Source organism: Culex pipiens, chromosome 3 (assembly GCF_016801865.2).
Source record: "Culex pipiens pallens isolate TS chromosome 3, TS_CPP_V2, whole genome shotgun sequence".
NCBI classification, from domain to species: Eukaryota; Metazoa; Arthropoda; class Insecta; order Diptera; family Culicidae; genus Culex; species Culex pipiens.
Genome location: NC_068939.1, coordinates 54,332,072 through 54,620,429, shown reverse-complemented (window position 1 = coordinate 54,620,429; position 288,358 = coordinate 54,332,072). Strand labels below are relative to the sequence as shown.

At 38.6% G+C, this 288,358-nt stretch overlaps 10 protein-coding genes and 1 long non-coding RNA gene across 15 annotated transcripts; 7 read left to right on the top strand and 4 right to left on the bottom strand.

Moving 5' to 3' along the window:
• Positions 1-42,610: 42,610 nt before the first annotated feature.
• Positions 42,611-43,528, bottom strand: LOC120422302 (dynein light chain Tctex-type protein 2B-like). Its single transcript, XM_039585693.2, has 5 exons — positions 43,478-43,528; positions 43,347-43,421; positions 43,232-43,288; positions 43,074-43,172; positions 42,611-43,009 (listed from the first exon to the last, which is right to left on the bottom strand). The coding sequence occupies exons 1-5, from the start codon at positions 43,496-43,498 to the stop codon at positions 42,644-42,646; spliced, it is 618 nt and encodes a 205-aa protein (XP_039441627.1). The 5' UTR covers positions 43,499-43,528; the 3' UTR covers positions 42,611-42,643.
• Positions 43,529-54,567: 11,039 nt separating this feature from the next.
• Positions 54,568-63,985, top strand: LOC120422297 (uncharacterized). Its single transcript, XM_039585689.2, has 3 exons — positions 54,568-54,986; positions 55,044-55,580; positions 62,580-63,985. Exons 1-3 carry the CDS (start codon positions 54,734-54,736, stop codon positions 63,284-63,286), a joined length of 1,497 nt encoding a protein of 498 aa, XP_039441623.1. The 5' UTR covers positions 54,568-54,733; the 3' UTR covers positions 63,287-63,985.
• Positions 58,062-62,358, bottom strand: LOC120422296 (uncharacterized). The gene is given in 7 exon segments (XM_052709503.1): positions 58,062-58,615; positions 58,674-58,716; positions 58,718-58,923; positions 58,926-59,128; positions 59,221-59,755; positions 59,808-60,155; positions 62,125-62,358. Coding segments are annotated over 7 exon segments (1,539 nt in total). The 5' UTR covers positions 62,134-62,358; the 3' UTR covers positions 58,062-58,420.
• A 3,316-nt stretch (positions 63,986-67,301) lies between the features above and the next one.
• LOC120422303 (cell division control protein 6 homolog) lies at positions 67,302-68,968 on the top strand. The gene is made up of 2 exons (XM_039585695.2): positions 67,302-67,774; positions 67,833-68,968. Exons 1-2 carry the CDS (start codon positions 67,413-67,415, stop codon positions 68,902-68,904), a joined length of 1,434 nt encoding a protein of 477 aa, XP_039441629.1. The 5' UTR covers positions 67,302-67,412; the 3' UTR covers positions 68,905-68,968.
• A 10,052-nt stretch (positions 68,969-79,020) lies between these two features.
• LOC120422293 (acetyl-CoA carboxylase) lies at positions 79,021-132,091 on the bottom strand. Of its 2 annotated transcripts, XM_039585686.2 has the most exons (11): positions 131,723-132,091; positions 112,645-113,107; positions 96,233-96,350; positions 86,800-90,002; positions 86,467-86,741; positions 86,235-86,400; positions 84,048-86,167; positions 83,718-83,992; positions 83,314-83,655; positions 83,117-83,254; positions 79,021-80,318 (listed from the first exon to the last, which is right to left on the bottom strand). In XM_039585686.2, the coding sequence occupies exons 1-11, from the start codon at positions 131,730-131,732 to the stop codon at positions 80,187-80,189; spliced, it is 7,242 nt and encodes a 2,413-aa protein (XP_039441620.1). In that variant the 5' UTR covers positions 131,733-132,091; the 3' UTR covers positions 79,021-80,186. The 2 variants fall into 2 exon arrangements, with proteins under 2 accessions (XP_039441620.1, XP_052567036.1); XM_052711076.1 differs by lacking the exons at positions 112,645-113,107; positions 131,723-132,091 and adding an exon at positions 96,510-96,691.
• On the bottom strand, positions 113,312-114,536 carry LOC120422295 (uncharacterized). The gene is made up of 2 exons (XR_005606101.2): positions 113,556-114,536; positions 113,312-113,434 (listed from the first exon to the last, which is right to left on the bottom strand). It is a non-coding gene; the product is annotated as an uncharacterized LOC120422295 (long non-coding RNA).
• Positions 132,092-132,229: 138 nt separating the features above from the next.
• On the top strand, positions 132,230-134,700 carry LOC120422294 (nucleoporin seh1). The gene is made up of 4 exons (XM_039585687.2): positions 132,230-132,464; positions 133,513-134,165; positions 134,224-134,369; positions 134,436-134,700. Exons 1-4 carry the CDS (start codon positions 132,354-132,356, stop codon positions 134,606-134,608), a joined length of 1,083 nt encoding a protein of 360 aa, XP_039441621.1. The 5' UTR covers positions 132,230-132,353; the 3' UTR covers positions 134,609-134,700.
• A 13,514-nt stretch (positions 134,701-148,214) lies between these two features.
• On the top strand, positions 148,215-160,322 carry LOC120422298 (PX domain-containing protein kinase-like protein). Its single transcript, XM_039585690.2, has 6 exons — positions 148,215-149,004; positions 153,317-153,458; positions 153,522-153,665; positions 153,734-154,594; positions 154,662-154,975; positions 155,041-160,322. The coding sequence occupies exons 1-6, from the start codon at positions 148,903-148,905 to the stop codon at positions 155,530-155,532; spliced, it is 2,055 nt and encodes a 684-aa protein (XP_039441624.1). The 5' UTR covers positions 148,215-148,902; the 3' UTR covers positions 155,533-160,322.
• A 12,351-nt stretch (positions 160,323-172,673) lies between these two features.
• On the top strand, positions 172,674-179,096 carry LOC120422301 (dynein light chain Tctex-type 5-B-like). Its single transcript, XM_039585692.2, has 3 exons — positions 172,674-172,868; positions 173,016-173,533; positions 178,738-179,096. The coding sequence occupies exons 1-3, from the start codon at positions 172,863-172,865 to the stop codon at positions 178,904-178,906; spliced, it is 693 nt and encodes a 230-aa protein (XP_039441626.1). The 5' UTR covers positions 172,674-172,862; the 3' UTR covers positions 178,907-179,096.
• Positions 179,097-182,832: 3,736 nt separating this feature from the next.
• On the top strand, positions 182,833-279,598 carry LOC120422291 (putative ferric-chelate reductase 1 homolog). Of its 4 annotated transcripts, none has more exons than XM_039585684.2 (9): positions 182,833-183,112; positions 185,778-185,799; positions 274,920-275,532; positions 275,592-275,745; positions 275,807-276,112; positions 276,178-276,404; positions 276,464-276,820; positions 278,490-278,624; positions 278,692-279,598. In XM_039585684.2, the coding sequence occupies exons 3-9, from the start codon at positions 274,927-274,929 to the stop codon at positions 278,827-278,829; spliced, it is 1,923 nt and encodes a 640-aa protein (XP_039441618.1). In that variant the 5' UTR covers positions 182,833-183,112; positions 185,778-185,799; positions 274,920-274,926; the 3' UTR covers positions 278,830-279,598. The 4 variants fall into 4 exon arrangements, with proteins under 4 accessions (XP_039441618.1, XP_052567178.1, XP_039441617.1 ...); XM_039585683.2 differs by having other exon boundaries at positions 182,835-183,112; positions 185,773-185,799; XM_039585685.2 differs by having other exon boundaries at positions 182,840-183,112; positions 185,773-185,799; positions 278,508-278,624.
• On the top strand, positions 212,630-220,832 carry LOC128093647 (uncharacterized). The gene is made up of 2 exons (XM_052711217.1): positions 212,630-217,482; positions 217,536-220,832. The coding sequence occupies exon 1, from the start codon at positions 213,362-213,364 to the stop codon at positions 216,539-216,541; it is 3,180 nt and encodes a 1,059-aa protein (XP_052567177.1). The 5' UTR covers positions 212,630-213,361; the 3' UTR covers positions 216,542-217,482; positions 217,536-220,832.
• Positions 279,599-288,358: the final 8,760 nt, after the last annotated feature.

The window sequence follows — 288,358 nt, the reverse complement described above, 5'->3', positions numbered from 1 at the left end:
AGACCTATTTTCTCACTGGTGGAAAATTTACTCTTTTGTGATATCAAACAAAAAAATGGGTACAAATAAATAAAATTTAAAAAAAATCAAATGGAAGATTGTTCAAACATATATGCTCGATAAAACTGTTGAATGAATTTCCCAACCCACAATCAAACAAAATAGATTATCTCGGATTCGATTTGTAGCAAAAGCTCCCGCAACGACAGCTCGTTGATCATCAAATAAATTGAATTTCATCCAACTCGAAACGGTTTATGATAAGTTGTTGCCACCAGGAAGAGGAAAAGCCAACAACAACAAAAAAAAGTGTACACGACAAAAAACAACTTGAGAACGTCTAAATTCAGCACTAAATCACCATTTGCTGCTCCACTGGGTTAACGAGATGAGCGTGGAACGGGTGGGGAGTTGTTGCCTCCCCTCCCTCCCCTTGGATGATGTACGCATTTTCCTGGAAAAGCCTGCGGGGCAGTCGTTGTCGTTGATGCCTTTTGCTACCGCCGGGAGAGGGTAAATAAAAATCGCATCGCTGTCGGGAAACGCAAATTTATTGATGCTATAATATTCATAGACTTCGCGCCTCTCGCCCCGTATATAGATCAACATAAACATACCCCCACGGTTAGTGTGCCACCCACCCAGGAAGGGGGTGTCTGCGTAAACAAGTATGCTGCGCATAAAAGAAACATCATTAGAGACGGTGGGGTTGCTCACAGTACCACCCCCACCGGTCCAACATGTTGTTGTGGGTTCAACTGCGAGAGAGCATAAATCAAAGAGGAAAAACACAACGAATCAATCATAATAAAATGGAGCGCTCCCAGGGGAAGAGCTGCCGTAATTTCGATGACTGCAGGCCATTTCGGATGCCGCTACCTACAATACGCATGTACAAACATCCCAGCAGGATGAGCCAAGGGAAGGATCATAACCTCGGCAAGTGCAACGACGACGGCCCACTTTGGGATCGAAAAGCTGTGCAAAACCAATCCTGGAAACGACACGGATGGCGAGTCGAGCTCGTAAAATGAATGCTAGTTATTTTATGAATAACTCGCTCCAGCGTCGGAGCAATCAAAGCAAATACCATAAACAGTCAAAGTGAGTGCACTGCTCGTTTGGTTCCAATTCATCCCTCGTCACTGGACCGTTGTTAAAGGAGCATTGGAGTTCAGAATTTTTGAAAAAAAACATCCTATCTTACGAAGGTATTTTTAGATTATAAAAAAAATCCGCTTGAAAAATCAAAAGGCAATTTCTACAAACATTTAAGTACAATGTACTGAAAACAATTGTTTACACATTTTCTCCACTGATGATAATTCTGAGCAGGGTTGGGCTCGTTTGAAAAAATTCAAATATACGTCGAATTTCAAAGTACAAAACCGCAAGACGTGTTTTTTTGCATTTTAGCGGAATATAGCGGAATTAAAAGGAACAACTCGTCTCTTTGTATTCATAGTTTTTGCATTTTGTTTTATAAGTAGAGATAGTTGTTGTTTAGTAAATTTCACGATCCTTTTTATTTCAACTGTTGAAACAACTATTTTTTGTGAATTTTCACACAAAAATCTCACACTACTACTTTTGTTCTTCTTTTATTTTGTTGTCACTGTTGACGAAGAACTATTGAATATAGTAGTTTATGCAACAAGTTGCAAAAAAATAATTATTCAGAACGAGTATAGGGGAAATATACCAATTTTAAGTCTAATACGTAGTCGTGTTTGAATGATGCTGGATAATCTGAAGTGTTCCTTGATATTTTCTAAAACCCAGTACACCAACTAGTAGAGCAACTTTTTGTGAACATTTTTTTTTTTTTAATTTTTACTAAAAGTTATTCTATTCCTTTTACAAGCATTTAAAATAAATATTTCCCAAATGCATTCTAATAAGTCGAGTGCATTGGGCCACGCCCATTTTTCTATTTTCAGTTTAGTTCTTTATTCTTCTTTGGGTCTGCTTAGTGCTGCCAAAATTGATGAAATTATAAGCGAACACTCACGAAAAGTAGCATTTATAGAGAAAGTTTCCTGGCATCACTGGCTCACTCCAACAGGCGCTGCTGGTGGTGTTGGTGGCCACCCTTTGTTCTTTATTTGCCTTCGCTTCTCGCTCGGTTTTCTTCAGCCTTCGATTGGAATGGGTCGTCAAAATTCAAACGTCAAAAGACTTGGCGCGTTTGTTTTTTTTATGGCGCTTGCTAATTATTTATATGTTTCGGGATTACTTTTCAAGTGAGTGACTAACTAATGTTCAAAAGAACATGTTGCCGGTAGTTGGAAGCAATTTCATATCTTAAGCGCTTTGAAAACGATAGCGCAAGTGAAAAGAAATTGATGGAGACTTTCGTTAAGCAGCTAAGCTCTTATCTTGCGTGTAGATGTGTGTGCCAACTAAATGATGAGAAATGGTCTCGCAAAATATAAATTATGATCAAAAGTGCATTAAATTTGATCTTTTTGGCCAGTAAGTGGCATAAATTTGCGTGCTTACTCGAGGCGGTGCTGTTGCTGGTAATTTAATAACCTAAAAATTATTTTTTTTTTAAATCGAGCATCAAACTCTCCATATGACAGTTTGAATTAGATTTTTAATGAAACTTTTTATCCCCGCTTTAGTTTGACGTCCGTGTTTTTGTTCAACCCAAAAACTAAAACAGTGACGAAAAGTTTAACTTTTCGATACAAATGCTGATAAGTTAAAAAAACATAAACGTGTCATAATTTACAATTTCCTTACATTTTAATTTTGTAAAATCACTCCATTCATTTTTATACATCAATTTATTTGCAATTAGGCCGTTGCAAATATTTTTGAAGCTTAAAAATGCCGAAAAATAAGGGGGCACAAACAATTTGTTTTCAAAACAACATCAAAATTTCAATGAAAATGAACGTGCAACCAATCGAAAACAATTTAAATAGTAGTTTATGCAACAAGTTGCAAAAGAGGATTTTTTCAGCATGAGTCGTACATTAATCAAACGAGGTTCACCGAGTTACGACGGAATTGCAAAAAAACATTTTCCACCGTTCATAATCATTTTAAGCATGATTGAACCAGTAGGCCGTCCCAAAAAAATGAAAAGTTGTCAAATCTTCGGTGCTCACCCCTAGAATGATAGATTAGGATGTCAGGAACAATGTTTTCATACAACAAAAAATTCCCAGAAATGGTTTACAACTCGCGCGCGGAGCTTGAATGAAAAAAGTGCATTTTTCGAATATTTTTCAGAAATGCGAGTAACAATCATACTAAAGTCATTCAAATTTGGTCGCCTTGGGCTTCAAGTTATAGTTTAATGTCCCCTGAACAAATTCCTGTGCAGACATAGTCCATAAAAGCTTGTGTTTGGGCATGGCAGTGCGTTTTAGGGAGAAAAAAATGTATTTTTTAGCCAAAGAATTTCAAAAATCACTCCCCAAAACGAGCCAAAAAAAATCAAAAATCTCTCCCCAAAACGAGCCAAAAAATTTTGAAGCCATAACTAATGCATTCAGCTTATAGGAAATTTTACGGAGATCATTTTGCTTTTTTTAACATTCAATTTATGTCCACGCAAAGCCGAGATATTTGCATTTTAGTGAACAAAAAGTGACGAATTTTCAAAATTCTTGGTATATAAGCGTTTTTAACATAAAACATTGGTTACTATGATTACAAACGGGAAGGCACATATTTTGAATATTTTTATTTTGCTCGCTCAAAAACGATATTTTTTCATAACATTTCATGAAAAAACATGAGATTTTTTCACAATGTGACGTAAACGACCAGGCCCGTATCCAGGATTCTTCAATGGGGGGTGTTTCCCCCCCATAGGGCGTTAGGGGTGTGTGTGTGATATAAGAAGGGCGTATACAGTCAACAAATGCGTACAAAAAAAAACTTTAAATTTACTTTATATATTGTAACAATAATGCTAAAAAATTATCTAAACATCAATAAGTAAATGAAAATATTGTTATTCTTGCATATATTATTGATGTGCTATATGTGATTGAAAATATTGAAATAATGTTATTGAATCCTTAACAGTTTAGATCGTTTTTTTCAATTATTTTTTTTATCATCAGTAATTTGTTTTGCCCCCAATTTTTTCGGGAAAATTTTAAAGGAGGGCCTTTTTGTTACCTGTACACAGCTTAAACCAGATTCGTAACGAACTCGAGCATCCCAAGCCAAATCAATTTAAAATGGAAATCAACTCGTAAGATCTATGCGTTTTGGTTTTCGCCGTTTTTTTATTTGTCAAAAATATCATGAGCTTATAGCTCGTGTTTTAAGGAACAAGTTTGCCGAAGACATCAGTGAGATTTGTTTAGGCACAAACAATAATAGCTTAGTTTGATTTTAGCTGTAAAAAAAATAAGGCGATGTAGACGTATCTCTGTAATGTTTTCAGCAAAGTTGTTCTTTAAAACCCGAACTATAAGCTCATAAAGTTTTTGGAAAATCAAAACCAATAAAAGGTTTTCGAACCAAACTTACCAGATTTCTAGCTTTCTTTAAAGAACACAAACATCAAAGCTGACGGATAATATTTTTCTTGTCAAATGTAACATAACAACCAACAACTTTTTTATCAATCCTCGGTCATATCACACAATAACATTTAAAAACATTTTCGAATCAATCACATTGCAGAGAACAGTTTGTAGATCAAAAAAGATAATATCGCAAAAAAAAAACATTGATTTGTACATGTTTCCAAAGAAATTTGACAGCTGTCCACTCAATTGCTTACGAAGTGGAACACCGCTTGAAATCGTCTTTTTCTGAACATGCTTAAAATTTAGCGGAGCTGTTTATCCTATCGTAACATGCAAAAATCCCTTCTTTTTTGGTACCGCCCTAAAATTTTACGATTTTTACCTATATTTTTTAAATTTAGTTTTCAAATGGCCATATCTTGGACAAATCTTGGATACAAAAAATGATAGAGCAAAACTCGAATGCTTTTTTTTAAGAAACGCTGAGTTATATGGCGTCATAAAATTCTTGATTCGAATGAAACTTTACATGTTAGGGCAAGTTGAAATCTTTTGAGAAATTCAAATTTATAAATATAACTTTATATTTATAGTAGAATTTACCTACATCCATCCCTGCATCATTTTTCTAATTGCTCTAAATGCTGCCATGTTTGATTTTAATCAAAATGATGACGCTGAATTGAATCAGCGTCAAATTTCTTTTAAAAATAGCAGTCGAATATTGCTCTATTATTTTTTGTTTCCAAAATATTTGCCAAAGTTTTTTTTAAATTGGCGAAAATCGTAAAACTTTGGGGCAGTGCCAAAAAATAAAAGATTTTTGCATGTTTCGATATGATAAACAGTTTCGCCAAATTTCAGCAGGATCAGGAAAAGTAGATATCGAATTTGTACTTTTTTGTATCCAGTTGGGGAGAAATGATCCTATTTTTAAAAAAATCACGTTGGCGTACATAGTCAAAGTTGGATTTGGATCTGGCCGATAACGATCTAAGTATTTTACTAACAGTAAGGTTCTATCAAGTTACTCAAAGGCTTTATAATAAAAATAGCTGGCCGTTTTTAGTGAGATTCCGATTTTTCTCTGTGGGTTAGCTTTCAAAGTGTCTTTTTAATTTTTTCAAAATATTTTTCTTATGGCGTAGCTGATAAAAGTTGAATTTTTATGTTGGCGTCAACCATCAAAGTATTTTTGAAATATTTTTATGAGGGCGTATTAAGCTAAACTTTAGTTTTTTTTTCAAGGCGTCAACGATCAAAGTTTTTTTTTAATATTTTCATGGGGGAGGATTTAGTGAGCGTTGAGTTTTTCGGTGGCCATCAACGATTTTTTTTATGTTTTCATGAAGCGCATTTAGTGAGAGTAAAGTTTTTCTCTTGGTGTCAATGATCAAAGTTTTTTTTATATTCTTATAAGGGGGTATTAAGTGAATGTTAAGTTTTTCTCTTGGCGTCAACGACGAAATTTTTTATTTTTTTTATTTTATTAAGGCGTATCTAGCGGGAATGATGTTTTTCTCTGGGCGTCAACGATAAAGTTTTTGTTTTTGAGGGCGTATTTAGTGAGAGTTGAGTTTTTCTCTTGGCGTCAATGATCAATTTTTTTAAACGATTTTTATGAGAGCGTATTTAGTAAAAGTTTATTTTTTTTGCTTGGCGTCAACGATCAAAGTTTTTTTTTTAAATTATTTTTATGAAGGTGTGTTAAGTGAGAGTTTAGTTTTTTCAAAGCGACAACGATCAAAGTTTTTTTTTATATTTTCTTGAGGGCGTATTTAGTGAAAGTCGAGTTTTTTCAAGGCGTCAGCGATCAAGGTTTTTTTTTAATATTTTTTTTGAGGGTGTATTTAGCGAAAGTTTGGTTTTTTCAAGGCGTCGATGTTCAAAGTTTTTTATAAATATTTTCATGAGGGCGTATTTAGTGCAAGTTCAGTTTTTTCAAGGCGTCAATGATCAAAGATTTTTTTTATATATATTTTATTGAGGGCGTATATAGTGAACATTGAGTTTTTCAAGACGTCAGCGATCAAAGTTTTTTTTTGATTTTTTTTTATGAAGGCGTATTAAGCGAGACTTTATTTGTTTTCAAGGCGTCAACGATCAAAGTTTTTTTAAAATATTTTCTTGAGGGCGTATTTAGTGAAAGTTTGTTTTTTTCGAGGCGTCAACGATCAAAGTTATATTTAATTATTTTATGAAGGCGTATTTAGTGAGAGTACAGTTTTCTTCAAGGCGTAAACGATTAAAGTTTTTTTTTATATTTTCTTGAGGGCTTATTTAGTGCAAGTTGAGTTTTTTTTCACGGCGTCAATGATCAAAGATTTTTTAAAAATATTTTATTGAGGGCGTATATAGTGAAAGTTGAGTTTTTTCAAGGCGTCAGCTATCAAAGTTTTTTTTTAATATTTTCTTGAGGGCGATTTTAGTGAAAGTTTGGTTTTCTCAAGGCGTCAACGATCAAAGTTATTTTAAATTATTTTATGAAGGCGTATTTAGCGGGAGTATAGGTTTTTTTCAACGCGTAAACGATTAGTTTTATTGCAAACATTTTTATGAGGGCGTATTCAGTAAGAGTTTAGTTCTTCTCTATGCATCAACGATCAAAGGGGCGTTATAAAGACGTATTTAGCGAGAGTTTAGTTTTTTCTCTAGGCGTCAACGAACATAGTTATTTTTAAATATTTTTAGAAGGGCGTGTTTTGTGAAAGTGGAGTTTTTTTCTTAGCGTCAAATGTTTCTATGAGGGCGTATTTACTGAGAGTTGAGTTTTTCACTTGATGGCGTATCTAGTGAGAGTGACGTTTTTCTTTGGGTGTCTTAATTTTGATAATCATACAAAATGGCGGCCCTTCGGGCCGTGTCTTTGTTGGGGCGTTAGGGGTGTAAGCCATTTTTTTCCATGGGGGGTGTTGAACACCCATAACACCCCCTTTAGATACGGCCCTGTAAACGACATATTTATAAATACTGCTCTGTGCTCTTGTCGATATGAACAAATAAAGCTCTAACGGGGAACTTTTTTTGAAAAAAATAAGTTTTTTATAAATGAATTTGTTTCATTCGAATGTACATACATAAAAAAATCACGTTCACAGCTTGGAGATACACAGAAAAAAAATCAATTCTCGTAATCGTGAATTAAGTTCACGAATGTGAGAATCACGAAGGAATTTATTCATGAGTATGGTGCATTTGAACTATAAACGTGAATATATTCCTTCGTGGTTCTCGCATTCGTGAACTTAATTCACGATTTTAAGAATTGTTTTTTTTTTCGTGTATGAACCTTTATAAAATTAATTTTTATTTATGATTATTTGTCGTTTACGTCACATTGTGAGAAAATCTCATGTTTTTTCATGAAATGTTATTAACAAATATCGTTTTTGAGCGAGCAAAATAAAAATATCCAAAATATATGACTTCCCGTTTGTAATCATAGTAGCCAATGTTTTTTGCTAAAAACGCTTATATACGAAGAATTTTGAAAATTCGCCACTTTTTGTTCACTAAAATGCAAATATCTCGGCTTTGCGTGAACATAAATTAAATGTAAAAAAAAGCAAAATGATCTCCGTAAAATTTCCTATAAGCTGAATGCATTAGTTATGGCTTCAAAATTTTTTGGCTCGTTTTGGGGAGAGATTTTTGATTTTTTTTGGCTAAAAAATACAATTTTTTCTCCCTAAAACGCCCTGCCACTCCCAAACACAAGCTTTTATGGACTATGTCTGTACAGGAATTTGTTCAGGGGACATTAAACTATAACTTGAAGCCCAAGGCGACCAAATTTGAATGACTTTAGTATGATTGTTACTCGCATTTCTGAAAAATATTCGAAAAATGCACTTTTTTCATTCAAGCTCCGCGCGCGAGTTGTAAACCATTTCTGGGAATTTTTTGTTGTATGAAAACATTGTTCCTGACATCCTAATCTATCATTCTAGGGGTGAGCACCGAAAATTTGACAATTTTTCATTTTTTTGGGACGGCCTATTGAACCAGTTAAACATGGTTGGAACTTTTATGAAGTTAAAATGTAAAGTACCGAAAAAAATGATTCTTGTTAAAAAAAAATCTCTTTGGAACTAGGTATTTTATTTTAAACTGATGATTATTAAACAGCTATATTAATGCGTAATGCATTTTACTTCACTTTTTAATTGAAATTTAGACTTATTGGCTTGCCACCTCGTCATTGATCAGAAACGAGGAACATAAACTTATCTGCTCTGCAAAATTATAGTTCATTTTATCCAGGGCTGTGGAGTCGAGTACTTTTAAGAGGCAGTTTTTGTAGATTTTGCTCGGTTTGTTCTAGAGGGCGTATCGAGGTGCTCCGATTTGGATGAAGTTTTCAGCGTTTATTTGTCTATACATGAGATGAACTCATGCCAAATATGGGCCCTCTACGACAAAAGGAAGTGGGGTAAAACGGGCTTTGAAGTTTGAGGTCCAAAAAACATAAAAAATCTTAAAATTGCTCGCATTTTCGTACAATTTCATCAATTCCAACTCTCTTAGATGCGTTTGAAAGGTCTTTTGAAGCCCTTCAAAATGTGCTATGAACATCCAGGATTGGTTTGACTTTTTCTCATAACTTTTGCAAATTACTGCTAAAAATGGTTTTTTTAATAACCTTAATATCTTTTTGCAACAGCCTCCAACACCCATACTCCTATAGGTCAAAAGTTAGGGAATTTCATGGATTATAAGCTTATAAGGAATTAACTTTTTTGGCCAATCGCAGTTTTTCTAAAAGTTTTACGATTTTTCCATAACAAACATTTTACAACGTTAACTTTTACCCTTGCCCTTTGGAACCCTCGGGAAATTCCACGTTAGTTTTGGTGTTTGAGTTATGAATTTGATTTATAAAATAATTTAAAAAAACATTTTTGAAAAAAAATGTTAGATTTAGTTTACCCTGTGATCAATATGTCAAATGGTGTATCAAGTAGGCGAATACCTGTTTCACCCCTAATCCGACAACAATTCTAGAGTTTTTTTTTTTTTTTTTTTGAATAGGTCCTATAAACATATGAAATACAATAGCTTATAGGTCATTTTAAATAAAAAAAACTCTATTTTAATTAATTTTAAATGGATTTTTTTCAACCTGTTTCATAACTCCAACACCTTAAACCAAAAACTTTATTTTGATTCCGATGTTGCAAATTCGTGATTCGAGAATCCGAAGAGAGTTTTTTTCAAGACCTTCAGATAATCCAGCTCTGACTTAATAGATTCAGGGTCGGAATCGGTACATAAGAGGTTAGCTGGAGTCGGAGTTGTAGTCGCAGTCACTGAAAAAGCTACCCGACTTCATAGTTCTGGTTATTAATTTCTATGGCTCATAAGCTAAAAAAAATAGGATTAACAATGTTTTGTTCAGAATACTATATTTAAACAATAATAACGCCATACTTCTAGAAACTTCATCCAAAAACTCCCCTTTCTCCTCTACACCAAACATATAACCATTCGTTTCAATTATGAATGTTATTGTCATTCAAACAGGATACCTTTCCTACAAGAAAGCGAGGAAGAGGAAAAGTCTTTGCACAAAAGTAAATTGTCATCGCATCAAGTATCGCCGTTTGCGTCGTTCTTGTGTGCGTTACACACACACACACACACACAGTTGAGGCTGGTGGAACACTTACAGGAAATTGCTGGAGGGAAGTCCTATTTTCAAGAGATGATTTAAATTTTATTTTTAGTTATGAAAATTAACAAACAGAGTTTTAAAAATGTATTTTGTATCCAATTGTACTCAAAACACGGAAGCTTGATATTAAAAAATAAATATAGTCTTTGAGATACACCCTCAAACTTCACACATACAGGAAGCCACTAACTGTACCATTCATTTGTTATGATTTAGAGACAAGAAGCCAACCAAACAACCACCGAGTCCGAGCTGACACGGGGAATGGTACGCCGGGGGAGATTTTTCTAAATTGATAAGACACAATTCCGATGTTCAACAAGCGTGAGCGGGATGTGTGGGTGCAGGTTACGTAACGTACACATGGGAAATGGAATGGTCGGAGTTGTTGTATGTTTGGAAAAAAAGGAGACCAAATATAGCTCACGAGGTCAACAAAAGTGCGTAAATGGCGCACATGTGTGAAATATTGCACCACGATAAGGACTTGATGGAGCACTTTCATGTTGACAGCCAATAACGGAGCGCACGTGTTTGCTCGTTGGTACTTTTGATATTTTATTTACATACCGAAATGGGGCAAGATTTGACGATAGGATGAAATTCTGAGCATTGAAATATGAGTTATAGTTTTTTATTGAAAGGACACTTTAAATGTTGAAAACAATAGTTTTTGTAAAACTACGATTTGAAACTATTGTGAAGTTTACTGACACTAAAATTGTTTCTAAATTAATTAAGACATAATCTTGATCAATTCCAATCCGGTCAGCACGAAAATCTCGTTATTGAAATGCTCATCGAAAGTTGCTGGTCACGATACCACCATAACTATTCAAATTTCAGTTGCCACTTTTCGGCCGCGTGCCTCCGAATGCCTCGTTCTAATTAATATTTGAATTCAAATTTAATCAGTCGCACCCGATCTTCGACACAAAAGTTGAGTGTGAGCATTATCTACCGAAGCATAAACTTCAACATAATGACATTCATAGACAGAATAGGTGAGCCTCTGTCAGCGCACGCCGTGCTTTATCTTCAATGTAATCCATTCTAAAGAGGTACGGCTATGTCGCTATAGCTGTATTAGTGAGAGCACGCATAGAAAAAAAAATTGCTCAGTTTTGTTACGAAATCCAATTTTGTGCTGTATTTTCCTCCGTGCACTGGCAGAACAGAAAGACTGTGACGTCATACCGTTTGTTTTGGTTGCGAAGTGCAAGTAAATTCCGGAGATTTTTAGTTTTAAACCGATTCCAAAGATCCTGTGCGGCGTAGAACCTGCCGGAACGTTTTTCCAGTTGGATGACAAGCTCAGCAAGAAGGTAAACAAAATTTGTTGTTGATTGTAGGAAAAATCAACTAAATACATCCGATTTATTTCAGCTGCGCCAGCAAATTGGAATCCGGTCGTGTCAGCTTGGACAAAAGCGTTTCGATCCGGAAGAGCAAGAAGCTGATAAATTGATCGGCAAGGGAAGTGACCGTTCCCGTGAAGCAACCAGTTGGCAAACCTTGTGGCAGTAGTTTTTGAGCCGTTGAAGCAGCAGCAGGTTCTACTATGTAATCAGCAGTACCATCACGGCCGAGGTGCGCCCCTGCACGTGATGCACTCGGAGCAGTCGCAATACGGCGGCGTCTGGCCCTTGGAGAATATGAACGGTGACGGTGGCCAGAAAATTCTGCTGCCGCCGGAGGTGTTGTTGAGTTGTTGGTGGTGGTGGTGGACACTTCCACCTGGCAAGTGTTGGCGTCGTCTTCGTCGGCGACGGTTCTGGCACTCGGACTGTGAATGTTAATGTTAAATCGAACACCCTCGTGTTACTACTGGCACTGCTTACGAGGTGTGGACTTTTTGCATAAGGATTTGCGGCTGGACCACAACAGGGATGACTTGAAGAAGGCCGGCGAAGAGAGGCCCTTTAGTTTTTGTCGACCTGGAACCCAACGACGAGGTGGAGGAAAGCATCACGTTGCCTCCGAGGTCAAACGGGAACGAACTCGTTGTAGGGTTATCTGCAGCAGTTGATGCCCTTCTCGTTGCTTTCGAGGAATGGCCTATGGCGATGGCTTGCGCGGTTCCGAGGCAGACTCGGTTTGCGTCAACTCGGTCTTGGTCATCGCTTGCCCAGCAAGTCGTCACATCGACGTGTCACGTTGGATTGCCGCTGCGAACTACAAGTTAGCAACACAAGTTCGTTTTCCAGCGTGACCTGGACAACATGCGCAAGGATTAGACTTTAAGCACAACAGCAACAGAAACCAGATCGGTGTTTAGCAGGATCCGCATCTCCTTCAATTGTACTACCAATCTTCGGAAAACGCAAAAAGTTTTCAGACTAGCCAACATAAAATGAATCATCTTTCTTGTAATTAACAGCGTAACTAAACGTTTTACTTAAGTATCAGTTAAGATTCCCAATTCGAAAATAAATAAAATTCTCAAATCTAATCTTTTAATATTTCAAAGTATTACAGAGAACCAGAGAATAAAAAAAATCTGTATAATCTCTATTGTAGTAGATTATGTAGAAATGTTGATTTCAAATGGAAATAATGTATTTCGATACTCACATCGTTTTATAGAGGTCTTCTCTCATCAGGACCTCGTAAAATCAACCCTGAGGACCCCAGTTCATTCCAGATTATGACCACCATGAAGAAAAAAAATTCTGTGCGGTATCGATACCCATATTTCCCTGTTGGGACTTCCCTAAGGGCTTTCGGTTATTCTGGATAACGGTAATTTTCGTTAAAATTACAATTCATGGTCTGTGCTTTGTCAAATGTATTCTAAAAACGCATTAATTATAAAAAATAGCATTTTACATCAAATCCCTACATTGCCCTGTGGAAGCCAGAACGCTATGACGTCATAACTAGCGGCATCGCGAATGTTGACACTTTTTCGCTCACTAACTCAAGACCAATACGTTTTCAGCCGGACCTCTTAATATACGGACATTGCTTTATCTTAACCATAATCTGCCCTTTTCGCGCGCGCTCTTCTTCCCTTTTCCGCCCCTCTCCAGACTTCACACATTGTGTGTCCGCGGTAGTGACTGTCACCGAAAATTAATATTACTTGAAAATGCTTTTAGTCTTATTGAATGTCTTAATTAATATTCACTGCATGGAATAGATGGGCAACTGACAACGACGACCGACTCTGGCGGTGTTCGACGACGCATATAGACAAGACACGTTTCACCTTCCTCAACCCAACGGTTTTCATGACATCGAAATGTAATGCCGAAACTCCCTTCCAAAACTCTCTGCAACAGAATCAGCCAGACTTGGTGTGACATGGCAGTAAGGGGGCTGGGGTCGACCTCGATATCAACGAAATGTGACAGTCACACACCTTCACCTGCCACATCAACCACCAACGCACCTAGAGCAGTTCTCTGGAAGTTTGCAATGCGTGTATTAGAACATCTGTATCTTGAAAAAGGACTTTATGATCGAATTACAAAGGAGATCATAATGTTGATGAAAAAAAAATGTCTTTTTAGAATTGATTATTGATTATTTTTATTTGCGAAATTCCTATTTCTCAGTTGTAGTGTACAAAGAATGAATATGTTTTGAAAAAACTATGATTTTTAGATGGCTTAGGAAGAAACTAATAAAAACGATGAACATTTTCCAAAGAATTGCATACCTGGAGAGCACTAGGAAGCAAAGCATCAGAAAGTGTACGTATACGATGTACGTGTTGAAGCACCCATCCTCCTCCTCCTCTCTCCAAGGAAATCCCCACAGTGCTCATGAAGAAAATTGGGAAACTATCCAAAGCCACCATCGTGTCAAGTGTTGCCAGTCGTGACGACAACGAGGCGAGGGGTAAGCCGCTTGCGAAAGTTTTATGATCACGTGCTGATAAAATTCAAATAGCATCTGGCATAAACTACGTCGAATAGTATTTCCTAGCTCCGAACTGCCATTATCAGACACCTTTGCCCTTTCGTCCGCTTCCCCGGGCGCAATCAACGTGGCAAAGTCCCGTTCGACTTTCGTCATGCTGTCGCAAGAATCGAGTTCCATCTCCATGCAGAGGAGCGCCTGTCTGTGGGTGGGAGTGTAGGTTGTATCCTGCGACCAACAGCCAAAGACAATCCCTGTGGGTGTGCGGTTCCATTCGCAGGAGCAATGTGCCTGGCTGTGCATAAAATATTTAACGACCCCATGAAAAATGCCCGATAAGAGAACTTTGATTTTATGTCAACTCTTTCCCACAGAGTGGCAAATCCATACACACACAGACTAAATCCAATGTTTCGTGGCTTATCAGAAATCATTTAAATATCGAACCAATGGCACACTTTGAGAATGGACTTGTGATCGGATTCAGTACTTGGACTTGTCCTATTTGTAAAAGGGACGTGAAACGTTTTGTGCAATGCGAGTAACTGTGATGCTGGGTAGAGATTTTTGCACAAGTCCTACAATATAGAAATCTCGCCCTTAACAACCAGAAACTTTTGAATCTAAGACAATTTTTTATCATAATGAAGTATAGTGAGCAATTCTATACGTTTAACCGACTATTCTCTGTATTTTTTAATTTATATGAAACTTAGGTCCAAAAATGCTATGCAAATTTTCGAAAATCTGCATCTTGATAATGGATATTTAGATCGATTTGGTGTCTTCGGCAAACTTGTTAGTTATGGTTAGGAGTGCTGGGACTATGCAAAAAATAGGTACACGGAAAAAATATCAATATTTTTAATTCACTCGATTTTGACAAACTTATCCCCTCTTGATATTTTTTCATGTTTTACTGGACAAAAAGTGCCAAATTTCGAGTTAGGGTATAAAAAACGTTCCCGGAATTTCCCGAAAAAAAATATTTCCCGTTTCCCGGGAAATTTCTGAATTTCCCGGGAATTCCCGAAATTCAAGCGGAAGTATACATTTTCTTAACTCTTCGGTACATTTTTTTTAAACTCACTCAATTTTATTTCATTAAATTCAATTTACTGTTCTTATTGAACTTAACAGTTCATCTGAAAATTCCATGTCAAGATTTATTTCAGATGGTATTCATTTTTTGAAGCATACGATATTATGGAATGAAAATGAACTATTATAATTTTGGTAAGCTTTTTAAACGAAAATTGTTGTTATATTATTTGAAAATAAGGTACCTCTTCCCGCCAAGATCAAAATTGAGTTGTTTTTACGTTATGTTTACCATGACCAAATTGGAAGAAAATTGAATTGGTATCATTAAATGTTAATTTGCTTAAAAGTGTTCGAGAAATTACAGTTAAAAGTTGAAAATTTATAGAGCACTAGAGCTACCAAGGACGTAAGAGGTTTCAATATGAAACTACTAAACTAATTTTTTTTTTGCCTTTCTTACTAAAGAAAGGTATAGGTTTTACTTTAAGGCTGGACGTCATTTCCATCTTCGTAAATATGTCGATTCAGCATGAATTTTAATCGGAAAAATCGTCAAAAAATCACACTGCATCGATTTTCGACGCTCTATCGATTCACCTTGACAGAACTCGTCTATCTCACACCCTCGAATTTTGAGAAAATAAATTCCGTGGAGGTCGAGTGATGTTCGTATGTGGTAAAATTTTGCAAAATTTTGTGTCGCGCCGTTCTCAGCTCCCATATATCCGATTTCGATTCTTCTAAATGCAGATGAAAGCTAGTGTGCTGAACCTGGGCGAGTTGCCGCGCAAATTTCGAAATATCCATCTGTTTTCGGATGCGGCCAGACTTTTCAACAAAATACACAGTTTTCAAATGAAAATATGGTCAAATTTTTTTCATTTTCATGTCTTTTATTTATCTCAAAAATTGCATTTTTCGAGCCCTACAACCTCCCAAATTTTCATCCAGATTCATAATATGGTTCTGGAGTTAGAGCCGTTTGATTGACCTACCATAAGAAAAAAAAATCCCTAAAAAAGGGAAAAGCCCACCTGGTGACCTTCGCCAACATTTTTCATTTCTGATTTTATTCAAAATTTCTTGCTACATTCATAGTACAGACCATGAGTGAGCATCTGAAACAAATTCGACATCGATCGGCAATCCCGATCAATTTTTAGAACGATTTACTTTTTGCCTTTCTTACTAAAGAAAGGTATAGGTTTTACTTTAAGGCTGGACGTCATTTCCAGCTTCGTAAATATGTCGATTCAGCATGAATTTTAATCGGAAAAATCGACAAAAAATCACACTGCATCGATTTTCGACGCTAAGTCGACAAGTTGTCAAGTTGAGCTTCGAATACTGGCGCGAGAATGCTGGCGCATATATTTTGTGGCTCGACTTATACTCATTTTGTAGTAGGTTGTCTACCGATGTTTCCTTCAATATGTAAGATATCGTAGCTTTTCGGTTTCTTTTGCCCTGTCCGTTTTTGCATAACTGTCCATTGTTTATGAAAAAACCTTTGTGACATAGGACATTCATCCGGCTACAATCATTTTGTTTCCCGTGCGCTCCTAAAATCGCCTAAATGTAGACTTCATTTTTTCGTGATTTCGTAAGTTTATTTAACAGGGTTCATTGGATTCCAATAGGAGCTTTCTAAGCTTTTCATCGTTTATATCGTTTTCAAAGTGTTCAATGCTGGCGACTCCAATGGCTTTCTTCCTAAGGTTCTCGCGATTGAGTGTGTAGTGGTGCGGTTGTTAAAAATAGCTATCTCTGACTCTGTCACTTTCGTAGAAGCTGAATGGCTAGATTCCATGCACCGTGCGGCACACGCGGTTCATTTGTACCTCGGTTTTGCTTGTCTTGTTGCGCTGGTACGATGAACCAAAACACCAACACAGTCACACAAAAGGGCTCGTACCGAAACTAGAAAACCAAAACCGCGGTGTGCGTTGTTGGGAAGCTTGCTATGATCGCGTTTGTTATAAACGCTTGTTTGATTACAAACGTACAAACATATTGTTCGATTAAAAATATTCTTTTGGTGAAAATTGCGTTTTTATTTCTTTTGGAAATCATATCATTCATAATACTCATAATATCATCATAATACTTTGCTTTCATCATAAGACTTTCTTTTGTGCTGACGTTATAAATAAACAAAGTCGATGTTATTAATTGAAAGAAGTTCTACCATTTTTATATTCTTTAGTAAGAAAGGCTCTTTCTCACCCCAGGTGGGATTAAATCGGGTTTTTTTTGCTATGAAAACTCTTTTAACCGAAGTCATTTACTAGGCTGAATCAATAAAAAAAATCATTAAAAAACTACATCGTATTATATAAAAGGTGCCCATAAAATGCAAACGTATATCAAATACTCGCTCCAAACATTTGAAAACATTGAGTTTTGATTACATAAAAATGGTATTTCAAGTGAAAAGCACATTTTTAAGGTAAATTCAATGTTTATCTATTTATTTAGAACTAGCTACTTCTTATGAAACAAAATACTAATCATAATTTTTTGATATTTTGAACAAATTGAAAGACAGCTTATATATTTAGTAAATTTATACACCCAAAGTTAAAGAACGAGGGGATAGTCCTCACGAAAAGAAACGTGAGGAAAGTGCTATTTGTGAGAGAATAGTCCTCTCGCGTGTTCATTCGTTCATTGGAACAGTTCATCCTATTGAGTGGCTTATATGGACAAATGACCGCCACTTAGTCACCGAACCATGGTGGCCCAAATGGCAAAGGCACGGGTCAATATGCCGAAGGTCTTGGGTTCGAGTCTCGGTACCGGTACTTTTTTTTATAGATGAACTTTTTTTGAAGATGAACCCATGAGTAAAGTACTCTCGGTAATTTCGGGATTTATCCTCTCCGTCCGCACACAGTACCATTTTACTACCGAATCGGGCTCTTTATCCTCTCGTTTGCCGATGCCCAGTTCTGGGTGTATATTTTCTTGAAGTTATATGTTTTTTTACAAGCAGCCAAGGCATTAATTGAACCTAACACTTATGTTGACCATTATAGTTGCTATTCTAAACAATTTTGTTGCAAAATATTAATCAAAACCAGGATCAGAACAATTTTCAATAAATTTCAAATTTCCCGGGAATTCCCGGGATTTTCCGGGAAATTTATTAAAAATTTCCCGTTTCCCGGGAATTTTGTAACCCCGGAAATTGGACGCTCTAGTCGTGTCCATGCAGATGCTGTATTCATCGTTTGATTCGGTCAGGATGGTTTGCACTGCGGCATTCATCTTGTAAAATACATGTTCCTTATTATTTCAGAGAGTGTGTTTGTTTTTTAAATCGGCACTGCACATTTAAAAAACCATATTCAGTTGCTGTTTGTAGTCACAATATAATACACAATTCCAACGCAATTCTTCGTCAAGTGGAAGCCTAAACAACCCCTTTTGACACCCTAACGTTAGGTGTATGCTTAAAAAAATGAAAAATGTATAACTGCAATGTGTCCAAAATATTTTCACGCTTGAGCTTGAACTGAGCTTCATACTTTGTTTTTGTTTACAGCTGTGGAGCAGCTGCAGTAGGGGGGGGGGGGGGTAATTCGGAAATCACGTTACTCATTCTCTGTTTTCAGCACCCAGATTTTGAGAATAAAATTTTCAGAAAAATCGTTTTTTTTTATTTTTCTAGATAATGTCCTCGTCATCTCTGAAATTTTCATTTTTGGATCATATCTCGGCAACCAAAGTTCGGATCAACAACGTTGGCTTGCAAAGAATCAAAATTACGTAAAATGAGTTTAATAAAACCCTTTTGAATTTTTAGTCGTGGTTATTTTTGTACATGAAGGAAACATCCAATGTTTTTTTACAAATTTGGAAAGATCTTTGATATTCTTTTTTACTTTTTTACATAGTCATAGAAAACCCATGGCGCATTGGTTGTTTTAGAAAAGTACAATATTAAACAGTAGTGTACCTATATTTAGTACTCACATTGTACATTGAAGTGAATAAAAAGAAGTAGCCCCTGAAATAATTTTTGATGTCACTTAATCGCATGTTTTGTACCAAAATAAAATAAAAATAAATATGTCGCGTGTTTTTCAATATTAATTTGAATGTTTATGAAGAGATCGCAACAGAAACAAAGAGTAATTGCACGTGATTTTTAAATTTTCTTTTTTTTTAGATTCTGATGCGGAGCAAAAAAAGTCTACAGATAGATGGGTAATTCTCCGCCAACTCACACAGCAGTTGCCCCGACCCCTCTTCGATTTGCGTGAAACTTTGTCCTAAGGGGTAACTTTTGTCCCTGATCACGAATCCGAAGTCCGTTTTTTGAAATCTCGTTACGGAGGGGCGGTACGACCCCTTCAATTTTTTAACATGCGAAAAAAGAAGTGATTTTCATTTATTTGCAGCCTGAAACGGTGATGAGATAGAAATTTGGTGTCAAAGGGACTTTTATGTAAAATTAGACGCCCGATTTGATGGCGTACTCAGAATTTCGAAAAACCTTATTTTTCATCGAAAAAAACACTAAAAAACTTTTAAAAACTCTGCCATTTTCCGTTACTTGACTATAAAATTTTTTGGAACATGTCATATTATGGGAAATTCAATGTTCTTTTCGAATCTAAATTGAACCAGAAGAGTCATTCTTCATTTAGAACAAAAAATTTCATTTTAAAATTTCGTGTTTTTTCTAACTTTGCAGGGTTCTTTTTTAGAGTGTAACAATGTTCTACAAAGTTGTAGAGCAGACAATTACAAAAATTTTGATATACAAACAGAAGGGGTTTGCTTGTAACCATCACGAGTTATCGCGATGTTACGAAAAAAAGTTTTAAAAAAGTTGGTCATCGCAAAAAGCAACTTTTTCAAACATTTTTTTCGTAGAATCACGATAACTCGTGATGGTTACAAGCAAACCCCTTATGTTTGCATATCAAAATTTTTGTAATTGTCTGCTCTACAACTTTGGAGAACATTGTTACACTCTAAACAAGAACCCTGCAAAGTTAGAAAAAACACGAAAATTTAAAATGAAAAATTTTGTTCTAAAAATACTTTTTAAAACTTTTTTAGTGTTTTTTTTTTTTCGATGAAAAATACGTTTATTCGGAATTCTGAGTACGCCATCAAATCGGGCGTCTAATTTTACATAAAAGTCCCTTTGACACAAAATTTCTATCTCAGGCTGCAAGTCAATGAAAAACACCTCTTTTTTCGCATGTACCGCCCCTCCGTCACGAGATATCAAAAAACAGACCTCGGATTCGTGATCAGGGACAAAAGTTACGCCTTAGAATAAAGTTTCACGCAAATCGAAGAGGGGTCGGGGCAACTTTTCCCAATTTCGTGTGAGTTGGTAGAGAATTACCCAGATAATTATTCTAATTTCAAAATTTATAAATGTTTTTTATTAGAAAGGATCAGAAAATTCCGAAAAGTTTAATGTTTTGGATGATACTCAGGAAAAATCATTTTCATCGATTCGAATTCTGTGTGAAGCTGTTCTCAAAAAAAATACCCAATTTTCAATGTTCCATAAAAAAAATGTCAGAAATTCTGTCAGCTTTTCAACAAATTATTTTCAGAGTTGTTTTTTTCAAGAAGTTTTTTTTTAAATGCAAAAAAAAAAGAAATAAAAAATTGACACATAAAGGTAGCTATACTTTTAGAACGGTGCATTTTATCATAAAAAATCGCAAAGTCAAAAATCCAATTTTGCTTCCAACAATGATTTTTAAAAAATTTAATATGTTTTACAATGAAAATTCGATTTGCGAAATCGTAGTGAATCACTCAGAAGCAACATCTCTTGTGAGCACGGTATATGTTTGGAGTTGAAATGCTAAAAACAATATTTATAAGAAAAGTTAAAAAAAAATAGCGTATATGGCTGTTTTCATCAGAGGCTTCGTTCTACTGCCATTGGGGTCGCAACTAGATGTTTTGAAATCGTGTTCTTATCCAAAAAGTTGCATTTCCGAGCCCAACACATGCCCAAATTTAAATTAATATCGAATTTTTGGGCTCACAAATTAAAACTGTTTTGACAAAAGATTGTGAGGTCAAAACTTGTAATTGTAATCTTTAAATCCAAAAAGTGTAGGGGAAGTATTTTAAATTTTTAAAGGAAAATGATTTACCAAATAAATATAGATGTTAACACAAAAGAATAATTACAATGTACTCTGTGCAAAGAAACATTAAGCTTAAAATTGGGCTGTGATAGTCGGAGCAAGAGTTTTAAAGTTGGGTGATTGACATTTTAAATTATTTGCAGCACTGCGTACGGAAATAAAATTGATACTTTCAAAATTGCACCCGAGCTAGTTTACAGTTTAGAAACGCATAGTGTTAGCCATAATCCTTGACTCCAACTACAACTCTGTAAAAGGAATAAAACACCGCCCTGGAATAACATCTCCGTCGTCGTCTTCCACGTCTAACCGAGCGTGCAATATTGTGGACCAAAAGCCAAAGGACCTTCTTCCGTTTTTCACGTTTCCACCGCTTTTCGTTCGTTTACCAGACCCCGAAAATGCGAGGACAAGACACACTCCGGTGTGTCATTCGGATGGCTACAGCTCGCAGACTGTCCTCGTACAGACAGGACTAGCCAAAAAGCGTTCCAAAGGAATTTGCTTGCTGGATTTGGTTCTTGCCACCGGCTGCACTGCCGAAAGGTACTTGCGCTTTTATATCTATTTATCGCACATATAAACTCGAGTCGGACTAACTCTTTTCGCTTTTCCAAAATGATTTCCTAATGAAGCAATTTGTATTCACATAACTTTATCTTCTGATCGTAAAATAGAATAGAAATATAATGTTGCAAATACACACGTTTTTCGGGTGAGCCAACTGAACCGGGAAAACTCCGCTCTTTAGTTCTTGAGAGATTCGGGTTCCCGCGGGGAAAACTTTTGGCTACGGTGGTGCCACATTTGTGGAACACCCAACTCGTCGGACCACCTTTTACGGGAATGGGTTGGTCGGGTTTAGCAGCATAGGCGGACTTTTAATGCCGTTGGCGGTGGTTTTCCAGAAGGACTTTGTCGGTAGCGAACTAGGCAAACTGGCTGCAACTGCATCGCCATCAGACATGGTCTGCACACGCGGTACGGATATGAAGACTTCTCTGGAAGTGGAACTCGAAAAATGTAAATCCAGCATTGGATTGAACAGAAACATAGGTTTAAATTACAAAGAAATGCAAAAAAAGAATGTCGTGATGGACACGGCGGCTCCATCGTAGAGTGTCAAAGTTAATCTATCTTGGTAATGCTAATTAAAGAGGTTACCAAATGATTTTCCATATCTGCCCATCTTGTTGCTCCTCACTCGAGATCCTAAAACTCTAATCAAAGCCCAAAATCGCAATTCATACAACCAGTGAACACATTACGCCAACCTAAATTACTTGCTAAAGTTAAACCTTCCCCGCCCCTTCCCTTAACCGCGTATCGCAGTCTTTCCATCATTACCGCACGTTTTAGATAAAACACTCCTCCCCGCATATCCCGACAACGGTTCGTTTCCAATTTGCGTCGCTAATTAGATCTGTCGTCGTCGTACAACTCGCTGCTGTCGAGGACCTGCGACTGTTGCTACTCAAGACCCCTCCACTCCCCCGCCCACATCCGCTTCCTTAAGGATATCTCCGAATCCTTGATGGTCCTCCGCCATCGTGTGTCGTAAAAGGCAAAGTAAATTATAATTTTCCAACGCACTCTGTGTGGCCACGTTCTAATCGATTCCGTCGATCCGGCCACCATCACAGAACATTCCCGGGTGCGCGCTGGTAATGATAATAAAAGAAAAACAATAAAATTACGGTCACCACCCAATCGGACGAAGTTTCCTGGGCAGGATCTTGGCTAAGGACAGAAGTAATCTAGAACGAGCTCTTCATTACGGCCATCACCGCCACGCAACAAGAACTTGCTGTGAGTAGGGTGGCGCAGATAGTATTGCTGGGGTTAAAAAAAAAACAGATTAATTCAAAAATATTAGGTTTCAAGGTTTGTGACTTCACATATATATGATTTATAAATTTAACACAGAGGGTGTTGTTCTGAGTTTTCCAAAACAAAAAAGTGTCCACGTGGATTATGGATGGACCGTACGGGAACCATAGATATCACTTTTGACTTGCACACATAAACATCTTTATGAAAAACATAAGAAAAAGTCTAGATCGAATGTTCAGCAATATTTTTGGACCACCCTAATAACAAGAACAGGAATTTGCCAAACCCGATTGTTTCCGTTCCTGGCCAACGAGGCAGTTTAACTACGGTAGGCAGTTTATGGTTTTATTTTCATTGGTGTTATCAGAAAGATATCACATTGTTATTAGATAAACAATTAATGTCTCGGTCAGGCGAAGGATTTGAGCATTCATTCCGCACCCCAACTCGGCACACAACTCGACACGGCAAAAAGTGTTTGTAGAAATTAGATTGATGTTTCTTTTCGATTTCGATTTCAAGATGGTTAATCATTCCAATCGGCTTCAATTGGTGGCCTCATTGAGTAAATCAATCAAAACATTAAGACAACTTGGAATAATATTGAAGAAAAATCCTTAATATTTTTAATCGATACTGAGCAATTCTCTGATACTTCGGAAAAGGATTATTTTTGCTTTGTGTAATTATTTAACATTGTGTGTCATTATTCGTTCATTTATACAAGTCTCCATACAATTTTGGTAATCGTCTATACAAAATGATTGTCCATACTGAAACATACGAAAATCTCGAGAACGAATTTTCTTACCGATTTGGTGTCTTCAGCAAAAAAAATCGTTTTAAAACGTTTTCCCAAAACATGATCTTTTTTGGCGAATTAAAAGCCCATTTGTCGAGTCAGTCAGTCTTCGTAACAGCAGAAGCCACCTCCTCCGAGGGGGCTGGCCACCAATAATGTGGCCTGCGCTTTTAATTGTTTCTTATTTATTATTATTGCAGTTGAAATTAATTCGGGTCACCACCACGCAGTACGTCCCCTTTGCTGTCCCTGAACGGTTCCGGAATGTCTTTTATTTCTCTGGCGGGTATTATCCTGTGTTTGTTTTCGTCCTGGTTTTATTTGTCTTGCAGAAGTTCCGTCCTACTCACTGCCCTGGTTGGTTTGGGTTTTCGGGTCATTTACGTGATCTATGGCTAAGGGTAATTTATGACACGTTCGGAATGTGGATGTACAGAACTTAGCCTATTTTAAGTTCCGTTTTGGGGCGTTTCTTTGTTTTTATTTCACTCCCGTTTAGGAATAATCCATCAGGATAAAGATCTCGACCCGGGCACATACGGAACTTAACTTTTATAATTAAGGTAAATGATGGTTTCTTTAGAAGGACTTCTATCCAACCAAGGTGATATTTCTGAATACATCGTAAACCTGTCACAACTTCCCATGAAGGGTACTACAAGTGCACGGCTGAGTGAGCAAATCTTGCGAAAATTTATTCAATTTCCCTCCCAACAGCAGCAGTGTGTCCACCCAGCCGTGGCGAGCAAAATAAAGTCATTCAGCAAAATTAAATTGCAAAAACTTGCCCCCGCAAGGGTCGGTTGAAAATTATGAAAATTGGAATTCGAATCGTAAACAACTCATAATTTATGTAACACATGGCCTATTTCCAGGGTGACACACACACACCGACTGTGTTACTGTTGCTGATGCTGGGAGATTTTCCAAATAGATGCAAACACACACGCACACACAAACTGTAATCGTCCCTGGCATCGTACGCATGAGTAATTTTCCAACCCCTTTTTTCTGCGGCGACAACGACAGACACACACACTCGCCATGGCCAATCGCCATATCTCCTCTCTGGCCAACCTCTTTGCTGTAACCATCATCATCTTCTGGGGAAATATGGTCACGGAGAAATCGAAACGGTCAAACTGTTATTAATAAAAAGTATTAAATTTGAAGTGAAATAATTTAGAAAATTTCCTTTTTTATGAAGATAAACTTTCTACAACCCCAGATATTCGGTACACCCACAAATTCGGAACACTTTTGTGGTAATTTGTCAATAGGATGCAAAATGCAACTTTTCTGTCGACCCTATTATTTTGAGGACCTTTATTTGAACATTGTTTTGCTATTTCACTATTAAAAGTTGTACTTTTAAGACAAAACTGCATTTCAAGCATATTTTATCCAGAGTAGCAAAACACTGCCTCCAAATAGCCTGTTCCATAATTGTGGGATGTTATTGTGCCTCCCGCAATTGTGGAACACCTGAATTTAACTGACATTTTCACACAAAAAAAGTTACAAGACCATTCATAAAACATTACTAATCATGATCCGTAAGAAACAAGTGTTCCAAACTTGTGGATTTCAGGGATCAATGTTTTTTCTTTAATAACTTGATATTTATTAAACATGAAAAATTAAACGTCAATCGAAAGATCACAAGAAAAGCTTTTACATGAAGGTAAAAGCAAATCATTATGTTCAATTATCGATTTTATATGACTTTTGAACATTGGCCGATCTGTGAACTGTTCCGAATATGTGGGATGACTGTAATCTAATATTGAAATGACACGATAATCGATAAATGGATAATCATCGATCACCTGTCTTTTCTGAAAAAAACAATTTAAAAGCCATTCTCCAGAATTTCGCAAATCGACTGTCATTTTTTTTTTATTTGTATGAAACATTGTCCATCGATTCCTTATAAACAAATAAGCCATTTTGCATCATTAGTTTCTTCACAAATTTTGGGAGCTGTGCATAGAAAAGTGGTGGTGTCTTGAGCAAAGTTATAAGTTATGATAGAAATTATACTCTAAAAACAATGCTTTTCAGATTTTTTTTAAAGTAACAAGTCGTTCATTTTCAAAAATGGACATTATTTCAAAAAAAAAATGCCATTTGGTTGAATAATTTAACCAAAAAAAAAGCTTTGACTCGAAAATAGTGCAATTTATCGCATTTTTACAATTTTTTTTTAGATTCCGAATCATATTCTTCATCTTAAATAGTAGTTCATGCAACAAGTTTCAAAAAGAAGGTTTTCTCAGCACGAGTCGTACATTTATACAATGAGATTTATCGAGTTGGATAAATACGACGAGTATTGAACTTAAATTAAGTTTTGCAACACTTTTTGCAATTCTAAAAAAACGCGTTTTGAATGGATTGTTATGTCAAACATGTGTTGTAAATTCAACGCTCAAATAAAAAAATAATAAGAGACGTTAGTTTTCGATAACAGTGCGAAAAACTTAATTTTTCAGCATCCATTTCACTGCTGAAAAGTTGAATTTTACAATATGTAATTATGTTCACGATGGAATTGCAAAAATGTTTTTTTCTTAATTTGTATATTAGATATTATCTTTCTTTTTTCGTAAAATCGCGATAAATCGTGATGGTTACAAGCAAACCCAAGATTCTAAAAGTACATAAAGTGACAGGCCCAAAAAAATTTACAGTCGAGTATCGAAAAATGGCTGAATTTTTGAACCTATTTTTGTATTCTTTTTTGATGATTATTACTTTTTTTTCGCCATCAAATCGGGAGTCTAATTTTACATAAAAGTCTCTTTGACACCAAATTTCTATCTCATCACTGTTACAGGCTGCAAATTATTGAAAAACACGTCTTTTTTTGCATGTTCAAAAATGAAAGGGGTCGTAACCAAAAACGGACAAAAAACGGAGCTCGGATTCGTGATCAGAGACAAAAGTCACCCCTTAGGACAAAGTTTCACGCAAATCGAAGAGGGGTCGGGGCAACTTTTTCTGATTTCGTGTGAGTTGGTGGAGAATTATGCATGTGGCTTGATCGTCATATTTTTTTTAATAAAATTCATCAATATTTACAGAAATTTAAAATTCTTAACAACAAATGTACAATATTTCGATGCCTCTGTGTACGCAAACTAAAGGCTAGAACGCTGATCGGAAGGAAAGGGGTCAAGAAACAGCTTTACGAACAGCAGAACAAAGGAGAGGGAGCGATTTCTTGGGGCTTTTCTTCACCCTCTCTGCCTTGCTTTAGCTGCCACTGCTGCCCATTTGATTTTTTTCTTGACCGGTTCCTTCCGAAGTGCGTATACCGCTTAAATAGGAATCCCAGCAACCTTAGAACAAGAGAGCACAAATTCTTCTGATCAAGCTTAAATTTGGCGGGGCTCTTGATACCACCAAAACAAGCAAGAATCTCGATTTTCGTCCAAATCGGCTTTTTTGTAGGTTTACGAGGAATTGAATTTTGAATTTTTGAGTTTAATAAAAAAAATGTGTACGTAGGTTTAATGACCCATAATCATTAAATTAGTATTGCATTTCAAAAGAAATCCGAAAAAAAAACAATATTTTGCGTAATTCTTTTATCATGCCCAGCAACTTCAAGTCCTGGCGAAGCTGAGAAGCCGTTACCCAGCGGCCATCCCTGAGAAGCTTGTCCTCGATATGCGTTCGTTATACACATTCGAATCGAGGGGGGATGATCGTGTGTAGCTTGCGATATGCGTGTTGCGTACCCTTGCAGAAGCAATCGAGCAAATGATATACCCTGTTATCTTGTTGCTGCTGCTGCTGCCTGTTGTTGTTGTTGAGTATTCATTATGGAGAATCCCTTTTAGGTATTATCGTGTTTTTCTTGGCCGAGAAAAGCCGCCTCTACATATCGAAATTGAACCCACAGCCTAGGACACCGATTCGGTTGTGACTTGCCGGATTACCTGTCTCCTCCCGAAGCCACATTCTCTTAGGGGAGAAGGGTAGTTCGGAAAAATTTCAAACCGTTTTTCCGGAACACACCTCATGCGTATACCTACCTTTTGCATAAACATTGTGTCTTCTTTGCTGGCCAAAGTCAAACCCAACCCCGGAATGCGACACAATCATGCGTATATATCACGTGTATAGTGTGTAAAGATATGCGGTACGACCCTTCGTCATACAGGACTTGCTCCCTTTGTACACTCAGTTCAGCGGAAAATATTTAACGAATTCTCCAGATTTGATATAGTTGACATTTTCTTAAACAAAACTAATGTTATACACTTGAAAATTGCATGTCAAAAGCGTTGCTTTAAAAAATATTTATCTAATTTCTCTTTGAATATAAAACTCACAATGAAATTTTTTCATGTTTTGTAAATTTTTAATATAGACCAATTAAAATAAAATGACAATTCAACATCTGAACCCAACTGAGTGTCCCCCGGAAATGGTTCCGAATGCCAACTATAGAGTTAAACGCACACCGCATCGTCGCAGCATAATCAACTCTGGCAGAAACGAACAGAAATTGATTGGAACGAGGCCCACCGTCCTCGCAGTGCGAAGGAGCGTTTTTCTCACCCCCACCCTTCGCTTTCATGAGGTAATCCTCGTCCTCTCGGGGTGGTAATATTTTGTAACCACTCGAGGAAATCCCCCAGGTAGTGTTTAGCGAGCTTAAAAGGGAGAGGGGTTTAAGTGGAATGGGAGGTAAGTTCCACTTTAGTTCAACGACCCCATGCCCGGGGACAGAACATGGCGGTCGGATTTGAGCACGCATCCTTTCGTTTCTTATCAATTCTAAAAAGGCTTTTGACACGCATTCCGGGGATTTCAAGTGCGAGCAGAGTCGAATTACAGCGAGCTGGTCTGGTTACTGGAAGGTAGATCGAAAGAATATTACGTGATCTACACAGTAAAAAAATCATGCTAATATTACATCTGGGAAGGGGTACATCTTTTATGTCAGAAAATTGTGTAATTTTACCTCTGAAAATGTGTGATTTAACCACTTTTCTGGTGTAATGTCACTTTTTCAGTCTAAATTGAGCAAAAAAAAAAATACAACAATTACAATTACAAATATTCAACCTACCAAATTTTCAACATTCCAAAATTCAACTTTTTTTTGCTGTGTATACAGTATCTGGTATACCAGTAAAAAATTGTGTTTATTTGGAAAGTTTAACCTAAATTTGTACTGAAAAGTGACATTACACCAGAAAAGTGGTAAAATTACACCTTTTCAGGAGTATATATACACATTTTTTGTGTCATAAAAGATGTACCCCTTCCCAGATGTTATACAGTGGACTCTCTGGCTGTCGATCTTCTTGATATCAATATTGCTCCAGCTGTCAATAAATTTTTCAGTCCCTTCAAATAGATTGCTTTGATTTTCCGTTCTATAATTTGATAACCCCCGCTCTCGACGGTCCCTTCAATATCGACAACGAGAGAGTCCACTGTATTACCATGTTTTTTTTACTGTGCACTTTGCGGTGCTGATGCAATTTCTACCTGAATTCTACCCTTATTCAAACTATGACGCAAAAGATCAGGTTCGATTTCGAGGTTATGTTTATTCAATTTCTACTCACTGGTGAAACCTGCACCCAACGTTTCAAAAGGAACACATCATTCAGCAACGCGCACAACTCGATTCCAATACGATTACGGTGCAAAGGGTGACATTATTTGAGAAATATGAATGTGATATGTTTACATTTGTGATGGAAAATTGAAACGAATATATTACTAAACGGCTGACCCTCGGTGTCTGTGAGATAAGCTCTACCCCCTTTTCAAAGGAAAGTCCCAAACTTTGTCGCCCCTAAAATTGGAGTATGGGAAGATGTTTGAAATTTATTTATGCAGGACCACCCTGGACCAACTGGATTCAGCTGTTGGAATTAGGCTCTTAATTTGAAAAGTTTCCACCACTTTCAACCGTTATCCCAAGAGAACCCCAGCTGCTGGACCTAATTTTCAAACAAGTCTATTAACGTTGAACGCCGTTTCCAATACCCGGTCGCTGGAGTAAAAAGGGTTCCCCCGTGGTTCGGTGACCACTATCGGAGAGGGAGCAAAATTTTGCAAGCCTGGACAATTCGAAAACCATACTTTACTCGGTTTCAAATTGCTCTGTGGTGGTATTTTTTTATCAGAAGAATTAGTGCCATGCGTTGTCTCAACCCTCCGGGATTACGCCCGGACACATCTCGGATCTCAGGGGCTGTTGATCGTCGGCCAAGATGTTGTCCGGAGATAAGTTCCGAAGATTTAGCACCATGTCCTCGGGTGGCGGGTACAGGGTGGGTTACATACACGACGATGCTGTTATATTTATCTTCAACATTCATCCCCAGTTTGTTCCTCCCAACCCCGTTTTATGGCGCAACAACCGATACGGTTTCTTGTTCCTCCTACCAAGGCATGGATTAAGAGTCATCCGAAAAGGACGTTGGTCAGCAACCCTTTTTCTGCTCTAGATACTGGGATAACCACTCTGAGGGTGGGGGTGACGACGATGAACGCTCTGCCCTTTATTTGTTCTGAGAAATACGGCTTTAGAATTTGTAGATCTACCATCTATGGTTATGCTAAAAGACAGTGATGCTGAACAGATACATGAGTACATCTTAAAATAATCAATATTAATAATTTAAATAAAATGATAATTATAAAACTTGTGTTGTGGTGAAGTGTTGACTTCACCATCGTGTTCCTGAGAAAAAAAAATCGCATCCAATAGCCTTTTTTCTTTTCCAATATCTCAGAAACTAATGGTCCTATTTTCAATATTAAAAAAAAATAAACACAGACCCACATTTCTCAAAAGTCAAATATTCAATATTACGCCCTTTTGAAATGTTGCAGTTAATTCCAAAATTTGATAAACAGATCAAACACTTTCACAGATGTTTCATTTTTCTTATCAATAAAAATCTTCAAAACAATTTCTCTAGAATGTCATGGTGCCAAATATCAGATTTGCCATTTTTTATCTTAAGTTTGTTCCACGAAAATATTATAAAACGTTTGGGAGTAGTGATTGATTCCTTGTTCAAAATCAAATTATTCGCTCTACAGCATTGCCTTTGCGTTCTCGATTCCGAGATTCATACACGAAACTAGGTGTCCGAAGGCTTGATTGTTGAGGCAATTGCAAACCTCTTTTTACACCTTAGCTTCCATCCACCCCGGGATTCAAACTGACGACCTTTGGATTGATAGTCTAACTGCCTACCAGCGACTCCACCGAGACAGGGCCCAGCGAGACGACTTCTACAACCTGGACTGAGCTAATGACCTAAACTCCGGGAAATTCTTCATATAACTTGTAAACTTAATTAAATTTGTTCTTTAGACTTTTTTTTGTCAAATGTCAGGACAATTATTCTTTATCCCTTGCATTTTTTTATATTTTATCGATGCAATTAAAATTTGATTCGCTGGATCTTAAAAAAAACTCTATTATTTTCACTCAATAAATCTAATTTTTTTTTCTAAATTAAAAATTCCCTTCACTATTTCAATCTATTTGAGATTTAAGGCTTTTTAATACACAAATAATCTTAATAAATATTGGATGATTATAATGTCATGAATTTGACACAGATTTCATGATTTATTTAATTCATAAAAATAATATTTTTTCATATATTTTTAACTAAGTTTATAAGGCTGGTACAAATTTTATTTAAAGTTTTTGTCTCCCCCCCCCCCCCCCTCCTTCATCATTTTTTCAAAAAAACTTCTAAATTTTAATGGAAATTGAAGTGCAATCAGCTGAAATCAATTTAAAATGCATTCCCCTGCGTTTAGATTCATTTTTACCAAGTTTGGGTTGATTTAAAATCTACTGAATTTTTGAAAATGATCGATGTTTATTATTACATAATTTTTTTTCGCTAAAATTTTTGTATTCGTCAAATCTTACATTTTTTGAAAACTATTGATTACAAAGCAACTGAACCGGTGTAAAATTTATTTTAAAACACTTTTTCCATTCAAATGTTGAAACTAAGGCTTGTTATTTCAATATTTATATTTTTTTATTTCAAAAAACAATAAAACATTTTAATACCGTCAGTGGGGGTGACTATGGGTCAAAAAACGATACACCTCTCGTAATTTCTTAATAACAAAAACAATTTAAATAACATCGAAAATCTTTCAACGTAGATTTGTTCTTAGATAGTTTACTGACATTTTCCCAAAATATGATGAATTTTGATGAACACTACCTTGAATGCCAATAGTTTGAAAATTGACCCAATCTCACCCCTTAGAGGGGGTGACATTGGGTCGAATAAAACTAAAATGTTGCTCAAATACAATGATATGGTAAAAACAAGTCATCCAACAGTGTTTCTTGTTCGAGGGAATCGTATTGACATGCTGCAATGTTTGAAGTGAAGATTTTCAAACATTTGGGTAGTTTTCGAGCAATTCTAACAAAAATATTAGAAAAATGATTTTTTCGAGAGGTCATTTTTGGCCAAAAACGTACCTCAACTTCAGACAGCTGCCAAAATAACAGGATTTGTTCTAGGAACGAGATTTTTTCAGCGAAGTCATCTTAAGATGTCCCCTACACAACCCTTTTAACAGAATTCAGTTTCATTGAGAAGAACCTGAGAAATGGTAAAATCCGTAAAAAATCACTTTGACCCAATCTCTACCCCCAGACCTAATGTCACCCCCACTGACGGTATTGATAACTTGTTAAATCAATTGTTTAGACCGGGGCCAACATTTACTTCCCCGTCCGACGGAAGGCGTGATCAGGCCGACTGGGTGAGAGGCAACCACGCTTACCCCTACACCGCCGGTCCCGGATTCCTTGTTATGCTCCTCAAAAAAGTTAAAAGAACTGGACCATTAACTTGTGACAAGGAATGTTTTGTTTGTATCCAACCGAAGAAAATCCCTTAACTTTTGTGTTGTGTACACATCGTTATGATTCCCCAGGGGGAAAGAAGATCACCAAATTTTCCATCCATTGTTGGACGGCTTACTTTCTCAAAGAAAACTCACATTTTAGCCACAGACAAACAAACAAAAACTACAACAATATAAAAAAATTGATTCGGAGTTCACTGAGGTTAGGCTATAATCCTGCTCTAAAACTGAACTTTGTATAAAAACGTCGTAGACCCAGCTTCACGTATACATATTGACTCAGAATCGAAAACTGAACAAATGTCTGTGTGTATGTGTGTGTGTATGTGTGTGTGTATGTATGTATGTGACCAACAAACTAGCTCATGTTTCTCGGCACTGGCTGAACCGATTTGACCCGAACCTGTTGCATTCGACTTGGTTTAGGTTCCCATAGATCGAGTTTTATACAGATTGAAGTTTCGATTAGTAGTTCAAAAGTTATGTATAAAAATGTGTTTTCACATATATCCGGATCTCACTTAAATGTATGTAAACTATGTCCGGATCCACCATCCGACCCATCGTTGGTTAGGTTATCGAAAGACCTTTCCAACGAGTCCAAAACATTGAAGATCTGGCAACCCTGTCTCGTGATTTATCCACTAAGGTGATATTGATGTACTTTTTTGAAGCCTGATCTCACTTAAATGTATGCAAACTATGTCCGGATCCACCATCCGACCTATCGTTGGTTAGGTTATCAAATGATGATCTGGCAACCATGTCTCGAGATATGGACACTTAAGTGATATTTATGTACTTTTTTATTACGGATCTAAAAAATAGATGAAATTTGTGTACAGCCATTGTTGGTAATGAGTGAGGAAGGCTCCAACCACATAGGTGGATTAAGTTAGTTTTTTTTTTTTTCATTTGAGCTATCTTGGATTTTCAAATTTTAAGTCCATTTATCTGTGGCCCATCTTCACATCGGTAGAGGCCGGCGACCAAACAGGCATAAATTTTGGAATTATTGAAAGTGCCTAATTTCGACTGACCCTCTTCGCCGGCTTACGGACTCGACGGATATTCGACCTGGACGATGCTTGTGGCGACAGTTTGGGCAAGTTTCCACGCTTTTCTTCCATTCTTTTTGTTTGGTAGGAATGGAAAAGGGAAAACTTGTGAAGAAAGGACGATTTGGGGTTTAAAATATGCGCACAATTAGGCAGGTTGAAAGTGCGTAGGCTGGTCAGCAAGCGGGAAATGTTTCGACACAAAAGAGGAACCAATTTGTGAATAGGCCATAAATTGTAAACTTTGACCAGTGGAGATTGGCCCTTTGAAAGGCTATTCTCTAAGGGTAACTGAATAGACTGAATATTAACAAATAAATGTGGAAAGAAAAGTTGAAAAAATCAATAAATCTTTTAAATTTTCAGCAAAATATTTTATTTAGGTCCTTTTTCCCACAGAATCATTTAAACTTGAGGGCACTAGCCTTCAACCGTGTTAAAACCCGTGGCCATTCGAAACCTGCACAAATAGGAACACATTTTGCATCATTAGCGAAAACTAGCCCTAAATAACGGGGCCGTTCGCACTTATTAAATAAAAGCGCCTAATTGCAGTTAATTTATTCAAATTTTCATTTCAATTAGCGGCTCAGCGAGAGTCGCAGTTCGGGGAAAGATTTTTCCCAGCAAACCTGCATAAATAGTGCCCATATAGTTTAGGTGGAAAACGTAAAATAGCCACCCATGTGACATAATTTTCCGCTTTGCTAGGCACTCAATTATTTCAAATTTAAATTTAAAATTCACCCATTTGTCGTACGGAGGCGAGTGGTGTACCGCCACCATCACTTAACAAAGTTTGTGCGCACCGATGTGTACAATTGTGGCAACTGCGGAAGCGAAACCACTTTGTCGACACTAACAAGGTGGAGGAATTTGGCGAAAAGGGTCTCGCTGGGTCTTGAGAGGAACTAGTGTGTGGGAAAATGTCACAATTATTGTCATTTTGAACGTACCTTTCTTATAAACAAAATAATTTAAGTTTACAATTCTTTATCGTTGAAAATTTTTGAACATATTAAACGAATAACAATTCAATATTTACAACCACTCTCTCTCTCACACACACACACACACACAAGCACACACAGATTCACACCCACACAGTTGCCTCCGTTCCGTTGAAAACAATTAAACAAATTTACATAAAACACGCAACAGCGTTTCGGTAAATTGCATGTATTTTTGTAAAATTAGCATTCCATTATATTCGACGGAGGTAATAATAGTTAATTGACTTTTTAACTGAGATTGTGTTTGTTTTCTTTTTCCCTTTTTTCTTCCCAATTTTTCCCAACAGGTTCTGTTTGTATTTTTGGGTAATATTTTCGCTGCGGGAAAAGTTAAACTCCACAGATGGTTGAGTGGTTGATTGCTGTTCTGAAATGGTAAATTTGCGTTTCGTTATTGTTAAATAAGTTGATTTTATTTTATCATCAAGCTTAAGGAAAATAAAAAGAGTATGAAATTTAATCACTCGGGTTTTCCATCATCACATGCACAAACAATTCAAACGAATCAATCAGGCATCAATCGAGCTCAAATTATGAATACTAAGAAAAAAATCCCTCCAGCATCATTGGGAGGTATTTCCGGAGCTTCTCGGTTCCGGCTGTAACTGGGCCACGTGCGCTCACATTTTTTTGTTGCAGTAAATCGAGACTGACAGGAAATTAAATGGAATATTGCGCATCTGCTGGCTGAATTTAGCAAACCATGATTATTCTAATATTAATATTAATATTTCAACTGGCATGGACATGTGATGGTAGAGAATTGTTTTTCTTAATACCTCACAAACAAAATATTATAAACAACAGGTAGCAAATCACAAACATTCTAAAAAAGGGAAACCCTCTTCATATTTTTTTTAAAGACACAGGGATGAGATGGTCTACAATTTTAGAAGAAATAAACTTTTTTTTGCAACTTTGTTTATAAAACAAGTTGCAAAAAAAAGACTTTTTGACACGAGTCTTTATACAACGAGGTTCAAATAATTTTTTTTTGAAAAATGTTACTTTTCAATACTACCCATTTCAGTGCTGAAAGGTAGAATTTTTCAGCAATGTTAATAAATGGTATTAATTTTCCATTCTGTTATTTATGGTAGAGTAAGTATGCCGTTCCGACGTTCGAGAATGACAATAAATGCAAGTTGGTTTACGACGGAATTGCAAAAATGAAATTTATACCAAACTTAAGAAAAATAACGCGAAAATAAAAAATACTTATTTTAGAATATCGTCATCAGTGGTATTTTTTCTTCATCTTTTCTTCTTCTTCCCTCTCCCCCATGTCTTTGTGTCATGTAAATTTTGTGATTATTTTGGGAAAACATCGTAAATGTGTAGGATTTATTTATTAATTTTTTGTTATAAGAAAAATGTCAGCAGAATTCAGGCCATTGAAAATATTTCTCAAAGTTTATGGTTACCCCCTCGATGGACAAAAATTATTCAAATATCTTAAAAACAAAATAATGGAAATACAAGTCTTATCAACTGAAAACAGTTTAACATAAATTTTCCTGAGTTGATAATCATATTTCACATGTTTGGACCTGTTCAAAAATATTTTGTACTTTTGTGAAATCCCGATGTACTGTACCGCAACAAGTTGTTTTTTGCGGAAAAAATCAATATTACTTGGCTATTTCGAAATGCTACGATAGGAAAACAACGGAAATGATGTAAACTGCTTTTTAAAACAATGTTTTCATTAAAATGATGAAACAATTACCTACAAATAATATTTTGCAATTATTTAGTCATAAACTGTTTATTTTAAAAGCAGTCATTGGCCGAACCGTTCATTGTTTGAACTTCTGTCAAAATTTTCTCACCCGCGTTCAAACAGCAACTCTTTTCCGATTCTCTTTTGTGCGGATGTTCGAACACAAACCCAAGTTCACGTTGAGTTTCAAACTTTGGTGACTTTGGGTTTGAACTCTGGTGACAACAATTCTGGAGCAACATTTGAAAAGGGCGCATAAGCATTTTGACAGCCAGAACTATTTTGCAAATTCCGAGCCAACAAGTAACTATTTGGCAAAACTCGCAGTGTTAAAAGGTAGCTGAGAAGGCCAACTATTGTTTAACTTTTCGAGTTTTGTGAAAAAGTTACTTGTTGGCTCGGAATTTTCAAAATAGTTCCAGCTGTCATAATGCTTATCCGCCCTTTTCTCGTGTTGCTCCAGAATTGTTTGGTTTGCACGGTTTCCTCGGCTAAACACATTTTTGTGTTTGAAAAATGGCATGGATTTAAATAAAATAACTTGTCAAAGCTAAATCAAAGCTCGTGTATTGCTAAAACCTTTTGTTTCAGTCAAATGTTCAAACACGGGTTCAAACAATTGTTCGACAAACCCGACGGACCCTGTTTCAAACAGAACAGTGTTCAAGGTCAAACACGAATGAAGGTTCAAAAGCAAACTGAGTTTGCCAGCAAACTCGTCACCAAGGTTCGATTTCAATGACTGATTTAAAAGTGTTTATTTGCTTGAATTTATTTCTAATGTGATTCTGCTTTTGAACTGACAGTGAACTTCAACTTTTGACGTTCCGAGAAAACGCGTTTTAATGTTTGATCTTGAATAAACAAAAAAACGAGAACACGCAATGTAAACAATAACAAACACGTTTTGTTTGGCTGACCATTATGTGCATTGTCCGAAGTTTGGTTGAATTTGTTTGCTTTAGTTCCGAGTTATAATTTATTGAAAATGTTTACGGTAGTCGAGCATGTACGTGTGTCAAACGCGTTCTGACCTTAAATCCCTTTGGCCAGTTGTCGCAATTGCATCAATTTTTAGGGTGTGTCACGACAAGATTGAAACTTCTTTCGTATGAAAAGTGACAAAAAAGCACGGAGGTTTTTCGTTTTTTATTGAATATTTCAGGATTGAAATCGAATTTTAGCGATCTGTGAAGGTCAAAAGATGAGGCATTCTAAGCTGCAAAAAATGGCGTTCTGAACATAATTTGGCCCAAAATGCACGTACGACAAGTTAGCACAATGGCGACGATAGAAAGAATATATATAAAACAAGCCTTACCCGACAAACTTCGTTTTGCCATTTTTTCGTTTGTTGACGTATAGCTTGTTTGCTTATTCAGCCTCCTGTGATCAAAATTTGATTTTACGCAACTTTTCCCATACAATCTGCAGATGCTGCGGAATCGGTTCCAGAGTGGCCAAAGTGGCAATTTTTCAGCGTATAAACCTTCCTAGGGCTTATAAGAACCTAACGCAACAAAGAGCACCTCGATCCGACGCTCCGTATTGAACTGATTCGCGTTCGAACAAAACCACCGAAAGGCAACGATTGCATTATTATTACAAAATCATTATGTTCCGTTACTAAGAATAGTTCAAATTGTTACAGGAACATCAATAATTATAATTTTATTACTTTAAAGAATGTTTCTGAGCCAAAACTTGAGTGTATGCTCTGCCACGTGTTCACCGTCTGACATGGGGCGTCGTAATTTTCACCTAGCCGTCATAGCATACTAAGGACAATGCGTACTTTTGAAGGGTGAATCGTTGATTCTGGAGACACCGGACGTCGATCCAATGCGCACCTTGGGGACAGAATGGACAACCCTAATTCCTTCTGGAATTTGTTCATTGGGCCATCCCCTACAGACCTGTCTTTATTCCGAGTGAATCCATGTTGTCCCCAGACCTGTAGGAACGATTGAACGAAAAGCATAAAAATCCCATAGTATTTAATTTACATTGTAAACTTTAAACCGCTGGAGACAGGCCAATTCTCAACCAAACCAAAGTCCCTATGGGTGTCCTCTACTAGGGGAACCTCGGTTTGCCTGATTCTGAGAACTTTTTTGTTCGGTTGAAACACCCTAATATAGATAGAAGCAACCCATTTTCACGCACTTCGATTTTAACAATTACTGGTTGGTCCTAAATGCAGTCACTTATAATGAGTAGGGTGCGCTCCTGGTTGTTCCATAAATTTGATGCCCATCGTAAAATCTGAATAGCTTCGCTTGTTACACCTTTCGTCCAAGAATGAAATGTCTTTCAGAATCTTCCACTCTTTTTGGGGTGTCTTTTTGTTGCGTTTCGTGACGCAACAATAGACGATTTGTTATTAAAAATGTTTTATTACACCCGGCGCGTAAGGGTTTGGCCGCCTGTTTGCCACTGATGAGTTGTATTGCGTTTCCTGGAGGACAACAATCGTCATCAGTCAACACAATAGAAGAACGGACAACGAACATAAAATCCTGGCCCCGGAAAAACTTGACCAACTCGTTTGGGGGTGGCGGATTACCATTGTTTGAGCTCCCACGGCCACTGGATCAGCAATTCTATGGGAAATGAGCAGTTTACTTATATTCATATGAAGTTAAAAAATGTGTTGCTTCAAGGATTGGAACAGATGATAAAACACAACAAAATTTAAAAAGGTAAAAAAATGAAAAAAAAATCCAAATTTTTCAGAGAACTACTCCCAGGAAAAGCGTGGAAGCGTAATGGGTGAATGCTATCAGAATAATGAAATCATGAACGGGGCAGCCGTGGCCACTCCGGCAATCAACCCAATGAAACGCAGATGTCGGCTCGGTTCTATATATATCTGTGTGTGTGTATGTTGGTTTTGGGTGGATAGTCGAAGATGAGCCCGACTTCCGAGGCCTGATGGACGAGGACATGGCGAGCAAATGTCCACCACACCGGGGCCAGGATTTAATGCCACAACGGTCATAAAATGCCTCTTTTGTTCGGGCTGGTCTTCCGGTATGGCGAATATTATAGTCCTAGCGGTGCTGCCTGCCCCGAAAATGGTTGGGATGACCAATTTACGGGAGGGCACGTGACCTACACCTTTTTTTCCGGGAATCATGTGCAATGCGTTGTGTCACTAGGGAATAACAAGGGGTTTCCAGCATCAAGGATTACTGACCAGTCTAAATGGAATTACCAGGATTACTGGCAATATGTCATGAATTACTTTGATTTCCCAGAATTACTTGGGATTTCCAGAAACCACGCAGAATTGCTCAAATTTATAAAAATAACTTGGAATTACTGCCTAGCTTATTGAGAATTGGATCGAATGACAGCTGTCAAATGCACAAAACCACGTGCTTGGCAATAGTACGTCCATCCCGGGAATTTCCGGCACAAAATTCCCGGGATTTTTATATGTTGTACGGGGAATTTCCGAAATTAAACAAAAATCATAATTTGGCCTGGAAATTACATTAGTATTACAATTAATAAGTTTAAACTTTTCTAAAATTTTACATAAATTGGTACCATTTTATTTGTTGTCATTTTTGTTTTTAGACATCTTAAACCAATTTTCAAGCATCAAAAATAAATATTTATAAGATACTTATTTAATTTGAATTAGAAATGTGGTGCATATAAAATTCAAAGCACAACAGAGAACAGCAAAAAATTGTTTAACACTGGAACGCCCAACGCATGTCCAACTTACACAGACGCCCAAGCCTCCCAAAAAAGGAGGAACAGTAACTTCAACTCACTGGTTCTCGGGCATTACTCAACCAATCGGGACGATTCTTGTTTCCAGTGATTAAGAATGTCTAGATGATCCTAAAATTGTGCAGAACTCAATTCGATCAAATCTGTAATTTTTGCGATCAAAAACATCGATCTACCTTTTTTAAAACGACTGCCGCCGCGGAATTTTTGGCGATTTTTTTTTTACATGCGAAAAAAAAAGTTGGAACGATGTTTTTGATCGCAAAAATTACAGATTTGATCGAATTAAGTTCTGCACAATTTTAGGATCATCTAGACATTCTTACAAATCACTGAAAAGAAGAATCATCTTGATTGGTTGAGTTATGCCCGAGAACCAGCGAGTTGAAGTTACCGTTCCAACTTTTTTGGAGCCTTGGGCGTTGGAATGTTAAGCTATCTAAAAACTGCTATCCTTGTTTAGATTGATATTAATAGTAATTTAAAGCTTGAAAAACATAACAAATATAAAGAAAACATAGATTTTATTACTTTTTCAAAAACTAAAAACTTTCCGGGAATAAATAAATATTTTTCCCGTTTTCCGGGAAACTCAAAACCTGGAAAAATTAGACGTCCTGCTTGGAAATCCTCGAACAAGTGGGTAAATATCAACATCATTTTGAAAACTGATTTTGGCGTTTGATTGCATTTAAAATTCAAAGCACAACAAAGAACAAAAAAAATCTTCAAAACTATCTAAAAGTGCTATCCCTGTTTAGATTGATTTTAATAGTATTGAGCTAGTAGTTTGATTTTAAAAACATAACTAATATAAAGAAAACATAGATTTTACGACGTTTTCAAAAATTTCCCGGGATAAAAAATATATTTTTTCCGTTTTCCGGTAAACTCAAAACCCGGGAAAATTGGACGCCCTACTTGGAAATCATCGAATAATGTGGTAAACATCAACGTCAGTTTGACAACTGATTTTGACGTTTGAGTGTTTTTCATCCGAATACATTTGAATTAGAGAGCATCCAAATTGGCGGACATTTCGAATCCGCTCTGTACTTCTTACAACCATAAAAAGCATCAAGGAAAAGCAAAATGCATTCTGCCGATTTACCTTTAAAGAATTACTAGTAGTTACTTGAGTTAATGGGAAATACACGAATTACTGAGTAACTATGGAATTACTCGAATTACTACGGAATTACTAGGTAATTCCAGAATTACAGGAATTACTGCAGAATTGCGGAGTAATTCTGGAATTACTGAATTACCGCAGAATTGCGGAGTAATTCTGGAATTACTGAATTACTTACTCAAAATCCGAATGATCCCGTACTAGCTGTAACTTTGGTTTCATACATGAAAATTAATAGGCAATAAATAGAATTATAAAAGGTTTATCGAAATTATCTTTTTAACAGTTATTTTTTATTATTTTATTATTTTCTGAAGTTTGTTTTCACAAACAAGAATCATGGAATTACCAGGATTACTGGGATTATTAGGAATTACCAGGATTACTCTGGAATTACTCAGTAAATCCGGAATTACAGAATTACTTGCTCAAATTCCAAGTAATTCCGGATTAGTGACCAGTCTGACACGATGCTGGAAACCCCTTGGGGAATAACTTTTTGTGGTGCAAACGCGTTCATTTTGATTTTGGTTATTAAGATAGAAAATTTGTTAGTTTTCTGATTAAAATATTAGTTTGACTTCAACTTATTTTCTATTAATGATTCAATAAATCAAAACAAAAAACCCAAAATGATTTCTTTTCGCATTTTTTTTTAGACTTAGGTTTTTTGAAAACTAATTTAGGTTACATCCACTATAAAATCAATATTTCTTCAAATATTCTCTTAAAGTTTAATAAAATATTCACAAAAATTGTTCCAAGCTACTACACTAAAATGTAAATCCCGCTGAACATCAGACATACCAGACCGTCACTGTACCTTCCTGCGACAGGTGATGAGATTTAGGGGAATGTCCCCGCAGTGTGGCACCTCTATGACCATTAGTATGCCACACCACGCATCATTACGAATGTTTGCGGAGGGATTTGCTTGCTTTGGCGCGGATTAGGTCGTGTATTTCGGGCTTGTGGACACATCGCATATATTGTGCTTCCGGCCTGGTGCATTCCGCCAGATTAATCTCTTCGCTTAATTAAATTTTTGCATTTGCAAACACGTAATTCGACGCGGTTGCTGTTTAACATACCTGTAGGCGCAGTTTCGATACATAAAGTTGTTTTGCGCAACATTTAATCCGGCCGGTGATTGCATAATTTCAGGGGACAAAACAAGTTTTGAATAAACACGTGGTAATTTTGTATTTGGAACAAACTACTCAAAGTACACCCCAAAAACAGTGACAATGATAAAATAGGCCGGAGCTTCGTGGGCATAGTTCACGTAAGCGTCCTTCTCAGCGTCCCAGACAAAGCGCATTCCGGCGTGAAAGTCCTGCGAAGTTTTGTCCCCGATCGTGGCCAACGCGACAATCCGGTACCGCTCGTAAGCGCGCCCTTTCAGCATGTTCCGCAGCTCAACGGCCAGATTCTCGGCCATCCGTTTGGCGCGCTTCGGGTTGTGCTTGTAGCTGGACAAAAAGTACTCCATAAACCGGTTCAGCATCGTCTGGACCTCCTCTCGGCGGAAGGGGCGACTCGATTCCAGCACGAAGTTGTTTTGAAAACGGGGAACTTGATACTGTTGGTAGAAAAGTTTCTGAATACTTTAAAAAAAAGAATAGAAAATTAAACGTAGTCCTTACAATCGTACTTCGGCGGCTGGTAAACTCCCGGGATGCGATTGGATATCCGGAACTCATCAAACGGTTGAACATGTCCGACGCTGATGATTGACGGTGATACTAAAAAAAATAAAGATTGTTTTAAGGCCAGTTTCATCGTTATTAACGCCGCTACTTACATCTGCCGGACTGCCATAATCCATGCTTTGGCGGATGTTAACGAATAGTGACTTTCGCTGTAATATTTCAAACAAATTGAGCATTTTTGGAAAAATTCAACCTGCTACATCTTACGTAAACTTTTTTCTTCTTTTTATCGGAGCTGGCGGCTTCGTCGGTGGCGGGCTCTAAAATTAATACTCCTTTTTTCTGTAAAACGAGAAAATTAGAGTCTAGTTTTTAAACTAAAATTTGAGAACTCTAACCTTGGGTGTTGATTCGGCCATTTTCGAATATTTTTCTCAATAGAAAGAAATTGAAAAAGATGACTTATCAAACAAGGTCGTTGTGACACATAAGGACTCTGGGCACTATGATTGAATTTTATTTTGCACACGGCGCTCTTGGCGGAGCATCAATTTTGCAAATATTTATTTCAACATTTTGAAAAAATGATGTTGGTTTTAAAGGATTTCCGATTGTTTCAAAGACTTCTGATTTAGTTATTGCAGTAATAAATATTTAGGTTGATTACAAGTTTTCTTGTTGATGATTCTTGTTGTATTCAAGTTAATGATTTAATTCTGATATGAAATTTAAAGATACAATTTTAAAGAAATCAAACATTTCTTGACTTTTTTTTGATAAGGTCCTATAAACAAATGTAAACATTGAGTGTATCCCTTTCACACCTCATGTCAAAGTCCATCGGAGTAAGCGGGATACACTCAATGTTTACATTTGTTTATAGGACCTTATCAAAAAAAAGTCAAGATTTCAACTAAAATTGATTTTCAAATGAATTCCTAAACAGATTTGTTGAAAGCAAAATTTACTGTATATTTTGCTAGATTTGCTACAGTATCCTTCTTTCGATTTCTATTTTAAATTAAAATATCAGATTTAGGTCAGGAAATTTTCTTAAACTCTTTTGCAAAGTTGATATGTTTAGAGTCTGCAGAATTTGATCAAATCTAGCTTTTATTTCATGATTGTGGCTAAGAGCATGCCTGGTTTCGTGAATTATTCGGTTTACTGTTTTCGCGATGGATTCCATTTAGGGAAAATAAGAAAATGTCGCTAGTTCAAATTTAAAACAACAGCATCTCAAATTTATAATTGGATAAGAAATATGAAGCTAATAAATTAAAATTCATTTTCAGATATTTTACCAGATCTTTTTCAAGCAGCACTCTTAAATTGCTTTTTTTCAATTTTTTTATGTTTATACATACAGTGAAACCTCTTTTTACGCGGTGCGTTACTTTTTTCTAATTTGTCGATTTCTCTGGAACGGCGCAACATTTCCGCAATCTTTTAAAATTGTAGGTTTTGTGCAGATCTACAAAACGCATTTTGAAGGTTTTAAAAATATTGTTTGGTTTTAGAGAAATCGACGAAATAAAAAGCGTAACGCCACCGCGTAAAAATGGGTTTCTCTGTACCAATTAACTATTTGATAAAACATATATTTTTGTTTAATAATTTTAGTATTACAAAATCTCAAATTTCAGAAAAAAAATGAGAAACACTAAATTAATATATTGACAATTTTTCTATTCTGGGGGAGATTGAGATTTATCGGACAAAATAACATTAAAAAATCATATGTTGGACAATTCCTGAGTCTAAAAAACGGTTTAACTTATGGGTCATTTCGCGCCAAGTGGCACACCACTCGAAATTGGCTTTCTCTGATCAAGCTCAAATTTGGTGGAGCTATTGATACTAATAAAGCATGTAAGAATCCCGATTGCATGTAAAGTTTTCAATTGCGAATAATGCTCAAAAGTTTAATCGACGACGTTTAATTCTAATCGAAAATCTGATGACGCCATTAAATTCAGCGTCCAATTTCCTTTAAAATAGCTCTCGAGTTTTGTTCTATGATTTTCTGTTTCCAAGATATTCGCATTCGCATTCGCATTCGCATGGAGATGATGATCTTAGCGGGTTGCAGACTGGATTTCGTCATGTATGTGTGATGATTGTCCAGCCCAGGTTGCATAGAAATTGGTTAAAGGGAATTAAAACCAATTCTACCCGAACAGGACAGGCAGCACCATGAAAGCCATCCATTGCCGGCCGCTCCCATCTCCACCATTCACCGGGGCAGGAATAAGGATTAGGAGCACGGGAAGTGTTGATGCTGAACTTACTTAGAAAAAGGTAGCGAAACCGCAGGCTCTTTTTCCCAACCTTATTGTGGAACTCGATCAAACTGACCGTTTGATCAAATTTGATTGAATTTAAACAACAAAGTTGCGTAAGTGTCGCGTGGAGTTGGTAGTTGTGAAGGGTAAAGGTCTGGGATTCGCCCTAAGCTAGCGATACGACCAATGGCATAAATGATTTTGATGGATTAAATGTTAATCTCAAGGCAAGCAATCGGATGCTGCTGTTGAGAAAATACCCGTTTATTTAATTTTGAAATTTAAATTTTAAATGGATTGAAATTTTATTCTCAAGGCAAGCAATCAGATGCTGCTGTTGAGATGGTTCCCGTTTAAATTTCACTGTTAATTGGATTTTAATGAATTTTGTTCTTATTCTCAATGCAAGGCATTGGATGCTGCTGTTGAGGCAACTGTATGTTATTATTTTTTGGATTTTATTGACTTAAGGGTCCTATTTTAGACAGCCGGCTGTGGAAAAATATGACCAAACAAAAAAAAAATATGTATAAAATTATGCAATTTGATTTGCCTGTGATTTTAACCGATTTTAAAAACGTAATTTTTCTTTTACTTTTTGTATTGAAATTAAAAATATTAGCGAAGTATATCTAGTTACCGATTGGATCCCGCGCTGTGATTGATGAATATACGAAATAAACTACCGACGATCGATAAAAAAAAGTCCTCGTAAATAAAACAAACGACGTGCACGCGATACGATAACGGTACCGACGACAAAAAGCGCGACGTCCCGATCATTGAGCAAACCGGTCAAAAAATCTATTTTTCACGTTACTTAATAAAAGAACGCTCCCTACCATCCCCTTTCTTGCATCACGTCAAACAATGCCACGTCACTCATACACAAGAAGATTAAAATAGCCTAAAGAGAGTGAGAGAGAGAATAAAAAGGAAAGATCTCACCGGATTTATGTTGATCTGGATAAAAAACCATTTGCTGCCACCGCTCTAGTTTTCTTGGAGTCCCGTCTCATACACAGCTCCTCACAAGTCAACATTTTAACACCAACACGAAGAAAGCACACAACGAAAGCAACATAAATTCTCTCGCTATTTTATGCTGCACTCACACGCTGCTGGACTTTACACTCATTCTCTCGTTAGAGAGCTAAATCTTCTTCACCTTTGCCAGCACACACACTCAGTTTAATCGATTTCTCTTCGTCGCTCCCGGTGTCATCTCGCGACCAACCTCTCGCAAGCCACACGCAGCAAACACTTATACCGCTATTCTCACCCCAGCACTCTCTCACTCTAAGCCTCTCTTCGTCGATTTTCCGATCCTCTGCCTTTATAAATCAAAATGGCTGATTTTCATGCTTTTACGACACAATTTCAATGCCAAAAAAAAATGCATTCCACCACTCATCAACACTGAAACTCCACACTTCCCGCGTTACACACTTTATAGGCAAACGAATGGACATATTTTTACAGCAAAAACTCAAACTTTAACCAGAACAAAACGCGACGAAACCTGGAACACCACAAAAACGCGTCGCACACCTATCGGACTTTTTCCTGCTGTCATGATTTTCTGTTTCCAAGATATGGCCATAAAAAAACAGAGGATTTTTATAAAAAATTGTCGAAAATCGCATAACTTTGAGACGGTACAAAAAAGAAGGGATGGTTCAAAATCGAGATTCTTTCATGTTTTGATAGTATCAAAAGCTCCACCAAATTTGAGCTTGATCAGAAAAAAGTCGATTTCGAATTTGTACTTTTTTGTGTACAGTTTAGGCTGCAATCCAAATTTTATTGCTGTAGCTATTTTGAAAAGCTTTTGTACATTTTCTAAAAACAAATGCCACTTGGGCGCCCTTTTTTGACAAAAAAAAATGTAGTTAATATTAATATTCAAAAACATAAGGGTAAAATTATTCAAACAGTTGACTTTGGCGCCTCAAGTGTTTTACTTAAAATACATTTGTGATTTGCCGAACTAGGGGTAGGCGTGGCTGAATGGTTACGCTGTTCGCATTGTAAGCGGAAGGTTCTTGGTTCGATTCCCATCTGCTCCTATCGAGAAATTATGGAAAGGAGGAATTCTGAACACTTTGAATATGAACGAAAAAATCATTAGCTCGCGGCGGGGTTCGATCCCCCGTCCTTTGGGTCAGCAGACAAAAATGCTAACCTCCAGACCATCGAGGCTTAGATGACTAGAAGGATTAAGAATCAAAGAAACTTGATTGAAATCTGTTGAATGCAATGTTGAATTCAAGAACTTACTCGGTTGCATACTTGTTAGGTGAATATTGAACTTTCAACACGACCAGAATTCACCACAAAAAGCTCGGTGAACCGAATTGGAAAGCTTTCAAGATGAATCAATCTAAGAACATACGAAGAATTAAGGACTATAAATAACTTTTCCGGCCACATCACTTACAACGGTGAATCCTGGCTTCACACCCATCACACCCTCAAATCTCACGTGATACTTTGTCGAAGACGCAGCCGATTTAGCGGTCTTCATTACTCAAGTATCGGACTAAAATTCCCATCCACTTCCCCGTGTCTTGCCACTGGTCGTGGCCGGCGCTGTGATTGACTAGCACGATAGGGACGTTTGAAAGTTGCGAAGTGGTGATGATTGGTTCCTTCTCTTCATCTGTGGTCCATGGAGCAATTCTTGAAGGTCTTGGTCTGGGACGGGACGGCTGGATAGAGTCTTCTTTTTGAGTGTTTACGTTTGTATTCTTCTTCTGTTTTTTTGCAAGAAAATTCGTGTTCGAATACAAATATCAAGCAATCTGTGATTCAGATAGCTTGACAATTCAAATTTTCTTGATGATGTTTTTCAACTCAGTGCTCAAGCATGCGGATGACTTTTTCTTTGGTTGAAATGTTGTTTAGTTTTTCCTCGCAGATTTTTTTTTGAATTTGGCTGTTAAAATTTGCGGTAGGACGTGGGTGGAGAATCCTGAGTTTATGTTAAAGGCAGTAGGTCTGTATAGTTTGAGGGTTAGACAACGAATGATCAAATTTATTAGTAGCTCCTAAGTCATAGACTACTATAACTAATTATAATTCTACGGTTGCTTCTCCAACATCCCCCCTCAACCGAGAATTCCGAGAGCCTTCCGTGCTTCAAGAAATTTCGAAACAGCTACCGGCTTCGTGAACACGTCCGCCTTCTGCGCCTCCGTTGCGACGTGCTCCAGCTTGATCAGCTTCTCCTCGACATTCTCGCGCACAAAGTGGTGCCGAATATCGATGTGCTTGCTCCGGGGCGAGTAGCCGATCTCCTTCTCCGCCAGGTGCACCGCGCTCATGTTGTCACAGTGGATCGTGACCGGTTGAGCGACACCAAACAGCTCCTTCAGCAGTCCGCGCCACCACAGTGCCTCTTGAGTAGCAGCTGAGACGGCCATGTACTCCGCTTCCATCGTCGACAGCGCCACCGTGGTTTGCTTCCTGCAGCTCCATGAGATCGAACCACCAGCCTCCATGTAGACGTAGCCAGTGATCGATCGACGGGTCTCGGGATCGTTTCCCCAGTCCGCATCGCTGTATCCGACGAAGCCCTGGTCTCCGTGCTTCGAGTAGGTCAGCTTCATCGTCTTGGTCCCCTTCAGGTACCGCAGCACTCGCTTGGCCGCAATCCAGTGTGCCTTCCCTGGGTTGCTGCTGAACTGGCTGACCGCGTTCACCGCGTAGCAGATATCTGGCCGGGTTGACAGCGCCAAATACTGCAGTCCGCCTACCAGTTCACGGAATGGAACTTTCGCCATCTGCTCCCGTTCCTCGACAGTGCTCGGGCACATCTCCTTGGTCAGCTTCTGAGTCGGATCAGCAGGCGTCGAGACGGCATTACACTCGGCCACGTTGAATCGCTGCAGCAACTCGTTGATGTACTGCTCCTGGTCCAACATCACCTTGCCGTCGCCTCTGGTCACTCGCATGCCAAGAACTTTGCTCGCCATGCCCAAGTCTTTCATCCGGAATCGCGCCATCAGGTCCTTCTTCAGCTTGGTCACCCACTGCTGGTTGTTCGAGAACACCAACAAATCGTCCACGTAAACGGCAACGATAAGGACCGTGTTGCCCTCCAGCTTGAAGTAGACGCACGTGTCGTACGCCGAACGCTTCAGCCCAGTTCGCTTCAGCTCGGCATCCAGCTTCTGGTTCCATACCCGGCTGGCTTGTTTCAGACCGTACAGCGCCTTCCGCAGCTTGCAGACTTTCGTGGGGGCACCTGATTCCGTGAATCCTTCCGGCTGCTCCATGTAAATCTCCTCTTCTCCCAGGTCACCCTGCAGGAACGCCGTCACTGCATCCATCTGGTGCACCTTGAGATCCAACTTGGCAGCCAACGACATCAGGTAACGGACGGTAGCGTACCGGACTACAGGTGAAAACGTCTCACTGTAGTCGACGCCCTTGATCTGCGAATAGCCCTTGATCACCAAGCGGGCTTTGTAGCGCTCGACAGATCCATCCGAGTTCGTCTTGAGTTTGTAGACCCACTTGCAGCGTAGAGCTTTCCTCCCCTTCGGCAGATCGGTTAGTTCCCACGTCCGATTCTCCACCAGCGCTCCGAACTCCGCATCCATCGCACGTTTCCACTGGTCGCTGTCGTCTCGAGCAATCGCCTCACGGTACGTGTCAGGCTCGACCATCACCGGGGTGGAACGGTTCTGTCTGGGTTGGGAATCTTTTTCAGGTAGGGTACTGCACACATAATCTTTATACTTGCCTGGGGGCACGTGCTCCCTACCACTGCGCCTTACCAACACTTGTGGGTCCTCTGGTTGTGGAGGGAGCACCAACGGTTCTTCCTCCGCCTCAACCAGCGAATCGGCATCGCCTTCGACCGACTCGTAATCGCTGAAGTCCGACTCGTCTTCTTCGAGCTCAGCTTCCTCTTCAGCAGCTGGACCGACCTCGATCGGAATACTTGGCACGATCAGCTCCATTTCTTCATCTCCGACCGCAGGCTCCGTCAAAGCAACGTCGGTCCCGGTCGACTTCTCGTCCAGGAAGATGACGTCTCGGCTTGTCACGACGGACTTCGTCCTCTGGCTGTAGACCCTGTACGCCTTCGAGTTGTCGCTGTAGCCGACGAAAATGCAAGGTTCCGACTTCTTGTCCCACTTTCGTCGTCGCTCCTTCGGCACGTGCGCCATGCACTTGGTCCCGAACACGCGGAGATGCGACAAATCCGGTCGCTTGCCCGTGAACTTCTCCTCCGGTGTCACCGACAGTCCCTTCGCCGGTGATCGGTTGATCACGTGCGACGCAGTTGCCACTGCTTCCGCCCAAAATCTCTTGTCCAGGCCAGCGTCGAACAGCATGCTTCTCGCTCTCTCGACGTACGTACGGTTGCGTCTCTCAGCCAGACCGTTCTGTTCCGGATTGTACGGAACGGTCTTCTCGTGGTGGATACCAGACTTGCGCAGGAACTCTTCCATCTCGCGGTTCACGTACTCACGACCGTTGTCGGTACGAATCCGCTTGATCCGCTCACCTGTCTGGTTCTCCGCAAACGCTTTGAAGTTTTGAAATGCTTCCATCACATCAGTCTTCGACTTCAGAAAATACACGACGGTCTTACGGCTGGCATCGTCAATGAAGGTCAGAAAGTAGCGTCTGCCTCCGATCGACTCCGTCTCCATCGGGCCGCACAAGTCCGAGTGGACCAGTTCCAGGACTCGCTCCGCTCTCTGCCCTCTTGCGTTGAACGTTTGACGCTGGTGCTTGCCCTCGATGCACGGTACACACTGCAGTCCGTCCTTCACGTCGAACTGGGCGCCGGTCGTCATCTCTCGTAATCGCTTCATTCCGCTAGCAGAAAGATGTCCCATCCGGCGATGCCACAGCTCGAACTGGTCGTCTGCTTGCACCAGATTCGCACGAGATCGCTTGGTTTCGGTGAGCTTGTAGAGACCGTCCGTCTCTCGACCAATCGCTACCACCGTGTCACTCGCGTCCAGCACCGCACACGCGTCTTTCGTGAACTCCACACGAAAACCTTTCTTGCACACTTTACTTACAGAAAGCAGGTTGATCGCCAGGTCCGGAACGCACATCACGTCGGTCATCGTCAGGTCCCGGAATTCTCCATCACAGTCAGCTTCCAGCATGACGGAACCCTTAGCGACGACGGCGACCTCCGCGTTGTTGGCCACATTAATCTTGGCCGACACACTCGATGGGTCCTGCAGGATCGTTTCGTTCCGGCACATGTGAGTTGTCGCTCCGGAATCGATGATCCAGTCACCACCGGCTCCTGCCGGTGACTCCACCGCGTTGAACGCAGTCGCGTTCCCCTTGTGGTTGCCAGACTTCTCCTTGCTCTTCGCGCTCGTCCCGTTCGTGCACTCCGACGCGTAGTGTCCCAACTTCTTGCATCGGTAACACTTGACGTCAGACTTCTCGACGGGCTTCTTGATCTTCTGCTGCCGCTGCTTGCTGTAGAAAGCGCCCTCGCTCTCGCTCTCGCTCGATCCAGCCTCGACCTTCACCTCCTGCATGATCGTGGCCTTCACTTTCTCCGCCGTCAGCTTGACCCCGGACGACTCCAGTCCAAGAATCATCGGCGCGTACTTCTTGGGCAGGCCCTTTAGCAGCAAACTCGACACCCAATCATCGTCGACCTTGAAGCCGACTTCCGCCAGCTGGTTACAGGTCACCATTATCTCGCTGACGTACTCCTGGGTTGACTGGCAAATGATCTCTTCCACCTTCTCAGCTCCCACCAACCGAATCCCGGTCAGTTTTCTCAGGAGACCGATCCTCCGGGTGGAACCGCTGTCCTCGAACGTGTTGCGTAAGATGTCCCAAGCTTCGCGCGCTGTTTTCGCATTCTGGACCATGCCGCGCAGGCCTCGGTCCATGCTGAGGCAGATAGTCGCCAGTGCTTGCTCCGAAGTATATGCGTCCACTTCCGGTTCTCCATCTACAGGATCCCGTACGGCGCGCCAGGTCCGTTCCTTGATCAGGACCATCTTCGTGGCAAACGCCCAGGAATTGTAGTTCTCCGAACCACGCAGCACCTCCTTCACCGGCAGCGAAACGGAACTTCCGGGTAGCCTTTGACCGCCAGGTTGAGCCGCCGCCACGCCTCGTCCAGCGCCAGGAACTCGGACTTCATCTTCAGCCATCGTTTCAGGACAAACTTCTTCCAAATTCTTCAGTTAAAATCTTGAGTGAAAATTTTCTTTAAATTGTTATTTTCTCCAAACAGCCTTTGCTACGGAACTGTCTGGGCCCATAACCTAAAGGCAGTAGATACGTCTACTAGGTTCGAGGGTTAGACAACGAATGATCAAATTTATTAGTAGCTCGTAAGTCATAGACTACTATAACTAATTATAATTCTACGGTTGCTTCTCCAACATATGTTCTATCGTTTTACGGTGGATCTATTCATAAGGAGCTGCCGGATACAAATCACTATAAATTGTTGGTAAATGATACGATACGATCACGACGAGTCAAAAAATGTTCACTTTTTCAATTTTTAATGTGTTTTTTTATATTAAAGATTTTTAATTTTCATTTGGATTTGAAAAATGCAATATGATTTAAATGCGTTTTTCAATTTGTGGCAACGTGTTGAAATGAAAAAGTACGAAAAAATCAAATAGGCTAAACTGAGGCTATTATTTTGGTTTGCTTTTTAAATCCAGTTCTACGATGTTGTTTCATCACGCCACATTTTAATTTCACTGGAAGCACAGGTTTAATATTGTTCAATCTAGATGACATTTCTATGTAACGTGCAAAAAAATAACAATAGTTTTAAATGGGCAAAAGAATCTTCAGTTCATGAAATGTATTGTTTTTTTAAATGAAAATGCTGATAAGTCAACAAATAAATGCCTTTCAATTGAAAATATTTTAATCAATCTATTAATGCAATTTATAATTATTTGTGAAACTGATTTAAAATTGTTTTATTTTTTTTCAACTCAAATTACAATATCATTTTCTCCACATGAGAAAGGACTGGTTTAGGTTGACATAAGCGGCCATGTTGAAAGTGGTTTAGTTTGACAATAGGTTTTTTTCTCTTTGTTTATCCCATCCCAGGTCTTGGTCAATAACAGAGTAGCAACTACGGGTAGACACCAATGCTATGCTATGCTATTTGTGATTTGCCGAGCTACCGTGGCCGTGAGGTTACGGGTTTCGGCTTGTAAGCGGAAGGTGATGGGTTCGATTCCTGTCTGGCTCGGCAAAGTCAGATTCATACCTTAAAAGATTAATTCTATTCACTGGGAATACTGACCGGTAGGGGATGGGTTTCGACTAGCGGCGTGCTGGATTTCCAATCCAGAGGTCGTGAGTTCGATTCTTGTACCGGGATGATGAAGATATTTCAATCCAGATTATAAAGTTAATCCGTAGTCCTACTTAATTTTTTGGCGCCCTTTCTGTTCTAAATACCTAATAATGATTTTATACAAATAATTGTATACTAACCCCTAGGTACGGCGCTGGATAAGAGTTCAGCTTTTCCCGATTATGTTTTACGATACATGGTTAAAAAAAACTACAGTTTTTTTTAATAGGTCCTATAAACATATGAAAGACAATAGTTAATAGGACCTTTTCAAAAAAAAAACTCTAGATATGTTTGGAAGGTTGACTGAAAAAGCAAACTTTGAAAACTCCATGCTAATTTTAACAGAAGTTCAGCAAAAAAATATCTGAAAATTTCAGTAGTGTAGTTTTCAGTAAATACCTTTTAACCGAAAACGAACCTCAGAATACGAAACCTACGAAAACCTCTATGGAGACGCATGGTGTGCCAAAGTTTCAACCACCTTTTAAATTGCGCCATCTCCATGTCATTATTGAAAACGCCTGAATGTAGACTTCAATGATTCCAGTGGTCTGGTCCGCAAGACAACCTTCCTTCCAATGGATAAACTCCCACACCAGTGTTCTTTCCAGTACGGGACATCCGCAAATGACGCTTCCTAGAGGATTGATTCACAATTTAAAAATCAAATAAATCAAGGAAAACTTCTTTTTTTTACTATTTTTGGATTAAAAAGCATACAGTTCTTTAATAAATTACTTATGTAAGTTTGTATCGTGCTTTCATCACAAAACCAGCTCAACAAATTGTTTAAACTAGATTATATTTTATTTCGTAGTTTTTAGATTACCCCCATAACAAACCAAAGCAAACAAAGCGAAAAACGTCAAAAGCAAGCGCGAACGAAAACAAACACGCAAAAGTTTTCGCTTCTTCCGAAAGAAAATGCAAATTTTCCAAAACCAGTGCAAAAGTAGCGATTATGTGCAGTGATAATTAAATCCATATTTCGTAACGCAAGCCTACAAACCAAAGAACCTGCCAGCATGATGGACCCGTCGACCGTCGTCCCGTCGGGGGAGATGGATTTCTCCGCGTTTGTGCTGGACCTGAACCAAAGTCCCAAAATTGACTGCACTGCCGTGACGGGAACCGAGATCCACCGGTGCTGCGCCCCCGAGTCCCGGCTATCGGCCGAGTTCGAAAACAAAATGCAAAAGCTCATCACCAACTTTGACCTGGACGACGACTTGGGAATGCCGGCGATGCGCTTCAGCGATCCGGAACCGGTGCTGAACGGTAAGAGTTGCATCTCATGATTCCCTTCGATCTGTTAATGTGTTAAAATTTTCGCAGATGAACTGGACGGCACCATCCTAGCGGACCGCGACTATCCCATCGAGTCGCTGGATACGACGGTGGACAATGAGGACGACCCGCTGAACCTCACCGCGGATGATTGCGACGATAGTGGCGATGCCGGTTGTAGCTCCGATGAGCAGCAGCAAGAATCCCGCTCCCTGTCCCTGTCGTATTCCATTTCGCACGCCCAGGAAAACTTTTCCCAATACTCGCAAAGCACCGGTCTCTCGAAGCGGTACGATTCGCCGTGTTCCTACGAGGATGACCGGGAATCGGAAGGCACGAATTTTGACAAGCTGGACGATTGGTCCGACCTGATCAGTGACCTCCACAATAACAACAACAACACCAGTGTGGACGCGGCCAATCGGGAGTTTAAGGAGTACCTGGACGATTTTCTAGGCAAGGATCAGCAAAACGGTGGGTCGACGAGCGGAATCGGAACCAGTGAGGATGGAACAAGCGATACCAAAGAGCCGGAAAGTTCCTGCGAGGAAGAGCAGCAGACGGCGGCGGAGAAACGAAACAAAGGTAGTAATATTTTAGGAAAAATTATATTGGCCACCAAAATTATGTTGGGTGAAACTTGACGTCGGCCATTTAACAACTTCTATTTGACTTAAATCATGTTTTAAACTTGACAGATTGTTGTAATACGGCTTATTTACCGTCTGCCAAACAGAGAACTAACTAAGATACGGCGTTTTTCTTAAAATTGGTTTCAAAAACGCGAATCGCGGAATAACGTATTTTCGCGATTTCAAACTCCTCCAAAAATTCTTTAAAAAAAAAACCCTCAAAAATCATTTAAAAAAACCTTCAAAAAATCCCAAAAAGAAACTCAAAAAATAATGTAAAAATAATACATACCTAATACATCAAAATTACAAAATTCAAAAAAAATCTGATTTTTAAAATTTAGAGCTTTACCTAGTTTTTGATTTGCAAAGCTTTTTTCAATTTAAATTTGATTTTTTTTTAGGTAAATTAAAAAATTAAAGATCAGAAATTAGTTAAAATTAAGCTCAAATTTGGGATATTATTGTTCACCACAATAAGCTTATTTTTCTGAGTAAAATTACCCTTTGTAAAATCGCAAAGAATTTAAAATGGATTTTTAAATCAACTTTAAAAAATAAACTTCGCGACCCTTCTTGACAGAAAAGGTCCTACTTTGCCAGCTCGTTCCAAGAGAACTATCCAGGTTTTTAAGCGAAGATGGCGTTCGAATGGTGAACGCCCGAAATGTCAAAATCGCGCAGTAGCACCAACATTAGAAAAAAAATGTGGCTGTCATGCCATGGCACACTTTTTCCGTAATGTTGGTACCACTGCGTGATTTTGACATTTCGGGCGTTCACCATTCAAACGCCATCTTCGCTTAAAAACCTCGATAGCTGACCCGTCGAAAAAATATTGTTCTGTCTATTTTTTTTATTTTTTTTTTTTTGCAATCAAATGAAAATACACTCAACCCCCGATGGTTGGTCACTTTTTTCGATTGACACTTTTTTAGTTTGTACCCCGTTGGTTGGTCAAAGTCAAACTAAAAAGTGACGAACTGTCACTTTTTACACGGCGCTCACGCACACTATCAAAACAAACGTTTGGTAGTTTATGTGAACTCCGTGTAAAAGGGGTGTCAAACCAAAAAGTGACCCCGTTCGTTTGACAACAGTTGGTGTCAAACCATCGGGGTTTGAGTGTAAAAGTGATCATAAATTATTTTTCTGAGAATTACCAACTGAAAAGCTAAAACGAAAATTTCCGGGAATTCTAAAACTCTAATTTTTGAAATTCAAGATTCAAAAAGATTCTAGTTAAGAAGAATTCTTAAATTCTTCTGAAGTTACAGAAATTTTTAAATTCTTAAATTCTTAAATTCTTAAATTCTTAAATTCTTAAATTCTTAAATTCTTAAATTCTTAAATTCTTAAATTCTTAAATTCTTAAATTCTTTAATTCTTTAATTCTTAAATTCTTTAATTCTTTAATTCTTAAATTCTTAAATTCTTAAATTCTTAAATTCTTTAATTCTTTAATTCTTTAATTCTTTAATTCTTTAATTCTTTAATTCTTTAATTCTTTAATTCTTTAATTCTTTAATTCTTAAATTCCTAAAATCCTAAATTATTAAATTCTTGAATTGGGTACTAAAGCCCTATGTAAATTTTTATGTACAACGGTAAAAAAAAACGATTAAAAACCATTTCTGATCACTTTTTTCATTTTAGTGCAATTTTTTTTTTTTTGACAAGACAACATTTTTTCGGTGGATCAACTATGGTCCCCTTGGAACGAGCTGTTAAGTAGGAGCTTTTCTGTCAAGAAGGACCGCGAGGTTAATTTTTCAAAATTGATTTAAAAATCCATTTTAAACTCTTTGTGGTCGTACAAAGGGTCATTGTACTCAGAAAAATAAGCTTTATCGCTGTAAACAATAATATCAGCAATCTAAGCGCCATTTTAGGACCTAATTCTTTAATTCTTAAATTCTTGAATTCTTGAATTCTTAAATTCTTAAATTCTTAAATTCTTCAATTCTTGAATTCTTCTGTTCTTAAATTCTTAAATTTTTAAATTCTTGAATTCTTAAAATCTTAAATTCTTCTATTCCCATATTTTAATATTCATAAATTCTTTCATTCTCAAATTCTTAAATTAATAAATTGATATATTCTTAAATTTTTAATTCTTACATTCTCAAATTCTAAAATTTTCAATAACCTAAATTCATTATTTCTTATATCCTTGAATTTTCAAATTTTAAGTTCTAAAATTCTCTAAGGTCCTATAAACTATTGTCTATCATTTGTTTATAGGACCTATTAGAAAAACTCTATAATTATTCAAAAATAGTTTCTGGAAGATTAATCACTTTTGCCGCCAGTCTGCGGCTGCAGCTCATTAAGCATATTTTTGCAAACTTTTACAGACATTCTGAAACTAAATATTTAAATGGCATCCCTGCAGAACTCATCGGCTGCTTATTTTTTAGAGTGCGTTGCACGCTTACCAAATAAAACCAAAAAAATGGTAATTATCATGATTTTTCGAGTTCAACTCGGATAACACTTTTTTTGGTAAAGTGGGTCGAACTGGCAAAATCATGATTTTCATGATTTGCCGAGTTCGAGCGTGGGGAAATATTTCACTGGATCAAATCTGTTCGGATGTTGCCTATTTTCGGGCGCTTTCTGGTTTTTCTTGAGGGATTGGAATTGAAATAATTTTAATTATAAACTAAAATAAAATCACAACGGTATAATTATTTATTAATGTGTAAAATAGTACAACAATAAAAACAAAAACCTTTTTTTTTATTAAATGGTGCTTCGAGAAAATTTAGGTCGCTTCAAATGTCCCCGGCATTAGATCGCGCAGTCAAGCCGAGAAGTCTCCCAGCAATCCTTCAAGTTCCTTCTCACGCAGGCGTCGGAGCGAGTGCCCTCGGCCAGCACTTGCTCGAGACGGTTCGAGCGTTCGATCCGCTCGCAATCCGTTACGACCTGGTTCACGATGACGGTGCGGCTCGTTCCGTTGAACATGTCCAGCTTGCCGCCGAGCTGTGAGGGGTTGAAAATTTTAGGTTTTGTTTTGTGAATGTTTATGTTTATGACTCACCCCAAAGCACGCTCCCGGCGGTCGCTTCAGATCTTCAGATGGGCTGCGGCTGTCCTGCGAACGGGTGAACCGGCTCGTGCTCGATGCTGTCCACTCCGGGGAACGAATCGGCTATTTTGTTCACCGTCTGCACCTGGGCGTGCGCTCCGCCATTGATCAAATAAACGGTTACGTTGCCGTCAAAGCTGGAACCGGCGATGAGCGCCGGGTTGCGCGGACACCAGGCCACGTCAAAGTTCCACTGGTTTTGATGGTCGCGAGCTCGGAGAGGATTTCCCCGTTTTGCTCTTCGGAGTTTTGGTTCCAGCAGTGGATTTTGTTGTCTTTGCCGCAGGAAGCGACCAGGGCGAAATCCTTCGGGCACCAGGTCAGACCGAGGACACCCCGCTGGTGGATGTGGAAGGTTTTGGTGGGGGCAGTCGCGTAGCGGAGATCCCACAGTTGAACGGAGGGGGCTACTCACAACTGGGTGCCACTGGACGGCGCGCGCCAACGGATCCGCGATTGGGTATCGGTCAGTTTGATGATGGGTTTTCCCAGATGACACAACACGAGCTGGAGACGGAGGCCAGGATATGCTGGACCCGTCGGTTCCACGTGAGATCCTGAACATCCTCAAACGGTTGCGCCTTCGTTCCTGAGCTCATCGGCGCCGCCGTGATGTTCAGATCCCAGATGAAGATTTCCGACTCCGACGCTCCCGAGCCATCAGCGCGTTCTCCCCGGCCAACAGCTTCAAAGCGCTGTAAACCTGGATGATGCCAGCTTCGCAACCACCGACGATGACCCCGTTCGGGTTCGTGGCCGTACCAAAATCCAGCGGACTCCACACGACCTTGTGGAACCGGTGCGCACTCGTCTGACTTCCCACCAGCTTCAGATCTGACCTCACCCTGGATGATCTTCGAGTTGAACTTGTTGCACGCGACGTTCTCCTCTGGCCACAGCGCTCCACGGTAAGACAATGCGTCAAGGCCGTCTTTTCCGTGATCGCGTCTAGCAGATGATCCGGATCGAGGATTCCCGTCAGTCGATAGCGTCCAGATGTTTTTTTCCGGGATTCCGGGAATGTCCGAGTTGGCCTAAAAAAACGAAAATTAATTACAGATAAGCTTAATCAAGAATAAGTTTTACCAGTTTGAGGGTGGTCGAGTCCAGAACGCGTACTTGGTAGGAACGAGGGATCCATCGCAAATGGTGATAAAAATAATACGAAAGGACGCCATGTCGAAGAGCTTGCGGATGTTTTCTTACGGTGTTTATTTTTGTCCTGTTTGGCGCTGAGCAGTCGTTGCCGACGAATCCCGTGCACAGCTTGTTGGCCTTGGACAGTACTTCATCGACCGGGTAAGCACATATTCCGGAAGTCCTTCTTCGCCTAGCATCTGCAGTTCCAGTATTATCAAGTTGACTTCGGTTGCAAACAGTGGATCGTCCGCCAACAGCAGCTCGTTCTTCAGTGGCAAAGGTTCCGCCGGATCTCTAGAGATGATGTAAAATAGTAGAAAGGTAATTTCAGATAGGTTTAGCGAATACTAAATTCTATCGTAACCCTTATGGTGGTCAACTCCACGTCCGAAGTGCGTACTGGACCGATCGTGATGGTGATAAATACAGTACGGAAGTATGGAATGATTCGTCCAATTTTGTCGCACACCCTGGGCGCGGAATTCCGGTTCGAGGAAGGCCAATCCGTGCCTAAAATACTTCAGTTCATTATTTTGGGTTTGGGCAATGTTTTGCGTTAGGAACCCGTACATCGGTGGACCAGTTCCTCTTGCCAACTTTGGCAGGAATTCCGTCCACCGGTGGACGGATTCCTTCTACAAACATTGCTCAGAAATCCGTCCACCGGTGGACCAGTTCCTCTTGCCAACTTTGGCCGGAATTCCGTCCACCGGTGGACGAATTTCTCCTGCAAAACATTGCCCAGAAATCCGTCCACCGGTGGACCAGTTCCTCTTGCCAACTTTGGCCGGAATTCGGTCCACCGGTGGACGGATTCCTTCTACAAACATTGCCCAGAAATCCGTCCACCGGTGGACCAATTCCTCTTGCCAACTTTGGCAGGAATTCCGTCCACCGGTGGACGAATTTCTCCTGCAAAACATTGCCCAGAAATCCGTCCACCGGTGGACCAGTTCCTCTTGCCAACTTTGGCAGGAAATCCGTCCACCGGTGGACCAGTTCCTCTTGCCAACTTTGGCCGGAATTCGGTCCACCGGTGGACGGATTCCTTCTACAAACATTGCCCAGAAATCCGTCCACCGGTGGACCAATTCCTCTTGCCAACTTTGGCAGGAATTCCGTCCACCGGTGGACCATTTCTCCTGCAAAACATTGCCCAGAAATCCGTCCACCGGTGGACCAGTTCCTCTTGCCAACTTTGGCCGGAATTCGGTCCACCGGTGGACGGATTCCTTCTACAAACATTGCCCAGAAATCCGTCCACCGGTGGACCAATTCCTCTTGCTAACTTTGGCCGGAATTCCGTCCACCGGTGGACCATTTCTCCTGCAAAACATTGCCCAGAAATCCGTCCACCGGTGGACCAGTTCCTCTTGCCAACTTTGGCCGGAATTCGGTCCACCGGTGGACGGATTCCTTCTACAAACATTGCCCAGAAATCCGTCCACCGGTGGACCAATTCCTCTTGCTAACTTTGGCCGGAATTCCGTCCACCGGTGGACCATTTCTCCTGCAAAACATTGCCCAGAAATCCGTCCACCGGTGGACCAGTTCCTCTTGCCCACTTTGGCAGGAAATCCGTCCACCGGTGGACCAGTTCCTCTTGCCAACTTTGGCCGGAATTCGGTCCACCGGTGGACGGATTCCTTCTACAAACATTGCCCAGAAATCCGTCCACCGGTGGACCAATTCCTCTTGCTAACTTTGGCCGGAATTCCGTCCACCGGTGGACGAATTTCTCCTGCAAAACATTGCCCAGAAATCCGTCCACCGGTGGACCAGTTCCTCTTGCCAACTTTGGCCGGAATTCGGTCCACCGGTGGACGGATTCCTTCTACAAACATTGCCCAGAAATCCGTCCACCGGTGGACCAATTCCTCTTGCCAACTTTGGCCGGAATTCCGTCCACCGGTGGACGGATTTCTCCTGCAAAACATTGCCCAGAAATCCGTCCACCGGTGGACCAGTTCCTCTTGCCAACTTTGGCCGGAATTCCGTCCACCGGTGGACGAATTTCTCCTGCAAAACATTGCCCAGAAATCCATCCACCGGTGGACCAGTTCCTCTTGCCAACTTTGGCAGGAATTCCGTCCACCGGTGGACGGATTTCTCTTACAAAACACTGTCAACAAATCCGTCTTCCAGGGGATGGATTCTTTGAAGGAATCTGTAATCCGGAATCTAAACCAGTCCTCCGGGGAACCGACTGCACTTGGCCACCTCTGCCGACGAAACAATCCACTTTCGAACGGAATTCACTTACCTGTTCCATTCCGCGATCTGTCTCTACCAGAAAACTTAACAGAAATGTCAAAATGAAATGATGAAAGGTTTCAAAAAGTTTGCAAAAATTTCGCTAAGTCCAAAATCGCACTTTTGGGAGTTCGCATAACTGAACTCGTTTTTTGGCGATTTTTACCATTTTTCGAGTTCGCGAAATCACACTTTTTTGAGTTCGTTTAAGCGAACTGTCAAAAGTGCGATTTCTGAACTCCCAAAAGTGCGATTTTCAGTAACCGTGTGCATAAACTTTGACATTTCCAGTATTTTCTTCCAACAAGTCTAGAAATTTTGCTTTCGAGGCAAAAAAGTAAATTTCTGTTAAATTTTACTGAATTCCTGATTTTGAAGACGTTTTCAAAAATGATGCGCTGTAAATTTATCGAAAGTTTTTTTCAATTTCCCCTATAAACTAACGTATCCATTCTCCCTTTCCAGACTCCCGCCCGGACACGCCAGCCCTGGAACGAAAGGCAAAGGGCCAGCACAACTATCTGGACTACCGTGATCCCGGGCTCGCGGACTTTGACGACGATGCCATGATGCAGGGTGCCATCGACGACAACTCGAACGTGTTGCTGATGACCACTACCACCGACGGCGTCGGAGTGTTCCGGGAGCAAGGTATCTCCGTGAAGCGCAAAATGTGCGAGGACAAAGAGGACTGCGAGCGGCGGCTGGAACTGATTGTGGAAAAGTTTCAAAAAACGGACATCGTTCCGGACCGAGGACAGCATGCTCGGCTGCTGGACGAGCAAACGTTTACCCGTTGGTGCCAGATCGACTCGACGCCGACGCCAGTTTTGACCCCCTCCTGCATGGACGCCGACGCAGAGAACCAGACCGACGACGAGAAACTGGTCATGCTGGACGGAGAGGAGGACGCGACGGACTCTCCGGTAGCCACGACTCCGACCAATCCGCGCAACATGCAGCGGCTGTTCAGGACACTGGCCAACGAGGAGGATGGCCTTGGCCAGGCGGATGAAACTCTCGAGCAGCAGCTTGCCAGCGAATCCGACAGTCAATTATTCACCAAACAGCGTTATCAGAAGAAACTGGTCGGAAAAATTGATCCGGCCCAGTCGGTAGCAGGTTCTTCCCGGAAGACGCTCAAGCTGCCCCTGATGAAGCAACAAAAGTAGATTGCTCCTGGAGGTGAAGTTTTTGTTCCTTATCAGCTCCATGTTTCTTTCTGATCTCGACTTTATTATTTTTTCATATGATTATTATTTCTTTTGACGAAGAGCAGGATTTTCGTTCGTCAGTATTTTGTTAAACCAAGTTATTTCTTTTCCTATCGTTTCGAGAGCGATTAACTGCTAGTCAGGCAGATTTTCTGAGTCTGATCAAATCAGTTCTGCCACAAGATATTATCGGGCCGGTAGAATACAACATCGTATAAGAACAAAAAAATAATACTCTACACTTAACATGCTCAAGCGAAAGGCTAGATTTTACCTAACAATAACATTTGTTAACTGAATTGGATCATTTAACCAAACAAAAAGCAAACTATTACTCATATAATACGGAATGTTATCACTAAAAAGTGGACAACTTTCAATGAGAAAAGTTGTCCCATTTGAACTTTACTAATTTGAGAGAGTGTGAGTATTTGAAAATAAAAATAGATAGCTTTACGAATCTAAGAATGAAGGAAACCTTTTACCAGTACCTATAGTTTGGCCCGAGTGGTAGGCCTCATCAGAAAACAGAACAGAATCTTTAAGCAAAGTAAAAATAAAGTACCATAACGAAGAAAAATTAAACATTATAGACTCAACCCCTGAAACAAAACCGAAGAAGACTTAGTAAAAATATACTAGATTACAGTGAAACAGTGCGTTGTTGTTGTTCTGTGTGTGATATCCGAAATCCCTAGAAAGTGTTTAGAGCAAGAAATATGTTTGAAAATCAAATAATCAAGTTTTGATTAAAGATCTCGTAATTTGGGACACCCTGCAGGTTAAAAAGAGTTCCATACAGTCCACACTTGATAATCCCTGCTTCCTAAATTATAAAAAAATATTCAATTTAAAATTATAATAATTCTGATCACTTTTTTTTTTCATTTTAATGAAAAAAATAAATTGACAAGACAACATTTTTTCTATGGATCAAGTATGGTCTCCTTGAAACGAGCTGTCAAGTAGGACCTTTTCTGTCAAGAAAGGCCACGAAGCTATTTTTTAAAACTGATTTAAAAAACAATTTAAAATCAAGGTCCAGACTACTAAACCCCCGGTGGATGGTCACTTTTTCGTTAGACACTTTTTTAGTTTGTACCCCGTTGGTTGATCAAAGTCAAATTAAAAAGTGACGAACTGTCACTTTTTACACGGCGCTCACGCACACTATCGAGAAATTAAAAGTGAGAGTGTGTGCAACATGGAATTAAACTTTCTGTGAAGTTGCTGTGAAGATTATCATAGCACTTTGAAAAGTTTAACTCCATGTTGCACGCACACACTCTCTTTTTTAATTTCTCGATCAAAACAAACGTTTGGTAGTGTGTGTGAACTCCGTGTAAACGGGGTGTCAACCTAAAAAGTGACCCCGTTCGTTTGACAACAGTTGGTGTCAAACCATCGGGGTTTGAGTGTATGCGAAAGGCACCGGAAAAATTTTAACTTAGGATAATTGAATCACGAAAAAAATGTTTTTCGTTGTCTTATTTTTGATGGTCGAGCTTAAGTTTGACACAATTTTTAAATCCAAGATGGCGGCCAAAATGGCTGTGATAACATATTTAAAAAATGCATATTTAAATTTAAAAGGCAATCAAATATTAAAACGTTATCAAAATGATGTCGCAGAACTTGAATTTTATATAAAAATTAGAAAATTATTTTTTTGTCGTGATTCGATTATCCAAAGTTCCATACAAACCTTCGGATAATCGAACTTCGGATAATCGATACTTCGGATAATCGAGGCTGCGGATAATCCTGGACCTAGGTCTGGACTGTATCCAAAATTCTAAAATTTAAAAAAATATGAAAATTATTAATTATTTTTGAAAATTAATTTTTTATTTGAAATTTAAATTAAGAAATTAAAAACGCAGAAATAAAATAAATAAATTGAAGGTTCTAAAATTTCAAAATACAGTCCAGAATTCCGATTATCCGAAGGTTTGTATGGGATTTCGATTAATCGAATCATGAACATTTTTTTCTTATTTCTAGAGAATTTTTACTCTTAACATAAAATTAGAGTTCAGCACCCCATTTTGTCAAATTTTAATACTTGATTGCTTATTAAATTTAAAAACAAATCATGTTTTCAATATTTCAGCCCCGCAATTTTTGTCACCTTCTTGGATTTAAAAAATTAAATAACTTTTGAGTATACTATTGTTTGAGGGTCAAACATGAGCACGACAATCGAAAATAAGACAACGAAAAAATATTTATTTGTGATTCGATTCTCCAAACTAAATTTTTTGGTAAGGATAATCGAGTCTAGACTGTAATAATTCAGAAATTCAAACAATATAAAATTCACCTACTTGATATATGACTCCAAAAATGTTCCAAAGTTATTTAATTTTCTATAAAAAATTTACAGCATTTTAAAATCTTTTCAAATAATTGGGTTCTAAAATCAAGCTTAAATTTGTGATATTATTGTTATCAACGATAAAACATATTTTCTGAGTACAATGACCATTGTCTGGACTGTATTTGCCATTTTTGGACCTCACAAGTCTGCCTGAAATTTTCAGGAATTGTTTGTACATATAAAACTAGCATCTGGACATAATATGAGCACTCTAGGTCAATGGGAAGTGGGGCAAATCGGGACATAAAGTTTTATGGTTCAAAAATATTAAAAAGGCTGTAACTTGGGCAAACCTTAACTTAATTTCAAAATTCAAAACCTAAAATGCATCTGAAAGGGCTTAAAAAATCAACAAAATGAGGGGTGAAGCATCCCAATTGGTTAAATCTAAAACGAGTTATTGGCATTTTAGTGAAAAAATAGCATAATGTTCAAAATCAAATAAAAAAGTGTTCTATCCAGATATCAACTCGATTCGACCTGGAGCTTGTAGGGGACATCAAGGACTACCATTTGAGACTGATAACGCTTTGGGTAAGGGAGTTTAACACATAAAATAGACAGTTTTACTTTTAGTTAATTTTTTGGTTGTAAATTTTTGCTCGGGGGGCTCCTTAGATCCCATTTTCTAGTGATAATTTTATCATATTCGTGTTTCTGAGACAATTTCACAGTAGAAACATGCATAAAAATGTATATTTTCATCCATTTTAACCCTTTAAAAAAATTAAAGATAAAAAAATAAGAACTGCCTTTTTGCCTTCCTCACCTCACTGAGGCAAGGCTATAAAATCACTCGAAAAATGAACTTCTTAAATACACCTCCTAGATATACCTTCACGTATACCTATCGACTCAGAATCAAATTCTGAACAAATGTCTGTGGGGATGTGTGTAGACATGATTTTTTTTCCACACGATTATCTCAGAACTGGCTGAACCGATTTTGGCCGGATCCCCCTTATTCTGTTCGTTTTGGGGTCCCCTAAGACCCTATTAAATTTTATTCTGTTTAGTAAAGTATTTAAAAAGTTATGCTAAGAAAAAGATTTTTGTATCTACAAAAAAGGGTGATTTTTTGAATAACCTCAAAAAGCCGGGTCTTTTTGTTTACGTGCGAGAGTCACGCCAGATGCAAAACGCCCGGTTGCCACATTGCTTCAAATGAGAGTCTGCATGTTTTCTGGAAAAGTCTGTATCAGGTATATATTTTTTTCATAAATTTATTTTCATTATTACTTTGTAAATGTGAGGAAGGCACCACCCACCTAATGGTGGATTAAGAAACGTTTTTTTGTGTCATCTTGTATCCTTGGAAACAAACTTGATTTTCAATAAATGTGAATCGGAGAACGAGCAGGGCACACTCTTTGTTTACACTTCTGCTTTGGCCCATTTACATTGTTTTGCTTGAATGTTTATAGTACCATTTCAAAAAAAAAACTCTAGAATGTATGTATTCTTTAAATTATTTATTTGGAAATTATTTCTTGAGCACCCCTAAAACAAACCAAACGCATCACGCACACCACCTCAGACACAAATCGCGCGATAAAAACATTTCACATCAGCTGTCAAAGCAAACGCGCGCGCCGGCTGAGATCGACGTTACTTTTTGCGCCAAATCGCTACAGTATACAAGTTTTACAAGTTTTCCAAGTAAAAGTGTTCGATTTTCCCGATATTTTCCGGCGATTCAGCGAAATGTCCACCCGTCGTAGTAGCCGCGGCTCCCGGCTGAGTGAAGTGGTCCAGTTGGAGGAGCGTGAAGAGGCCAAAGAGAACACAACGCCCACAAAGCGGCGAGGTCGGCCGCGCAAAACGATCGGCGGAAGTATTCCGGAGGAGGAGGATGACCTGCAGCCGACGGATGCTTCCCCGCCGAAACGGGTTAAAGTGTCGTCCAGGAAGAAGAAGGTGGTTGAGGAGGAAGAGCAGGACAGCGCGGAACCGGTCAGTGTGACCGCGATCGGCAGTTTGCCCGAGCGGGAGCGGGAAACGGAAAATTTGGCCAAATACATCGAGGACATTCTGGCGGAGAATGGGTCGGGCAGTTTGTACATCAGGTTGGTTCAAGGTTTTTCGTTTTTAAAAGGGTAAAATTATCAAGAACTTTCTTTGTAGTGGTCCGCCTGGAACGGGAAAAACGGCAACGCTCACCAAGATCATCAGCGATCGCAAGCTAGCCACAAAGCTAAAGATGGTCTACGTAAACTGCACCTCGATGAGCAGCGCCGGAAGTATCTACAAGAAGATCTGCGAAGAGCTGTCCCTGTCGGTGGCCGGGACAAGTGAAAAGTTTTACCTTATGGCCATTGAAGAGTACCTCAAGCGGAAGCACAAGACGGTGATGCTGGTTCTGGATGAGATTGACCAGCTGGCGAGCAGCAAGCAGACCATCTTGTACAACATCTTTGAGTGGCCGGCGAAGCGAGAGTCCCGCCTCATCCTAGTCGGGATCGCTAATGCGCTGGATTTGACCGACAGACTGCTCTCTCGACTGCAGGCCAGATGCGAACTCAAGCCACACCTCATTCAGTTCCTTCCGTACACCAAACAGCAGCTGGTCGCGATCCTCAAGAACAACATGGTCCAGAACGACACCACCGAAATGTTCAACGATGCCGCCCTCCAGCTGCTCGCCGCAAAAGTGGCGTCCACTTCCGGCGATGCTCGGCGTGCCCTTTTCCTTGCTCGACGACTCGTCGAGAACGCCTCCAAAGAAGATCGCGAAACCAAAAAGGCCAACGCCAAACTACAGGACAAGCCCCTTTCCTCACCACCCAAAAAGCCCGTCCAAATCGGCCTCGTCGTCAACACCCTCAAGCAGGTCTACGGAACGACGCAAACCATGGCCGACGACGAAGCGTTCCCCCTCCAGCAAAAGCTGCTGCTCTGCTCCCTTCTTCTGGTGCTTAAAGCCGGCAAGAGCAAGGACATCACCGTTGGCCGGCTGCACCAGGTTTACCGTGCGGTCTGTGCCAAGCGAAACCTCCAGGTCGTGGACCAAACGGAGTTCCTCAACATGTGCTCGCTGGTGGAAACGCGGGGCATTTTGCGCCTCCAGGGAAAGAAGGAAGCGCGGCTAATGCGTGTGCAGTTGCAGTGGGATGAGGACGAGGTGCACAACACGCTCAACGATAAGCAGCTAATTGCGGACGTCCTGGCGGACACCTCGTGCGCGCAGGGGAAGTAAAAGGGTCGTCGAGAAGGGAGGTTGGACTGTTTTAGTTTAATTTAAGTTATTATTGACCATCACTCGAACTGTTTTTTTAATGAATGAACAAGGTTAATTTTTGAAGCAACCTAGTATTTTTTCCATCTGACATCCTTAATGTGGGACTTAGTCTTCAGCATGTTGGCAAAGAGCCACGGAGACTTATAATGCTGTTCTTCGTCAGTGTGTTTATTTCAGGGTTGGCCAACAGATCATTATTTTGATGAATTCTTTTTTGAGACATGTTTCTGGGCCCATTGAGTATACAAATCACTACAGAAGAGTGTAATTGTTTGGGTTTATGCTCAGCTGTAAGTCAATTGTATTAATTTTGGATTTTAACCGAATCTACTTATTTTTGTGGGTTTTGATTATAAACTGTACCGTTTTCATTATATTTTCACTTTTATTAAAAAACGAAGTTGACTTTATAGCTGTCGGCCCCTATTGCTAGTACCAACCACTAGTGTCTTCCTTTTTATCTACAAGGACTTCGCCGCCCTGGGGTGTTTGGGTACGGCACGGAGCGACGGCGCCGAATACCCATATTTACACAAAGAATTTTAGAGCGCCCGCCGCGGAATTCGAACCGGCGACCTCTGGATTGGAGTCCAGTGCGCGGATCGATTGATCCACACGGGCGGGACTTTTATTAGTATTATTAAAATTCACAGGAGATCTCGTACTTATTTTAAGGTCAGATAATAATATTCTAATTAAAAAGATTGATTATTTGTGATTTTGTTTAGCAAAACAATGTCTAAATATCAAAAACATTGCGGGTTTTGGGAAATAGGGTGTGCAATTTAACCAGAAAATCTCCCGAATTTCCAATTCTTTTTAACTTTTTTCACTTATTTTCAATCAATTTGCGTGCTTCAGGAAAAATGTTCCCTACATCATTTCCCATAAGAAATGATATGATCTGAACCATAAAATATGTCCTTGTGGACTTCGCAATTCGCAATTCGCAATTTTCAGTGTAAGAACGGGCCTTGACCGATCTTATGCACCAGGTTCCCGACGAACACGCACTGCCCTTACACCTACATCTCACCCTTGCTCTGAGTCAGTACGAGCAACACGCTAGAACACGCTTTGAGTGTTCGTGCCAGGCATGCACACCTTCTTTTCCGGTTACGCATTTTAACTCGGCCGGGGGTGGTACATTACGTAGGGTTGGATGTAAGTATAAGCGCCTAACCGTTTATAATGTGCCTATCAATTTTCATTAAAGCAAAAAACTGTTTAATTTTTAATTTGAATTCAAAAACTAGTTGTAATTTTACTGTGTATTGTTTTCTCCTGATTTTTTTCCTAGTGTTGAGTCGTGTTTATCTGTTGCTATTTCTTTTGTCGCGGTGTTTTGTTACAATGTTTTGGACCTAAGCATGTTATTCAAAAGTTTACCAAAAGTACAATAGTAATATTTGTGTTAATCCTGCAATCATTCTATAAATTGAGTAAGGGCTTGAACCTCACTTGTTAGAAAAAAAGGGTGAAAGTTGAAAACAATAGACAGTAAAGGAGAATATACTTTATAACGAACAATAGTAAGAGAATCATAATTGTATGTTAAAAAGTAAATAGTATAAGCTTGATGTAGCAGATCTAGAAATAGGCAATAGTTAATAAATAGAGATAACAAACAAGCTTAGATTATTGTTATGATGGGCTAGATAAAAAATTAATCAAATAAATAAATAAAGAAGTAAATCAACAAAGAATAGGCAATAGACTTCTTATTACTAGTACATTAGGGGAAGGTTTATTTGAAAGAAAACATACAGTTTGTTAAAGCAGCATTATTTGGAAAAAAAAAGAGTGCAAGCATTGAGAGATACGAGAATCAAGAGTTAATAAAATCAATACCAAAATGGTAAACAGAAGAATTAGTGAAGAAGTACGAATCAGTAGAGCAAAATAAAAACAGGAAATAGATGGTAGCTGGAAATGGAAAGGAGAGAAACCCCGTTCTGCGACGTTCAGGTACATCCACAGCAATTGACTCAACATACTGCGAATCAAAACAATACCGTCTACAATCACAAATAACTTCCCTTTCCCACATTGTCGCGCCCCTTTCTTCTAGCCGTCTCGACTCTGACCCTCGTTGGTCAAAGGTTTACGATCCGTTTCCACAGGCCACCAGCTAGGTCATCATGAAAACCAAGCCAACGTGGAGGTAAGAAAATAGGACACTTGCAAGGAACCAGAGCTATACTGTCCTGATCAAGAATGATCTAACAGGACTACGGACGTAGTCAGTGACGCTCCTTCCAGGATGTTCCTCGCCTGAGCGTCAACTGAAGAGGTATCATCAGTATCATTCACTCTTGGCCTGCATAAAATATGTCCTTGTGGACTTATAACAATAATAATATGTCCTTGTGGACTTATAACAATAATAATTTGAAATAGGCGAAATTTCGTCCCATAGTAAAATAGTTCAATAACTTCAAACGAGGATAACTTTAATTTTTCCCGACCAAAGATTTTCGTTCACCCCGCAAAAGAACGGGGATGTTCCACACTTTCATATGTATATGATAGTTTTCTTGCTATTTCTCAAAAAATACTACCCCCCTAAAAAAGACCCCGTGGCGGATGCTGTTCAGTACACTTTTGAAGAATTTTGTTGTTTCAGAAACCTTATTCTCACCATTCGATCACAAAACTTCACCAATTAACATAATGTCCGCTGAATTATTCCTCATTATTTCTAACTTAACAAAAGGTCCCATAAACATCATTCAAAACAACAATCGCGTGAAAGCGCTTTAGTGCCCTTTCAGATCTCTTCGAAATTGCATTTTAATAGAAAGGGCCCATTATGAACAACAGCTGGAATGTTAAAAGGGCCCAATAACGAGATTTTTTTAAATTATGAGTTTTATTGCGAAAATCAACATAAATTAAGAAACATTGAAGCAGAGTAGAGGATAATGATGTGTTTTATCGTATCATAAGTAAAAATACCATCAGTCATGCTTCTTTCTTAAATATGAATTGAAACAAGTTGTGCACTTTTTGCAAGCGATTGAAATGTTTGGCTCGAAATACTGACACGACGAACCCACTTCAGGGCGCGTTGCGAGGGCCATGCGTAGAGGTTCCGTTCCGAACGAGAGTGTGGAAAAATCGGACAAGTGGATATTGGATTTCTCCAAGAAGGTGTGCCCGGACTCGGTGCCAACACAACCATCATTCGACGTTGTTGATGGGAGCGATTCTAATCCCCCCTTCTCGATGGTAGAGCTCTCCATAGCACTATTGACGGGCAACAACACTGCTCCTGGTCCGGACAAGATCAAGTTCAGCTTGCTGAAGAATCTTCCGGACGTCGCCAAGCAGCGTCTGTTGAATCTGTTCAACACGTTGGTGGAGCAGAACATAATTCCACACGAATGGCGACAGGTCCGGGTGGTTGCCATTCAAAAGCCCGGTAAGCCGGCGTCCGACCACAACTCGTATCGTCCAATCAGCTTGCTGTCGTGTCTACGCAAGTTGCTGGAGAAGATGATCCTCGACCGCCTCGAACCATGGATGGAACGAGAGCACTTGCTGTCAGACACGCAGTATGGCTTCCGGAGAGGCAAGGGAACAAGCGACTGTCTAGCCTTGCTGGCCACAGGAATCGACATAGCCCGTGGTAAAAAACAGCAAATGGCTTCTGTCTTCCTAGACATCAAGGGTGCATTCGATTCAGTCTCCATCGAGTTGTTGGGAGTAAAGCTGCGGCGGAGCGGTCTCAATCCGACGATGTGCAACTTCCTCATCAACCTGTTGTCAGAAAAACACATGCACTTTGTGCAAGGTGATCTGGCAATCACCCGGATAAGTTACATGGGTTTGGCACAAGGCTCACGCCTAAGTCCATCCATGTATAACTTCTACGTCAGCGATATCGATGATTGCTTGACCGGAGACTGCTCCCTTATACAGTACGCAGATGACGCAGTGGTTTCAATCGCTGCCAAGAAGGAAGTCGATCTGCTAGAACCCTTGCAAGATACCCTGAACAACTTGGCCCATTGGGCAGTTGGAAAGGGTATTGAATTCTCTCCGGAGAAGACGGAACTGGTCGTTTTTACGGGGAAGCATGAACCGCCGCAGCTCAATCTTTCTCTTTCGGGAAAGACTATCGAGCAGTCGGACCACTTCATGTACATGGGTACCATCTGGGATGGGATAAACCTGGGATGGGATAAACAAAGAGAAAAAAACATATTGTCAAACTAAACCACTTTCAACATGGCCGCTTCTGTCAACCTAAACCAGTCCTTTCTTATGAGGAGGAAATGAGAAGTATTGTAATTTGAGTTATAAAAAAATAAAACAATTTTAATTCAATTTCACAAATAATTGTAAATTGCATTAATAGATTGATTAAAATATTTTCAATTGAAAGGAATTTATTTCTATCGTACACCGAATGTTGAACTGAGTTTTTTTTTTAATGTTTGAGACAAAATTTAAATGTGTTCAAAATTATTCGAACGGTTTGTGAATGTTTTAAAACTTGTGCACCTGGTGAAGAAGGAAACTATTTTGTCAGCGCCGGCCATCAACCAAGTGAATTACTAAATTCGCTTTACGGACAGCTTTATAGCGGACGGCGCTGGGGGGCGATTGATATCAAATTTTGGTCTGAAGAAGACTAGTGGAAGTTGGCTAATATGTACAACTAGGTGGAGCTGAGGGATTTGGATCTGTGCTTTCCGCGGCAAAGAACGGCTGTTCGAGATCGTGTTGTTCAAACCCGGTGAGGAATTTCCTTTTTGCATCCTTATTTAATTTTCAAGTGTTGCAAGAGCGGCCGTGGCTGACTGGTTACGGTGTTCGCTTTATAAGCGAATAGTTCTGGGTTCGATTCCCATCTGCTCCCAATAAGAAAGTTAAGGAAATATAAATTCTTGAAATTCCTGAACATGAACAAAAAATCAAAATTGCTCAAGGCGGGGTTCGATCCCTTGTCCAGATTCGCGGCGTATGAGCTATGACTGGAATTAGGAATACTGTTACTGCTAACAATTATATACGCGCTGGATCTTTGTCCATTTGACGAGGGTCCGGAAGTTCTGAATAACGTTTGGATCAAATTGATGCAACCGTTCTTTAGGGCGGGGCTTGTCGGTTCAGCGGAGGTACCTCGCGCTCGGCTAGCCAGCGTAGAAATGGGTCACCGAAGCTCGGCAGAGCTAACACCTTCCAAATGCCTATGCGAGTTATTTGCATGTATAGAATATAAAATCTAAAATACATGGAAACAACTCAATTTGTAAGAAGCGGCCGCGTGGTCCCGTTTGATTGGTTGCACACACACACACATCGTACACCGAATGTTGAACTATCAGCATTTTCATTTTAAAAAACAATACATTTCATAAACTGACGATTCTTTTGCCCATTTAAAACTATTGTTATTTTTTTGCGCGGTTCATAGAAATGTCATCTAGATTGAACAATATTAAACCTGTACTTCCCGTGAAATTAAAATGTGGCGTGACGGAACAACATCGTAGAACTGGATTTAAAAAGCAAACGAAAAATGGTCACAGTTTAGCCTATTTGATTTTTTCGCACATTTTCATTTCAACACGTTGCCACAAATTGAATACCAAACTTTTTACTCTTTGAAGTGAATGAATTGGTACAAATTTGAATTTTTACCAGCCATTTCTTTCGATTCTGACACTTTAGGGCGTGCGACCTATGGAATGTTAACTTTCGCACTAACAACATTAGTTGAGTAAAAATTGCCGCTGAATTCGCTTTGTAAATGCCTGCCCCGATACTCTTCAAGTGTGCTCTTTGGGGAACTGGGAAAGATTTATTTACTTTCTTTGCGCAACGGGACAACAACAGGAGTAGATCTAAGAAAAAATCTCCCCTCCCATTTAATTACTTGCAGGCTTTTTAGGATTTTTTTTTAGATTGAAGTAAGTGATCGTATCGTATCATTTACTTCGAGCGTGACCTCGAGTCATCCTTGATTTGCCAACCATTTCTAGTGATTTGTATCCGGCAGCTCCTTATGAACGGATCCACAGTAAACGAAGGAACATAAACTCAGGATTCTCCACCCACGTCCAACCGCAAATTTTAACAGCCAAATTCGAAAAAATATTCGAGGAAAAACTAAACAACATTTCAACCAAAGAAAAAGTCATCCGCATGCTTGAGCACTGAGTTGAAAAACATCATCAAGAAAATTTGAATTGTCAAGCTATCTGAATCACAGATTGCTTGAAATTTGTATTCGAACACGAATTTTCTTGCAAGAAACAGAAGAAGAATACAAACGTAAACACTCAAAAAGAAAACTCTATCCAGCCGTCCCGTCCCAGGGTACCATCTTTGATCAAAAGGGAACATGGGGGAAGCACCCCGCATAGTCACAAACCATACAGTCACCATTTGTCGAATGATTTTTCCTAAATGATCTTGATAATACACCAAATAGGGTGCAACCGTACATTTTCCATTCCCCAAAAAATCCTACAATTTATTGAATAGGTCGTTAGGTTATGTTACAATACATTTTTACAAGGGATTTTTTTCGTGGATCATAGTCGTACCCTACCCCAAACTGTTCAATTCTCATTTTATGTGAACCGTACCACAAATTAATAAAATATGATTTTAAATGGTGAACTGCTTTACCGACACTTACCGACACCATTTGAAAAGGGAGGAGCCAAAAAATAAACTTTACAAATGTTCTCGGAACTGTAGATTTAACGGGAATGGAAAGTATATGATTTTTAATGGTTAGCGTTTTTTTTTTGTAATGTCCGGGATTTGTTACCGCTTGATGATGATGTCTCCTGTTGATTCTTCCGTGGTGCTGCCGCCTTATCTAATTGAGCTATCTCAGTTACATTACGTTTGGCGGTTTAAAATGCATTTTATTATGAAATGTGGCCTCAAAATTTATCGTAAATATATCGTAACATGTATGGTAGAACCATACAAATAAATTATAGACCAATCACATGGTGAACAGTTATCGTTCTGATAATGGTCAATCATTTGTTTAAATTATTTGGACTTATAAAAATTATCACGAAAATAAATTAGCTTTACATACAAACTATATGGCAAACAGGTATATCGTTCCATGAATTGTTGAACAATGGTTTGAATTGTTGGGACTTAGGAAAATTTTCGCTGAATTCAGGTGTATCGTTCCATGAATTGTTGAATTGTTGGGACTTAGAAAAATTTTCGCTGAATTCAGGTGTATCCGTGATTTTTTCCCAATCTCTAAAGTCTCCAGATTTGAGTTTTAACTTAAAATATAACTCAACAAATTTCTATTTGAATATAATTTAAGAATAAGAATAATTTATATTTAATTTATCAAAAGAAATTGAAGGATTAAGGAATTTAAAAATATCAGAACTTCAGAATTCGAGAAATAAAAAAATTAAGAATTCAAGAATTAAGGAATTTAAAAAAATAAGAGTTTTATAATTTTAGATTTTAAGAATCTCATTGGTTAAATTTTTTATCTGAGTTTGAAAATTGTGCTATTTTTTCACTAAAATGCCAATAACTCCCTTTAGATTTAACCAATTGGGATGCTTCACCCTGCATTTTGTTGCATTTTTGAAGCCCTTTCAGATGCATTTTAAAATTTAATCAAAGTTGCCTAAGCTACAGCCCTTTTTTAAAAAAATAACGTTTTTGAACCTTCAAACTTTGTGTCCCGATTTGCCCCACTTCCCGTTGACCTAGAGTGCTCATATTTTGGCCAGATGCTAGTTTTGATATACAACCCCTGAAAATTTCAGGCAGATTGGTGAGGTCGATGCGAGATGGGTATGTTTTGTCCGTGGACTCGCTCTTAAGATTTTAAGAATTTAATAATTAAAGGACTTATGAGCAATTCTCTACGAAATCGGTCTTTTTTCTTCAATTTTAATTTTTGTATTTTTCAATCCGGCTGAAACTTTTTTGGTGCCTTCGGTATGCCCAAAGAAGCCATTTTGCATCATTAGTTTGTCCGTATAATTTTCCATACAAATTTAGCAGCTGTCCATACAAAAATGATGTATGAAAATTCAAAAATCTGTATCTTTTGAAGGAATTTTTTGATCGATTTGGTGTCTTCGGCAAAGTTGTAGGTATAAATACGGACTACACTGGAAAAAATGATACACGGTAAAAAAAATTTGGTGATTTTTTTATTTAACTTTTTATTACTAAATCTTGATTTGCAAAAAAACACTATTTTTAATTTTTTTTATTTTTTGATATGTTTTAGAGGACATAAAATGCCAACTTTTCAGAAATTTCCAGGTTGTGCAAAAAATCATTGAGCGAGTTATGAATTTTTGAATCAATACTGATTTTTTTCAAAAAATCAAAATATTGGTCGCAAAAATTTTTCAACTTCATTTTTCGATGTAAAATCAAATTTGCAATCAAAAAGTACTTCAGTGAAATTTCGATAAAGTGCACCGTTTTCATGTTAAATCCATTTTTAGATGACTTTTCTGAAAATAGTCGCAATTTTTCATTTTTTTAAATTAGTGCACATGTTTGCCCACTTTTGAAAAAAATATTTTTGAAAAGCTGAGAAAATTCTCTATATTTTGCTTCTTCAGACTTTGTTGATACGACCTTTAGTTGCTGAGATATTGCAATGCAAAGGTTTAAAAGAAGGAAAATTGATGTTTTCTAAGTCTAACCCAAACAGCCCACCATTTTTCAATGTCGATATCTCAGCAACTAATGGTTCGATTTTCAATGTTAAAATATGAAACATTTGTGAAATTTTCTGATCTTTTCGACAACAATATTTTCAAAATTTTCAAATCAAGACTAACATTTCAAAAAGGCTAAACATTCAATATTACTCCCTTTTAAAATGTTAGTCTTGATTTGAAAATTTTGAAAATATTGTTTTCGAAAAGATCGGAAAATTTTACAAATGTTTCATATATTAACATTGAAAATCGGACCATTAGTTGCTGAGATATCGACATTGAAAAATGGTGGGCTGTTTGGGTTAGACTTAGAAAACATCAATTTTCCTGTTTTAAAACCTTTGCATGGCAATATCTCAGCAACTAAAGGTCGTATCAACAAAGTCTGAAGAAGCAAAATATAGAGAATTTTCTCAGCTTTTCAAAATTTTTTTTCAATAGTGGGCAAACATGTGCACTAATTTAAAAAAATGAAAAACTGCGACTATTTTCAAAAAAGTCACCTAAAAATGGATTTAACATGAAAACGGTGCACTTTATCAAAATTTCACTGAAGTACTTTTTGATTGCAAATTTGATTTTACATCGAAAAATGAAGTTGAAAAATTTTTGCGACCAATATTTCGATTTTTTGAAAAAATCAGTATTGATTCAAAAATTCATAACTCGCTCAATGATTTTTTGCACAACCTGGAAATTTCTGAAAAGTTGGCATTTTATGTCCTCTAAAACATATCAAAAAATAAAAAAAAATAAAAATAGTGTTTTTTTGCAAATCAAGTTTTAGTGATAAAAAGTTAAATAAAAAAATCACCAAATTTTTTTTACCGTGTATCATTTTTTTCCAGTGTAGTCCGTATCCATACCTACAACTTTGCCGAAGACACCAAATCGATCAAAAAATTCCTTCAAAAGATACAGATTTTTGAATTTTCATACATCATTTTTGTATGGACAGCTGCCAAATTTGTATGGAAAATTATATGGACAAACTAATGATGCAAAATGGCTTCTTTGGGCATACCGAAGGCACCAAAAAAGTTTCAGCCGGATTAAAAAATACAAAAAAAAATCGAATGACCGAAATCCTAGAGAACTGCTCTTATATAAGTTGTAAAATTTTATTCCAGAATTTAAAATATCATTGAGTTGTAGGTTTTTTTATAATTTTAAAATTTATGTTTTTTGGATTTTTTTTCTTTTTTGCATTTTTTTTTCACCTCTAAAATTTTTGGACTCTTGAATTTTAAAATTCTGAATTTTTGAAGTTTTGCAACTCTTCTTGACCTTTCCTTTTCATCTCCGTACCGTATACTAATAGTAGCAGAGAAATTTCAATTGGATTTTCTTTCAAACAAATAAACTGACAAACAATAGGTTCACTAGATTCAGTAATTTATTTACTTATCCAAATCTCCATTGGTTTGTACAACAGTGTTTGCTGAAGATTCTGTCTGTTTGTTTGTGTGTGATGCGCTGCATTATGTCCAGCCGTTGTGTGCAAGCTTACCTAGAAGAGCTGAGCCCTTTTTATTTCTTTACTTAATTCTGCCTCTTCTCCAGGTTTCTTTTAGCTATGCTAGTTTGCTTGCGATGGAATAAAGATTTGTTTTATATTGAATGAGTGGATACTTTTTTGATTGACCGCAATTTCTTTTTTTGTTATTCCAAAGCAAAAGTATATAAATATCTACAAAATTGAAGTTCCCTTTTTAAGAGTTTTTCGTAAAGTGCGCCACACAAGTTTGTCTCCTCTACTTCTCGTCGTTCTAGTTCTATCCGCTACCCGGGTGCCCTAAAAACTAATCGTACGGTTGCAAAAAAGCACTAACGCTAACCAACCACAGAAAAAAAAGATAGAGGTTTAATTTACGTCCATGGAAAGAGTAACACTTACTAGGTAGAAGAGTAACGAAGAAGTAACTAAACAGCACAAAAAAGTGGGATTTGTTTTTGATTTGTATTTTTTGGCGAGCTGCAAACGAGGATTTAAAAGTAACTACTTTTTACAATTATCCATCTTACAGACTACCCTACGGCGAGGAAACGGGTTGATTTCCTCGATTAATTTAGTTTTGTTTTGCATGTTGATTGATGTTTCGTTTCAACAATAAATTAGTCTAACACTATGAACCGCTTTGTTTGATCAATGTTTTTAAATTGAAGCTTGCTTCTTCTTCTATTTGTGAATAGATATATTCTTACTAGCTACAACTTCTCGTTCTTTCCTTTTAGTACAGTCTAATATAATTAGAAACAGGCTTGGTTTTAATTCACTCTCGCTGGAAACGTGAACAAGGAGTTTTTTTTTTTTTGCTTGCAATTGTAACAATCGAATAAAACGGACGAAACAAAAGCATTTCTTTAATTATTTTTTTTTTTCTTGTCTTGGAACGGAAATCTTGCGCTGTTCCATTTGGCAAGCAAGTGAAACCGCGCAATAATCGACACCCAAAATGATGAAGACAGAGGTTGAGCTTGAGTCTCAACTCAACGCGGCCGCCGCCTCGACGAGCGTTACTTGTAGCAGCCCCGGCGCGACGGTCATCCCATGCTGGCGTGCTCCTTTTCGGTGAACTCCAGCTGCGAAAGGGTTTTGACGACCTCGCCACGGTGCGCCGGTGAGAGGGCCTGACAGAGGCCGATGACGGCATCCAGCGCGGCCTCCGGGCAGTCCTGGTTAATGGAGGGAGAATTTATTTAAATGTTGATTGTATCCCCAGAAAATCATTCCCCAGAATGAACCGGTCCCCAGAAATATTTGTAGTGGTGATTATCATAATTTCCAAAATAAAATTAAATAGACGTTTCTTAAATTAACAAAACTTTAAAAGATTTCAAAATTTTCAAAAATTCTAAAATTCCTAAAATTTCTTAAAATTTTAAGATTCTTCAAATTTAAAAATTTCTGAAATTTCCATTTTTTTTTCAATTCAAAAAATTTAAAAAAAATTCTAAAATTTTCAAATTTTCTTAAGTTTTGAAAATTTCAAAACATCCCAAAATTTTTAAAAAATTTATTTTTTTTTTCAAAAAAAATCAAAGCTGCCAAAATTACAAAAAAGAAATTTTGAATTAAAATTTTAAAAAATAAAAATTTGAAATTTTTCAGAAATTTTACACATTTAACAAAATTTACTAATTTAAATACTAAAAGAAATTTAATAAACTTAAGATACTTTGCAAATAAAAAAAATAGAAATTCCAAAAAAAGAAACTTAAGATTTTTTAGAATTTTAAGAAATTTTACAAATCTTAGAGATTTTAAAATTTGAGAAATTAAAAAAATATAAATTTCCGAAATTTTAAAAACTTTAGAAAGTTTAGAAATTTCAGAAATTGTAGAAATTTTAGAAATTTAGAATAGAAATTAAGAAATTTTGAAGTTTAGAAATTAAGAAATTTGCAGAATTAAAGAAATTTTAAAAAAATTATAAATTTTAAAAAAAATATAAATTTTAAAAAAATTATAAATTTTAAAAATTTTAAATAATTTAAAAATTTTAGAAAATTTTATATTTTTTTTAACTTTAGAATTTTTGGAAATTTAATAAATTTTGAAAAATTTAGAACTTTGTCGCTTTGAGCTTTGAAAATCTTAAAAAAAATCTTATTAAAAAAATTGGAAATTTCAGATTTTATTTCTTTAAGAATTTCAAAAAAATTGAAAACTCAAGAAATTTTTAAAAGTTGAATTTACAGTCGACTCTCTGGTTGTCAATATCCAAGGGACCGTCGAGGAAGAGAATCATCAGTTTACAGAACGATGCAAAATGAAGACTCGATTGAAAATATTTTTTTCTTGATACCCAGCTATGGGAGAGAATCATGGCAACGTCCATCAAACAAAAACAAACTAATGTCAAACACCCTTCAAAGCTTCGTTTCGCCAAGAAAAATGTCTATGCAAGCCATGAGAAAGTGAAATTATTGACAACCGGAAGAGGTTTTTAAAGCAAACAGAATCCAAGGGACCGTCGAGGAAGAGATCCTTTAAGCAAGGGAAAATATCGAGGAATGAAGATAATTAAAGTATGCAGATTGAAGGGACTGAAGAATTCATCGATAGATGGAGAATTATTGATATCGAGAAGATCGACAGCCAGAGAGTCGACCGTATTAGAAAATTTTGAAATTCTAAAAAAAAATTATAACTTTACACATTTTAGGAATTTTAGAAATTTAAAAAAATTGAAATGTTCGGAATTTTCGAAATTTTAGATGTTTAATAAATCTTATTTTTTTTTAATCTTTGGAAGTTTTGAAAGTTTTTAATGTTTTAGAAATGTTAGAATTTTCAGAAATTTTGGAAGTTGTAGACAATTTTGAAATTGTTAGAATTTTAGAAATTTTCAAAATTTGAAAATTTTGGAAGTTTTGATTTTTTTTGAAATTTTGGAAATTTTAGACAATTTAGAAATTGTAGAAATTTCCAAAACTTCAAAGCTCCAAAAGTTTTAAAATTCCTAATATTTTAAAATTTTTAAAATTTCTAAAATTCCTAAATTTTTTAATGTTTTAGAACTTTTAGAATTTTCAGAAATTTTGGAAGTTGTAGACAATTTTGAAATTGTTAGAATTTTAGAAATTTTCAAAATTTGAAAATTTTGGAAGTTTTGATTTTTTTTTGAAATTTTGGAAATTTTAGACAATTTAGAAATTGTAGAAATTTCCAAAACTTCAAGCTCCAAAAGTTTTAAAATTCCTAATATTTTAAAATTTTTAAAATTTCTAAAATTCCTAATTTTTTTTTTTAATTTCAGAAATTTTGGGAACAAATAGATCCCAAAATTTCTGAAATTTAAAAAAAAAATTCTAAATTTTTAATTTCAAAAGTTTCTAAAATTTCTAAATTTCAAAAATTTCAAAAGTTTCTAAATTTTTTAGAATTTTTAAGTTTTAAAAGTTTTAAAAAATAATAAAATTTCTAAATTTTAAAACTTTCAAAAGTTTCTAAAATTTCTAAAAATTTAAAATATATGAATTTTATAAATTTTCTTAAAAATTAAAAATTTCGGAAATTTCTATTTTTTATTTAAACAAAATTTAAATTCTCTAAAATTTTTACAATTCAAAAAAAAATCAAAATTTCTAAATTTCCAAATTTTAAAAATTTCAAAAGTTTCAAAAAATTATGAAATTTTTAAATTTCAAAACTTTTAAACGTTTCTAAAATTTCTAAAAATTTAAAATTTATAAATTTTTTAATTTTTTTTTAAATTTAAAAAATTCGGAAATTTTTATTTTTTTATTTTTAAAAATTTTAAATTCTCTAAAATTTCCAAAATTAAAAAAAATCAAAATTTAAAAATTTCTTACTTTTTTTAACTTTCTAAAATAATTAAATATTTTACATCTGTAAAATTTTCAAAATTTGTAAAATTTCTTAAATTTGTATTAAATTCTGAGGAATAGTTTTCTGGGGAAAATGACATAATCTAAATGTTTTTAAGCGTATTGGAGAACTGGCTTACCTCAAGTGCCTTCTGAATTTGCGACACAATCGCGTCCTTCTTCACGGCGTAAATGTTTCGACAGACGGTGGAATCGCTCTTCTTCTGGCCCTCCAGCCACTCAACCACGGGTTCGTTGTGGTTCTCCCACAGGTAGGCCTGCAATCGAAAATCACTTGAAAAACTGTTGCCATTTCAAAACAACCCAGAATCCTCACCTCGGTGGCACCCTTGTCCTCGACGAACCACCGGCGCAGCATCTCCTTAGCCTGCCCCACCGCCAGGCTGTCCTGGGCGCTCAGAATCTGCTTGATAAAGTGCTCCTCGAGCAGCATGCGCCGCAACCGCCAGTAGAAGTAGCTGCGCGAACTGCGCCACGGCACGATCTCGCTGATGCAGCCCTTCTCGAGCATCCGCTCGGGGGTGTCGTGCAGGTCGGCAAAGTGCACCGCCACGGTGTGGTACACGTGCAGCAGCGCCGTCACGCGCGTCTTCAGCTGGTTCTCCAGCTCGGTGACGGCCTCCTTGTTGGCGCCCGCGTTTGCGATCTTTTGCTTGAGCTGGAAGAATTAGTTGATTAAATTTCTGTTGCAACATCTCGAACACCTAAGAAAAAACTCACGTCCAGCACGACCGGGTCCAGCCGGTAGATGGCCTTCAGGATGTCTTTCTCCTTGAACTTGACCTCGACGATGCCCTCGGGCTCGAGCACCCCGGCGCGCGACTCCGGGTCGGCGTACGTCTCCATGAAGCGCGGGTTGATGGTCGGGTCGAGCACGGCCCACGCACCGCCGCGGAGTTCCGCGTTCGGCGGCAGGTACACCACCACGGGTTGGTTGTACTCGCGCAGGCCGTCCACGATGTACGCGCCGAACTTGACGATCTGCTCGTACATGTCTGAAAGAAAAAGGACGTCAGAAATTTCAAACTGAAAGCAAGATCTCCGGCGTACCTTTCTGTCCACCGGAGAATCCTCGCCAGTTGGCCAGGATGATCAGCGGCAGCTCTTCGCGGCCAAAGTCCTTGATGGCCTGGGCCGTCTTGTAGGACGAGTCGGGGAACCACACCTGGCCGGCCTGTTGGAATGTTTTCGCCTCGGAGTCGAGGTTTGCGGGATCGGCCGGGATGGTCAGCTCAACGGTTCGAGTTTCGACGGCGATCACGCCCACCGGGATGCCACCGAGCTTGGCGCGACCCACCACGACGGTTTGGGCCCACGGTTCCATGATTTCGGACCAGGTGCCCCGATCGAAGAAGCCCGTTTCCCACTCGGAAGGGTTCGCGGGATTAACTCGGCCAGCAAGCATCCAGCGGGGATCGTACGGCGCCTTGGTGGGCATGAAATCGATTGGCCGCTCGATCGGGTCACTGGCGGTGACGATGGGCAGCGTACCGCCGCGCACGTCCGGAATGTAAGAGAGCCAGTACAGGATCGTGTAGACACCGTCCAGGTCGAGAGCTTCGGTCTTGTGCGTGACGCCGTTGTTGTGCATGATCTGGATGCCACCGAGCTGGTTGTTCGAGGCGTACACCTTGCGGCCAAGCAGCTTGTTCAACGCGGAAAATCCGGTCAGGATGATGTGCGAGTTTTCGATCTGAATGACACGTTGGCCCAACCGGACCAGGTACGATCCGATACCGATCGTTCGGCACGTTACCATCGAAATGGTCACCACGTCTTCGTACGCCCGCGAGGTCTCTCCGGCAATCATACCGGCGTTGCGCAGATTCTCCACACCCAGCCCGTCCGTTTTGCCGATGATATCGGTAATCTTGTACCGCTGCTCGCCTTCGTCCTCGATCAGAATGGCACGCACCGAATTTGTGTTGGCAATCTTGCTGTAGTCCTCCGTCGTCAGGTAGAGATACTTGAAGCCCTTCTCCGGCTCATCCGGATCCTCCCATGCGATCTTGAACAGCGATTTCACCTCTTCGGCGAGCCCAATTCTTGCTCCACTGTTCACCGAAATGTAGATCCTCGGACATTTGCGCTGCCGCGACAACTCGGAAGCTTTGTAGAACAGCAGATCCTCCTGCGGACCGAACGAACCAATAAAGTACGTCAAGTCGTTCGCAATCACGACGATTTCACGACCCTCGGGGAACTCCGGAGTGGCCAGCACGATGCGCCACGCCACCATTCCGACGTTGTTTTCACCCGGCAATCGCTGGATTTCTTCCAGCGTGTCACCCTTGAGTACGAGCTCGTTGCAAACGAGCAGAATCTTCTCCGGAATCCGAATGTCCTCCGTAGGCCGGGCCTTGGAAAACTCCTTCCACAGCCGCTCCGTCATCTGGCGGAACATGTCCGGGATGTCGTACACGTACGTCGTTCCGTTCGACTGCGCCTGGAAGCGCTTCTGCTGCAGGTAGTCTTTGGTCATGTACGGCGACGAAATCGGCAACATGTGCAGCGGTCCCTGCCGGCTGCCGTACGCCTGGAATTTGATCACGTGCGTCTCCGGATCGGTCACTTCGGTGTACATCGCTATGTCTAAAAAGTACCCTGAGTCGTTGGCAATACAAAGGCGAACTGAGGTAGTGGGCGATTGCGTGTTCTGTCGGATGACCATCTTCAGCTCGGCCTGCAGCACACGCAGCTTCCACAGCCGGGGTCCGTACCGGAGCACCATCTTGGTGACCGATTCCTCAATCTTGGCCGGGTCCATGATGACCGTCGGGACAAAGTTCAGGAAGATGTGATTGCAGTCGGTGCGCTTGGCCTGAGGATGCGAAAAGGCCACCTCCAGCTCGTCCATCGCTTCCAGCAGCACTCGCTCGCCTTCGTTCTGCAGGTACTCGAACGACGCCTCCTTCGTGATCAGATCCGAGTGACGGATGATCGAGCGAATAAAGAACCGGAAATCGGTAACCTCCTGACCCTTGGGCACCTTAGCTCGTCCCAGATACAGGTGCATCTTCTGATTCGCCGTCGGCAACGCCTCCAAATCGTACGTACGCATGCGGTTCAACTCCAGCTGGAAGGCACACGCCGGCTCCAGATGGCGGTAGATTCGATCCTCCTCAAAGTTATCTCGCGCACGGTACGTAAAGAACTTGGGGAATTGACGCCTGCAAACACAAAAACCCAAAAATTACAAAACATCTTCCTTTTCCAACCCACCCAGCACCAACTCACTTCTTCAACGCGGCAAACGTAATGCGGCGCACCCGCCGGCTCAGCAGCTCCTCCCGGTGCTGCGCACAGAACGCCCCAAACACCGCCTCCATCTGCAGATCGTCCATGTCGCCCATGTCGCGCACGGCAATGCTCAGAATGTGGATCGCTTCCGCCGGGTGGGGTGCTGCACAACAAAACAAATCTCCGTTTTAGTTTTCCCAAAACCCTTCATCGTGTAGTTTTAACTTACCAACCGCTCCCTCGGTGCTCACGACCGACGCGCCCGACACCTGCTCCGAGATGGACACGTTGATCGAGGTGCTCATGCGCCGGTCCGAGTCGCCCGCCTCGACCGCCTCCAGCATCTTCGGGTTGACGAACGCCGTCGAGGCCATGTCCTCGAGCAGGTCGAGGATCTCGTCCGAGTACTGGGTAAAGTGCTCGTACGAGTCGAACGCCGCCATGCAGCCGGTGCGCATGAACGAGTCGGTCAGGTTGTCCGACTCGGTGCCGTCCGGGAGGAGTCTGGAAGGGGAGAAAGCGTTAGAATGAAGTCAACTCTACAAGCGGAGAAGAAACTCACTTGTAACGGTTGGGATGCGCCGTCGGCAGTAGGAACTGGAAGTGCACCAGCGGGACTTCGCCGGACAGCTCCAGATGCTGCAGGCAGGTCAGATCGTACGACGTGTACGCCCGACGGACGTAAACCTCCAGCGCGGCATTACACACTGCGCGGTTCGAGTGGTAGAAGAAGTCGTGCAGAATGTCAAAGATGGACGTCTCCGACAGGATCAACCGCTGCAGGTTCTCCGGGTGGAAGTCGTGCCCGTACATGTCAACGGCCGACAGGAAGATGGACTCCATCTGGTTGTGACGCAGCTCGTAAGCCGGCTGGTGGGCAGCGATCAGGACCTGTCGAGCGCGAAGCGCCACACGCGAGTGTTCCGCACGGTTCAGCGAGGTAAGTTCGCTCAAAGTGGCGGCCAATTCGTCCGTAAGCCCGGGTTCGTTCGCCCACAGATGATCGATGAGCAGCGTCACCAGCAGGTTCTTCTTCGCCACCTGGCTGTGGGAAAAGATCGTCCCGACGACGACGTCCATGTTGTCCTTGTGTTTGTCCCGGATGGCCGCGACGCACTTGTCGTAGTGTCCGTGCTGGAACTGAGATTCAACGGCGTAGTACTGGCGCAACAGTTCGTGCACGGCAGCCTTCATGCGGCCGCGGATTCCGTTACGGTAGCGCTGCACCAGCTGGACGATGCCCTGCGTCGTCAGGAAGAACACGTCGCGATCGGTGCGCTTCTGCAGGGTGGCCGCGTGCATGTCAATCACGGACGCAATCTGCTGCGAGGGGAACTGGGCCAGCACGCTGGTGATGTTGCGCTCGTACAGTTGCATCAGCTTGCGAATTTTCTTCTCCACCGAAAGGGGGATGCGTCCGGAAATGGAAGCGATCACTTCCTGCAGCTCGAGCAGTGGCAGCGAAGGATCGCGCAAGCTTTGCATGAACTTTTCGATGATTTCTCGGAGACGTGGTGCATTGTACGGATCTGGCAGGCAGTAACCAGCGAGTGTGTTCTCGAGGATCATCTTGTACGACGAGTGAACACGGTTGAGCTTCTCGGGCATTTGTACGGAGTCACCGGTCAGTGGCCAAGGGTTCTTGTACGGTTGTGCTTTCGTTACCAGCGAAGGATCGTCCAGTTCCAGGTGTCCGAGGAGAGAACCGGCATCCAGCACAGCTCCAGGTCGTCGTACAAACGAAATACTGCCGGTTTCACCGGCCGTCAGCGTCATGACCATCTTCATCACTTCAATCTCGGCAAACGGTTGGCCCTTGTTCACGTGGGCACCGTCTTCAATGAGCAGATTGATCAGCTTTCCAGCCGATGGCGATCGCAGCACCGAAGGATCGTTCTCTTTGTCAAAAACGCACGTCTGATTGCCAATAACGATCCGGTAGCGATCGACTTCTTCCTTCATGTACGTCGTATAGCTGGATCCATCCAGCGAAATCAGCATTCCACCGTCAGACAGTCGATGAACCTCAACTTCTTTGAACGATCCGTTCATAACCAGGAAGTACGTGTTCAGCCCACTCTTGGCCGCTTGCACCTTGTAGCGAATGCTCTCGTTGATCAACTCCACGTCAACCACGTTCGTCAGCGTATTTGCCGCCTGAATCTGTCCCTTCTCCATCGAAGTCTGGAAGCTCGTAAAAGCATCCGTAATCTTCCGATCGGCAATGTGCAACGCACCACAAATCACACCCAGAATAATGTCCGGTTTGTCCGATTGCACCCGCTCGGCGATCAACGCGTCCAGCCAAGCCGTGTCGATGGTATTCTCCAAGAAGCTGTTCGTCTCCAGCAGCGTAATCAGATATTCCACCGTCGTACGGAAGTCACCCCGAATCGAGAGTTCCTTCAGCGCAATCACCAAATTCTCACGCGCCATTTGTCGATTTTCACCCCACGAGAAGCAATGTCCAAACTGGGAATCGGCAAACTCGTGCAGTCCACCGGACGCGGCCACACTAAAGTAACCCCACACGTTCTGGCTCGATCGGAAGTTCAACTCCTGCACCGTACCCGAGCTGGGCTTGAAGCCCTCGTCCGGATTCTCCGAAGTGATACGCGCCGCAATGACGTGTCCACGTGGTCGTGGCTTGTTGTTCGGATTGTCGAAATCAATTACCGAAGATCCCCACGGATTTTCTCCGTACAGCAGCCGAATGTCCTTAATCCTATACAGCGGAATGCCCATTCCAATCTGCAGCTGACAGGCGGGCAAATTCACCTCCGCAACCATTTCCGTACACGGATGCTCCACCTGAAGACGAGGATTCAACTCCAGGAAAAAGTACCGACCCTCGGCATCGTACAGATATTCAACCGTCCCCGCACTCACATACCCCACCATCTTGGCCAACCGAACCGCTGCCTTCTCCATGTCCTCAAACACCTCCGGCTCGGCAATGATGGCCGGCGCTTCCTCAATAATCTTCTGGTGACGACGCTGAATCGAGCAATCACGCCCAAACAAACTGATCGCATTTCCGTACTGATCGGCCAACAGTTGCACCTCCAAATGTCTCGCCCCACGCGCCAACTTCATCACGAAAATCGGCGAACCAGGCACCTCGGCCTGCACCTGTCGGAACAGCGCCGGGAACTCATCCGCGCAATCAACCCGTCGAATTCCCTTGCCGCCACCACCCTCGGACGCCTTGATCATAACCGGGTAGCCAATCTTGGCCGCCGCCACCAAACCATGCTCCGACGTCGTGACGCAACCCCGCGCAAACAGGTCACTGGAAATCTTGATCTTCTTGCCACTGTACTGCGCCTTCAGCTCAGACCCCGACCACGGCAGCGTAGGAATCTCCGCCGTTTGTGCCACAATCGACGAGGCCACCTTGTCCCCAAGTGCCCACATGGCCCGCTCCGGCGGCCCCAGAAACACCAGCCCCTTCTTGTGCAGCAGCTCGGGCAGTTTCGGGTTCTCGGACGCGTGGCCCCAACCGGCCCAGACGGCCTGGACCTGCGTGCGCAGCGCAATGTCCACGATGAGCTCGACGTTGGCGTAGTTGTTGTTGTTCGATCCGCCCGGAACCGGCACGTAGTGGTCGGCCATCTTGATGTACTCGGCGTTCGCCTTGAGGTCCTCCGGCGTGACCATGACCACGAAGCGGACGGCGCGCTCGTTTTTGAACATCTCGTACGACCAGCGGCGCACCGAGCGCATACACTTGACCGCGGCGATGCCATTGTTGGCGATCAGGATCTGGAAGGGGTGTGCGGGAAGAGAAGAAGGTAGAAGAGTTGGAGATTAGTTGCATTGTCACGGGTACTTGGTGGGATGGGATGCTGTGTAGATTGGGAGTGGATTGTTTGCCAAGTCGATGCAAATAGTAGGTACGCTCAAATGATGACCTTACTGGGGATGAAAAAGTACGTCGTGGAGTGAAAAAAACTCGTAACACCAAGTTGCTTTAGTAAACTTCCAGAAGTTAAAAAATGGGGAAGTCCCAGAATGTTTACTTTAGGGTAATACTAACGTGGTAATTATTGCACTGATCAAGAAAATTTCAATATGTGTTTTAAAAAATTTAAGTATTTAAAAATTTTAAAGCTTTAAAAAATTCTAATACTTAAAAAAAATTAAAACATTCAAAAGCTTCAAAAAATTTCCAAATTTAAATTTAAAAAAATTCAAAGAAAATAAATATTTTAAGAATTTCAAAAATTAAGAATTATTAATACTTTAGGTGATATGTTGAATTTTGTCAAGTTTAAGAAATCATTGATTTAAAAAACAAAGTTTTTTTTTGTTTTTTTTTAATTATTTAATTGTTTGAAATTTTTGAACTTATTACATAGTTTAATTTTTTATTTTTTGAATTTTTTAAACTCTTTGATTTTTTTTATTTTTTTTTATTTTCGAATAAGGGGCCGTCCATAAGCCAAGTGAGGATGGGGGGGGGGGGGGGAAGTGCTAGTAAATGGCTACGCTTCTTAGGAAAAAAAAAAAATATAAGCATTATGAACCAACGTCCACGAGGGGAGAGGGAGTCGCCTAAAATTAAAAAAAAATGATTTTTTTTATTTATTTTTTAAATTATTGAATTGTTTGAAATTTTTGAACTTATAAAATTGTTAGATTTTTTTTTAATTTTTAGAACTTTTCTAAACCCTTTTAATTTTTAAAAAAATCTTTTTTTTAGTTTTTAAATTTGCGGATAAGGGGCCGTCCATAAGCCAAGTGAGGATGGGGGTGGTGCTAGGAAGGAAATGGCTACGCTTCTTAGGAAAAAAAATAATATGAGAATTATGAACAAACTTCCACGAGGGGAGAGTGAGCCGCCTAAAATTAAAAAAAAATGTATTCATGATTTCTGGATGGCCCGGGGTCCATTCATGCTAGATAACATTTATGGAGAGGAATTTCCAATGTTGCGTCTTTCAATTACGAAAATTTAAGTACCCAAACATGTATAGAACATCGCTAAAATTTTAAAGTTATCGCAGTTTTAGTGAAAAAAGTAGTTTTTTTGCCGATTTCGTCATTTTCCCGTTTTTGCGCGTGGCGCGTCGAAAAACCCGGATTTTATTTTCAAAAAATCATATCTCGGAATCCTGTTAATGAACTCCTTCCATTTTTGTTGTACGTTACGTAAAATTGTCCGAGGAATGCGATAAAAATATTTCCAGACATTTCCGGCATTTTAAAGTTTCATACGACCTTTTCATATGTTAGGCTACATTTTTTAAACTTGTGATTTCATTTGTTTGTTTTTTTTTAACTTATTTAATTTGAATCACATTAAAACACAATTGTGGTTGATTAAAATTCAACTAATTCAATGATTTCGGGCTTTAAAAATTTTATAACTGTATTGAAAAATAGTTTTTTTTTATGATTATTCCAACAATATCCCGCGATCCTGGAAATTCCAGGAATTAAAAAATATTTTTCCAATTTCCCGGGAATTTCAAAATTTATTTTAATTTTTTTTTAGGTTATGTATAAAAGGGACAAAGTCCGCAACATTTGAGCCATAGAGAAGAACGGAAAAAACTTTGCCGCCAATTATTTTTTTTTTCAAACGAGTTGTTTTTTTGAAAAAATGATAAGCTTAGTTTAATTTGTTTTAAATCAGTTTTAAATGTCCAATAAAATTAGCTTCGCTTCGCTTCGCTAGGAGACGGTGATTTTAGCGGATTGCAGACTGGATTTTCGACATGTGATGTGATGATTGTCTAAGCTCAAGTTGCCTAGGAATCGATAATTGGGAATAGAACCAATTCCACCTGAACCAGATTCTCACCACCATGGCAGCCGTCCATTGCCGGCCGCTCCCATCTCCACCGCGCACCAGGGACAAGGAAAGGGAATTGGAAGACGGGAAGTGTTGATGCTCCACTTTTTTAAGAGTATTAAGGGAAAATCTCCACGGTATCCTCAAGTAAGTTTCGCTTGGAGTTGGACGGTTTTTGGGAAGGTGAATGGTCTGAGGAGCCACCCTAGGCGAGTGGTAACGACCGTTGACATTGTTGTTCGAATTCTTCGTGTGTTCTCATTTCTAATGGGAATGCTTTCAATTCTTCTCATCTCTTATTGGATGAATTCTAGCAGTCGCCCAGGCTATTTATAGCGAGGTAATGTAGGTTCATTTCAAATGCGCCTGCATGCATGCAATGCAATGCATTCTTGTATGTTCTGATATTCAACTTGCATTCAACTTTATTCTCGTCCGTTTCTTGGATTCAACTATATCAGTCTAATTCCTATTAAAGCTACTAATGCTCCACGGTAAAGTGGAAAGCATTTTGCTTGCCAATCCTAAGGACAGGGGATCGAACCCCGCCGTGAGCTGAAGTTTTTTTCATTAATTCCAAATTCAATGAGTCCAGAACTTTCTCGTTGGGAGCAGATGGGTATCGAACCCAGAACCATTCGCTTATAAAGCGAACATCGTAACCATTCAGCCACGACCGCTCCAGTTTTAAATGTCCAATAAAATTAGCAAATGGAAAGTACATTAATTTTTTTTGATAAAGTGCGCTTTAAATTTGATTCAAAATAAAAAAATAGGGTTTTCGATTTCAAAAATTGTGTCCATTTCCGAAAATATTTGTTTAGAGAAGTATAAACTATACTTCTCTATAAACTTGTCTAAGAAACATTAAAGATTGGACCTCTGGTTTCTGAGATACAGCGGTTTAAAAAAAAAGGAAAATTGAAGCTTTCTATGTCTAAGCAACTAATGGTCCAATTTTCAGTATGTTAAAAAATAAACAATTGACGATTGTTTTTTGCAAATTTCGAAATCACGACTAACATTTAAAAGAGTTAAATATTCAATTACATGACGACTTCCTTTTTAAAATCTTGTGGACTGTTACCAAAATAGTTTGTATCGTAAATTTTGAAGTACTTATCTAAATTTTACTATTTTCATCAGGGAATTATGGGACCCCAAGATGGATTGAATGAGATTATTATGCGGGAAAAATCAGTTCAGCCAATGCCGAGATAATCGAGTGATTTTTTTTTCGATTAACATCGATTCTGAGCCGATATTTATACGTGAAGGTGAACGTCGAATAGAGGAGAAAATCGTGACGTCAGAAATGAACTCAAATCACTCAAAGTTAATTTTGTGAGTGACTTTAACATTTTGGCCTAGTTTGACAGCTACATTGTCCCCAGTTTTCTGTGGGAGAGAAAAGGAGGCGAAAACTTTATGAAAATCATACCTGGGTTATTCCATCTGAAGCGGAACAGCACTTGAAAATTACCCTCTCCGATCCTGCTCAAATTTGGCAGGGCTGTTGATACTATCAAAACATGCCACAATCCCGAATTTCGTCCAAATCGGACCACCCCCTCAATTTTGGTACCTCCCCAAAAAGTCGACATTTTGGTGATTTTTGAGCAAAACCCCTATTTTCAAACGGCGATAGCTCAGGAACCACAAATCTTAGAAGGTCGGTCTTAAGCTCAATTTTGAAGGAAATCGGACGTAGAATCCATTTCCGTGATCAACATTTCGATTAAGATGTTTTTTCTACCTGTATTGCGCAATTGAAAACTTTAAATGGCCGTATCTCAAAACAGCCCTATTTATTTTTTAAATTTGACCTCACCATCGCATTCCCCTGCCAATTTTACATAAGAATCACTTATTGACAGAAAGGAATATTTTTCTTTCCAGAGATATCGATTTTAAAGTTTTGAGTTTTTGAGATTACCTAAATCAGCTTCATTCGCCGCATCTGCTAGAAGCATACACGCGTTGATCAATAACTTCTACCTGGTTATTAATTGAAATAAGATTTCATCACAAATAATCATTATCAAATTAGGCAAAAAAATTATGTACAACACTGTTGGAAACTGGAGTATAATCGTGAATGTTTATTTGTTTAAAAAAATAAATAAAAATATTTGTACCTATACGGTGCACGGCAAAATTGAGAACACCCATGGAAGATTTATACGTAGAAAGTTGTGTTTCGAATTTATTTTCGGCAGATCTAGCAAGGAATTGTAATTGATCTTTTAACTAACACTGAACAAAAATTGTTTATAGGTTTAATTCTCGTGAAAAAACGATAAAAAGGAGTAGGAGGAGGATTTTTGGAAAGTATAAAACAGATAAATGTAAAAAATCACAAAACTTATTTACTGCGAAGCAGCTAATTCCCAAAATTTAGTTGAAATGATTTCGAACCATTTTGTTTGTTAATTTATTGTACAAGGCATGAACAAAATCATCTATTAATCAGATGGAGCTAGCTCACAGTATTAAAATCGGTTTTATATGATCAATCTTTTGAAGCATAAAGCTGGATATGGAGAATTGCTGAATGGAACTATTTCTTTACCTTCCATGGCATAGGCCCTAGTGCTGGCCTCGGGGGTACTCTGAAACGGTTAGCATACCGTGCAAATTGACAAGGAACTAGAATTCATTCTGCCATGCCAGTCAATGATAGTTCAGTGTCCATGAAAATTATTTCAACTGCTACAGCCAGCTCTAATACGGTTCTATTACAATAATATCAATTCAGGAAAAAGAGTGCATTAAAAATTAGCCAGTAAATATTCCTTGAAAAATATATAGATTGTTAAATGTATTAGTTATTTTCAAATTGTTTAAAATAATAAAATAAATAAATCATCTCCCAGAACACCAGGTAGTAAATATTTATCAGTGCGCCAGTGTGCGTCTAGCAGATGCGGCGAATGAAACTGATTTAGGTAATTTCAAAAACTCCAAACTTTAAAATTCGATATCTCTGGAACGAAACATATTCCTTTCTGTCAATAAGTGATTCTTATGTAAAATTGGCAGGGGAATGCGATGGTGAGGTACAATTTAAAAAAAGAAATAGGGCTGTTTTGAGATACGGCCATTTAAAGTTTTCAATTGCGCAATACAGGTAGAAAAAACATCTTAATCGAAATGTTGATCACGGAAATGGATTCTACGTCCGATTTCCTTCAAAGTTGAGCTTAAGATCGACCTTCTAAGATTTGTGGTTCCTGAGATATCGCCATTTGAAAATAGGGGTTTTGCTCAAAAATCGCCAAAAAGTCGACTTTTTGGGGAGGTACCAAAATTGAGGGGGTGGTCCGATTTGGACGAAATTCGGGATTCTTGCATGTTTTGATAGTATCAACAGCCCTGCCAAATTTGAGCAGGATCGGAGAGGGTAATTTTCAAATTTGTATTTTTTCTTGCACACTTCAGGTGGAATGACCCACCTGTCAAAATTCCTAGCCTCAAAATTTTGTCGCGAGTTGCTTTTCTCCTCTTATAGAGGAATGAACTTTGAGTGATTTGAGTTCATTTCTGACGTCACGATTTTCTCCTCTATTAGGAAGTTCATTTTTCGAGCGAGAAAGGCTTAAGGGGCCATGTATCTCTCAAAATAACCCGAATAAAACCAGCGTTTCAATCGAAACTTTTCGAATCATTCCACTTGCGACTTTTGTACGCGGTTAGCGCCACCAGTCAGTAGTGCATACTTCCGCTCTGGTGTGTCGACATGCAGAGTCTCCACGGCAGGTATAATAACATTGCTCATTGCGCTCAACAACAACAACAACCGCTCAAGGACACACACATGCGTGAAGATCATCCGCATGAAAGCGCAAAGACGGTGGTAGCCTTTCGCCGATCTGTTTTTTTTTGGTTTGAACCTGGTAATAACCGCAACAATAATGTGTTATTGTTCGATTTTTAGTATGGCATTTGCTAGTTTAACTTTGACGATATTTTGTGATTTTCCCTTATACGTGATGCACGATTAATTGCCTTCCATGCAGGTAAACAGTTTATGCGAGATTTAATTAGCCAAGTGTGCTAAAATGACCCTCGTCGAAACACAATTTGCGTCGCACTTCGAGACGAGCTCACGTCATGAGGCCTTTAGCTCAAACAAGTCAGTCAACAACCTAGGAATAGCTATACCGCCCGAGAACTTCCCGGCTGGAGTACTCACCTTGGTAATTGCGCGTGTTCCGTTGAACTTCTTGACAAACTCCTCCGTCGTGGACAGTACAAAGTCTCGCTCTTGGTAGCGTTCTTGGCCCAACCCAGTTCCGTGGGACATACTAGGCCTGTAAATCAAGGGAGAAGGAAACAAACGCTGCAATTAGTGCTCAATTACACGACGACTAGGACGACGACAACGATCAGTTTGCTAATAATAATTGTGCGGTAATCGGGCCTTATGTAAGCCAAAACTGATATGGACAGCTGCTGCTGCTCAACCAGACCTCGGTGAAGTTTGCGTTTCAGCAGACTCAACAGCGCTCGACGTTGACGGCGCTGCCGATCCTCCTCCACCGTCAACGAGCGGACTCTGGCGGGACCCACTGCGGCACAGAATCGCGTCCAGAACTTTGGACCCCGTCTTGCGACCTTTTTCGATTTTCTCCTTCATGATTGCTCAAACATTAAGCAACGCAACACCATGTTTTCACCACCACTCACGATCGCGCGATCCAACTGGTCCGACAGTTTTCACACCACTGACCGCCGAGACGGTGAGGCCAGCGTCGAAGGAGGACCCTCGCCGAAAAAAAAACAACCATCGTTCGGTGATTACGTCCACTCTTCGTGAACGTTTTTTTTTTCTTTCGACTATTTGTTACAATTATTATGCTTGTTGGTAAATGGATTCGTACCGACGCCGCGAGCGTCGTTTCTTTTCGGAACACGAAGCGCGAAGATTGCTGCACCTGTGCTGGTAGGTATATCTGTGGGTGGCCGTCAGAGGTCATCGCAGAGGACCCACCAGCAGAAGATGACGGAGACGGAGACTTTTCTAGTGATGCGGAACGGTTGCTGGGGCTTTACGACCCAAAACCCAAATAAACAGACGGCGATGCAATGTGTGTAATCTTACCTACTAAAACATTAAACGAACGTAACGGAGACGATTCGTAATTAATTTCCAGTGGGTGAACTTGGAATTGAAATATACTCACGTATTTATTGATAGGGTTGTGACTAGACCGCTTCATGTACTGCAGTTGTACATTAGCAATGCACTTTGGGCTTTTAATTGAATGGAGAAAATGAGTTTTTTCGTTGTGTCGTAGCGCTTACGATAGTGCAAGCGTTTGTTAATGATTTACAATTTTTTTTTTTAAGTTCAGCCTCAAATTATCCCAGTTTTGAACATTTTTTTGGTATTGTCTCTTTTTCTTAATGATATTAATTGATTTCAATTCGCCCTGTATCGCTATATTCAGTAGAATTTGTAAAGTATTACATTTTCAGAGTCTTTGATCTCAAATATGATGAATCTGAAAATGATTTATGGGTACACAGCAACCAGAGAAATTGTTGTCTTCTCAATCCAAAATTATAGAACTTACGAATTCTAATTCTGAAATCCTTCTGAAGATGGTAGCTAAAGGAAAGTGTTAAAAATTATATCGATAGTTCCTTTAGTTTCAAAGTTACCAAAAAGTGCGAAACAAATATTTGGGTGCTGCAGGCTCTGGTTGATGTGAACGTTAAATTGATCTGGGAATTTGTAGTTCAAAATGGTGGTCAATTCGCGGTTTCTTTAGACCTTTGGAGTCTTCATCCCAAATTTTAGCCAATTCAGATATCGTGAGAATCTTAAATATTGTTTTGAATATTTTTACTGATGCACTTTTACTCTACCAGAAATTTTATTGTATTTGCGCATTGGCATTTGCCTAATGGCCCTAATGCGATAAACAAAAGTCAAATATGAATTTTTGCTAACTTTTTCAAAAGGTCCTATAATAAATAGTTGGTACCACAGAAATTACCTCAATTCTGCCTAGTTTTGCCTTCCACACTTTTGTCTCAAATATCCGACCCTGAAATGGTCAACTCTAGAGTTTTTCTGAAAGGTTCTATATAAACATATGAAACACAATAGTTTATAAAGAAAAAAAAACTAACTTAATCCACTTTTGTGGTTGGTGCCTTCCTCACTCCTACCCAAAAATGTAAAACATAAAATATCTGAAAATAATATTCTCATTAATGATAAAATCTCGCTTACTTTTTCAAAAGGTACTATACTGCCCATGTTCGCATAAATGTCCCATATGCAAAAACAAGCTGAGAAAAACGCATTTGAAGTTTGTCCCATACATAAGGCTACGTACTAAGTTTTCGCGAAACTGGATTTCCTCCTGATTTCTTAGTTTTGTCCTGTAGGCCGCCATAGCGGCACTTTTTGCTCTCAATTTTGTCATTTTCGGAATCCTCGGACAATTTCACGTAAGTTAGAAGTATTGGGGTTGTAAATTTTTATTTTTTTTATGTTTTTTCGACCTCAAATTTCAAAGCCCGTTTTACCCCACTTCCCTTTGTCGTAGAGGGCTCATACTTGGCATGAGTTCATCTAATATATAGACAAACAAACGCTGAAAGTTTCATCCAAATCGGAGCACCTCGATACGACCTGTTACACATTGGTGAAAAACTCGCTCTTAAATGGTCATAACTCGAAACAGGGTTGCCAGATCTTCAAAATTTAAGACGCGTTTGAAAGGTCTTTTTTATACAGATAAGTGAGATCCGATTTCAAAAAAGTACATAAATATTACTTAAGTGGTCAAAAAAACAAACAAACTCGAGGAAAGGTTGCCAGATCTTCAAAATTTTAGACGCATTTGAAAGGTCTTTCAATTACCTATCCAGCGATGGGACGGATGTTAGATCCAGACATAGTTTTCATACAGATAAGTGAGATCCGGCCATAAAAATCCATCATCCGATTCTCAACGTTGACACCTTTCTATACATAACTTTTGAACTACTTATCGGATCTTCAAAAAATTGAATAGCGCAGTATAAGGGACCAGACTGGATCGAATGCATCCTGTTTGGCTCAATTCGGATGAGCAAGTGCCGAGAAAACTTGGCAAGAATTTTGAGCACCAAGGCGAACACACACACACACACACACACACACACACACACACACACACACACACACACACACACACAGAGAGAGAGAAATTTGTTCAGTTTCGATTCTGAGTCGATAGGCATACATGAAGGTGGGTCTACGAGCTTTCTGTGAAAAGTTCATTTTTAGAGCAGGATTATAGCCTTATCTCAGTGAGGAAAGCAAAAAATCAAGGACTATTTTCTTCATCCTTGAAATTAGAAACGTCACAAAAAGTAACATAAAAGTCATTGCTTTACGAAACCAGCCGATTTTGTCCATTTTATTTTTTTTATGTTTCTGATGTCATATATGTATATTTTTTTTATGTTTCTGATGTCATATATGTATACAACTCTCCATACAAGAATTGTTCGTAAATATTCGAAATTCTAAATCTTTTGATGGTTATTTCTGATCGATTGAGTGTCTTCAGCAAAATTGTAGGTATTAAAGAGGAATATTCTCGCATTCTTTTTCAAAATGTCCTATGTACATAGGAAACCCATGGCGCATTGATTGTTTTGAGAAAGTAATCTAGTATTCATAAAAAAAATAGATTTACGGATTTTGTTCTTGTCGATTTTAAATTGATAATTTTTTCACAAAAAAAATATTTCCGTAAGTCCGTATTTGTTTTAAATTTATGTGCTTTAGGGGAACTAATTCAACAAATACCGCAACTTTTGAGCCATAGAGAAGAACGGCCAAATTTTTTTCATTATTTTAAATCAAAAAGTTTAAAAGAGAGTTGTTTTTTAATAAAGTGCACCGTATTTGAGAAGTTTATTTTAACAAAAAAATGCAGTTATTCGTTTTTTTTATTGCTCCATGAGTGACCATTAGGGTGGCAATAAAAAAAATCGGCATCAGGGATATCCCCTGATTCGACTCCTTTTGCAAAAAGAGTAACTGTGAAAATTTTGAGCGGAATCGGTTAACGGTTAAGGGTAGTTTTTTATCGTTGAAGTTGGTGAAAAAAATCTTTTCATACAAAAACGTCTTCTTTAAATCGTTAATAACTCGGATCGTTTTGCGGTCTTCGACAAAGTTGTTTATCATACAATTTTACATTTAACATAAGGTGATTTTACACGAAAAGAATGCAAATATTTACACTTAATTTTTTCATGAAGTTTCCCTTTTTAAAATGGTAGATAAATTATTTGAAAATCAAACATAAACGCTGGAAATTGCATTTTGAAATATTAAAGCATATAGATCTAGGGTTTTTCTCAAAATTTATTTTTCTTAAAAGAGCACTCAGCTAGCAAAACCTAAACTTAGAAATATGTACCCTCCCTGCAAAGGCTTATGAATTGATCTCAGTTGATGGGTTCTCCAAATCTCTGAATTGCAAATGTAACATCCTGGAGCAGAACTGTTAAATTCTATCAAACACTAATTGAATTGAATTGAAATATTAGAACATTTTAGCTAAAGCTAAATATGCAAACTAATTTAATGGCCTAATTACCGTTCAGCAAGCAAGGACTGGTTTCTTTTTACCACAATCATGAATTATTCAAACACAACAACCCTTCACTGTTCAATACCACGTCACTTAACTATCGATTAAATACCCTCTTCCGCCTACAGTAGAACTAGAAAGCCTTACTTCAATCGTCCACTCTCGGTCAGCTTCAGGTTGTGCAGTGCCGGAACCTTCAGCTCCCCGGCACCCGTATTTCCACCGGAACTTCCGGAACCACTTGCACCGGAATCGTTTCCTGCACCACCCACCTCCGGGGGACAATCCTCACAGACGCTACTGCTGGCGCTGGTACTGCCACTCGGGACGGCCGTCTCCAGATTGATGACCGGCAGTAGCGGTGGAACCGGTGACGTCACCTTGCTTCCCCCACCCTCACCATTGTCCATCGTAATGTCCCAGCTGGGCTCTTCGCCAGTTTCCGCCAGAACAAATCGCTTGCTCGGCCGTCTCTTGAGCATGGCTCCGTTGCTGATGGCCAAAGAACCCACTTCCCAACGACGAAGATGAGTACTTGACTGATTTTATGTTTTTCCTCCTTATCTTCACTGTTTGCAGAGCACTCAAAGTTTGCCAATAGTATCTTCCATTCACAATTTGTTTTCTTTTACCATGGGTGCACTATTCTAAAATATTCGCAATTTAAAATTAAAAACAAACCACCAAGTTTACAACACACGTTCACATTACGCGGCCCCAACTAATTGGAAACACTCATTCAGCAGCGATAAAAATCCGATCAACCGCCTCGTCGGCAGTCAATTCGATAATAAACGAGCGAACCCAGCCAAGGCAGGGATATCCAGTCGGCGGTCAGCCTGAGAGAAAACCGCAACCGTCATTGAAGTCGCGAGCGAATCTGCGATGAACGCGTTCGTGTTCAAGCGAAAACGTACAGGTATCGTACGATGATGACTAGCGAGTCGAGTTGTTAGAATGATAGTAATGTTGAAGTTTTTCCCCAACTTGATGAGAGAGGTTTTTTCCCCTAACATGGAACGGAGCTGCGGGGTAGCTAATGTCTTAAAACTGATATAAGGGGTATAAACAAATAAAAGTTTAGTTTTTTTTAAATGTAAATCTTCATTCCAAAATTTTAAAAATATTTTTTTGCGAAAAAGGTCAGAAAATTTCGCAAATGTTAATTTTTTTTATGTTTAAATGTCTTTTAGGCAATTTTATTGATAATTTCTCATCTCTTCGAAAAAAATATGTTATGGAATGGACAATCATGAACACGATTTAACCCTCTAACCCCTCAAAAGTTTGAGATCGAGATTCTCGGAGATGTGACAATATTTTCCACTAAAACGTATAAACTAACTTCTGACCAAATTTCATCCACATTGATCGAGTACAAGCGTATTTGCAGACCAAAATGTAAACAAAAATCGGATATTTTTAGGAAAATAATTTAACACTATTTTCACAAGCAAGCACAACCGGCCCGAATGCATTTTAGATAAAACAAAAAATATTCAGGAATCATTTGGACCCTTCTTAAGAGCCTTGTTTGATTTATTTCACGTTTTTTTTTTTTTTCAAAATGGTGCACCATTGGGCATGAGAAGAACAAAAATTCTTAAAGGCTGATTTTCCAAAGTGCGTAAAAATCTATAGTTTTGTGACAAACAAGTTTGAAACAGTCAGAACTAATGGAAAGCGAGTTAATTGATTGTAATGCGGTCAACAAACTCGTAATAAATTTTTTTTCTATATTTTAGTTATTCTTGGACTTGTATGGGAATATCAGAGAATTATTGAAAGTAGTTAAACTAGTTTTATAAATGGTTTAACAATGAATAAATTGTAAGAAAATTATGTTGGGGATAGTGCCAATCTCCTTTATCAATTTTACATAAATATTAGCCATGAAATCTTGTTTTTGTAAAGATAGAATGTTTACCGGTATAGAAAAAGTTCCTTATCTTCCGAGGTGAGCACTGGTGCATCACGCAAATTTTAAAATTTTGCATGGATTCAATGTTTGTGGGCCAAAGTAAAGCTGAATAGAGATATTGGACCAAAATTTACCCATTTACTATTTTTAAAACAGGCGAAAAGCTCTGGGCTATAGAGGGTTAACAAAAAGTCGATAAACTGGTATTTGTCAGTTAAAATTACACTTTAAGTGACTTTACCTTGAAAACGGTGCACTTATCAAAAAGTAGTCCTAATGCAAATTAAATTTTACATTAAAAAAAAAATCGAGAAAAATTACAATTAAAAAACACATTATTTTTCACAAGGTCAAAATCAGCGGCCAAATTCGTGTCCTTTTTTCACGACAAAAAAACCGAAATTTTGCGGCATGCCATTTACAATATATTGGAATTTCACGGCACTTTAAAATCTGCCTAAAGTTAACATAGAAATGAGTTACTATAGTATAACTTGATACAGCAAACTGTCTGAAAAGTTAGCAGTAGTTTAAGATACAAAAGCCCTCTGACGCAAATTATGTAACTTTGCAGTATTTTTGACATCTATTTTTACTTTACTAGGATTTTAGAAATTTAATTTGCTAAAATATCACAGTAAAACAAAATCATGGTTAAATTACATTTAAAAAGGGGTACATCTTTTATGTCAGAAAAGCTTTAATTTTACCTCTAATAATGTGTAAATTTACATCTGGCAGACGCTAGGAAAAAATATCTGTAATCCCAAAAAAATATCAAGCCGGCGATATCTACTTTACTAACTCCGCGCCCCAACCCGCACGGCCAACTCGCCGCTGTGAAAACTGGGCGATCGAAGCCTCTATGTATTCCGTACATTGTATACTGTATTTACTGCATATACGGTACATATACGATATACGAGATACGTAGCTTTTTGAACAAAAATGTAAGGACATTTTCAGGTTATTCAACATCAATATACATTTTTTATAGTCTTCAACACAAATGCTAATAAATTGTGTTTAAATCAAAGCCCATCTGAAGTCTACTTCTACTTCAGTACAAGAATTTAAGGCTTTTGGGATAAAAAAGTGACTCAATTATCCCAAGTTCCTAAGAAACCTTCGGATAATCGAAATTTGGGATAATCGAAATATCGGATAATCGGGGTTTAAGTTCAATAATTTTGTAAAACTTTCAAGCAAAAAAGTTGTATACGTTGCTCAATTATCCGAAGTCCTAGACAAAATCTTAAAAAAAATGTTTAAGGAAAATGCCGTTCTGGTTGGCAGACGATAAATATAACAATAGCAAGAAGTTATCCAAGATGGTGCGTCCTGTTTTACCTTAAATCAACATTTCTGTGAAATTTATTCGAAAGCAAAACCTGACTCAAGTGGCCACCCTGTCCGGAGCACATGGCACCGTTCAGGGGCAAACACGCGACCAAAACGCGTGCTTTTCCGTGTTGTTGTTCCATGCGTGGCACTTGTAACGTGTATGTGTGCGCGTGTGAGAGAGAGAGAATTTCCAGCAACCACATCGTATGATCCGAAGGTCTTTTCTCTTTTGGCACACAACACAACTTATACTATTCCAATACCAGCTCAGTTCGCCGTATCGACCATCATCATCAACAACGCTGATGAGTCAGTAAAAACCACAACGAACGGGTTAACTGTGGTTAAGGGGGAGGGTGGGAGTGGTGTGAGCGGGCAGCACTGTGACGCCATTGAGCCGGCTTCTTCGGTTGAGAAAAATCGAGTTGAAAACAAACCACTTCACAGCGACGTCACTCGTTGGCACGAGAGTCTGGCGAGCCAGCTACCAGCAGCAGCCAGTGTGCAAATAGAGCAAAACTTGTTTTGGAACGGCCAAATTTCTCGTCTGCCTTTTCAATTGGATTGCATAATTCAAAGTCGAATCTTCTCGCACAGGTGGTGTTTTGATTTCGACAATATCAGTTAAAACCAACATACCAAATTCTGATTACTGAATTCTGTTCAGTTTGACATTATCTGCCTTACTGAATTTGTCAGTAAAAGTAAACTTGCTGAAACTTGAGCAAACTTTGACAGCCTTTATACATTTTAACTAAAATCAGTGAACTTACTAAAAATTTCAGTAGTGCAGTTTTTTAGCAAGCATTTACTGAAAACAAACCTTTGGATTTGGTGTTTGATTTTTTTTTCGAAAATCTTGTGATCAAAAATAGCAAAATTTTGCACTAGCAAAATTTTGCACTAGAGTGTTTCGTGCTTCGTCCTGATTTTAAGCATTTTAAATATCAGAATGAAGCGGTATACGCACTTCGGAAGGAACCGGTCAAGAAAAAAAATCAAATGGGCAGCAGCGACAGTGCAAGCAAGTCAGAGAGGGTGAAGAAAAGCCCCAAGAAACCGCTCCCTCTCCTTTGTTCTGCTGTTCGTAAAGCTGTTTCTTGACCCCTTTCTTTCCGATCTGCATACTAGCCTTGAAGTAAATCAAATTTTGTGGATATAAAAAAGTCGTATTAATCTCGAAATCCTTGCTATACCATCGCAGATCGGAAGATTAAGATATTTTTTTTTAAATCGGGATTGAATAATCTGTAAATTATCTCTCCAAGATGGCGACCAAAATGGCGATGATGAAATATGTCTTGATTTAATTCTTCGGTCTTCGGAAAAAAAAACACATAGAAATCCTTATCTTCGGATAATCGAAATATTGAAAAGTCGTTGGAATATTTTGGTTGTAGAGCTTAAAGATCCCAAAAATGATTCAAAGTGATCTGAAATATCACTTATGCTTATTTCCAGATAAAATATCAAAGCATCTTAAATTTCTACAGTTGTTCATCACGACCAGTCTCTCTACAAACTGGATTTTCAATGTCAAACGACGCCACAGGTCATTTGATTGCATCCAGTTCCAGTTACATCACCACAATCCAGCAACTTGTGTATTGCATTTCCAGCGCAAATTCCAAAACCTCAAACTGACCAAACCAGCTTGCGCTGCAGCAGAAGCAGCTGATGCAGGTTACGTCCGTTCAACCTGTTTCACCACGTAATCTTGGTTCATTCATTCCGTGGCGTCTCCGTCTAGTCTGAGCTTGCATCGTCACAACAACAACAACAACTGGCTCCCTGTAGTAGTGGACAGCCAAGAGTGAAAATTTAAAATCAACAACATCCAACTGGTTTTTCTTCAACGGGGCGGCCCACTGACACTCTGACTTGCAATGTGAAATGATCAGCACTAGGGCGTCCAATTTTCCTGGGTTTTGAAATTCCCGGGAAACGGGAAAAATATTTTTGGAATCCCGGGAATTCCCGGGATCCCGGGAATTTTTGAAGCAGTCATAGAATCTATGTTTTCATTATATTTGTTATGTTTTCAAGCCTAAAATTACAAATTAGCTCAATACTGTTAATTGGTGATAATCTACACTTCAATCTCAAGTAAAGCAGTTTTTAAGATAGCTTAAAATACATTAAAAAATCTTTCTTTGATGTGCTTTGGATCTAAAATGAACCACAATTTCTAATCCGATGTGATTCAAATTTAATAAACTTCTTATTTAGATATTTCTTTTATTTTATTTTCTATGACATGATTAAAAAACCTTAAACAATTTCTTTGAAACTGTCTAAAAAACAAGAAATCAAAACAAATAAAGTTATATCACAAAATGTTACATTTTGTATAATTCTAGAATATCTTGTATTATATTTAAAACATATTTTAAAAATTATCTTTAGGTCACTACCGACAACTGGAGATAATCGGGACTGCAGTCTGAATAGATACAGGAGATTTTACACCCAACTGGCAGTCGCATGATTGTGATGCATGGTGGCATGAAAGTATATCAGAATCTGCATGAAATCTGTCCTCATGCATTTTTTGCGATATAGGAGTATGACATTTTTGCCCGTTACCGACAATTATCGACATTACCGACGGCTTTTTGGTTGTATTTAACAAAAAAACACTAAGTAGAACGAGGATTGAACCACCAACTTCTTGGTTATTGATCCGACACGCTACCACCGCGCCATGGACGCTTGATGAAAAATGTGTGAAAGAGCACCAACATATGCTTCTCTTTGGAGTGTTGCTCGGGGACGGGCCAGCATTATATGTGTTGGTGAGAACTGCAGATCGCTGAAACTTTTACACGAGGGCAAAAATGATCTATGGGCTTGCTGCAAAAAATGTTATAAAATATGACATTTTCTGCAGCAAATCCAATATTGCAGATTTTGAGATATATTTTTCCTTTGGGTGTAGAGCAATAAATTTGGAAATCGGAGTAATAATTGTTTTGTTCTATTCGTGTTCTTACTAAAATTAATCAAAACAATCAGAACATTATGCAACAAAAATGGCTAAAACAGCTGTCTAAATACCTTACTTTTGTCCTGATTAGCTCCAGATGCCGGTTTTTGTTGAAAAATAATTGAATATGATTTTTTTTTCAAGTTTAAAGTCATGAATATACGAAAAAAATAATACCAATTCTTTTTTTAAATAAATAAAATTGAATAGAAAATATTTAAAGCGCTAGGCATTTTGCGGATCTGTAAATAAAAAATTTCAGCAATTTTCCCTAACAAGCCAAGTTAATGCTGATACATGCCGAATACAAATTTGAATGCTTTAAAATTCTTGTCGAGTACTAAGTATTCAACTATTCATCTTTTTCCACAACCAAATCTGAATTTCCATACCAAAATTTGTTTTCTTTTCAAGTTCGGGAATTCCCGGGACAAAATTTAAAAAATCCCGGGATTCGGGAATTCCCGGTTTTGGAAAAATCCCGGGATTTTTGTCCCGGGAATTCCCGGGATGGACGCACTAGCACAGTGGGTAATTTAGAGGAGAACTTGAAAATGAAGGGTTTTTTCTTCAATTTGATATGGGGAAAATATGGAAAAAGAAATGACTGATATATGATTTCAAAATCTAAAAAAAAAAAAAATCTCGAATTTTATGTTATTTTTACTAAATTTGACCCACTGTGCAGAGGGACTTTCTCCCTGTTGCTGGCGCGACGAATTAATGCACGAACAGTCAACGGGTTTGAAATTCCGTTAGCAACGAGCAATTTGGAACTATTGGTGTGCAAAATTTTGGCATTTTTTTTTTTTACTGTAAACATTTCGCGAACTTTCAATAACTTTTGCCCAACAAAATCAAGTTGATCGCTAGGCTTTCGATCTCACAATACGACGGTTGATGAGTGAACGTGAATTATATAACTTGGTGGTTTCCCTTCCTTCCGACACGGTGATCTTCACAATTACTGTACAAAAGCTCAATCCTCTGAACACTAACCGCTATGGGTTGCGCTAACTTTACATTCCACTTTATCCAATTAGGGGGCACCACCTTAAGGAATGCCAATTTTCAACTGACCAAGTCGTTCGTTTAAATCTTCTTCATTTTTTGCGTTTGAAAAAAAACCCCTAATTGAAAAATTGTCCAACAATACACAGATCAGAAGGCACGTTGTTTGCCAACTCGCGTGCAAGTCTCACAAGTTTTGTGGGGACGCAACCTTAAAGTCCCCGCGTTCCGTCGAAATCGCGCACTTCCGAAATCCGCCACGTCTCAGTCGCAACTGGTCGTCGTCGCTGGGTCGTTGGGATTCGGGCCTTAGCCCCAAAACGGAGGGGTAACAACTGGTTGGTGGTCGACGGTGGTGGTGGCCTGACCAGGCCAGCAAGGTGCCTGTTTTTTTTTCTTCGCTCAAGCATGTTTCTGTGTGCTTCTTCTCCACTCTCGGCTCTCTTTCAGCGGTTCACGGAGGTTTTGGATGTCGTCGATGGGAGAGACGAGAGCAAAAGCGGCTCTGTACTATACTACTGTTTGTCTTGGGCTGCATAAATTTAGCAGGTTGGCGAAGACATTATTATTAGTGGTAAAAGTATTTTTTTTCGCATGACCCATGAAGAGTATCGGGGCCGCATTTACAAAGCGGATTCAGTGGTAATTTATTTCTTGACATAGACTGAACAGCAACCAAAGAAGTTGTTGTCTTCTTATTCCAAAATTGGCAAACTTACGGACCCAAACCTGCAACAATCTGATTTGTAAAAGTGGTCAAACTTTGTTTGGTATAATCTTATAGACAGTGAGTTTGTCTCCAATTTGGGATAATTTCTGACAATGCACAGTGGTCCAGATCGAAAAATTAAGTGGAAAATTTATTTTCCGAAAAATAGTGAAGTTTTGGAGTTTTGGTATCATCAGAAGAGTTGTTGCAAATAGAAAAAGGCAACTTTTGGTTTGGTTCACGATTAGGGTGATAATGGAAATCTAACTTTTCAGGAATATTTTTGGGATTTTTTTCGTCTTCTAAAAAGTTGTTGGGCTAGCCAATTCAAGTAACTTGTCGAAAACACCAAAATTTTATCTCGCAATCTTCGCCTTCTACGACCAAATTTAGAGAAAGCATCTGAGCAAACCTTCAAAAAGGCGCTTTTAGAGCTCTAAATAACGAACATTTTTATTTTTGACAAGTCAATTTGGACTTAAGGGTCAAAAGTTACAGCCATTTTAAGTTTAAAAAAAAAAGATACAAATTTAAAACTCAAATATCTCGAAAAGGCGCAGTCCATTTTAAGCGCCACATTGCATTCGAAAAAGGAGATCTAGCACTATAATCGCTGAAAAAATCCCAGGAGTATTTTTTTTTTCAACTCGAGATATCTTCATTTGAAAATGAATAATTTTCAAGGGAAAAGTGTATTGGACCACCCTAACGAAATTCGAAAATTGTCCAACTATACGTTTTTCCATGTATTTTTGCCCGCTGAATTTGAATCTGCCCTCAGAATTGAGCCAAATTGTAAAAAAATCGATTTTGGTCATATTTTGGGTTTCCATGTAAAACACAAATATTACCAAAAATCGATTGTTTACACTTTGGCTCAATTCAGATTAAGCGTGCAATATTACATGGAAAAACATATAGTTGGACAATTTCCGAATTTCGTTAGGGTGGTCCCATACACTCGAGTTTAAAGAAAAATACCCCTGGGATTTTTTCAGCGATTATTGTGCTAGATCTTCCCTTTCAAATGCAATGTGGCGCTTAAAATTTGACCTGCGCCTTTTCGAGGTATTTGAGCTTTAAATTTGCATCTTTTTTACCTTAATATGACTATAACTTTAGACTCTTAAGTCCAAATTGACTTGTCAAAAAATAAAAATCCAACATCACTTTTCTTAACTTAACCCTGAGTTGCTACTTTCAAAAAACTGATTTTTGAAGGTTTGCTCAGATGCTTTCTCTAAATTTGGTCGTAGAAGGCGTAGATTGCGAGATAAAATTTTGGTGTCTTCGACAAAGTTGCTTGGATTGGCAAGTCCAACAACTTTTTAGAAGACGAAAAAAATCCCAAAAATATTCCTGAAAAGTTAGATTTTCATTATCACCTTAATCGTGAACCACCCTTATTTTGAACCAAACCAAAAATTGCCCTTTTCTATTTGCAACAACTTTTCTGGAGGCACCAAAGCTCCTAAACTTCACAATTTTTCGGAAAATTCATTTTCCACTTAATTTTGCAATTTGGACCACTGTGGTTCTGAGAATTAAAATTTTTCAATTTAATTTTGCTCATGAAAAATTAAATAATGAAATTGATACACGTTCAAAACAATGCGGTAAAAAAGGTAAAAAACTGGAAAAAGTCGATTACCACCACATCTCGGAACGCAGCTGGTTCCCCAAGTCCTGCCAAAACTTTTATTATGTAAAAAAGATTTTCACCGAAACTTTTATTCTGACGATTTAAAAAAAAATCCCCTGTGGCCAAATATGAACAAAAAATGTCGCTCTAGACAAGATATGACGTATAAAGATCCCCCAAAATAAGACGGTACAGAAGTGGCCACAGGAACCATGTTCCGGGACCCCAGTGGAAGATTGACCAGAAATGTCCAGTAATTTTGGCATGTTGCATTTCAAACGTCATGATTTCAACAGAGTAGCCTACAACAAGTGTCCAATCAGTAAAACAAAAAATCCGAGCCGAACCAGCGTCTATGGCTGAAAGGCTCGTTAATAAAGACAACTAACTAACTAAAACAAAAAATTCTGACCAACAGCGACCGATTTTTCAAAACCAATGCATGAGAAGCGTTTTCAAGACCATTTGAAGGATTTGGGAAACTTTTTTTTAAATCTTAAAAAAATTGTTATAGACAATAAAAAGAAAAAACACGAAACGAAAAATTGTTGTTCGTAATTCGATTATCCGAAGTCCCTTACAAACCTTCGGATAATCGAAACTTCGGATAATCAAAACTTCGGATAATCGAGGCTTCGGATAATCGAGTCTGGACTGTATTTCCTATTGCTTTCTTTATTTATAGATTTTTTTGAACTTTTCGAAAAAAATATATATCTTTAGAACAACTATGGAAATTGCCAATTTTTAACATAAATCAAATTTTTGGTGGATTTACCTCTTTAATCTGTTAAGTATTTTTGATTTCAAATCCAATTCTGCATCTTAAATAAAGTGAATTATTATTTTAAGTGTTTACAAAATTATGACTTTTTCAACAAATTGGCAACACTGCCAAACATTAATGCCCTTGCTGGGTCATAACTCAAAAGTTGTCTTATTTGATCCTGGGAGAAATATTATAACAAATAAAGTTTTCAAAAATTCGTTTTGAGTGAATCGATTTTCTGTGTTAAAATGTGAAATAAAATATGAGTATTTTTTCCCAGAATTGTTCTTATCTATATATACCTACAACTTTGCCGAAGATACCAACTTCATCAGAAATCCAGATTCTAGAATATTTTGATACCATTTTTGTATGAACAGCTGTCAATTTTTGTAAGAAACTTGTATGGACAAACCAATAACGCAAATTGGAAAAATAATAGTCCAATTTTAATTTAAAGCATATTTTTATGAATTCAAAGGGTTTGAAAATGAACCTATGAGAATAACGCTTAAAGCCATCCTCTTTATCCGTGCACAGCACCTTTTTAACTACCGGTCCATGATCTTTATCCTCTCGCACGGCGCTGCCCTGCTTTGGGGTTGGGTATACTGCCGCTCAAATCAAGTCCGTCCCATATGTAATTTTGTCAATATTTGATTAATACAGTTTGGTTCGAAATCATCTAAACTACCAGAAAAACTAATAAACATTAGTACTTTGTTCCAGAAAACCGCAGAAAATTCACTTTTTCGTGAAATTCTAACACGTAACCTTATGGGCGGGACAAATTTGACTGGCATTTTTCTCGGCTTGCTGTTTTTTACATATGGGATGGACTCGATTAGAGCGGCAGTATAGAGCCATTGGTTCCTAAAATTAGGCTTGAATTTGCGATATTACTATTCACTACGATTAGGCTTATTTTTCTAAAGTTGAATTTTCAATCAATTTAAAAAAAAAAAATACTCCGCAACCCTTCTTGACAGAAAAGGTCCTACTTGACAGTTCGTTCCAAGGGGACCATAGTTGATCTATCGAAAAAAAATGTTGTCTTTTGTTCTTATTTTGTTGCATTAAAATGAAAAAAAGTGATCAGAAATTGTATTTTGTTTTTTACCGTTGTACATAAAAACTTACATAGGGCTTTAAGACCCTATTATTTTTTGGTGAGAAGTTTAGTAAGATTTTAAAATAAAATTTGTATTCAGCTTATCTAATGGATGAATGTATCACCAAAAACAGCAAGTTTGAACTTCAGAAGATTTCTCAAAGATTCTAGACGCAAAGATTGATTACGTAATCAGCCACCTCATCATACAAAGTGCGGTCGTACGTTCAATTACGACGCTAAATTATCAATATTTGTCCCAGTCACGGTTTACGTCAGCAAACACCGATCGGGCGCGGTGCGAAATCCGCCTGATAATCTTGAACATCTCGTTCCTCAAACATCAACCAACGGGTAAATACTTTGCCCCAGCACTGCAAACTACCTCAAACCGTACAAGAACAAGTCTTATGAATCTCTTTTTATGAACGATTTTTTGTTTATCCCTTGGTCAAATTATCATTTCCGTACGTGAAAAAAAAAAACACAAAGATCAAGTAATTACCTCAGCCGCCGTCGCCGCTCGTTAAGATTCGTCTCGTACGCCGCGTGCGAACCGTGCCCAGCGCCGTTCTCCATCGTCTGCGGGAACTCATCCTTGGACTCCTCGTCCAGCTCGCCCACGGAGAAGCGCGGCCGGTCGCCGACCTCTCCCGGTCCTGCCCCGGACTCCATTACACCCGCACTGCCCGCGATTGTATTTTCGTTGACCGAATCTAGCGTGGCGGCGTCGGTGCCGTTTTCGACGAGCAGGTTCGAGCTGCTAGTGCCGTTGGAGCTGTCCGAATTGTCGTCGTCACGTCCCTCGTAGATGTGATTGGCATTGGAGAACGAAACCCGTTTGATCTGCGGTTGGGGCTGCTTTCCGGTGGCGGTTGTTGTAACGATGTTTCCGTTGGTCAGCGATGCTGGCGGGCCGACGACGACGGGTGGCTCTGTGTCGCAGTTGCCCTCGGTCGCGGAGTCACCTGGAGGAAGGAGGGAGAGAAGGAAGTTGGAGTTAGAACTTGGTTAGTGGATGCGGAGAACAGAAAATTACCGGTGATTGGGAGGAAGGAGTTCAGTAAGGGATGGAAAATCAAAGAAAAGAGGGTTCGTTGGTTACGTACAAGGGTCACGAACGGTTTGTCCTTTCGATTCGGGCAGTGATTCGTCCCGATCGTTGGACCACCAATTTTGCAGGAATATGTAAGCGAACAACACTACACCAGTGAGCATCAGGTATATCATTTGGGTTGCTTTTGGCGTTTAGGCACTGATTTTGAAAAACATCTTGGACCTCGTCCTCGTTCAACCTGAGGGAGAACGAGAGAAGAAAAAGATTCAGATTAGCCCCAAAGATGCTCACTGATTGATTTAGGGAAAGGGACAAAAAGGACTATTTCAATAAAACTTAAAATCCCCCAACACACCAACCTCGCACTCTACAGCAACACCACAAATTCCACAAAATGTGTATTAACGGAATTCCGAATCGCGACGGAACCTCACCAGCGTCGGTTCAACTGGTAATGAGACCAGTTCATTGAATAATCCAAAATGCGACCAAATTAAACCCCAGCAAGGGAAAGCCTTCGTTCCCGATCGTGACCGAGTCAGAACTGAAAGTGCAACTTTCTGGGACCGACCGTCCAACCCCCATCGTAAATACGTAAGAACGTGTGATCTATGTACCGTTCACTGATAGTGGAGCACTTTGAAATATATATAACATGCCAAACGAAAAAAAAAACGCTTACACAAAACAGTTCACCTATAGCAAGATCAAGGGAAGCTCGACGATGTTGAATAATCCGCGATAAGGGCCCGCGAAAAGTCAGATCGCTCCGGACGACTCAAGGTTGCCGAGGGGTCAACTGCAAACCGGGGGCGCGCAGTATTGATTACAAAGTCATGTGATTTTTGTATATGGACCACGCAGCTGATGACTGCTGACATATATAAACAAGTGGAAAGTGAAGACACGCTTAAGATTAGGCTACAGATCAAAAACATTTAAAATTTAAGTATAGAATAACCCCAGAATCAAAGTGCAAACGTAGAAGAAATCCGGACTCCACGCTCGATTGAAAGTGCAAACTTAAATACATTCTACAAACAGTTGAATAAACGATTGCCTCCAAAGGTGTGTAGCAGGCTCATTTACGTCAATTGACAACAAAAACAGTACCTACACCGAGGAGTACGAAGAAGGTTCGACCGAGCTTGGGTGAAAAAAAATCACAATATTTAGTTGATCGACTGTTGATGGTTGAACGCTTTGACCTTTCGTCCATTTGCGTATTTCAGTTGGCGATCGACGAGCGATCCCCGTATGCACGTGAACAGTGCTGTAAAGTTCGCTTTTGAAAAGTCGGGCAGTATGGCTGCTGACTTATATTTGCATCGATTTTTTTTTCTGTAATACATGGTCGTTATTTGAAAATGGTAACCTAAATGTAACAATGTCATAAATAAACAATTGCAATCAGTTTTTTTTTTAATCTTTGTTAATAATTTGAAGATGGCAACAACAGATGGTTTGTTTGATACCGAACCGGCACTATGCAAAAACCAAGAATTAGAATTTTTACTGTACAGTTCAGACTCGATTATCCCAAGTTCGATTGAATTTCTGAAGGAGGTATTAGACTACGGCAAACAAACAAACAAACTCGAACTTTTTCGTGTTTGACAGTTTGCCAAACCCGTAAACTTATTTGCGGCAAACTCGCAAACATGGCAAAATGTATGCAGACTGACGTTTCTGCAAACAAATGCAGGCAAACAAACAAAGCAGGCAAACTGTCAAAAAGGGCGAGTTTGTTTGTTTGTTTGCCATAGTCTAATACCTCCTTGAGGAACCGACGTGCATTTTGATTTTTTTTCCAAAATATTTAGACTGGGTCGAATGGTTTTTCTCCAACGTTTGTTTGAAGAATGGGGGCGGTTCGTCACTGTGGCGATCCTAAAATTGCATGCAAAACGCAGGAGCTTTGGAGAAAACCATTCGGACCTTCCTGAATATTTTTGAAAATTCAAGGTGCACGTGTTTTTGGGGTCCATTTAACTCATTTTTTGTGAGCCAGTGTAATCGAATCATGGTTCCATTTTTCTTTAGTTTTCCTTTTATATTTTCTCTGTTTTGACATCAAATTTTAGTTCAGCGACCCAATTTTAGTTTAGTTTGAGTGGTTGATTGCCAAAAAAATTACCAAATGAATTTTCTCAATAATTCATCCGGCCATCTTGAAGTCAAAACTTTTTTTTTCGTAAAATCGCGATAACTCGTGATGGTAACAAGCAAACCCCTTATGTTTACATATAAAATTTTTTGTAATTGTCTGCTCTACAACTTTGTGTAACATTGTTACACTCTAAAAAATAACCCTGCAATGTTAGAAAAAACACGACATTTAAAAATGAAAATGGCAGCTTTAAAAAAAATATTAGTATATTTTTCGATGAAAAATAGGTTTTTTTTTTCGAAACTTTGAGTACGCCAAGAAAACGGGCGTCCCTTTGACACCAAATTTCTATCTCATCATCGTTTCAGGCTGCAAATTATTGAAAAACACCTATTTTTTCCCATGTTCAAAAATGAAAGGGGTCGTACCGCCCATCCGTCACGAGATATCAAAAAACGGACCTCGGATTCGTGATCAGGGACAAAAGTTACCCTGTAGGACAAAGTTTCACGCAAATCGAAGAGGGGTCGGGTTTTAGTGTATTGAAATTAAACTGAAGTAATTTTTCAAACTGGTTGGATATTTATCAGAAACTTTCTTTTCAGAACACAAGAAAAAAAAATCTTATTTTTCTACACCCAAAGCTAAAGACCATGCAAATAGTCCTTTCGAAAAGAAATGAGAGGAAAGTACTATTTGGAGAGAGCAAGCTTCCCTGCACCGTGCGGTACACGCGGTACACTTGCACCTCGGGTTTGCTTTGCGCCTGCTTTGTTCGGTTTACACCCGTACCCGACTCACACGAACCGAGGGTATTTTGGTTCATCGTACCAGTGCACCACGACACTCTCGGTTTGCCGCGTCGGTTTTGTGTCTGGCACTCACCCATGGCATGAACCCGGTGTATTAGCCAAGGTGCTTCACTCGTTACGAGCCGAGGTACGTGCCGTGGTATGCGCTGGCGGTACAAAACGGGTTCAATACCACGACACGTACCACGGCACGCTGGGTTCATGCCATGGGTGAGTGCCAGACACAAAACCGATGGGGCGAGCCGAGAGTGTCGTGGTGCGCTGGTACGATGTACCAAGATACCAATACAAAAATGGGTTCAGGCACGTACCGAAGCTAGAAAACCAAACCCGCGGTGTGCGTTGGCACTGGCGCATGGGAAGCTTGGGAGAGAGTATAGAACTCTCTCGCTTACAACAAAAAACAAATCGTGTTCATTCGTTCATTGAAACAGTTCATCCCATAGGGTGGCTTATATGGACAAATGACCACAACTTAGACACCGAACCATGGTGGCCGATACGGCAAAGGCGCGGTTCAATGTGCCGAAGGTCTTGGGTTCGAGTCTCGGTATCGGCAGAGATGAACTTTTTTGGAAAATGAACCCATGAGTAAAGTACTCTCGGTAATTTCGGGATTTATCCTCTCCGTCCGTTCACAGTACCATTTTACTACCCAACCGTGCTCTTTATCCTTTTATGCAGATGCCCAGTTCTGGGTGTAGTAAAATACTTCCGTTTTTTTTTTTTTGTTAAAGGACTGTTGTTGTATACGTTAAGGTTGTAGACGGCGGCAATTACTGTTAATGATGGTTCTGAATTCAGGGTCCAGTAAATTGAAATGAAAAAAATAATCACTGTGTGTGTGTGTGTGTGTGTGTGTGTGTGTGTGTGTGTGTGTGGTCCAATCCAATACCCACTAGCCGGTAGCGATATTATGGGAAGGTATAGTTTGTATCAGACTTTTGTATATGCCGAATGCTGATACAACTTATCTCAGTCCCGGGTATTAGGTGGTGATAGCCCTCGCGCTGCTTCCAACGACCCGTTTCAGAATGACAGAGCTCCTTGCGGTCCAATTCCGAGGTCGCTGGGCATTGTTCGGCCCCGCCTAAACATAGAAGCAAGCATCTGAAGGAAACTCGATCTATATTTAGACTTCCAATCCCATCAGGCAAATCAGGGATCAGCGCGTATTTAATATGAGAAGATAACATGTTTCAACACTACGGATCAATTTCACTGCTAGAGTGTAAACCTTCTGATGGCCGACTGCTTAGCGTCCCAGACCACCAATCCAAAGGCGTGAGTTCGAATCCCACCTGATTCATTTTCGTTTTTGTTCATATTCAGAGTTCAAATTTCTGATTTCAAATTTCAAAGGTACCGACCGGGATTTGATCCCTGAACCTTCTGCTTGTAAGACAGAAGCCGTAACCATTAAGCCACGGAGCCGGTTTTTAGAAATGAAAAAAATAATCACTATATCGTCAGTTGTGTGCTACCTTGTGACAACGACCATTTAGTACTTTTCGAGAAAATCGATTTTTAAAGTTTGTTGGTAATGTATTTCAAAACAATGAATGATAAAGCCAAACTTTTTGAAGCAATCGGTTCGTATACTATCGCTTAACAAACGCTCCAAGTTTCAACTAATTTGGTTACACCAGTTAAAAGATACAGTAAATAATGTAAACAAAAATCTGAAAAGCACGTGTCACAAGTGTGTTTCGAAAGTAAAATTGTACTACGTGTCACAAGTGTGCACAGAATTCCCATACAAACTAAAATAGGCTAAAATCAATAGTTTAACCAACTTAATCAGTATATTTTCAAAAACAAAAGATTTCATTGCCTTTAGAAAGTATGTGTGTACATAAATTTGTGAAAAACAAGAAAAAATTTCCACATTTTCCAACAACATGTATGACGTGTCACAAGTGTGCACGATCATTTTGATGGTAAATTGGTCTATGTCACAAGTGTGTATTGCGATATCCGGGAAACGGAAGCGAGTTTCCAAAATCGGGTTAAAGCATCTTGTAGTGTTTGTTAAGTATAGCAAAACGTCATCATTAACTCATTTTCGACCAAAATGGTCTATGTCACAAGATAGCACACAGCTGACGATATGTAAAATGCTTCTACAAACAAAACAAAGATTTTTTTTGATTGAGACATTCTGAATCAAGATTTGAATGTTTTTCTAAAACAAACATGGCCGCCGAATGGACGATCGGGAATGATGCCTTCAGAGCCTTAAAATCATGTTTTTCGTTGTTGTTTCATTGTTTTGTCATGGCAAAACAAAACAAAACAAACAAATGTCAAATAATCTTTAAAGCTTACGTTTGCAAAGGAAAATGTCTATGCAAGCCATGAGAAAGTGAAATTATCCGGAAGAGATTTTTAAAGCAAAAAGAATCCGTCGAGGAAGAGATCCTCCAAGCAATTAAAAAAATATCGAGGAATGAAGAGAATCGAAGTATGCAGTTTGAAGGGACTGAACAATTAATCGGTAGATGGGGCAATACTGAGATCGAGAAGATCGACAGCCATAGTCGGCGACTGGAAAACGAAGCATTCTTTGACCAGAGTGCAGAGGGTTCAATTGGTTATTTCGATTTCATAATTCCCATTTATGGATCCAACCCTCATATGTTAAGATCTTGAGACCAAAATTTTAACAGACTTAACTTTCTTCACAGTGTCTGCTTGTTTATTTAGCAAAATAAGCGCCAGCAATATAATACAAACACAAAATTCTTACAGTAAACGAGACACGAACCGGAATTTCGAACGCCCTTGATACGAACAAACCCACAATCGGAGCGTACCCGAAAAAATGTATGTGTGTGTGTGTGTGCTTTCTAAACACGCAAAAATCCACATCCAGGCCCAAACTGGATCGAGCGCCAGTCACGTACCGAGTGATTCCTGGCTGTAATCTACGTTTCACGACCTGGCCAGCTGCTGATCAGCTGAGCAGGACGCAACGCACCGAGTTTTCGCGTTTCATGTTACTCAGGAAGACGGTAGTAGAAGGTAGGTACCATATTCTCTTGAAAGCGATAACCGCGCAATCTGTGGTGAAGCTGTGTGAGAGAATCGCGCGACGCCACCGACAGCCAATCGGAGATTCGCTGATCGTTCGAGTGTATACAAAACATCAGTTGATAAACAAGCATCTCACTCCCTCTAGTGTGATTGGTATAAGTTAGCTTAGCTTGTGAAAAGTGTCTTAACGAAGACTAAGAGATGTACAGATTAGAAAAAAGTGTCTACAGCGCTGTTTTTTTCTGAAACGTCGAGCTTGAATTCACAAAAAAAAGTTGTAGTGCAAAAAGCTAAATGATTTTAAGAGGTTTTGTTAAACGATAAACATTACTCTCATGTTTAAGTGTTATATTCTCTCATTTTAACTATTTTTGATTGCCTTATTTATTTATTTTAATTTGGGAAAACACGTATAATTTAAGCAGATGTTTTCAAATTCAGTTAATTACTTAATTTTTTTTTATGTTTTGTAATTTTCACTCGAAAACTGATTTTAACATATGGGAAAACTGTCTATAATTAGGAAAATTTAAAGAACATTTTTAAAGTAAATTTTGGGTGAAAATGCCTTGAAGAACCTTTCCGATAAGTCTAAAATTACACCTATCTGACATCACTTTTTGATGAATCCTGCTTTGTTCAATATCGGATGGAGATCTTTATATCTACAGCCGAATCGAATATCATATGATATAATTAGTTTACTCAACAACTTCAAAATGGGTGAACATAAGCAAAAAAAATCAACAACACAAATTTAGATTACTATTAGCCCAGGACGCTGTTTGCGTGAGAACTGGACAACTTGCGAAAATTTCGTGTCGCGTCTTTATCTAATCTGCCTTGAAGCGCAAATATTCGATAATTTCCTTGGCACGGTGCAAACGCACTGCGTTGCTAATGAACTTCATTAACTGTTACACTTATTGTACAGAGTGTTCATAGAAGGTTTTAGCGAACAGCTTAATAGTGTTGACCTGTCGGTATATAAACTTTTTGTCGATTCATTGAATGGATAACAGAAAAAAACAGACCTCATCAATCATTCATTAGATGTTAACTTTACTCACATATATACAATCAATGCCTAAATCACACCCGACGAAACGGTTTAATGAACTTTGAACTTATCTATCAACACCAACTACGCAAGTGACAATATCCAAAATTATCACCTTTTGTAAGAAACACCCACACGGATTATCCACGCGTGACCTTCGCAGCGATCCACTTAGCTTAATAACAGCCACTAAACAGCACACACAAAAAAAATAGTCACACCGCTGTCACCGACGAGCTGCTTAGAGCGAACCGACTCCGAACTGGCTCAAGTGACGACTAAGAAGAGCCGCGCGGGCTTTCTTCGCGCACGACGTAAAGAATCGGGCCGCGAAACCTTAAGCCAAGGGAAAAGGTTTACGAATACTAAGAGAGCAATACCTCTATCTAGACTAAGTGTTCCCTGCTATAAATTCATCAATTCACTCGGGCTAAGGTGGAGGTGAGGCGACGCCACGCGACCTGTTATCAATTCCTTCTGTACGAATGGTGTGGTTATGGTGCGCGAAAAATGTGGGACCACCTTACACAGACAAACGAAATTTGGAGATAAGAAGGAAGAAGTCGGCGAACAGTTTGCGAATGTTGCCAACTGGGGAAAGAGGTATACTCTGACATTGCATCACAGATAAGACGGGATAGCCGTTAGTTTTAGTGAGACTTTATTACTTTACGATCGTACGGAGTTATTACAGTAATACTAACGAAGTTGACTTTATAGCTGTCGGTCACCATTGCTAGTACCAACCACTAGTGTCTTCCTTTTTATCTACAAGGACTTCGCCGCCCTGGGCTCCTAAGTGTATGAAAGTATGGCACGGAGCGACGGCGCCGAATACCCATATTTACACAAAGAATTTTAGAGCGCCCGCCGCGGGATTCGAACCAGCGACCTCTGGATTGTGAGTCCAGTGCGCGGTCCGATTGATCCACACGGGCGGGTCACATTACAGTTATACTTGTGTGAGGAATATTAAATATGGTATTTATCTAGCCTTTAGATATATTTTCTTCGATGAAGTAAATATATGTAGAAATCAGATCATTACTTAATACAGACAAATTAACTTTGTTAATTCTCAGAAAATTGTGTTTGAATAGGGGGAAGCTGCAAAAGTAATGAGAATTGGTCGGAAAGCTTAGTGCGCTGAAAATGGACATTTTTCCCTATCACAAAATGCTTCACACAACTTTACAGTTATGCTACTACAGTCCAGACTCGATTATCCGAAGGCCTTGGCAAAATTTTACTTCGGATAATCGAATCACAAAAAATACTTTTTTTTTGTTGTCTTATTTTTGATTGTTTAGCTTTAGTATTACCCTTACACTATACTCTAAAGGCGGCCAAAATAGCAATGATGAAATATTGAAAAAATGCAATTTTATATTTTATAGGCAATCAACCATTCAAATTTGACTTAAATGGGGTCCCAGAACTCGAACTCGAGTAAACAAATATAAAAACACTAAATTTTTTTTTGTTAGTGATTCGATTATCCGACGTCCCATACAAACCTTCGGATAATCGAGGCTTCGGATAATCGAGTTTGGACTGTACTCAAAATTGTCAAATATCAATGAATTTATAAAAAAATACAATCATATACGTGTTGTACCGATCTGTGGCTCCAAAATTTTAAATTTGTATAAGATTAAAAAGTCTTTATTTGATTAAAATGCATACATAAGCGTTCTACATTTTATTCTGAATAGTTTATAATCAATTTAACAAGTATTTACAATGAAAATTTCAATTTCAGTCAAAACATTTCTGCTTCCTTTTTTGAGATTTTTTTAAGGGAACAAACCTAAAACAAAATTAGCACTCATTAAATTCCAGCTTTTCCTGATTTCCCGAAAAAAAAGGTGCAGGTGGTTATGTTACACATGACCAGTATGACAAAGAACTTTGCAAGATGATTGTTGAAATTTTCGATTAGAATGTCCGCTCTAAATTTCCCCATGATTCCCTTATAATTAACGTCCTATCGAACTAACGGGACGGAAATTGCAAGTGGAGCTGAAATAGAAATCGAGGTGAAATCAATTGACTTTCCTTCACCACTCGAAAGTTACCAAGATGCGGGAATGTTTTTGCAAGGCTGATGCAAACAATCGGCGGCAGTAAAGGAAATTTGAACAGCAGACATTAGAACTGCCCTTTACAGGGCTCTAATTAATTACGAGATAGTTATTCTAAATTTCCAGAAACAGATTTTCGCAGCGGCACAAAAAAAAGTGCATCGCAGTAATCTATTTATTACTTCCTGCCTAATAAGCAATTTATTTTAACTGCTCAACTTCAGATAATGGCCAAAAGCAACTTTTTATGTCCAGTATCAAAAACCATAAAGTTTGATACCCATATTGCCCCAATTCTTACGGTCCGGCAAATGTCCCCCCATCGGAACATCCGCGGGGCCTCCGGCCACTCCAGATTGTGGCCACTATTGCCGAAATGTCAAATTTCATGTCCAGTATCAAAAACCATAAAGTTTGATACCCATATTGCCCCAATTCTTACGGTCCGGCAAATGTCCCCCCATCGGAACATCCCCGGGGCCTCCGGCCACTCCAGTTCAGGTGGTGGCCAGTTCCAATGATCGACTCCCGCGACTGGCACGTCTTAGTTGGTCCTTGCCTCCAAGCCATCTGCTCCCGGACCTCCAGGCCGTCTGCTTCTGATGTGCTCTCGTCGACGTCCAGCAACAGAATGAATTTTCGGGACCGACCGAGCCGAGTTTTGTTGGCTCGTCGACGATCCGAAAATTACGAGGTGGAGTGGGGGTGATTTTAGATACATCAATCTCACGTCTCTCGATTGACTGATTGGGAAACGTTCGCTCATCCAACCAGCGTGCACCAAAAAGAGGGGAAATTTGCCGAGAGGGGAATTCGTCACGTAACGTTTTCGCTTCGCGAAAATTTTGGATTGACACCACGTATAGAAACCTTAGGACAAAGTTCTTTGTCAAAAGTATGAGGATTGAAATAAGGAGCCATAGTTTCAACATTTTAATGAAAAAAGTGTTTCAAAATGCATTATACACCTGTCCAGTTGTTTTGCAAACATTAGTTTCCAAAATATTGACGATTTTTTTTTATCGAAATTTCATAAAAATTCTAAACATTTTTAAACGAGCCCAAATGTCCTGAATATGATTATAAATGCAGAAAAATGCATTTTAGATTGTTTTTAGTTGATAAGACTTTTATTTTCATGGAAATTTTGAAGTTTTCAGAAAACATTATTTTCCGCCCCTGATTTTTCCGACTAATTTCGACTAATGGATGAAAATAAACATTTATATGCATGTTTCTTTTGTGAAAATGGAACAGGAACTTGAACTTGATAAGTTTATCACCAGAGATTTAGGTCTCCCGATTTAGGAAATCGTCCGGTGCCCTCACGAAAATGTTACTCCGGGGGGATATTGGCCTAGGCATACAATTTTGGCTTATAACTACATGGATATGACCATGCCCTTGAATACTGGACTTGATATCTGGCATTTCAACAGTAGTAGCCAATGATTAAAATGTAATAAAATTGACAAAAAAGAGCGTTGGGAAAGTTCTTTGTCATATTGGTCATGTGTATCATAACCACCTGCACCATTTTCATCTAATTTTCGAAGTGCAAAAAGCATTGCAAGGAAGAACTCTTTTATTAATTTTAAGAAAACTAGGTATAAGGTGATGAAAGAAAGTTAGAAAGTGACTTGAAAAATATGCCGAAGTATACAGTCCAAACTCGATTATCCGAAGGCCTCGGAAAAACTTCACTTCGGATAAAAGAATCAAGAAAAAAACATGTTTTGTTGTCTAATTTTTTGATTGTCGAGCTCGAATATGACCCCAACACTACTCTAATGTGAATTAGAATTTTTAAATCCAAAAGATCGTGGTGACGGAACAATACAAAACATTTTATTCCAAAATCCACCTTTCGAACTCATTCTTCTAGGCTTTCCACCCAAATATAAGTAAAGAAGGTTTGACAAAACAAGAAAGTCGAGCTTGATTTAATTATTCAGAATCTACCTTTTCCTTAATATTTTCGGTTTCTTATAATTAACATTAGCACTGCTCATTCCCTACAAAGATGAAATACCGTCCAGACCAAGGTCCAGACTCGCTTATCCGAAGTTCGATTATCCGAAGGTTTGTGTGAGACTTCAGATAATCTTTTTTGAACAATAACTTCGAGTTTTGCGACCCCATTTAAGTCAAATTTGAATAGTTGAATGCCTATTAAATAACAAAATGGATTTTTTCAATATTTCATTACCGCCATTTTGGCCGCCATCATGGATTTTAACCTTTTATATCACCTTAGCGTAGTTTAGGGGTCAAACTTAAGGTGGATAGTCAAAGATATGACCAGAGCAATTCTCTGAGATTTCGATCATTCGATTTTTTTTGTATTTTTTAATCCGGCTGAAACTTTTTTGGTGCCTTCGATATGCCCAAAGAAGCAATTTTGCATTTTTAGTTTGTCCATATAATTTTCCATATCAATTTGGCAGCTGTCCATACAAAAATGATATATAAAATTCAAAAATGGATAAGGACTACACTGAAAAAAATTTATACATGGTAAATTTTATTTGTGATTTTTAATTTCACTTTTTTTTTATCACGAAAACTTGATTTGCAAAAAAACAATATTTTTTAATTTTCTGATATGTTTTAGGGAACATCAAATGCCAACTTTTCATAAATTTCCAGAACGAGTATTTTTTTTTTTTGAAAAGCTGAGAAAATTCTCTATTATTTGCTTTTTTGAACTTTGTTGATTCGACCCTTAGTTGCTGAGATATTGCCATGCAAAGGTTTAAAAACAGGAAAATTTAAGTCTCACTCAAACAACCCACCATTTTCTAATGTCGATATCTCAGCATCTAATGCTCCGATTTACAATGTTAAAATATGAAACATTCGTGAAATTTTCCGATCTTTTCGAAAACAATATTTTCAAAAAAATTAAATCAGACTAACATTCCAAAAAAGCGTAATATTGAATTTTCTCAAAATTATTTTTCTCGAAAGTGGGCAAACAAGGGCACTTATAAAAAAATAATAATAACTGCGCCTATTTTCAAAAAAATAATAATACCTAAAACTTGCTTTAACTTGAAAACGGTGCCTTTAATCAAAATTTCACTAAAGTACTTTTTGATTGCAAATTTGATTTTACATCGAAAGATGTCTTCTAAAACATATCAGAAAATAAAAAAAAATTGAAAATAGTGTTTTTTTTGCAAATCAAGTTTTAGTGATAAAAAGTGAATTAAAAAATCACCAATTTTTTTACCGCGTATAATTTTTTTTTCAGTGTAGTCCTTATCCATCCCTACATTTTTGCCGAAGACACTAAATCGATCAAAAAATTCCTTCAAAAGATACAGATGTTTGAATTTTCATACATCATTTTTGTATGGACAGCTGCCAAATTTGTATGGAAAATAATATGGACAAACTAATTCGCAATTCGCAAGAACGGGCCTTGACCGATCTTATGCACCAGGTTCCCGACGAACACGCACTGCCCTTACACCTACATCTCACCCTTGCTCTGAGTCAGTACGAGCAACACGCTAGAACACGCTTTGAGTGTTCGTGCCAGGCATGCACACCTTCTTTTCCGGTTACGCATTTTAACTCGGCCGGGGGTGGTACATTACGTAGGGTTTGATGTAAGTATAAGCGCCTAACCATTTAAAGTGTGCCTACCAACTTTCATTAAAGCAAAAACTGTTTTATTTTTAGTTTGAATTCAAAAACTAGTTGTTATTTTACTATGTATTGATTTCTCCTGAAATCTTTCCTAGTGTTGAGTCGTGTTTATATGTTGCTATTTCTTTTGTCGCGGTGTTTTGTTACAATTTTTGGTCCTAAGCATTTTAGAAATGTTTTTTCAAAAGTACAATAGTAATATTTGTGTTAATCCTTTAATCATTCCATAAATTGAGTAAGGGCTCGAACCTCACTTGCTTAAGAAAAAGGTGAAGTTTCAAAACAATGGACAGTTAAGGAAATATACTATGTAAATAATCAATAGTAAAAGAAAGATAGTAATTTATGAAGTAGATAAAGAAATTAACAAACAAGCTTTGATTGTATTGAGGGCAATTTACAGGGAAGATGAGAAATTATTCAAATAGATAAATAAAGAAAAGGCATATGATAAACAAAATTGACATCGCTGCCAACTTTTAAGGGAAAGCAGTTTGTTACAGCAGCATCAATTGGTAAAATAGAGTGGAAAAGCGTTGAGAAATAAGAGAATCAAATAAGTAAAATCGAAATCAAATGAAGGATAGTAAACAGAAGCCGATTTAGAAAATCAGTGAAACAAAATAAACAGAAGATAGCTGTTAGCTGAAAAGGAAAGTAGAGAAACCCCGTTCTGCGATGTTCAGGTACATCCACAGCAGTTGACTCAACATACTGCGAATCAAAACAATACCGTCTACAATCACAAATTACTTCCCTTTCCCACATTGACGCGCCCCTTTCTTCTAGCCGTCTCTACTCTGACCCTCGCTGGTCAAAGGTTTACGAGTCGTTTCCACAGGCCACCAGCTAGGTTACACCTTGTCATCATGATGACTAAACCAAGCCAACGTGGAGGTAAGAAAATAGGACACTTGCAAGGAACCAGAGCCATGCTGTTTTGTCCAAACAGCACTACGGATGTAGTTGGGCTCCTTCCGGGATGTTCCTTGCCTAGGTGTGTCAACCGACGAGTATCATCAGTATCATGCACCCTTGGCCTGCAATATGGACAAACTAATGATGCAAAATTGCTTCTTTGGGCATACCGAAGGCACCACAAAAGTTTCAGCCGGATTAAAAAAAAAAATTAAAAATTAAAGAAGAAAGACAGATTTCGTAGAGAACTGCTCACCACAAAAAATAGTTTTTTTTTCGTGATTCGATTATCCGAATTTTTCCGAGGCCTCCGAAAAATCGAGTCTGGACTGTAAGGGCATCTCCACCGCAGGGACCTAATTGCGTTGCAAAGCTAATTTGGCACCCGCGTCAAGCCCACCGCGGTACTTGTGCGAGAGCTAATTTAGGTTCGAGTTCATCCGTGTTCATCCGAATCTAAACAAAACTCAGGTTAGCTCCGGGATCTACCGGGAGCAAATCGTCTGACAGATGGTTTTTTCAAGCAAAACAATGTAATTAGGCCAATGTGAGTTTGTAAACAAAGAGTTTATCCTGCTCACGTCAGTAAATGTTTACATTAGGAGTGATGATTGATTTTTCGATTTCAATTCTTCGAGTTAGGAGATATTTTCCCTCCTGTGCTGCAAGTTTACGCAGGAAAAATGACTTTTGGCCAACTTTTGGCAATCTGGGGTGATGCAGTTTAGTTTTTGAGGTCAGATTAAGGCTATGTTTGATTAATTTTGGTCAACGCATTGTCGATCAACTGCTGGACATGCAAGAGACAAGTCATTTGTATTGAATAAAAAGCAAAATTCAAGCAAAACATTTTAAATAAGCCAATACGGATTCGAAAACATGCAATCCTGATCTTAAATTCTTAAATTCTTAAATTCTTAAATTCTTAAATTCTTAATTTCTAAAATTTTCAAATTCCTGATTTTGAATTCATTTTTTTTTGTATTTTTGATAAAAATAGTGTTTTTTTCGTAAATTTTTATTTTTATTATTATTTCTAAATTTCAGAGTTTTAAGCTTTTGGAATTTCGACTTGTAATTTCTGTTTTTTTATAAATTGTTGAGCTCTTGAATTTATAAATACTTTAATATTAAAATTATTATTCAATTCTGCATATTTTTAATTTTGAATTTCCAAATTTAAGATTTTTTATTATTGAGTTTTTCAGTCAGAAAATAGATATTTGTATGATAATTGTCAAGTTTTTTTTTCACTCTGGTTTACTTCATTTCGATCCCGTCCGTGTGGATCAATTGGACAGCGCACTGGACTCACAATCCAGAGGTTGCTGGTTGGTACTAGCAATAGTGGCCGACATGTCTGCCGACAGCTATAAAGACAACTTCTATTTTTACTCCATTTCGACCATAAAACGTCGTCGATAAAACTATATCTGTCCTTTTAATTTCAAAATTCTGCATTTTGAGATTCGGCGGGGATTTTCAATATTATTATATCGAATACAAGATTATCAAAACGTTTGTGATTTTCAGTCGCATTCAAAAAGGAAAATTCCAATTCTTCGATTCATATTGCAAACAAGCACCGTGCGAAGAAACGTCAAACGCCACTTTTCGTTTTTGTTACTTTTTAGTTGCGTACCGCTTAAGAAAAATCTTTTCGTGGCCCTTTCCCTGACCATTTTTTTATATGGAGTTTTGCGTTCCTTCCAATCTGCGTATCAGCCTTTACGGTACTACTATTCAAAATATTTTTAAATCAAATGAAAAAAAAATAATAATAAAAAATGTATTCGTATTTTTATTTTACTCCCTACCCTATATTTAAATTTTAATAAATAATTTAAAAATGTTCAAATCGGTTAAGTTATTTTTAAATTTTGAACATTCATGTTTAAATTTTTTGTGATGGTTTGCTTATATTAAACATAGGTGGCTGATTATTTTTTATTTAAAAAATACCAAAATAAATATAAATTCCACAATTTTTCAATTTAATAAAGTCGTTTTGAACCATATGACTCTTTAATATTTATTAAAATTTGATAATCAAAATAAATGCATCTTCAACCAAAACGAATACAAATAATTCTAAAAATCGCTGAAAAATTAGCCACCGGCAGCTCGGGGACTTCTCGAGCACCTATCTTGGCTACTCGACGGATCCCCGATGAACTTTTTCTTCGCTGAATGAACTCGAAGGCTAATTTAGCTTTAGCTTTGCTACCCGCGGTGCGAATGTTGGGGTGCAAACATGTCGGGAGCAAATCGGATGAACTCTTTTAAAAATTTGAAAATGATATTTTATAGATGTAAGCAAACAATTAGGACATATAATGCAATTGGAAGCATGTTCTATCATACTAGAACATAGTTTCATTGATTTTGGTCAACAAAACGGCTAAAATTGGAAAATGAATAAATTAGATCCCCGCGGTGGGCTTGATTCAGTAGCCAAATTAGCTCTCAGCGGTGCGGAAACGTGTATTAGCTACGGAGCAAAGCTAAAACTGGGGATCCAACCGATAGGTTTGCCACGCAATTAGATCTCTGCGGTGGAGATGCCCTAATGAGAAAATGCTTTTGGTATGCTAACAGGCAATCAACCGCTCTGATATGAACAAAATGGAGTTGCAGATACCCAAATGTGATGTTAAAAACAAATAAATGAAAATTGAAAGAAGAATAACATAAAACAACAGAAGCTAACTTTTTCGTAGAACAAAACATAATCCAATTTGACTTCATGGGCACGAAAAAAAAGGGTTAACTGAAAATCTAGAGTTTTTTAAAGGTTCTACACAAATATAAAAAACAATAGCTCATAATAAACCGATTTGGTTCATTAATCCAAATATGTTTCATTAGTTAAACCACCCTCAACAAACAAACAGCATTTCTCGGGTTAGTTTTCAAAACGTCGTAAGAGCCAAACCCCTCAAGTGGGGAAAACCGATGAACAAGTTTTCGACCATTATTTTAATTCTTATTTATATGTAAGTGGGTTTCAAGGGCATATTTTTAGTCAAAATCATTGCTTTGACTATAAGCTATGGTTGTCATATCAAGTGAAATAAAAATTTTAACAATTAATGTGTGTTTTAGCCTTGTTTTACCACACCAGGTTGATTCGACCTTTTACATGAGCAAATTGTTTCATACGTCCCTGCACTTGGGACTTTTTTTGAAGAAGAATGACAATACGACCATTGGCAAAATTTATTTATTTTATGACTAAACTACATTTAAATCAAACATTATTATTTTGAACATCGTTTCAACACCCCCCGCAAAGAGGGCAGTCGATGTTTTGTGTTTTTGGAGGAGATTGGGAGAAAACATCGCAGGGGAGAAAGGTCCAACTGACAGATTTTATTCTCCCTCTCTCGCGTTGGCTCATACGCTAGCTGAGAGCACGAACAAAATGACGAACTACCACTGATTTGTTTATCTTTTCTTCAGTGGTCTATAGGACCTTGAAGAACTCGGGGTTCCTGGAGTTTTGAGAAGGCGTTTATGAGTGATAAGATGGATGCGGTCATTATCGCTTGTTCCTGAACAGATTATGCAACTTGATTTTGTGTTGGTTTAGGCTGCCACACTAAATGATGATTTTGGGGGAAACTAGCCTCTTCCGGATTTAATGACTGAAACTGGATTTTGCTGGCTGGCAAATTGGAAAATATTCTTCGCGCATCCTTTAAGTCATATAATCAGCGCAATGTTTTTAACGGGATAACAAATATTCATCGTTTTTCGTAAAAACCCATGTGCGCATAATCATAAAGCAATTAAAACTGAACTTACGTCCTTTTTCTATGAGCGTAAGTACATTTTTGAAATTATCAGTACTTACGACCTTGCATCACCAAGGACGTATGTGACTTCTTCGTATGAAAAGCACATTCGACCTTTTATATGCGGGAGATATTTTTGTTTAAATTTATCTTTTTGGAAATTCTGCTCGAGTAGATCGTTAGTAGTGCGTTAGAAGAGTGCAACCGTGCCAAAAACTCAATTTTGGACAACTGGCGCTTACGACCTTTTGAAAACTAACCCGAGATTTTATTGTTATTGCCAAACAATACACCACCACCACCCGGCCCCGATTCCTTTTTCACTGCCACGGTCGGTCGTCCCCACCGCCACCGTCAGAACCGGGCAGATTTTTATTTTCGTTTTGTTTACAACCGTAACATTCCCCTGCACGACAGTATTGGTGCGCTAATGCGGCGCTGATGATTGTTCGTTCATCCCGCGCACACACCACGACACGTGGCGTTGACCTTGAAGACCAGGATCAATTGCCGAAATTGCGCGCTGATTTCTGGGTTGTAATTTGTTGGTTGTAGGATTTTTGAACGCAGTAGGCCTACCCCAAAAGAAGAAAATAAAACGTCACAATTTGCGTCGGATTTGCGACTCTTGATTGATGATTGCCGGTTAAATGTGTTTGTAGGAGCGCGTTTGATGAATGAACGGGCAACAAAACGGAACCGCCCGGGAGGGCAGGTGGTTCGTCTGGAAAGGGCGGGGGGTGGTGGGTGGTGGCATTTCAAAACACACCAACACAGCTTTGCGCAAAATCTTCGCCTCTTTCCTGCTCTTCTAACGTTCAATGATGATGACAGAATCACACCATCGCTTCTGATTGGTGGAAAAAAAGCTAAGCCCATTTTAATTGGACAACAATGCCGTCACGGAACGAAATCTCGTCGGAATCTGGCCCGCCGCGGTCGAGATTGCTTATCGAAATTTGGGTGGAATTCATCAGCACGGGGTTTGTGCAATAACCGTTGGAATAATTTGGGGGCTCGTCCCAGGGAAAGGCAAAGGAAATTCAACCTACACTTTTCCATATTTTTCCGGATTTTCAGCTCAGCACTTGACGGATCGATTTTCCTGCCACTTTTTTCCACTCGGAACACGCACGCTTTTCCCGGACCTTGTCCCGCAAATCCACTTGACCGACGTCCACGAGGGCTCTCACTAGATTCTCGACTCACTTCCCCGGGGAACCGTTATCAACGCACCGCAGATTCCGACACCCCGAAAATGCCGTTTTCAACTGGCTGCTGCTTTCCACTCGAATACGCACAAACGCACACAGGCCCGGCCTCGCGCGGATTAAAGACGCATTTTTGCGCACACACTTCGTTAGTAGCAGCAGCTAAAAACTGATGAACGAAAATTACCCAAGTCAGCGAACTTGGCGATCTGTTTTTTTTTCTTCTTCAGCGGCCCGCAAGTTATGACGTTTCTCGCCTCTTCAAGACAACTGCCCAGCGGTTGCGCGACACGCGTGGAGCAAACCCCGCTGATCTAGATCAATGTTGGGCGCGCGCGTCAAAACGACGAGAAACGTCAAAACCGGATCAAAACAGAGCGCGGCGCGGTTGAGATTTGAGGCGATCCAGAGAAAATCGTAAATTTTACGCTTGTTTTTGGTGATTTTGCGTGAATTTTGCTTGCGAAGCGAGATGTTTGAGAACCAGGCCATTCACACCGAGCACAAGGACGTGATACACGATGTGGCGTACGATTACTACGGCCAGCGGATGGCGACCTGCTCGAGTGATCAGTATGTGAAGGTAAGGGTAGGGTGCGTTTAGCGGCGCGAGCCGGTGCGATAGTTTTAAATCAAGAAGTTGATACCCAAAAATAATCGGAATGATGATAAAGAACTATGTCTTAAATCCATTTTTTTTTTTTTTGAAGATGTCACGCGTTACCATCGCAAGCTTTTGGCGTGACATTCTAGGTACTTGAATCTTACGTCCCAAGCAGAGATGATGTCTGCAACGCAACAGTTTTCTGTTGCGTGGAAGCAGCAACATGCCGTGCGATACTATTTAAGCTAACAGATCTGGCGAGGATTTAGTGTCGATCAGACTTTTATCAACGACGGATCTTATGTTGGGAATTTTATAGCTCACCCACACACACACACACGTTGAAAGGGTTACATCCCATTTCCCAGAATACCACTCTCCAGAATGAACCATTACCCAGAATGATCAATTCCCTAGAATTCCCATTCCCCATATTTATTTAGGACCTTGAAAAATCTTTTGAAAATATATTCTAGAATTTATCGATTGCTATAGTTGTCCCGTTTTTTTTATTGAAATTGTTGCATTTACGGTCTCAATCAGGAAAAAAATTATTGCTAAAACTGAAGCAACATTTTTGAAGGGCGCATGAGCGGTTTGACAGTTGCAACTATTTGTAAATTCATTTAAAAAAGATTTTATTTCGAGAGCTTTGTGCAAAGTTCTTTGTCATACTGGTCATGTGTAGCATAACCACCTGCTCCTTTTTTTTTGTTCCAGAATATGTTCGAATATCCCGAATTTTTTTAAGGTGAAACGAGAAGATAGCGCCATATTGTCGACTTGAGTTTTCGAATGCACCTTTAAGGAAAATTCCGTAACTTACGAAATTCTGTTTTTTACAGCTAAATAGGTCAAAAGCAAACAATCTGTTGGGTTCAAAAATCGATTTCTAGTTGAACAGAAATTATCTAAGAACTGGCGTCCCGTTTCACTATAACTGAACTTCACCGAATTCTCCAATTATGATCGATATGACCATAACTATTCGAATTTAAACATTACAAAAAACTGCATTTTCCACCAGGTGTGGGACCAGAACGAGAGCGGCGTTTGGAGCGTAACGGCCAGCTGGAAAGCGCACTCCGGCTCAGTTTGGCGCCTTTCCTGGGCCCACCCGGAGTTTGGCCAGGTGTTGGCCACCTGCTCGTTCGACCGGACCGTGTCCGTGTGGGAGGAAACCGTCGGCGAGAAGAGCTCCCCCACGATGTCCCCGGTGAAGCGCTGGGTGCGGCGCACAAATCTGGTCGACTCCAGAACCAGCGTTACGGACGTCAAATTCTCGCCCAAGTCCCAGGGGCTGGTGCTGGCCACGTGCTCGGCCGACGGAATCATTCGCATTTACGAGGCACCGGACATCATGAACCTGTCCCAGTGGACGCTGTCGCACGAGATTGCAGCGAAAATTCCACTCAGCTGCCTGTCGTGGAACCAGTCGATGTTTAGACTGCACGCCCCGATGATTGCCGCCGGCAGTGACGACTCTTCGCAGAGCAGCGGCGGAAAGGTGTTCATCTTTGAGTACAGCGAAAATTCCAGACGCTGGACGAAGACGGACACGATTAACTCCATCACCGATCCAGTGCACGACATCGCGTTCGCGCCGAACGTTGGCCGAAGCTATCACATTTTGGCCGTGGCCAGCAAGGACGTGCAAATCTTTAACCTGAAACCGATTCTGTAAGTTTAATCAAGCTTGTTTGTGAAATATCGTTGAATGTTGCTTTTTTGTTCATAGGGAACCCACATCGAACTCACGTCTGGACATTCAAGCCGTGGCAACGTTTGGAGATCACTACTGTACCGTTTGGCGTGTCACGTGGAACATCACCGGAACGATGCTCGCTTCCACCGGTGACGACGGGTGCGTTCGTATGTGGAAAAGTGTGTATTCTCATTCACTTATCCCACAGTGCATCCTAATGTAATCATGATTTTATCCTGTTTTAGTGAATTATCTTAAAACGTGGCGTTGCGCAGCCGTCCTCAAGGCGGAAAACTCACAATCAACGCAGGAGGTGTCGAATGCTCCCTCGCTGAACCTGTCCAGCCTGGTCAACGCAACGGCCAAGTACTACAAGCGCGGTACCATCAGTCATCCTAGCCAGGTGCCGAGACATTAGGCGCTGAGGGGGTTGGTCGAAGGTCGATTTAATACTTTTCTTACATTGTTTGGTGAACTCACAGGATATCGTTAATAAAATTGTGTCTACAAAAGGAATGTTTTGTTTGCTGGTTGAGAAATCCATCAATAATTATATTTAAACATTTGGTGATTTGTTATTTTCGCCAACTTTCCAACATATTTTTCAATATTCAAAAAAAAAAAACCCAAAAAATCAAGTAGCGGTAAAAAATGCTCTCTGTCCTATCAATTGGATTTCTAGCATTAAATCAAGTTTTGACAAAGAACTTTGTCCTAAGGTTTCTATACGGGGTGTCAATCCAAAATTTTCGCGAAGCGAAAACGTTACGTGACGAATTCCCCTCTCGGCAAATTTCCCCTCTTTTTGGTGCACGCTGGTTGGTTGAACAAACGTTTCCCAATCAGTCAATATAGAGACGTGAGATTGATGTATCTAAAATCACCCCCACTCTACCTCATAATTTTCGGATCGTCGACGCGGCAAAAAGCGAATAAGGAGATGTAGGAGAATGGGTGCAAAAAGGCGGGGCATACGTCCCCGATCTAAATTAACAAAACTCGGCTCGGTCGGTCCCGAAAATTCAGTCTGTTGCTGGCCGTCGACGAGAACACATCAGGAGCAGATGGCCTGGTGGCCCGTTTGCAGACGGCCTGGAGGCCCGGGAGCAGATAGCCTGGAGGCATGGACGCGCCAAGACATGCCAGCCGGCATGAGCGGGAATTGGAATTGGCCACCACATTTCGGCAGTAGTGGCCACCACCTGGAGTGGCCGGAGGCCCCGGGGATGTTCCGATAGGGGGACATTTGCCGAACCATAAGAGTTGGGGCAATATGGGTATCAAACTTTAGGGTTTTTGATACTGGACATGAAATTTGACATTTCGGCAGTAGTGGCCACCACCTGGAGTGGCCGGAGGCCCCGGGGATGTTCCGATAGGGGGACATTTGCCGAACCATAAGAGTTGGGGCAATATGGGTATCAAACTTTAGGGTTTTTGATACTGGACATGAAATTTGACATTTCGGCAGTAGTGGCCACCACCTGGAGTGGCCGGAGGCCCCGGGGATGTTCCGATAGGGGGACATTTGCCGAACCATAAGAGTTGGGGCAATATGGGTATCAAACTTTAGGGTTTTTGATACTGGACATGAAATTTGACATTTCGGCAGTAGTGGCCACCACCTGGAGTGGCCGGAGGCCCCGGGGATGTTCCGATAGGGGGACATTTGCCGAACCATAAGAGTTGGGGCAATATGGGTATCAAACTTTAGGGTTTTTGATACTGGATATGAAATTTGACATTTCGGCAGTAGTGGCCACCACCTGGAGTGGCCGGAGGCCCCGGGGATGTTCCGATGGGGGGACATTTGCCGAACCATAAGAGTTGGGGCAATATGGGTATCAAACTTTAAGGTTTTTGATACTGAACATGAAATTTGACATTTCAGCAGTAGTGGCCACCACCTGGAGTGGCCGGAGGCCCCGGGGATGTTCCGATAGGGGGACATTTGCCGAACCATAAGAGTTGGGGCAATATGGGTATCAAACTTTAGGGTTTTTGATACTGGACATGAAATTTGACATTTCGGCAGTAGTGGCCATCACCTGGAGTGGCCGGAGGCCCCGGGGATGTTCCGATAGGGGGACATTTGCCGAACCATAAGAGTTGGGGCAATATGGGTATCAAACTTTAGGGTTTTTGATACTGGACATGAAATTTGACATTTCGGCAGTAGTGGCCATCACCTGGAGTGGCCGGAGGCCCCGGGGATGTTCCGATAGGGGGACATTTGCCGAACCATAAGAGTTGGGGCAATATGGGTATCAAACTTTAGGGTTTTTGATACTGAACATGAAATTTGACATTTCAGCAGTAGTGGCCACAATCCGGAGGGCCCCGCGGATGTTCCGATGGGGGGACATTTGCCGAACCATAAGAGTTGGGGGTATATGGGTATCAAACTTTAGGGTTTTTGATACTGGACATGAAATTTGACATTTCGGCAGTAGTGGCCACCACCTGGAGTGGCCGGAGGCCCCGGGGATGTTCCGATAGGGGGACATTTGCCGAACCATAAGAGTTGGGGCAATATGGGTATCAAACTTTAGGGTTTTTGATACTGGACATGAAATTTGACATTTCGGCAGTAGTGGCCACCACCTGGAGTGGCCGGAGGCCCCGGGGATGTTCCGATAAGGGGACATTTGCCGAACCATAAGAGTTGGGGCAATATGGGTATCAAACTTTAGGGTTTTTGATACTGGACATGAAATTTGACATTTCGGCAGTAGTGGCCATCACCTGGAGTGGCCGGAGGCCCCGGGGATGTTCCGATAGGGGGACATTTGCCGAACCATAAGAGTTGGGGCAATATGGGTATCAAACTTTAGGGTTTTTGATACTGGACATGAAATTTGACATTTCGGCAGTAGTGGCCATCACCTGGAGTGGCCGGAGGCCCCGGGGATGTTCCGATAGGGGGACATTTGCCGAACCATAAGAGTTGGGGCAATATGGGTATCAAACTTTAGGGTTTTTGATACTGAACATGAAATTTGACATTTCAGCAGTAGTGGCCACAATCCGGAGGGCCCCGCGGATGTTCCGATGGGGGGACATTTGCCGAACCATAAGAGTTGGGGGTATATGGGTATCAAACTTTAGGGTTTTTGATACTGGACATGAAATTTGACATTTCGGCAGTAGTGGCCACCACCTGGAGTGGCCGGAGGCCCCGGGGATGTTCCGATAGGGGGACATTTGCCGAACCATAAGAGTTGGGGCAATATGGGTATCAAACTTTAGGGTTTTTGATACTGGATATGAAATTTGACATTTCGGCAGTAGTGGCCACCACCTGGAGTGGCCGGAGGCCCCGGGGATGTTCCGATGGGGGGACATTTGCCGAACCATAAGAGTTGGGGCAATATGGGTATCAAACTTTAGGGTTTTTGATACTGGATATGAAATTTGACATTTCGGCAGTAGTGGCCACCACCTGGAGTGGCCGGAGGCCCCGGGGATGTTCCGATAGGGGGACATTTGCCGAACCATAAGAGTTGGGGCAATATGGGTATCAAACTTTAGGGTTTTTGATACTGGATATGAAATTTGACATTTCGGCAGTAGTGGCCACCACCTGGAGTGGCCGGAGGCCCCGGGGATGTTCCGATAGGGGGACATTTGCCGAACCATAAGAGTTGGGGCAATATGGGTATCAAACTTTAGGGTTTTTGATACTGAACATGAAATTTGACATTTCAGCAGTAGTGGCCACAATCCGGAGGGCCCCGCGGATGTTCCGATGGGGGGACATTTGCCGAACCATAAGACTTGGGGCAATATGGGTATCAAACTTTAGGGTTTTTGATACTGGACATGAAATTTGACATTTCGGCAGTAGTGGCCATCACCTGGAGTGGTCGGAGGCCCCGGGGATGTTCCGATAGGGGGACATTTGCCGAACCATAAGAGTTGGGGCAATATGGGTATCAAACTTTAGGGTTTTTGATACTGGACATGAAATTTGACATTTCGGCAGTAGTGGCCACCACCTGGAGTGGCCGGAGGCCCCGGGGATGTTCCGATAGGGGGACATTTGCCGAACCATAAGAGTTGGGGCAATATGGGTATCAAACTTTAGGGTTTTTGATACTGGATATGAAATTTGACATTTCGGCAGTAGTGGCCACCACCTGGAGTGGCCGGAGGCCCCGGGGATGTTCCGATGGGGGGACATTTGCCGAACCATAAGAGTTGGGGCAATATGGGTATCAAACTTTAGGGTTTTTGATACTGGACATGAAATTTGACATTTCAGCAGTAGTGGCCACCACCTGGAGTGGCCGGAGGCCCCGGGGATGTTCCGATAGGGGGACATTTGCCGAACCATAAGAGTTGGGGCAATATGGGTATCAAACTTTAGGGTTTTTGATACTGGATATGAAATTTGACATTTCGGCAGTAGTGGCCACCACCTGGAGTGGCCGGAGGCCCCGGGGATGTTCCGATAGGGGGACATTTGCCGAACCATAAGAGTTGGGGCAATATGGGTATCAAACTTTAGGGTTTTTGATACTGAACATGAAATTTGACATTTCAGCAGTAGTGGCCACAATCCGGAGGGCCCCGCGGATGTTCCGATGGGGGGACATTTGCCGAACCATAAGACTTGGGGCAATATGGGTATCAAACTTTAGGGTTTTTGATACTGGACATGAAATTTGACATTTCGGCAGTAGTGGCCATCACCTGGAGTGGTCGGAGGCCCCGGGGATGTTCCGATAGGGGGACATTTGCCGAACCATAAGAGTTGGGGCAATATGGGTATCAAACTTTAGGGTTTTTGATACTGGACATGAAATTTGACATTTCGGCAGTAGTGGCCATCACCTGGAGTGGCCGGAGGCCCCGGGGATGTTCCGATAGGGGGACATTTGCCGAACCATAAGAGTTGGGGCAATATGGGTATCAAACTTTAGGGTTTTTGATACTGGATATGAAATTTGACATTTCGGCAGTAGTGGCCACCACCTGGAGTGGCCGGAGGCCCCGGGGATGTTCCGATAGGGGGACATTTGCCGAACCATAAGAGTTGGGGCAATATGGGTATCAAACTTTAGGGTTTTTGATACTGAACATGAAATTTGACATTTCAGCAGTAGTGGCCACAATCCGGAGGGCCCCGCGGATGTTCCGATGGGGGGACATTTGCCGAACCATAAGAGTTGGGGCAATATGGGTATCAAACTTTAGGGTTTTTGATACTGGACATGAAATTTGACATTTCGGCAGTAGTGGCCATCACCTGGAGTGGCCGGAGGCCCCGGGGATGTTCCGATAGGGGGACATTTGCCGAACCATAAGAGTTGGGGCAATATGGGTATCAAACTTTAGGGTTTTTGATACTGGATATGAAATTTGACATTTCGGCAGTAGTGGCCACCACCTGGAGTGGCCGGAGGCCCCGGGGATGTTCCGATAGGGGGACATTTGCCGAACCATAAGAGTTGGGGCAATATGGGTATCAAACTTTAGGGTTTTTGATACTGGACATGAAATTTGACATTTCGGCAGTAGTGGCCACCACCTGGAGTGGCCGGAGGCCCCAGGGATGTTCCGATAGGGGGACATTTGCCGAACCATAAGAGTTGGGGCAATATGGGTATCAAACTTTAGGGTTTTTGATACTGGACATGAAATTTGACATTTCGGCAGTAGTGGCCACCACCTGGAGTGGCCGGAGGCCCCGGGGATGTTCCGATAGGGGGACATTTGCCGAACCATAAGAGTTGGGGCAATATGGGTATCAAACTTTAGGGTTTTTGATACTGGATATGAAATTTGACATTTCGGCAGTAGTGGCCATCACCTGGAGTGGCCGGAGGCCCCGGGGATGTTCCGATAGGGGGACATTTGCCGAACCATAAGAGTTGGGGCAATATGGGTATCAAACTTTAGGGTTTTTGATACTGGATGTTCCGATAGGGGGACATTTGCCGAACCATAAGAGTTGGGGCAATATGGGTATCAAACTTTAGGGTTTTTGATACTGGACATGAAATTTGACATTTCGGCAGTAGTGGCCACAACCTGGAGTGGCCGGAGGCCCCGGGGATGTTCCGATAGGGGGACATTTGCCGAACCATAAGAGTTGGGGCAATATGGGTATCAAACTTTAAGGTTTTTGATACTGAACATGAAATTTGACATTTCAGCAGTAGTGGCCACAATCCGGAGGGCCCCGCGGATGTTCCGATGGGGGGACATTTGCCGAACCATAAGAGTTGGGGCAATATGGGTATCAAACTGTAGGGTTTTTGATACTGGACATGAAATTTGACATTTCGGCAGTAGTGGCCACCACCTGGAGTGGCCGGAGGCCCCGGGGATGTTCCGATAGGGGGACATTTGCCGAACCATAAGAGTTGGGGCAATATGGGTATCAAACTTTAAGGTTTTTGATACTGAACATGAAATTTGACATTTCGGCAGTAGTGGCCACCACCTGGAGTGGCCGGAGGCCCCGGGGATGTTCCGATGGGGGGACATTTGCCGAACCATAAGAGTTGGGGCAATATGGGTATCAAACTTTAAGGTTTTTGATACTGAACATGAAATTTGACATTTCAGCAGTAGTGGCCACAATCCGGAGGGCCCCGCGGATGTTCCGATGGGGGGACATTTGCCGAACCATAAGAGTTGGGGCAATATGGGTATCAAACTTTAGGGTTTTTGATACTGGACATGAAATTTGACATTTCGGCAGTAGTGGCCATCACCTGGAGTGGCCGGAGGCCCCGGGGATGTTCCGATAGGGGGACATTTGCCGAACCATAAGAGTTGGGGCAATATGGGTATCAAACTTTAGGGTTTTTGATACTGGACATGAAATTTGACATTTCGGCAGTAGTGGCCACAACCTGGAGTGGCCGGAGGCCCCGGGGATGTTCCGATAGGGGGACATTTGCCGAACCATAAGAGTTGGGGCAATATGGGTATCAAACTTTAAGGTTTTTGATACTGAACATGAAATTTGACATTTCAGCAGTAGTGGCCACAATCCGGAGGGCCCCGCGGATGTTCCGATGGGGGGACATTTGCCGAACCATAAGAGTTGGGGCAATATGGGTATCAAACTGTAGGGTTTTTGATACTGGACATGAAATTTGACATTTTGGCAGTAGTGGCCACCACCTGGAGTGGCCGGAGGCCCCGCGGATGTTCCGATAGGGGGACATTTGCCGAACCATAAGAGTTGGGGCAATATGGGTATCAAACTTTAGGGTTTTTGATACTGGATATGAAATTTGACATTTCGGCAGTAGTGGCCACCACCTGGAGTGGCCGAAGGCCCCGCGGATGTTCCAATGGGGGGACATTTGCGGAACCATTAGAGTTGGGGCAATATGGGTATCAAACTTTAGGGTTTTTGATACTGGACATGAAATTTGACATTTTGGCAGTAGTGGCCACCACCTGGAGTGGCCGGAGGCCCCGGGGATATTCCGATGGAGGGACATTTGCCGAACCATAAGAGTTGGTACAATATGGGTATCAAACTTTATGGATTTTGATACTGGACATGAAATTTGAAATTTCGGCAGTAGTGGCCACACTCCAAAGTGGCCGGAGGCCCCGGGGATGTTCCGATGGGGGGACATTTGCCGAACCATAAGAGTTGGGGAAAAATGACTGTTAAACTTCTAAAATCTGTTTCTGGAAATTTAGAATAACTATTTCGTAATCAATTAGAGCCCTGAATAGGGCAGCTCAGCTCCACTTGCAATTTTCATCCCCTTAGTTCGATAGGACGTTGATATTATGTCTTAAAACTTTACAAATTTAACAGCCTGTTTCAGAGCCACGAAATAGACCACAAAAGAGTTGTCTTGTGTAATTATAAGGGAATCATGGGGAAATTTGGATCGGACGTTCTAATCGAAAATTTCAACAATCATCTAGCAAAGTTCTTTGTCATACTGGTCATGTGTAACATAACCACCTGCACCTTTTTTTTTCGAAATTACAAAATTCTAAACTTCTGCATAAAATCTGTCTCTGGGGTGACCAAAGTAAAGCCCGCGGGCAAAATGTGGCGGTTTCAAAAAAGCAAAAACTGAAAATTTGGTTTATTGGACCTATTCAAAAAAAAAAAAAAACTTCAGAATTCTTAAAATTAAGGTTAAGTGAACATTTTAAGTTTTGATGATTTATCTATACCTCGATCCTGATTATTGTGGTAATGTCCACCTCCTGAAAAAAAATAATGAAAAAGTGGATGTAAAAACATAAAACATAAATAGACACAAGATATTGACACGAGGTATTAGCCGAATGCTATCACAAACAAACATAAAATAAACAAGATAAATGCAAATATAAATACTAAAAAAAATGCAAGTCATGTTTTTCGTAGAACACAGAACGTAGAACAAAAAACCTCCTGTAGAGAATGACTAAATTGGGAATTTGTGATATTTTGTAAAAAAATCGAAAAATGTCGGGAATTTTAAGCAGACCTGTCTGAAAATAAAATGTCTAGCTTGATTACAGGGTGACCACTCAAGTCGGGAAATCGGGAAAGTCGGGAATAAGTCGGGAATTCGCCAAAATCCGCCAAAAATCGGGAAAAAGTCGGGAATTTGTGATTTTTTGTCAAAAAGTCGGGAAAAGTCTGGAATTCTGAGCATACTTGTTTGAAAATTATTTTTTAACTCTTAAATAATTTTGTAATATTTTGTGCAATTTTCAAATTGAATTCACTCATTTCCGCTTTAGTAACTTACTTTAATTTTCACTATTTCAATGTATTTGAGTATGGAAACACTGTTTAAGACATTTCAAATCGTAATGAATATTGGGGTCTTTGACACAGATTTTCATAATATTTTTTATGAATCAAATGATCGCTATCAGGGGCGCCGACTCTGGGGGGCACGGTACTTTTTGCCTCCCTTAAAATTGGGCTGGGGGGGCAGCCTATACATAGTGCCCCCCCCCCCCCCTCAGAAGTTGGAAGAAAAATCTCGGATTAGTTTTCAAAAAGCCGTAAGAGCCAATGGTAAACAAAGTCTTTTTTGCATCGGTATCCGACCTACTTACGAAAAACAAATGTCAAAAATGCTTAAGATTGTTCATCTATACGTCTCTCAAGTGCCCCAAACTAAAAATAAATAAAATTTAATTATAATTGAGAGAAAAACGAATATTAGTGTTGGAGGTCACGGCGGCTCTTACGGCTTTTTGAAAACTCACCCGAGAAATATTCTCATTTCAAATATTATTAAAAAAAATCACAGAAGAAATTGAAAATAATATTTAAAACTTAATTGGAAAATTGTTTGTACACACAGATAGAATTTTTGTAAGCCGTAAAATAGTTCAAAAACAGTAAATTTTGTTGTTTTCGAAATCGGTGAAGTTTTTTAACAAAATCGTTCACAATTTTCGGGATTTAGATGCATTTTTTTCTAAATCTTAAATCTTAAATTCTTAAATTCTTAAATTCTTAAATTCTTAAATTCTTAAATTCTTAAATTCTTAAATTCTTAAATTCTTAAATTCTTAAATTCTGTGGCAAATGGGCAGTATTCATGATTGCTGAGAGTCGCAGGACTCTCGCCCTTTGCTATTAGTAAGTATCCAGCAAAGCAAAGGGTATAGCATGTATTTGATACTGTCAACTCCCATTCGGCTGTGTTCTCGTCGCTGTCATGTTGTAAACTGGAGCCGAGGGAGGTCCTGTTGTGAATTCTAGTTGGAGGTGGTCCGAAGATCATTGAAGAAGGTAGAATTCGCCATCACCCAAGACACGAAGGCACGATGGATAGACCATGTCTTGGAGGGTGAAAGGATGATAGGATTTAGTGATAATACCACAATTTAATATTTGTCTTTCTCTCTTATTTCAGACAAAATGTCTGGTCCGAGTCCAAGGTGTTGCAGAAATCTTCCACTATACAGAATGGGGTCTTCCTTCTATCATTTCCTATATTCTGAAAAAGGTGGTGCCCCGAATGTGGACATATAGTTTATCACATTTACTCCATACGGTGTGAACGTGACATGCTGTATGTTTGCTCTTGGTGCATTGGCTATTTTCAAAAAACAAGCTAGATTTTTCCTATTCTTTTAAGACAAAATTTAGTAAAATCTATCCATCTATTTATTTTTCTATTGCTATAACTTGTCTCTAACCCCATAAACTTTAACTACTCAATTATTCTAACTTGGAATCGCAATACATTATTGTAGAAATGTAACTGCTGAAAATAATTTGGTAAGAAATTTGGGCATAACTGTTAATATGATTAAAGGTACGTTCAAACTGTTTTATTATATATGTTAGCTATTCAAGTTTGTTTGTCTTGTCCCATATTTCACAACTTCAGTTGTTTTCTAGTAAGCTTCTCGTTACAAGTTGGTAGTTCTGAAGGTTTCTTTATTCTTTCTTTCTGTGTTAGTCTGTTATTCAATGTTCGATTTTATTTTACATTGTACTAATCCCATTTTTTCTCTTTGTCTTTTTCATGTACTTGCGAGCATACGATGACCGAAAAAGTCATTGTATCAGCCAACAGTGTGTATTTCACAGTGAAAAGATAATCATGTCCAAAATTAAAGTAGACAAAGCCGCGAAACAGAACAAGTATTTTTATAAGTGCGTGAATAACAATCGGTCGTTGAAGCTCAAAAAATGTGAGAACAATATCGCGTCGTGGTTAAGTGATAATAAGGCGAAGAAAGTAGACGACGATTCCGCATGAAGAATATAGCGGAAATTATGTGTTAATTGCACAATGGATGAAGGTTTGAAGTTGACACTATCAAAAGGGAATGGTAAGATGCAATAGTAATATTGCTAGGTTTGATAGTGTCAAAAGGTAAGATCAAGGAATAAGGATTATATGAAACTATATTGTCATAATTATTGTATTCACTGAAAATTCTATCCACTTTCTACCCCCAATGTGTCCTGCACTGGGGGTGCCTGGGGTAACTTCGAGTTGACCTGGGCCGCCCGAGGAATTATGTCGTAGGTGGTTCGTGTACTTCTCACTCACCTCTCCTCGCGGCAAGGTTTTCCGTAGGTCTACACTCGAACATGCAACATGGGACAGCATGAATCTTCAGCTGAAGCCGGACGAATGTATTCCGAAATTACAGAATTACAGAATTACAGAAATTCTTAAATTCTTAAATTCTCAAATTCTTAAAAGAATAAATGTATCATAATTTTGAAATTTTCGTTTTTTTAACATCGAATTTTATTGTATTTTCTTAATTTCTAATTTGATTTCTTTTTCTTTATATTTTTTAACCCTGGTATTTTTTTATATTATTATAATTTTGTATAATAATTTTTTGTGAATTTTGTGTATCAGTTATTTTTTTAAATTGCCGATTTGAAAAATTGTTGATTTATAATCTTTTTTTAATGTGTATGTGTATTTTTAAATTTCTGTAGCTCTAAATGTTTGCTTTTTACTTTATTTTTTTATTTTTAGAGTATTTGTTTTAGCGTATTTCTAAATATCTGATTATTTTTATTATTGACTGTTACTTCTAAAAATAAGTGAGAATATGCCTTCCAAACATATAAAACATTCCCCCCAATTAACATTCTCAATCACGTTTAAATAAATTATATTTTCCAAAAAAAAAATGGATGCCAGATGCAAAAAATTCTTATCACATCGTAATATTCAAATTAGTAAAATTCGTGATATACAAGAAACTTAAACATCTAATCGCCACTCTTAGCTATCAATTTCGGAAAACAACCGTGCCCCCCCCCCCCCCACATTTTGGACTAGTCGGCGCCCCTGCGCTATTAATTTTTGTTCATTAAACAAGAGGTAAAGTTAATTTAAAACTAATATAAAAATAAAGCCTAATAGATTCTATTTCATTTTGTCACATAGATAAAGCTTGATTTTCAGTTTTCGGAAAACTTAATTATCGAATAAAATCCAAAATTGCAAAACGAAAAAAAAACATAAAGAAAAAATTAAAACCGCAAAAAAAAATCCTAGATATTTTGAGTTATTGCAAAATTGTTTAAAAAATATTTCTCAGCAAACATTTTGTTTAAAATAAGTGAGAAAACATAAAATCATATCAAACTGAATTTTCATTGAAAAAAAAAATAGTTAAATACTGGCCACTAGGTAAATTAACATTGATTAGAAAATTCAATATCAAAATTATAAAATTAAAAAGGGAACTTGGCAAAAACATTTTTTTTATGAATTCCTGTGACATTTTTCTAAATCCTTTGAATCAATAATAACAGCAATTATGTTTTAATCATTCTTTGATTTAAAATGATGATGAAGTTTTTAAAAAAATAGGAACGATATTCTAAGTTCACTCATCTTTAACTTTTTGTCATTTCCAGTTGAAACGAAGTATCAAATACTATACGTTTGCCAATTTAAAAAATAACATGGAAGTTATAAGTATTGTTGAACTTTTGATTATTTTTTCAAAGACTGATTGTTTGTGTTTCTACTCTGAATCATAATAATGAAATTCAATTTTTGAAGTTTTTTTATTTGTTGTTTAGTTTCTGTATTTACAAAAAATGCCTATGTTTGGATTTTTTTTTAAATTCATTGAGAATGTTTTTTTTTCTGTGGTTAATATTGACTTTTCTTATAGAAAGTTTTATGTTTGAAATCATTCTTTAGATAACAAATGCCTATTATTTGAGCATTCTGGAAAAGTCTGGAAAAAAGTCGGGAAAAAGTCGGGAATTTGAAAATGGAATTTGAGTGGTCACCCTGATTGATTTATTTTACAATATATTGATTTTTTTTTTTAAATTGCACTCAATTCGTCTTAAACACCGTACTTAATATGTGGAGGTTCCTATCATTTTTTTAATCTATTTGAGAATGAAAGGCCTATTTAAGGTATCCTGTCGACTGTTATATGAAAATGGGTAAAGAATAATATGTAATTGTAATCATATTCAAGGGATTTTGATAAAAGAATTTTTCACTTTTGCAATCCCTTTTAAATTTAATCAGAGAAACAAAAATTTCCAAAATTTAGAAATTTTTAATTTTATCTTAGAGGCTCATTATTCAATTTTTCTCTTTGTGTCAAAACAATGAAAGTGTTTGTGGCTTGTTATTTTTAAATTCTTCTGAAATTGTCAAAATCTTAATTTTTTTGAAATTAATTTAATATTTTACTTTATCGCTGTAAACCGAGGTTTGGCGTCTGTCGACAAGAAGAACGTCGATTCCTCATTCTTGGATTTAGCGTCGGCGGTGGGTTTCGGTTCCGGGGGACGGGGTGGCTTCATTTGTGGGGACTCTTTCTACATGGAACAAACTGTGCAGACCTCTTGGCTGACCTCCACAGATACGTCGAGGCCCAGATGGCGTTTGCAAGGACTTGCTTGCCTTTCAGGGTGAAGATTCCGGGATGGAGATCGGTTTTGCCCCGGCGGTATTATCCGGAGGCGTCCCGCGTCTAAATACGCAGGCTTTGCTAGGCAACCCTGACGGTGTTCACGTGGTCGTTGTCTGGTAGGATGGTGATTAACAGCGCAAAATGATTTCGTCTGTCATTTTTGACAGTGAACCGGTCGTGCCGAGGGGTCATAAAAAGGTTGAGTCTTGGTTCAGAGGCCACTGTGTTGTCTTTTTTTAGTCTATGGTTTATCCTTTTTAAAGAAGGAAAAACTCAACTTGCGTAAGCGTTTATCACAAGTCAAGAAGGTCTTTTTGAAACGATTCTAAAATTGAATTTATTTTGAAAATTTGATATTATTATGCCAAATGACCATTATGCCAATTCGCCGTTATGCCAAACGTCCATTATGCCAAACGGCATTATGCCAAACGGCGTTACGTCAAACGGCATAATGCCAAATGACTTTATGCCAAATGGGATATACCCGGTTTTAGGACCCTATTGATGAATTCATCGCTGCTCCATCCAAACCCAAACTCACTAGGCATCATCGCGCAGCTCGTCGAATCACCCCCCGTCTGGCCAAAGAAAAACCAAAATACAAAACAAAACGTCAAACGATCCCGATTTTTATTTCATATTTTTTTCTGCCTCTGTGTGTGATGTGTCATCCAACAGTCAGTGGAAAATTGCGTGTGTGAAAAATCGGGAAAATCAATTGCATTTTCTCCAGCCGCGCGGAGGAAATTTGTTCGTTCCTGAAAAATTAGTGTAATTCTAGTGGTGTTTGTGTGTGCTGCACAATAGCTTTTATTCCTTGGCACAAAGTAGAGACACTGAACTGGTTCCATACTCGTCCGGTGCTAGTGAATAAATAAATCGAAATTTCTCAGCTATTGGCCAAGGAAACTCTAGTTCCTGCCTGTGAAGGACTTTTATTTTCCATTAAATAGGCGTGTGTAGAAAAATGTTGCGCAAAAAGTTGTGCTATTCGGTTTCTCTTAACTAACTGCAGCCTTCAGCAGAATTGTGCGACCAGAAAAGGGTTCCCCAAAGTGACCACAAATAGTTTTCGCTTAGTTAATAGTGGGTGGGGATCGTGGTCCCTTCAGCACCCTCCTCTTCCCCCGTTTTCCGTGAATCCCATCAGGCAAATAGACACACAACTCTTCCCCCGAAACAAGAAATCCAAAAACTCGCCAAGGATCACCGTCAGCTGTCCGGCCGTGGTGTTTGCCTCGGACACCGCCCCTCTGGAGCAACAAAAATGTCCGATAAAGGCACCTCCAGCACCTGTAGCACCGTTCCTCCACCCGCCTCCGGTCCAGACAACAACAAATGGCTATATTTGAGCGGCGCCTCGAGCAGAAGGTTGTCCTAGATGATACGGAAGCGATCGCCTGCCACATCGAGACCGCACAAAACATCGACGGCCACACGGTAAGCGTTAGGAAATAAGGGGTGTTCAGGGAATGGGGACAGGGGTTAAGGACAAAAAGATAAGACGGGTGGGGTGGGGCGAGTGGGGACCGTTTTCCTTGAGCACAGGAAATTGTCTATCTGGTTTTGCATAATAGTGAAGCGAATGGGGGCTAATGGATAGATTGGAGTTTGATTTCGTAATTTCATGTGGAAATGACTTGAAGGATGATTGAAGCATAATTGAAGGTGGAAAATTTGATGGTTAGGGTTGAATAAACTCTATTAAAAACTTATGCGCCGTTTTTGAAAAACTCGATATTTTACCAGAATGGAAGCTGTTTGAAAAAATCAAATTTCAGCCCATAGTTTCAAAATGATTAAAAAAAAAAAATAAAGTCATCACTGCCATTCTACGCATAACTGTCCTATGTTCGATAAGCTGCAACCAAGAAAGTTTTCGTCGAGACAAGTTTACATTTTAATGGGATATTAGCCGTTTATTTTTTCGCAACGGCAGCAGTTAAATTTAAGTGTCATCATCTATACTGCCCCTGTTGGCATAAATGTCCCATATGAGCAATTCTCCAACAAAACCGGAAATAGATTTTTTGTATTTATATTTTTTTATTTGGTTCAAGCTTTGTAGGAACCTTTCCTATGATCAAAGAAGCAATTTTGTGTCAATGGTTCACCCATACAAGGCTCCATACAATTTTGGCAGATGTCTATTTAAAAATTGTACGTAAATATTCGAAAATCTGTAACCTTTGAAGGAATTTTCTGATCCATTTGGTTTCCTTGGCAAAGTTGTAGGTATTGATGAGGACCATTTAGAAAAAAATAGGCGCACGGAATTGTTGTTTTTTTGTTGTTTTTTTAACACTCAATAAATTTTCCAAGATTGGTATTTTTAATTTTGCCGCCGAGTTATGATTTTTTGAAAAAAGTGTTTTTTGGAAAAAAAAAGAAAAGTTTAGTCAATTTTTTGTGTTTTGTCGTTTTTTGAAATATTGTCCATGATTGTCCTAAAAATATTTTTTTTTCCAAAAATAAAGAAAAAGGTTCAATAAAATATCTTAAGAGACATTGAAGGTTGGACCTCTGATTGCTAAATTACAGCGAATAAAAGAAAAAGAACAAAAAATTTTAGTTTTTCAAGTCTCATCCATGATCTGATTCACAGTTTATACTAACAGGCTATAGTAACCAATAAAACAACAAATTACAAATTACAATTACAATTACATTCCCACATTTTCTAATGCCAATATCTCAGCAACTAATGGTTTAATTTTCAATGTAAAAAAAAAAAACATTTTTAAAACTTTATGATCCCCTCGAAAAAAATATTTTGAAAATTCAAAAGGGCCAAACGTTCAAAACTACGACCATTTGAAATGTTAGTCTATATTCACAAATTTTCAAAATATTTTTTTCGAAAAGATCCCAATATTCACACATGTTTCATTTTTCAACATTGAAAATTTCTATTTTTTATTTAAAAATTTATGGCTAAAAAGTTACGGTTTTCGTCCTCCATATAAAAAAATCAAAAAGGAAAAAACGGGGTTTGAGAAATTGAGTTGTTTTTGAAAAAAGTCAATTTAAAAATCGGCAATTTTTTCCGTGTACCTATTTTTTCAGAATAGTAACTATAACTTTGCCGAAGACAACAAATCGATCAGAAAAAATCTTTTAAAGTAACATTGGGTGAATCAATGGCACATAATGGCATCTTTGGTCATAGGAAAGATCCCCACAAATTTAGAGCCAAATCAAAAAATACTAAAAGTATAAATTGTCGAAATCGATTTTGTAGAGAATTGTTCATATGTATTTTCAGCAAGTTGAGATAAAAAGCTTCGAAGTTTGAAAAAATATATATCAAGATATTCAAAAAAACAATCATTTCACTGGAAATTTATTCAACAAGGATCTCACCCATGCTCTTCTTTATGCTTTTGATAAGTTTGTATTGACATTCGCCTTTTGACATTCGCGTCGCTTCATACCTTTAGTGACGTGAAGGGAGCAATGGCGTCTGTGCGAAACAATGTGTACCTGCTAAGCTATTCTTGCAATTTTGCACGTGGGTTAACAGATTACGAAGAAAAAGCTGATCGAATTGGGTACTAAAGCCCTATGTCAATGTTTATGTACAACGGTAAAACGAAACTATTGGCACTACGCCCCCCGGGGCATGGCCTTCCTCTAACGTGGGATTTCTGCTCCAGCGCCTCTGACGAGACAGGAGAAACCGGGACCGACGTTTTACTTCACCATCCGATAGAAGCTCAGTGGATAAGGCGGGAATCGAACCCGCGTCTCATAGAATCATCGGGATCGGCAGCCGAAGCCGCTACCCCTGCGCCACGAGATCCACGTGTACAACGGTAAAAAACACGATTAAAATCCATTTCTGATCACTTTTTTTCATTTTAATGCAAAAAAAATATTGGCAAGACAACATTTTTTCGATGGATCAACTATGGTCCCCTTGGAGCGAGCTGTCAAGTAGGACCTTTTCTGTCAAGAAGGGCCGCGAAGTTATTTTTTAAAAATTGAATTAAAAATCCATTTTAAATCCTTTGCGGTCGTACAAAGGGTCATTGTACTCAGAAAAATAAGCTTTATCGTTGTGAACAATAATATTACAAATTGAAGCTTAATTTTAGGACCCGATTGCTCACCAAGTGCATTTTCTCAATATTTCATCACCGCCATTTTGGCCGCCATCGTGGAGTTTGTTTGTCCCATCGTTGCACTTCTACGCACAGTTTTCTAATCAAATCTTATTAAATCGAACACAAGCACAGTCAGTCTGAAGGAGGTGTTAGACTACGGCAAACAAACTCGCTATTTTGACAGTTTGTCTACTTTGTTTGTTTGCAGAAACGTCAACCTGCATACATTTTCCCGTGTTTGCGAGTTTGCCACAAACAAGTTTGCGAGTTTGCCACAAACAAGTTTGCTAGTTTGGCAAACTGTCAAACATTTCAAGGCGATTTTGCTTGTTTGTTTGTCATAGTCTAATACCTCCTTGAAGAAATCATCCTGGAAGAATATGTGGTTAGATTACGCCCCATGTTCTTTCTTGTCAATATTAAAGATTGTAGTACATACAAGGCGACGCCTACTACGTTGCATTAACCGAAGAGAGGATTCTGTGAACGGATCACATTTCACTGAATCTACAGGGGAGGAAGGATGCGTGGGCATACCGTACCAAACGCCCCAGATGTACAGAATTATTTTCCCTCCATGTTTTTTTCGGCAACTTCACGAAGCATTTTATATTTTTTAATCTGTTTTATAACGAGAGGGTTATTGATAAGATTGGTGAATTGCTATCTCGGGTAAATAGGGACATAAAGGTTAATTGATTGATTGTTGTTTATTTGATCAATTTTCCTTGGACAGGAAAAGCCACTAGAATGCTGGCATAAAAACCTGCTTCTTTTCGGTAAAAATACAATAAATAAATACAATTATAAAGTAAATAATAATCTTCGGCTAAAATCAAATGAAAATGGCATATGAAATATAGAATGGACAAATAGGTTAGATTGGGACAATAATCGTAGAAACACAGAAGGATTTAAACATTTTACAAGCGTTTTTCGTTACAAAGAACAGCAGATAAGTACTCTTAGATGTGCTTGCAAACTGATAAAAAGATTTAACTAACACCATTTTAAATTACTTTAAAATTTTACTATTTTAGAGTTTTTTTTTCTCAAAAGGATAGGATCCCTATTGGTTTTCTATATTGTCTTTTGTTCTATGTTGTTACATGATAGCAACATTTTTAACCGATAAGGTTATATCCAATAATTTTAACGTCCAAGGCAATCGAAATACGATAATTCTATCTGTGATAACAACCAATAACTCATAAAAAGTTATTTTTTAAAATGAACTTATTCAAATAAAATCTTATCAGACTTTTGATTTTTTTATTTTGCTTTTTGAGTATTTCAAGCTGAAAAGAATAATCTAGCGATTTTTTTTTTAGATTGCGTCGTTTGATACCAATATTCCAAATAATGAACATTTGAGTATTTCATAGAAAAAAAAAAAACTCTGACGATCATAAAAAAAACATTGAATTTTATATGGGAAAATAATGCTTTGTAAGTACAGCACAAAACTTTTTAATTTTCAATACGGACTTATGGGATTAGTATAGTCTTACCGCAGTAAGGAAGAAAATAGTTCAAAAGTGATGTAAATCTTGCATTCTCAGTATTTTTAAAATGATAGAAATCAAAAGTGAAATAACATCATTTGTCTGCCTCGCCTTCAAACGGTTTCTTTTGTTGTTACGCAGGAATACGTGCTGCGAGTTCAGCGTGGACCATACCCCGAAAACAGCTGGCGCATTCTAAGACGTTACAATGACTTCGCTTCGCTCAACAAGTGCTTGCAGATATCAGGGATTGAGTTGCCGTTTCCTGGAAAAAAGTTCATTGGTGGGTATTATGTGCTTTTTACTCAGCGAAAAAAAGGGGTTAAATGAAAACGCTTTGTTTTAGGTAACATGCGCCCTGAGTTCATAGCTGAGCGGTTGTCTGCACTACAAGAATACCTAAATCAAGTACTAATGAATCCCATTTTGGCATCATCGCTACCGACCAAAAAATTCATCGACCCGGACAGCTACTCGACGCCGTTCCATGGTGAGTCGTTTATTTTTTGGGGAATTTGAAGAATTTAAAGATTTACGCTGTCGCTCTTTCCCCCTCAGATCTTGCCCTGCAGTATGCGTCCATGTGTTTGCGCACCGAGGGCGTCTACACGCTGGGCCAGTCGCTCGGGCCGATCGGGTGGCGTCTGCGGAAGCACTACTTCAAGGTGGTGCACAAGCCCCAGGGTGGCAACAAGCACTCCCCGGGGCACTCGACCACGAAGCATCATCTGATCAAGTCGAGTTCGCAGTCGCACGGCAAGCAGCACACGACGCAGGTCTGCGTGACCACCTCGACCGAGAAGGACTACAACAACTCGAAGGAGGGCAGCGGTAGGGACGATCTGATCCTCACCTGGACCGAGTTCGGGCCGGATCGGTACATTGACGAGAAGGAGATTCACAACGTGCTGAAGAACTTTGGCAGTGTGCAGCATCCGTACATCGTGCCGATCGAGTACATTGCGTCGAACGACAATGGCGCGCTGGTGATTCGCAAGTTTTACAAACAGGGCTCGTTGAAGGACGTGCTGTGTGGCGTGACTTCGCCGTGCAATCCGTTTCTGTCCAAGTATGGCAGTCCGAAGGGGCGAGCCCCGTTGCCGCTGAAGGAGCTGGCACTGTACGCGAGGCAGATTCTGGAGGCGATTCGGTTTCTGCACTCGAAGGGGTTGGCATGCGGTCACGTCCACTGTGGCAACGTGCAGATCTTGGACGGAGTGGCCCGGCTGATGGACGTGGAGAATTTCCTTTTTGGAGTACCGTCGTTCTACCGGCCGTTCTTTGTGCAGCACAGCAAAATAAACTCGTGCGAATCGATCGACGTGTACGGCTTTGGCCATTTGCTGTACGAGATGTGCATGGGCTATCCGCTGCAGGACTCGTACGCGCGCCAAATCACCGACTGTCCGGATAGTTTGAGTAAGTTTGATTTCAATGAGTTTTCTAGAGTTTGCCCAATCAATAACATGTCCGCTTTCGTTCCCAGAATCTCTGCTCGAGTCGATCCTGCTGAAGGACGCCTGCAAGTCATCGCTTCCCACGCTCGATCAGCTGGCGTCGCACGCGTTCTTCAGCGAGTACGCGGCCACCTTCAACGAGCAGTACGCCGCGGCCATCGCAGCCCAAAAGCCACACCTGAAGTTTTCCACCAATGCCAAAGAACAGCTGAAGCTGGCGGTGCAAAAGACTGAGAACCGCGTCCGCGACGAGCAAAAGTCGGTCAAAAACCAGAAGCGTCTAGTCAGGGTGCAGGAGATGATGACCTCCGAGGAGGAGAAGAAGAAGATCAAGCAGAAAGCGGTGAGCGTTTTGGGTGGTTGATTGATAGATGAAGGTGATTTTGAAAAATATTCCTCCCCTTCCAGAAACAAGAGCACCGTCAGGCCAAGCTTCGAGCTCAGAACTCACTCCAGCTGAACAACGGCCCACCAACGACGGTGACGGTCAGCGCCAGTTCCGGCTCGGCCGGGGCCGTCATGTTCAAGTCGGACAGTGCAAATAGTATTACCTCGCCGCACGATGCGGCCCTCATGTCTCCGCCTCCGCACGGCGCCCCGGACAGCGGCGGCAGTGGCTCGTCTCCGCTGAGGCAGCCCCCGCCGTCGGCACCGCCGATTCCGCCGCCCAACACGCTGGCCCTGTTTGATCAGGCGCTGCAGGCCGCCGCCAGTGGTGGTGGTGGCGGTCGTGGTGGCAGTCCCAACCAGCAACATCTGAAGGCCGCCGGTCGGCCCCAGCTGAACAAGTCAATTTCCGGTGACGATGGCTACTGCAGCACCACCCGCAACGCCCTGCTGGACTCGATTTGCAACTTTAACAAGAGCGGTCTAAAGAAGGTAAGCAGCAGTGAGAAATGAACGTGTTCTTTCCTAGATCGGCGACGACGATCCAATCAATCAAAAGATGTGTAAAATCCAGAGCACTAATATATACTAGAAATCCCACCACCCTGACAAAGGATTAATCAATCAAAACTACGTTTAACACGCAAGCTAGAACAAAACTAAATCATTTCTCAGCAGAATACATAAGGTGGAGACGATGACGAGGGGCGAACAGCAGCAGCTGACGATACCTAAAACCAACTGATCAATCTGATGGAAGTGTTTCGGACCAATTTTTTCGTACTGTAGAGAATTATTAGTAGGGGAACGAAAAAAAATCAATAAAATGAGACAAACACAGAACAAAGTAAACAAACAAACAAACAAAAAGTCGTAGATAACATAAAACACACTGGAATTATTTGATTGTAAACTGAGGATCTGCAAACGAACAGTAGGAAATGGAGAATCCGACATCAGTGGCTGTTGAAACAGTTGAATGCAACTAGTTTGTTGTGTAGCATTGTAGGAAGCACACATGAAGGTACTTCTTGTTTTGAAAATAGAGAATTTTACTGTTCATTTGCTTGTTTTTTTGTTTGATTGTTAACCTGTTGCAACCAAAAAAGATCCGCTTGATTGTCAAAAGTTAGGTCTCAAAAAGCGAATATAACAAGTTTCCAAAAGTATGAAATGTTTAAGCTCTAGGGAAGTTTTAAAAACAGTCAAACAGACGTAAATTACTTTTTTTAAATCAGAAATCCATCAATCACTTCTCACTAGAGCCATCTACTTGTGTACGAACGTACCGCAGGCAAAGTTTGGTAGTGGAGGAGGAACGGCTGGTTCGACGAGGAATGTCTGGCGATTTGGGACAAGAGCCTGCTGCATAACACCCGTGGGAACAAAGAGTCGTACAAACAGTTGCGAAGACAGCAAAGAGTTGGAGTGCCAGGACATGGAACAGCTGTATCGTTCCAATGAAACGCGTAAGTTCTACCAGAAACTCAGTCAATCCCGCGGTCATGCCGCGGGCCGAAATGTGCCGGGATAAGGACGGGGAAATTTTTACGAACGAACATGGTGGACGGCGAGGACAAGCCAGAACCCACGATGAGGGAAGTTAAGGATGCCATCAAGAAGCTGAAGAACAACAAAGCTGCGGGTAGGGATGGCATCGGTGCGGAACTCATCAAGATGGGCCTGGACAAGCTGGCCGCCAGTCTACACCGGCTGACAGTCAAGATCTGGGACACAGAACAGCTACCGGAGGAGTGGAAAGAGGTAGCAATATGCTCGATCTATAAGAAGGGGGATTAGTTGGAATGTGAGAAAGATCGAGCCATCACTATTCTCAACGTAGCCTATAAAGTGCTGTCTCAGATCATCTTCTGTCGTCTGTTGGAGCGAGCAAAGGATTTTGTTGGTACGTACCAGGCCGGATTCGTGAAGGGGAAATCGACGACGGACCAAATCTTTTTGCTACGTCAAAACCTCCAAAAATGTCGCGAAGATCTATGGAAGATCATGTACGAGAACGACTTTTCCGGGATGCTGATCAGAATGGTGAAATCAACGGGGTGCGATGTCCGACCCGATCGAATCGCGCAGGGGACTGCGATAAGGCGACGGTATCTCCGGCCTCTGTTTCAACATTGGGCTTGAAGGTGTTATGAGACGGCCGGGCTTCAACACGATTATCAACCGATTCAGCTAGTTCATCTGCTATGCCGACGACATAGACATTGTCAGCAGAACGTTCGAGGAAGTGGCTAGGAGGTACACCGAATTGAAGTGGGAAGCGGAGAAGGTTGGTGAATGTGGCGAAGACGAATGGTGTCGCACTCAGAGCTGTTAAAGTGTTTCTTTGAAAAAACTCGCGCTAGTTCCGCACGAGTTTCGCTGCCCTCTTGGAACTGAAACTCTAGTGCCGCACTGGCTCTTCAAACGAACGTACCAGAAGTATCTGCTGGCAGGAGGAACCGAGTCCCGTAGGGCTCGCATAGGACGATCGACAGGGACGAGTTTGGACTATAGACCCTAAGGTCTGGTCACCTTTCCCGGCGTCCCGGTCGTTTTCTATGGGCACGAGACGTGGACGATGCTCGAAGGGGACATGCAAGCGCTTGAAGTTTTTGAACAACGAGTGCTTAGGACGATCTTTGTCGGACACGTCGCAAGAATGCCGGATGCGGTGAAGTTGGGTCTAATTTAAAGCCAGTTGGAACGCGGCGGAGGGTAAAAGTTTTCATTTTTAAAACAAGAAAAAAAGCTTTTAATCTAGCGATTTTTAACAACTTTTTATTTCAAAAGTAAGCTACTTTTTTTTATTGAAGTAATATTTTCTGTGTGTAGTTTTAAACATCTGTCAAACGCGTGTAGTTGAGCTGTGGTGAATTAAAATTTACGGTGGTGAATTTCGTAACACTCAAAATGCCAGGTCAATCGATAATTGATGGTTGGTTTTAAAAAGAGATTAAAGTTGGTTTGTTTGTGGTTAAATTGACTGTTTTCTAGAATTTTAGAGAACAATTACAAAAAAAGATCCCAATTTTGCTTAGTGATTAAAAAACGAAATATTTTTATTTGTTCGTTTTTGGAAATATAAACGTTCAATATCGTATCAGTTTGTTTTTTTTTGTTGAATCCTGAAAAAAAGTCATTATATTGAAAATTTTATTAATCATTGCAGAGATATTGCCATTTCAGAAGATTTAAAAATGTGTTTCCTGTTTGTTTTCTTTTTATGTTAATTTTACATTCCCAAAATCATGAAAATTTGAGAAAATGTATTTCATATATTCCACCAATATCTCTCCTAAAGATTAAGATTAAGAGATTCGAGACATTTTTGATCGAGTTTATTTGTTAAATATTATTTTTGAAATAAATTTATCATTTCGGCAAGGTACCTTCAAATGCAAGACTCTAGGGAAACTAAATCAAATTATAATAAAACACATCTCGTTGGAAAAACCAACCACACATGATCAACTATTGGCAGTGCCAGCCGGGTTCCAAAATTGCACACGATTAGTCCGGTAAGAATCGGCTGGATTAGCTTTAGGAACCGAACGTGGAAATAAACATGCTTTAAAAAGAAACAAACCAATGTGGGTGGAGAGATGAACCTTAAATTTAATCAACACACAGAACATCCTAAATAGTTAGCACATTCGATGGCTATGCGTAACAGTAACAAAGAAACATATATTATTAAGCAGTTAGTTGTGCTTGTCGTTATGTGAGAAAAGAAAATATTGTGGAATAAGAAATAAGTTGGTCCTCCCAGTCCCAAGCAAAATGTGAACGAACCTCACGCGTGGGGTAAGCCTAGTTTGTGTCGAAGCCCTTCTTTATCATCCTAGTTGTTCCTAAATTAATGGTTGACGTTTTTGGAAGAGAGAGAGAGTTGCACAAAACACCCCAACACCCACCCACCTTGTTGTTCCTTGTTTGAGTTTTTGCTCGTGTCTGTGATTATGTGTTTTAAGCCCCGAACAACGTTCGGATACCTCAACAGATTGGAGGGCAAAGTGCGGCTTTGCCCCTTACGGAGAGGTGTTGAATGTGTTTCTTGGTTGGAATCGAAAGCGTGGCAAGTGGAAATGATCTTATGAAAGAACTAACGGTTATTTGCGATTCACACTCGCGTATATAACTCTTATAAAACAAATACGCAGTACTAATCGTTAATCGGAGTGTTCGTAGGGGACACGCCCAGCAGTAAGAATAGAGAAACTATTATAAAAAGTAAAATAAAATACATTCCAACCCACACACACACACACTTACTCACAAAGTGATGTAGTCGTTTTGCTCGATACCTGTTCATCTATCGCAGTCGCAGTTTCACGTAATTATTTATGTTGTTTACAAACCTTGTGCCATACGAAACCTCCTGGAGAGGAGAGAGAGAGGACAGTGTAGTAAGAGTGGAAAAGTTCTTAGCGCCCTTTGCTAAATCGATGTTTCAAAATTTGTATCGATCAATTCCAATCATGCATAAAAATAACCTTTTGAAAAAATATGCTTGCTCTCACAGTATTGTATCGAGTTAATGTGAAAAAATAATTTTAATCGCAAATATCTGTAATATTGTTTAAAATTATTTTTCGTTTGCAAGTCGTTTTGAACATTTGATTTGAATCTTTACGGAAATGCAATATTGATAAAAACAAGCATTTTATCTAGTCTCACCTCGTTTCAAATTTGGTTGTACGACTTATTAAAATGTTTGAAATTTAGTTTTAAATTTAATATCTTTTTGAAACATTGACATTGTAGGGCGTGATAGGCATACTGTTGCAAGCGAATAATACAATTCTACACTCTAAACATTTATTGCAAGAAAAACTTTTCTCACTATCTCTCATTATAATTGTGATTTATGTCAACTAACTTTTATCCTGATATATATCTCCCCTTTTATAACAACATTATATACTATACAATTTTAAACGATACCTTACACCAGTGTAAAAAATATTCTACTAGCAAAATATCAACATTAAATTTAAACACACAAACAAAAACTATTCATATTTCGTGCAGCGGATGTTGTTAACAAAAGAATAAATCAACTTTTTGATAATGGAACTAAATTTATAGAAACTACACTCATTTCGATACGCAGACTATTCACCACTAGTACTCTCACCTCTAAAAACACACTAACGACACCTAACGATCCCAAGAACCAGTGTAAGAGCATCAGCAGGTAGCAACCTAACGTGTAAACTCATTTATAATACGCATACAATCCGAGTAAATCTGTGGTAAACATTAATACAAATACATGCAACAAAAAAAAAAAAACATAACATTTGAATAAGACATCCAGTTTTATCTAGCAAGTTCCACTTCAAAGAACATGTAGTCCTTCCCAGGGTGAAACAAGAGCAGAAACAAAAGATCCATCTATTTTTGAGCACATTCACACGTACGCAGCAGAGCAGTCAGTCCAGAATCAATCATTGAACAAAACAAGTATGAATCAATGTAGTTTTTATACGTCGTATTGTAAACACGAAATAAAGTTGGTGCAAAACCATAATCACCAACAAAAAATCAAGTAAAACAGTTGCATTTTCCAAAGGATTAAAGTATTGGTCAGCCGTCTGCAACCTACAAACACACAAAAACACAATAACATACACACACACACACAGTCTGGCGGAAAACAAGTTGAACAATTACGGTATAAGTTATTTATACATACATATATTAAACTGCAGTACGAGACACCGACAACCGATCGAGAGGCAGAGAGGAAACAGAAATCGTCGAAGGAATTATCCCGCAGGAATGAACTCATAGACCGCATATTGGCATTCAGTAACAATTCCGTGAACACAGATTATGATTCAAATTTAAACCAGAGAAGTATATTTGTCAAATTGGATAACGCAGCTCGGTTGTTTCGCGTTTGATTGTTTGAGAAATTTCCCTGATTTGCAGACTGGATTTCGCCATGTAGTGTGAAGATTGTCTAAGCCCAAGTTGCCTAGGAAGTCGTTGCTGTCGTCGTCGAATGTACAATGTTACCTTCACAGATCCCCAAAATTCGATTTCAATCTTGAGATATTCAATAACAAACCGAAAAAATTCCGTGCATTTTTATCACTTTTCATATGAAAGAAGTTTTAATCTTGTCGTGTTATCTTGACACACCCTGAAAAAGTTTGTAAGTGCGACAATCAGCCAAAGGGAATTCAGGTCAGAACGTGTTTGACACAAGTACGAGCTTGACTACCGTAAACATTTGCTATTATAACTCGGGACTCCAGCAACAAAATTCAACCAAATTTCAGGACAATACACAGAATGTTAAACCACACAAAACGTGTTAGTTATTGTTTACATTGCGTGCTCTCGTTTTTGTTTGTTCTAGGTCAAACATTGAAACGCGTTTTTCTCGGAACGTCAAAAAGCGACGTACCGTCATTAGGGGTGAGATTGGGTCATACAAAAATACTGAAATTTGTATGACCCAATCTAACCCCCCAGACCCAATGTCACCCCTGATGACGGTACGACAAGTTAGCACGACGGCGTCGAAGTAATAATTGAGAATATAACCAACTACACCTGAACCAGATTCTCACCACCATGATAGCCATCCATTGGCGGCTGCTCCCATCTCCACCGCGCACTAGGGACTAGAAAGGAAGACGGGAAGTGTTGATGCTGCACTTTTTGGGAAAGGTATAAGGTTTAGAATACGCTCGAAGCAAGCGTTATGACCATTGACATGATAATTTTAACCCTCTACAACCCAACCCCGCCTCTAGATGGGCTTCGATTTAAAAAATCGCCAAAAATCAATTTTTCAACCAATTTTTGATCTTCAAAAAGCATTGGAAAGAAGAACTTTTGAAATTTTGGAAAATTTTAGGGTTTGAAGTTTGACTTGTTTTATGAGACTTTGCCAATGTTTTAAAAAATGTAATTTTTTAGGGGTCAACTTTGGCTGTGTTTTTTACTAACATTTCCTATATTTTTAGTAAAAAGAAGTATGCAGTAATTTTTCTAGTGCCCCAGACTATGCCTCTACGCATTTATTTACAATTTAAATGATAATGGTTCCATTTTATAGCAAAAAGCAAAGTCATCCACTTAAACGACCCCCGGATCTTTTGTGGTCTCTGTTGCAAGTTTCTGCTCATTTCTAGACGTCCGAAAGTTATGTGTGGTGAGTCACCCAAAACCTCTTTTACGCAAATGGACCGACGTTTTACTTCCCCATCCGATAGAAGGCGTAGTCAGACAAATCTCGTCTCGAAAAATGTCACCGGGTCCGTCTGGGATTGAATCCATTTTATAGCAGAAAATGTGAAAAACATGCAAAAAATTGAAAAAGTTACTGTAAAAACATGAAAAAATTAGATAGGCAAAATGTAATGATAGGACGTGGTAGAGTAGGCCAAATACTACCAAAAACAAACATAAACTAAACAAGATAAATGCAAATTAAAATACTAAAATTGAAACAAGAAAAACATAAAACAAGAGAAGTAAAGTTTTTCGTAGAACAAAAGTTGCTCAAAATGACCTCCTGAACACGGGAAAAAAAAAATTTTCGGAATAAAAAAATTTGGGCAGTAGAGGGTTAAGTGGTAAGTAAAAAAAAAAAGGCAAGGAGATATTACAACAAAAAGCTTCTCAGCTAACTAACGCTCTGGTAGTCATTAAATTATTAAAACTTAACCAAAGTTTTAACCAATTTTTTCCTGAAATCTTAGTATTTTTGGTAGAATTGACCAAATTTGATTTATCTGGTTGCAAAAGATCCAGATTTGTCTAATAATCAACAATATGTTGACTGTCAGAAGGAGGAAAAATATGGTCCAATTTACCGGAGATCACCTGCATTTTTGTATTTTGAAAATCTCGAAGTATCTTCAAAGTTTGAAAACTTTTCAAGATACTAAAGAAGGGCGATGTCTAGTTACGTTTTATTCCGCAATACTCACTAAAAACATTTTTTTTTTCGTTTTCCATATTTTGATTGATTTGATTATCCGAAGATCCTTCAATAATCTGTATAGATTATTATATTGCTTCAAAACAATCATGTGCAACTTTTTCTCACTTTGTGATTTAGATACATTCAAGGTGGATTTAAGTGCAAACTGCAAACTTTTTCGTGCAATATTCAAACATTATTTCCGCTTTGCTTCTAACTAACCACGCCGTTTACTATGCAGTGCAGTTTTCTTCAAAGTTAGCAGCAAAATCATTCCGTGCTCCAAAGCAAAAACCAATCCCGCCAAACCACTTCCAATGGCCAGCACGTACCAGGCCAGTTCCAGTTCGAGCATCCCCAGATCTCGTCTGTTCGCTATCTTCTGTTGCAAACTGGCAGAAACCCGATTGAGATGCATCACCCCGAAGCTATACTGAATTTTGCGTCGATCCCAAAAATCCAGCAAACCAGCTTCAAAAAACGCTCTGTGAGTACGTTCCAACCTCGGAACCAGTGGGTTCCGATAGCCGGAAAAGTGAAACGCAATCCGAATCCCCAGAGCAAATTGATCAAGAATGACGAACCTGCTCTGGTCTGACTCAAAGTCGTACTCGTCGGGGTTGTTGATGGCGTACTTGATCTCGCCCAGCACTCCGGAGAAGCCACGTTTCCGGTTAAAGTTCCGCCTGATCTCCGATCGGTTCTGGAACTGTCTGTCGTTTGGATCGTATGTGAAGATCTTCGCTTGAAGCGATTCGCTTTCCCAGAAGAAATTATCGGTGGTTGCCGCGTGTTGTATAGTAATATTCTGCCGGATGAGATCCTCCAAGGTTCGCGGATCTGGCGTGGAAGGGATGCTCGTCATCAGCGCAATAATCTTTGCCTCGAACGCATTGGTAAGTAGAAAGAAGAACATTATCAGTGAAATGAGAACGAATTGTTCCATACGAGGGACTTTGTCGAGGCACTTCTTCTCAAAGCCACACAATGGATGCAGAATCAGATCGTTCTCGAAGTGAATTGGACAGAACATCATCACGGCACAGCACATTCCTAGCAGTGCGATTAAAGTGCACCAAACCTCCAGCTCAAACGGAAGCAGGAAGATTTCCAGCGCTGTGAGACGATGTCCCTTGGGAGCAGCCACCGCCATTGTGTACGGAAGTGACGACTGCAAGTAGAACGGGCGAACCTGTCCTTCCAGTGGAACTGTGCGAATTAAGCAAAAGTCGTAAAAGATATCTTCGGTGAAATAATACAAAGTATTCTGAAGCGTAGTAATGCTTGATCGATTGGCGTCTATCGTGGCTAAAATATACCCTCCATGAACACTTTTAATTGTATTCACAACCCACTCCGTATTGGAGTCTCTTAAAAGATCATCTCTTGTATGCGAAGGGTAGTGAAGGGTCGATATTCGCAAGGTAATTCCTGTGAGATCTGCGGTTTGATCAACAAACACCCCATCCACTGTTACGGACTGAAGCGTTTTGTACTGTTGCCTGTAGGCAAGGAAATAGCTCACCTTTAACCTATTAACTGAAATATGTACCGTGTTGTAATAATGTGTCGTATAAAATGCATTCACGAAATAGATCATTTCATCACCAACGGAAGTGTCATGCAACGCAATAACCTTCATCGACACAAGAAACTCGTTGACCGCGAGAAAATACTGCAAATTGTAGTAAAACTTCTTGTAACTCTCACAGTACACCACCATCAGCGAAGGGTCTGGGTGAATCGCAACATGTAAATTCCCTGCAGTATGGAGCAATTTTCTTGGCACCATGTCAAGGCTCTGAGAAGTTGCTATCGCGTCCAAAGCTGTTTCCTGGGTAGGATCGGAAGAAAATTTCAAAAACCAGCAATTGAATGCACCTGATCTTTGCTCGGCCATGTGAAGGATTAGAGATTCAACGTAAGTTACTACTTCGGTGGAATATAGTACTTTGCAAGCTACTAGCAATGCGTTCAATGCCACCAATGAAGTTATCAAAATCGACACCATGTTGACACTAACAGTTGCAGGATGAATTTGAATCATGATTAATGGACAGTATTCAAATTTAAACCCCTGGAAAGCTTTCAAGTAAAAGAAGGTATATAATCAATGTCAGCTAATAAACTGTTATTTGATAATATGGCTTGAAATGATTATCGTCTGCCGACTAGAAAACTTTTAAGTTAAAAATACTGTATCATAAAAGCTATAAGTTTATAAAAAAGTAAACAGAATGCAAGGATGTAAAGTATTTTTACGTAAAGTTTGACATTTCAGTGAAGCAGGTATAATCTACAAATGTGTAAAATTAAATCTAGATTAGTTTTCTGAATATTTTTTAAAACGTGTTCGTTCAACTTTTTTACTGTGTTTGATTGCGTTATTTTAAGGGGTTACATACATGTAAATCGGCAAAAATGTTTGAGGTTGGTTTGAGCACACACTTAAACTATTTTTAAATCTGTTTTCAGGGCATTAAAATATATATTTTCAACTATTATCAAAATAAATTTGAAGACATTTGGTTGTATAATTGCCGAGATATAGCTATTTTAAGTTAGCAGTTTCAAAAAACGGGTGCCACGATATCTCCACACTGCTTTGACCAAATCGGCTCAAAATTTTGGTGAAGCCTCGTTAAACCGGTCCTGTTTGCATGACGAAGCCCGATTTTCAAAAAAACTATTTGAAAAAATGATAAAAATATTTCTGTTTTCCATATAAAAAATCGCCAGTATTTGATTTTTGTATTTTTTTTAAAATACAAAATTTTCAAAATCGGGCTTCGTCATGCACACGGAATATGTCTTGCAAGTCTTCACCTCAAATTTCAGCCAATTTGGTCCATCCCATCTCGAGATATCGTGGCACCCGTAAATCAACTCGGTGTTCAGAGAAAAACGCTCACAAAGTTTGACAGTTCGCTTTGCGCATGGCCAAATTTTGAGCGTAAATCGTCTTTTACTCAGTTTAATCATGAAATATCTTTATGAAACTTTCAGGAGTGATTGAAAATCATCTTTTAAGTAGATTTAATAAATTTTCTAAAATATGAAATTATATGATTTTCTACATGTATGTAACCCCTTAAAAAGATGTTTGTCATTACATGTACAGTCCAGACTAAAATATCTCAAGTCCTCGGCAAAATTTAACTTTAGATAATTCAATTTTGGGACAGAAAAATTACGATTAATGTTGCTGTCTAGCTAAGTTTATAAAAGTCCTCAATGAGCGCTGCATCAACTTTATCAACTATATCTGAAAATAACTGACTAATTTCCGATTTGGAACGTAACTTTGACTTTAAATTTTTTAAACAATTAAATATTCGAAAAAAAATCTTATGCAATCTTACGATTTTGACTTTATCACATTCTTAAGTTTGTTTTGGTGAAAAATGATGATGTTCGAGGTGACATTGATAGGTTGAATTTTTGTTTTGCAAAATGATAAGTACAAATTATATTCAAACATAATGGTATGGAAACATACTAAGCATGGTAGAGTATCTAAAGATGTAGTTTTCCCACATTTTGAAATGTTTCAAAAGTTAATTAGATACCTGGAATTATGAATACAGTGATAAATAGGACTATTTAAATACTCCTAGTGTCATGTTGTTTTCAATTCAATTGGGTTTAAACCGCAACAATTGACTGCATAATCGGATTCTTTAGCAAACATCCATAATAAGTTTACGCGTTATTGAAACAAAAATCAAAAATATATTCTGATTTAAATGCTTTTTCAGCACAAAAATATAAGTAAATTTGGATTTTGTTTTTTGAAAAATTGGAACTATTTATTTAACTACTTTAAATTTACATTCATTTTATCAAAAGATCATAAACCAGCTAAACACATATTTAATTGTTTATTCTTTCAAATGAAACAATAAAAAAAAACTAGCCTTCATGATCGATTTGACATATAAAATCAATTTGCAGACTTTTAGGCTGAAATTTTAAAGAAACACAGTAACTATCAAAGTTACCCTGGTTTTGAAATAAACAATTTTCAACGTAACTATTTTTTAAAAAGCTCTATTGAAATTAGAAAAGACGTAAATGGACATTGTGTGATCCAGCCCAGTACACACTTTAAACAAAAAAATCATGAGAAAATTCTTACCAATTTAATAATATTAGAAAAATGAATTAAAATTCTATCAATGTCACCTCGACTTCTGGTATTTAACAAAATATTTCTAGGCCTTGTTTTAACGATGTTTTTAAAGAATCAACACTTTATGAGTTTTGTAGAGAAATTGTAACCATTGAGGTAATCGTTTTATCTAATAAATTATATGATTATTTCAAAATTAGTTGTAACTTATTTTTGAACTTTTTTGTCAGTATCAAATGTTTTCAACACGACACTTTTATTTTTTTTATTTACATGCAAAATGAGCATAATGTTGATAATTTATGTCAATTTTACAAATGTTTAAAACAAAAACATTATTTTTGTTAAGTACTGATAATGAACCTTTATTCTTTCGATTTAAAAAAAAACAGTGTTTATTATTATTTGTAGAAATTTCTCATTATTTTTTTTCGAGGGAAACAAGTTGTAAGGTTTATGTAACTTGTAACTATTTTCCCTCGAAAAAAAAAAAATAAAATGATCTACTTAAAACCTCCAAGACATTTGCTATCGTGCTTTGCTTTGAAAATATAATAGCATCTGATCAATATCTTGAACCAAACAAAATTAATTGAAAAAAAAAATTTACGCGTTACTCGCGATACTATTTTTTTTAAAACATTGTTTTGGGTTTTGAGAATTAACCTGCATTATAACAAATACTGAATAATAAATTAGTTCATAAATTGTGTAAATGTCAGATAACATCGCTCCAACTCCTGCTCCAACTCCGACTCCAGCTCAAAAAAAAATAACCGACTCCGACTTTGACTCCGACTTCGACTCCGGCTCCACAGCCCTGCAAAAAAGTTTAGAATAAAACTATAAATTCGTTCTTTGCACTGAATGGAGTCATTACAGTAAAGTTTCACCCGTGCAGTGTACATTTTCTCACCATCTCTATCAGTCTAGCACCTTTCAGAGGGGTGAAAAACTCCCAAGGACCAAGGGTTGTGAAACCTCTAAATGACCAATTTTTAATACTTCACATAATTACACACGCGGCGCACACTCCTCTAGCTCTTCAACAGGTTTTTTTTTCTCCCCGTTCGTGAGCGAATTTCCCGTGGTTCCGGTGGTTATTGAGGGGTGGGCTTCCTTCTTTTTCACACATTTTTCCTCTTTCAAGAAGGGTGAAACATAATTTTCCCTCCCGCGTAGGGGGCAAAGTCGACACGTCGTGGGTGGGCGTACAAAAACTGTATTGAAAGGAAGTGAACAGAACAGAACAAAAAAAAAAAAAACTTTCCGGACGAGAGTGGAGCAATGTTTGTGTACCGATATTAGAGGGCTTTTTTGTTGTTGTTGTTGTTTGGGAAAAGTGAAAATCGGAAATGGCGCCATGACGCGCGCAATTTGTGCCGATGGTGATGGGAAAGAAAGCTCGTTTTTTTTCCTCGGGCAGAGTGGGCCTCTTTCTGATGGGGGCGAAATAATGTTATTGGGTGAAAGTAATTTCTGTGGCTAAATGGAGGGACCCTTTTTCTATTATCCTTTTCCGTTCACCTGTGGTTTATACTCACGGGCAAGGGGTTTTGGATGATTTTGTTGGTTGTTGCGAAATTGGAAATGCCAGGTGGACTGGTGGACTAAAGGCATTGAAATAATTTTATCAATTGCAAAGATAACATATACTCACATATTTTATGGTAAGTTGAGTCTTTATTTGCTAATGTTTTCCAATAACTTTGTGTATTTTGTGACATATTTGCTTTTCGATATTAATTATCCCATTTATCTTCTTTGTGTGGCTTTATCTAAGAGACTTGAGGTCTAATCACTTCGACAAATAATTTTTTCTACACAATCTTTTGCGATTTTTTTTAATAAAAATAATTTCAAAACCAAATTAATTTTTGTTGAACTATTTCTATTGATGAGATCAGAAAATTTCTTAAAAGTTTAAAATTTTAACATCGAATTAATTCTTTACGAGATATCGTCAGTTGAAAATTGCAGGCTAATACGGTTACACATAACGAAATTCATTGTCATCGATTCGATTTTTTTTGTAAGGATGAATCTTAAAAACTTATTGCCCTTTTTTCAAAGTTCCAGGGAGAAAATTACAGAATTTTTCCTCAGCTGTTCAAAAATATTATTTATCAGAGGTGCTTTTGTCAAGAATTATTTTTTCGACTAAAAAAACCTAATAAAACAAAAATTTAAACCTTAAAGTAGCTATAACTTAACCCTCTAACGCCCATGGTTACTCCAGAGCAACACTAATTTTTGGATTCAAAATTAAATTTCTCTGCAACCATTCATTTTTTTCACCTGCTTCAACCTGCATTAGTTAATATAGAATGTTAAATAATAACCATTAAAATGTTGTCAAATTTGGTCGAACCAGTTAAATCTCGATTTTGCTCTGGGCGGGAAGGGGATAAAAACAGCACAATTTATCAAAAAAAAAGATCATTTTTTTTTTACCCAGATGTAATATGTTTAAAAAAAAACACTATTTAAAAAATATATATACATCCCCTTACTCACAATTCACTGACTCACAATCCAGAGGTCGCCGGTTCGAATCCCGCGGCGGGCGCTCTAAAATTCTTTGTGTAAATATGGGTATTCGGCGCCGTCGCTCCGTGCCATATTTTCATACACTTAGGAGCCCAGGGCGGCGAAGTCATTGTATAGTTAAAAAGGAAGACACTAGTGGTTGGTACTAGCAATGGTGGCCGACAGCTATAAAGTCAACTTCGTTTTTATATAAATATAAAAAAAAATCGAAAATAAAAACGCATTTTGGAAATTCAACTTTTAGTTACAAAAAAAAAAAAAAAATCCGTGTAAGTCTGAAGTCTGAAAAGTTCTAATCATTACCTACAACGTTGAGAAAATCCCTTCTCAAAATACAGAATTTATGACCTGCCCAATTGTATGGAGCCTTGTATGGAAAATCTAATGATGCAAAATGACTCCTTTGACTCCTTTAGGGGACAATTTGGCACCCAAATTAAAAAAAATAAGGCCGTTGCAAATATTTTTCAATGTTTATGTCGCCCCCCCCCCCTCCTTCAAAATTGGTCTGAAAAATCAGGGGGCAAAACAACTATTTTTCGAAAAAACTTCAAAATTTCCATGAAAATAGAAGTCTAATCAACTGAAAAAATCTAAAATGCATTTTCTGCATTGATAATCATATTTAGAATGATTGGGCTTGTTTAAAAATGTTTTGAATTTTTTTTATTAAATTCCAATGTACAGCTCCGCAAAAAAAAAATTTTTTCGCAATAAATAAAATTTTCGTCAATACTTAGATATTTTGGAAACTAATGATGGCAAAACAACTGGACCGGTGTATAATGCATTTTAAAACGCTTTTTTCATTAAAATGTTGAAACCATGGCTCGTAATTTCAATATATTTTTTTATATTTTTGCCCCTCCCCACCCCCCCCTTGACTTTGGTCAGAGTCGAGGGACATAAATGAAAAAAAAAATCGCGAATAAATTTGCGAAGTTAACGGCAACTTTGAGCAAAGATACAAGTGTTGCCGAATTTATTAGAAATTGGAAAATTATTTGATTTTATAGTTGTATAGCGCAATTCAATATTTTGTGTATAAAGCCAAATTTAAAAATCGTGTTATTTATTTTATTTTCCGATGGAAAATTCAATTTCACAATTACAATAGAATTAAACGTTTCTAACAGCTTGCTTTGTTTATTTTTAAAAAATATCGCGATTTTTTTATCACTTCTGAATGTTTGTTGCATTTCCTACAGCTAAAAACTAATTCTTTTTGTTTCCGAAAATTAGAATAATATTAACTGAAAAACATTTGTTGAACTCAGCTGTCCAAAAATGGTTAGCATGAAAAGCCGATTTAATATGGTGGTTTTGGATATTTATGTATTTCCATGAAAATTTAAAAGTTTTTTTTCTGGAGGGCTGTTTAACATGCCAAACAATTATTTTTTCAAAGGTTAAAGCGTGTTTCGATCCACTTTGACACCTTGAACTTTTAACATCCATTTGAAAAGCGTTCTTTAATTTGTCAGAGGATCTGCCCGTTCAAGTACGGGTGAAAGGTTTAATTTTGAAGCATTTCCTCTTTTTTGGGCCGCAAATTTATTTCTTGTAGTGGCATTCCAATGTACACATTATTTCACTGAAAACAAACCTAAATTCACATCCGATCAATCCAACGCAAAACCAATTACGGTACAGTTCCTCCGGATCTGGCAGGCTGGCTGTGACTGACGTGTGTCTGTGGTTTGCGGCTAATGCCACTCGGTTTTCCAAACAGTATCGACCAAACGGCCTATCGGAGAGTAAAGTTTTGCTTGTTTGGTCTTGGTGCATTGTTCAGGGGCTTACCAAGTTTGCTTAAGAAACCCCTGATTTCACCAGAACATGCGAGCAGTTTAACTTAATTAAAAATTCAAACTTAGAGGGTTGAGCTGATATTTAATAAAAAAATTGAGTTAATTGAAATTTTATTGAATTTGTCATGAAAAGCTATTTAAAAATCTTCTAAATATTGAAGCTTAGTTAAATTCCCTCAAATTGCAATACTTTTCTGTCAGTTGCGCTTCGTTCTTCTAACCTGAAGGACGAATACCCACGAATGAATCCAGAATTGCCATAATTCAAATGTCTGCAGTAGACATACAGACAGCTGTTTTGTTAGACCTGGTATTTTCAAACCACCCACTTCCTTCCTCGCCTGAAGCATAGGGTACTTGGACCAAAAATGACACATTTTGACTTCTTTTTTCAATAGCTTTTCAATGTTTTTTCAAGTGTAACCAAGTAATAAGCTAAGCTCACTGCTAATTTTCAATATTCAGAAAATCATCCAAAAGTATGAAAATAATCCAAATTCAGCTTCAGTTACTCACTCTGAGATTAACGAAAAAACAACAGCCAGAGTTGCCCTCTGCACCACTACATTGACTGTATACTTTTTGATTCGTAATGGTGTGTCTTCGCCACGCTTTTTGCATGTTAACCCCTTACCGCCCTCGGTGGAATGGGGTAGGGTGAGGGTGATTTGAGCCCCTGGGAATGGTTCGTCCTTCACATGGATTTGGTGCCCATGCAGATTGTATGGGGAAAAATTAGGACGAAGGAGAAATTGAGATTCTGAAGCAAATAAAAAAGAAAAACAAACGTTTAAGGCTGTCAAAGATTTAATTACAATTCGGCAATTTTTCGGCCAAGTTTGCTTCAGAAAAAATAATTATGAAATCATCGAATTCATTCACGTCATTTCTCATTTCATAAAAATAGAAAAATATTTGACAAATATAAACTACATGATGAACAGGTAATAGTTAGTAATCTGAAAACTTTTCTTTAATTTTATACTGTATATTTTGAATAAAATAAAATATGAAAGATAAATTGCTGCAATAAATACAAAAATTCTCAACAGCCAACATACTGAAAACCAATTTTCCCCTAAATAAAAGGGCACCCAATTGGGCCCTTGTTTGTTCCATTCCGAATCCCTCCCCCCAGAAACGCGAAAACCCCCCTAACCTTCCTCAAGAACTCCCTGCGCGATGCTTGCGCGCGTGGAAAATCAAGTGTGTTTGGAAAAGTTTTGCGCCCATTTTCCTTCCAGAAAAGAAAAGAAACGCTCGCCCGGCCGCTCGCGGGGAGCATGACAAAGGACTATTTATTAGAGTGCTGCTGGCTTTGCTTCGTCCCACGTGGAGCATCATCAGTGACGTTGCGCGGAATCGGCGGCGACCTTCTTCGGAACAACATTCCGGCCTCATAATGGAGGTAATTTGTTCTTTTCGCTTTCTTTTTTAAATATTGCTACTGATTAAAAGTTTTATCCTTACATCTTGTTATTTATTTCTTGGTTGTCGTCGTCGTCGTGACTGGTGTGCGGTTGGGCCGTGACACGTGACTGGTACATAATTAAAGCAAACTGGCGCCAATGCTGCTGGTGCTACTACGGCCGGAACAGCCTCGGTGGCCCCGGTCGCGGTCACAACGATTCCGTCAATCGGTCTGACAACAGCGACGGCAGCACTAGCGGTACGCAAAACCGCCCCAAATGTGAGTTCTGCCCTGTCGGGTCCGAAATCTGGTCGGTTCTTTGGGTCAGCGTTCAGCATCACCAACCGGTACCGGGCCAACAGCAGCAACCTGGGCAAGGTTAGCCTGGCCATCACGAACCTCAAAGTGCTGAACAACGTGCCACTTCCGCCGCCCATTTGTGCCATGGTCGCTTCGGATACTCCGCCAGCGTTGAAGTTTCAGCCGACGTACAGGCTCGACTCGAAGAACCCCTTCAATCGGGCCGCCTGCGAGGTGATCCTGCGGGAAGCTCTGGACAAGGCACTGCAGGGTGTGGAGTACAGCTCGTACTTTGCGCCGTCCCTGTGCCAGCAGATCTGCGAGGACGTCAAGGCCAAAGTGAAGGAGCTGAATTTTGATCGGTGAGTTTTATGGCCACTTTCGTGTTTTTCTTGTTTTTCTGTCGTAAAATCGAAACTAAAGCGCGGAAACAGATGGGCTCCGTCTAGTTTGGAATCCGTGTCGTAAAGTGTGCTTAGATCAGTGGTTCTTATGCTATTTTGGATATATATTAACCCCTTCACGCCCAGAGCAAAATCGAGATTTTTTTACGTTTATTTACATTAGGGTAGGGTAGTCATCAATGAGACACTTTTGGTTTTCAACTTTCTACGATTTTCCTAATTTTTTCATCAGCATGTTTTAATGAGCTTTTTGTTGCATTTTCTTTCTTTTAATGTGTTCTAACATTGACCAAAATATGAGATCGATCCGACATCTACAGCCAGAGTTATTCAACTGTCTCATTGTAGACGCACTTGGCAGGAACAATGAGACAGCTGGGGAACAAAGAGACACTCTACGAAAATCAACATTTTTCTAGTAAACATCATGTTTTTGTATTGTTCCATTGCAGGTGACTTGCCTTGAACATTTTAGAGCAATTTTGACAACATAAAACTTTAATTAACAAAAGTTATATTAAAAAGTATTTAAATTTTGTAAAATCCATATAGGGGAAATATACCCATTTTAATCAATCTAAGCGCTATTAAATCGACATTTTCAGATGTATCAACTGCTCACTTTTCTTTGAGCTATTTATTACTTTGGAACAGTCAAAAACACTTTATGAAAGCTGTAATTCATGATCAAAGTGCTGATAGGCCGATAATAGAAATAGGCTTAGAAAGGGTATAGTTCCCCTATTTATACCAAATAACTTTGTATTTTTTGTTAAATGAAGTTAAAACTCTATAAATATGCCAAAAATCGCTTTTAATTCATGTTTTGAAAGATTTCCATAGATTTTGAAAAGTTTAATGAAGAAAAATCAAAGTGTCTCATTGTTACCCATGGGCTGAAATGAGTGGGGAACAATGAGACTGCTCTGGATTCTGGCCAAACCTAATGAAAGGACATTGTAGCCCAACTCAATCCCTATGGAACGTCGAAAGAAATTTGAAGAAATATTAGTTTTGGTGTAAATGGCAGCCTACGAGCGAAAAAGTATTTTTTGGCCATTATTTACTTCTACACCCCAGAATCAAACATTTATGAATAACTTTTCAAGGGAGCGTCCATAACCAAAGCGACTATTATGGCAGACATGTATCCAGTAGACACACCTTTCCCCCAAATATGAGCCTGATTGGTTGAAACTACGACTTGTGCGAGCCATTTTATCATTGTTCCCCGTGTCTCATTGATGACTACTCTACCCTACTCGTAATTGGATCGACCAAATTAGATGGATTTTAAAGGTTATAAGTAGGCTTAGTGATTTTTCACGTTCAAAAATTGCAAATTTCACGGGACCCCTAATTTCAAACCATCAAATTTCACGGAAATTTCGCGGAACGTGAAAAACGTTAAAATAACTTTGAACATCTGATGTTAAAATTACAGAAACTACTTGTTATGCTTTATTTTATTTTATATTGCAATAGGCCAAAAAATATCTTCATTTCCAAAAAAGTTTCCACGTGGTTTATGAATTTGATCTATATATATTTTGAAACGAAATGTAGGGCATGTGTATTCTCAGTTATGGAACTGATTTTTTTTAAATATTCGACTAATAAAGTTAAAAAAAATAGCTGAATTGCTTCTACATTTAATTGAATTTCATTGTACAGCAACATTTAACATCTTGTCCTGTCAAAATGATTAAAATAACTTGAATGTTCTGCGACAGTAGAGTAGATTTTTAAAGGTTTTCATCTCACATTTTAATAACTATATTGAAAATCAAAATCAGAACAAAAAAAGTGTTTTTTTTAATTTCCAATATCTACTCAAAAAATCTAATATCGTGAAAATTAAACAGAACTCTGAAAAACAGTTATGTGCTTAAAATGTGATTTTAAAAATCAATAATTCTATTAATTTAATCTTGAAAAAACCAAGCTTGGATCTTAAAATGTCTTTTAAAATTATACCTTTTAAATTATAAAAAGAAATCTAATTATTATTATCGCGAATGGAAATATTGCTAAATTGAAAAAAAAATCTGTGAAATCTTTAAAAAAATTATCACAATTTACTTGTTCAGTAAAATTTTGGTTGACAAAGCCAAAATTTGTACAAATCAGTACTTTTTGATGAAAGAATAACTGCAATCAAATAAATAATTGTTAATATTTACCATGCTTGTGATAGGTTGATGATTCCGAGAATTCGTTTTTACAGATTTTTGTTAACACAACAGCAGCATTCACTTTTTAGTAAATTTGGTAACAATTTTTTGTTAATGTATGTTTTGCCAACAACTCTTTAAATGTTTCATATCACGCTTTTTATTTAATACTAATAAAATTTATTTAATATGCCCTTATGGATGAAATATTTATTATGTTGTTATTTCAAAGAATTGATTTGAGAAAATTGATAAATTCCACTGGATTTAACGAAAATCTTAAAATTTCACAAATTTCACGCTGTCCACGAAATCATGAAAATTCACTAACCCTATGAGTCATTATTGTTATTACTTTTTATCATTATTAGTGACCTAACAGCAAAAGACACCAGATCGATCAGAAAATTCCATCAAAAGATACCGATTTTCGAACAAGTATTTATGTACCAATTGTATATGGGCAGCTGCAAAAATTGCATGGAGACAGTGACACAAAATGGCTTCTTTGGTCATAGTGAAAAATTAACAAAATCGGTCGATTAAGTAGAGGATTGCTCACTTATTAGCTTGTAACCCGTTGATTTGACAAAGTCAAACTGAAAAGTGACATATAAGTTGACAAACAGTATTTTTTTTTAGGAAAAAGATATTACATTTTTCAATAATCTTTATTTTAATATTTCTAAAATTCAATTAGTAAAAGATATAATATGAAGTTAATGTGGAAAAATAAATTTAGATAAAGAAACTAATTAATTTTTTTAAAATAACATCTTTAGAACAATTAAATGTTCGTAACTCGTCTTGTATGCAAAGTAGTGTTGCACGGGATAATCAACAACTAAGATAATTGATTGTTTGTTTGTAAGAACCACTGGTTTAAACCCTGGGACACAGCTGATGCGTTGCATACATATTGCTTCGGAGAAATTGAATGGTGGTAAGATTGGAGATTTACGAGCCTGAAATGGCTGAGAAGTAGAGGGGCGCAATTGTACACAAACACACACACATGTGCGGCTTTGCAACACACGTTCCGAGGGGTGGTAGATTGCACTTTATAAGGAAATTTCCCTCGAGGGTACCACCGGAGCAGTAAGCGTGTGTGTGTGTGTGTTGGTGCAATATTTTATGCAATACCGGTTGATCCTGGCTGCTGTTGAGCACGCTGACTGTTCAAAGTGTGTACTTACTCTCGGGGTGGATACAACGGCTGTAGAAACGTGAGATTTAGTTGCACGAACGTTGCAACCATCAAGAAGATGTTTACTACCGAGGAAAATATTAACCGCTCCTGGTGTGCTTGCTTTCGAAATTGGATTGATGAAGTTTATCGATGCTCAGTTCTGTACCGAGGCGCATTAGCTCGGAAAATTGCGATTTGATCTCGATGAAGACGAGGATGGAAAAACTGCTTGAAGAATATGGCACCTTAAATATCAATACGGGTAGTTGGAATGTCGATGTGTGCTGGTTCTGAATTTTCAGAATTCAATAAAACAATCTTTGGTTTAAGTCCTGGGTTATTTTCACAAACTCTGTCGACCTCTTTTTCGTGAACCTTTTCCAAAAATTTAGTTATCCAAAATCGCTGAATACCTAGTCATAAATTGAGTCTATTTTTAGCCCGAATTCAATTTATTAAAAAGTTTTCACAAACCACACTTTCCACATCATCCCCAGTCGTTTGTGACGTACACGTAAAAACTTAATTGAACATAATCACCGCTTCCAAACGAGAGAGCACTTCCACCAAAGGAACGTTTAAAACTTCAGCAGAACTTCATCACCAGCCACTGCTCATGAAACTATAAGTACAACCCGTAAATACCCCGGGGCTCAATTTGCCAATACACACAAATCCATGCTCCATGCCTGCTGTCGAACTTGGATAATTTAATGAGCAGACAACGTTTACGAAATTGAATTTTAATTAGAATTTGTTCGCTTACCAGTACACCCATAAATGAAAGCTTTGCTGCTGCTGAGGGGGTGGTGATGGAGACGCACGGTAGTTCCTAAACATCGTAATGAGTAGGAATTCTGCCCCCTTTCCCTGTACAACGAAGAATATGTTTTGTGTGTGTGTGTGTGCTCTCGTCGTTCGTTCTTGAGCAAAGAAACATAATCTTGCTGTTTGCTGCTGCTGTCGACGACGGCTCGTTCGATTTTGCCGGCGAAAATGCCTTGCCTTGTTTGTAGCTTAATCTATATATCGTTGTAAAACAAGCTTATGTTGTGCTGCAGCTTTTCTGGGGTTTTCCTCGGTGTTGATTGCTGTACGGTGATGCTGTACGGTTACACTGGGGGGCTTATTTTATTTAAAGTTGCCATTTAATTTTCAAGTTTTTTTTGTATTGTTTTTTTTCTTCTTAATAACCGTATACAATTTTATAGCTGAAGTTTATTTTTTATTCATTGTTTCTTATGTTATTTTTGTAGATACTTTTTCGAGCATTTAATTTTTGCACCCCAGTAAATGCCATGTTCTACGTGGCGTATGCTCTTTGGCATGTCGTCGTCGTCGTCCTGGTGGATGTCGTCATCTCCTACCATCATCGCCAGCACCAGGGCGGATCTTGATTTTTACTTGTTTCTGATTAGTACAAACATTTTGCTGATTCGATCTGTGCGGTGCGGAAATTTTCCCCCACCCATGCGGGAGAAGAAGGTGGAAATTTTCTTGCTTAAACTTTTCCCGATGGCGGTAGCGTCGCCTTGTTCAACTTTTGTAAATTAGCGACGTGGGTTAAAAGTTCTCGGCGAGAGTACAGATGCGGGTTGGAGAAAGGTCGTTGCACGCATGGGGCGAGATTTTATCGGGATTGGAAAACGCTTTCGGGAGCTGGTGTCAGATGAAAGCCTCAACTCAACAACTCTGTTTCGAAGAGAACACTTCTGATGTTGGCTTGCCAACGTTTACCATGTTCTAGTGCACAACATCTTTCTGATGTATCTTCCTGTTGGTTTTGTTGCTCGTTCCAGGTACAAACTGGTGGTGACCGTTACGATGGGCGAACGGTACATGCAGGGCATGAAATCAATAGCCCAGTTCCTGTGGGATCCGGAAAAGGATAGCTACGTGTCCTGTATTTACGACGCTTCGCCGAGCCTGTTTGCCGTTGCAACCATTTATGCCATCTATTTCGAGTAGTAGAGTGGTGACTATTTGTATACGTTACAAACCAAGATCTCCGAAGCTCGGGAGATTTGAGGATTGTTTCATTTGTTGCTGCTGCTGTTGTTGTTTATTGAACTGTTATCCTGTCGTAGAGAGCGAACCTCATGAATAATAAAGCTCCGCTTAAGGGCACCATGTCAAGGTGGTGTATCACATTGCAAAGTGCAAAGCTCCCGGTGTTCTTTATTGCTGTGTGAGAACAAGCTTATTTCATGGCAGTCGATGATGATAGGGGTTGAAGGGAATGCCGCTGAGAATTCCCTGTCCAGAGCTTCGAGAACATGGCCAATTTTGCATTATTTATTGGGTACATATTCCGAATGCCGGTTAGTAGACCAACAGATGCTAGAATGGCATTTTTAATGCTCGGAGAGTTCTCAAGAAATATGTATTATTCAGTGACGGTGTCTACAGCACATAATTCGGTCAACACCGTGGAGAGAAATTTACAAATTTAATCATGTTTTATTGCTGGTAACTCCCTTGTTGCTGCTGGAATCATCAAATAATCTTAAAAAAATAAGGACACTTTTTAAATGAAATCAACAAAAAATCTATGAATTGGGGAAAACAAAAAGTAAAAACTGCCTCGATTCGTCCCTTTTGTGTCATTTTACGATTATGTTTAAAAGTCACTTTACAAAAAATGGTTTCTGTGTTCAGATAAGATTTTTTTTAATCCAATGCTTTTGAAAATCAGCATTGGTAGGAAAAAACAATTTTATATTTTTAATGTAGAAGCTTACTCAAGAGGTTAAGTAGAGTTATCTTGTAATTTCCAGCTACTTTTTTTTACAAATAACTTCATGATTTTCTTTTTTAAAATACACTTTTGAGTAAATCATGCAGTTCTGTTTTAAATCATGTGTTTTACTAAAACAAAAAATATGCAACAAAGAAATAGCTTGTTTGCTCGGAAAATTAACTCGTAGCCTTATGTGTGAGACAAATATGCTTTGCCTTTTTCTCAGCATTTTATGGGCTATCTACAAGATCCACAATCACTTAGCTTAGAAAATTGTACTTAGGGAGCGTTCTCTTATTACGTAACACAAAAAACGGATTTTTAGACCTTCTTCCTCCTCTAAACCAAATTTCCATACAAATTTTAAATTTTTTGTATGGAGCGTAACACGGCCTCCGACCCCGAATCAATGAATCTGATCTTCTATAATGGAAAAGTAATCAAAATTTGATTAAATTTTCAAAAGGCCCTATCTGCATATGAAACCCATGAGGGATAGGTTGTTTTGAAAATTTAATCTAGAAATTAGAAACTTGACTTATGGATTGAAAAATTTCAAAATCTACGGTAAAGGTAAACAAACAACTGCATAGCAACGTATATCAGCCCAGCAAGTTTTCTAAGTTGATTGTGGATGACGGCCGTAATAAGTTACGTACTTTCCTAAGTAACTTATCTATTTTACATAACTTAGATGATCTAAGCTAAGTGGTTGTAGATAACCCATAAATTGATTGTTTTTTGTTCTGACAGTACTTGTCCTATTGTTCAACCTCTAATGGCCGATTCTTTGCCGCCTTTTCAAAAAAGTCGTTAATATTTTTCGCGTTTTGTCTGTTGCGGAACAACAGTTTGATTAGGTCCTATAAACATATGAAAGACAATAGGTTATAGGACCTTTTCAAAAAAAACTCTGGAACTAAAGAAGAAACCCCCTAAATGTGATGTGATGGGACAATAGGCTGATTTCTTTAGGTAAAAATAAGTAACTGTACCAATTTTGAGCCTGTGAAGATTAAAGGGTCGCCATTGATCGTTGAAGTCGCCAAAAATAGTATAGTATAGGGAAAATCAAAAAAATCAAAATTCCACCAAAAGGTGGCGTTAAATAGGTCGGATCATTGTCAAGTGTGAGATTCTTATGTAAAATTTTATGACAAATGACTTACGAAGACCGCAAAACGATACGAGTTAACCCTGACGAGTTATTAGAGATTTAAAGAAGACGAAGAAACGATTTTTTTCACCAACATTAACGATCTATAGCGCCCCTTAACCTTTACCGATTTGGCTCAAAATTGGCACAGTTTCTTTTTTTGCCTAAGGAATCGAATCAGAATGTATCAGGGATGCCACATGGTTTTTTAAATGTCTGTAAAAAAGTCTGTGTGTATGTCTGATGCCACATGGTTTTTTAAATGTCTGTAAAAAAGTCTGTGTATGTCTGTGCATTTGTCTAAAATTCAAATAAATCAATTTACAGTCATGGAAATCTATTCAGAAATTGTATCCCTGATGCCGATTTTTTTAAATGTCACCCTATGGGTTTTTTAAAACATGAACAACATGGGCAAAGCCGAACTTAACAAGTCAACCTATTCCATTTTTTTTTAAATTCAAGAGTAACTATAAACTTTTAATTGGGAAATGTCAACAATAAAAAAAAACAATTTCTAGGGAAATTACAAGTAAATGATAAAATACATAAAAACGAAAGGTTAAGTTTTGCTTCCCAAATGCAAACTTTCCCATGTCAAATGTAGATATCGCCACTGTCGCTGCAAGCCGTCGATCAACAAGTTGCTGTTTCTCTCATTCGATAACAGTCCTCTTCAACAGAGTTGAGCAGTTTCCATAGTTTGCGACGATCACCACTCCACGTTTCAAGAGAGGCCTCAGCAGCCATGTACCGCTAGCGTGGTATGAGTATAACGTTATACCCAGCCTGATGCTCTCTTACTCTCGAAAGAAAGCCAAAAACTCCCCGGCAATAAATCCACTCAACATACCTGTGTGCCTTCCTTCGCGGTTGCCATAACAAACGTGAAGCCCAAACAGGTTGATTGGCTTTGTGTTGAGGTTCCCCGGTTCCTCAGGTGTGGAGGAACTCAACCACACGCCAGATTTGAGTGAATTCGATGAGTGTGTTGAGCGGTTTTTGGACGTTGGGGATAGTCAAGCGGGAAACCTGTTTTTGTTTCGTATACACTATGCTGATTTATGCTACACATGTTTGGATGTTTATGTTGACCATCTTAAGTATTTTTTTTTCGTCTTTGTGTTAGTATTTGTATTTGTTTTTGTTGTGTGGATATATGAAGTACTATTTACTGATGAATGGAATTTGAAACTATTATAATGAGCTAAATAATGATGTAAATCCTATATACTGCGTTAGTACTAATTTATTGAACTTTTAATCAATAATTGATACAATTGACACTAAAGTGATCAATCAATCTTTCGGACGAGCTGGAAATGTCTTTCAAATACCTTATATATGAAATATTAAGAGTTTTCTATTTAAAATCCACCATTGTTTTTAATCTTTACTGATTTGGGATATTGGTATATTTTCGAATAAAATGTATAAAAATGTGATTTAGGTAACAATCACTTCAAGGAAGATAATAAATTTGATACCCTGTTATTTTTTCCGCTCGAATTTTGATACAATTTTGGATATAAAATAGCATTTGACAAAATTATATAGAATAAAAATTAGGCTCAAATATTCAACGAGAACCACCCCATACACTAGAGCCACACACTACTTCAACTGTGAGTGACCGGAGGTTCCCCGTAACCTGCGAGTTGCACTGGCTGCGTGAGTACCGCGAAGTCAGTACACAGTTAAAATTGATAAGAAATACTTCTTTTGAAATTATCGTTCTTTGTTTGACTGTGATTGTTCTTGTAATGTCATGTAAATTTAAAGAAAATGTATGTTGAATTACATGGTGAAATTTTACATGCGCTAACTTTACATAATTTTTGACTGTTCACTTCGCCCGCGGCAAGTAACCTGCCACAGTGTTGCTGCTCCACTCGGAGGGCTTCCAGGCGACCACAGAACTCGTTTTACCACACAGACTACCTCGCCGTCGAGTTCCGCGCGAATCGCTGGAGTTGTAGTGAACACGAGTCAAGCGATCACGCTAAGCCGTTTGGAAGTAGCAGTCTTGCAAGTGCCTTCGGTGAGAGTGGTCGTCCAACTCTCTTCTCGCGTCGCGTCGCGTCGGCTTGTCTATTGTGTGTGTCGTTTGATCTTGGTCTCGGATCTCTTGATCCGCGCTTTAGTTGGTGTTTTATAGTTTGTGCGGGGTTTCCCTTTTTTGCGAAGACCGCGACGTGATTTGAAAGGTTTTTAATTGCCGCGGGTGTGTGTGTGTTTGCGTTTGTGTGTCGGTGCGTGCGTTTCTTCGTTCGATACGGTTAGTAAAGTGTTCCACGTTCTCCAGGAACCGTAAACTTGCGAAAATAGCCAAAGGAAAATTGATTGTAGCTTCCTGTATCGGTGAACAGTGGTAGCGTGTGCTACCGCACTGCATGAAGAAGCTATTCTGTGCCGGATTCGCTCTGGATAATTATCTATTCAGTTATACGAAAACTCAATGCACTCAATACGGTTTTGGGTCATTTGCATCTCTCGGCTGTGTGTACTGTGTAGACTGCTTGAGCCGTAGCGTTGCGACGCCAAGTTAGAGGGTTCCGAAAGCTGAACCGTTCGCTCATCTTCGGTATCTCGGTGTCAACCACGAGGAACTTCGTGTCGAACCAGTCGTGTAGCTATCTCTGCGCGAGACTTTGCCGAACGGCCGGAAGAAGCAGATTGCGATACCTGTTCGTTCGAAATCCGGATGATGTCAGCGTTCGATCTCGGCAGAGAACCTGTTTTATCAACTGGCGCGGAATTTCAAGCCCGCCTATATTGTTAGCGCGTCGTTGACGAGAGACTCATCGGGTAGAAAGTGACAGTTGATTACGTCGTCGTCAGCGTCGGTTTTGACGACGGCTCCACGTGATCTCTATTGTGTCTGATGGCTCGTGCGAACAAGTGAAAACGAATATTAAACATACAAAAATAATAAAAACAAAAATCTGTTAACAATAGTCGAGTCGTGTGAACTCCCTTTTTGCCCGATTGTGAGGACTGTGGAGTTGTCGTTACTTTCGGCCATAAACCAACACAGCACGGGGGAGGTGGAGAGGAAAACAAACACCGCGGGTTGGGCTGGTCAAGGGGAGGAGTGAATGAAACTGTTTGTTTTTTTTTTTGTGATTTTTGAAGGTTTGACACGGAAAATCTAATTACTGAATTCTGATAATAAACAGAAGAAAAAAACAATGTATCGCAAATAAAAAAAAAGATACAAGTTTAATCAATTTTAAACCATCGAGATTATATAATAACATCCAGGTTTTGGCAACACAGGTTCCCAAAAACAAAGAAATATCACGATGCTTTTCCGTTTAAACACGTTTGCAAAATTTGGTTGCCAAAAATAGTATTTTGCTTATGTCTTTTTTATTCGAATTTGGGTTTTTTTAAAAGGTCCAAAAAACATGCATCTATTTCTATTGAAACTATTTATAAAATGTTTAAAAAATCTATTGAACTCTTATTTCTTAATTTCTGGAGTTTTTTTAAAACAAACAAATTTTTTTGCTTATTGGGTGTTTTTGAAACTGCCTTGAGTCAGAGGTATTCAAAAATACTCAAAAAGCAAAACATAAAAAAATGTTTATTGGACCTTTTCAATAAAACTTCAGAAGTATCGGTTGTTTTATTGAACATAATAAAAATATGTTATTAGGAAATACAGAATCGTTAAACAGATGAACTATATTGAGTTTGTTGTGAATTTGAAGAATCGATTAAATTTTACTTTTTGAATCAAAATTTCAACCATCTGCACAAAAAACAACTGTGTAAATTTGGAAGGTTTTAAATTACTTCTTTTGTGATGTAATTTTACTTCAATATGAATGGAAAAGTTGCATTAGAACGGAATATTGGTGATTTTACATATTTTTAGAGGGAAAATAACATTTTTTTTTTGACATAGCTAAGTTTAGTTTAGTTAGCTTAGTTCCAAATAAATATGAATTAAATTAAATATAGATCATTTTGTAATTTCTTTTGTTTTCGCCAAATAACCAAAACACACACTGAACAATTATATAAGCATCAGATTAAGTAATTTTAAAATCAAGTGTTTAAAAAGTTTAACATATAAGAAGAATTCAGAGAAAATATAATTATTATATATTTTTTTAACTCCTTGGAATAATAAAAAAGTACAATAAATATATATATTTCTTATTGCATTATTTTCGGCTGAGAAACTTTAACAATAGTATTAAATTAAAAAAAATGAGCCATTCATTTGCGTAAAAAATAGTTGAAAAAAGTGTTTGATTAGGTTATGGAGCTTCAACAAATATTTTATTTGTTTTGCCTTTTACTAATTGCATATTTTTTGCCTGCAATTTTTTTACAATAACGTAATCAAGTCAACAAAAGAGTATGCACAAGTTGTGATTTGTTGACTTTTTTTCATTTATTCAAACGTTGATAAGACGTCATCCAACCACTTTTCTTGTTATAACCAGTTTTTCTTTGTGTGATGGTTTTACCTTTAATACATTTTGACGAATTTTTAAGTTTTCAAGTGTTCTGATAACAATGCAATAAATGTTAATTTCATAAATTATAAAATGTATACATACATGTTAAAGAAACATATAACAAGAGCAACCAAAGCAATTATGAACTAAATAAAAGATATAAAGTGCAATTTATATTCATTTTTTGTAAAATCCGTTTTTTTAATCTTCTTGGAAATAACGTTTTTTTCTGCTGTAATAAAGCACTACTCAGAACTCCACACCATCCTAGCGTTATAATTAATTTTTCCTGCATTTTCTCTATCATCTGTTCCCATTAAACCCGCGCGTTCACGTTACCTCCGTACTTTCCGTGCTCCACCGCCGTCGTCGTGGACTTTCCTGAACACGACAACATCGTCATCCCCGCTCGACGTTGAATCATCTCATCGAACGAACTGCTGCTCCACGTCTCCGCGCACAGTTTAGTTGCCACTGAATAGAGAATAAGGTGAGTTAATTTTCATAGTTTTTTCTTCTTCTTTTCGTACCTTTTTGTGGTCGTTTAAACTTTTCGTTGTTTTCTCTTCGCGGTTATGAATAAATCAGTGTTATTGAAATTACTTTTCAGCGCCCCATGCACACTGCTGCAGCAAAGGGGTGATGTCAGGAAATAGGGATGAAGACATTATCCGGGGTTGAGCCGGAAAGTTGAATGACTTTGTGTGTGAGCTTTGGCTAATTTTGTTGACGTAAGTCTGAGACTGGGGTGATCTGTTTGCTCAAGTGGTGTTCATGGAACAGTTTTTTTTCTTCGATTTACGCTTTTCTGTCGATTTACGAATGGTACTCGAGATATGGGTTGAACGGTTGGATTAGTTTAAATATTCCTGTACTTGTAATCATCTCACCTTAGCTTTTGATTTTAAAATTTAAGTTGGAGAACCAGAACTGTAGCGTTGGAACGTTTACTTTTTTTAGGTTTAAATCTTCTGTAACCAAAACCAACCCAAACAGAATATTAAGTAAAATCAAACAGCTGTTCCAATTTGACTCAAATGAAGGTACTCTACGTGTGTGTTACCTCTTAGGAGATTTTTTTTTAAACTTTGTTTTGAATGATAACAATATCCTATTTTCACAAAAAAATTCTGACGAATAGTTAGAAATGATAGAATTAATCTGATAGTTGCTGTCACTATAAAATAAAACATAAATAGGCAAAACATGGTCCGCCAAAGCTCACGTTTTTCCTACCAATTATAAACAAGCAAAACAGAAACGCTCAACCTCGTTAACAAACGATAGCAAAACACAACAATACGCCCATTAACCACAAAGCATAATAAATAACCGCCCCATCACGGGTGACAAATGGGTCATTCAGGTCTCTCTTATTCATTGCATAAAACCCCAAAAGAAAACCCCAAGAACCTGTCACTGGCATATTCCGCGTAAAAAAAACTCGCTTTCCTTCACACTCACACATGTGCTATCGAAAGCGAAAATGAACGCAGTTTACTACAGATATTTGCGCCACTTTTGCAGACCGGCTGATTAAAGCTACAGGTACACCTATGGGTGCATGGGGGAGACTTCGTCTCGTCATAGGTGAACAAACCTGTTGTAACAGTGTGGGGAGGTCCCCTCGAGGGGGGCTACCACGAGCACAAAGACAGGTTTTGTACCGTATTTGCAGTAGAATTCGTCTGGATTTGCAAATGATAAATTTTGTTGTTGAAACGACTTTGAAGATCTTAATTTTTTTACATATTTTCAAAACAATTTGAAAAAGCATTTAGCATAAAAATTTAAAATTTTGAAATAACAAGCCATAGTCGCAACATTTGAATGCAAAAGTGATTTAAAATGCAGTTTACACTAGTTCAGTTGTTTTGCAATCATTAACTTTCAAAATATGTACACGGAGAAAAAAGAGTTCCCAAAATCGTGAACAAGCGATTTTGAAAAACGTGCCATGGGATTTGAACACTTTGTTCGTGGTTCCCATTTTCATGAACGCTTGTTCACGATCCGTGTAAGATTGACGAAAACACAAATTTTAACATCGAAAATTTTCAAAAATTCAAAAGATGTTTAAATAAAAATTCTTAACGCATGGGAATGCATTTTAAATTGATTTATCCATTCCTAGGTAACTTGACCTTGGATAATCATCACATAAACATGACGAAATCCAGTATGCAATCCGCTAAAATCACCGTCTCCAAGCAAAGTCTTTTTGGAGTAATTTTACATAAAAAATGTGTAAAAATGAGAACCTGTTGAAAATTTATCAGAGACTGATGAAAATGCACCAGCTCCTGGAGTAATATTACACATTTTTTTTTGACACAAAAGCGGTCACCATTCCTTGATGAATATTACCATCACTTTTTAAGTAAAATGGTCGTAATTCATAGTGATTAATTTTAAATTTGAAAATGTGTAATTTTACCACTTTTCTGGTGTAATGTTACTTTTTCACTCAATTGAAGTAAAATTACATCAAAATAGAGGTAATATTCTACCTTCCAAATTTTACACAATTTTTACTGTGCAGTGTTAAGAGATTTTGATAATAAGAAAAAAATTCGATGAGAAATCTTCAAATCTCTCTTCGAAATTAAAGGGGTAACAGCAGAACAAAGGAGAGGGAACGGGGTTTTTCTTGATAGGGTTCTTACCAAGTGCTTACTCTACTGTTAGCATTTTTCCGCAAACCATACAACTACTTTTCCCCTCATAAATGCTTATTAAAACTTGTATTTCAAACACGTGTTTAGCTTCTAAATCATATAAACAATCAATGTCTATGAGAGAAATTTTTGTGATATGAAAAAGCCTGTAAAGTATCTCCATTCTTTCTTCACACAGTAAAAAAAAAATCATGGTAATTTTACATCTGGGAATGGGTTCATCTTTTATGTCAGAAAATGTGTAATTTTACCTCTGAAAATGTGTAATTTTACTACTTCAATTGTTCTGCCTAAATTGAGGTAAAATTACACCAAAACAGAGGTAATATTAAACCTTTCAGAATAACACCTTCCAAAATACACGATTTTTTACTTCTTATCTAAAGATGTCACGCTCCATCGACTGACGTTCTATATTAGAGTTTAGCACTGTTGTCTTATTAACTCTCTACAACCCAACCCGCCTTTAGACGGGTTTTGATTTTAAAAATAACCAAAAATCCATTTTTTAACCAATTTTTGATCTTTAATAAGCATTGAAAGAAGAATTCTTAAGATTAGAAAAATTTTAGGGTTGGAAGTTTGACTTGTTTTATGTGACTTTGCAAAGTTTAAAAAAATGTAATTTTTTAGGGGTTAAATTTGGCTGTGTTTTTTACTAACATTTCCTAGATTTTAAGTAAAAAAATGTATGCAATAATTTTTTAGTGTTCAAGACTATGCCTCTACGCGTTTTTTTTTCAATTTAAATGATAATTAAAACATGATAAAATTAGATAGGCAAAATGTAATGACACGAGGTGGTAGAATAGGCCAAATACTATCAAAAAGAAGCATAAACTAAACAAGATAAATTTAGATTAAAATACTAAAAATGAAACAAAAAAATATAGAACAGTAGAAGTAAAGTTTGTCGTAGAACAAAATGACCTCCTGAACAAAGGTAAAATAAAAATTTTCGAAAAAAATTGGGCAGTAGAGGGTTAAAAAGGTAGTCCAACTCCAACTCCAACTTGGAAACGCAAGAGCTGGCTACTCGGTACAGCAAAATCTACCCAAACTTGGTCCCCCAACGGTAACCAGCCGGTCATGCATCGCGCGCGGCAACAGGTATCTCCACTCGCTCGTGCTGCAAAAAGACGCGGTGGATCGTCTTTGGACTAAACCACGGGTTGCCCCCAAGTCAGCCCCATCGGACAAACAGGTTTACGGTTTCACTTCTTGTCGGTCGTGTCAGACAGATTGTTGCTGGGGATTTGGGGTGCCTAGCCGTCATAATCGCTGGTACGCGCGCGCGTCATTTTTTGGCGGTACGGTCGGTGAAGGGAACAATCCGCCGTGACTATTCACTCCAAAAGATGAAGATGGAGATGTTCTGACCTGGAGCGGGGTAATACGTAACAATGGGTCATTGTTTGCAGTAGGGGGGGATTTATAGAGGTGAGATGTCATAAATTTTGGCACTGAGAAACGCGCAAATTTGCCAACCCTCGTGTTATGGAGGGGGAGGAGGCAAATTAATTTAAAGGTTGATTTTATCTGCCTCGTTGGACCCGAGAAGGTTCACCGCCATTGCTAGCGTTCCACTGACGCAGTCCTTCGGCCAAGGTTTCACAGGTGGCTGACTTGTTGTTGTGGTAGTCGTGGTGGCTGTGCTAAAGTAAAACCACAGACAAACAGACGGGACACTCGAGTTCCAACTCATCGACCATCCAAAACGGTCATTTCAAATCTAATTTAGTTTCGGCATTTGCTCACCCACGACATGGTGGCGCTGATGTATTGACAGCTCACCCTCGTTTTTTTAGTGTGCGTGTGAGGCTGGCCCACAGTGACGTTTAAAAACAATGCGCGCGCTGCACGTTTTTTTGTTTGAAAAAAAAAGACGGCCAAAATGTGCTGACCAACGGGTTGTTTCGTCGGAATACGTGATGGGACCGATGGGACGGAGAAAGATGTTGGCTCTAGCTGGAGGAACACAATCCGCTTGCCAACGCGTGCGACGATCAAGAAATGCTGCACGGCGAAATGGACCCCGAGACCCTGCTCGGCACAACGGGCGACGAACGAGACATGCCGGCCTCCGGGTTGGTCCGGGGGAACACGCCTACATGATGAGATGAAGGAAGAAGATGCTGTCCTCAGCTGGAGGAACGCGTCCCCCGCTCGACACTGAAGCTGGAGCAACAAGACCCTGCTCGACTCTACGGACGATGGGCAATATGTGCTGTACGACGAGATGGACCCTGAGACCCCGCTACGGACGACGGAAGAGATTTACTGGCCTACGGGTCCGTCTGAGAATTAAAAGATAAAACGCAAAGCAAAACGAAAGCAAGTGTTTATTGATTATCATTTAGACACAAGTTAGATTCATTCCGGAGGAGTAGGTCAGACAGCTAGGGCTTGGTCTTCCGATTGAACTTAGTCGTGTTGCTCCAGCTTGGATCAACAAGTTGTTCCTCTATCCGTGTTCCGACGAAACAACCCGTTGGCCAGCACATTTTGGTGGTACCGTGCGGAGTCGTTTTGTGGGCCAGCATCTTCTTCGTGCAGCACCTTTTGGTCGTCACACGCGTTTTTTGTGTTTGTACGGTGATTTCCTTCTTTCTCACAATCGCCATGACACCCGCGGACGAAATTTACTGGAATGTCCTAAAACATATCCTCCGGCACTCCGACCTCCGGAGCAGGATGAGGTAAAATCTGACAACCTGTCCCAGCACTTGAATAGATTCAATGCTAAAACACAATTGTTTATGTTTTTGTTGAGCACGTGCTCGCAGTAGGTGTTGACATTGCCAGCAGAAAGTCTCACACATACACTGACAGATTTATGACAGCACCGTTGTTGGTATAGGTACGTTCAAGTCTTGTTTCGGCAGTAGCTCACCAGGCAGCGCTAGTATCGCCTTGATTTGATGGATTTATGGAAGGACGATAGATTTCAAAAATAATTTGTATGGAGAGTCACGTCTGTTTGTCTGTGGTAAAACCTTAGGCCTAATTGATACCTGTAAATAAACATTTGTCATTGCACAAGTCGGAGCTCGCAAAACAGGCACGCAGGTCTCGGACGGTCGTGGCAAGTCGCGACGAATTACCACAGATGGAATGGCGTAGATCAACGTGGAATGTGTAAGAAAAATTGTCCCTTATTGGTGCGCTGTGGCCGGCGGCCCCATGGACCTTGGGACACTTGCACCAACTACAACGATTTTGCTGTAGAAATCGAGTTTTGCTGTATGACCTACATCGTAGCACATGGATAAACATGCAACGCTTGGAACGCTTGCTTGGAATCCTGTCCACCCCAAGCCAAAAATGTCTCTCCCCTTCCTCAGGTGGGGTTGTGCGTTCAGCTCAGGTGTTCCGACCACAAACCCAACTTTGCCAGTCAAAGTCGTTTCGCATGAAATAAGGTGTAAATGACACGTAAAGATGGGGAGGGTCGTTTGGGGTAAAATTTAATTGCACTTTTATTTGCTCGTTATGAATATGGGGCCCCTGTGATGCGTTGTCACACCGGCGCAGTGATGGAAGAAAGTAGCGCCCCCAATTAGATACAATTGGCTGGTGCGCGCTAGGGGGGCCACATGGGATGATGCGTCGACACGCGTCTCAACGTTGGGGCGCCCTGAAATGCAAATTGCGAAAGTAAAAGTTGACGACGACGACGACGCAGACTTTGCAAATGAGCGAGGAACTATGCCGGTTTTGGATTAACTGTTGCTCGATGAGTTGTGATGCAGATATGGAAACTTGGCGAAAGTGATAGCCTAACGTGATTATGGTTTGCCGAAAGGTTATTGGAAAATTTTGCAACTCCAAAAATAGAGGGAAAGAGCGTTGAACTGGCGTTTGTTAAACATGTTTTCAAATGCAGTTTTGAGCGAAATAAGGTAGTCAAAGTGAATGCAAATATTTGCGATGACTCTCGCCTTTAATCCCGCAAAAGCTCGAGACTTGATTGACATACATCGTCTACGTCGGTTCACCGTGATGGACATTCCCATGTTGAAACCCCGTTGCACAGCAAATAACCCAAAAACACCACCAGGGCATCAGAACAAGCCGTCCTTAGCAGACCTTATTTGCAAAGGTATCTGTTGTTGAACTTCAGCATAAGAGCCCCCACCGGTCAGCGAGGCCTGCAACGACCGATGGATGGTTTTGGTAATGCCGAGTTTATGTACCTGTCCCGCTAATTCGTGAGATATGCTGCGTCTGACCACGGTGAACCTGGCCGGTACATGGCAGACAGCTTTGATGGCAGATTACATAAGTAGCAGCCAGACTGTGTGGTCCATCCAGCAGCAGTGGAGTTCAGCCCTTCTAAGTTACACTGCGTGGTATGGTGGGAATCTGAACACATGTTTCGACGGTGCCGCACAGAGATTTGCGCGCGGGATTATGGATTTGAACGAGTAGGGGAGGGATGTTCCATCGTGTGATAGGTTTCAAGGTTCACGCGGTGGATGTTACCGAATGGTGGTGGAGGCTTTAATGGATGTAAAGAATGAAGTTTATTGACACTGCAGTGTAACCGTTTCGAAATGGCTTGTTTATTTTAAATCATGCTCAACGTTGTGCATGGTCCTAAATCTTACAGTTGATGCGTAATAACAACATAAAAATTGTATGCTTAAAATAATGATATTTAAAATAACAAATTAGTCAGCGACAGTCACGCAAATTAGAAATAAATCCAAGGCAATGTTGTAGCCACCTTTACAGTGTGACAAAATTAAGCTTTGCTCTAAAATCGCCTTAAAATATAGCCTCTAGCTATAATTTTCATCGGTTGTTTCGCCGATTTTGGATCCGTCCACCGAGATACCTTGCACAAAGCGTCGCAGGTTAATCGCACCGGACCGGTCTCCGTTCAGAACATTAGTCGAGAGCGAGACAACGTGTTACTTTGAAAGTTGGCCCCACAAAACGGGGGGGTTATTTGACCTAGGGGAGGGACGTGCCACAGAGAGGGGTCAGCAAGTTTGCTCCCTCACGTTTTATGTAGTAGATATTTTTTGCAGCACAGCAGCTGCGGCTGTTGGCTTTATAGACTTTTAATAAAGCGATTATTACTTCATGCCGAGCGGCAAGGGGAGCCCAGATTCCATCACACGTTGCTAGCGTTGGCAGTCGTGAAGTCCAGGGTTGACCGGGCCGGTAGGCCCGGGTAGAGGCTTTTCAAAACCAGTGACTGGAGCTTTTTTGTAGCAGTGTTGTCCTGCTTTGAACCAGCCCGGCTGGAATGCGATAGACCTTGGTGGTCACGGGCTATTCAGCGCTATCCAGCGGACAGGTACACCGGAACCATTGTCGCGCCGCAGTCAACGTGGACACCGTTATTAAGCATCACCCTGCCGTAGAGTTGTTTCGATTGATCTTCGACATTGTGCCCGCGCACCACGTGTCCGCCCCGGGTGGTGTTTGTGTTGTCGATTCGCACTTTTTATCCGCCACCACCGTGTTGGCTTGAAGGCGCGCAGGTGGCGGGTTTTGGACGAAGATTAAATCTACTGTCCGCTTAGAAGTACTTGGCTTGTCCCGTACAACGGCAGCCGGTGTGGTCCCTGACACTGTCGTCAACAAGGCAAGGGAGCTGTTGCGAAATCAAAAGGGAACAGGTTTATTTTTCGGCAACCACTCTGAGGGGCATTCTGTGGAGGCTGATTTCACTGTTGACCATTTATTAGCGGCCAGAGTTGGTCCGATGATGGAGAATGTTTGAAACCTCATGTATAGAATCTTGTCATTGTCCGATATGAATTCGATTAAATTTTGAAATTTTGACATAAATTTGAAAAGTATGAAGTTTCGATAACTATTTCAAAAGTTATGCATAATCATGTGTTTTCGCAAATAACCATATGTTAGAAAAGTTGCATTAAAACACCTTAAGTCCCAGTATGTTATACATCGTTGGTTGGGTAATCAAAAGATCTTTCAAACGCGTAAAAAACATTGATGATCTGGCAATCCTGTCTTAAGTTATGACCGCTTAAGTGATATTTTTGTACTTTATTGAGCCGGATCTCACTTAAATGTATGTAAACTATGCGGGAACCATCATCCAACCCATCGTTGGTTAGGTAATCGAAAGACCTTTCCAACGAGTCCAAAACATTGAAGATCTGGCAACCCTGTCTCGAGTTTTGACTACTTAAGTGATATTTATGAACTTTTTTGAAAGCGGATCTAATTTAAATGTATGTAAACGATTTCCGGATCCATCATTCAACGCATCGTTTGGGCTGGAAATTGAAAGACCTTTTCACCGAAAACAAAAAATGAAAATCTGGCAACTCTGTCTCGGCCACATAAGTGATATTTGTGTACTTTTTTTATTTATAAAAAAAAGATGAAATTTGTGTCCAAACCCATTATATTAGGGTAATTCTCCGCCAACTCACACAGAAGTTGCCCCGACCCCTATTCGATTTGCGTGAATCTTTGTCCTAAGGGGTAACTTTTGTCCCTGATCACGAATCCGAGGTCCGATTTTTGATATCTCGTGACGGAGGGGCGGTACGACCCCTTCCATTTTTTAACATGCGAAAAAAGAGGTGTTTTTCAATAATTGGCAGCCTGAAATGGTGATGAGATAGAAATTTGGTGTCAAAAGGACTTTTATGTAAAATTAGACGCCCAATTTGATGGCGTACTCAGAATTCCGAAAAAAACGTATTTTTCATCGAAAAAAAAACACTAAAAAAGTTTAAAAAACTCTGCCATTTTCCGTTACTCAACTGTAAAATAATTTGGAACATGTCATTTTAAGTGAAATTAAATGTACTTTTCGAATCTACATTGACATAGAAGGGTCATCTTTTCATTTAAAACAAAATTATTCATTTTAAAATTTCGTTTTTTTTTCTAACTTTGCAGGGTTATTTTTTAGAGTATAACTATGTTCTACAAAGTTGTAGAGCAGGCAATTACAAAAAATTTGATATGCACACATAAGGGGTTTGCTTATAAACATCACGAGTTATCACGATTTTACGAAAAAAAGTTTTGAAAAAGTTACTTTTTGCGTTTCTCTTTGTTTCGTCGTCCGTGTCTGTCGCAGGTGACGATGAACGGCCATGATCAACGACGACCAACTTTTTCATAACTTTTTTTTCGTAAAATCGCGATAACTCGATTATGTTTACATATCAAAATTTTGGTAATTCTCTGCTCTACAACTTTATAGAACATTGTTACACTCTAAAAAAATACCCTGCAAAGTTAGAAAAAAACACAAAATTTAAAATGAAAAATTTTGTTCTAAATGAAAAATATGACCCTTCTGGGTCAATGTATGGTCAACACCCTGCCGTAGATTGATTGATCTTCGACATTGTGCCCGCGCGCCACGTGTCCGCCCCGGGTGGTGTTTGTGTTGTCGATTCGCACTTTTTATCCGCCACCACCGTGTTGGCTTTTAATTTATTGTATTTTTTTAAAAACTCACAAAATTTAAAATGAAAAATGTTGTTCTAAATGAAAAAAATGATACTTTTGGGTCAATGTAGATTCAAAAAGTAAATTAAATTTCCCATAAAGTGTCATGTTTCAAAAAAAATTACAGTTGAGTAACGGAAAATGGCAGAGTTTTCAATACTGAAAATACAATACGAATACGATGAAAAATACGTTTTTTTTCGGAATTCTGAGTACGCCATCAAATCGGGCGTCTAATTTTACATAAAAGTCCCTTTGACACCAAATTTCTAACTCATCACCGTTTCAGGCTGCAAATTATTGAAAAACACCTCTATTTTCGCATGTTCAAAAATTGAAGGAGTCGTACCGCCCCTCCGTCACGAGATATCAAAAAACGGAGCCCTAAAAGTTAGTTTGCTTTAGATTAAATCATGTTACCATTAGAGATTAGTTACTGTCTATTTTAATTCCATTCCAGTCTGTGCCGTCAGCTCCATAGCCTTTTGTTATCCTCGAAGTATCCAGCCAAAATGTTCTAGAAAAGTCAGTTTTATCCCCTTTGCTAATCTGTAAAAAATCGCTTCCAATCTAGAAACCACCATTTATTTCGTCGCAACCTTGACTTTGAACTGCCGTCACTCGCTCCTCACGCGTCGCCATCAGGACGTCGACTCGCCTTTCAGACTACAAACCGTGCGAACGCTTATTCATCCATATCTGAGTCCCAATCTACACCACAGTATTTGACCGTTCAGCCAACCGGCAGCTTCCAGCTATTATGGTCTGTGTCTGTTCCCGCGTAATCCGACTAATCGTGACCAGTTTCAAGCTTGGATCATTCGTTAGAGTTCTCATGACTTCACTGGAAGCTGGTTTCCGTGCACGTTACCGTTCGACATCGTCATCGTTGATCGTCGCAAGTCAAAGGAATTCTGATGTAGGAGTGCCAGCACAACCGGGGCTCGAAGTTGTTGTAGTAGTACAAACGGCGTAAACCGGAACCAAAAACCGGCACAAAAAAGCCCACTGTAGACATTCATTTGGCGGGTAGCGTTGACATTGAAATTGAGACACCGCCACTAGCTTGGAGAACGAGCGAAGGTGGAGGAAACAACCATTTTTGAACACCTTTCCATTGACCACCGGTTGGGCCGGCAGTCGCCAACAGTTTGTGGCTTGAAGCTTTCACAAGTCATTCGAGGAAATGCGAGGTGTCGGAAGGTCAGAAGGTGTTTTGGTGGATGGACTTGGTTTCCTGGTTTGAACGAAGTGATTGGATAGAGGATGATTAACTAGATTGACATCAAAGAGCAGTCATTTGTATGTTTTATTTTTTAAATTGAGAAATCAACTATGTTTGTAGGGTTTCCTGGAAAAGACTTTGTTTTGAATAACCTGCTTAAAGAGCGAAAAACTGTTAATTGAATTAACGTTTACTTATTGATACCAGATCGAAAGTTGTGATTTATTTATAATTTATAAGAAAGTAAGACAATTTGAAGTGAATTTTGTTTTTTGGTTTTAAACTTGATTGAGATTCTCAGTACTCATCAGCATACGATGTGGACGATAAAAGGGTTTTTGCCTTCCTCACCTTACTGAGGAAAGGCTATAAAATCACTCGAAAAATGAACTTCTTAATTCGACCTCGTAGACCCACCTTCACGTATACCTATCGACTCAGAATCATGTTCTGAGCAAATGTCTGTGTGGATGTGTGTAGGTGGGTGGACAAAAAAATTGTCACTCGATTATCTCCGGACTGGATGAACGGATTTCGACCGTATTAGTCTCATTCGATCCGTCTTGGGGTCCCATAGGTCTCTATTTAAAACCAGCATGTTTAGTTAAGTACTTCAAAAGTTATGCTAAAAAAACGATTTTGGCGTATGTCCGGAAGATTGTAAAAAGGGTAATTTTTGCAAGAAACCCTATCATGTTATACATTTTCAGAAAGGTATTAAAAAGACCTTTCCAATGAGCCCAAAACATTAAAGATCTGACAACCCTATCAAAAGTTATTAGCACTTAAGTGTTATTTATACACTTTTTGGAGGCCGGATCTCACATATTTCAATGAAAATGATGTCCGGGTCCATCATGCGACCCATCGTTAGTTAGATAATCGAAAGACCTTTCAAATGAGCCTAAAACATCAAGGATCTAACAACCCTATCAAAAGATATTGGTACTTAAGTGTTATTTATACACTTTTTGGAGGCCGGATCTCAGATATTTCAATGAAAATGATGTCCGGGTCCATCACGCGACCCATCTTTAGTTAGATAATCGAAAGACCTTTCAAATGAGCCTAAAACATCAAGGATCTAACAACCCTATCAAAAGATATTGGTACTTAAGTGTTATTTATACACTTTTTGGAGGCCGGATCTCAGATATTTCAATGAAAATGATGTCCGGGTCCATCACGCGACCCATCTTTAGTTAGATAATCGAAAGACCTTTCAAATGAGCCTAAAACATCAAGGATCTGACAACCCTATCAAAAGATATTGGTACTTAAGTGTTATTTATACACTTTTTGGAGGCCGGATCTCAGATATTTTAGTAAAAATGATGTCCGGGTCCATCATGCGACCCATCCTTAGTTAGATAATCGAAAGACCGTTCAAATGAGCCTAAAACATCAAGGAACTGACAACCCTATCAAAAGTTATTAGCACTTAAGTGTTATTTATACACTTTTTGGAGGCCGGATCTCAGATATTTCAATGAAAATGATGTCCGGGTCCATCATGCGACCCATCTTTAGTTAGATAATCGAAAGACCTTTCAAATGAGCCTAAAACATCAAGGATCTGACAACCCTATCAAAAGTTATTGGCACTTAAGTGTTATTTATATACTTTTTGGAGGCCGGATCTCAGATATTGTGATAAAAATATTGTCTGAATCTTCCATGTGATGTTGGATAAGTTTTTTTATCAGACCTTGCCGATGAGCCAGAAAAATTGAAGGTCTGCGAACCCTATCAAATGAAATGAGTAATAAAGTTGATTTGTTAAACATGTTAAGGGAATGTTGCTATTTTTACTGAATGTATTGACTTTATGAATGTGAGGAAGGCACCAACCACCTAAAGGTGGATTAAGTAACGTTTTTACCCTTATAGAGAGATAAGTTTGTGAAAACCTTGTGAAAATGTAGGTCACTGAGTCAACAATCTAACAAGCTTTTCTTTTAAATCTTCAACCAGTATTCGCACGCCTTGAACTGCATGGATTTCTCCGATTTTTGCGAATTGTTTGCAATGCCAAATTTTATGCCGAGGCATCAAAGCAGAAAATCAAAACTGCTTGTCGTTCATCAATATTGTTCTTTTCCAAACATTTTCGAGCGTACACCTCAGCTTCAGCTCTCTAATTCCGTCGGCTCAGTACGCTGAAGGTCGCGCAATCGCGCGTTCAGGTGTTAATTTGCATTGCTAACCAACAGCAACAAAAAAATAAGCAAACCTCTCTTCTTTGCGTTTCACAGATTCCAAGTCTGTGCAGCAGCCGAGAGACTGCGATGATGAAAAACGTAAACAAAACAACCAGCAAAGTGCTTTATGAAAGGAAAACCGGTCCCTGAATAAGTGGCTGGTCATCCTCTACCATCCTCTCGGCCAAGCGTTTCGCCAGTATCATCCGTTTGATTGGTCACTATTATTGTTGGGGTTGGTATTTTATTGCCGTTGTTCACATCGATCATCGTTCCATAAATTTCGCGCCGGGGTACGAGAGTTTGCTGGGAGAGATGCCACGTGCACTGCATACCACACAGTTCAACGGTGGCTTCTAAACGGTAGTTGACCAAGCTCCGACTAGGTGGGAGTCGCAGAATTAGGTTGTAAAATTGTAGTTAAAAAATGTGTAAATTTGGAAGGTTGAATATTACCTCTTTTAAGATGTAGTTTCAACTGAATTTTGACTGAAAATTTAACTTTACACCAAAAAAGTGGTAAAATTGCACATTTTCAGAGGTAAAATGACACATTTTTTCTGTCATAAAAGATGTACCCATTCCCTGATGTAATATTACCATGATTTTTTACTGTGTGACCAATATGTCGACGTTGTCTTGCTTTTTGATGTTTGACCTTGAATAAAAAAAAACTAGAGCACGCAATGTAAACAATAGAGCAATTCTCTACGAAATCGGTCTTTTTTCTTTAATTTTAATTTTTGTATTTTTTAATCCGACTGAAACTTTTTTGGTGCCTTCGGTATGCCCAAAGAAGCCATTTTGCATCATTAGTTTGTCCATATAATTTTCCATACAAATTTGGCAGCTAGCCATACAAAAATGATGTATGAAAATTCAAAAATCTGTATCTTTTGAAGGAATTTTTTGATCGATTTGGTGTCTTCGGCAAAGTTGTAGTTATGGATATGGACTACACTGAAAAAAAATGATACACTGTAAAAATAAATTTGGTGATTTTTTATTTCACTTTTTGTCACTAAAACTTGATTTGCAAAAAACACTATATTTTTTTTTTGATATATTTTAGAGGACATCAAATGCCAACTTTTCAGAAATTTCCAGGTTGTGCAAAAAATCTTTGACCGAGTTATGATTTTTTTAATCAATACTGATTTTTTCAAAAAATCGAAAAATTGGTCGCAAAAATTTTTCAACTTAATTTTTCGATGTAAAATCAAATTTGCAATCAAAAAGTACTTTAGCGAAATTTTGATAAAGTGCACCGTTTTCAAGTTAAATCCATTTTTAAGGTGACTTTTTTAAAAATAGTCGCAGTTTTTCATTTTTTTAAAATTGGTGCACATGTTTGCCCACCTACGAAAAAAATATTTTTGAAAGGCTGAGAAAATTCTCTATATTTTGAATTTTTGAACTTTGTTGATACGACCCTTAATTGCTGAGATATTGCCATGCAAAGGTGTAAAAACAGGAAAATTGATGTTTTCTAAGTCTCAGCCTCACAACTCACCATTTTCTAATGTCGATATCTCAGCAACTAATGGTCCGATTTTCAATGTTAAAATATGAAACATTCGTGAATTTTTCCGATCTTTTCGAAAAAAATATTGGAAATTTTTTTAAACCAAGACGTTTTTCTTACAAAAACCACCCTTTTTACAATCTTCCGAAGTTTAGCTAAAATCGTTTTTTAGCATAACTTTTGAAGTACTTTTCTTAACTTCATAATATTAACTAGGGTCTTGTATAACCCCAAGACGTATCGAATGAGATCAAAACAGTCTAAATCGGTTCAGCCAGCCTGGAGATAATGGTTTGCATATTTTTCGGTGCACGGACTTACAGACATACACACGCACAGACATTTGTTCAGAATTTGATTCTGAGTCGATAAGGTATACGTGAAGGTGTGTCTACGAGGTCGAATAAAGATGTTCATTTTTCGAGTGATTTTATAGCCTTTCCTCATTGAGGTAGGGAAGGCAAAAATATTTATGGTAGTCGGGCAAGTACGTGTGTCATCGCTTTTACAGCAATTTTCAGGGTATGTCAAAATTGAAACTTCTTTCATATGAGCAACTCTCTACGAAATCGGCCAAAATTTGTGGGGGCCTTCCCTATGACCAAAGAAGCATTTTTGTGTCATTGGTTCACCCATACAAGTCTCCATACAATTTTGGCTGCTGTCCATACAAAAATGGTACGTAAATATTCAAACAGCTGTAACTTTTGAGTGAATTTTCTGATCAATTTGGTGTCTTCGGCAAAGTTGTAAGTATTGTTGAGGACTACAGAGAAAAAAATAGGTACACGGTAAAAAAAATTGCAGATTTTTTAATCAACTTTTTTTCACAAAAACTCAATTTCCCAAAATAAATATTTTTTGATTTTCGAGATTTTTTGATATGTTTTAGGGGACAAAAACCCGCAACTTATAAGCCATAGAAAAACAGGGTCAAAAAATCTGCCGGCGAGCTATGATTTTTTGAAAAAATAGTGATTTTTGGAAAAAATCGAAATTACATGCAAAAACAAATTAGACATAAATTTTTGATGTAAAATTAAATTTCCAATCGAAAAGTACTTAACAGATTTTTTGATAAAAACATGAAACATTTGTGAAATTTTGCGATCTTTTTGAAAAAAAATATTTAGAAAAAAATTAAATCAGGACTAGCATTTAAAATGGGCGTAATATTTAATGTTTGGCTCTTTTAATTGTTAGTCTTGATTTAAAAATTTCCAAAATATTTTTTTCGAAAAGATCGGAAAATTTAACGAATGTTTCTTGTTTTAACATTGAAAATCGGACCATTAGTTGCTGAGATATCGTCATTAGAAAATGATGGGTTGTTTTGGTGAAACTTCGAAAACTTTAATTTTCGTGTTTCTTTTTCTTTAAGCGGTTGTATCTCAGCAACCCGAGATCCAATCTTCAATGTCTCTTAGACAATTTTATAGCAAATTTTCTGAACTTTTTGAAAAAAATATTTTTAGAAATGGTCACTCATGGTCACTTTTTTTATAAATCAAAAAGCTGCAAATATTTCGCTAAAATCAAACTTTCGGCGGCTATATCTTGAAAACAGAAAAAATGAAAAAATCTGTAAAGTACTTTTCGATTGGAAATTTAATTTTACATCTAAAAATTACGTCGAATTTGTTTTTGCATGAAATTTCGATTTTTTTTTCCAAAAATCACTATATTTTCTAAAAATCATAACTCGGCGGCAAATTTTTTGACCATGTTTCTCTATGGCCCAAAAGTTGCGTGTTTTTATCCCCTAAAACATATCAAAAAATCTCGAAAATCAAAAAATACGTATTTTTGGAAATTGAGTTTTTGTGAAAAAAAAAGTTGATTAAAAAATCTGCAATTTTTTCCGTGTACCTATTTTTTCTCAATAGTCCTCAACAATACCTACAACTTTGCCGAAGACACCAAATTGATCAGAAAATTCACTCAAAAGTAACAGCTGTTTGAATATTTACGTACCATTTTTGTATGGACAGCAGCCAAAATTGTATGGAGACTTGTATGGGTGAACCAATGGCACAAAAAAGCTTCTTTGGTCATAGCGAAGGCCCCCACAAAGTTTGAGACAAATCAAAAAATAAAATCCATTTCCGGTTTTGGTAGAGAATTGCTCATATAAAAAGTGACAACAATGCACGGAGTTTTTTCAGTTTCTATTGAATATCTCTGGATCGTATTTTGGGGAAATGTGAAGATGAAAAGTTGAATCAAATTGTAAGCTGCACATGGCGTTTTCAACTCAATTTGGCTCAAAATGCACGTGCGACAATTGGTAATGTAAAAAGTTGTAATAAGAATATTTTTATGCATAAGTACAACGAGGTTACCGAGTTGGATAAGTACGACGAGTGCTGAAAATAATTAGTTTCTGTCAATGTCATCTATTCCTCATCGCCAATTTATACACTTGCAGTATGTCGTAGTAGTATGGGATGATGTGTTAAGTGTGGAAAAGTTAAATCTATCGATACTGTTTTACAAGATTTTTGAGGAGTGGCCAAAAGAATGGATAAGTTGTTATTTCAAATCATAAAAACAGCTTTTCCATTTTTGTGTTTTGTTAAGAGTAACTCTGGATGTCATGGTTTTGCAAAAAAGTTTATCATTTGTTTTAATACCATTTTTTCTAAAATATTGTCACCTCTCTCTTCACGGGCCATGGGATCTGATCGAAATGTCGTCAGCCGGTGATGATGCCCTAAATGCATCCGTTTGGAACCCCCTTTTTCGTCGCTGGAATTCGAAATTTCGCTTACATTGGGGTGTTATCGTTCGTTCATCGCCAGTCTCGTTCAAACTGGTGTGAATTGATTTAGCGTGCCAGCGTGAAATATTTTATTGGAATTTCTTTCAAAGATTATTTGGTTTTGTTTGGCTACTTTTATTTTTTTATCAACAATGAAATTATCTGAAAACTTCTACTCGTGAATGAAAAAATCGAATTAAAATCGAGATCGAAAATTTTCCAGGAATCATTCTTTGATCTTTCATTTCACTCATATCTCACTGAAGAGAGAAGATTATCATTTCTCTCTCATTAAGCGTGAAACATGAATATTGTCAAAATGTCTTTTGATTTATAAAAATAACTTATTAAAACACAGAAATTGCATCAAATCTGAAAGTCAATACTGGGAAAAATAATTGAACCATAACACATTTTACCGGTAATTGAATCGCTAAATGTTTGCAAAACGAAATGGAGAAAATCAACAGGCCAATCAAACGTCAATCGCCAATTATTGCAGTAATATTTACAAATTGGAACGTCGCATCAACGTTACAAAACCAAGCCAACCCAGAATCAAACAAATGTCGGAGAGATGAACTGAATAATAATAGGGTTAAAAAAAATGTATAGTGCTATATCAAAGTCTCACACCACTAAACCGAACATCGGCGAACCACTAGACTGGTGTTAGGGCCCACTGGCATGTGCTCCGGGGCTCGATGGCGGATTGGACGGTGACGGGATTTGTTTGCCAAACCGGTTTTTTTTTCGTTGTGATAGTGTAGGTACTGTTTGGAATGTAAATTGGTTTAGTATGATGGGTTGTTACACGGTTCGTGTAGTAGCAGTTGGCAGCCAGTTACGATGACAGTGCAGTGGCGCGCAAAAATGACTGTTTTTAACCTTGAAATGTTGGTAATGTGTGTGTGCGTCGCACGTTGTTATTGCACCTCGATACAGCTCCGCGAAAGTGAACCTAGAACCACCGAATTACCGTTCCGTCGTGGCCGAAAGTGTGTTTAACAAACGCCGAAGTGCGTCGCGAACCGGCATCGCGTGTTATAATTGACCCGCAATCGACGGCCGGGCAATAAAAGTGACTTTATTTTTGCCATCCATCGTCGTCGTCGCGGGACAAACAAGCAGAACAAAGGGCTAAGTGTGGTGTAGCAACAAGACCAGTGGCAGTGCAGTTGTGTCAATTGCGTATACGCACACTAATTGAAACCGCGCGCGGTGTGCCGAGTGTGCAATTTTTTAAAAAAGAAAACAGGCAAAAAGTTTTAAACTTTTTTGCAAAAAATAAAATAAATTTTATTATTGTGAAATTTGGTGCTAGTAGCGAAACGTCTTACACACACAGTAGAAGACGTCCTCTTCCGGATATGAAGACCGTTAGGCTTCGAGATAAAAGCCCCGTTACGGTAGCGTGAGAAAACCGGGGCTAGGTCTTGGTAGCCCTTAGGTGGTTCTCCACCCCGAGACTAGGTAGCGCAGCCCTGATAAGGCTGCCTACCGAAAAAGAGGATCGCGAATGGCAAGAAGGCTAGAAATCCGGAACAAACGGCAGAAGCCCATAGAAAAGCAGACCACCGATTGGCGACTCGGCTCTTGGAACTGCAGGTCTTTAAATTTCTTGGGTTTCGAATTCGCCTTAGCGAAGGAGTTGCAACCTCGCAACTTCGATGTTGTGGCACTGCAGGAGGTGTGCTTAGAGGAGGAGCAGGTGCTCGACTGGCCAGGTCGGCAGACCAATTCCCGTTTTTATCTGAGCGGCGGCAAGGACAAGAAGCTGGGTACCGGCTTTATCGTGCGGGGCAAGATGCAGGATCGCGTGTTCGGCTTCACGGCGATCAGCGAGCGGATGTGTAAGTTGAGGATAAGAGGCCGTTTCTTCAACTACAGCATCATCAACGTGCACTGCCCCCACGAAGAAAAGACCGATGATGAGAAGGAAGCATTCTACGCGACGCTGGAGGAGGTGTACGACGGCTGTCCGCGGCAGGATGTAAAGATCATCATTGGGGACATGAACGCTCGGTTCGGAAGGGAGGAAATGTTTCGACCGACAATAGGCCCAGAAAGTCTACATGCGGTCACGAACGACAACGGCCAACGCTGCATCGACTTCGCAGCCTCCCGTGGAATGGTGGTCAGGAGCACCTACTTTCCTCGCAAGGACATCCACAAAGCCACCTGGACATCACCTGACCAACGGACGAAAACGCAAATCGACCACATCCTGATCGACGGCCGATTCTTCTCGGACGTAACGCACGTGCGCACCTTTCGCGGTGCGAATATTGACTCGGACCACTACCTAGTTGGAGTTGACATGCGCTCAAAGCTGTCGACGGTGTACAACCAACGCCGAAGCCGGCGGGCCCCTCCGTTCAACACCGCGTGTCTCCAGAACGGGGAAGTGGCCCACAGTTACGCGCAGCAGCTGGAAGCGAATCTGCCAGGTGAGGAGGAACTTGGCGCAGCCTCGCTCGAAGATGGTTGGAGCCGTATTCGCTCAGCCATCGGCAGTGCAGCGGAAGCCACACTGGGTAGTGCGATCCGAGTCAGTCGGAATGATTGGTACGACGACGAGTGCCAACAGATTACCGCCGAGAAGAAAGCAGCTTACGACAAGAAGCTGCACAAGGCGACGAGAGGGAACGTGGAACGATACAGGCAGGCTCGGAATCGGCAGGTCGCGGTCTTCAAGCTTAAGAAGCGCCAGCAAGAAGACCGGGATTGCGCAGAAATGGAGCAGCTATTCCGAGCTAACGAAACGCGGAAGTTTTACGAGAAGGTGAACCGGTCCCGCAAAGGCTTCGTGCCGCGAGCCGACGTGTGCAGGGACAGTGGTGGAAACCTGATCGTAAACAAGAGCGAGGTGTTGGACAGGTGGAAGCAGTACTTCAACGAGCACCTCAACGGCGATGAAGCGAACGGAGACGGCGATGGAGTCAACCTTGGAGCGCCCGCAGCTGATGAACAGTTCCCAGCACCTGATCTGGAGATGGTGAAGAGGGAGATCAGGAAGCTGAAGAACAACAGAGCTGCCGGAAAGGATCGGTTACCCGGTGAGCTCTTCAAATATGGAGGAGAGAAACTAGCGAGGGCGCTTCACTGCGTGATCTCCAAGATCTGGGAGGAGGAGAAGCTACCGGAGGAATGGATGGATGGTGTCGTGTGCCCCATCTACAAAAAGGGCGATAAGCTGGACTGCGGCAACTACCGCGGCATTACGCTTATCAACGCGGCCTACAAAATCCTCTCCCAGATCCTCTGCCGTCAGCTGTCACCCCACGCAAGGAGGTTCGTGGGGCCCTACCAAGCGGGCTTCACTGGCGCGCGCGCCACCACGGACCAAATATTTTGTCTCCGACAGATCCTCGAGAAATGTCGTGAGTACAACGTGCCCACACATCACATCTTCATCGACTTCAAGGCGGCCTATGATACAGTCGACCGCGAGCAGCTATGGCAGATTATGCACGAGAACGGATTCCCGGATAAACTGACTCGGCTGATCAAGGCTACCTTGGATGGTGTGATGTGTCACGTGCGTGTTTCGGGGGAATTAGCGGAACCCTTTGGATCACGCCGAGGGCTGCGGCAAGGTGATGGCTTATCCTGTGCGCTGTTCAACATCGTCCTTGAGGGCCTTATTCGAAGGGCGGGCATCGAAACGAGTGGCACGATTATGAACAAGTCCTACCAGTTGCTTGCTTTTGCCGATGACATCGACATTGTGGCAAGAAACCTGGAGACGGTGATGGACGTCTACACCCGACTGAAGGTACAAGCAAGGCGTGTAGGACTTGGCATGAATACGACGAAGACGAAGTACATGAGAGGAAGGGGTTCGAAGGATGTCGGCCCCCCAAGTCTCACCCCTCTAACTGTGGATGGTGATGAGTTGGAGGAGGTGAGCGAGTTCGTGTACTTGGGATCGCTGGTAACCGCCGACAACGACACCAGCAAAGAGATCCGGACTCGTATTTTTGCTGGGAATCGTGCGTACTTCGGATTACGGAAAACTCTCACTTCGGATCGAGTGCAACGCCGCACGAAGCTGACGATGTACAGAACACTGATCAGACCGGTAGTCCTCTATGGCCACGAGACCTGGACGATGCGGCAGGAGGACGAACGTGCCCTTGGAGTTTTCGAACGGAAGGTGCTACGAACGATCTACGGTGGAGTACAGGTGTCTGACGGAGTGTGGCGACGACGCATGAACCACGAACTGCACGCGTTTCTTGAAGAACCGACCATCGCCACCCAGGCGAAAATCGGGAGGCTCAGGTGGGCCGGCCATGTCGCCCGAATGGACGAAAGCCAGCCTGTCAGACTGCTATTTGACCGCGCTGAACCAGCTGGCGGAACAGGCAGAAGAGCAGGGAAACCGCGCGCACGGTGGGGAGATCAAGTGAATGGTGATATCCGGAAGATCTGTAACCTGGGAAATTGGAGAGTAGCAGCACAAGACCGAGAAAGATGGAAGCGTCTTCTTGCTACAGCACGCGTACCTGGTGCGCTATGCTGATTGGTATGGTATGGTATGTTGGTAATGGTACGTGATCTGCGATTGCAATAACTGCAACGCGGTTGAAAATTGCGGTTCAGTGCGATAATACTCGGTTAAGTAATTGCTTTGAAATGGGACTTTTGGCATTTTGTAGAGGATTTAGTGACAGTACAATCGAGACCCATCTATCATAACGCAGACTCGGATCAGAACGAGATTTCTAGAACATGGTCAGCTAATTACTTCCCTCTCCATAAATTATCAACAGAGAGTTAAGAATTCCCACACCTTGACCAACCAGTTATGACTCATCAGCAAGCTCACGAGATCTGGCTGGGAATTTCCCATTGGTTGGACTTTTCCTCGTGCAGCCACTCACTGATACAGTCTCAGCATACCTCAACGTGATGAAAAATGAATACAATGATTCGCATGTGCTCCCTCCTGTACATGCATGGATAGAGTAGTGCCAAAGCCAACTCTATAATAGTGCCAGTGACCTAGGTCTAGGTGTGGCGGCACAGCTAGAAAGAGGAGATAGACATCGGAGATACGAGTACGAAGAAGGGAAATCATTAATGCGGTTTGCTGCAATTTGCCACGTCATGATCTCTGTGCGGTTTCCTTTCGAAGCAAGAATGCAGTCATAATTGACTCCATGTTAAGTTTTACGAACTGGTGGTCTCGGGGTGGACCACCACCGAGACCACAAGAAAGACGCGTAGAATTTAATTAAGAACTATAAAACACGTTTATTCAGTCGCAAAGATAAATACAGAATGATGTCCGGAAGCTGGGAGTGACATCGCATTGTTGTTGTTGGATGACATCGAAGAAGCTGTCAGATGGCTGACAGTCATGAGCCAGAGGTAGCAAGCGGTTACCAAACCGCCAGTGTTCCCAGGTCGCAACATCTCCCCTCTGAAGATGTGTGGTGCGGGTCAAACCAAGGTACCGTTCGTCATCCTTGGAGAGAACGATATGGTTGATGATCTACCGGTGAGACGTCCGACGATGACCCGGATTGGTTGAAGAACATCAGGGTCGCCGGCGTGGATGATGTAAGATTCTTGGGACTGGTTACACTGGACGGTGACATGGACTCCGTGCTTCCTGAGGCCGCGGTGTCGAGATGAGACGTTGTCGTTGTGCACCGTTGATGTCCGTACAGCCGATGAGACCAGCTGGGAAGACGTGCCGCTGCGGAGGGCCTGGTGCGTTTGCTGGACTTGACGGTACGGCTAACTACGGCATAGTTGACGACCAGACAGTCGCGATCCGGTTGGATGGCTTTTTCTGGTTTCCTGGTTGATAGCTTCGGGGACTGCGAATCCGTTCGGCAGTTGAGAAATGGTGACGTTGTTGTCCACTGGGTCTGGTCCGAGACGGAGGTGCTGCTCGGAGACTTGATCTGGTTCTTGACGAGGACGTTCCTTAATGGTGAGCTTGGCTTTGGCGATACAGAACCGGTGAAATCCGAGGGACCTGCTTCGTCGCTCGGAGACGCTTTCCGGTATGCGCCAGTTGCCGACGATGCCCCCAGCAGATGGTACGAAATCGGGCTGATCTGCGGGCTTGGAATCCGGCACAGCTTGTTCAGCCACTGGTGATCGAACCGGGCTCCCCCTCGCTTGATGGTGTATGCCGTCGTGTGCCACCTTTCCCAGACTGAATTCCGAGACTGCTTGGTATCAACCTGGTGTCCTTCCTCGCTGTAGTAAGAGCTTTGACACTTGATCACCCAGTCTCCGGCAAATTCCTGCTTGCTGGCTTCATGGCACGGCATCTTTTCACACGAGTTCGACCTAACCTCAAACTCTCGATCTGCTTGCTGGGGAGCCGAAGATGACGCTGCATTGGCCGCCATCGCGCCTTCCATGTGCGGCGCTGTTGCCGCGAAGGTCGTGTGTTGCTGCTCCGACTTGCCGTTGATTAATTGGTCCTGCTTGGGCAAGCGACGGCGGAACAGCTCTTCGGGTGTTGGCAGCGAACGTCCTTCGCACTCCGGGCCACCTTGTGGGCGATAATCGAACAGCGGCTGCTTCGCAGGTGCATCAAGGTCGTCCCAACTAACAAACGACGGCGGCTGCTGGCCGTGTGGTGTTCTTGGGGAGGACGACTGTTGGATAGGAAGCACCAGCCAGTCACTTCTCGGATCATCCTGCTGCTGCCCGTGGTCGGTGGAGATCGACATTCCGCTGCCTCGTTCACGCGCGGGTAAAATTTTTAGTGATAATTGATCAATACTAAAAAAATTTTTCCGGCTATCGTCGCCACTTTTACGAACTGGTGGTCTCGGGGTGGACCACCACCGAGACCACAAGAAAGACGCGTAGAATTTAATTAAGAACTATAAAACACGTTTATTCAGTCGCAAAGATAAATACAGAATGATGTCCGGAAGCTGGGAGTGACATCGCATTGTTGTTGTTGGATGACATCGAAGAAGCTGCAGCGACCTCAAATTTAAATCATTAAATTTGTCCATTTTTCGATCCTCACCACAGTTCTGACCATGCGCGCTTACGCAAGCATAAATAATTTTACCCGTCGACTCGCGTTGCGCGACAAATAATTAAGCTTATGTACAGGTGTGGATCATGAGTCATCCTCACCTGAATAGCCCTTTATTGAATTTCGCCAATTGTTAGGCAATTAAAAAAATGGTTAAGCTTTCAATTATGAATGTGCGATGTTATTACACAGGGGAAATTGAGGGTGTGGCTTAACCAAATTCATTGGCATGTTTGTTCAATGGAAAATTCGACCTCCTCATTATTGACCAACATTTTTGAGAATGTTTTAGGAACATAATTTTGAAATTCCAATAACATAATTTAAAGTTTCACGACAATGGTTCGAACCCATGACTTCCGATTTTGAGGTGTACTCACTACACCATACGGAAAGTCATGAAGAATTGCAGAGGTCTGCATAATTTAATTCATGAGGTTCATCGATGCTTCTCATCGAAACGGACCACTTTTAGTAGAACAAAATTTAGTAGAGTTTTCGGGGACTGACTATAAAAACCCCAAAATTCTTGAGGAGGGCAGTTAGTTCCAGTCAGTTCCAGCCAGTTCAAGCCCAGTCCAGTTCCAGATCCTGAAGAAGCCCCAGACCAGCCGGACCCGCCAGCAGCCACCAGTAGCAGAGGCCCCAGTCCAGCCGGACTTAGCGGTGGAGGCCGCAGTCCGCCGGGACTTAGCCGCTGTGAAGAGTCCGCCGGGACTTAGCCGCTGTGAAGAGTCCGCCGGGACTCAGCCGCCGTGAAGAGTCCACCCGGGACTTAGGAGTTCGGGTCTGGCATGGCTCGGCGAAGAGGTCTGGAGGACAAGTCTGGCTTCAACGTAGAGAACTGGTTCGACGAAGATCTCAATGCAAAGTGATGTGATCGTGCGCGTAAAAGTTGAGAGTGTTACCGCAAAAATGTAATCTTTAAAAAGTGTAATATACAAATAAGTGAAGTTTACTAATCTGTTTTGACTCTACAAGTAAATATCACAAAAAAATCCTGAAAGCCTAAACCGCTCGGGCCGTTCAGGTGGTGACTAGCGGAAAGCAACGCTGTGTGTGTTTGGACACGCCATTATGATTGGACAAAACCGAGAGTTGAAAATGTGACTATGTGTGAATGTTAATGAACAAAATTATTTCGCGAAGTAACAAACAGTTAAAATAGTGTAAAAAAACGTTTAATTGAAGAAAATGTTATGTGAGGAGTTCTAAGATGGAAGCAAATGTGCAGCAGTACGAGATGGAACCAAAACGGGCTCGACCAATGGCAGAAGCATCAAAAATTTTAAAACCGGCCAACGATGGACAGCATTAGGGATTCAACAATGACGAGATCATCTGGATCAACTGGAGACGAAATTCAGCCGCATCGGACACCCAAGAAGACGACCATGGAAATCTGGCAGTTTAGGGTGAGTAAACAAAAGTTATACCGAAATTTGATGTAAATAGTTAAAAACACGCTTAAAAGGGTGCACAGCAACCAAGGAAGTTGTTGTCTTCTTATGCCAAAATTGACAAACTTACGGACCCAATCCTGCACAAATCTGATTGTAAAAACAGGCAAATTTTGTTGTAAATCACTTAGTAGACAGTACTTTAGGGGATGAATAAAACATTATATCGATAGTTACCGTAGTTTCGAAAATACTAAAATATCTGTAACAAAAATCTTGGTGCAAAAGCTCTTGTTGATGTGCACCGTTAAAGATGGCGAATTTGGAGATGACGGATTTAATCCAGCTTATTCCAGAATTTGATGGGTCATTAGACTCACTGGAGCAATTTTTAATATTAATAGAATATTATGCTGATCAAATTCCTGAAGGCGAAGATCAAAGTAAATTTTTAAATGTTGTTTTTATGAAACTAAAATTTAAAGCAGCAGCACGTATTAACCGAATTTATGCAAGCACTTGGGAAGAAACCAAGGCAAATTTAATTAGAGAGTTTGGTATCAAAACTACTTTTGGTAGTATAATTGAACAAATTGAAACTCTGAAACAAGGACGGGATGAATCATTTAAATCATATGCAGGAAGAGTTCTTGACATAAAATACGAAATCATAAAAATTGATCAAAGTTACAACGAAAATTCATTTACAGCTTATTGCTTAAAAAGCCACTTTATAGTTGGAATTATAAATAATGAAATCAAAGCAATTGCCACTAATAACCGTCATATGAAGTTGGAAAATTTGCTAGAATTTTTAGAAAATGAACGAATTGACAGAGAGTCTTTAAGAACTCTCGGACAAAGGTTACTTGCTAGTACTGAAAATTCAAACATTAATTTTGACAGAAAATTCAGAAATTTCAGGAACAATAAAAATAAAAAAATTTATCAAAGAAATAATTATCAAGCTAACAAATTTTATGAATGTTATAAAACGAATACTGCAAAGAGCACTTTAAAACGAACTTATACAAATAGTCGACGCAATAAAAATAAAATTCCAAATAATTTTAAACTGCAATTTAACGAATACATTCCACCACATGAAACATTAAAAATCAATTTCAATAATGATTCAATATTTTATGCAAATATTGCTACCTTGGCAAATCCAACAAAATTTCACAAATTTATAATTGACTCCGCATCATGTAACAATTTTGTAAGATGGGATGTGGTTAGTAATATGCGTTTAACTAACATTGATTTCAACGATAGAATTTCCATTAGAGGGGTTCATGGAATAGCAGAAGATACAGTAGGATCTGTAAATATGATTTTATTGATAGGAAATTCAAAATACGAGGAAAAGTTTTACATTTTGAAGCATTTTGCTGATGTTGCAATTCTTGGAGCACATTTTCTAAAGAAATACACCTTATATATTAGTCAAAGTTTCGACAACATAGTTTTACGAACGCCTGACACAAATAATATGCAATATAATAATCATGAAATGACCAATTTATTTAGAATCAATGACATTGAAAATATAAACAAAGTAAATATCGCAGGTATTGAAGCAAATAGTTATGACAATTTTAATACAAATTATGATGAAAATAATGGAAATAATTATGATAATGACAATGGCTGCAATGGCAGAATCCAACCGTGCATTGAAGAGTATTATGGTGATCAAATTGAAATTGATGATGATAACCAAGATTACCCAAAAGAGATGAATTTAGAAAATGATCGGGATTAGGATGTGATTGAAAACATGAAGCATGAGAAACTTACAGGCAATGAAAGAATGAGAAAAATTTATGAATTGGTTAAAACAGACCACTTGAAAGGCGATATCAATCAAGAAATTAATAATATTTTGAATGATTTTAATGAAATATTTTATTTAGAGGGTGACGAGTTGACTTATACCAATTTAACCATGCACGATATAGAGACAACAACTGAAATTCCAATTAATAAAAGACAATATAGATTTCCTGAAGCTACCAAGAAACACGTAGAAGAACAAGTGGAAGAAATGCTAAAATTAGGGATAATACGCCCAAGTAAAAGTCCGTGGAATGCACCGGTATTATGCATCCCAAAGAAAGACTTAGACGCCGAAGGCAATAAACGCTACAGAATTGTAGTGGATTTTCGAGACCTAAATACAATTACTAAACCATTTGTGTACCCTATACCGCTTATTAGCGAAATTTTGGACAGTATTGGAGAAGCTCGATATTTCTCAACCATTGACTTGAAATCAGGATTTTATCAAATCCCAATTAACCCAAAGGATGCTGCGAAAACCGCTTTTTCAACATTTTTAGGACATTATGAATTTTTAAGAATGCCAATGGGACTGAAAAATAGTCCATCAACATTTCAAAAATTTACATTCACACTTATTTATGAAATACAACCAGTTAATGCGTTTGTATACTTGGATGATATTATTGTATTCGGTAGAACTATCGAAGAACACAATGAAAATTTATATAAAGTTTTGAATGCATTACATGAACATAATTTAAAAGTTGAACCATCAAAATGTAAAATTTTACACAAAGAAGTCAGATATTTAGGTCATATTATTAATGAAGAAGGTATTCGACCAACTAGTGAAAATATTGATACAATCAAAAACATGAAAAGGCCGCAGACGATTAAAAATGTGAGATCATTTTTGGGAACTATTAATTTTTATGGAAAATTTATTCCAAACATTGCAGATAAACGTAAGCCACTTAATGCATTATTAAAGAAAAATGTGAAATTTATTTGGACACAAGAATGTGAAAATGCTTTCGAAGAATTAAAGAACTATTTAATTTCAGAACCAGTTTTAGTTAGACCGAACTACAATGACAAATTTGTTTTGACAACTGATGCTAGCGATTATGCTATCGGAGCAGTTCTTACTAATGAGAAATCAAATGATCACCCTATCGCTTACGCAAGTCGTGCGCTTATCGGGGCAGAAAGAAATTATTTTACTATCGAGAAGGAACTACTAGCTATTGTTTGGGCAGTAGACCACTTCAAACATTTTATTTATAACCAAGATTTTATCGTTTACACAGATCATAGACCATTGGTAGCTCTATGGCATTTGAAGGAAACTTCTCCAACTTTGACAAAGCTTCGTTTGAAAATCCAAGGCATTGGATGTGAAATTCGTTACAAGCAAGGAAAGGAAAATGTGGTTGCAGATTTTCTCTCACGTTTAAATAATGATGAAGATCATGCAGATGATAAACAAGCATCAAAATTAGTAGCAATTACAACTCGTCAACAAGCAAAACAAAATAGACAAAATATTTCAGATAATCAAAACACAACAAATACTTCAAACAGAAAGAATTTATCTAGAAACAATACTAATTGGAATAATAATATGAATGGACTTCAACAAATTGACATAAATTTAGATAATGACGATGATAGCAACGATAAAACATTTACCTACAAGGATTTCCAAGATACAGATATCGATTTTACCGTTTTAAAATTTTCTAAAAATATTATACCATTTGAACAAGCCGAAGCTACATTTATGATATTAAACAGTGTTACGGTACACAAAGAATTGAGTAAATACATTGACCTTCCACATGGGATTAAGGATTACACCAATGAAAATATATTTGTATTCCCGCAAAAGAAAATTTGGGGTTTAATTTTGAATGGAACATATCGTTCAGCAGTTAAGAATGAAGAATTTTTCGATGGTTTATTAAAATGCTTTGATGATTATCCTGATTTTGCTAAAGATGCATCAGTTATACAAATTATTTCTCATAGAATATTTAAAACAGAGTTGGAACTAAACTTATTACGATTTTTTGCAATGAAACTTTCAAAGTCATTTACACTATATGCAACAGAAAATGAACGAATTTATGTAAAGCCAGAAGACAGAGATCAAGTGCTTAAAGATTTTCACGACGCACCGTTGGGTGGTCATGTCGGAGGTAAACGAATGATTAAAAGAATGACTCCTCTTTTTACATGGGAAAATATGCGAAGAGATGTTTTGAATTATGTAAAGCAATGTGATTCTTGTCAAAAGAATAAAATATGGCCAGCAAATAAGATGCCAATGAAAATTACGACAACATCGTATGAACCCTTTGATAAAATTTATATGGATGTGGTTATGTTACCAATTTCTAATAATGGAAACAATTGTGGTCTTGTGATACAAGATGATTTGACAAGATTTTTGATTGTAGCTCCCATGGAAAACCAAGAAAGTACTACTGTTGCTAGAACTTTTGTCGAAAACTTTGTTTGTAAATTTGGTGCTCCTAAAGAAGTTGTAACCGATCGAGGTACAAACTTTGTAAGCAAATTATTGCAACATACATGCAAAATATTACACATTAAAAAGATCGTTACAAGTGCATATCATCCTCAAGCTAATTTAGTTGAGAGATCAAATAGAGAGTTAAAAATTTATTTACGAAATTTTATTGGCAAAGATCCACAATGTTGGGATGAATTGATACCATATTTTATGTTTGAATACAATACTACAGAAAATTCATCAACTGGATATTCTCCCTATGAACTTTTGTATGGAAGAAAAGCTACAATACCAAGCACAATTTATAAAATCAATGATTCAGATTTAAATTATGACGACTATATTTGTTCAATGAAAGATATATTCAAGGATGCTCATGAAACTGCTAGAAACAACTTAATATTGTCAAAAGAAAAGAGAAAGGAAATTTATGACAAAAAGACAAATGATTGGGTACCAATGTGGGGAGATAGAGTTTTGGTACAAATGGTACAAACAGGAATTGGTCAAAAGTTACAAAATAAGTGGCGAGGCCCTTATGATATCGTTAAATTCAACAGCGATCAAACGACCACTATTAAAAATGGAAACAAATTTGAAGATGTACATAATAATAGACTAAGAAAATATAATGATTAACATATCACTAAATGATAGTTCAGAATGTACCCGTATTAAAATACATTTAACATATTTTTAACAATATACAATTAACATAATTTAAAATTAAATGCTCCAATACAAGACAAATATTTTTGACAATTACAGTACCATTAAAATAAAGTAAAAAAAAAATAAGCGAGTTATGCAATGAATGACATAGTATCATAAACGATCAATATCTAAAGACTGCAATGAATTAAAATATTTATTTTAACACACGGGATTATTTATGTACATTAAAAAAAAAATAATAATAATAATAAACTTATTGAACTGATATGATTGATGAATTAGAAAAAAAACGATTGTTATCAAGAGAACTAAATGAATCAAACAAATGTGTTATAAATACCGATTTTTTATATAGAAAAATAAACATGAAAAAAGAATATATGATTGATTTGATATGATAAATGAATGTTGAGTTAAACAAAATATGAATGATCATTTAAAAAAAAAAAAGAAATGCGCAAACAAGAATGTTATGAATTGTGATGAAAGATGTTTTACAAATGATAAAATTGATGGGATTTAAACAAGAAACAGATTAAGAAAAATACCAGTACTGAGTTTATACATAATTTTTTTTTTGACACGTGAAGCGATTATGATCAAATATAAACATAATAATGAAGCAGTGATGAAACACGTTAAAACAATTAAGAAGCTGTTGGGTTGCAATTTTGGGAATATACTTAATTGAGCTAAAATGGGTTAACAGGGTATTAGAAAAACAATGACGCAATTTTTAACTACAAATAAAAACAAATCAAACGGACTGAACAATAATGAAATTTGAACGACAGGCAAATGAAGATGGTGTGATTATTAAATGTTTCAAAACAACATGTATGCAAGTAAGAATGTGTGTGAGAATAATTGGACAAGGGAGGTGCACCCCAGAATGAATGTTGAATGTAAACATGTGTTTTATAATTTACTTAACAAAATATTAAGAATATATTTTCAGAATGTCATACGCTTATACGAAGGATTTACAGGAAACCATTGGAAAACAATCAAGAAGACAACAATATCAGCAAGGACGCTTGCAAAGACGAATATGGACTACAGCTCAAGAAAGGGTAAAATTTGTGAGTACATCGTGGGGAATCTAAAAAGATCGGAAAGAACGGTATAAGTTCCGATCTAGGGATACATAAACTGATAAAGCAACGCCAAAGGGATTAAAAAGTAGACAATTGTACTCTATGGGGAGAGTTTTATGTCGAATAAAGCTTCAAACAGTTGTAATCCATGGGGGGATTCAATATGTTAAAAACATTTCAAAACATTTGCACTTTACGGGGATAGTCAAATGAAAATTAAAGGGAATGGATAAATAACGCTTCAAGGGAAAATCAAGGGATAAAATAATGCTTCAAGGGAAAAACACCTTTAAACTGATAAAATTCAGAGGAAAAAAATCAGATCGTTATCATTAGAATGATAATTGAACCAACTAATTATCTTGCAAATTCAGCATTTATTGCAAATTGCTAAAATAAACAAATTAATTTAATGGGTTTGACAAATTTGAAAACACAAAGTGATGTACAGATTTCATAAAAAGTTGGAAGAACAGAATGGATATTTTAACATACGCAGTATTGCAATGACAAGATGATAGGATGTATAGATCAATGAAAAACTTTATAGAGTAATTTTTTTTTATTCAAGTATAAAAATAATAGTCAATTAGAACTGATTTCTTTTTGTATTAAAAATAATAGAACTGATTTCATATAAAAATATCAACAAGATTTATAAAATTGTAAGTAAATTTTAATTTCAATTTTGCACATAAATTAAATGATAGATTCCTGAAAATTATAAAATAGTATTCATGCGAAGAAAACAAGTAAGAAATTTGTGTGGGAGAAACAAAACTAAAAAACTGAAGTATGGCAGAGACACAAGGATGATCGACGCGTTCGTATGCTGAGAAGTTCTACGCGTTCGTATGCAGAAGTTTGTGATGGCAAGATGGTGAGTGGCAAAGTCATGCGGGAGGTTGGACAGGTAACGGTGTTGATGTTGTTGTAAAAGGTCATATCAATGAGGATCAAGTCGAATTAAAACGCTAGTTTAGTAACGAGACATTCACGTAAAACAAATTACTAAATCGAAATGTGGATTTAAGCGAAGTAAAGATGATTGAAATGCGAAACATCAATTATGGAACAAAAATGCAAGTTGAGATCATACTGCACGTCTGAAACTATTGAAAAGGAGAAGATCATGATAAACAAATGATAACATCATCCGATGTCATTAATTTACAAAAGCCAAAGTTGCAAATTAAACGAAAAGACAATTTTGGACAAACAACATTTCCTAAACATTTGAAAAAAGAATTACATCAACCGATGTCAATAATTTGAGATTGTCAAAGATACAAAGCAACTGGAAAAGTCAATTTTGGACAAAAAAATACTGGATTTACGAACAATTCACAATACTCAGCAAGTGAGAAGTCAATGCACTCTCAAAATTGACCACAGTCAACTCACAGTTGAGTTATGAAGCATAATTCATGATGGAAACGACAATTGCACTAATCGACGAAATTCAACACCTTAGCCTCGAAAACTGATCAATTGACCAAGTCACTGTGGAATGAATAGCCTCACGATAGAGACGATTTTTGATGGAAGACGACGACGATAACAACCAGCCGATCAACACAGTTCTACAACAACAACAAATTTTGCTTACAGTGGGAAAAATGCAATTAATTTTTTAGGAGAGATAATGAAAATTAATTTCAAATGCAAGTTTATTTAAATCAGTTTAAACGAAAATATTTTTACAAGAGAAGTTCAAAACAGTAATTCAAGTAATTTAACAGGACAGAAGATCAAAAGAGTAATGAAAATAATTTTACAGTAGAAAAATCAAAAGAGCAATTATAATTATAAAGCAATTTACAAGAAAGCACAAGAAGAACAAATTGTAAACCGCACGATCACTACACCCGACAATATTCTTTCCATAGATGATCATTTCTTTCAGACGATCATCTAGCTGATAAGTGTGGGGGAGATTAACCGAACCAATTTTTTTTTAAATAAATTTGTTATAGCCAGCCATTTAAGTTTTTTTTATGATTTTTTGCAAGGTATTTTTTTTTACAATTTAAATTATTAATTTTGGGAATTTTCTTCCAACCTTCAAATAACTTTCGATAGATGTTCTTAATGCTTTTCAAGAATACAAACATCTAGCTGGTAAGTGTGGGGGAATGCAGCGACCTCAAATTTAAATCATTAAATTTGTCCATTTTTCGATCCTCACCACAGTTCTGACCATGCGCGCTTACGCAAGCATAAATAATTTTACCCGTCGACTCGCGTTGCGCGACAAATAATTAAGCTTATGTACAGGTGTGGATCATGAGTCATCCTCACCTGAATAGCCCTTTATTGAATTTCGCCAATTGTTAGGCAATTAAAAAAATGGTTAAGCTTTCAATTATGAATGTGCGATGTTATTACACAGGGGAAATTGAGGGTGTGGCTTAACCAAATTCATTGGCATGTTTGTTCAATGGAAAATTCGACCTCCTCATTATTGACCAACATTTTTGAGAATGTTTTAGGAACATAATTTTGAAATTCCAATAACATAATTTAAAGTTTCACGACAATGGTTCGAACCCATGACTTCCGATTTTGAGGTGTACTCACTACACCATACGGAAAGTCATGAAGAATTGCAGAGGTCTGCATAATTTAATTCATGAGGTTCATCGATGCTTCTCATCGAAACGGACCACTTTTAGTAGAACAAAATTTAGTAGAGTTTTCGGGGACTGACTATAAAAACCCCAAAATTCTTGAGGAGGGCAGTTAGTTCCAGTCAGTTCCAGCCAGTTCAAGCCCAGTCCAGTTCCAGATCCTGAAGAAGCCCCAGACCAGCCGGACCCGCCAGCAGCCACCAGTAGCAGAGGCCCCAGTCCAGCCGGACTTAGCGGTGGAGGCCGCAGTCCGCCGGGACTTAGCCGCTGTGAAGAGTCCGCCGGGACTTAGCCGCTGTGAAGAGTCCGCCGGGACTCAGCCGCCGTGAAGAGTCCACCCGGGACTTAGGAGTTCGGGTCTGGCATGGCTCGGCGAAGAGGTCTGGAGGACAAGTCTGGCTTCAACGTAGAGAACTGGTTCGACGAAGATCTCAATGCAAAGTGATGTGATCGTGCGCGTAAAAGTTGAGAGTGTTACCGCAAAAATGTAATCTTTAAAAAGTGTAATATACAAATAAGTGAAGTTTACTAATCTGTTTTGACTCTACAAGTAAATATCACAAAAAAATCCTGAAAGCCTAAACCGCTCGGGCCGTTCAAAGCTGTCAGATGGCTGACAGTCATGAGCCAGAGGTAGCAAGCGGTTACCAAACCGCCAGTGTTCCCAGGTCGCAACATTAAGGTATTTGACAGGAGTCTATACAGTTGAAGAATGTGGTTGAACTTGGAATTCATATCGCTGGTTGACTTAAATTTTAACTCGAAATCATCAGTCATGCCAGCTTCAAGGTTACATCAAATCACCAAATGCTTAAACGGCGAAGAACATCGCCAACCCACTAAACCGTTTGCCAATCCCAACTGTCCAACTGGCCGGCCCTCAACGTGACGTGACTGACAACAACTTGCTATTAAAATGTGTCAACAACCAGATGCCACATCGCACCGGCATCGTCGTCGTCGTCGTTCAACCGCAATCAGTTTCAATCATTGGCCGGCTCGCAGCAAATCTGGGTAGAGGGTCGATTTTACATAATGTCGCCTCCAACATTGCCTACAAAGAGCCGCATCTTCATTGGCCAAAAGGGAGACGATTGTTCTTCCAGCAGCTTGGCAGCTATTCACCACAACTTCGTACTCCATCATTAGTGTGGTCGGTTCTCCAAACCCTCCGAGAGCTGCCACATTCGGTCGAGAGTCGAGTCGCTGCTAATGTAGGCAGGAGTTGGCACAATGCCCATGACATGAAGATTGCCCAAACTGTCACGCAAAAAGCGATGTGTGAAGCAACCACTTTGCTGTGTTATAGCTCGCTGCTGTAGATGATGAGTTTGTTCTCCTTTGCGTTACTTGTCGTATGCAGTGCTAGGGAGAGACAGAGAGGGGGGTCGACCCTGTATTCTGCGTGGATAAACATTGGTTTCGTGTTGAGCGCAAATTGCTGGTATTTGAGACATCGTGCTGCACTTGGCACAACCATTTACAGATGTATCTGTGGGATGAACTATAACGCGGACACGTGATTTGATTTGGACAGTATTCGAGTGCCGATGGACGATCGATCACTTGGTCACGATTTTGGACGAAACCTGGTGGTTGGTTTTGTCCAACGGACGCCAGCGATGGTGTAACTTTCATCTTGTAATTAACGTATAGGTATGTTTATTTAAGCCATCTTGTGTGATTATTTTGGATTACGTCGTCTTCGTGCTATCTTGTCACACGTCAATGTTTGGCCAAATTTAGTTAAGAACGCCAAATCAATGTTTGCCCAAATTTAGTTTATGCACTCCGTGCATTGTTGTCACTCTTTATATGAAAGAAGTTTCAACCTTTTCGTGATTTTCGTGTTGATGTAATTGCGACAACTGGTCAAAAGGATTTCAAGTCAGAACGCGTTTGACACACGTACAAGCCCGACTACCGTGAACATTTTTAATTATAACTCGGGACCTCGCCAACCAAATTCAACCAAACTTGAGAATGCACAGAACGGTCAACCAAACAAAACGTGTTTGTTATTTCGTGCTCTATTAAGGGGTACATGTTAAAAAATCACAAAATTTCATTGTACAGAAAATATATTAAAAGTTTCATGAATATATTTCATGATTAAACTGAGTAAGAGACGATTCAAGCCCAAAATTTTGCCACGCGCAAAGCAGACTGTCAAACTTTCTGATCGTTTTTCTTGAAACATCGAGTTGATTTACGGGTGCCACGATATCTCGAGATGGGATGGACCAAATTGGCTGAAATTTGAGGTGAAGACTCTCAAGACATATCCCGTGTGCATGACGAAGCCCGATTTTCAAATTTTGCTTTTTAAAAAATACAAAAATTAAAAAATAACGATTTTTTATATGAACTACTTAAACTTATAAATATTTTTATCTTAAAAAAAAACTTTTTGTAAATCGGCCTTCGTCATGCACACGGGTCAAAGCAGTGTTGAGATATACAACCAAATGTCCTCAAATTTGTTCTGTTAATAGATGAAAATGTATATTTTAATACCCTGAAAACAGATTTACAAAAAGTTTAAATGTCTGCTTATATCAACCTTTGACATTTTTACTGATTTTTATGTATGGCCCCTTAATGGTTTATTCAAGGGCAAACATTAAAACGCGCTGTTGCTATTTATTTTTTTATTTAAGGTATTGTTAAAACTTATATTTTTAAAATGTTTTAAATGCACCTCATTATTCATATTTAAATTAGTTTTCCTTTGTTTCATTGCAGGTACATTGCTGAAAATCAGGATTTCATTCAGAATTACATAGCAAAATATACATTATCTGATTATCCTTAAAAAGGTAGGTCCACTGGAGGTCAACCTGACTCTCCGACATGACAACTATGAATAGTTAAAAGAATAGCTGAACTCATAGTTATTTTTTCATTAAATATGATAATTTTTATTATTTAAAAAAAATAATGGGTAATTTTCCGCCAACTCACACAGCAGTTGCCCCGACCCCTCTTCGATTTGCGTGAAACTTTGTCCTAAGGGGTAACTTTTGTCCCTGATCACGAATCCGAGGTCCGTTTTTTGATATCTCGTGACGGAGGGGCGGTTTCATTTTTGTACATGCTAAAAAGAGGTGTTTTTCAATAATTTGCAGCCTGAAACAGTGATGAGATAGAAATTTGGTGTCAAAAGAATTTTTATGTAAAATTAGACGCCCAATTTGATGGCGTAATCAAAATTTCGAAATTACGTATTTTCAATCCAAAAAAAAAAAAAAAAAAAAAAACGCAAAAAAAGTTTTAAAAACTCTGCCATTTTCCGTTACTCGACTGTAAATAATTTTGGAACATGTCATTTTAAGGGAAATTTAATGTTCTTTTTGAATTCACATTGACCCAGAAGGGTCATTTTTTTATTTAGAACAAAATTTTTCGTTTTGAAATTTTGTGTTTTCTCTTACTTTGCAGGGTTATTTTTTAGAGTATAACTATGTTCTACAAAGTTTTAGAGCAGACAATTACTAAAAAATTGATGTATAAACATCACGAGTTATCGCGATTTTACGAACAAAAAGTTTTGAAAAAGTTGGTCGTCGTTGATCATGGCCGTTCATGGTCACCCGCAAGAGACACGGACGACGAAACAAAGAGAAACGCAAAACGTAACTCAGGGACGAAAGTTACCCCTTGGGACAATGTTTCACGCAAATCGAAGAGGGGTCGGGGCAACTTTTTCCGATTTCGTGTGAGTTGGTAGAGAATTACCCTAACACCTTCTATGTTTAAGATATCCAAAACACAAGACCTGCAGCCCATACAATGCTAGTTAGTAGGAGATAGTGCCACAGTGTTCTTTCGCGGATTGTTCTGGCTCAAATTTTTCAAGCGAATATTAGTCTACTACTAGAGTCAGCGCCCGTACACGAAAGCACTTGAAAATCGCAAGTGCCATACTTAATTTGCGTTGCATAATGATCTAACACGGATCTTCTCGTAGGGGAGAGTGGGGAGACTTGATCCCCGGGGAGACTTGATCCCAAGCCTGTATCTCGTCAGCATGTGGGTAAAACAATTAGCTTTGTTCTAGAAAGTTGTGCGAAATTGACTAAAACTCATTGTAGAAAACAAAGAAAAAAAAATAAAAAATGTTTAGATTGAGTTACACACATTTTTCGAAGAAGTGCTGCAAAAAACTTCCAAGAGATCTTTTTTCTTTGTTTTGATAAGTATAGAAAACACTCAAAAATTATTCAAAAAAATATTTTTATACATGAATTGTTTGATAAACATATCAACTCTAAAACCCTTAGTTGTGCATAACTAACTGCAGTTTGAACCATTTTTCAAAAGTTTTGTAAACAAAAATTACCAGCTTTTGTAAACATGCTCAATTTTGGTCTAAAAAAGAAAATTTTAAGTTTTTAAATATTTCACATGCTAAACTTGTTATATTTTGAACACAAACGTACAGGTTTAATGTGAAATTGCTGTATCTTATAGAAAATTAAAAGTTTGGATTAATAAGAAACATTTTGCTTAAGATTTCTTCAAAATGTTGAAAGGGGGATCAAACTACCCCCAACATTTTGAAAATGCCGGTTTAAAATATTTTTATAAAACGCTTGGCATTATTCTAAGAGTTTATCTGATGAAATACCCTTATTAGCCAAACATAGATGAATGTTTAAGCTTTCAATTCATGCAAAAAGATCATAGTTTTGTGAGAAATTGACAGAGTTATGTGCGATACAAAAAAAGGGGATCAAGTCTCCCCACTCTCCCCTACATAGTGCAGCAGCTCGTTCATCGTATTTGCACCAGGGGGAGTGGTTGTAATGTTCACATGGTTTAAATCTGCAGGGCTGTGGAGTCAGAGTCGGTCAATATTTTTGAAACCAGTCAGAACCGCTCAAGCTCTTCAGAAGTTGTAGTCGGAGTCAAAGCTGGAGTCGGCTCAATTCCAACAACTTTGTTTGTGAGTTGTAGTTGGAGCCGGAGTCAAATACTCTTATTCTTCCGAAGCCAAAGCTGAAGTTGGTTTAAGTTTTGATTTAAAATAACGTTTCTGAAAAGAAGAAAATACAATCTGCACCATCAACCCTAGCAATGATGGTCCACCAGGATGCTGCGCTGTTTCTCTCAAAGACTACACCAGCGACTACTTCCATGGCTTCGCGACCTGGACTAGACTACGCGCGGGTACCTATTCCTTTCCCAGTATTTCAAACTCCGACCCAAGCTTGCACTTGGCAGAGTGCTCTCGTTGCCTCTGCGCGAGGTCTGTTCATTAAAAACTTAATGACTCTTACGAAGCGCGAGCGAGGCAAATTGCTGCAACCACGCGGTGAAACTCGCACAGGGTCCTAAAATGCCTCAATTTAGAAGTTGGTTTTATATGCACTGTCAACGTACACATTCCACACTGGTGTGGTGGCGAAGTTTTGAATGCCGGTACCGGTTTCTGGCTCGATTAATTGGGGTAGCCGTAGGGTTGGTACGGGCCCAATTTTGGGGTGTAATTTTGCCACTTAGATGTCGTCGTAACTCGCTCAGCTGCCGAGATGAGTTGCGAGTTTTGTGGTGAAGAAATTTGCTTCGAAAATCAAAATTGAAGCTAAATTTAAAGATTTGCAACTCGTTTTCCAGTCACGTCATCGCGCTCAATTTGCCCCGTATAAAATTCAAGCGATGTACCGAGATACCTGGTGGCCAATAAATGGTTCAATTTTACACCTGCGATTTGAGCCAAGATTTGAATACGATCCAGGAGCGTGGAAAACGGCTCCTTTGTGGGTTAGGATGTGCTCTGCTGGTTGCATACTCTACACCAGCACGCTGCTCGCTTTTATAGAACGGTACGTTGGAAGCAGTTTTACGAAACGCGATTTGGGAGGGACCATGGATGAGGTCGTCTGGGTTGGCATGTTCCCAGCTAAAATAGTGGGTCTTTCTTTCTTTAAACTTGGAACAGTGAGATTAAAGCTCTCTGTTTAAGAGGGGAATCCACAAAGTTTTAAATCTTGTTAACTACATTAAAATTTAGAAATTTAGGCTGATTCTAAAAGTGTAATTTTGTCCATATCACATATCTATTTAACCCACTATCTCGCGCCAGTCGCGTAACCCTAATCACCGCTGAGAGGGCGGAGGGACTTCGGAAATTGGAGCCGGAAGCAATAAAAATTGATTTTTTCCCTCGCGCACCTTCTTGGGGACATTTCTTCTAAAATTCATTCACTTCCCGTTCATATAGAACTACGCTCCGCCAGGGAGCCCGTCAGACTGGTGGTAGTATTTTATAGTGCTACCAAGGTAGTGGGTGGAACACCAAAGAAGCCGTAAATTGGAGAACACAATACTTTGGGGAGAGGGCCAATTGTGGAGCGCTAGTCAGCCGTGAACTTTATACTACGTGCCGCCTCAAAAGTTAGGAAAAAGCTTCCCCTTCTGCGCGGTTCGGCTGTGAAACACGCACCGTTGACGAAAATTTGACCACCTCAGCGCTTTTTTTTGTGTCTGTTTGTGTTACGTTATACAGTCGGTGGAACTGGCGGAAATCTAAATCGGGGAAATCTCTTCATGCATGATTTGGATTTTCGAAGGGAACAGAGAATGGTACCAAAATACAGGTTGGCCCTTTTGGATGGCTGATTCCGGGTTTGTGTTGAGTGTTGGAGTTGAGCTTTTAGTGTGTTTTTTTTTAAATTGTTATCTTTAAGGTAGGAGCAGCAACTCGATGTCTTTAATCTCTTAAGGACCACGTTCAACGAATTGAATCCTATACAATCCCAAAAAGAAAAATCGAAAATCTTACGTACTAAACCAGCCACGTCAGCATCGCCATTAACGTCCAAATTTATTGTGAGGTTAGGATTTCATCCGAATCCGGTCAATATTTGTCTGCCGGGTCCGCAGAAGCCATGTTTCACCTGACTGTTAACCGGGGCAGATACGGTCAGGAGAGTCGATAAAATGCTCTCCAAATGTTCAACACTTCGGTTGATGAGACTTGCGAGATCGTTGGAGGAAATTCTTCCAGAGCTTTAAACATTTTCTTCAACGAACTCTTCTTGGTTTAGGGTCGGCGTTTTTTCCGACGGTGACGCTTTTTACGATTCTCAATTTTGATTTTAATTTCCCACACATGGATCCCTTACGTATTTCTGTCAGCAGCAGTATCATTCAGAGCACGAAGAGTTTTACTGCTGCATCCACGTGGGATTATTATTTTTTCCGAGCTTTTCTTTATGAACTCTTGCGCGTGGGTAATTACAGCGACGGCAAGCGATGAAATTTGCTTCGATTTCATGGAAGGGTGTAAAATTTTTAATACGCACCCTGATAGGTTTTATGGGGCATGGCGTTGCGAGCTTTGATGAGACATGGTTGCAACTTTCCAAACGCAGATATTGGGACGTTTGTAGAGTAGAAAGTGTCACTTTGTTCAATCAGTTTATTTTTCAATACTTCAAACATAAGTGTAATTTTCTGAGGATTTTAACTTTTCAACTACGACTTTTAAGAACATTAGAAGTTTAAAAGTCTGATACACGGAAAAAAAAGTGTGCGAGAAATCGTGAATTTCGATTCATGAATTCGTGAATAATTTTGTGCATGATTTCGTGATACCTTTCATGATTTCATGAATTTTATTCATGAAATCGTGCATAAAAATGCACGAATTTATGAATTTAATTCATGGCAAAAATATTTTTACGAATATTCATGAATTTTCCTTCATGAAATCATGCATATCACTATTCATGATTTCATGACTGATTTTCATGAAGTCATGACTAAACTTCATGAATTCATGAAAAATATTCATGATTTTACGATTATTTATGCATGCGTAAATTTTACGTCGTAAAATTTTATTCGCGAATTTATGAATCATGTTTTTCATGATTTCATGAAAGTTTACATGTTTTCATGAATAAAATGCATGAATTCGTGCATAACATTCATGGGTTTATGAATTTGTATCCATGTTTATGACGAGTGATCTTGATCAATCAAGAACAGTTTCATTCGAACTGTCAAGTTTGTTTTTCGCTTGCCAGTTCAGCCGCGTGTTTATTTGCCACGAAGTCAATCGCGTTGTGACTTGTCGCGTCCTGGTGTGTTTGCCGGTGAAAGTGACCGTGATTTGCGGACCCGGGATTTGGAGGTGCTGTCCACCGGAACCGGGAAAAGATCTGCGGCCGTTCCGTTGGAAATGGCAACGGAGCCAAGGGCTAGCAGGAAGAGGACCGAGCTGCAGGAGGAGGACCGAGTGGCAGTAGGAGAACCGAGCGCGGGAGGAGGACCAGGCGGCAGAAGGAGGGCCGAGCGGCAGGAGGAGTAACAAGGTAAGAGACAGAACAGTTCCCGGTTTGTTTCGATTGTCGAATCAAGGGGAACATGGTCCATAAGACAGTTCCCGTGTTTTATCTCCGCGTGTGACAGTTTCTTGGTCGTGGACTCGTAGGGATCTCGGTTTTCTGTCAATTGCCGGAGCATTCTACACGTGTGACAGACAGTGAGGTTTGTTTTGGTTTAGGAAACGAAAAAATCCCGTTTTTTTATCGGTTCTCGTGGATGCGCTGAGTGACATTTCGGTGCTTTGTTTTGAGCTAGAAATGGGGACATAGGTAAAGTATGTTAATAATTTTAATGATTTTAATATTGTAAGCATATTATTTTAAAGTATTTAACATATTTAAAGTATTTGAAGTTAATAACGTATTTTAATAATTTTCAGCATTTCAATTTTCTTAGGTACTTTAATTTTGTAAAGACTTTTAAGTTTTTTGAAATATTATTATTTTTAGGTATGTTAAGTATGCTAATGAATTTAGGAATTTTTATTTTAACAGGTATGTTAATATTGTGACTTTTAAAAGTATCTAAGTATTTCAAGTATTTTAAATATTTCAAGTGTTTAGAGTTTGTTGAGTGTTGAAATAATTTTAAGCATTTAATTTTTTCCAGGTATTTTAATATTGTAAGTATTAAAAATATTTTAAGTATTTGAAATATTTATTTTTTAAGTATATTCATTTGTTCAGGTATTTTAATATTAAATGTTTTTAAAGTTTTCAAGTATTTCAAGTATTTGAAATAATTGAAGTGTTTAAAGTTTGTTAAGCATTTAAATAATTTTGAGCAATTAATTTTTTATAGGTATTTTAATATTTCAAGAACTTGAAATATTTTAAGTATTTTTAAGTTTTTAACATATTTAAAGTATTTAAAGAATTTTAATAATTTTAAGTATTTAAAGTATTTTAAGTATTTAAAGTATTTAAAGTATTTAAAGTATTTAAAGTATTTAAAGTATTTAAAGTATTTAAAGTATTTAAAGTATTTAAAGTATTTAAAGTATTTAAAGTATTTAAAGTATTTAAAGTATTTAAAGTATTTAAAGTATTTAAAGTATTTAAAGTATTTAAAGTATTTAAAGTATTTAAAGTATTTAAAGTATTTTAAGTATTTTAAGTATTTTAAGTATTTTAAGTATTTTAAGTATTTTAAGTTTTTTAAGTATTTTAAGTATTTTAAGTATTTTAAGTATTTTAAGTATTTTAAGTATTTCAAGTATTTTAAGTATTTTAAGTATTTTAAGTATTTTAAGTATTTTAAGTATTTTAAGTATTTTAAGTATTTTAAGTATTTAAAATATTTTAAGTATTTTAAGTATTTTAAGTATTTTAAGTATTTCAAGTATTTAAAGTATTTTAATTATTTCAAGTATCTAAAGTATTTAAAGTATTCAAAGTATTTATAGTATTTGAAGTATTTAAAGTATTTAAAGTATTTTATATATTAAAAGTGCTTAAAGTATTTTAAGTATTTAAAGTATTTCAAGTATTTCAAGTATTTTGAGTATTTTAAGTATATTAAGTATTTTAAGTTTTTTCAGTATTTTAAGTATTATAATTATTTAAAGTTTCTAAGTATTTAAAGTATTTAAAGTATTTAAAGTATTTAAAGTATTTAAAGTATTTAAAGTATTTAAAGTATTTAAAGTATTTAAAGTATTTAAAGTATTTAAAGTATTTAAAGTATTTAAAGTATTTAAAGTATTTAATGTATTAAAAGTATTTAAATTATTGAAAGTATTTAAAGTATTTAAAGAATTTAAAGTATTTAAAGTATTTAAAGTATTTAAAGTATTTAAAGTATTTAAAGTTTTTAAAGTTTTTAAAGTATTTAAAGTATTTAAAGTATTTAAATTATTTAAAGTATTTAAAGTATTTAAAGTATTTAAAGTATTTAAAGTATTTAAAGTATTTAAAGTATTTAAAGTATTTAAAGTATTTAAAGTATTTAAAGTATTTAAAGTATTTAAAGTATTTTAAGTATTTAAATTATTTAAAGTATTTAAAGTATTTAAAGAATTTAAAGTATTTAAAGTATTCAAAGTATTTAAAGTATTTAAAGTATTTAAAGTATTTAAAGTATTTAAAGTATTTAAAGTATTTAAAGTATTTAAAGTATTTAAAGTATTTAAAGTATTTAAAGTATTTAAAGTATTTAAAGTATTTAAAGTATTTAAAGTTTTTAAAGTATTTAAAGTATTTAAAGTATTTAAAGTATTTAAAGTATTTAAAGTATTTAAAGTATTTAAAGTATTTAAAGTATTTAAAATATTTAAAGTATTTAAAGTATTTAAAGTATTTAAAGTATTTAAAGTATTTAAAGTATTTAAAGTATTTAAATTATTTAAAGTATTTAAAGTATTTAAAATATTTTAAGAATTTTAAGTATTTAAAGTATTAAAAGTATTCAAAGTATTTAAAGTATTTAAAGTATTTAAAGTATTTAAAGTATTTAAAGTATTTAAAGTATTTAAAGTATTTAAATTTTTTAAAGTATTTAAAGTATTTAAAGTATTTAAAATATTTAAAGAATTTAAAGTATTTAAAGTATTTAAAGTATTTAAAGTATTTAAAGTATTTAAAGTATTTAAAGTATTTAAAATATTTAAAGTATTTAAAGTATTTAAAGTATTTAAAGTATTTTAAGTATTTAAAGTATTTAAAGTATTTAAAGTATTTAAAGAATTTAAAGTATTTAAAGTATTTAAAGTATTTAAAGTATTCAAAGTATTTAAAGTATTTAAAGTATTTAAAGTATTTAAAGTATTTAAAGTATTTAAAGTATTTAAAGTATTTAAAGTATTTAAAGTATTTAAAGTATTTCAAGTATTTAAAGTATTTAAAGTATTTAAAGTATTTAAAGTATTTAAAGTATTTAAAGTATTTAAAGTATTTAAAGTATTTAAAGTATTTAAAGTATTTAAAGTATTTAAAGTATTTAAATTATTTAAAGTATTTAAAGTATTTAAAGTATTTTAAATATTTAAAGAATTTAAAGTATTTAAAGTATTTAAAGTATTTAAAGTATTTAAAGTACTTAAAGTTTTTAAAGTATCTACAGTATTTAAAGTATTTAAAGTATTTAAAGTATTTAATGTATTTAAAGTATTTAAAGTATTTAAAGAATTCAAATAATTTAAAGTATTTAAAGTATTTAAAGTATTTAAAGTATTTAAAGTATTTAAAGTATTTAAAGTATTTAAAGTATTTAAAGTATTTAAAGTATTCAAAGTATTTAAAGTATTTAAAGTATTTAAAGTATTTAAAGTATTTAAAGTATTTAAATTATTTAAAGTATTTAAAGTATTTAAAGTATTTAAAGTATTTAAAGTATTTAAAGTATTTAAAGTATTCAAAGTATTTAAAGTATTCAAAGTATTTAAAGTATTTAAAGTATTTTAAGTATTTTAAGTATTTCAAGTATTTAAAGTATTTAAAGTATTTAAAGTATTTAAAGTATTTAAAGTATTTAAAGTATTTAAAGTATTTAAATTATTTAAAGTATTTAAAGTATTTAAAGTATTAAAAATATTTAAAGAATTTAAAGTATTTAAAGTATTTAAGTTTTTAAAGTTTTTTATTTTGTTGAGTATTTAAAGAATTTCGGTATTTTTTTTTAATTTTCAATTCAACTCTCTATGACTCTATTTGCGTCAAATTAAAGTGTTTGATCATCTGCATTTACAAAAATAAATCCTTTTATTGTAATCAATCACTTTATTGTAATTGGAGTTATTAATGAGACAAAAAAAATATGGCTTTATTATACGAATTATCGATTATTCTATTATAAGTTCATCAGACAATCGAGTCTGGACTGTACAAGAAATCCCTTAGGTCTTTTTGTATTTAATTTATGTTTTCGTTGTATTTTTGTATAGTAACGATCGGTACCCAATTAACGTTTCCGAAATGCTCATGTCAAGTTTTTGAATGTTGGTTTTACTAAATTTATGATTGTATTTTTAATTTATTTAAAGCATTTTTGAACATCACATAACTGGGACCGTTGTAAATTCAGAATTCTTCCGCAGTGACCGGTAATCGGTTCCAAGGTGGCCAGATGGAGCCAGAGTACATTGGCATCACATACAATGGCTACAGTTTTAAATTTCATGAATTTTGATATGTCACATGACAGGGTTCCTTGCACATTCCGAAATGTCCCCAGTGACCACCGGTAACCGGTGACCGGTTCCAAAAAGGCCAGGTGGGGCCAGATTACATTGGCATCACATAAAATGGCCAAAGATTTGAATTTCATGAATTTTGATATGTCACATGACAGGGTTCCTTGCACATTCCGAAATGTCCCCAGTGACCACCGGTAACCAGTGACCGGTTCCAAAGTGGCCAGGTGGGGCCAAATTACATTGGCATCACATAAAATGGCCAAAGATTTGAATTTCATGAATTTTAATATGTCACAAGGCAGGGTTTCTTGCACATTCCGAAATGTCCCCAGTGACCACCGGTAACCGGTGACCGGTTCCAATGTGGCCAAGTGGGGCCAGAGTGCTTTGGCATCACATACAATGGCCACAGTTTTAAATTTAATGAATTTTGATATGTCACAAGACAGGGTTCCTTGCACATTCCGAAATGTCCCCAGTGACCACCGGTAACCGGTACCCGGTTCCAAAGTGGCCAGGTGGGGCCAGATTTCATTGGCATCACATAAAATGGCCAAAGATTTGAATTTCATGAATTTTGATATGTCACATGACAGGGTTCCTTGCACATTCCGAAATGTCCCCAGTGACCACCGGTAATCGGTGACCGGTTCCAAAGTGGCCAGGTGGGGCCAGATTACATTGGCATCACATTAAATGGCCTCAGTTTTAAATTTAATTAATTTTGATATGTCACAAGACAGGGTTCCTTGCATATTCCGATATGTCCCCAGTGACCACCGGTAATCGGTGACCGGTTCCAAAGTGGCCAGGTGGGGCCAGATTACATTGGCATCACATAAAATGGCCAAAGATTTGAATTTCATGAATTTTGATATGTCACATGACAGGGTTCCTTGCACATTCCGAAATGTCCCCAGTGACCACCGGTAATCGGTGACCGGTTCCATAGTGGCCAGGTGGGGCCAGAGTACATTGGCATCACATAAAATGGCCACAGTTTAAATTTCATGAATTTTAATATGTCACAAGACAGGGTTCTTGCACATTCCGAAATGTCTTCAGTGACCACCGGTAACCGGTGACCGGTTCCATAGTGGCCAGGTGGGGCCATAGTACATTGGAATCACATAAAATGTGCTCCGTTTTTTTTTTCACAAAACAGGATTCCTTGTCAATTCCGGTATGTGCCCCCAGTGGCACGATAAATGTACAGAAAAAGTAATCCGGAAATTGTGAAAATCGTACCATGAAATCGTGAATATTACGAGTTTTACTTTACGAATTTTTGAACTATGCATATTGGGCACGAATAAGCCAGGAGCCGTGAATAAATATGCATGATTAGACATGCCCGAATACACTCGTAAACGTGAATTAAATTCATGATTTCATAAAAAAAAATCACGAATTCATGAAATTTATGCATGATTTCATGAAGTTTATACATGATTTCACGAATTTTTTTACGCCTTCAAAAATAAATCATAAAAAATACTCCAGAACTCATGAATTTTGTGCACGAATTCATGAATAAAATTCACGATTTCATGATTTTTTTACATTTTTTCATGAATTGTGAGCATGAAATCGCGAATATTTTTACTCCTTCATTTACAAATCGTAAAAATAATACGAGATTTCATGAATTTTGTGCACGAAGTCATGCATAAAAATTCATGATTTCATGAATTTTATGCATGAAATCATGAATTTTAATTCACGAGGTATATTTTTTTGATCGTAATCATGAATTTTTATTCATAAAATCGTGAATATTTTTCACGACTTCATGCATCCATTTCATGAAATCATGAATATTATTCACGTTTACGAGTGAAATCGGTCATGGAAAGTCATGCATATTTATTCACGATTCCTGGATAATTCGTGCCCATTATGCATAGTTCAAAAATTCGTAAAGCAAAAATCGCGATATTCACGATTTCATGGTACGATTTGCATGATTTTCGGAAACCTTTTTTTTCCGTGTAACAGTTTCTATAAACTTTAAAATGCAATTCAATTTAAATCAATCCAATTTGAACAAATTTTCCGTAACACAGCATCATCAATCAAGTTCAACAAGCGCCCTCGGGACAGAGTACAGCGCACTTTCGTTTATGCTCTCGCGTAATTGGCAATCTCTCAATGAACTCGCCTCGTGAGGCACACGTACAGTGCAGTGGCAATGAATGGGCGGGTTGTGAGTGTACGAGTCAGTGAATGTGCCGGACTCGGAGCAGCACCTGTAAACGGTTGCACCGAACAAACCTGTTTCGCATGGGCAAGTAACCTTGAAATTGCATTGGAATGGCAGCATGTTTGTTGTGGGTAAAATGAAAGGAAAACTGTTTGGTCAATTGAGTTCTTGTAGATTCTTTGAAGATGTTTTTTGGTAGCCGCCTTTCAGTTGTAAAAATAATGTTCCAATACAAATTAATACGTTTATTTTCAATAACTCCAATACCCGCTATACTGCGACCACCTAACAGTTTCGACATACCGTAAACTGGGGTAACTTTGATAGCCCGGGGTGACATTGATAGAAATTTGATTTGGCCACTAATTTTGATACATCCAATGTAACAGTCTCATTTATGCATATATGTTCGATAATTAGCTATCCCTTCATGCTTACATACTCAAAATTCTCAAAAATGTTTCGATATAAATTTGACGGACATTTGAAAAACCTATCAAAGTCACCCCGGGCTATCAAAGTCACCCCAGTTTACGGTACATGAGAATAAATTATTTAGAATTAAGCGCTTGACGGGTCTCGATGGCATATAAGCCTCCCGTCATAGAGCTTGCTTATATTAAATTAGTGGATCAGTTTCACTCGTGCGGCCATCAATATTTTCCCGTCATCAGCAAAACACCAACGATCACATCGCGCTCACCGCGGGGCTTTGAGGCACGTATTAATGAGAACTGATGAACATTGTGGTGCTCAATTAGATCACCGCTAAATGCCGGCCAATAATGTATGCAATACGGGTTGATGTTTAGTATGAGTGAGTGTGGGTTGTTGCAACACCCCCTCGGAATACGTGACTAGTGGGATCAGGTGAGAAGGCTACAGAATATCTACACTGAGACACAAAATATATATGGCCAAAAATCCTAAAGTGCGACTTTGAATCCCATTTGATTTCATTGGTAATCGACCAGGACTTGATCCTTGAATCTTCTGCTTGTAAGATAGAAGCAGAATATTCAGTGTTCAGGGGAAGTTATGAGCATTAACCTCCCATCGCGCATCCAGAACGAGTGTCATGCAGTGCATTATTGAAACACCACCAGTTACTTATTGGCTCGTTGCTGCCGTTGCCGGCAAATCGTGGCGTTCAATGTATACGCGAGTACTGTCATACGCGCGTCCTTATTAGTTGACTAACGGGCTTGATTAATGGCATTGTGAGCCCCCCTAGAGCTTAGTGTGGTGTTCGATTAAGGTGCGCCATTTTCACGTTGGTTTATGTGTCACAAGCGGAATGCGAATTCAATTAGCAAAGTTACGGTTGACATCTTACCGATGGCGCTAGTTAGAGTAATGGCGATTCCGCCACTCTGCTGCAATGAAGCGTTGCTAATGTTTTTGAGCCATAATTAAAACTTCATAAAATGTAATCACCCGAAAAGGGAGAACGAAAAATAAAAACGATCCCCGCAGTAAATATTTATGCGACTTCTGCAGCACGGGGAGACCACCCGAAACAAAGTCAACGATTTCAATTACTTTCAATTTCCCGCCTCGTTGCCATCCGTCCGCCACCATCACCAGGCGTGCAATTAGGAAAAGCTCGTACCAGATTGCTGCAGCCACAAACTGTTTGGTGGTGGTGGTGGTGGTGGTGTATCAGCGAAGCTTTAAGCACATTTCACTAATGGAAGTTTATTTTCGTTGCGTTTTTTGCCCTTCGGTTTGTTCTTCTCGTTATACAATTTGCTGAATTTTTGACTGCATAATGTATGTTTACTGCATCTGAAAATGGGTCAAACGGTTCAAAACAATTTACAACACAGCTTGAACAGAGGATGACAAATGTAGCAGTTTTCAGAAAGAACAACTACCGTCATCTGGGGTGAATCGGGACTACAGTCTGAATAGGGACAGCAGTTTTTAGAGCACTTAAAGCTTTTATATTTGGAAATGGATGTACACATTTTGTTGGCCTGAGTCTGTTCTAACCGAAACCAACCAGAAAAATCAAAATATTGTGCTCCAACATGGTTAAAACTGCTGTCCCAATTCGCCCCATGTGTCCCGATTGACCCCAGTTTACGGTAAGCAATTTTCAACGAAATCGGCTGATTTCGATTTTGAGAAAATACACAGTTTTTCAAAAGCTGAGAAAAACATTCAAGATTGGTCTATTAAATCTTCAGATATAGCCACTTATAGTATATTAGTATATTAATATATTAATATAAAAAAAATAATTTTGATTGTTTTATGTGTCACCCAAACTACACCTCAATTTTAGATGCCGTTAATTCTGAAAGTTATGGTCACCACAAAATTAAAAATTTAAAAATCTAGAATAAATTATCAAAGGTTCTATCTGCTTAGGAAACCCATGACTCATAGGTTGTTTTGAAAAGTTATTCTAGAAATTAAGACTTACATTTTGAAAAAGGCCAAAATATCAACATTACGATCTATTGGAAAGTTGTTCTTGAGTTTAAAATCTTAAAAATATTTTTTTTTATGGATCACCAAATTTCATACAAGATTAATGTTGTTGACATTGAAAATCAGATCATCAGTTCCCGAGATATCGTTTTTTGAAAATTGAGTGCAGCGCTGATTTGGTGACACTTGAAAAACTTAATTTTTATTGTTTCTGTTCAATTAAGAGCAATTCCAGCTCAAATCGAAATTTTTCTGGTACTTTAGTACCCGACACTCTCCGATTTAAATGAAACTTTGTAGACATATTATCAAAGGCTTATATAAGTAATTTGTGTGTATATGGAGCCAATATCACTCGAAAATATAATTTGAGAAGGGCGTAAGTTATTTAATTTGTTTTTATTTCGTAATTGAAAACTTACTGTATATCGAAGCCGTTGCATCTTATCAAAAAGTGGTCAAAGACAAACTTGTGGGAAATTGGACGGGCTTTCTTAAAAAAATATGCTGAAAGAAAAAAACACTCTACTTCTATGAGATTTTTGATTTTTAATTTGTTGGGATGTCAAGATTTTTTTTCGTTCAAAATGTTTAAGGAAATAGCCCAAGATATTACAAAAGACTCAAGAAAAATGGAGAATGGTATGTCTCTCCTAAAAATACAAAAAAAATCATTTACTAAACCTATTTTTTAAGTGACCTAAACGTTAAAAATTTCAGAAACGAAGTGGGTATTATTCGAAAGCGGTGCACTTTTTCGAATAAATGTGTACCGTAAACCGGGGTGACATTGATAGGATTTCAATTTATTTTTCAAATATTATTGATCCGGTAAGACTTTTCTCAACATTTATATTTTTAAAACATGTACTTGGGAAGGCTCACAATGTTCATCTACGTTTTTCAAATAAAATTTCTATAGTGTTTCAGAAAATAAATTTGTTAAAAATTGTTGTTTTATGAACCGGGTGACATTGATAGTCAAAGTGTTCCTCACAAAATTCAGCCTGAAAGTGTGCAAATTGAAATCTAGAGTTTTTTATTAGTAGGTCCTATAAACATATGCAACACAATACCTTATAGGATCTTAAAAAAAACTCTGGAAATGATAAATTCAAATTGACCATTCGTAAGGTTTTTTTCAATGTTTCATTAGAAAAAATAGTACTTTTTTTAACTAAGTTTAATTCAATTCAATTAGTTTTTATTAGTAAATAATCAATTCACAATATCGTAATTTTTATAACCTAATAGAGTTTTGGAGTACCGTAAACCGGGGTGACTTTGATAGGATTTCAATTTGTTTTTTGAATATTTTCCAACAGGTAAGGTTTTTCTCAAGATTATTATTTTTAAAACATGTACTGGGGTAGGCCACACAAAGTCCATGCACTATTTTGGAAAAAAAAGTTTTTTCAATAGTGTTTAGAAAAATAGTTACGTTAAAAATTCTTAGTTTTAATTCCGGGGTGACTTTGATAGTCATAGTTTTTCTTGTTAAAATCATATTTAAGATGTTCAAACTTTATTAGTACGTTAAATGTACCATCACTAAAGTAGCTGATATAGTTTGTAAGAAAAAACATCAATGTTTATGTTAAGTTAACTAAGTTTTTAAGCTTTTTTACAAAATACATATAATTTTTTGGTAAAATTGTAAAATTCCGACATTTTGCATGAAATTTGTTAAAACTAGTTTTGTTTATAAAATTATCGATTTATATTGCATTTTATACTGAATTCGAAGCACGAAACACAAGTTTTCACATTTTACATGAAATTTGTTCAACTGAAAATGCCTACAAATTTAGAGTTTTTTTTAACTGTGTTTCAAAAACACATATTATTTATTATTTACAAACTTATTTAACCTTCTCCTAGTGGAAAATTGTCCAAAGAATCTGAAAATGCCTTCCATCAACATTTTCTTAACTATAGTTAACTAACTTTATAAACCTTTCAAAAATTTATGAAAAGTTCTTCTTGAGGTACTTTGAACACTTCTCTACCACGGTCAGTATGTTTCTGAACCATTCCTTACGTATTTTAAATGTACTCTTCATTTTGCGGAAAAATCGCAAACCTATCAAAGTCACCCCGGCTATCAAAGTCACCCCGTTTTACGGTACCTTTCAACTATGATTTGTACTATAATTCATTTAGATGTAATTGGATATTCTAACAATGGATTTGCCAAGAGAAGGAAACATTATTTAAAAAAAAACCTTCGAAATTTGCTAAGGAAAAGGATAGAAATAGAAAAGCTTAAAACTAGATCACAATTTGTTTTGTCTGTTGACGTCGAAAAAACTGCGCTGCACTAGGCAGCTTATCCGTTGTAGATATAATTCATCATCAGCTCACTAAGAGCTTGGAATTGTTCTGCCTTGTTCCGGCAGGCACGAAAGCGCGTGAGCATCTCTCCAGCAAGAGCGAAAAACTCGGGAAGCGTGAAGAGGTCATCTCCGGTGACGTCTGCTTGTCCCGGTGAAGTACCGCTCCCAGAAGCGGCTACTCTAGCGTACGAACCTCCCCAACCGGGAGGGAACGCTGGGTTGGTCGATGGAACCGCTCCGCCGCCAGCTGCTGCAGCGTTCGAGCTCGAAGTCTTCGGAGGTTGGCGGGACGCTGGCGCTTTCTTCTTCTTGTCCTGCTCCTCAAGGTACTTTTTCCGCGCGGCACAGCCACGGAAATTTGCCGTGTGGTTTCCACCACAGTTCGCGCACTTGACGCGCGCTTTGTGCTGCTGGGCGTTTTCCCCCAGCTGGTCTTTCCGCGGAAGATTGCACCTTTCGGTGAAGTGGGTCTCACCGCACTTTACGCACCGGGGCGGAAGATTACAGTTTCTTGAACCGTGTCCGAATTTTTGACAGCGGTGGCATTGCGCTGCGTCGGTCGGATTCTTCGTGTAGAATCGCCACGTCACGAAGAAGCCGTCCAGTGCTTTGATCCGCCGTAGGTCCTGGATTTTGACGGACCCATGATCGAAGTACAGGAGGTACAATGTGTACGTACCTGTCACTGTTGTCGATTTCGAGAGCACCTTAACCTCTCGAGGCTTAACCTTGATGCCCGACAGGTGTTCTTCCAGGTCGGAGATCGGGCGGTCCGGATATCCCAGAAGGACGATCTTCACAAGGACCTTCTCTGCAGGATCAAATGTGAAGAATTTGAAGTTTCGCAACTTCAACTTCTTCACCACCAGGTCGAAATTCTGTTTATTGTGCGTAATAACTTGCACAGAAGTTTTACTTATTTTCAGACAATATTGGAGTCCCTCAAGCAACTCGTCAATATCGTCTGCCAACGTTTCCAAAACAAAAATTGGAGGTGGACGTCGTTCCTTCGGAGAGTTGCATTTTTTCTTCTTTTCTTGCTTGCGCGCAAGTTCATCATCGTAATCGTCGTCGCTAGCATTGCTGCTGTCACTGTCGGTGTTGTTTTCTTCTCCACTCAGAATCTCAAATTCGTTTCTGGTGGGAACGTTGAAAGTGGTTGTCGTCGTGGTGCTTGTGGACTGCTGCTGCTGCTGCTGGCCGGAAGTGCTCCCGGATGCCCGGGTGGATTGTCTCGTCCGTACAGGGGACTCACGTGGACACACGTGTAATAGCGATTCATCGATGACGTCACTGGGCACGCTCCCGTGCGCGATGGCGGTCGATGCAGCGTTGGTGTGTTTACCTTTCTGCACTCTGCCGGTAGATGAGCTTCGCGGGTTTTTCGAGGCCGCACTCGAACTGCCACGGCCACGGCCGGCCCTTGGCATGCTGGAGCAGCAAACTCGCGGATAATCACGGTAAATTACGGCGAAAAAAATCGAAAAGTTTGAGGAGCTCCGAACAGTAGACTGTTGCTGGCTGGTGTTGCCAGTCCCGATGATTAACTAAGTTTACAAACTTTAAATAAGTGTAGTGTAAATTTGAGGTAAAGTAAGTAAAATGATCCAAATTTGAACAAAAATCATAAAAATATCATAAATAGTAGTTTATGCAACTAGTTGCAAAAAGAAGATTTTTTTAGCACGAGTTGTACATTTATCCAACGAGGTTTACCGAGTTGGATAAATACTACGAGTGCTGAAAAAATCAAGTTTAGCAACGAGTTGCTTACAACATTTTTTGCAATTCCGAAAAACGCTTCTTGAATGGAATGTTATGTAAAACATTTATGTGTTTAGTAAATTCACCGTTCAAAACAAAAAAAAATTGAAAAATGATACTTTTCGATACTAGTGTTGAAAAGTTCAACTTTTCAGCACTGGCATTGAAGGTAGGGAAAAGTAGGCCGTTTCGTTTCTCCAGAAGGACAGGAAAAGTTGACAGTTGCTATTCTTTAGTGACAAAATGGCATAACCGCCAAAAATAACAGTGCTAAAAAAATATTATATCACTCATTCGAGTGCCGAAAAGTTCCACTTTTCCGCACTAGTATCGAAAAGTAAGACTTTTTTCAGTTGTCCAAACACACGGATGCCAAATCAAAGCTAAACTTTTATTTCTGCATTCTGATCTCTTTTTTGAACTTAGTAGGCTAATTTCAATGTTTTACTACGAAATAAGTTTTAAGTTCACACAATGACACGAAGCGGAAAAGGCACCTGAATGGTCTAATTTTCTGCCCATCGACTTTAACCTTCGGGAAGTCGCGTGTTTTCGCCTTTCTTACAAGTGCCCTTACAAACTGTGTACAAAGTACACGTACGCGACCTCCGGTGGGTTAACACAGGTGGCATGCCGGCTTCAACAGAGAGCACTTTTGGTCAACAGCACAGCTGCATTGGCTCGCGAAACGAATCATCGAAAATCACACACTGAACCAATTGGGCTGCCGCTGAGGTGCCCAAAGTGAGCTTAAAGCCAATCGAGCTATGAAATTCGACTAATTCGCGCGCTAACGTTGAATAATAGCTTCAAAAAGAGAGTATTATCGAATTAAAGCCCCACTAATCTTCCTTCCAATCGATTGGCTCGAATTGAATCCAAGCTGGGCGGCTCGTCCCTCCCTCCGTTTTCCTCCTGCTGGTGGGCTGGACCTAGATTGAAAGTGAAAACTGCACGTGGAAATTCGGTCGGGGTTTTTTTTTTGTGTGATTTTTTTTCTTCTTCTCTCCGCTCAACCTGGTGAAAGCGTAGAACGTAAACGGACTTGGACGTGAAAAAATGCCCTGTAATCGATGGCGTTAGAAAGGGCGAAAGCTATCATCAGCTGCTGAAAGTTGGGTACTCCTTTTTTTTGGGGGCCACTTTTTGCAAGTAAGCACGCACCAGCAGATGTGTGAATGTGAGCGTGTTTTTGGGGCTGAATCGGTGGCAATGGAGGTTAATCGAAGTGGAAAAATGCGATTTTTTTTACCTGCTGGGCAATCGAATAACCTGAGCCTTTTCGCCGACTGCCAACCCAATCTCTGATTGATTGGCTCGAGGCACGATTCATCAATGTTTTTTGGTCGAAACGGGTACAAATGTGAGATGTGGCTTGTTTTTGGCGTAGGAAATAGACATAAGGTGTGCTGAAGGCCCAATTGAGATAAAAGCTTAGACATATCAATGGAATGGACCATTTTGAAATAGCTATTTAGAATTATGAGGAATCTGACGCAAAAAAATTGTTTGGCATTTTGTTATTGCATTATGCATTTCAACAATAATTTTTCGTCAAAATAAAAATATTTGTATCGACCAAATTTTGAATAAAAATTGGAAAAGTTTTGACCAGTGTTCAGTCAATTCATGCTTAACAGTTATAAATAAACATCGAATCTTTCCAAATTCATTTAATTGAGCATGAGCATGAGCATGAGAGACCACCCATGGTTGTCCTTCTCCGTTGCTGAACAGGACCGTAAAATCCTATCAACACATCCGGTCATACGCTTCAACGATCAAATGATGTTTCCCTTATCAACAGCATGCATGAATGCGCTGAAAAGATAAAACATCACGATCATCAAAACTAGAGCCGGTGCGAATAGGAAACAGTCGTTGGCCACCAACGGCGCCCGCCATGTCAGTTTGTAGATCTCGGGGGATTGGGACGGGAATGTTAGTTAGCACAGGCTGCTACCAAGGGTGGGTTCTATACGATATCCACACCCCCGCGTGTGCCGGAAAACTACTTCTACTTGGGATTTTGTTAGTGGGAAAGGGTAATGGCCAGGATTCATCATAGAGGATGATGATGTGGCCCAATAATCAATGAATTTCGTTTAATAGGGTGAAGTATTATGTATTCTCAAGGCAAACAATCGGATGATGCGGATGAGACTATTCCCGGTTATTTGGTGTTGAGTTTAGCATAAATGATTCAATCTTAGACAGCCGGCTGCGGAAAGATAGAATCAAAATTATGTGTAATTAAAAGGTTAAATATAATACTCAGCGTAACATATTTACGTAGAGTTGACCTGAGACTATTTATACTTTTAAATTATTATAAGATGAGCGACCAATTAATTATTGATGAGTTATGATGATATCTGAAGGACTTGAACGCGTTGAAACAATATTTTTCACCGTGCTTTACGAGCTATAAAGCTAAAAAGTAATTTCGAGACGACAAACGACGCGAAAAAAAACATGCAACCCGGCGGACAGGCATCGCAAAACGGACTCTTTTTAGTGGAATTAACAGGTAATTTTAAACAAAACCACATCGACAAACTCAACCGGCGGCGTGATTTTATCACTCTAAGCCTGAAATAAGACGCAAAACTCACGATCAATCCTGCAAAGCTACCGCTTGGCCCGGTTACCCGTAATCGATTCGATTCAGCCTTAGACAGCCGGCTGTGAAAACCCTGAATCACCGTTAAAATTAGCGAAATTTTAGAGCAAACGTTTTATTTGAACAATCGAAATTTATAAAACTGTTTAAATCCAAACTCATTCATGTAAGCTGAAAAAAACATGTTTTTAAATGAAAACAAAAATAAACGGATACACTCACACGGACATTCTCAATTAAGCCGAAACATTCTAAAACATTGGTAATTTCAACATACTACGAAAAACCGTTCGTAAATTTGTCAGCACCCAAAATATGGCACCGCTCCCCTAATCAAAAGTCATCTAGATAAGTTGTTTCGGCTCAATTTCATTCGCTCACCTACACACGCATAGTCATTCACACCTTAAAAAATGTTATTATTGGAACTTGCTCACCCGCTTCTGCCTGCTGCTGCTTCAATCGTCGACCCGGCCGCTAGTCTGCCGTCCGGGCGGAACGACGACATGGATCCAGCCGTTTGCAGCACTCCCGCGTTGAATCCTCTTCCACGACAAATCAGTCCACTTTTCGCCAATTTTCGGACACACAGAAACATGTTTCCAAGGCATCACGAACATCATTCGCTACTCTCTTTCTCTCTCTCATGCAGTCGGCGCTAGACGCCAAACTCACTACACACTCACACCAGTCGGACCAAACCCGTCACACACACATTTATACCCCCTTCCGGAGGGCAGAACGCCACTGCAGGATGCTTTTGACTGCTCTTCTTGTGAAACAAATCAAGTGAAAAATCCAATTTTCACAACTTTTTCGGTAAATTTCACCTTTACCCGTAAGGCAATGATCACTCGCGACGACTCGACCACTTTAACAACCCGTTTCGTAAACCTAACACTATAAAAATCGAAAAAACAAACCGGTGCCACACGGCATGCGTCCAACTCGACCGCCATCTTCCAATTCTCCCGAATCTTTCCAAATTCATTTAATTCTATATTAACTAAACAAAATTTCTCAACCTTAATTTGCTGGAAACCTTCAACAGGTGACCAGAAAATCTTAATGAACCAAGCACCAAAAACAATCACGTGGGCATTCCGAGCGCGGTGCATTAGCCAAAAACCGCCAACATTTTGACATCGCGCCCGCGGTCCCCTCAATGTCGAAATGTTAAATTTGCCACATTAGGGGCATTAATTTGTGTGGTGCTGGTGGTGCGGCTGAATTTCCAAAAGCTATTTTCCACCCTCCTCCCAGCCAGCTGAGTTGCCCGGTCAGGTTTGTCAGATATTCTGACGGCCCAAGTGTAGCGTCGGTGTCGCGCCATTCAGCCGTGAAATTAATTTACACCGTTAAATGCGAGCGAGCGCACATTATCGCGACTTTGTACTCCAAGCGGCGAACGTGACCAAATTTGCCAAGTTTGGCTCGCAAATTCTAAACTCGGGAGTGCACACCTTTCGTGCTGCGTGATTTTTTTTCGGGTTAGGAGCAGGGGTGCTGTTGGATGAAATAATTAACTACTTTTTCAGTGTATTTTTGTGCGGTCTGAATTGATGTTTTATTACATCACAAACATGAAACCATCCAATTTTACACAAAACAGACTTACTAAATTTGTTAAACTGTGAATTTGAATATATAAAATAATTTATTTATTTTGTTATACATGGATCATGATATTCCAAAACATTATAACTTATTGAGGCTTCGATTGGTGTTGATTAGAGGTGGGCAAAACCGCACTTTTTAGGAGCAGCTTGTTTTCGGTCGCTCATTAAAAAGAGTCGCTCTTTTGAATGTTTATTTCGCTCTTTTTCAAAATTTGGATAAAAAGAGGTTTTTAAAGAATCGTGTGATTCTATAAGTTATTTCACATTGGACTTTTATAAATTATTTTATATCTTTATGTCAAGATTTCTACTCGAACCTAAACATTCGAGTAATTGAATGGCATCGAAACTTAAATCTAGGATGCTGGAAAAACTGCCATTAATTTTAAAATTGCGTTTATTTCTGCAAAAATTGAACTTATGCGGATATTTTATTTGAAGAAATTATTCTGTGAACTCTTTTCTATAAACACTTAAATTAAATCGGACAAAAGGATATTTTTTTTCCAAAATCTCTTAACTATTCAGTACATTTTGGTAATATTTTACAAATTATGCAATTTGAAATACTCAAATTTGAATTCCGGTTGTAAAATGAAAAGTTTTTTCATTTTGTTAAGAAAATCATTTACTTTTGGGATTAAAATCTCAAAAACAAATTTAATACTACAATTTTTGGAATTCAATAAATTATATTCATAACAAAAATCATGCCATCTTGAAACGGTTCTTTAAAAAAACCGTAGTTTAAAAAAGAACCGCGGTTCTTTTTTTGTGAGCCACGGTTCGTTCGCTCTTTTCAGTGAACCGGCTCTTTGAGCGGCTCGCTCTTTTTTTGCCCACCTCTAGTGTTGATAATGTACATTAACCGGATCAATCAATCGAATCAAATAACGTGCAGATTAATTATTATATTTTCCAGATGATTAGTGGAGCCACATAAACTAGAATTGATTGGGTCGTTACCGTTGCATTATTAACTGACATTATTGGCCATCATGTAATTAGTACCATAATGACCATGTTGTTGTTGTTTTTTTTGAATAACAGATTTTTTTCTCTTCTTTTGCAGGTACGGCTGAATGAGCAATTTAATCTATCAAGTTGGGTTCGTTATAATACTATTCGTTAAAATTGTGAGTATACAAACATGAAAGTACTATTTCAAATGTTTCTTAAACAAAATATGTTAAGTACTATCAATAGGTTGATTTATGAAATTAAAAAAAAAATGATTGGTCATAAAATAAGAGTAATTCTCTGAAACTTCCTGAAGGCAAATTTTTTTCTTTGTAATTTTGATTTTGAAGAAACTTTGTATGTATGTTTTCGATGACCGAAGAAGACATTTTGCATAATTAGTTCGTCGAAACAAGTCTCCATATTTTTTTTGCAGCAGTATATATTAAAAAGGATAATAAAATATTTGAAAATTATATCTTGAGATTGTATTTTTTGATCGATTCGGTGAGTTAGGTCCGCTTAGAAAAAATATTAACAATCTATAAAAATACTTATTTTTTTACTCGATTCACGGAACAATTAATTTGCACAAAATAAGCAATTTTGAAAATGTATTATTTTTGGATATGTTTTAGATGATAAAAATGTCATCTTTTGAGCTTTGGCTAAAGTTGTTCAAATTTCATTGTTGCTGTCAATCTCCAAAGAAAAAACTAACTTAATCCACCTATGTGGTTGGTGCCTTCCTCACTCTTTTCCAACAATGGGTGATATGTGATATGATGGGTTTGGACACAAATTTCGTCTAATTTCGTTAAGTTCCGGAATACAAAAAACACACATATCACTCAAGGGCTCATAAGTGGCATCATAAGTGGTCATAGCTTGAGACAGGGTTGCCAGATCTTCAATGTTTTGGACTCGTTGGAAAAGTCTTTCGATTACCTAACCATCGGTGGGTCGGATGATGGATCCGGACATTGTTTACATACATTTAAGTGAGATCCGGCTACAAAAAAGTACATAAATATCACTTAAGTGGTCAGAACTCGAGACAGGGTTGCCAGATCTTCAATGTTTTAGACTCGTTGGAAAGGTCTTTCGATTACCTAACCAACGATGGGTCGGATGATGGATCCGGACATTGTTTACATACATTTAAGTGAGATCCGGCTACAAAAAAGTACATAAATATCACTTAAGTGGTCAGAACTCGAGACAGGGTTGCCAGATCTTCAATATTTTGGACTCGTTGGAAAGGTCTTTCAATTACCTAACCAACGATGGGTCGGATGATGGATCCGGACATTGTTTACATACATTTAAGTGAGATCCGGCTACAAAAAAGTACATAAATATCACTAAAGTGGTCAGAACTCGAGACAGGGTTGCCAGATCTTCAATATTTTGGACTCGTTGGAAAGGTCTTTCAATTACCTAACCAACGATGGGTCGGATGATGGATCCGGACATTGTTTACATACATTTAAGTGAGATCCGGCTACAAAAAAGTACATAAATATCACTTAAGTGGTCAGAACTCGAGACAGGGTTGCCAGATCTTCAATGTTTTAGACTCGTTGGAAAGGTCTTTCGATTACCTAAACAACGATGGGTCGGATGATGGATCCGGACATTGTTTACATACATTTAAGTGAGATCCGGCTACAAAAAAGTACATAAATATCACTAAAGTGGTCAGAACTCGAGACAGGGTTGCCAGATTATCAATGTTTTGGACTCGTTGGAAAGGTATTTCGATTACCTAACTAACGATGGGTCGGATGATGGATCTGGACATTGTTTACATACATTTAAGTGAGATCCGGCTACCAAAAAAGTACATAAATATCACTAAAGTGGTCAGAACTCGAGACAGGGTTGCCAGATCTTCAATATTTTGGACTCGTTGGAAAGGTCTTTCAATTACCTAACCAACGATGGGTCGGATGATAGATCCGGACATTGTTTACATACATTTAAGTGAGATCTGGCTACAAAAAAGTACATAAATATCACTTAAGTGGTTATAACTCGAGACAGGGTTGCCAGATTATCAATGTTTTGGACTCGTTGGAAAGGTCTTTCAATTACCTAACTAACGATGTATAACATGATGATGTTTGGTTCAGTTTGCTGCCATTTATTCAACTTCCAAAAATATGCGAAAACACATTTTTATACATAACTTTTGAACTACTTATCGAAACTTCAAACAATTCAATAGCACCGTATGGGACCCTAAACCAAGTCGAATGCAACTGGTTTGGTCAAAATCGGTTCAGCCAGTGCTGAGAAAACTGCGTGACATTATTGGTCACATACACACACACATACACACACACATACACACACACATACACACAGACATTTGTTCAGTTTTCGATTCTGAGTCGATATGTATACATCATGGTGGGTTTTCGAGCTTTAAATAAAAAGTTCAATTTTAGAGCAGGATTATAGCCTTACCTCAGTGAGGAAGGCAAAACGATTTTCAAAAACAGTGGGAAATAGTTTGAAAAGTATTTTACTTTAATTTGAGATGTGAACAAAATTTGTAATCTGAACAAATGTATGTGCGTGTGTATGTCTGCAAGTCCGTACACCGACAAATATGCACTCGATTATCTCCGGATTGGCTGACCCGATTTGGGCCGTTTTGGCCTCATTAGATCCGTATTGGGGTTCCATTAGACCCTAGTTAATATTATAAAGTTTAGAAAAAGTACTTAAAAAGTTATGCTAAAGAAAACAATTTTGGCATAAGTTTGGAAGATTGTAAAACGGGTGGTTTTTGTAAGAAATCCCATCTTGTTATATAGACAATGAGCCTAAAACATTGACGATCTGACCACCCCATCAAAAGTTATTGGCACTCAAGTGTTATTCATACTTTTTAGACGTACAATTAGCTTTACAAACCTTCAGTTTGTACAGAGGTTCTTCTGTTGTCAATTTCAACATCAGGACCACTGCTTGTCAAACCATCAGTTTATACTCCCGTTTTTGAGTATGCTCGAGGCGTACTTCCACCGCGACGTACAAGAATTTCGATTGGGTGCTCGTGCAAAGTATTCGCCCGTCATTTCCATTTCTCCAGCGCCAGCAACTGGATACCTTGTGGAAGTTGTCGAGCTTCCAAATCATGCTTCATACTACAAACTATGCTGCTCTGTGCAGAATTGTGCGTTGACTTTGACGTTGGCAGCGCTTCTTTTCTCTACATTTGCCTATGGGAAATCCCCTCCGGGAGTTGCTCTGGAGTACGTTCGACAGGCTGATGCAGTTATGATTTACCTAGAGCGAGACTTTGCTTAGAGTAGAACAACGGCTCGCTGGCTTTAGGTGTACACTCAGTTGCTTAAAATAAAAGAAGGCGAATATAAAATTGAGTTTTTTTTTGACTGACATAAAATAAAATTACATTTCATCAAATTTGATAATTCAAATTTAAGATTTTCAAATAAACTGGGAATTTTGTGAATAAATTTCCCAAAGGAACGTTAAGGCGATTGAGTGTCCCAGCATGGACTCATTCCGGTGGTCGCCGGTTCTCAGCATGGAACCACCGGTGGCGCTTTATGGATCGGAATTTGGCCCCCATTCTCGGCGGCGGAAAGTGCCGCTATTCTCCAATCGATAGTGGCCACAAGTGGCGAACCGGGAACCGTTGGAATATTTCAATTACTTGTGTTTGCCTCAGCTTGCAGAAAGATAATGAATTTGGAAGAGAATTGGAGGCACACATAAAAAATCCCATTATGAATTTAGCGAAAATCGATGCGCCACGGCACTCAAACTGCTCCCAATGGGGCAAGTCTTCCACACACACAGGGTAATTTTGAACAAGCTTTCGTTTGGAAATGAAATAATAAAAAAAGCTGGAAACAAAAATAAAACAGCACAGCACGGTAAATCAGCCGCTAAACGAGCGCTTTTGTTTTGGCGCTTTTTTTTAACGGTTAACGAGTTTGAGCAGCACCCGCTTGAAGCGTCGGAATTTCGAGCATTAATTTCAATATGGCGCTACGCTTTGTTTTGAGATTGATGCTGGTATTCTGCTGGGTCCATAATGAGCATGATTAGCCCCCCTCCCATCAGAGGACGTGTGATGTGGAGAACGACTGTGGGCATCCAGCTGAAGAGGCGATCTTCATTATGCAGAGAGCAATCTAATTTGTAAATGGACTTCTGCTCGAATGTGGAAAATGGTTCATGTTTTTCCATCTTACTTTGACTCTGAAAGAATCACCTGCTTGATCATCGTTGTGATGTGAGTGGTCAATTTACAGAAACGTGTGAATCATGCGTGTCTTTCCGATGAATGATTAACGTGTGGTTCTTAAAGTGGATGTCAAACCAGAAATCCCGTAATGTGCTCCAATTGTTGTGTAAGCAAAAGCACTGAGTCATTTAGTAATAAATGTTTTTATTTGTTTAGAGTGGGTGACTAATATCATAATGATATTAGTCTTAAGAATACTTTTTCGTCTTATCGAGAACTGCATAAAAATATCGCAAATAAATTTTGTTTAGCATGTTCTATGTTGCCACCTCCATGTGCAATATAAATCCTGATATGGTATTCCAGTGATGACTTAACTTAACATGTTTTTCACTGTAAAAACAAAATTGAGTTACGGAAGAGTTTAAGATACATATGATTCGTAATCATGTATGATAAATTACTTAGCTGAATACAAAGTAGCACACAACTAAATTGCATTCTGAGGTGAACTAAAATCAGATCACTTCACTATAAACTATTATCATGATAACTACCAAGCATATAACTGGAGTACCTTCCCTGCCAGCTTCAATGTTTGCACTACCCCCAAGTAGATTGAAAGCAAACAAGGTCTATATGAAATAATGACCCCTCTCAGCTCGTCCACACACACAGATGTCGTGCATCAGTCCACCGGTTCGTCGTCTGTTCTGAAGGTTTCTGCAGACCTCCCGACCATTATCTCCGCCAGGCAGTCAATCAAAGCTTTTCAATAGTGTGCCAGTGACGACTGACAACCCTTGCCGGGACTAATGTTGCCATACCTTGCCTCAAACAGGCGCTGACGAACGGTAACAAATGGCCTGAAAGACGGCGGAAAATAGAGGTCAGTTTTATTACCCCGGCGATGCAACTCACCTCCCCCTCGAGCCTGAACCCCTTTTTCCAGTGACGACGGAAGCGGTTCACCGGGGTTCAATGATCCGGGGGTTTTCCATGTGTGCCTGCAGTCGATTGTTATGTTCGCTACATGCAAGATTTATTGTTTCATATAATTTCATGAACGAACGCGGTGGCGGCCGACGCAGCGCAGTACAAAGGTTCTCGATAATAGATATCCGTCTCTCATGGTGGTGGTGGCGGCGGCGGAAGAGTTCATGTCGAGTTGCATCCACCCATCCAGAAGTGGAGAACGGGATGACGCGTCCGTATGGGGGGAAAAAGTGCATCGTCATTAAATTCTTCCCCTCAACTACTCGTGTGAAGGTATTCCACCTTTTCGTTGTAGGAGTTAGTCAACGTTGTGCGGAAATTATGAAAAACTGTGCCTTTTATATTTTTTGTTGTTTTTCATTTCATCTATCTTTCGTAAATCAAACCTTTTTGCTATTTTTTGTTGTTAATTCATTCGTTTCTGGCAGTTTTAACCTTATTGGTCATTCGCTGCCATCTTTTTATAAATACCAGAGCACGTGGAAATAACTGGGAAAGTTCAAGCTCTGTTACTGTCAGGAGGTCAGAACTTGTTATTAAAACACCCAGATTAGCTGTTATAATAACAAAAAATAAAAACAAAGATTTGTTCGAAAAATAATTCATTCTTTTATCAAAAATTATTACAATAAAATTCGATAACAGAGAAAAAAACTGTTCCCCCTAATTATAAAATTTTATTATTATTATTTGCTTCCAACTAAAAATTAACAGAAAATTTAACAGAAACCAGGCAAAGTATCCAAGTGAGCAAATAACCAATATGTTTGAAAGTTCTTGCGATAAAATAATATTAAAATATTTTGTTATGAACAACATTTTCAAAAAAACTGCTTCATAAGAATAAAACAGTTTTTTTGAGACAAACCAACAATCCAACCAGAATATTCCAATTAAACCCGAGCAGACGAAAATAACTTGAAAATAATATTTTTTGAAATTTGAAATTAATTGGCCAATAACATTTTATGTTATTTATAACAAGATTTGTTGGTCGGCGTTATGAATTTTGTGTTATTGGATTGTAATTGTAATAACAGACTAATAACATTTTTAATTATTCTTCGAACATATCTTTTTCCGATCATCCCAATAACAGTTGGAGATTTTCTTCCATAACAAAATATGTTATTCCAAAGTTGTTTAGGCTTTCAACCAATATCAGACCAATAACAAATTTTGTTATGATGACATAAACTGTTATTAAACTCTTGCCCGGGCAGACGGTAATAACAAAATTCATAATATTTCAATAACAAATCCTGTTAAAATAACAAACAGTGTTATTATTTTAACCTGAAGTTCAACTTCAAGAAGAAAAATTAATAACAGTTTCTGATAAAATAACAATATTTGGTATTGAAGTGATATTATATTGAAAATGTTTAATAACACGCCAATAAGAGGAAATGTTATACATTTCAAAAACTCTCCTAATAACAAAATTTGTTATTCGTTCGGTATACTGACTTAGAAATAAAATTACCACAAATCGCACAAATGGAAAAGTTTCTAAGTGTCCATAACACAATCTGTTATTATTTTTTCTTTTGTTAAATATGTTTAGATCTTTGGGATAATTTTGTCTAATTTCGTCGGGGTCAATATTTTGGCCATGAAATGGGGTCCTTAAGCTAAAATTATTCTAAAAAGTTGAAATATTGGAAGTTGATTTTTTAAATTATTTGATATACCCCCTAAGGGACTTTGCTAAAATTGGCTAGAACTATGGGATAATTTTGACCAATTTCGTCGGGGTCATTATTTTGGCCATGAAATGGGGTCCTTAAGCTAAAATTATTCTAAAAAGTTGAAATTTTGAAAGTTGATTTTTTTAATTATTTGATATACCCCCTAAAGGACTTAGTTTAAAATGGTTAGAACTATGGGATAATTTTGACCAATTTCGTCGGGGTCATTATTTTGGCCATGAAATGGGGTCCTTAAGCTAAAATTATTCTAAAAAGTTGAAATTTTGAAAGTTGATTTTTTTAATTATTTGATATACCCCCTAAAGGACTTAGTTTAAAATGGTTAGAACTATGGGATAATTTTTACCAATTTCGTCAGGGTCATTATTTTGGCCATGAAATGGGGTCCTTAAGCTAAAATTATTCTAAAAAGTTGAAATTTTGAAAGTTGATTTTTTTAATTATTTGATATACCCCCTAAGGGACTTTGTTAAAATTGGCTAGAACTATGGGATAATTTTTACCAATTTCATCGGGATCATTATTTTGGTCATGAAATGGGGTCCTTAAGCTAAAATTATTCTAAAAAGTTGAAATTTTGAAAGTTGATTTTTTTAATTATTTGATATACCCCCTAAAGGACTTAGTTTAAAATGGTTAGAACTATGGGATAATTTTTACCAATTTCGTCAGGGTCATTATTTTGGCCATGAAATGGGGTCCTTAAGCTAAAATTATTCTAAAAAGTTGAAATTTTGAAAGTTGATTTTTTTAATTATTTGATATACCCCCTAAAGGACTTAGTTTAAAATGGTTAGAACTATGGGATAATTTTGACCAATTTCGTCAGGGTCATTATTTTGGCCATGAAATGGGGTCCTTAAGCTAAAATTATTATAAAAAGTTGAAATTTTGAAAGTTGATTTTTTTAATTATTTGATATACCCCCTAAGGGATTTTACTAAAATTGGCTAGAACTATGGGATAATTTTGACCAATTTCGTCGGGGTCATTATTTTGGCCATGAAATGGGGTCCTTAAGCTAAAATTATTCTAAAAAGTTGAAATTTTGAAAGTTGATTTTTTTAATTATTTGATATATCCCCTAAAGGACTTAGTTTAAAATGGTTAGAACTATGGGATAATTTTGACCAATTTCGTCGGGGTCATTATTTTGGCCATGAAATGGGGTCCTTAAGCTAAAATTATTCTAAAAAGTTGAAATTTTGAAAGTTGATTTTTTTAATTATTTGATATACCCCCTAAGGGATTTTACTAAAATTGGCTAGAACTATGAAATAATTTTGACCAATTTCATCGGGGTCATTATTTCACCATGAAATGGGGTTTCAAGCTAAAATTAATCCGATAAATTAACTTTTGAGAGTTCTTTTTTTTTTTATTTTGTTATATTCGCTAACGGAATTGATTTATTTATTGAGAATTTTTGAAGTGTGAATAACAAAAACTGTTATTATTTTCACAGAGCCAGGAAGTCGGAGCTGACGTTGAAGTTCGAGCTGGAGTGTGACCTCGGAGACTGCATCGGATTCATCTAATTTTCAGCAACTTTTACTTGGAGTCGGAATCTGTGAAGTCGGGTATTTTTGGAGAGCTAAAGTCGTCGTTGACGTCATATCCTGCATCCAGTGTCGGAGTTGTCTTCAAAGTATGGATTCAAAGTCGCTTGGAGGTACCCGACTCTACAGCCCTGACTAGTACAGAGGAGTTATGGCAACTGCAGGTTTATTTGCAAATTATAAATAAACCAAAACAATAACTTTTTTTGTTATGGAGACATACCAGTGCAATAACATTTTTTGTTATTATGCTGCTCCACCTCTCCGCACAAAATAACAAATCTTGTTATTCCTTCATGATTCCTTCTGTGTTATTGGTTTGTTATTGCAATAACAACATAATAACAGTTTAAGTTATTCTTCGAACAAATCTTTGTTATTGATTTTTGTTATTTTAACAACTAATCCGATCATCCCAATAACATATTTCGATCTTCTCACAATATCAAAAACTGACCTTCCCAAGTTATTTCCGTCTGCTCGGGTGTGCAAAAATGGATTTTCAAGAACACTTTCTGTTATTTTAACAGTATTTGTTTTTGAAATTGAATTAATTTTGTTATTAGCGTCTGCCCGGGAAATAACCAACTTTGAAGTTTATCAATTGAAAAAAAGTTTTAGTATAAAGACCACATTTCATGGCCAAATGAATGTCCTTGATAAAATTGGTCAAGGTTTTCCCATAGTTCTGGCTAAATTTAGCAAAATAAAAAATAATAACAAATTTGGTTATGGAAAATTAGCCATAATTTTTCCATAGCTAATGTAAATGTCAAAAATAAAAAAATAATAACAAATTAGGTAAAAAAAGATTGTTTTTTTGAAAGTTGGAATATCAATCATGGAGGGTGCGTTTTTCTTATTCTGTGCCATCGGTTTGAGTCGGTGACATAATTTGGCCTTGGGGTGTTTTGTCACCAGTTTGGATCCTACTTGCAAGACGAGGTCAAGTGGCAGTGTTTAGGTGCAGAGAAGGTGGTAATAATTAATGATCCCACTACTCGTTGACAGTTGTGTGGGCACCATTGTGGTGGTAAAGAGGGAGCTTGGGTGACGGGGTTTTTTTGTTTGCATTGGTCATTGGCGTAGGTTGGAGAAAACACATTTTTATGTGTTTAATAGTCTTATTTCTCCCTAATTTCCCTAAATAAACACATTATTTGCAAAACTTTGACTATTGGAATCTGAAATCGAACGTCAATATGCTGATCAGCCAACATTAGGTAGAACCCGATGGAAATAAATTCATATTCCTACTTTCATAAAGATCACAAAGATTATTAATCTTTTGAGGCATCATATTAATTTTGTATGGGTTAGGTAGTTGCTCCTAATCTATTCATTTGAAAATAGTTCAATTTCCTAGTTCCCACGATAGAAGCTACAATTTAAACAAGATGATGTTTACTTCTCAAAACAACCGTAATGCTACATTTAATCAACTTCCACACCATCGAAAATCTGTCGATAACTCCATTGCGTATGCATAATCGTAAATTATAAACAGGAATAATTGCCATCCACAATTGCTGGACGCTGATTCCAATCTGAGTTCGCTCCCTGCCCCCTGCCAAGTTCCTGCCATGTAGGTCAAAATAATTCGATTTCCATCGATTTCCCCAAAGCGAACAATATCAATTATCGGCCATGATTTGTGTTCTCCCCCTGAAACTCCCTAAATCGGTTGGGGGCCACAGTTGTCGGAAAGCTAATATTTCCGCTGGCTCCCCGAAAACTAATGCCATATTTTATGCGGTTCTCCCTTTTTTGCCGGCTCCCCCCATCCCTAATTGTATACACGAAATCGACCGACCGCTCTCTGTGGCTATGATTCCGGCACCTGGCCGTATGCAGCACGGCTTTGACCCTTCTCGAATAAAGTGGAATTATAACGCACTTCCGACCCCGAACCAGTTCATGAACTGTTGTACTAGTACCAGTATAGCTGTGACTCTGCATCAATCAATGTCGCGCATTTGTTCGCAATTTAAGGTCGCTTCCTGGTGACTGCAAGCGACGAACTCTCTGGCGATGACGACGACGATTGATGGCTTTAGTGTTGCTGTCTAGTCTAGTGAGTTGTCGACAAACAGTGCTATCTTCGTCGAGGTGATGGCGGCGGCGTGGTCAAATAGCCGCCTTTGGCCATTAGACAAAGCGCCGCGCCGACTCATGTGCTAAAAGATCATTATCTGCAGGTCCTCGCAGGGTAGTAAGTACCGGTAGCGCGGACGCAACTAGGAGAGACTGGGGTTTATTGGTGGGTTAGTCTTCAGAGAAGTTGAAAATCTTGCTGGTATAAATTATTTGCTTGATTACAGTTCGAAGATTGTAGTCTGGTAACTGTAGATTCTGACCGAATGCGACCAATCTCTCCTACGTCCACTTTTCAGTGCCGAGTCGTCACATCCAACCATCACTAATCTTAACAGCAATCATAACAGTTCCGCCAGCCACTGGCTGCAGAACCAAGCTAGAGGACACCACGTCCAATACCGGACTAGCCCAAAGCCTCGTCGTCTCATCGCAAACTCCCCCCTTTTTTACGACTCACCGCGCGGTGTTAATGACAAACCTTTGAAGCTTTGATATCAATCCGACACGAAGCTTCTAGCAGCTCAGCTTTAATCTTGGCTTGTGCTCAGTGTGTTTATGAGCTTTTGCTGCATATCGACCGGATGGCATCTCTTCAAAGGCCGTCCGTCGCGTCTCCGTTGTCGATGCGATGGGACAAATAAGTTCACGTACTGTGCATAAAGCGAACGCGCGCGCGTTTCCCCTTTTTGAAACAGATTTTCAGGTTGATGAGTTGACTTGGAAACGAGTGCGTTCCAAAGGGACGACAGCCATGGTTGTTGTCCTGGAGGGAAAATTAGCTTCAGCAGGGTTCGGACTAACGTCATGATTCGAAATCCGGACACTTAGTAGCATAGCATTTTTGTTATAGCTGGCAAAAAAACATGAAATAAGTTGGAAATGTAGAAATATCATCAGGATGTAGTATAAACAGTCAGTTTCAAGAAAATGCATGCAAAATACAGTCATGCCTCGGTTTTGCACGCCTCGGTTTTGCACTGCCCCGGTTTTGCACCGTTCAGCTGCCTCGGTTAAGCACGGCCCAGTGCTTAACTGAAGCACAGAGCTTATGGGATTTTGGCTATATGGGAGACATTGGCTATAATTCTATGAATATTCATGCAAACATCAAAAATTATAGTGTTTTGGAATCGGGATGATATCAGCTATCCATTAAAATTATAATTTCATGAAAATTTTTACAAAAATACGTATTTTTCCTGTATTTTGAAAATGCATATTTTTTCTCTAAAGAAACAAAAAATATATTGATATTGCAATATGGGTATCAAATGATCAGGTTTTTTTCATACATTTTGGATGTAACAATAATATTTTTAGAAAATACTCAAAACTTTCACAAAACTACGTATTTTCGAAAAAAATACTCAAAATTTCAATTTTTACAATATGGGTAGGGTTAGTGAAATTTCACGATTTCGCGGACAGCGTGAAATCCGCGAAATTTGGCTTTTTCCGCGAAATCCCGTGAAATGTTATGTTTGTGTGAAAATGTAACGATTTTTCTCAAAATAATTAATCAAACTCAAAAAGGAATAAAAATAATCTTCTGAATGACTGTAGAATTAAGCGAGTAAATATCCTGGTTAAATAGAGCACCGGATTCGAGTGATAGAAATGACAGTTCTCCCATAAGAAGTCTTCGTTTGATAAGCTTGATATGAACCATTTGAAGAATTATTAAAATTTTCAGTTTCTATAGAAACTAACTAAATTTAGTAATATTTTAATTCGCTGTAGTACAAATTTACTGCTATTTTAATTAAAATGTATGATTTCAAAAGAAATTAAAAGAATCAAGCTTTGTTTTATTTAAAATAAAATGAAGAGTATTTTAAATCTTTGAAATCACCTTTTTAAAACATTTCAGATTTTTTTCTGAGTCCTGTTTTATTTTAAAAATATTTGATTATTTGTGTGAATAATAATTCCCTTGAAAGTTAAAAAATATTTTTTTTGTTTTCTGTTCTTATTATGAATAAAAATTTCGATTTCGTAACAATTTATAATATTTCTGCCTATGGATTTTAGATTTAGTTTTTTGAAAAGAGAGATGAAAACCTTAAAAATTATATTGAATGGTCTAAATGTTGAAGAAAATTTAAAATATTTTATATATTTTGGATGGACAAGATTGTTGAATCTTGCTTTGATATGAAATTCAATAAAATTTAAACTGATAAAACAGAAGCAAATCAGCGAAAACTTTTTAACCTTTTTTAGTTGAATATTAAAAAAGCAATTCAATGAATGAGAATACGCATGCCTTACATTGCCCATCCGTAAACCAGACGGTTTTTTTTTATAATTAGGAGATTTTTTTGTCACGTTCACGTCAGTTTATTGAAGAATAATATATAATAAAGCTTAAAAAGTAGTTTCTGTGATTTAAACATAAGATTTTTAGAGTTATTTTAACATTTTTCACGTTCCGCGAAATTTGCGTGAAATTCGGTGTTTTGAAATTGAGGTCCCCGTGAAATTTGCTATTTTCGAGCGTGAAAAATCACTAAGCCTAAATATGGGTATCAAACGATCGAGATTTTTTTCATACATTTCGAATGTAATAGCAACATTTTTAGAAAATACTGAAAATTATCACAAAACTACGTATTTTCGAAAAAATACTCAAAATTTTAATTTTTACAATATGGGTATCAAACGATCGGGATTTTTTCATACATTTCGAATGTATTAACAACATTTTTAGAAAATACTCAAAATTTTCACAAAACTACGAATTTTTGAAAAAAGGTACTCAAAATTTCCGTTTTTACAATGAGGGTATCAAACGATCTTGATTTTTTCATACAATTCGAATTTAATAACAGCATTTTTTTTAAATACTCATAATTTTCACAAAACTACGTATTTTCAAAAAAATAATACTAAAAATTTCAATATTTACAATATGGGTATCAAACGATCGAGATTTTTTCATACATTTCGAATGTAATAACAACATTTTTAGAAAATAATCAAAATTTTCACAAAACAATGTATTTTCAAAAAAAATACTCGAAATTTCAATATTTGCAATATGGGTATCAAACAATCGGGATTTTTTCATACATTTCGAAAGTAAAAAAAAATAAAATACTCAAAGTTTTCACAAAACTACATATTTTTGAAAAAAAAAATACTCAAAATTTCTGGTTTTCACAAGAGGTATCAAATGTTCGGGATTTTTTTATGCATTTCAAAAGTTTTAACACAAATTTGTGAAAATATCCAAATTTTCACAAAACTACGTTTTTTTTTAAAAAATACCCCAAATTTCAGTTTTTTACAATATGAGTATAACATGCTCAAGATTTTTTCATTAATTGTTTCTTTGTATCGTCAACGGAAATTTTAAATATTTTTTCGAAAATACGTAGTTTTGTGAAATTTTTTAGTATTTTCTAAAAATGTTGTTATTACATTCGAAATGTATGAAAAAATCCCGATTGTTTGATACCCACATTGTAAAACCGGAAATTTTGAGTACTTTTTTTCAAAAATTCGTAGTTTTGTGAAAATTTTGAGTATTTTCTAAAAATGTTGTTATTACATTCGAAACGTATGAAAAAATCCCGATCGTTTGATACCCATTATTGCAAACATCGAAATTTTGAGTATTTTTTCGAAAATACGTAGTTTTGTGAAAATTTTGAGTATTTTCTAAAAATGTTGTTATTACATTCGAAATGTATGAAAAAATCCCGATCGTTTGATACCCATATTGTAAAAATTGAAGTTTGAGTATTTTTTTTTTAAATACGTAGTTTTGTGAAAATTTTGAGTATTTTCTAAAAATGTTGTTATTACATTTGAAATGTATGAAAAAATTCCGATCGTTTGATACCCATATTGTAAAAATGGAAATTTTGAGTATTTTTTCGAAAATCCGTAGTTTTGTGAAAATTTTCAGTATTTTCTAAAAATGTTGTTATAACATTCGAAATGTATGAAAAAATTCCGATCGTTTGATACCCATATTGTAAAAATTGAAATTTTGAGTATTTTTTTCGAAAATACGTAGTTTTGTGAAAATTTTGAGTATTTTCTAAAAATGTTATTGTTACATCCAAAATGTATGAAAAAACCCTGATCATTTGATACCCATATTGCAATTACAATATATTGTTGGTTTCTTTAGGAAAAAAATATGCATTTTCGAAATACAGGAAAAATACGTATTTTTGTGAAAACTTTCATGAAATAATAATTTTAATGGATAGCTGACATCATCCCGATTCCAAAACACTATAATTTTTGATGTTTGCATGATTTTTCGTACGATTAAAGCCAATGTCTCCCATATAGCCAAAATCCCATAAGCTCTGTGCCTCGGTTATGCACGCCTCGGTTTTGCATCCCCCATATGCGGTGCTAAACCGAGGCACGTCTGTATGTCTTTTCAAACAATTTTTCATCAGAATTTCAAAATTAAGATGACTTGTTGTGCTTCGAATCCCGGACACTGATAAAAGCTGATTCGAAATCCGGACACTTTTGCTTCGAATTCCGGACACTCGATTTTACTTATGAATCGCACAAATTTGGACTGAAATGTTAGTGAATGGCATTCTTTAGGTCTCAAATAAGCTGATAACATATAAACAATCGATAGTTTATATAAACATTTGCTAGAATTTAAGGATCCCGGTGCTTCGAACGCCTATGAAATATTTCAAGTGAAATGTTTCGCATTTTTGGTAAACTTATAATTTTATTGTATTTAATTGTTTTGGCATTAACTACAGCGTTCAAACAAACTTTAAATGAAAGTTGATGTTGGAGTTCATCAAATAACACAGTTTTGGCATTCATAATGCGAACTTATATTCAAATAATTGATAAAACAAAATGAAGTGTCCGGGTTTCGAAGCGTCCGGGAATTCGAATCATGACGTTATTTGCGTGCTGTCACGTTTGGAGGCAATTTGCGTTAGAGAGCAATTTTTGGGTGAAAGTTATTGGTGTCATGACTTTTGGAACTTTTTGTTGTGTTCTTAATATCAAAACAAAGAGTTAATAAAATTTCCACTAGCCTTGATCACTACAGCCTGTACGCGGGCTCTTGAATTTTGCAAAAAAAATCAGGTTTTTAAAATGGCTTGTTTGAGATGTTTCACCAACACAGCAAATAAAGTAGTAATCCAGCTGCGAGTAAAAGGCCTGGGTGTAAAATAAATTTGCATTATTTTATGAAATTCTGTGTAATATTACACTCTGAAATATGTAGCCCACCAGTATGGGAAACCTACTTGACCGAAATGTGAAGCTCACGTAAACTTTTATCCTTTCCATTTCTCGGTCTGATGGCCGAGCGAGCTAAGGCGCCAGTCCTTACTGTAGGTGCTGGGTTTGAGTCTCGTCGGTTGCAACTTTTTTTTTTGTTTACAAAAATTGTACGTGCAGCGTGTAATATTAAGTGTCTTTTTTGACGAAGTTGATGTGCATGCTTTTGCATGCTATTTTACCATCGGATTTTTTGCTGTGAATATGAGTATGTCTAAAGTCAAACTACAATTTTATTAAAGAGTGTGACAATGAGTCCAGCTTTTCACTGCGTTATTGTTAAAATATTTCCAAACGTCGCTTTTTGACGTTCCGAGAAAAACGCGTTTTAAAATTTGACCTTGAATAAACAAAAATTAGAGCTTGCAATATAAACAATAACAAACATGTTTTGTTTGGTTAACCATTCTGTGCATTGTCCCGTCTGGTTTGATTGAATTTGGTTGAAAAAGTTCCGAGATAAAATTACGAATATTTACGGAGATAAAATTGGCGAATTGTCACACTTACCGCAATTTTCAAGGTGTGTCAAGATAGCATGACAAGATTGAAACTACTTTCATATGATGAGTATTTTTATTTAATATCTCAGAATTCAAATCGATTTTTGGGGATCTGTGAAGGTCAAAAGCTGAGGCATTGAGGGCTGAACAAAATGGCGTTTTTTTAAGTTAATTAAGCCTAAAATGCTCGTGTGACAATACAGCATGACAGCGACGACTTGTAAGACTTATTATAATGTGAGTAAGACTACCAAAACATCGTCAATATTTAATCCTTAGTCACTAGCGTGCACAGGGTGGGGCAACATGGGGCAACTGCCCCACCATCCTCAGAAGTTTGTTCTAAATTTGGTCAGGGGGTGTCCATAAACGACGTGATATTCAAAACCTCCATATTATTGCCCCACCTTCTTCAAGGAGCTGGGCACGCTACTGTCCTTAGTACAACGATTCTCAACGGGAATTAATAAGGAATTCAAATAACTCCGTACCATGGACATTTTCTCTATTAAAACATACTTGCTTCGATACTTAAGTCAATCCACCAGACATAAAACGTCGAACAAATTGATTTATTGAATTCAAACCCAATGACATCAAAATGCATCATAATTTCGGGCATGATACGTGTGCGTGTGCGAATCGCGGTCTATTGCCATTTGGCAGGCAGCAAGAACAATCACAAAACAGACAAGTTGTAAAAAATCCTTGGAAAAAATGATTCGTTACGCCTTTTCACGCTTCATCAATTTTTAAAAAAATGTCAAAAACTGTTAAGGTAGCTCATTATTGAAGTAGAACAAATACACGCTCCAAATAAAATAACCCAATGCGTCATCCTAAACGGCACGTGCAAAACCACAATACCTTTGACCTCATCATCTTGAAAGTCTTATGAGGGTGTTGAACGCAGAGCTGGCGTAGAGACAATATCCAGCTCGTCTTGCTGGAAAACGCGAAGAAAGTTTTATGTGGGGGCGAACGTCCCTGGACCATGTGCCACTTGTAGCTTTTCCTATGACCTCCAGAGGAGGACTCCACCCCCGGAATGACCATGGGTTCGGAGGAATCGTTGTCGTCATTTGGCTCAAATTGCTGCCATGCTGACACTGTTTATATCGTCATTGAAGCGTGCCCTTTTCCACAGCGAAGTTGCGTGTTCTGAGCGTTGGAGACGGTTGCTGTTGCTGCTGGAGAACTCGGTGTGGTGACCGATGTCAAGTGCGGTGGTCACCACGTGCACCGTCACGCACCTATCGCCTGGGCTAGATCTTTGGTTGTGCAGGGTATCAACTTAATTTTAAACAGAAAAATCTAATGAAAACTAATTTTTCTCCGATTTCATAACCCCATACTTTTTCTGTTTTCAACTTCAACGCAAGTAGTCACCCTGGAAAAACCCACCCCATGAACTCATTGCGGCATAACATCACCAACCACAACTACATTCCAAGACATGTGTGTGGCTGTGTGCAGGGTAGCGATAATGCTTTTGGCGGCTGTCTATTTGCTCTAATGGGTGGAAAATGACGTGCGGTGGTCTAAACCAGCCAGAATAAATAGAGGTCACATTCTACAACTCCATACACTTGCTTGCTGCAGCGGCGATGGGTTTGTGGCTTTTAGTTGATTAAATATCGTTTTGCAATTAACGCGCTCCTCCGCCGCGGCTGTTGCCGGTCTGTGTGTGTTCTACGGAAACGACAACGGGTTAATTAATAATTTAGTCGACATTTAATTTATTTATAAACGCTTGAAGGTTGGAAAACGCTTCCAACAATCGGCCTGAGAATGTCGGGCACTGTGTTTGTGGGACGTCCCATACATTGATTACTGGAAGCTGATTCTAACTGATTCTTTACTGAACCCTGTACTTTCCATTTTTTTAGGAACAACTTTACTTCTCTTGTTTGTTTTATGTTTTTGCATAAGCATTAATCTTGTATAGTTTTTTTATCGGTAGTATAATTTCTGTTCTACAACCTTCAATCATCATCTTTTACTTATTTACTTTATTTATTTCCAGCTAATGTTTCGATTTTTTGAGTGTTTTTCATTTTGATGTTAGCTTCTGAGATATAACCAAAATTACCACACTTTTTGTCATAAAAAGTAGTAGAATTTTAACTTAATTTGATTGTATTGCGGATTTCAGAGATTTTGCAACTATCGTGAAAGTTATAAAAAGCTTGCAAGGATGGGTTTGATAATTTGGGAATATAAAGACAATAATTTGCTTGAAATTAAAGATAGAAAACAGCAAATGTTAAATGAGGTAAGTAACTTTGCAAATTTGTTTTGTTAATAAACGTACTGCTTATTTTTTGACAACTTTTTTTAACTGAAGTGCTTGTGATCGAAATTCCTAAAGGAAACTGGTTGAAAACAGCAAAATATAAATCAAAAGGTAAACAAAAAAAAATCATAAAAATCACAAAAAAGGTTAACGATGAAATGCTTCAGATCAGGCCACAAATTTCAAACCATGCGACCTATCTTTGAATGGGTAATCAAGAGATCTTTCCAAAGAGTCTAAAACATTTTGACAACCCTTTCAAAAGTTAGAAGAACTTTATTTTTTTTTTTTTTTTTGAATTAAATATACTTTATTGAATCTTTCTTATAATAATTACATTTGGTTTACATAATAAGTGGTCAGCTGTGGCTCTTCAGCTTTAGTTTGCTTTTCGTGATTTAAACACTGTTCATTTTCTTAACTTTAAAAGTATATGATTTATCATTTTTGTAACACTAGGTACAATGAGGAAAAAAAAAAATTATTAAGAAAACATAACCTAACCTAAAACTAACTAAATCTTACCATAAACTAAACCAATCCTTGAATCAAGGGGTATTCAGATATAGCACATTTTTCCCTGAATTTCAAACATTTTTCTTGAATCTTCTGATCCAACATTTTTACTTCTGCTAATTCATGAACCTCACTTGATCTTGTCCAGCCAGGAACATTCAAAACCATTTTGAGTACCTTGTTTTGGACACGCTGGAGCTTCAATTTATGAGTTCTAGCGCAACACTCCCAAACAGGTACTGCATACTCAATAACGGGGTAAATTATTTGTTTGTAAACTGCTAACTTATTTTTCAAAGATAGCTTTGATTTTCTGTTAATTAAAGGATACAAACACCTGATGAGAATGCTGCACTTGTTCAATATTTTATCTACATGCTGTCGAAACAATAGTTTCGAGTCAAGTATGAGACCTAAATATACAACTTCCTTTGACCAGGGTATTGAAACATCATTCATTTTAATCAAAACATCATCCTTTGGGACAAATCGGGCCGATTTGGAAAGTGGAAAAATGATGGTTTGAGTTTTGGCTGCATTTATGCGAATTTTCCAGTCGCCAAAGTATTCGGAAAGAACGTCAAGACCCTTCTGAAGACGGCCGACTAAATATCTGGTTATTTTACCCTTATAAATAACGGCAGTGTCATCAGCAAAAAGTGACAACACACCATTACCAGGAAGAGTAGGCAAATCAGATGTAAAAATATTGTACAGAAGTGGGCCAAGAATACTTCCTTGGGGAACCCCAGCATCAATGTTGAATAATCCAGAAGCAATCCCATTCAGAAAAACCCTGAACGATCTCTCCGAAAGATAGTGCTGGATAATTTTGATAAGATACATTGGAAACCCGTACAAATACAATTTATGTATCAAACCATCATGCCAAACATTGTCAAAAGCCTTCTCAACATCCAACAAAGCCATAGCAGTTGATTTAGACTCAAGCTTATTCTGCTTGATGATTTTAGTTACTCTCGTAAGCTGATGAGCAGTATTATGCCCCTTTCGGAAGCCAAACTGCTCATTCAAAATTATATTATTATCATTGGTAAAATCCAAAAGCCTTGAATAGATGACCTTCTCAAAGAGTTTGGACAGACTACTCAAAAGACTAATGGGACGATAACTTGTTGGCGATGTTGGATCTTTTTGAGGCTTCAAAATTGGTATGACTTTGCCCAGCTTCCATTTGGTGGGGAAGTAACCAAGTTGCAAACATTTATTGAAAATATTGGCTAGATGTTGAAAGAACTGATCACTCTGTTTTTTCAACACTAGATTAAAAATGTTATCGAAGCCTGGAGCTTTCATATTTTTCATTTGTTTAACTGCAACTTTGACTTCCTCACCAGAAACATGGGAATATGCAGGAAATTCAAAGGTAGAGTCATTGATTGTTGAAATACTATTGGCAACTGATGTTTCTTTACGGCTGGTCATGGAAGTGCCAAGATTATGTGAACTAACAAAATGAAGCCCAAGTGCCTTTGCCTTTTCCTCGGATGTAATCAAAGGAGAATCCTCAACAATAAGAGGAGGAATAGGCTTTGGTTTGTTTTTAAGAACTTTTGAAAGTTTCCAAAATGGTTTTGAATAATTCCCAAGCTGGCTTACATGTTTTGAAAATTCTTGATTTCTGATATTGTCAAGTCGGTCTTGTATGATTTTGTTCAAATTGTTAACTGAAATCTTTTTGTCATAGTCCCCAGTCCGTTGATATTGTCTCCTATAAACATTCCTAAGTCTAATCAAGTGTTTAGTATCTACGTCAATATCAGTTACCTTAAAATTAACAGGAACCTCCCGAACGTTGGCAGCCTCTGCTTGGTTGATAGCCTGCTGGATCACCTCCAGCGAACGATCAATATCAGCAGAAGTTTCCGGGTGTTGATCATAGTCGATGTTGCTGTCGACCACTTGCTGAAACTGCTGCCAGTCAACGTTGTGGTAATCTTTCCGGGTTGGTTGCCGCTGCGGAATAACGGAAGCTCCAACCTCCACAACCACCGGATAGTGATCAGAACTCAACTCTTCAAACACCTCAGGATGAGTCACGTTCTCAGCCATATTGGTAATGAAGAAGTCGATGATTGAGTGATTCCCAGACCGAGCCACCCTCGTTGGACGATCCGGACTCACAACGTTGTAGTATCCGTTTTGCAGATCGTTGTGCAGAATCACTCCGTTCCGATTCCTCCTGCTGTTGCCCCAAACTTCATACTTCGCGTTGAGGTCACCAGCGATGATGTACTTTGCGCTCCGCCGTGTCAGCTTCTGGATATCGCCCTTCAGTTTTGCTGCTGAACCATCTCTGGAATTCACCTGACGTGGGCAGTATGCAGCAATGAAGAGTACTGGGCCAACAGAAGTGGGAATTTCCACCCCAACGGCCTCGATGATGTCCAGCTTGAAGTGTGGCAGCCGGCGTGGCTTGAGATCACGATGAACAGCGACAAGCACACCTCCTCCTCCAGAGGTGGTCCTATCGAGCTGCGTCGCGATCTTGTAGTTTTGCAGATAAACTTTTTCACCGGGCTTCAGATGAGTTTCCGTGATGGCAGCTACGTCGATCTCCTTCTCGCGAAGAAAATCCACCAGCTCTAAATTCTTCCTCCTAATGGAGCAAGCGTTCCAATTCAGCAGCTTGAGGGACCTACGATCCATACTGGATGACGAACGAGGTCAGCACTTCAATCTGCTGGGTCTTGGTTTTGCATCCACGCAGTGCAGCGGACATCTGTTTGAAAATATTGAGGAGTTCGGTTGAGGTGTAAAGATCATTACCATTTTCCTCAACTGCTGGTTCTTGGGTTGGTCTTGGCTCCTGGCTGAAGCCCGGTGGTGGCGGTCTCGGCTCCTGGCTGGAACCCGGCCGTGGATGATTCATCTCAGCTCTCTTCCTCGGATCCAACGGCAACGGTGCCAAGTTCGGGACCTGGCGTCGCGGTTGAAGAGGTGGAAAATTTTGCTCCACCAGGGCTGGAGGAGTTCTACGACGCTGAGGCTGATTCTTCGTCGATGCTTGCTGCCGAATTTTCACGAACTCAGCTCTCTTGGGGCACTTTCGGTCGGTTGACGAATGCTCACCGTTGCAGTTGAGGCACTTCACCAGCGAATCTTGGATGCACTGGGATGTGATGTGCGCATCGGTACCACATTTGGCGCAACGACGCTTCAGGTGGCAGTTCTTACCTCCGTGCCCGAAGCCCAGGCAGTTGAAGCATTGTGTGACGTCACGATGCACTGGTCGGTATCGCTCCCACGACACGATAATGTTGAAAACCGCTCGGATTGCCTTCAGCTCAGGAAGCGTCGTCGATCCCTTAGCCAAATGCAGCAGGTAGAGCTGGTCACGGTACTTGATGTCTTTGTTGCGTCGGCTCATTTTGTGCACGGCCAACACATCCAGTTTCAAAACTTTTAGCTCGGCAGCTAATTCCTCCACTGGCATGTCGTACAGACCTCTGACGACGATTTTGTACGGCTTATCCATGACGACATCATGTGTAAAGTACTCCGCCTCGTTTTCGGTCAAGTAATCCTTGACCAGTTGATAGTGCTGCCTGGATTGCACCAGCACCTTAAATCCGTCCTGACACAGACGAATGTTGCCTTGGACTTTCCCAGACTTGATGAGTTCAACAAGCCCCGCACGAAAGTCGATCGTTGCTGCTGATTGCCTTACATAAAAAGGAGGCAGTTTCTCCTTTCGCTGTTTCACTTCATTCTCCTTTGCTTCCGCTACCTGGTCCTCGTCAGGCAGTCCAGCAAACTTGTTGTTCTTCAAAAGCTGCTCCTCGTGCGATGAAGAGTTCTCCTCCTCATCCATCGGTACAGTACCGTCGCTCTTTTTCGTCTTTTTGCTGTTCGATGTCACTTCCAAAAGCACCTTCCTTTTGGAAATTCCCGGTTTTTGGCCATCAGTTGAGGCCTCAACCTTCCTTTTGGAAATTCCCACTTTTTTGCCTGCTTGAGCCGCAGGTAGGGCAATATTGCCGGCGTTTTGCGCCGGGACGCGACGAGTCATGTTGATTCAGACAACCTTCACCAACGAATGCTCGGATAACAATGAAGAAGAACTTTAGTGTTTTTATTACACTGTTTTTAGGCCGGATCTCAGATATTTTGATAATGTAAGTGAGCAATTCTCTACCAAAACCGGAAATGGTTTTTATTTGTGTTTTTTGATTTGGCTCAAGCTTTGTGGGGGCCTTCCTTGTCCAAATAAGCTATTTTATGTCATTGGTTCACCCATACAAGTCTCCATACAATTTTGGCTGCTGTCCATACAAAAATGGTATGTAAATATTCAAACATCTATAAATTTTGAGTGAATTTTCTGATCAATTTGGTGTCTTCGGCAAAGTTGTAGGTATTGTTAAGGACTTGAGGACATATTAAATGGTCGTAATATTCAATGTTTGGCCCTTTTAAAAAGCTAGTCTTGATTTAAAATTTTTCAAAATGTTTTTTTTAAAGATTGGAAAAATTCACGAATGTTTCATGTATTAACATTGAAAATCGGACCATTAGTTGCTGAGATAATGACATTAGAAAATGATGGGTTGTTTTGGTAAGACTTAAAAACTTAAATTTTCGTGTTTCAATCTTTCTGGTTTTGGCGAGCAGTTTTGTCGAAAAAGAAAAACAGACCTCAAAATAAAGGCCGAAACGTCGGTGAAGTAGAGAAAATCTGTTTTTCTTTTTCGACAAGACTGCTCGCCAAAACCAGAAAGATTAAAAAATAATCAGTCGTTGCGAACCCGGATTTTCGTGTTTCTTTTTCTTAAAACGGCTCTATCTCAGCAACCCGAGGTCCAATCTTCAATGTCTCTTAGACAATTTTATAGAAAATTTTCTGATTTTTTTAAATAAAATTGTTTGAGAAATGGTCACTCATGGTCACAATTTTTAAAAATCGAAAAACTGCAAATATTTCGCTAAAATCAAACTTTCGGTGGCTATATCTTGAAAACGGAGCTCTTTATCAAAAAATCTGTAAAGTACTTTTCGATTGCAAATTCAATTTTGCATTAAAAAATAACATCAAATTTGTTTTTGCATGAAACTTCGATTTTTTCCAAAAATCACTATTTTTTCAAAAATTCATAACTCGGCGGCAGATTTTTTGACCATGTTTCTCTATAGCTCAAAAGTTGCGGATTTTTGTCCCCTAAAACATATCAAAAAATCTCGAAAATCAAAAAATACGTATTTTGAGAAATTGAGTTTTAGTGAAAAAAAAGTTGATTAAAAAATCTGCAATTTTTTTTCCGTGTACCTATTTTTTTCTCAATAGTCCTCAACAATACCTACAACTTTGCCGAAGACACCAAATTGATCAGAAAATTCACTCAAAAGTTATAGCTGTTTGAATATTTACATACCACCGTGGTGTAGGGGTAAGCGTGATTGCCTCTCACCCAGTCGGCCTGGGTTCGATCCCAGACGGTCCCGGTGGCATCTTTCGAGACGAGATTTGTCTGATCACGCCTTCCGTCGGAAGGGAAGTAAATGTTGGTCCCGGACTAACCTAAAAAAGGTTAGGTCGTTAGCTCAGTCCAGGTGTAGGAGTCGTCTCCCTGGGTCCTGCCTCGGTGGAGTCGCTGGTAGGCAGTTGGACTCACAATCCAAAGGTCGTCAGTTCGAATCCCGGGGTGGATGGAAGCTTAGGTGGAAAAAGAGGTTTGCAATTGCCTCAACAATTCAAGCCTTCGAACACCTAGTTTCTAGTTGGAATCTCGCAATCGAGAACGCCAAGGCAATGCTGTAGAGCGAATAATTTGATTTTGATTTTTGATTTGATTTTTTGTATTGGCAGCAGACAAAATTGTATGGAGACTTGTATGGGTGAACCAATGACACAAAATAGCTTATTTGGTCATAGGGAAGGCCCCCACAAAGCTTGAGCCAAACCAAAAAATACAAAAAATAAAAATGGTCGAAATCGGCTGATTTCGTAGAGAGTTGCTCAAGTGTTATTTATACACTTTTGTTTGAGGCAGTGTATTGCGCAATTCCCACTAACTTGGACTTCGCACTAAATTTTTGCTATCGATCGCACTATTGCGACTTGTCAAACTGCCTTGGGAAAATTTAAATTTCCTAAAAAATGATCAAAGTGCTCGCTTGTTTTTCAGCTGTCAATCGCAATTTTTAAGTGCGAATTCCAGTTTGGTGGAAACTGCGACTTGCAGTGTAAACAAACAACTACTGGTTGCCTAGTTTTTCGAATTCTTGTTGTCAAAAGTGCGAGAGAAAACTGCGGGCAAAATCCAAGTTACAGTGCATGGGTCAATACTTTATTCACTTTATGAATGCGAGGAATGCATCAACCACCTGAAGGTGGATTAGGTAACGTTTTTTCAATATCGACAACGGAAGAGTCCACAATATATCGATTTCAAAATTTGAATCTTTTGAGTGAATTTAAAACTGTTGTATCTAATCTGATTGTATAAATCAATTGAGAATGAATGATTAATATCTCAAAACAAGAGAAGTATTTTTTTGAGGTGAACTAAAATAATTTTCAATAGGGGAGTCACCACTCAAGGTGACACAACAAAAATTTTGTCAATAGAATACAACTATAATCCAAAATTTGTCAACCAAACTTATGTCATGACGATTATTATGGTTCCTCGGCCTACCATTTCAAATTAATCTTCTCAGGTTGCGAACCAACCAGCCAAAATGACCGAATCAAATTTGGTTCGGATTGGCTCAAGATCATCGGGCGTCGAGTAATGGTCGCTTGCGAAAAGCTTGAAGCCGCCAAGTTGTGGTACACAAATATAATAGCCGACTGACCTTGGTCGATCACAACAGGCCTTTCTCTTAATGGATTGTTTTACTCAAAGCTATTTCTTCGTGAAATAATTGAACAACATTGATAATTTTTATAGAAAAAATTTAACTGACTTAAATTTTGCCCTGATACAAAGTGTAAACTAACAGGATATTGTTACCAAATAAATTGCAATTACAATCGAATAAATCAGTAAACATTTGAAAAATTGGATTTTTGCGTTCAAAACCTGTTATATAAAAAGGATTTGTTCGCATTTAAAATATCCCTTAAAGATATGATAGAAACCGCAAACCACAGACACAGATATGAACATTTCCTAAGAAATTGAGAAAGGTTTATTCATCCGAGATGTTCTTTTTCTATTAACTCTATGGTGCAGTTAAAAAATTTTTGTTGGTGTAAACAAAATTAGGTGGTGCAATATTACCAAACCAGAAGTAACTGGTTTTCGAGATGATATATCACGTTTTTAGCCATAATAGATCGTTCCCATTTTAAAAACATTGTTTTTACTCTGTACATGAGAAATTTGAATCAAACTCACCTTGCATCTAAATCATGCATTAATTACCCGCGGTAACTTTTCCCCTCTTTCACGAAACTCAGCTAGAATTCTTTACCTATTTTGCTGGAGAAACTCACCGAAGCTTGAAACGAATACAGTTAGGGGTGGCAGCAAACTAGAACAACCACAAAGTGCTAAATTATTCCTCCGTCCTTGACCTAAATTAGAATTTCATTTTCTTGACCGCCGTCACGGCGTCCTTTACCATTGCTTTGAGTCCGTCGCTAATGACGAATCAGGTAAAGTCAGAATTTAAATGTTGGACAGGCAAAGGTGGCGCCTCAGGTCGAAAAAGATGAAAACGAAACTATAGCTTTAAGTCTGCTCAAATTTGAAGGAAAACATAAAACTATTTGTTTTCATCTTTTTTTTCGGGGAGGTGTCTTCTCGGTCCAGTGATTCCTTTTGGCAACATTCGCTTCCGCGGGCCACTTCCCCGCGGACACTTTGCAGCAGGTCATCGTCGAAATAATTCAACCTGAAGAGGCAACAGCTGCTGCTGTGCTACCGGTAGTATTTGTGCCAATTTTTAATGCCACTTCACTTCAGGTCAGCTTCTTCCTCTATTGAGGCTCTCTGATGTTAGAGGGGTCGTTCAAATATTACGTTACGTTCACGTTGGATGAATTTGAAACTATTTCGAGCTTTACGGTACATTTTCCACATATTACGTGCTACGTACGATGTGGACGGCCCATTTCGAGTACTGCCTGGTGAGCGTCCATTTAATTTATGTGGCCACACTGGCTAATTGGTGAACTATGTCTGTTGTCTGTGGATGGTTTTGTTTTTGGTCAAATCGGAGACTTTCGAACTTTTGGCGGGTCGGTGACTCGTGATCGATCAGTGGTGGAACTAAGTTCGCAGAGGGAAGAGGTTTGAGCGTTCAGTGTTGTGTAGTGTTTTTTTGGTTTGGTTTAGCTTAAAAGGTACAATCAGGTGAATACCTGTTCGTGGGAAATAATTTGACCCGGTGTGCCCTTTACGGGGATTGATTGAAAAATTAATCATTTATGGTGTACAGGTGCAACAATGTTGTGATTCGACAAACTTGCTGTTGAGAATCATTAAACTTTGAAGTAAATCATTGGCATTTTACGGCATTTTCAGTTGGTTATCTCTAAAAATTTGCTTTGCTTCCAACTACATTCTACAAAACCGCCATATTTATTTTTTGAAAACTAGTTCTTTTCGGGGCTTGGTTTCCGGTTTGCTATCGCACTCAAAGGTACCTGGCTTAGAAACAAACAACTAAATATCGGAGTCATGTTGTCAGGTTTTTGGGCATATTTTTTGCTGTATCAACCTTCACTTTGGTGACTGTCGTTCGTTCGTTAGCTAAATTATGATCCGCTTGGTGGCTCATTTATGGTTCTTAAATCAGATTATTGCCAACGATTGGATTCCAATGTGATTGCATCATTTTTAAGTAGTTTGAAGGTTGAAATTTGGTGCTCGAAGCATTAATAATCTTAAAACAAGGGAACTCAAGTTGGTTGTAGAGCAAAAGTTTCTTGAAAATTCGAAAAATAAATTTAGGTGGAAAGGTAGTAATGGGTTAATTTTGTCAAGTCATGGTAATGCATGGTAGTAATAGTCGTATGTCTTCTCTCTTCCATTTCAGACCCACCATGCGCTCCTTGCTGAGCGTAGTGGCGGTGGTGCTAGGCGTGCTAATTAGTCCGTCCCGCACGCTGCCAAATGGTGCCCCGGAGAGCGTTTGTGACACGATGCTGCCCAAGCACGGCAACAACATCCCCCCGCTGACGACGGCGTCCCCGTTCCGGATAACACCGGGCACGTCCGTCATCGGCAGCGGTCAGCAGCTGCAGGTGGAAATTGAATCCTTCCCGACCAACGTGGTGTACAAGGGCTTCATGATCCAGGCCCGGAACCGGTACCCACCGTACCAGGTGCTGGGACGCTTTGAGCAGACCGACGAAGGTGCCATCAAGCTGATCAACTGTGGCGGTCAGGACAGTACCGCTACCCACACGAACACCCAAACGAAAAAGGACCTCGCCCTGGAGTGGGTCGCTCCGGACAACTTTGTGGGTGAAATCGTGTTCAACGGCACGATCGCTCAGGATTATGCCCAGTTTTGGGTGGGGATCGAATCGACGCCGGTGAAGGTCGTGGCCAGCGGACAGCCACCGTCGGTGGTGGGAATTTCAACGACGAGAAGGGTACCAACGACCACGACTGTGCCGCCGTACGTGGCGCCCACTGCTGTGAAGGTAAGATCGTCCGGTCTGATCATGATTGATTAAGTTCTAACTGAGTTCCCTTTTTTCAGGGCGAAACCGTCGATCCGATCTACCAAGGCTGTGGCGACACTAAGGGGTGCTTCGGGTTTCCGGAAGGTTGCGTTGAGACTCGTAATTGTCGTGCTGTTGTTGCTACTGTTGTACAGGGCGAGCGGTACATCTTTGAAATGAAGTCTGGCTACAGTAAGTAATCTGCAACTTATATGTAGTTAAAAAATAACTAAAAATTTTCTTAATTTTTCAGATCGCCCAGCCTACATCGCCGTGGGCCTGTCCACCGATGGCAAAATGGGTGACGATTCGGTTATCGAGTGCGTTCCGGAACAGGGCACCGTCAATGCGTACGCATCGTGGACCTTCTCCGGACCGTACGGCGTGTCCCGCCAGGGCATTGCGCAGAACTTTATCAAACTGGTGCAGCAGTCCTACGTGGATGGTGTGATTCACTGCACCGTCGAGCGAGACGCCGTGACGACCGTGAAGGGACAGCGATTCGATCTGATCAACGAGAAGTACCACCTGTTGCTGGCGACGGGATCTTCTGCTGATTGTGAGTCCGCTAAGGGCGCTCGTAAGACTTGAATTAGATTAAAAGTGTGTTGTCAATACTTTTAGCTACCCACGTGTCTTATCACGACATTGGCCGTCACGTGACCGGAGTTCCGCTAGCATTGGCCGAGGTTGGACCTGTTCAGGGTAACTCTAAGCTGTTCCTTCGGTTACACGGTGCCTTCATGTTGACCGCTTGGATCGGAACGGCTTCGCTGGGAATTTTGCTGGCGCGCTACTTCCGTCAGACCTGGGTCGGCAGCCAACTTTGCGGAAAGGATCAGTGGTTTGCTGTAGGTCATGACAAAGCATTCAATCACCAAAGATTAACACACTCTCTCAATTTCAACAGTGGCACAGGTTCCTGATGGTGCTCACGTGGCTGCTGACGATGGCCGGATTCGTGATCATCTTTGTCGAAATTGGAGGCTGGTCTCAGGTGGACAATCCGCACGCCATTCTCGGTGTGGTGACGACGGTGCTGTGCTTCCTTCAGCCGATCGGAGCGTACTTCCGGCCACATCCTGGTACCAAGCGGCGCCCGCTGTTCAACTGGCTGCACTGGCTGGGTGGCAATCTGGCTCACATCATTGCCATCGTGGCCATTTTCTTCGCCGTGAAGCTGCAGAAGGCCGAGCTGCCCGAGTGGCTGGACTTTATTCTGGTCGCGTTCGTGGCGTTCCACGTGTTTATGCATTTGATCTTCTCCGTAAGTTGTGTGGTGTTGGGTGGTTTTGGGAAGTTCTTAGCAATTATGATGAAAAATTGTATTATATTTTACAAAGGAGGGTTTAATTTTGACGTTTATGTCGAGGAAATTTAGATCTTACTTCTCTTATAATTTGACCAAAAAAAAACAAGATTTCGCGGACAAAATTTCAAAATAGGAAATCAAATTGTTTAAGTTTCACCAATGTTATAATTACAAAACTCGACATTTTTAAAGTTGATGTCAATAAACGCCACAGTTTCATCAAGGTATGAAAGATTTGGGCTCCCTAAACACGCTCCAATTAACAGAATTAAATTTTAGTGGATTCCCTGCCAATAAATAAAATTAAAAATTTGAGAGCAAATTCTATGAAATTATCTTAAGCAACCATGCGCACCCACGTTTATCTATGGGGGTAGCAAAAATTAGGGGGTACGCATGGTTGTTTATATGAGGGAACGCATGGTTGTTTAACATGATTTCATAGGTTTTATACCCAAATTTACAATTTTATTTATTTGCAAAGAATTCACTAAAATTGAATTCTGTTGACTGAAGCGTGTTCAGGGAGCCCAAATCTATCATACCTTGACGAAACGGAGGCGTTTACTGACATCAACTTCAAAAATGTCGAGTTGTGTTATGCATGGTGTTTGTATGTACGTAAATTGTTTTCAAAGTTGTTTTTAAACAATTTAAAAATCAGTTTTGGCACGGAGTTCACACACACTACCAAACGTTTGTGTTGATAGTGTGCGTGAGCGCCGTATCATTGACCAACCAACAGGGTACAAACTAAGAAAGTTTCAAACGAAAAAGTGACCAACCACCGGGGGTTGAGTGTATTTTGTAAGAAAAGTTTTAAAAGATCAAAAAAAAAATTGGATTTCCCGAACCATCAATTTGAGATGGTGATTTACTGATATAAAATTATCGTGGTTTGGTTGGAAATCCTAGTCTTAAGAAGGTATTACACTATGACAAACAAACTCGCACTTTTTCGTGTTTGACAGTTTGTCAAAATTGTTTGCAAATTGTATGCAGGCTGACGTTTCTGCAAACAAATGCAGTCAAACAAACAGAGCAGACAAACTGTTAAACTGTCAAAAAGTGCAAGTTTGTTGGTTGTAGTCTTCAGAATGATTTCAGAATAACGTGCAGTTCGATTTTTACGGTTTGTGTGGTTAATAAGGGCGATTCGTTTTTCTTACATATTGCATGAAATTTCTGGGTTGTATGCAACAGCGACGAACCGCCCTAGTTCTCCATACTCTTTTTTTCGAGAAAAATAAATTGCGTGTGATTCATGGGTGTGTGAATGAGTATGTGCAGTTACTTGATCTTTGTACCCACATTATCAATCAAATTAGTGTTTCAACCCCTTTTTCAATTCTGAGTTTAGAATGTTCAAGATATTTTTCTTACGTGTGCCTTCTCCGAACTAATAAGCGTTTATGAATTGTAAAGTTGTCTTGATTAACCTACTGGAGCTCTAAGTCTCGTCGTTTTGTAAATATATATGCGACGCACCCCTGAACTGGACCGTGGGCACCTGAACAAAGTTTGCACCTAACCGCCGGGTGACACTCCTTCCTCTTTTCCTGTACTAACTCGGGGGGGTTCCCGCTGTAATCTGCGAACAGACACTTCCAACCGCCCTAATTAGATTTTCTCCTGGATCCAGATCGGTGGCTGCGTCAGCGAACGACGCAACAGTCAGCGCGTGACGTCCTTCCCGATGGCAGATATGACTCCATCTCGGAACTCGATGAGTTCGGGCGACCGCAAGCAGGACGCTGCCGTGAGTATTTTTGTTGTTGTGGTGGAATTTTGCTTGAATTTAAATGACGGAAATCGTTTCGTTTTAGTTCTCCGGCTTCCGCAAGGTGATGCTGTTCTTCTACATCATCATCATCTTGGCGTTCGTGGTGGCCCTGGTGGTCATCACCGTGCTAGCCCCGATTGAGGACACCTACGAAAGCATCCGGAAGCAGATCATGAACTAAACAGTCGTCCAAATGTGTGGCAAAGAACGCGCGAAGAATGAGCAGCCAGAACGTGTTGGCCAGTGGTCCAGCTTTACAGTTTGTTTTGTTTACCCGAAATTGCAATCTCTCGTCCATGCTAGAAGATATAATTGTGGGTACCCATCTTAAGGTATGAAAGTGGACGGCACTGCGGCCGTAGTATGTCCCAAGAACCGCATAATTTGTAACATAAATCACTAATTCTTATCCGGAATTATCATGTAGATAAGCGTGTATAGTTCAGATTGTATTGTATCGAATGTAGTAACTCCCCTATCCCACGTGCAGCAGAGCTAGCAAAGTAAGAGAAAAACCAACAATGAGTTGATTAATTTGTCCCGGTTGTACAGTTAACACGGAAGTTGCGCCAGACCAGAAGCAGTTTAGGGCACGAGCCAAAACCAGTCGAAGGTGTTTCATCCACAGAATCGTTATACTCCCGTAGAAAAATATGTAAAATTTCCTCGGAAACAGTATTTATTGCATTGATTTTGCCCACGGGCAAGATGAAGTATTGTTGGCTAATTTTGATATAGATGTTTTTGAATGAATTTATACATTTTTAAATACTTTATCTATCATCGAAACTCAATCAGGTTATTTGTAATTTGTATTTACTGAAGTGAAGTGAGGAGAACACATAATTTGTCGCATTTGAATAGAAACCATTTCAAAACATAGAAAAAAAGTAAAAATACATGTAAGTTAAGGACTAAAAGACAGTAAAATAAATGTTGCCATCCATCGATTAGAACAAAGAGTCATTTGTTGCGTGATTGATCTATCACAAATCCCTCGCTTTAATATTCAATCCAGCAACTTCCACAACAAAAACCTGAACTAAAATCGATCAATATTTCAATCTCGCTGTTTGTGGCATATTTCCTAAAAATTGAACCGCTGCCAATCACCGAGAGATTGAACCGGAAATAAAATCATTTTCCGTCGCCAGGAAACCCACAGCTGCTCTCCCGCAGCTTCGGGTGTCCGTCACGTTTACACCAACGGTTCAACGCTCAAAGTAGCGGCACCTCAACTGTGTGTTTTCCAAACATCAGGCCATTTCCATCAGTTACACCGTCGCATGGCGGGGCCAGTGTGAAATGTGCCAGCCGTGGCACAAACAGGTTAATTTCCTCCGTGCGAAAGACTTCCCTCGACCGCACCATATTTATCTTTATTTGCAACTTTTCCGCTTTTCCGGTACACCACACCGGGACTTTGCCCTCCAGATATTTTGCTTGGTGGCTTTTCTGCTGTTGGGGCAGAGTGAAGGCATCGCGTCCTACCGTGGCCATTTAAGGGAAATATATACCCATGCACACATATCTTTGTATGCGAGTGCGTTCCCGGATGGCAGTCATTGTTTGAAATTGTTCCGCACGGTGCAATGCAAAAGTTTTCCCCGCCCTCAACTGGGGAATACACTGTAAAATGTATGCCTTGAGGAAACAGCTTCATCTGGTTTTGGTTTTGCGCAGGAACTGAAATTATTTTTATACTGTCTTTACAGGTTTTAGATCATTTTACTCATTTATTATAAATGCTTATGAGGAATTTCAAATAACTGTTGGATAATGTTTCAGAAAAGCAATTTTGCATTTGCATTTGCATGGAGATGGTGATCTTAGCGGGTTGAAGACTGGATTTCGTCTTGTATTTATGATGATTGTGCAGCCCAGTTTACTTAGAAATTGCAAGGGAATGGTGGAAAGAGAGGAATCACAAATCCGTATAAATAATTTTAAGATTTTTCAGGTGTAAACCGAAAACGCGATCAAAAATTGAAGTGGAAGAATAATGCTTTTAACTGCTTATTTAATTGTCGGTGTACAGGACGCCGCACTGTTTAACCATTTTCTGACGTCCATTCAATTTTGCAGTCCAAACCCAGTCATTGAATTGGAAAAATAAAATCTTTTTCAAATTTTCTTTTGATGATTTGTGTGCACCTACGTCGAAGACCAAGATTGTTTACTTTTTGCTCTTTGGTCTGACAGTCTTGGTCTGACAGATTTGGTCTGTCAGCTTTATCATGGATTTTGGTCTGGTCTAGGCGATGGATAGGACTCAGCACCTTCCTGAGAAATTGATGCAAGTGAATAAAAACTAATACTACCAGGACAAAACATTTAAAAAATGCCATTTAGAATTAATTAAATTATTTTTTAACATTTGGTAGGATTAGGGGTAAAACAGGTATTCACCTACTAGATACAGCATTGATCACAGGGTAAACTAGATATAACTTTTTTTTCTCAAAAATGCTTTAATTATTTTTTTAATATATCAAATTCATAACTCCAACACCTTAAACTAACGTGAAATTTTCTGAGGATTCCGAATGTGCAAAAATTGAGACCAAAAAGTGCCGTTTTGTTGGCCTACAGGGCAAAAGTTACCGTTGTAAGTATTTGTTTTAGAAAAACCGTAAAATTATAAGAAAAACTGCGAATGGCCAAAACGTTAATTCCGTAGGCTTGTAGTCCATGAAATAACCTAACTTTTGACCCATAGGAGTATGGGTGTTGGAGAGTGTTGCAAAATGTTATATAGGGTTTCGAAAAAAATACAATTTTTAGCAGTAACTTGCAAAAGCTATGAGAAATAGTCAAACCAATCCAACATGTGTACGGCACATTTTGAAGGGCTTCAAAAGACCTTCCGAATGCATCTCAGAGAAATAGAATTGATGACGTTTTACGGAAATGCGAGCAATTTTAAGATTTTTCATGTTTTTTGGACTATAAACTTCAATGGCAGTTTTACCCAACTTCCCTTTGTCGTAGAGGGCTCATATTTGGCATAAGTTCATCTCATGTATAGACAAACAAACAAGTTTCATCCAAATCGGAGCACTTCGATACGACCTCTAGAACAAATTTGGATCCTTCGTAATTTTCTTATTTCCTCAAGTGTCTTCCTTGACCTGATCAAAAGTGTTAACTAACAAGTTATCATACCCAATAAATCAACAAATTACAATAAAATACACACCGAGCAGAATCTACAAATACTGCCTCTTAATGGAAACAGCCGGGAACGTGGTGTAGGGGTAAGCGTGATTGCCTCTCACCCAGTCGGCCTGGGTTCGATCCCGGAAGGTCCCGGTGGCAAATTTTGAGACGAGATTTGTCTGATCACGCCTTCCGTCGGACAGGGAAGTAAATGTTGGCCCCCGGACTAACCTAAAAAGGTTAGGTCGTTAGCTCAGTCTAGGTGTAAGAGTCGTCTCCCTGGGTCCTGTCGCAGTGGAGTCTCTGGTAGGCAGTTGGACTAACAATCCAAAGGTCGTCAGTTCGAATCCCGGGATAGATGGAAGCTAAGGTATAAAAAGAGGTTTGCAATAGCCTCAACAATCAAGCCTTCGGACACTTAGTTTCGAATAGGAATCTCGCAATCGAGAACGCCAAGGCCAATGCTGTAGAGCGAATAATTTGATTTTTGATTTGAACGAAAACATGAAAATTTTCATAAAACTTGAAAAGCATGGTTCACGAATTCACGAATTTTACGACTTAAAATTCCTGCATGTATAAAAAATAGCAAAATCATCAATATTTTTCATGAATTCATGATGCTAAACACTTCATGAAAATCAGTCATGAAAAAATGAATATTGATATTCAAGATTTCATGAACGAAAATTTATGGACATTCGTAAAATATTTTAGCATTGAATAAAAATCATAAATTCATGAATTTCTATGCATTCACGAAATCATGAATCCAATTATTCACAAATTCATGATTTCTCGCACACTTTTTTCTGCCTATAGAAAATGTTTTTGATGATAGGTTTTTTTTTATTGATGTTATGTAGTTTTTCGATCTTTTTTCAAATGAAAAAGTAGATATTATTTTCCTTAAAAGAGAAGACAACTTCTCAATTTTGGATGGGAATTTGTAAGCAAAAACTTTCCTTTTCACATTATGATTTTCATCATTTTTATTTTTCACTAAATTTTTCAAACCAACACAATAGCGTTGAAATTGGGAAAATATTTAAAACTTTCCTAAGAAAATATGTTACTAGCATGCTCCTGTAAAAAACATAGCGTGTTCAAAACTGGTCTAAAGTGTGATTATCAAGCAAAATCATGTTTTAGACCAAAACATTATTCAACAATACAATAAAAGAAAACGTTAGAAAGTTTTTGCTTTTGTGAAATTTATTTAAAAATCGATTAACAATTTTTATTTAGTGTGAGGAAAATAATACAAAAAAAATATTATAAATAATGTTTATTGGTTCAAAATGCAATACTTGTTGAAATCAAATTTAAAGTTGTGCAATGTGAATGTAAAACACTGAAGTTTTGATTGACATTTTTTAAAACACTGTTACAAAATACTGCTAAAATTTAAGAAAGCCTAACTAAATTTGATTGCACTTTTTTAACTGATTCTACTTTTGATGAATATGACGTTTAAGATGTGCTTCGTTTTGGAAATCAACTTTCGTTTATGATACCAAAAAATTATCCTGAAATCAAAATATTTGGCATGCCACTAATTAAAGTTTTTTTTTTCTTTGTGAAAAATAATAGCCCTATGCATTAGTAATATCTGTTAGTAACATCAGATTCAAGTTCAGCTACTTCTGGAGCAACGTTTGAAAGGACGTAACTGTTGTCAAACGAACGGGGTCACTTTTTAGTTTGACACCCCTTTTACACGGAGTTCACCCACACTACCAAACGTTTGTTGTGATAGTGTGCGTGAGTGCCGTGTAAAAAGTGACAGTTCGTCACTTTTTAGTTTGACGTTGTCAAACCAACTAAAAAGTGTCGAGTGTACACAAAAAAACTAATACTTTTCGCTATTCAATCAACTGAAGATTGGATTATCCAAAGTGATTTTTCGGCGAGGACTAAAGATATCCAAGTCCAAACTTCAATCTAATATGAAGGATCTTTATCCTCAACTTGAATTTTTGATTTTGTTTTTGTATCAAATTTTGTGAATCTTTGAAAATATATGCTTAGTTAAACAAAAGGTTTCACAAAGTTCCCATTCCTTGCACGCGCCAAGCACGACCACAAAAGCGCCTGAATGCAAACTACCCGTACGGCAGCAACGTGTGGCGTCGGCAAAGGCCAGATTGTGGCTGCCCGCACGCGACGCGACTGCAAGCATCCGGGCCCGTGTATGCAGCTCCCACTCGCCACCCACACAGAGCCTCCCCCCTCCCGGAGAGTTAGTCGTCGCGAATGCACGCTACTTTTGCGTGCAGGATCGTTAATTATCCCACCGCCAGGATGACTGCATATTTCTTCTGGTTTCATTCCTTTCTTCTTCTTCTTCTGGCTGATGGTGTGGCTCGACGCCGCATGGTGCTTAGTGGTGTGTGACAAACTGGCAAGTGTGGGTGGTGTCTGTGGTTTTCACCGGCGGTGAACCACAAAATGGCTTTTGAAGACAGTTTGGTTGGAAAATTAGTTCCATGATCCGATTTCAAGTTTGGACAGGTATTCAATTCGCAGCAAAGGATTCCTTCAACATTAAATCAATAATTAACAACAAAATTGATGATTGTTCTTTCGTTACTGATTCATCTTTCAATTTATTAGCAGTGTGTTTTTTTTAACAGAAGTTTTTAGAAAAAAATATGATTTTTAATTGTTCTCCGAAAAAAATCATGTTTTTTTCCTAATTAAGTAAAAGTTGTTTCACTTCAATAAAATATGTTTTTTTTTCTGTAAATACATAGTTGAACAATCTTATCTTATAATCTATTCTAAACGCTACTGATGGAATCTAATAAGCAAATTGTTTCATAAGTAAATGTTAGCCCACAAGCTTTGACTTACTTTAACATAAAACTTGGATATGATTAATCATAAATCTCTCAGTCTTCGGGATGTGAACATAAGATTCTAGGATTCAAATCAATGAAAAATCAATTCAAGAACGTTGTGTTTTTTTAAAACTATTTTCTTCGTAATAGCTCTACTGTGCACTTTCCAGCGGCGTGCTAATGAAGAGCCACTACCATCAAGTCTTTTGTCGGCTCTTTTTCTTCAGTGAAACAAAATTGAACGAGGGTGGAACGAAACTTTATAAATTAAATGTTTACTTGGCTCGTCAGGAGAAAATATCAAGCGCCACCGACCGCCACCAGGTTGGCTGGAAAATGAGGGTTGTCAACCTCATTTTCTCAAGCATAAGCTATTTCCTCCTCTGATGGGAAAGTCATACGCCATACTGCTGCTAGTGTTGCCGCTGATGTGGTTGAAAATCCCTGAATGCATTAAAATTCATCCTCCCCGTGATCCGTTTTTCTCAGGGGGGTGATGCTGAAGTACCTTTCCTAGCGGCGGCCAGTCACGTGCGATGGAAAAGAGGGGAGAGGGGTGATTTTTTCCCCCATTGCTCCTTTCATGTTTCCGGAAGCTACGGAGCTTTTGTGGCCTTTCAGGAAGGGTTCTTTTTGTTTCTGTCAACGCCTGCGGAAGTACCTGTCGATTGATTCACAGGAAAGGTAAACTTTGTGTCGTTTGAGGAGTTTGGGATTTTTTTTACCTTTTTAAAAACTTTTGAAACTCTTGATAATTTTTTTCATTTGTATTTTGGTGGTAAAATCTCAATATCATATTGTGTTTATTAGTTTCTTGTTTCAAACGACATGTTCAAATTATTTGTTAGTTTAATTGAGGCAACTTAATCTTTACCTTAAACATGGCCAATGTATTGAAAAACAGTGAATCCAAAGTGAATAATTCGGATCAAACATTTTGCAACTTTGTTTTCATATGGGTATGATTTTTAGACAGCTCTGATAAAGCATAAAAACGTGACATTCTATACACATACGGTAGGATTTTAGTGCATCATCTTCGTTGAATCAACGCCAGCAATTTTACGTTTCGGTAGAATACTTCAGGTAAAATAGAAAGCACTCGGAGATGCGGCTCATCCTGTAAGCCTTACCGTTTGGCGTATGGTTTCTGTTCCCCCAAACCCCCTCATGCCAGTCGTAATTTCCCATTCCCATTTCCAGTTTGGGCAATAAAAGACGCAATGAGAGTATGGTTCATTAATTCTTCCGGTTTGTCGACGGCAGAACGTTCAGCTTCTGCTTGAAATCCTATCTCGCTTGCTGATGACGTTGAAGCCAAGAACTGCGCAGATGGCTCTGCCAATAAAGCCAACCCGGCGACACCGTTGGAATGCGTCGTCGTGCTGCCATTCCAGAATAATGAGGACTTACCTTTCGGTTCTGATGGACGAGATGGGCATCTTGCTGGAACGAATAATTTTCCAAAATGGTGGCTGAGGTAGGTACGGACGGTAGTATTCATGGTTCGTTGGGTGAAGCAATCCTACCGGGATTCGTTGTGCACCGGAGCATCCCATAGGGCAATAAGAGTCTATGGAGAAGCCCCCCCCTAAGATGTGGAAATGTATACGAACGATGCTGAAGCCAGAATCAACCGTATGATGTCGGCTTACCGAAGGTATTCAGTTGGAGTCTGATAATGCTGCTAGAGATAGACCAAGTGTCGTTGCACCCAAACATCTGTGAATGTCTGTGTGTTTAGTCGGGATTACAAATCTGGGTTGCATCAAATCAATCGGGAAATGGTAATGTCGGTTGCTTCTGTTTGTTTGTTCTTGCTGGAAGAAGAGGGTTGATTGAAAAGTATGTTCTGTGTATTTCAAAACCGTTGCATTTGTGTGGTGACTGATGATGTCGGTGAATTTATGACAAATTGTCTCAATTAGAAACCAAAAAATGTTTATGTTTACATATATTTTTCTCCAATTGTCTCCTCTACAACTGTGTAGAACATTGTTACACTCTTAGAATAACCCTGCATATTTAGAAAAACACGGAATTTTAAAATGAAGAGTTTTGTTCTAAATGAAAAATGAAATAAATGAAAAAATTTGTTATCGGACAACTGGATTTTTTCTTAATCTGTTTGTTGGCTCTTTGTTTAACACTATTATTGATAAAAAAATTAGGACTGTATTTTGATCTATCTTTATGACCATTTATACTCAGAAAAGTTTTGTTGAAACCTGGGAAATTTGGATTTGAAAACTTTTATATATGTTATTTTGAGACTCGACAAAAGTGTTAATGTTTCTATTATTTTTTAAATTAATTAAAAATCTTTAACAAAAGATGCAAAAGACCCCAACGAAAAATTTTGATACAACCACAAAATGTCGGGAAACGTCCTTCTTTCATGGTGCAAAATTTTTAATCGAAGAAATACACTGATTTATATATTTTTTTACGGCTTCGATTAAACATTTTAATCTCTGTTTGGCTAGATTTGTAAATAATTGCTCGATTATAAATATGGCGTGCAATTTTCCCTAGTTTTGAAATTTCTGGGAATCGGGAAAATATTTTTTAAATCCCAGGAAATTTTTGAAACAGTAGAAAAGTCTATGTTGTTATTATATTTATATTATTATTTTAAGTTTTACAAGCTTAAAAGCATAAAATTGGTTATAATCTAATCATTGCACAGTGGTCCAGAACGCAAAATTAAGGTTAAATTTCGGTTAAAAACTAGAGTGGTTCATTAGGGGATTTTGAAAATCTCACTTTTCAGGATTATTTTTGGGAATTTTTTCGTCTTCTAAAAAGTTGTTGGGCTCGCTAATTCATGCAACATTGTCGAAGACACCAAAATTTTATCTCGCAACCTACGTCTTCTACGATCAAATTTAGAGAAAGCATCTGAGCAAACCTTCAAAAATCAGTTTTTTGAGCATAGCAATTGAGGGTCAATTTGGACTTAAGGGCCAAAAGTTACAGCCATTTTAAGGTAAAAAAGCTGCAAATTTAAAACTCAACTATCTCCAAAAGGCGCAGGCCAAATTAATTTTAAGCGCCAGGTTGCATTTGAAAGAAGAGAAGAGAACGTTAAAAAATCCCATTGATATTTTTCTTTGAACTAGAGATATCTTCATGTGAAAGTGTCTAATTTTCAAGGGATTAGTGTATGGGATCACCCAAACAAATTTTTCATACTTTATGTTTTTGCATGTAATTTTGCGCGCTGAATCTGAATCTGCCCTCAGAATTGAGCCAAATTGTAATAAAACATTTTTGGTCATTATTTGAGTTTTATGATATTTTTTTTGGATTCAAAATGCATCACATTAAAATTCTAAAAAATGTTTGTTCTGCTCCTGATTTCACTGGAATCATGAAAAAAATCAGAGCATTGTGCAAAGAATTGGTTTAAACAGCTGTCTCAATTCGATACATTGTCCTGATTTGCCACAAATGCGTGTGTTTAATGAAATATAATTTAATATGATTATTAAAAGTAAATTTGTACCAGGCTAATTGAATAGAAAATATTTATGTAAACGACAACTTTAACAATTTTCCCTTACAAGACAAAATAATGTTGATATATACTCTATAAAATTTTCAAAGCTATATTTTTTTATGGATTACTAGGTATTGAACTGTTCATTCATTTTCACAACAAATCTAAATTTCTAGACCAAAATTATTTTTCAAAATTTAAAAATT

What these genes read in the sequence shown, in the direction of transcription:
- LOC120422302 (XM_039585693.2), bottom strand. Translation starts at nt 43,498, where the DNA reads ATGGCCGAATCAACACCCAAG. An exon ending in AAAAGAAGAAAAAAGTTTAC is followed by an intron (nt 43,289 to 43,346) that starts GTAAGATGTAGC and finishes GAAATATTACAG; the next exon opens with CGAAAGTCACTATTCGTTAA. An exon ending in CCAGCCGCCGAAGTACGATT is followed by an intron (nt 43,010 to 43,073) that starts GTAAGGACTACG and finishes TTCTACCAACAG; the next exon opens with TATCAAGTTCCCCGTTTTCA.
- LOC120422297 (XM_039585689.2), top strand. Translation starts at nt 54,734, where the DNA reads ATGATGGACCCGTCGACCGTCGTCCCGTCGGGGGAGATGGATTTCTCC. An exon ending in TCCGGAACCGGTGCTGAACG is followed by an intron (nt 54,987 to 55,043) that starts GTAAGAGTTGCA and finishes AAATTTTCGCAG; the next exon opens with ATGAACTGGACGGCACCATC. An exon ending in GGCGGAGAAACGAAACAAAG is followed by an intron (nt 55,581 to 62,579) that starts GTAGTAATATTT and finishes CTCCCTTTCCAG; the next exon opens with ACTCCCGCCCGGACACGCCA.
- LOC120422303 (XM_039585695.2), top strand. Translation starts at nt 67,413, where the DNA reads ATGTCCACCCGTCGTAGTAGCCGCGGCTCCCGGCTGAGTGAAGTGGTC. An exon ending in TCGGGCAGTTTGTACATCAG is followed by an intron (nt 67,775 to 67,832) that starts GTTGGTTCAAGG and finishes CTTTCTTTGTAG; the next exon opens with TGGTCCGCCTGGAACGGGAA.
- LOC120422293 (XM_039585686.2), bottom strand. An exon ending in GAACACGCGCAATTACCAAG is followed by an intron (nt 90,003 to 96,232) that starts GTGAGTACTCCA and finishes CACCCCTTCCAG; the next exon opens with ATCCTGATCGCCAACAATGG. An exon ending in ATTCTCCGGTGGACAGAAAG is followed by an intron (nt 83,993 to 84,047) that starts GTACGCCGGAGA and finishes TTTTTCTTTCAG; the next exon opens with ACATGTACGAGCAGATCGTC.
- LOC120422294 (XM_039585687.2), top strand. Translation starts at nt 132,354, where the DNA reads ATGTTTGAGAACCAGGCCATTCACACCGAGCACAAGGACGTGATACAC. An exon ending in TTTAACCTGAAACCGATTCT is followed by an intron (nt 134,166 to 134,223) that starts GTAAGTTTAATC and finishes TTTTGTTCATAG; the next exon opens with GGAACCCACATCGAACTCAC. An exon ending in GTGCGTTCGTATGTGGAAAA is followed by an intron (nt 134,370 to 134,435) that starts GTGTGTATTCTC and finishes ATCCTGTTTTAG; the next exon opens with TGAATTATCTTAAAACGTGG.
- LOC120422298 (XM_039585690.2), top strand. Translation starts at nt 148,903, where the DNA reads ATGGCTATATTTGAGCGGCGCCTCGAGCAGAAGGTTGTCCTAGATGAT. An exon ending in CTACTCGACGCCGTTCCATG is followed by an intron (nt 153,666 to 153,733) that starts GTGAGTCGTTTA and finishes TTTCCCCCTCAG; the next exon opens with ATCTTGCCCTGCAGTATGCG. An exon ending in AGAAGATCAAGCAGAAAGCG is followed by an intron (nt 154,976 to 155,040) that starts GTGAGCGTTTTG and finishes CTCCCCTTCCAG; the next exon opens with AAACAAGAGCACCGTCAGGC.
- LOC120422301 (XM_039585692.2), top strand. An exon ending in AAGGAGCTGAATTTTGATCG is followed by an intron (nt 173,534 to 178,737) that starts GTGAGTTTTATG and finishes TGCTCGTTCCAG; the next exon opens with GTACAAACTGGTGGTGACCG.
- LOC128093647 (XM_052711217.1), top strand. Translation starts at nt 213,362, where the DNA reads ATGAAGCATGAGAAACTTACAGGCAATGAAAGAATGAGAAAAATTTAT.
- LOC120422291 (XM_052711218.1), top strand. Translation starts at nt 274,927, where the DNA reads ATGCGCTCCTTGCTGAGCGTAGTGGCGGTGGTGCTAGGCGTGCTAATT. An exon ending in GAAAGGATCAGTGGTTTGCT is followed by an intron (nt 276,405 to 276,463) that starts GTAGGTCATGAC and finishes CAATTTCAACAG; the next exon opens with TGGCACAGGTTCCTGATGGT. An exon ending in TTATGCATTTGATCTTCTCC is followed by an intron (nt 276,821 to 278,489) that starts GTAAGTTGTGTG and finishes CGCCCTAATTAG; the next exon opens with ATTTTCTCCTGGATCCAGAT.